Source organism: Anastrepha obliqua, chromosome 1 (genome assembly GCF_027943255.1).
Source record: "Anastrepha obliqua isolate idAnaObli1 chromosome 1, idAnaObli1_1.0, whole genome shotgun sequence".
Taxonomy (NCBI): Eukaryota; Metazoa; Arthropoda; class Insecta; order Diptera; family Tephritidae; genus Anastrepha; species Anastrepha obliqua.
Genome location: NC_072892.1, coordinates 98,431,628 through 98,647,690, shown reverse-complemented (window position 1 = coordinate 98,647,690; position 216,063 = coordinate 98,431,628). Strand labels below are relative to the sequence as shown.

The 216,063-nt window shown below is 34.9% G+C and overlaps 12 protein-coding genes and 3 non-coding genes across 19 annotated transcripts; 8 read left to right on the top strand and 7 right to left on the bottom strand.

Moving 5' to 3' along the window:
- Positions 1-36,359: 36,359 nt before the first annotated feature.
- Positions 36,360-36,441, top strand: Trnas-gcu (transfer RNA serine (anticodon GCU)). Its single transcript has one exon. It is a non-coding gene; the product is annotated as a tRNA-Ser (tRNA).
- Positions 36,442-41,244: 4,803 nt separating this feature from the next.
- Trnas-gcu (transfer RNA serine (anticodon GCU)) lies at positions 41,245-41,326 on the top strand. Its single transcript has one exon. It is a non-coding gene; the product is annotated as a tRNA-Ser (tRNA).
- A 2,996-nt stretch (positions 41,327-44,322) lies between these two features.
- Positions 44,323-44,404, bottom strand: Trnas-gcu (transfer RNA serine (anticodon GCU)). Its single transcript has one exon. It is a non-coding gene; the product is annotated as a tRNA-Ser (tRNA).
- Positions 44,405-70,654: 26,250 nt separating this feature from the next.
- Positions 70,655-71,920, top strand: LOC129235800 (protein transport protein SEC31). Its single transcript, XM_054869839.1, has one exon. The coding sequence runs from the start codon at positions 70,655-70,657 to the stop codon at positions 71,918-71,920; it is 1,266 nt and encodes a 421-aa protein (XP_054725814.1).
- A 2,626-nt stretch (positions 71,921-74,546) lies between these two features.
- LOC129236165 (uncharacterized) lies at positions 74,547-75,371 on the top strand. The gene is made up of 2 exons (XM_054870401.1): positions 74,547-74,688; positions 74,809-75,371. The coding sequence occupies exons 1-2, from the start codon at positions 74,547-74,549 to the stop codon at positions 75,369-75,371; spliced, it is 705 nt and encodes a 234-aa protein (XP_054726376.1).
- A 12,530-nt stretch (positions 75,372-87,901) lies between these two features.
- On the bottom strand, positions 87,902-90,112 carry LOC129253279 (N-sulphoglucosamine sulphohydrolase). The gene has a single exon (XM_054891582.1). The coding sequence runs from the start codon at positions 89,948-89,950 to the stop codon at positions 88,346-88,348; it is 1,605 nt and encodes a 534-aa protein (XP_054747557.1). The 5' UTR covers positions 89,951-90,112; the 3' UTR covers positions 87,902-88,345.
- A 10,957-nt stretch (positions 90,113-101,069) lies between these two features.
- LOC129253136 (uncharacterized) lies at positions 101,070-127,381 on the top strand. The gene is made up of 3 exons (XM_054891400.1): positions 101,070-102,556; positions 123,206-123,296; positions 127,267-127,381. Exons 1-2 carry the CDS (start codon positions 102,148-102,150, stop codon positions 123,208-123,210), a joined length of 414 nt encoding a protein of 137 aa, XP_054747375.1. The 5' UTR covers positions 101,070-102,147; the 3' UTR covers positions 123,211-123,296; positions 127,267-127,381.
- Positions 125,238-143,632, top strand: LOC129236156 (putative uncharacterized protein DDB_G0277255). Its single transcript, XM_054870388.1, has 4 exons — positions 125,238-125,246; positions 127,267-128,233; positions 141,462-142,351; positions 142,664-143,632. Exons 1-4 carry the CDS (start codon positions 125,238-125,240, stop codon positions 143,165-143,167), a joined length of 2,370 nt encoding a protein of 789 aa, XP_054726363.1. The 3' UTR covers positions 143,168-143,632.
- Positions 143,633-146,506: 2,874 nt separating this feature from the next.
- LOC129253135 (Fanconi anemia group D2 protein) lies at positions 146,507-160,839 on the bottom strand. Its single transcript, XM_054891398.1, has 25 exons — positions 160,657-160,839; positions 160,308-160,593; positions 159,962-160,247; positions 159,678-159,890; positions 159,281-159,422; positions 159,154-159,222; positions 158,931-159,097; positions 158,801-158,873; positions 158,550-158,719; positions 157,552-157,720; positions 157,322-157,485; positions 157,101-157,255; positions 156,831-157,032; positions 156,649-156,771; positions 156,196-156,475; positions 155,636-155,774; positions 154,464-154,680; positions 154,132-154,390; positions 153,838-154,018; positions 153,534-153,782; positions 152,415-152,634; positions 152,158-152,350; positions 149,087-149,236; positions 147,464-147,631; positions 146,507-147,339 (listed from the first exon to the last, which is right to left on the bottom strand). The coding sequence occupies exons 1-25, from the start codon at positions 160,759-160,761 to the stop codon at positions 147,163-147,165; spliced, it is 4,557 nt and encodes a 1,518-aa protein (XP_054747373.1). The 5' UTR covers positions 160,762-160,839; the 3' UTR covers positions 146,507-147,162.
- A 3,223-nt stretch (positions 160,840-164,062) lies between these two features.
- LOC129253521 (uncharacterized) lies at positions 164,063-182,062 on the bottom strand. Of its 2 annotated transcripts, none has more exons than XM_054891935.1 (5): positions 181,760-182,062; positions 171,528-171,804; positions 167,460-167,550; positions 167,005-167,123; positions 164,063-164,964 (listed from the first exon to the last, which is right to left on the bottom strand). In XM_054891935.1, the coding sequence occupies exons 2-5, from the start codon at positions 171,679-171,681 to the stop codon at positions 164,825-164,827; spliced, it is 504 nt and encodes a 167-aa protein (XP_054747910.1). In that variant the 5' UTR covers positions 171,682-171,804; positions 181,760-182,062; the 3' UTR covers positions 164,063-164,824. The 2 variants fall into 2 exon arrangements, with proteins under 2 accessions (XP_054747910.1, XP_054747911.1); XM_054891936.1 differs by having other exon boundaries at positions 181,827-182,062.
- Positions 182,063-186,599: 4,537 nt separating this feature from the next.
- On the bottom strand, positions 186,600-190,659 carry LOC129253130 (myb-like protein Q). Of its 4 annotated transcripts, none has more exons than XM_054891392.1 (6): positions 190,536-190,659; positions 190,290-190,431; positions 190,134-190,226; positions 189,861-190,075; positions 189,090-189,238; positions 186,600-186,929 (listed from the first exon to the last, which is right to left on the bottom strand). In XM_054891392.1, the coding sequence occupies exons 2-6, from the start codon at positions 190,419-190,421 to the stop codon at positions 186,688-186,690; spliced, it is 831 nt and encodes a 276-aa protein (XP_054747367.1). In that variant the 5' UTR covers positions 190,422-190,431; positions 190,536-190,659; the 3' UTR covers positions 186,600-186,687. The 4 variants fall into 4 exon arrangements, with proteins under 4 accessions (XP_054747367.1, XP_054747366.1, XP_054747365.1 ...); XM_054891391.1 differs by having other exon boundaries at positions 190,496-190,647; XM_054891390.1 differs by having other exon boundaries at positions 190,500-190,647.
- A 193-nt stretch (positions 190,660-190,852) lies between these two features.
- On the top strand, positions 190,853-191,972 carry LOC129253131 (calmodulin-like protein 4). The gene is made up of 4 exons (XM_054891394.1): positions 190,853-191,052; positions 191,186-191,216; positions 191,340-191,653; positions 191,710-191,972. Exons 1-4 carry the CDS (start codon positions 191,050-191,052, stop codon positions 191,809-191,811), a joined length of 450 nt encoding a protein of 149 aa, XP_054747369.1. The 5' UTR covers positions 190,853-191,049; the 3' UTR covers positions 191,812-191,972.
- On the bottom strand, positions 191,935-193,093 carry LOC129253133 (40S ribosomal protein S20). Its single transcript, XM_054891396.1, has 4 exons — positions 192,979-193,093; positions 192,685-192,840; positions 192,363-192,452; positions 191,935-192,122 (listed from the first exon to the last, which is right to left on the bottom strand). Exons 1-4 carry the CDS (start codon positions 192,979-192,981, stop codon positions 192,009-192,011), a joined length of 363 nt encoding a protein of 120 aa, XP_054747371.1. The 5' UTR covers positions 192,982-193,093; the 3' UTR covers positions 191,935-192,008.
- A 2,287-nt stretch (positions 193,094-195,380) lies between these two features.
- LOC129253128 (adenylosuccinate synthetase) lies at positions 195,381-208,703 on the bottom strand. The gene is made up of 6 exons (XM_054891388.1): positions 208,330-208,703; positions 204,995-205,097; positions 196,736-197,015; positions 196,290-196,650; positions 196,039-196,223; positions 195,381-195,974 (listed from the first exon to the last, which is right to left on the bottom strand). Exons 1-6 carry the CDS (start codon positions 208,507-208,509, stop codon positions 195,731-195,733), a joined length of 1,353 nt encoding a protein of 450 aa, XP_054747363.1. The 5' UTR covers positions 208,510-208,703; the 3' UTR covers positions 195,381-195,730.
- Positions 208,704-210,492: 1,789 nt separating this feature from the next.
- LOC129253129 (zinc finger HIT domain-containing protein 2) lies at positions 210,493-211,874 on the top strand. The gene is made up of 2 exons (XM_054891389.1): positions 210,493-210,624; positions 210,695-211,874. The coding sequence occupies exons 1-2, from the start codon at positions 210,596-210,598 to the stop codon at positions 211,800-211,802; spliced, it is 1,137 nt and encodes a 378-aa protein (XP_054747364.1). The 5' UTR covers positions 210,493-210,595; the 3' UTR covers positions 211,803-211,874.
- Positions 211,875-216,063: the final 4,189 nt, after the last annotated feature.

Here is a 216,063-nt window from a genome sequence, read left to right as displayed (position 1 = left end):
GGTAAAACTGCAACTGCTAATGCGACTACTCTCCTACATCCATATGTGTATATGCATTTATAAGTACATATATGAAAAATATACACACGTGCATATTTATTTTTTATTACATATTTGTCTAGCGTAGATAGGTTTATATTTACTCAGATGTATGTTTGTACGCATGGCTAGATTAGAGTGTCTTTCGGTTTCTTATGCCAATGTTTGCAATGAGTTGCGCCACTCGTGCTGACAGCTTCTTTGGCTTCAACTGCCGCAAGCTATCAAGTATCAGATTTCATGCTGCAACGCTTGGACTGTTGCGTTGAAAAGTGGAAATCTACACTTGATGCGTTTGCATTTGTTTTTTGTTTTTGTTTTAATTATTTTTTGCTCAGGTGCAAAAAGTGCAAAGAAGACGCGCATGCATAGGTACATGCATACATATGTTGTTGTTGTTGTAGGATCTACAACAGTTGTTGAATTTACAACAGTAGATATTCAACAATAGATTTCGGTTGCAAAATGCCTAGAACCCGCAAATGTACAGTAATCTGCGTTGACTATGAATACATACATACATATTGGTGACCTTAATACGATGCTTTTTTGATTTAAAAAATAAACTCTTTTGTATTCCGATTTGGTTTGAAAAGCAAAACGAGACAGTTCCTCCTTCTTTTTGTGTAGTTTTCTTTTTTGTTCTGAGTAAGGTCGGATCAAGCCTCGCTTGCAGCTTACTGACTTAGAAACAACCCTTATGAAAGCAAAAGGGTGAAAGCTTTGTTCAGGAGATCAAGCCGTAAAAGCGGTATATTGATAGGCTGCTTAGAAGATGTCTTGTTCACAGCGCCGACATGAGGAAAAAGCCTCAACACGCAAAGTTCAGAAGACACCTTCAGTGGTTTATTCCTCAACAATTAGGATAGCAAGAATGTCTACAATGGTGTTTATGTTATGAACTCCAGCTCTGGAGCTAAAATTTTGTTTCATTGCCTTTTGGCTATAACCCAATTTTACCTTTTAAATTGTTAAAGAGGTAATCTTCAGATTAAACGACTGACAAAACTGAGCATTTTTGTTGACATGAACAATGCTGACTTAGGTGATTTAAAAAGTTATATGGGACACAAGTGGTTATGTTTTCTCGTTCAACTATACGATTTTTGGCATGGCTTCGAGTCAAGTCGGAAGTACAAAATGTTTCTTGTCCCACTAAACCAAGAGATAACAAAATTTTTTGCATACTATAATTCAAGAGCCATTGCTGGCTTAATCACGGCATCTTATAGGCTTGGCCGCAGCGAACAAGTGTCTAAATGTGTTCGATCTCAAAGTGCGTCTCCAATTTCCTATGATGTAAAAATTACTTGTTAGTGTTGTATTTATGAATCAATGCAATGCTGGTTTCTTCAAAGCTTCGCGTGTGATATCTTACCACTAACATAAGCCATATTCTAAATAGATTTTATATATATATATATTTTTTTTTATTGCACTCATACTACATATATAACGTCTATTGTACCTGTTTTGTGTAGCCTTTTATTATTTTTAGAAGTAAATCGACAAATTGTTGAAGATTTTTGGGTGTTAAAATCTCAGATGTTCGTTTTCAAATACGTATTTTCAATAGCGTCACATCCAACCTAACCAACTCACACAAAAGATTACCATAATTACCTGTCCAGGGCTCCACACATGTCTGTAACTTAATACCTTTACTGAGAGTAAGTGTAAATGCGTAGCTGGGCTTATTTGCAGGTACTCACTGTTTCACAGCGTTCAATGAATCAAAGACTCACTAATTTTGAGATTAAAAATAGGGATATCTAAAGAAGGCATTGGCGTAATGCTGTAGTTGGGTCTTAGCTTGCATTGCGATAGGCTTTGAAATAAAGGGTCTTTCAAATGACGCGTCTAGATGTTGTTTTAAAATAAAATATCGAAAAATTTATATACTTCTAGGTTTCACTTTTTCTATTCACAATATGGCTATTAACAATTATATGTGAAAAATGGCATCATTTAAATGTCCAACATGAGCAGGTCAACAGGTAAAAACAGTCAAACAGTGAATACATGAATTAGTGAATATATCTACTAGTGGCTTTCTTAACAACTCGTCATTTCTGGATTTGTTGAAATAGGGCTCCGTTTGTTTAGTTATTTTACTGGTATCTGGGTTAGTCCATCTGCAATGGCCTGCTTCTGGAATAGCTAGAAGATCTCACTTTTGCGCACGTCTTGGGGACCCCTGTTATGTCAGTTCATCAGCTTTCTCATTTTCTTCTATGCTCCTTTAGCCAGATACTTGTTGACACACATCCAGTATTTGTTGGATTCGTAATAACAATACTTAATGTCTGTCCCATGTATAAGAGGGCTGGTCCGTGTCTTAGATGCTACCACTTAGTTTATTATAAAATTTATTATACTTATACATTTATTAAAACTTTCACCGAAATATTTCGGCAAAATATTATTGCCCAGCACTCACCTCAAATGATAGAAAATCTAAAAGTCCTAAAAGTTATGCATAAACATATTTAATTTTATTTTTGAGGTTCTTACAAAAACGGCGAGCTCAAATAAATCTTTATATGTATTATATTTTTTCGAAATATTTTGGTAGAATATTTGTCTGGCCACAACGCTCTTCAATTTTCACATACATAAGTGTAGAACGAATTACGCAGTGACCGATAATGGTAAATTTTTTCAGATTGTGTATGCACGTCGCTATCGCACTGATACTAAATCTCCCTGTATGTACTTACTATATGCGAGTAAGTAGTAATTAAAATTTATACAAAATAGTTTAACAAAAAAATAATTGACCGATAGTTAAGAAAAATATATATAAACTATTTTAAAACTCAACTATTTACGAATTGATAGTGCACAACTTTATTATAATTGCATTATACTTAATTTACCATGTGACCAAGCTTGACTACAAACGTTTCTGCTCTTTTTTTACTGTATTTACTATTAGTGCAATTAAACTGTATGCCAGTTCATATAAGGATAATGAGATGTGCGCTTCACTCGCACTTGTAGTTTTTATGTGTAATAAAAGTCGTTTGCTTTATAATGTAGTATGATACTCGTATAAACGCAATCAAGATTTATGCTCGTGGAGTGATCAAAAATACTATTGTACACATGCCCTCATACCGATTAGGGTGGACGATTATTCGGTGTTTCAAATACCTTTATTTTTGTTTCTGCGAAAGCAACGAATCAGTAATGAAACATAGCCATTGCTTTGAAGTATTTATAGCAAAACAGATGACCGAATTTATCGAAGCAAATAAATTCCTAAGACCACTGCAATCTGGTTTTGAAAGAGGGAATTTCTACTCAACTGCCTTTGTTGAAGAATGGATGGTGCTGATAGTCATTTAACATTATTTTGATCCTTGACGTTTCCAAAGCCTTTGACTCGCTCACCCAACCACAGGTTGATGAAGTGATGTGTGAAAAGTTCAGAAAATAATTGAGTTTCTTTGAAGCCACAGTAAAAATCCTATTATACTACATAATTGCCCCAACCATTTACAACTGTTTCTCTCCAATCGTATTGAGATGATTTAGGATATGAGTTATAGACTTAATGAGTACTCACTCTCTACTCACGGTTGGTATGTGAAGAACATGCAAAGGTAAGAGGCAGATCTTAGTGTTCCCCCTCGTTGTGTATATTCGTACCCTAGAATTATAAATTACATGGTTTGACCATCTGAAGCAAAATTGTGAAAGTAACTTCGGTTGCTCCGTCATAGAGCATAATAGGTAGCATAATTGTGCCCATTCATTTCATACGTAGCTTCTCATATCATTCACTTTTGTAATCAGTCGGCAACAAAATAACATGAGTAATGGCTACGTTGATTTTTTCTGACCCCACAAACAGAGTCTCAGTTTTGTTAAGGTTAAGGTGCTCGTTGAGGTTCTGATGTTGACCACAACTTCTGAATTCTCCTCACCGTGATTCCTACCGATCGACTTCAGCTGGTTGATAAAGTTAAAGTTACTGGACTTTTCATTACATTTCAAACTGACATGCGAATAAAATTGTGGGTCACCTGACTTCATGCCCTCTCAGCCATAACGAGTTGTTCAATAGTTCCTTTCTTTTACGTATTCTTTTACGAAGCGGCATGTCTGGAACGTCGAAACCTCAATACATTTTAGACGAATATCCGGCATTGGCTGGAGGTATAGATCATGCTTTTCTTCGAAAAATGAAAAGCTGAGCCTCCGTCATAAGTGTGTCTAAAGGTGCTTTGATTACTAGTGGGCAGAGATGTGAAATTAAAAGAAAAAAAAAAAAATAAAATAAATCTTTTAGGTTACGGTATTCTTCTATTTTTATCATATACAATATATATTCGTAGTCCAGTGAATCGCTTATAGGAAGGAACGCAACTAGATGTTGCCTTTAATTTTGCCTCACTTATTTTATATGTAGTGGAGCTCTCGATTTTGTTCGCACATTTTCGAACAGTCTGGGCAAATGAGTAACGAGTATTCGCATAGCTCGATTCGATGCTCGTTATTTGAAAATCTTTGAGGAGCTGGAGTAAATCCATAATTCAATGATAAAAGTCTTGCTCAGTAAACAGCTTTCTCGTTCTCTTTTGACAAATCGGCTCCCTTATCAAGGCACTGGATTACTAGCTCCAGAAATTTAGGTGGACGAAAAGTAAAATTTATAGAAAAAAATTTCATTTTCAAAACGGTCTGCTTACGAGCAACAACTCGCTAAAGAGTTTTTGACGGTATGTTCAGGGCTATGGTAGTATGACATAAAATGCATACCGCTTAAGTCAGGACATGCTAGAATAATTGACGCCATCAGAGATCAATGAGTGGAGAATTTACAAAGCTTTATTTCTTATGATGTGGTGATTTAGAAGGAATTCATGTTTTGAAAAGAGCATTTCCCAAAGAGTTACGATAGGGAGAATAATTGGATAGTCCCGTCGCGATCGATAACATTTCAGACCTCATTACAAAAAAGTTGGGATTCACTGAACTTCTGCCGGAATCGGCTTAAAACAGTAGATCCTTCCATTTGTGGAACAACATCAAGACGAGCAAATAGGAGGAGGATCTCGGCCAAACACCTAACAGAATTGTACGTGCCAATTATCTATTTATTTTTAACAAAAAAGTTTCGTATTGGCGAAACTTCGCAATTTCCCGATCGGTTTTACATTTAATAACTAACTTTAATAACTAACTCACAAAATATAATCTTGGATTAAATGAAATAATTTCTTGTTTTAATATTAGACTTGACAATTTCCGCTAATAATTTCTACTTGCACCATTATTTACATTCAAATATTAATTAAAATTTATTTTTAAACCGTTCGCAGTTTGTTTACATTTAAGTGAGAAAATTCGTTTTTGCTACCATTTTTACCAAAAAGGTTTTAACATTTTCCACTATATTCACCTTCTTGAATACAACCTTTTGTAAGGGAGTGCCACTAGTGAGCAAACCTTTAATAATTGAGTCATGGAGTAAATCAAGCTTTTTCAGGTAATAGTTTTGATTAATTAATTAACTGAGATAATTGACTGCGATCGAAGAAATAAGCCTATATATAAACATGTATACATAAACATTTAGCTGCTTCTTGTTGAAAATCAAGACAGTGTTTATTTTTATTTTATTTTTCCAAAATTTAGTAGCTCCGAAGCTATCAGACGGGTTTTAAGGAAAATTACAGGCAATGTAGCTTACTACTATATATGCATTTTAATTTAATATTGTTATACAAAAATTGTTTCGTGCACTTTTCCTATCTGTGAAATAACGGAAATTCTCCGGCAGATAAAAATGCCGCATTTAAAAAAAAATCAAAATTGTTAAACAATTATTATTACTATAAAAATTTGTAAACAAAAAAACCTTTACCGAACTTTTGGCATATGGCAAGTGCAACAAAATTAATCACCCTATCAGAGAAATTATAATTTTATAAATGACGTCGTATGTCAATCATACTTGATTGATAATAAACAACTGACATGAACAACTACAATATACAAACTGACAATTATATTACTGTTGCGCCACCTTGTATACAAAGACTATTATAGTAGCTTCTGCTCAAATATGAAGGAGACGGTATCAATAAAACGGTCCGCGGATGACACATGGCAAAAATAGATTTTTTGTTTTTTGGTAGGACTGTTATAAGCTTACATGGCAAATTTCAGCGTGATATGTCACATAGTTTGTTTTCTGTGCTACTGTAAACAAGTCAAGCTCGAGTGTGTTCTTCGAATTTAACGATGGAAATTCAAAGAATTTGTTTGAAATTTTGTTATTCCAACAAAATTTCGGCTTCAGACGCCTTACAAATGTTGCAGACAGCCTATGGGGACTCTGCTCTATCGCGTGCACGTGTTTTCGAGTGGTACAAATCGTTCAAAGAGGGCCGTACATCAACCCAAAAAACCACGCCAAAGTCGCTCAAAAATTAAGGTTATGCTGACTGTTTTTTTCGATTACGAAGGTGTGGTGCACTCGGAATTCCTTCCGCAAGGCCGGTCGGTTAACGCTGAATATTATTTAGACGTTTTAAAGCGTTTGCGCGAGAACATTCGTCTTAAAAGGAAGTAATTGTGGGACAACAAGTCATGGTTCTTGCATCACGATAATGCACCAGCTCACACATCACGTCTTGTTCGCGATTATTTGAACAAATAATATCGCTCCGCAAGCACCGTATTCGCCTGATATGGCTCCATGTGACTTTTTCCTGTTTCCCAAGCTCAAGTTGCGGCTCCGTGGAAAACATTTTGAGACAATTGAAGTCATAAAAGAGAATTCGAAGAACACACTTGAGCTTGACTTGTTTACAGTAGCACAGAAAACAAACTATGTGACATATCACGCTAAAATTGCCATGTAAGCTTATAACAGTCCTACCAAAAAACAAAAACTCTATTTTTGCCATATGTCATCCGCGGATCGTTTTATTGATACCGTCTCCTTTATATGTGAGTAATATTTAAATTATTTAATTTTTGTCAAGTTACAGACAGTTATCTGAAAAATCTTTTTGACTTTAAATTAAAAAGTATTTTTAAAAATACATACCATATATGTAAGCCTACATTTCTATCCGTGAAACAACAGAAGTTCATGAGCGATTGAAATTTTTTTCAAAAGAAAAACTGCAAAATTGGGGAAAAATATATGTCTACTGCAGGTTGCTTTAGAGGAATTGGAAAGAAAGAAGAAAGAGTTAGAGACCCGAGAGAGAATGAGAGAGAGAGAGAGAGAGAGAGAGAGAAAGAATATATAACTAAATAAATTCATAACATTTACAGAGAATACAAATAGGCAAACTTTACAAAAAACGGAGAAGGGTCGGTCGGTGTAGGTAAACGCCGGACACAAGCCATGGCAACAACACGCACTACTCCGAGTGCTTACCATATCAGCCGCACAAACACAGCGATTCCAGGACCGCAGCAACGACACAAATTACTTCAAGGCAATAGCAATAAATCCGACGCCGGAATGGATAGCACAAGCACTAGCCATGAAACGGAAATAAGCGCCAAAAAGTAGGCACCAAAAAAAACGCCAAAAAAATTGGGACCACAAAACGCCCCAAACAGTATACACCAGGGAAACATAACGCCAAAAAGTAGGCATCAAAAATATATTTCCTACAAGTTTACACCAACAAACAAGCGCCAAAAAGTAGGCAGAAATTAGCAACCACAAGGAAGAACTCAGGAAAAGTAGCTTAAAGTGTATCTAAGATAACCTTATATGGTATAGCTCTCTCCCTCCTTTTCCTCTACGCTATATCTTTTTTCTCTCTCGCAGAACGAAAATGCCCAAACCGTTGCATGGCCTTGAAATTTTACTCTCCATTCTCGCTCGTCCATCGACGCCTAAAAAGCTTCACTTCAAAAAAACCTTCATTGAACATTTAATCATATTATTATTATTGGCGGCCGCCGTAGCCGAATGGGTTGGTGCGTGATCACCATTCGGAATTCACTGAGAGGTCGTTGGTTCGAATCTCGGTGAAAGCAAAATTAATAAAAATATTTTTCTAATAGCGGTCGCCCCTCGGCAGGCAATGGCAAACCTCCGAGTGTATTTCTGCCATGAAAAACCTCCTCATAACAATATCTGCCGTTCGGAGTCGGCTTGAAACTGTAGGTCCCTCCATTTGTGGAACAACACCAAGACGCATGCCATAAATAGGAGGAGGGGCTCGGCCAAACACCTAACAGAAGTGTACGCGCCAATTATTTATTTATTTTATTATTATTGATTAACTTGAAGTCTATAGAAAGTAGAAGATCGAATCTTGCTCTCTCATTTGTTTTCAATGTTATTAGCGGTGACCTTGTTTGCCTATTTCTGCTTCAAAGTATTTAATTTTTTTACACCTCCCAGAATTCTGGTATCGCGCTTCATTTCTATCTGAATAAGTTTGATACCAATTATGCTCGTAATGCTCCTATTGTACGTGCTCTTCGTGATTTTAATGAGATCTCCAATTCTAACTTCCTAGATTTCTCAGTTTCAAAGAAAGCATTTTCTCTACTATTGAGCTCTATCTTTTAGTTTAGTTAGACATAAGTTTGTAATTTAATTATGTATGTATTATATTTTTATTACTCTTTAGTTTTAGTAGTCAGTTTGAAATCATATTTGTCTTGACCTCATGACTTGAAATAAGTAAATACATAGATGTTGATGTAGTAATTAAAGAATAAACTCACAACTTTCTGTATCAAAAGGAGAACAAAAATGTATGAGAAAAAGTTCAACACTATGATTGAAAATGGGATCGAAAGCGTATTCGAATATAGAATAATTTCAATAGTTTGTCAATTTGTTTAACATCAAGTTTTAGCTACTTCAAAATTTAAGTCGGCTTTACGAATAAAAGCCGCCATCAACTTGGTCATGACTAAGATCACTTACATTTGAAATTCAAATGTGTTCTAATTTATTTACAACCAACTTTAACCAGCCTACAATTATGAGCATATATAAGTAATGTGTTTGTATAACTGGGTAAACTGTGGAGATCAAACTCAATACTCTTGCCCACAAAAACCCACGCTTTGAATGCTTGTGTTAAATCGATTTTGTTGTACGGCTGGGAGATCTGGTCAACCACAAAGGCAAACGGCAGGAAGCTACCAACTTTTGTTAATGGCATATTTTACGAATATGGTGGCCCGCGAAGATCTCGAATGAACACCTATCAGAGTGCAGTCTGGAAATGCCAATGGAAACAGAAATCAAAAAGAGAAAGTATGGGTGGCTAAGTTATACATTAAGGAAAATAATAGAACTAAGTTATTTTTAATACATAGATAATATTTACTTGTACTATTTAATTGATTGGGCTTCCGCCCTAGCCGAATGAGTTGGTGCGTGACTACCATTTATAATACGTAGGTTCGTATCTCCGTGCATGAAACACCAAAATTAAGAAAAAGTTTTCGGTCGCCCCTCGGCAGGCAAAGACAAACCTCTCATACAAAATTTCCGGCGTTCGTAGTAGGCTTGAAAACTGTAGGTCGCTCCATTTGTGTAATTACATTGAGACGCACACCACAAATAAGAGAAGGAGCTCGGCCAAACACCTGAAGGATTTTTTTTTTAAAACGAACATTAGGAATAATAATAAATAATAATACTTTTATTGTTCTGCAGAAAAACAATTATATCTTAATACACTACTTAATTATATTAATAAATACGATAAATTTAATTATTAAATTGTTTTAAAAGTGCTGATCAAGTGAATATGTCCCTTAATTACCAAAAATTGTAGAACAAATTTCTTTGTCACTAAGATAATTTTGCATTGTAAACTTCATAAACTGATGAAAACAATTTTTGAATGATTTGAACCGATCACCCTACTGCACTCAGCTTACGTGATAGCTCGTAATTTTGTCCATAACCTTTAGAGATCCTGTTAGTATTACACTTAAACTGTCGTTATTACCGCTGGTACCAATTCATTTTCATTTCATTTAGCCACCAATCCGTTCATGCTTCACTTACTATCACTTGATTAGATTAACTGCAGCTACGATAAAGCAAACATACTTCCTCAATTATCTCTGCATACATATGTACAAGTACGTGCACTCGTATTTGTTTTAATGGCAGATGGCTACACAGGTGATAATCATTTGTGTATCGAAGCAAATGCGTCCAACACGATTTCAACATTCTAAAATTGTAGAATCAACTGGCAAAAAACCTGATTGTTTACGTTATCCATTAGGAGTAGTACTGTTATGATTCACTACGCAACCACTAAATATTGTAGCGCGCACACAAATTTTTAACAGATTCATTGACAATGCAGAAGGGGTTTTAATGAAATAAACTTAACTCAACGGAGACTTAATTATGTATTTGTGCATGTGCATGTGTTGTAATGTTGGCGAAGTGGCGCTCAAAAGACATTGTTTTACAACATTAATTATAATAATAAAATAAATAATATGTCATATGTATGTATTTATGTATGTATATAGTTCATGTATATATAATATTTCATTAAATGCATTTGTAATTAGCCAAGTGCAGTCAATTAGAACTAAGGCAGAAAAATATGCATTTGCACTAATTGCTTGACGCCGAGAACTGGCAGAACACCCAGCCGTTGTGATCACGACATTCCCGCACCCAAGAAGGCGTACCCATAGTAGCGCCGCTAGACACTTTGACGAGTGTGACAGGAGGCCATGCAAGACAATTATATACATATATGTACATATGTATATGCACATCCATAAAGTATCTGTATAACTAGTTAATTATATACAGTTGCGAACATTAAAACCCAGACAGGTAATACGATTGCGCTTAAATGTTTTTATCCAGGTTCTTCTTCTGTTTCCTGATTGGAGTGATAACCGCGTAAGCGATTTTGCCCGAGTTGAACAAAACGTATCGGCAGTTTCTTCCCCGTGCTAACCAGCGCCAGTTGGAGAAACCAAGCGAAGCTAAGTCCTTCGCCATCTGATATTTCGAAAGCAAAAGTGACATTGGTCTTCTGTATTTTTATTGGCTACGCTATACATATCGCACTTGTTACGTTAAAGCGTAACAACTCAAAAAGAAAAGGAAAAGAGTAACCACTCAAAAATTTGTTATTTTAGCGCAACTACTCAACAAATAAGAATGAAACAACCGTTATATTGTTTTTAATTATATTTTCGTGCAATTACATATTTTTTCCCTTGTAGTACCTATATTATTAATATTTACGGAAACAGTTTTTCGTCTCTACTGAAAATGTTCAGATTTTGAGTTGTTACGCTTTAACGTAACAAGTGCGATATGTCTAGGCCGCCGAAAAGCGCATGCTGCTCATTGCTCCATCGTCTGCGATATTCGCCATCGCCTACACGAGGAAGTTGAACCCTAAATCACTAAACTTAACAGAAAAGAGTGTTACTCTGTCGCTAATCAGAACGGAACGAAGCTGTTGGTATTGTCCAACATCATTTTACACAACATTCGAAACAATAGCGAACTTATTCCTGCCATAAAAAGTTTATCATAAAAACAAAACAACCTTGAAAGGACGCAAAAGTCGATTGTAGGTCAATACCGAAGCCACGCCACGAGTTAGAGAGAATGCTCAGAGGAACTATCCTGCCTTGGAAGGTTCAAGTAAATCAATTAATAAAACCATTTGCTTCTCTAATTTGCTCGAGAAATCAGTATAAAGGGCAAGAAAAATTCACGCTTAGTGATAGAAAAATCATACAAAAGCTTAAAACGACTAGTTCGTGCTATTTTTAGAGCTTCGGGACTATTTGAAAATTTTTCTTTGAACGTTGAGATCACAACAACATTACGGTCAACAAACTAAATTTTTGTTTTGACAGCATATTGACGTATTAGATTTGAGTAAACATTCGATTTTGTGCGCACTAATTTTGTTCTAGGAGTGTTTGAGAGAAAGATTCTGTGGAAGATTTTTGGACCTTTACACGTTAGCGACGACCAGTATCGTAAACAATGGAAGAACGTCGTCATGTCGTTCGAATGAATACAAACACTCGGGCTCTGAAAGTATTCGATGCGGTACGAGCTGGTGGTAGCAGAGGAAGAGGAATGCCTCTTCTGCGTTAGAAAGATCAGGTGGAGAAGGACGTGGCTTCACTTGGTGCTTCCAACTGGTGCCGGGTAGGACAAGAAAGAAACGACTGACGCGCATTGTTAAACTTGGCCAAAATCGCTTAAGCGATTATCGCGCCAAACAGGAAGAACAATTTCGATAATCATGTAATCAACCGGAGCTACAATTTTATTGCAATTACTGATTTTTTTGTTGTCCGAAAGAAAGGGAAAAGTAAGATATGTATATAGAAACGATGAGTTGACTAGCGACTAGTCTGTTCAGACCTCGAAAGTTCGTCTTTATTTTTTCTTAGGGAAACGTAGTAAAGTAGGCTTTGAAGACGTTTTTCCCAAGTTTTTAATTTTCTCAGTTAGGGCGTTCTTCCATCAAACAAGTGATATTGGATTGACATATGTATTTACAGCCGTGTAATAAAATTACTGATATACGAATAAAGTGCTCTTTCTTGAAAGTATGATTTTCGACCACAGATATATCTTTGACCACTTGAAGAAAGTTTAATCGCATCCATTGACAAGCACTATGCAGACCACAATCTTATCTTTTGATTGAACCAAAATATATAAAATACTCACTTGATTGTTATACAAGCAAATTATTTTGGAAATTACATTTATTAATTAATTAATTAATTAATTAACTTTTCAGATAAAAGAATAATTATTACTCCTTGATACACCCTCTGAAACTCTTTGGCACATTTTGAATATTCAAAACGTTTCTGAGACGGATCGAATCCCTGAAGAAATTGGTAATAGGAGCACTGAAATATGATCGAATAGAATATCGAATGTTAATAATAATTCATAATGTGAAATAATTTATGGTGATTATATCCTATGTAGGCATAATATACAAACATACTAAATTAAGATGTTTCAGCTCTCAACTAAAAATACAAATACCACCTTTTTAAATACCATCAAGTATATACCACATCAAATGAAAAAAAAATTGTAAATAACCCACATCCAAATTCCGGATGTTTATGAACTCAACTGTATATAAAATGCAGTTGGTGGCTTTCAGTTCTCACACAGCGTTAAAAAATCTACGAAAGATTCATTGTGTTCGTGGCGGTTGGAGTTCGTGTCATTCTGCAAACACCAATTTGCGTTATTAGGAGCAAATCTAAATAAGATAAGTATGTTTCTCGTACGATAATTGCGAAATTCTTTGCTAATTGTCTGCAATTCAACCGATCCGCATACAGCAACAGCGATACTCTAATAAAATTGCGCACACTTCTTTATCGTTGTACGAAAAAGAGAGAATAACGACACTCTGGTGGAGTACCTGAAGCTTGAACTGATTAAGAATGCCGTCCATTAAGCCACAGCCTGTTCTGTTGCATATAACATCACACATTAGTCAGCTAAATTAACAACGAGTGTGCCTCAACAGGTTGTTTGTGCTGCTGCGTCTGCCAACATTCGGTGCTGTTGCGGTTAATGCAGTCACAGTGCAGACATAACAGTTCAATCACCCTCGCACGCCGCTTCACTGTAATATCGGCGTTTGATTGACAATAAATTAATGCATTACCAAGCTGAGTTATACAATATGTTGAAATGCATTCATCGAAAAATAATAAATAAAAATCAATACAGCTATTTTATTGTCTGTATTCCGTAATTAAAACTGTGGCCGTACATGGATTTTGGCTAAGCTTAACAGCTCATACAACTCATCGCCAATTTTCTTCCGCATTCACCGCCGCAGATGTCTTTAAATCTTTCGTCTTATCGGATTTTGTCATCATCCATATCAAAGTTGAACTCATCATGAGTAAATGGTAAATGTGTATTATATATGTCGTGGGGAATACTTCGAGGATTTTTTCCTTACAAAATATTAACCTTTTCAGGAAAATAAAAAACAGAGGATTATTTCCTTTCAAAATGTTCCAGTGCCCACGCTATGCTCCCGAGACCTGTAGCATATTTAATGGAGAAAACATTATAAATTGTATGCTGAAATCGGGTGATAACTGAAAGCGAATCTACGCGCATGCAAAACATATTCACAATGATTTGAGACCGGCGGACCTTCGTAGACCTCATATCTAGCAACTTATGAGCTAATCAGCCCTGTGAGGTAATACCATTTTGGCAGCTCCGCGGGGAGAGTGAGCTGTGAGGCTACAAGTCCTGTACTGTAAGGTCTCGTTTTATGCGGATTATTTTTATGCGATTTTGAAGTTGTGCGGTTTGTATTTCATCCAAAAAATTTGTAAACAAATATCCACGTATTGAAAGTCTTTTAAAAATCGTTGAACGCTGAAAGTTCGCACCATTTTTCGTTCATTCATCCATTAATCCATCGCCTTTGCCGCGAATATCTATTGCAAAGTCCGGACCTTCTGACGTTGAAGGTGATTTGGAACCACTTCGCAAACGGTGCAAACCCTTATCAGATAGGGATTAGAATTACAAAAAAAGTCATATTCAATAAAGTGAAATTAATTAAGTTTGTATATCAATTTTTTTAAGCTTTTATATGAATTGCTTTCCGACATATCGAAGTTATTTTTTAAGCAGCCTATTTCTTTTAATTTCTGCAAATTTTTTTATGTGGTACTTTTTCAAGGCAAGTAAAGTATTTTTAATTTGCACTCATTTAATTTTTTTTTTTTAATTTTTTATATGCGCTTTTCTTTAAAATGTTTACACCGCATAAAACGAGACCTTACAGTATATTGCTATGTCAGTATAGCAGTACTCATAAGAGTTTCCTCTTCACGGGCGTCTTCCCGATAAAAAGAAGGACATTCGAGTGGGACTCTCTCAGCAATATTTAAAGTGTTTTCGAAAGGATGAAGTGGATTTTGTGTGTCTATTCATCACTATGGATAAGACTTGGATCTATCTCCATCATCCTAAATCAAAACAATAGGCTTAAGGGTGGTGTGCACCTGGTTCTCCGGCTCCGAAACGAGTTCGTGTCCAGAAATCGTTCAAAAATGTGTTAAAATCGGTTTTTTGGAATGCGAAAGTAATTTTGTTTGTGGATTACTTGCAAACTAGTAAAATAATAAATTCTGAATATTATTGCACCTTTTTAGACCAGCTGAACAAAAAAATTTCTGAAAAGAGACCCAGTTTGGACACGAAAAACATGTTTTTTTCATCAGAACAATGCACCGTATCACAAGAGCATTTTGATAATAGCTAAAATCCATGAAATAATTGGAAAGCGTTTTTCATCAAATGATGAGGTCATAATAGCTTTGGAAGCGTATTTTGCAGCCCTTCCAGATTCTCACTTCAGGAATAGAATTCATAAATTGGAACCTCATTGGAACAAGTATATTGATGTTCAGGGAGAATACCTATACTGAATAATAAAGTGTATTGCAAACCACAAAATTGTGCTTTTCTTATCGAGCCGCAAAACTTATTGAACAACCACGTATAAAAGAAAAATGCATTTTAAACGGTCAAAAAGGTGTTAACATCAGTTTCGAGTTGGAATATGCTTCTATTATATGGAACCCATTTTATGCCTCACACTCTGATCGACTTGGGCGAGTACAACGTAGTTTCACTCGCTTCGCCCTCCATTTGTTTTATTTTGCAGTTGCCTTCCTATTCATCTTACAATGCTTGCTGTTTGCTGATAAAACAAACATCACTTGCAAGTAGACGAAACATTTAGTCTTTAACGCTTATCTTCGATGTTATTACTGGTTTAACCTCTTGCGCTAGAAATTAGCTTTAAAAAGTTGCTTGGAATAATTTCTATTAAAGATTTTAGCAAAGTGTGATTAACAAATACATATAGTCACAATATTTAAATGAATTTAAATAAAATTAATAATATTTTAAACAATTTTATTAATAATTTCGTGCAGTGTAATATAATATATGTTTTTCAAAACAATTAAGAATGTACAGGGCAACAAGAAATTTCTTACATTCCCATACAGTTTCACTGCGTTTATCCTGTTTCGTGCATACCTGACAATTTCGTTGCGGCTTTTGTTTACTTTGTGGAGGAGGAATTTTTCTTGGGAAATGTCCCCACAGCTTGTTATGCAAACGCAATGGCGTGCTATCTAAAGAAATCCTTCGCGTGTTGGGTATTCAGGAATATTAACATTGTATGTCATTGCCAGTCTAGAGCAGATAACAAGTCCACTTTCCAGCGCAAGAGATTAATTTACTGCCCATTACTTGGGTTTCCATTACCCCTTCCAAGTTGTAGCGGATAAATCTAATTGTTTTTATTTTGCTTCCATTTCTCGAACAGTTAATGAAATTAATAAAATCTATAAAAAGCTAGGTCTTGGTTTTTCCAAGCCAAGATCTCCTTTTGCAGCTAAGGTTACTTCCTTTTATTCATAGAACAACTTTTTGTATTTAGTTTGCTATTTTCTGCTAATTTTTTGTAATCATAGACTTAATAAAGAAATGAAATGCAAATTTGTCAAGATATTTTATAAAGAAAGTTAAACTTTGCCACCCGCAAAAAACAAAAAAGTCAGATGTAAACTTTAAAAACGGTGTGTAGTAAATATTATTCCCTGCCCATCTTAACAATAAGTTGTTGTCAGAACCTTGTTTAGCGTTGTTCACTGTAATTATGGTATTAAAATTTTGGGTAAGAAAACTTTTATACTTGTTTTTTTTTCTCACACAAATGTTTGCTTTTTAACACTGCAAAGTCGATGGCTGTTAAGTGATTTTTAAAAATCACGTTATTGCTTAATCATCGCACATTTTATTGATTTTGGAAATGTTATGTAATTCCTGAGAAATTTTTTATCTTGCGACAGATATTGGCACCCAAACTGCTTTCGATCTGCGTCATCGGTTTTAATATGTTTGAACTTTTACCAGAGGGAACCGCAACAAATTTGTAGATGTAAGTATGAATGTAATATGTGCAGTATGTAAATATTCATGAAACATTGTAGTTGTTGTTGCTTCTCCACTTCTTTTCCAACGGTCACAAATATTTATTTAATGACAATGTAAGGCGACGAAACCAATAATTGAAATCAGGTAATCTCATTGAAGCTCATAATCCGTTACAAACAGCCGCAACTGATTGGCAATCGGGTCAATTCGCCATATATGGCATACCAAAGAAAGTGAAGTCGAGTAAATAATGACCGCACTGACATTTGTACATGCAAATACAACAACAACGCTGAGCATATATATTATATTTAAATGTGCATATGTAAATATGTACTATGCATGTATGTATGTACGTATCGGAGCTATCGAATTGTAATCAAAATGCTTGAATGGAGAAAAAGTAGATCAACGGAATATGTGGGTGTGAAAGTAGCTGCACGATGCATGACGAAAAAGTGGCCGTCTGGCAAGCAAAAGCGAAGACCACACGGCGAATGACAATAAGTACGAGTAACACATTCGTTTGGCAAAAACGCGACTGATAATTTTGGTTTTTTTTGTTTGTGTTTTTTTTTTAGGTAGAGCCATATTTTATTCTAAAATTGTCATGCTTTCTCTAATATCATAATGCTAAATGCGGTTTTAATGTAACTGCGTCATTATTAATTATGGTGAAATATGGTTTTGTGTGGTCTTCCCAAAGAAAATGTTTTACTTTTCACTGCACCTATGCACGCACAAATGAAGCTCGAAATTTCAATTAATTTCAATTATCTATAATTGCTAATTGCCACATGAAATATACGCTTATAAAATGGAAATAATGGAACTCTCAGTAAAAATTAAAAGAAATACGTGAACAATTTTGAAAACATGTTTTAAACATCTGTGTACAGTGGCCAAGGAATGATTAAAATTGGCAGAATAAATTGAATCAAATACTCAATTTGTATAACGTATGCGGTAATTTTTGGGTACATACGTGGGTTTCGTTAACAATGCAATTAAATTCGTCAAAATTTCGTGCACGTATTGCTCTGCACCTGGTTTAGATCCCACATAAATATTATTGAGATCCGAAAAAAAAGCACTTTTTCCAACCGTCTGATGTTACAATTTATAATTATAAAAAATAGAATTTAAATAGAATAAATTTCACTAAAATGAGCCTTCCTTACTTATTATTACAAATAATTGAAAGCTTATTGAGCGCCTTTGTATAAAAATGGGCTGGACTTAACCTAATTTCGAACAACTCTTTATTCTTCAAAGTGCTGCGTTGTGAACAGAACTAACCACTTTAAGCTCTCGTGTAAACATATTCATCGACAACCAGGGGAACATTAAAGCAGCATCGAAATTTTGTGTGCAACTGTGTATTGCCAGAATAGACGAACTCTAAGGTAACATACGGTTATTAACTGCAAAAGGTGGCGACATATGCGAAACGTTACTCCGCTCACAGTGAATTTTGCAGAGCCAGCTGATTAGCTGACGTAATAATTGCGTCCTTGTTTTTAATTTATTGTTTACGCTTACAATTCCTTATTATGATGCAGACATACGGAGATTATGTATGTAAATAATTGTCATTTACGTCCTTTTTGGGTGTTTGGCCATGCTTCTCCTCCTATTGTAGGGGGTATGAGGAACGTACAGTTTTATGCCGCCTTCGAACGACAGATAGTTTTTTATGAGAAGATTTTTCAAGGCAGAAATACGTACACTGGAAGGCGTGTCATTGCTTTCCCCTGCCATGGTGACCGTTATTAGAAAAAAACTATTTCCATCATCTGATGTTTCTTGCTCAAACCAGGTTTCGAACCCGGGCACTACCGAATATTAGTCATGCAGCTATTATTCGACTACGGCGGCCGCCATGTGATTGATAATTTATCATTCTTTAAAATCTATCTCAAAAAGAATTTACTCGATAGCGCTGCCACCTGAATATGTGATTGGCGCGTGTTGGGTGTTCAGCGAAGCTTCTCCTCCGAACGGCAAATGGTTTGTTTTGAAAGCTTTTTCTTTGTATCGCATTGCAAGTCTTTAAAACCGATTTGACAAATAATATTTTCAAACACCAGCTGAAAATATTTTTTAGTGGGAATTCAGTGAGCTATTACAAAAATACATTAATTGCAAAGAATTATATATACATACATATTTACATTTCTAAATGTAAAGTTAAGTGAAGTATTAATCCGATACCATTTTTAAAAAGCGTATTGTGTTAAAAAAAATTTTAATTAAATTAAAATTTAATTAGCGGTAAGATATGGGTATCGAACAAAATGTATTGAAGAGAATGAACAAAGCTTCAGTTAAAATTATTAATGTATTTAATTACTTATGTATATGATATAATAATAAAGCGGTTATCCACGAAACAGTTTTCGATGAAAACCATCTGCCGGTGGCGGAGATTACTTACATTTTTCCTCCAGCAGCTCTTTCCATTTGATGGAAATTTATATTCGGACAGACACCAGAAATTAGAGGACGAATATGACCCAAATATCTGTCAAAAGCGTATGCATACGTCTAATAATAAAACTTCCGGAAGTTAATTTAGATCTGGTTTTCTGGTCAGCGGTTCAAATTGCTTGCATTTATGCATTTCTAATTCACTTCCTAGAGATCTTATAGTAAAGGTGAAATTTTTAACAACGAGTACTGCTACCATCTTTCAGAAAGCGGTTTAAGCTTCTTTAAGTGTCCCTTGTATTCAGGACCTTTCTTGCTCTTTCAAAAAATACTTCTTTATTTTTTTGCACAAAAATCGAACCGTCTGCTATGGTGCCATCGCGAAGGGAGAAAATTGAAAAGTGTTTTTCGTCGCTCTTGACTTGCGCCATTTTCATTCGTCGCCAGGTACTCGGTACTTGCTTTGATCGTTGCATTCTCTGCCGTACTAAGCCTAAATTATAGCGCCTTTCTTAACTACCACGAATTTATTATAAGTAATTTGACATAGAAATAGTCGACCAACCTGAAGAGTGGCTACAGGTTGCTACATACCTCAGCGAAGTTAGCTGTAGTTAACGAAAATTTCATAATGGGGACAGAATATTGCGACCGTCAAATCAAGAGAACCGTGTATGCGCTCATAAAGTTATTTTTGGATCGGTTTTTCGCGAATTGTGGAACCAACTCCACAAATCCGACCCTACCTAATTGTGCCCGCATGATTTAGGTGAAAATGTCCCAATCTATCTACCATATTCTCCAAAGCCCTCTAATGAACCCTCATTTTATGCCGACCTTGGCCAATAGAATTTCCTAGAATTTTCTGCAACTACAAGATACATTAAAAATTAGGGGCCAAGGGCAAACTTTCTTTAACAAAGAGCTTAGTAGATTTTGATCACTTCCTAATCTTTGATGAAGTACACAAAAATGTCGTATCTTGGTTTTATACCCATTTCTACAAAAATTTTCCTTTCTATTTCAATCTAATTTATGCAACTCGATGAAATGTGTTTTCAGTGGAAAGATATTGATCACCTGCCTATCCTGCCTATCGAACTACCGAAGACAGAAAAAAATTTGCGTTAATGAAATGGCTATAAAAAATTGTAGATAGTTCTGTGGAAAGAAATGTGAGATGCCGGCCATCAAGTTATAAGTCATGTTGTATAGTATCCACTTGTTTATGGGTGCGCGTATAAAACTGACACTTCATAAACGCCAAACTGTTGCACAGTGGCTGTTTTTAACGCTTGCGTTTTCATACGAAATTTTAAGCATTTAGCTGGAAGGTGAATAACTTTTAGTTTTCATGATTTTTACTTCTCTCACCTTAGTTTGTTTTCTGAAGCGCGTAGGCTTCTTTCTCTATTTTTTTCTTTCTTTTCCTTACTTCGTAAATTAATTTATGGCCATGTGTGTGCTGGCTCTTGCATGCCGCTTCATGTTGGCTGACTTAAATGGAGTTTCAAAATATTTTGGCGCAATTAGTTAAATACTGAAGTATAGTTTTATTGCATTATGTTTTTACGGGTGCATGCTTGTCAGTCAATCTCTGAAAAGTTTTCCATGAAAATTGCATCAAAAATTTAATGGAAAATTCATTTTCTCTTAAGTGGATTCAAGGAATGATTTACTTATTAAATTCACTTGTGGAAACATTTCTACGAGTACTATTGGATGTACAGTCCGTGACTAAAACCCTAATCAGTTTGAATATGTCCGGCATACTTTCAAAATATTTTTGATAAATGTATGTAAATACTTTTTGTGTATAATTGTATACAAGGTGGCGCAAGAGTAATTATCTAATTTTGTTTTTAAATAACTTTTTATTGTAACAAAAAACAATTATTTGAAATTGTTGAAAGCTTTATTTGCGCTCCATTACTTGTCTGTTTGTATACTCAGCTGTCTAGTTCACAAGCGTCATTTGTAAAAATTATAAATCTTCCGGTAGGTTGATTAATTTTGTGCCACCTTGTATATGCATTATGAAGTTTGCTTTATTCATTCATACTCAGTTTAGGAAATGCATTCCACAATGAATTCTCAAAGTTAGGTTAACGAGGAAATCTCATACTTTCATTCGTAGTTATAATTACCCACAGCAAATCACTTTTAAGCGTGCTGGAGAAGGCATATGTTTCAAATTAGTAAACTGTGCTGTTAAATCACTTGCTGCCACATACGAAATTTATATCAAATTCATTTCTACATATTTACGCAATCCCGACTTTTTGTAGTTCTAGTAAAATGTTATAAAAAAGAGAATGAAGCGTATGCGCATTTAGAAGAATTTTATACCGATGCCCAAAAACAGCTGTTGGCGTTATTTTCCTGGGTGGTCACGCATAACTCGATTGTATTAAAAGGCGTCTACGATTCACCACTTCTCTGCTCGCTATGTCTGGGATCTGCTGGCTTGACGAAAAATTTGCATATGAAACAACAACAAAGTTATCAAGCAAGATTCACCACTGGCGCCACCACTTTATGAAACTGTTATATTTATTTATTTATTTCGGTTTACATAGAGATGTCTTATAGACTAACACAATTTTTTAACTCACTACTTTCAATGATGCCAAATCTCTCTTCTTATATTAGGCAAGCTTCAATGCGCTCTAATTCATGCGCAAATTTTGTTGCTTGAATTTTGCGATTTTTCTTTCGATGTTGCCCGTCGGTTTCACGCTCCTTGTAATTGTTAGTACGAGTATTTGGTGTACAGTCAAAAATATTTTTGAGAAGAATGAGCACACAAAGGGTGTTCACAGATCACAAGCATAACAAGTAACGAGTTGAAGCAACAAATGTGTCCATAGGCCTCTTCCATTCGCCACTTCTCTGCTCGGCTCATTTGACGAAAAATTTGCATGTGAAAGCAACAACAAAGTTATCGAGCAATATTCGTAGCTAGCGAGTATGGTTATACCTCATTAAAGTGGTGAAACTCGATATTCCAGCGCTGCCAAGTTACGTTTATTTATATCAGTTGCTTCATCTAACTCGCTAACGCTTGGCGAACCCAAGACGTCTAACAAATGAGCTGAATATTCTGAAGAATGCAATCCGATCAGTTGCATACCCTGCAGGTGAAACTTCATTTGTAGCAAATTCAAAAAGAAGAATTAAACCAAAGGTGGTATAACTCTGTACATATGTACATATACAACTTTTAGATTAATTAGACCGAAATATATTCATTCAGTGGCTTTGTCTAGCGTATAGGCGCTTTAGAAGGCTCAATCAAATCGTTCATTGTATATATTTTCATTGAATATTCTTCCTCCTCAAGTGCAATAGCCAGCGTGAAAGAATCATTTTATTCAACAATTTATTTTAAATTGCCACGATCACAACACAAAATACCTAAAATTTTTTTTTTTAATTGTGATAGCTGATTTCGAAACATCGGAGTGTGATAATTCAGTATACATAGATGAAATATTTTCGCTTTCACGTGGGTTCGGTGACACCAATTTTTTCATAGTCGTAACTTTTCCACGATGGTTTCAGTGAGAGCGAGTTGGGCAACTTAATTTTACATTTATATTGTTATTTTTAACAATTGCAAAAACCACTATCTAAAGGGCTTTCCAATAACAGGTGTTATTTTGATTTGATTATTGATTATTAACGATTTTTTATGACCGGAAGTAGATGGTACTGATCCGGACAACGTTTATTTTGAACAAGACGACGCTACGTGTCACACAAGCAACGGAACCATTGATCTTTTACGGGAAAAGTTTCCGGACCGTGTTATCTCTCGAAGAGGTGATCACAATTGCCCATTAAACATCTTGTGACTTTTTTCTTTGGAGCCACGTGAAAGAAAAGGTCTGCGCCAACAGCCCAGGGCCGATTCAAGACCTCAAAGATGGAATTCGTGAGGCTATCGAGGACATAGAGCAGCCACTTTGCAATTCGGTTATGGGAAATTTCATGGAAAGGATATTGCCCTGTAAGCGTGTCCACTATTAACTGCATACCTTCCCCTTAATAATGAAATAAACATCCGATCATTTATATTAAAAAATTGCATTTTTCTTTGAACATCAAAATATCACCTCTTATTGGAAAACCCTATATATTAAGAGCACAAATATATTTAAAAATTGTGTACACATGCATAACTACTCGTAAAACTTTTTATGATAACATACGAATCGGGGTGATTATTTCTACCATTGCGATAGAAAGTCATTGAATTAACCTATAAAAGGCAACTTCCGATCGCAAATTCACATACTTTGCGCACATTTAATTTTGAGTGAACGCAGATAACTAGCTTGCCAAAGTATTTTACAAACATATACGTTTGTACAATTGTAGTTATATCATATAGATATAGGTGCACAATCACATCGAATTCAATTACTCACTGGAAATTTGTAGATTTCATAGAAATATTTAACCATAATTTTAACTATAATTAGTGAATTATTGAGAAATATACATGTATTCACATCCATACATATGTATATAAATATATGAACAGGTTGATTTTAATCTAAGTGGTGATACACACGTACATATAATTTCACTTTTCATAGTGAACTTCAAAGCGATAATTTAATACTCGTATATCAGCCTTCCCAGCAACTGAGGCAACAATGGTGCATAACCATTGACAAATTAAAGGTTTGTGCCGTGACGTTAAGGCTTATCAAGAATCGTTGATTTTATTTAGCTTGTTCGTTTTAGTTTTTTGATGCGAACTAAAAATATCATAGTATTTAATTATTTTTGAGTCTTGTTTTTTAATAATAAAATTTAAATGTTGAACACGATTAAGGTCATTAAGATTGTTGAAGCTATTAATAAAGTGCATGGTATACATATGTTTATGTGTGTTTGTATATACTTAAATACACCTCTCTAATTAAACATACAACTATTGCTAATTCTATTACGCTAATGTGTAATGCAATGCGATCAGAGGGAAGGAAATGGATGTCGCTGGGAAAAGTTGCTTAACCAACTTCACTGTCGGTTATGCGTTCAAGCGACACTGAAGCTGAAGTTGGTTGAGTAATGCGAGAAATCTTAAGGTGCTAACAGGAATGGCAATGCAAGTTTTTTTTTTAATTTAGTTTTTTGCCAAATTATTTTTATTTCCACGGATGAAGAGACAAAGGGTAATATGAGAAAGTTCTTTTAAACTCTTCGGCAATGAGTTTCCATAAAGAAACTAATATATTCTGACTGCTATCATCAGAAAAGAAATCAATTAGAAAATTTGTGGTTTTTGTTTATATAATATAACTGAATGTAATAATGTTAACATTCTATGCTAAGCTGGTTGTGCTTAAAAAATAAAGAAAAGTAAACGTTTCAACTAAAAAGCTTAGCATGAATGCAGTTTTTGTTTTGTTTTGTTTGAGCTGCTTCAAACCATAGTGTCGATGACAGTTTGTTCTCGGCGAGATAAAATATTATTAAGTTAGAACCAAAGGCAATGCCCCAATGGTCAATGGTCGGAATATGGATAAATTTTTTGCATCAAAAGCAACACCACTGATATGATTGATACTGATAGAGATCTAGCTCGTTTGTTTAGCAGCACCGCCTTTTGTAATTGGTAGCACTGCTAAGTAAAAGTATATATAAGCATGAATTTATGTGAAGTAAATAAAAAAGCTTTTATTTCAGTGCTAAATTTTATGTTAAATGATGTTTTTTGCAGAAGGTTTCAATACTACGCCATAAGGCTTAAAATATTATGGGAAATTGATTGGTTTAAAAGTATATTGGTAAACTGCTACAACAGCAACAACAATCAAATTGATAACATTTGAATTCCTTAACTCTTTAAAGAGTACTTATATGTTACGCAGATTTTCAATTGAAATATCGTTTGCTTGAAAATGTCTATTATTCATTCATATTCATTTCATCTTCAATGCAATCATGTTCCAAATAGCAAATGTTGCGAAGAATACGAGTACTACCAAAACAGAAGTTTTATATCCGTGATGCGAACATATCGAGCTGGATAACCTAAAAAAACACGCTGCATTTGGGCATTCATAATATCCGTCACAGTGAAACTTCGGCCCTCTTCCACTCACAATCCGTCTCAATTAAATTTTTGTTTGAGAGAGAGATCGAACTTGGAACGAAATGATTCGTAATGTGAATGATATTAGCCTATTGTCACTAAACTGAGTCAGATTGTATATATAATGAAAACATTTTACTAGATCCAGAATGAGCGGTGATCGGCAGTATGATAAGGAGCGGCCCTAAATTATATGGTGCAGGATTATCATCATTTGAAGAGGCAGAACAGTGTGTCGAGCATTGCAAATCTCAGAAATGGTTAACACAAAAAATGTGCACGAAGTACGTAAGAACTATTTTAAGTTTCACCAGATGAAAGGTACTTAGGCGTCATGATGGAAAAAATAATGAGATGGCGCCTAACGTGGTACCGTTAGTGGTACCGTTACTTTGCTCCCAGCGAATTTGAAAATGAGTGACGTCATATTACCACCAGTATGGCCAGATTACCATTTTCGTAACTTAATTTAGCATTTTTTTTTTTTGTTATTTAGTCTTAGAGTTTTAGTTCTTTCTTTATAACAGTTTTCTAGCCTGTTCTAATTAAAATATAATGTTTATAATTTTTTAAAAGATACATATTTTTAAAAATTAGTTCAATTATTCACTCAGTTTTATTTGCTTCACTTTTTTTAGCATCTGGTCGCATTGCCCCCGATTGCGGTTGTTGTTGGTGTTCATCTGCTTTCAGCAGTCAAATCTCTCTCTCGCTACTGCAGTGTTGCCTAGCTTTGGATATAAAAACGCACTAAAATGCCCATTTAAAGAAAATAAAATACCGAATTTTTATTGAATTACGTAAAGAACTTTGCATGCGTGACAAATTGTCTTTAAAATGTGCATTTTTTTTTAATAAATGTGTTATGGTTATATACAATTTAATTTATGAATTTTTTGTTAGGAGAAACTCTTTCTCTAAGAGAACGACTTTGCTATATTTGAGGTTATGTAATAAGATACGGTACTCTTTTTGTAAAAATGTCGTTATGGTTTCCTCAGTACTTTCTAGAATTTTTTACTTATTTTTACTATGAATACTGTCCTACTAAGGATTGAGGGCTGGAGGAAACGATTACACCAATATGGTATTAAATCGCATTCAGTACATTCAAACGCTTTTTAAAATGTATAAAAAGGTTTTCAATGTTAAGAGGAGTTGAGAGAAGACGATTTAATATTCTTGTATAGCCTCAAAAGGAGCAAAAAATTAAATTGCACTTTCAAAATATCAAACTTTATACGAATCAACAAATTTTCATTAACACTAACATCTTCTCAGAGTGACCTTTTTTAACATTCGGTTTCAGTTTTTTTAACCTACAGTTTCGGTAGTTTTAAATTTAAAAAAAGAAACAAACACCAAATTTAAATATTTTCGCATAAAAAAGCACTAAATTTATTGCGAAAAGCAAATGGTTGGCAACACTGCACAACTCAGCTAATGCGCCGTCACGCTCTCTCTGATGGGTGCAATCTTGTTTCTATCATTCTTATCGTAATTGTCACTGTCTTAATTAGGATCAGTTTTAATAAACAAAATATGAATATTCAGTTTCCCACCATTAATACGAGTATAAAAATTGTTAGATGCGAAATAAGCAATCATCTAATCACACAGTCGCTGTTTAATTTAAAAAATGGTTCACCAACTACAGTTTGAATAGGCAAAAAGTAAACAAAATTACTTTTCTCTTCTTCACTTGAAAGCCTCGAAAGCCTTGAGGTTGACAAGCTTGTTGAAAGAACTCTCATTGGGCCGTCTGACGACACCCTTACGATTTTCTTTTTTACCTTGTTTTTTGAATTCATACTTTTCTGGTTGCACCATACCGAAGTCTATTTATAGATAACTTATCTTTCACCAGTTAGGTGTTGCGCTTCACACTAATTCAAAAATTGCTCTACGTACTTCGTGCATATACACTTAGATTATACTTAAGCACCTGTTGGAAAAATATGCATCACCTTTCGGAACTATCTTATAATTGCTATATACACCAAATAAATAACTATGTATGTGGGTAAAGTTTGACCTCTTGATATTGTAATTTAAAACATTATAATTTTAGAATTAAAGCAAAAACATTTCCGGAACTCTATAACGACAAATTCTGTTAATGAGGCAGTGCCTTTGTATCTTTAAGATTCAAGAGAAGCAGGTGCAAATATAACATCGAATGAGGAAGATAAACTTTTCTATCTCAAGATAGTACGCCATCGTTGACTTTAATGAATAGACACTATGCATAGAAAAGTTATTAAAATTTATTAATTACAATAATAATTGCATTTACTAAGTTCATACTCCTTTAAATTTAACTCACATTCAAATTTTTGGAATAATTTGGTTTGTTTTCATTTGGTGATTGGTGACGCACGCAAAAATATGAGTGTTGCCCATCTACGAACTTTGCTTTGGCGTTGGCGTTGTTTAACTTTGGCTTTCCATTTCAATTGAGAATGTGGCTTGTTTGGGACCTCTGCGCTTACTAATATGCATACATAGCACACAGAATGGTGATTTTCGAAGATACATCGGGATCTTCAAACCATTCTTCAGTGAATATAGTACGTTATTAAAAACTCGAATATATGTCATTGAAGATATCCTCCTGCATGGACGTAATTCCTGAGAGGAACTACTGTGGAGCAATAATGCTATCTATTGGCAAAGGATCTCAAGTTGCATAATAAAAAAAAACTGGAAAGGCGCTCTTACCCAACCATGTTTCAAGCGGACTTTTTGCATTCTAAGTTTATTCCCAGGGATATCTAATAATCTGGTTGCTCTGAAGGCATAAATTTAGACTCGATAGCTACCGTTTCAGGTAAAAACTACAAAGTCGTGAACGTTTGATATGGAGTTTGTGCTTTAGACTCACAAACTAAACGAGACGTCAACGTAAAGTTGCTGTGAACTAATTGGGACCTCATGATAAACACTGTGACGGATTCTAGGCATGAAGAGTAAGAAGACAACGGAAGCGCTGACAATCTCACAAAACGTGTGACTTAATGACGTCTGCATGGTCCAAAGCCCGTTTGCAGAATATCCAAGGGACAAATTCCAAAAACATTAGGAAATATTAAGAACACGAGAGAGAAAAATCCTCAAAATATTCAAATGCTGACTTATGGGCCAGAAACTAATGCTATTAGAGATCCGAAAGAGAAAATGGGGCTGAATCGGCCATTCTCTTCGAAAATGGCGATATAACAAAAGCCACGATTGATGTGGGATCCCCAAAGATGGAGGAAATTCGTAGTAGCCCTATATTCCACAATGGAACTCTATGAATTTCAACAAAAAGCTTAACAGGTTCTTCTCGGAAGGTTTGGAAGAAACCAAGAACCCTACAGGACATTGCAGGTTGAGATACTATTTTGGTAAGGGGATATCAATAGACACCCTCGATGAAACCTGAAGCATCATATTTTTTGGACTACGATGTTCATAGGTGCTTATTTGCCTGCTAGTCTAAAATGTTGACTGATCTAATTTCGGTCACAATGCGATTCTCGATTTAATAATAATAATAACACTATTGTTGAAAAAATGCTCAAAGAGCTGTACAAAAACGAATTTTGGGAATTATTACTTGCTTTTATAAGTTTTATGGGTTAGTAAATAAAAAAAAAAAAATAAATAATTGGCGCGTACACTTCTGTTAGGTGTTTGGCCGAGCTCCTCCTCTTATTTGTGGTGTGCGTCTTGATGTTGTTCCACAAATGGAGGGACCTACAGTTTCAAGCCGACTCCGAACGGCAGATATTTTTATGAGGAGCTTTTTCATGGCAGAAATACACTCGGAGGTTTGCCATTGCCTGCCGAAGGGCGACCGCTATTAGTAAAATGTTTTTATTAATTTTGCTTTCACCGAGATTCGAACCAACGACCTCTCTGGGTTAGTAAATGCTTTATAAAAAAATATTTATAACGCTATTGAATTTTTCAACTTTTGAATTTAGACTTATAATTTTTGCTCGATACTACCAATGTCAAGATGTGGATTAAGAAGCTAAGGACCATTTTGCATGATTTACGATTTATCACGGTAGATAGCTGTAATAATTTCCGTTCAGAATTTATGATATGCATTTATCTCTGTTTTGCTCTTAAAAACCCAAATTTACGAAAAAAAGTACCTTCAAAATTCACTGCAATGAGCTGCATTGGTTAAAATCCGACACATTCCTTGATGGCTATTTAATGTAAGCACAAGTATAAATAAAATAGTTGATATGCATGTCTGTGTGTGTGTATATAAGCAGGTGCATATGTAAATGCAATAACTTAATTAAAAAAATAGAATACTTCTTCTGTTGTAACAGAAAACTTGTAGCGGAAGCCATCAACTGCAAGTAAACTCTTAAACGGACCAAGTGTTAAGCATTTCATTTCAAATGTATAAGAAACAAATAAAGGGTGAATTTTTAAGAGCTATAGCAAAGTTTTTCAAAAAAACACACGTAAAATTCGGAAAAATGCATGAAATTTTTATTTAAATCGATAGTACAGTGCATATAATTTAATGTTTGAAGATTATTTCATGCAAATGTTGACCGCGACTGCGCTTCAAATGGTCCATCCGCTTAGTCCAATTTTGGCCTACTCTTTCCAATGTTTCGGCCGGTATCTCACTTTTAAACGCTTTAATGTTGTCTTCCAATGCATTAATTGAAGCAGGCTTGTCTGAATAGACATGAGCTTTAACATAGCCCCACAAAAAATAATCTAAAGGCGTTATATCGCACGATCTGGGTGGCCAGTTGACAGGTCCCGAACGTGAAATAAAATGTTCACCGAACACGCCTCTCAACAAGTCCATTGTTACGCGTGCTGTGTGGCATGTGGCACCGTCTTGCTGAAACCACCTGTCATGCAAGTCAAGCTCTTGCATTTTGGACAAAAAAAAGTTGGATATCATTTCATGGTAGCGCTCACCATTCACAGTTACGTTACGATTCGCAGCATCTTTGAAGAAATACGGTCCAATGATACCTCCAGCCCATAAACCGCACCATACTGTGACCTTTTCTGGATACATTGGTAGCTCTTGCAATTCTTCTGGCTGAGCTTCACTCCAAAATCGACAAGTCTGCTTATTTACGTGCCCATTGATCCAAAAATGAGCTTCGTCGCTGAACACAATTTTTCGATAAAACAGTGGATCTTAAACTTTCTTAACAGAACACGCATTTTTACTATATAATAAAATTCAATGATTTGCAAGCGTTGTTAGTTTGTAAGACGATTCATGGTTAAATTATAGACCAAACTGAAGATGTTTGACAGTGAAACAAAGCACGAAACGTGCGTCAGCTGTTTAAACCAACTGTTTAAAAAGATAATAGCTAAAAAATCATTCGTTAGTTAGTTGGCAAGTATGGCACTTATACTTATATACTTATGTGTTTATTATACAGGGTGGATCAATAAGAGCCCATATTTTCTTTTATAAGTATAATACAACAACATTTGTCGAAATGTCGTTTTTTATTTCTCATGATTTTTAGTCTATGGCATTTACGTATTATGTAAGAGACACAATATCTGTTAAGTGCACACCAGGACTCTTCGGTGTTATCAAAATGTTCCATAACTTTTGGCATAGTTCGGGCTTATTGGCACAAACCATATTTTTCAGTGATTCCGATAGAAAGAAGTCCAATGGAGTCAAATCGCAAGATCTTCGTGGCCATATGACTTCGTTGTATCGTAAGATTATGTGTACTGCGAGCTTTATTCGCAACAGGACTATTGTTTCATGCGCTGTGTGGCAAAAAACACTTTCCTATTTCAACCACATATTGTTCGAGTCCATGCCTTCTAATATTGTTTCTAATTCTGGCCAAAAAAATGTGTTATCATGTCACGATTCCATTTACCGTTTATCGCAACAGTTTTGCCGGCAGCATTTTCTGAGAAATATGGTCAGAAAGCTTTGCCAGTCCAAAAACCACGTCAGAAAATAACTCTCGCAATGCATGCAACGTGATAACTTTTACGCGTCCTTCAACTGAGTACCGTTCCATAACTAAGATCACCAAAGCCTCCGATAACAACTGTCTGAAAAGAAATAAAAATAAAAATAATTGCTGTCAAAGATCTACATCACTCTTGCATCACCCTGTATGTTGACACAACATCTGGGACTTCTTTTCAATCCAGTTGTTCGCAGTCTCCAAAGCGAATGTCTGGCTTATACAATATGAAGAAATATGTATGTATTTATAGATGGCTGGATGTTCTTTATTTACCTAGCTGTTGTTTTATGTACTATCACGTAACATTTGCTGCAATATTAATTACTGATATACAGTTTTCTTCTTCTTCTCAAATGGCGCTTTAACCGGATATGCGATTTGGATGACTTCAAAATTGAAAGCCAGTCGGTTTGCTTTCACAGACCATCTTACGTAAATTTGAAACGCAGGGTGCTGCAACGAATAGTTTGTGTTCGTTTGTTTGATATTACGTAACCAACGAAGTAGATGGGTTTTAATTTGTTGTACTGTATATTTGGGTTCTTTTTTTAATAAAACACAACAGAAGAAACTACTTTAAATATTACATTACTTTATTATTTATAACACTATTAAATTAATCCAAAATTTAAGTTTAAGTTTTTACTTTTAAGAGAGAGAACATAACAAGAATAAAGAAAATGGTTAGGAGCTATTGACATATTGCTTGACGGAAGTCAAGTCAGTTGACGACGACCTGACCGCCCTTGGTGTTTCTAACTAACGCAGAGGCGATTGGCGCAACATTTTGGTAGCGACCAAAACCGACCATCGGTGGTAGTTGCCTGCTAAGTAAGTAAGTATTTATTTATAGAATTAATAAATCTTGTTTGTCCTTCATAATCACACATGTTATGGATCACTGCTCTTTCAACGGAAATTAATTCCGACCAGTACAACATCCATGCCCAAATTTAGTACAACCGCAAGGGGTTAAATATTGGGTTTTCCAATAACAGGTGTTATAGGTGAATGGATTGCGCTATTGAGATATGATTAACGATTTTTTATGGACAACGTTTATTTTCAATAAGACGGCGCCACGTGTCACACAAACAACGAAACCATTGATCTTTTACGGGAAAAGTTTCCGGACCGTGTTATCTCTCGAAGAGGTGATCACAATTGGCCACCGAGATATTGTGATTTAACACTTTGTGACTTTTTTCTTTGGGGCCACGTGAAAGAGAAAGTCTACGCCAACAGCCCAGGGTCGATTCAAGATCTCAAAGATGGAATTCGTGAGGCTATCGAGGACATAGGGCAGCCACTTTGCAATTCGGTTATGGAAAATTTCACGAAAAGAATATTGTGCTGTAAGCATGGTCATGGTGGTCAAATAGCATATTTCTTTGAATATCAAAATAACACCTCTTATTAAAAAACCCTTTATATAAAGGGGTTTTCAATTGGCGCGGGTCGATTTTGGCACCATGTGGCAGCCATTTGGTGACATCTGTCAAATCTTTTGTTTATTATTCAGTTGTTTATGCCAAATCATCATGGCAAGTTACACGATTGAACAGCACGTTCAAATCATAAAACTTTATTATCAAAATGAGTGTTCATTAACGCAAACGTTGCGCGCATTACGCCCATTTTTCGGTAGACGTGGTGGCCCTTCAAAGTCGACTCTTCAACGTTTGGTGGCCAAATTTGAGACGACCGGGTCAGTAAACAATCAGCCAACACCCGTACGTTCAAGGAACACAAGATCAGCCGAGAACGTTCCGCGGTCCGTGAAAGTGTACAGCAGAACCCGAGGCAGTCTATTCCTCGCCGTATACAAGAACTTGGCCTTTCGCAGGCTTCAACTTGGCGAATTTTGCGTCGGGACTTGGGCCTACACCCGTACAAGATCCAACTGACCCAGGAGCTCAAAGTTGATGACCATAGACAACGCCGTTTGCTCGCTGACTGGGCTTCGAATCGTTTGGAAGAGAACCCCAGTTTTGGGCGAAAAATCATCTTTAGTGACGAGGTGCATTTTTGGATGAATGGCTGTGTTAACAAACAAAATTGCCATATCGTCCCCTTAGTATAACAATAGCCTATGTGCTCATAGGCTATTATTTTTTTATTGAATTTTTGGATTCCCCATCGTCGATTTTATATGTGGTAAAAATTTTGTCAAATTCTAGTTCCACAAAGTGGGTCAAAATGTCAGTCAAAAAATAATAAATATTTACAGACATAACGAGATTTGAGTGAGAGCTAATATACTTTCGACAAAAAGTTTGAAATTCATTTTCTCAAAACATCAAAAAATTTATAGGCTATTTTAATACTAAGGGGACGATATATGGGACGACACCAATCCACACGAGGTTCACCAGGTGATAATGCACCCTCAAAAAGTTACCGTTTGGTGTGGATTTTGGGCCGGTGGCGTCATTCGTCCGTACTTTTTTGAAAACGACGTTGGTGAGGCGGTCACCATCAACAGCGAGCGCTACACAACGATGATAACCAATTTCTTATGGCCCATTTTGAACCATATGGACCTAGACGACATGTGATTCCAACAAGACGGCGCTATGTGCCACACAGCAAACGCCACGATTGACATTCTTCATCTCTACCCGCCCTTATTGAAAAACCCTTTAGATTAGCAACCGATACACGAGTAAGTATGGCGAGCAAGTATGTTGAAGCGAGCCTTGGGAATAAAATTTTATCATATGCACATATTCCTAAGTCGCAGAGGAGCACTACAGCATAGGGCAGGAGTCGGCAACTTACGGCTCGCTAGCCATATGCGGCACTTTAGTTCCATACGCAAATATTATTTATTTTATCAAAAAACGATTAAATATGAATCTATGAATATGACAGATTTGAGTAACCAAACCAAAATCAAAACCAACAAAACCACTTAAGCATTGATAGGAAATCCTCTCAACACAAAGAGTACAGAAATTCACATTGATCCATTTGGAATTGATACTGGATCTCTAGAAATGCAATTGGTCGATTTAAAAAGTAAAGCTTTGTGGAGTCAAAACTTACACAGTTGAAAAGCAAGTTGAAAGATTTAAAGGTCCAGAAATGTACGTACGCAACGCAAACAAAGTGGACAGCTTTAAATGAAATGTCGCGGGTTGAGGCACTTATGTACATATATTATATAATATTTGACTCAGCCAGTGGATTAGCCAGTAAGATCTTGTGATATCACAGCTTTGGACTTTTATTTGTGGGGTATGTAAAGTCTAATTGTTTTGTAAATAAACCAGCTTCGACTGAGTTAATAGATTTCGAGCAATAGCACGATATTCTAAGAGAAACGCTTAAAAGTATATATGCCTGTAAACTGACAACGATGCTGAAATGATAAAATTAACTTATTTCGTTTATTATTTACATTTTCTACTATTTCTTTTAAGATTTGATTGCGATTTGAAAACATTTTATTTATGTTTTGAATAAACATATTTTTCGTTTAGACATTTTTTTAAAATGTACCTTTAAATATACGTCCTTTATTTTAGGTTTTAAATTTTATTATTGTAGCTTTACTTAGAATTATTTTTTAAACTTTTATCGACAAGAGAGAGATGCATTGCATAAAATGTGATAAAATAAATATATTTTTATTTCTATTTACAAAAAACTGTTAATTACATCCATATTGTGTATGAAATATATTTGAAATAATAAAACTGCGAGTAGTACAATGCATAGCTTATAATTCCCAAATAAATTTAAAATCCACATTAGAAGCCTATTAGAATACAACGTTAGAATATGATTCGATATCTAACCTTTTTCTCGATATTGAAAACTAAGTCCCCTTTTTATTGAGAATACTGTAGTTCCTGACACTTTCTTTAATCGCCGCCCAACCTTCTACCTTAGAGAAATATATTAATATAGAATACAACTGGTTCTCTAGTCATTCTCTAACCTTAATGTTTGTTTGTTGGGTTCGAAATTCGTTTCGAATTTCGTGAGATAAAAAGGTTAAAAGCTTCGTAAAGCTCCCACCGGAATAAGAAATTGAATGCGTGGCAAAAGAAAAACACATTCAATGTCACCTTGAAAGCGATAGAATCGACCTTCTGCACCCAATCTAATTAATAACTTTAATCTAAATAATAAGAAGCGGGAGCTATAAGAGGGAAATGGGACAGAAAAATTTAAAGTTCTTATGGCAAATTTAAGAAACTTATTTGGCAACCATTCTATTTTTGTTATAGCAAATTGGTGATAAGGTCTCCAAATAAAGGAATCATATTCCAATCTATTACGTCTAACAAACGCCAAGATCGAGTATGATTTTGTGATAATATAATTGATATGACTTGAGAATGAAAAATTAGAGTCAAAAATTACTCCAAGGTATATGATATTTGATGCCATCCACAGATTGGAGGACAGTATTAGATATGTATATTATAAGACGATTATGGAATTTTATACATGTTTCCATAGCAATTAAATTATCTATTATATAAACTTAAAATATGTAAAAAGCAACAATAACATCGGATTCTTTCGCCTGGCAATCAAATTTAAAATATACATCGATGTGTATATGCACGTGCATATGTAAACACTTTCTTTCGAAATGTACACTGTATAAAATATTATACACCAAACAGCACCTCGTGTCGACACAGCAGTTGATACTAGATTTTCACCATAAATTGCGCTTTCAGCGTCATCTACCAGGCGTGGTGAAGTTGAAGCTGACTTTGTCGATAAAGCCATGCATATGAGGTGATTAATAATAAAACGGGACTATGTGAATGTATTTTATATCGACGAGGTGGCCGAGTGGTTAAGGCGTTGGACTGCTAATCCAATGTGCTCTGCACGCGTGGGTTCGAATCCCATCCTCGTCGAATTTGTTTTTTATTATTTGTTATTGCCTTCTAAACAACTGCATATATAGTTAGTAATGTGTAGCCAACTTAAACCATAGTAGTTAAAGTAAGTTTTAATTATGCGTGCTGATGAAATTGTATGTACATATTTATTTCGGGAGCGTGTCATTATTCTGTATTACAAAATTCTGGATGACAAAATTCTGTAAATTGCAAAAAATTCTGCTTTTTTAAAATTCTGCTTTCTAAAATTCTGCTTATACAAAATTCTGCATGTTTAAGCGAAAAATTCTGCTTTATTCAAGTTTTGTGATTTTCGTCATACAAGAAGTAACAAAATAAACATTTATTCCATAAATATACATATGTATATGTTTAAGCGATAACAATATTTTAGTTTAGCCAATTACAAAAAAAGTTCTACGCAAAAATACGGTGGATTGCGTAGCCGGAGTCGGACTGATGAGGGTTATTTTTTTGAAGCGCGGCCGAAGGAGAATTTTAAAAAAGCAGAATTTTGTTTTTAGAATTTTGTACATTCAGAATTTCGACACCAACCCATATATTTCTTTATTCAGCTGCTGTAAAAAATAAAAAAAAGTTAAATTTAATTAACCGCTAATGAAAATAATGTTTTTTTAATATTTTTACTATGTTCATAAAAAATATCTACAAGTTATGTTCTGATAAACGTGAATTAATGGTATGGAATTTTTATAGTAATTGAAAAAATGTAAGGAAATACCAATTTTGAGCTATTGCCAGTTAGACAGTTGGTAGGTTAAAGCCTTGCATAGGGAAAACCTATAAGGAAAGCTGACTCTAAATTTAGCCAGTGCGGAATTTGGTATAAATATCTGGTGCATTTTCTTCAAAATTTGTTTATCTTTTACATTTGCCTATTCGCTAATAAGTACCAAATAAGCTTGCGATTTTAAAAATGGCCGCCAAATTGATTACTTTAACTACAATAAAAATATAATATATAAGTATATATTTGCAGTGGTGGCGGACTAATTAGCAACGGCGTTTGTTTCACGCAAAAAATTTAAATTCGATATCATTTTCACCTAAACCTTTTTACTGTTTGCTAATAATAACAGAAGCAATGGATTTTATTGCAATGCAATGCAAACGTTATAACTAATAAGAGTTTTCCAGCTAAATATTTGCAACTTTTGAAGCCATTTAGGAGAAAACGCAATTTTCGCAAAGATTTTTAAACTCCGTCATAATGCCTCATAAGTTCAGAATTTCCTTTGATTTAAAAAATGAGTAGTTTGGTATAGGGTGTTTTTTTTAGAGGTTAGGTTTTCAAGATGAAATAAAACGTATATAATTTAATGTTATGGCCAAGAATTTAGTTTTATTATAAAGATAAGGGCTTGACATTATGTTTTAAAAATGATTTCGGGCAAGTGGCCGCCGCGGCTGGCTCGAATAAATTCCAGCCGAGAGGCCCAATTTTCGACCACTTTTTGCAGCAATTGGGGCCGTATGTCAGCAATAACGCGCCGAATATTCTCTTCCAAGACGTCAATCGTCTCGGGCTTATCTGCGTAGACAAGCGACTTCACATAGCCCCACAAGAAATAGTCCAGCGGTGTTATATCGCACGATCTTGGAGGCCACTGAGGCCAAACTGAGCATAAATCAAGTAACAGCTGTCAAAAAGACCATCTACGAAAAAAGTAGTGCCAACTTGAAAACCTAACCTCTAAAAAAAACACCCTTTACATAAAATATTCAGCACGCAAAAAACTGGTTTAATTCAAGATTAACAGCGAATAAAAGGAATTATGTTAAACTGCTCTTAATTAGTTCGGCATTGCAGTATGTACATTAAGGTGGACTAAAACTTTTTTAAATAGAAGTTGGCTTTCTATCCAAGAAATAAGGATGCAAAATATTATTTGTTTCATTGTATGTTGAGATGTGCTCCCAACACCATTAATTTCAGAAAAAACGTTAAATTTTTTCAAAGCGTTTTCATGACCTTCGACGGTAACTTATAACTCCATTTAGTGTTGTTGAGGTATTTGGAGACATCAAATGACTTTCAGTGACGAGCTTACCTATATTATGGGTGATAAATTGTGCCGGTTTTTATTATTTATTATTTGAATTATTTAAATTATTATTTATTATTGAAATTATTATTTATTATTTAAATCATGTTTAATACATTTTTTATTCTTTTCTTTAGTACTGAAGTTAAAAGCAATTTAATAAAATTTAAAATCTTTAATATACAAAGTTTATTAATTTCTGTGAAAAATGTTATTGATATTTTTAAACTTGATTTCGAATTTAATTTAGTTTTTAAAGGCCTACCGTGACCAAAACGCAATTCATGTCCCAATTTTGGCAGAGTTGCATATGCATATAAAGTGGTTTAAGAGACTTTACTTAAGAGTGGGCGCTGTACCGCCAGATTCCCGAAACTCTGAAATAATAATATTTCTTCTCTGAAGTAAGTTTTTAAATCAAATTTTACAAAATACATAAGTTTTCGGGGTAATTTTCCCAATTTTCAGAAGTCTCTCATTTCCATGAGCAAGGGATCTTCGCATGGAAAAAAATCCACCTTATTCTCCATACTATACTACTATACTTATGTAGGATTCTTTTCCGTGTCACATCGTCATCGTTCTCTATTTAGCCATCATAAAAATGGTTCAGAAATGTCTCCCCTATTGATTCTCTTTCAAAAGCAAGTCCTAATTTTCAGGCTGGTTCTAACTGGGTGTCTTCACCGCGAGGACAAAGTAGAACGCAAGCGAGACAGAGTTTTCTTGCTTGGCTACAATGCCTGTTGTTTCCACAATGAAAGATGCTGTGAAATTAGGAAGTTACTGTTAAACTACAAAATTTACAGTTGAAAGAAACGCCTTCTCGCTTTCTTCGAAGAGTTCACGTGGGTTTTGTTTTGCCGGCTAGTGGAAAATGACCGGAAAAGGTACCCCTATACAAAGAAATCTACATAATTCGCATACAGTAATCATATTTTCTTTTTATAATTGTTTGATGTATCTCTAATTAATTAATAAAAATAGTGAAAATATTACCTCTTTGAAAAGTTTTCATTTTCTGGTAGCAACCCCTAAATATTACTTTAAAAATGGGGAAAAATACTTAACGTTTTTTCGTGTATGAGAATAGAGTAAAAGTAAAACACGTGGCAAAAATTAAAAAAAAAATTGTATATCAAATAAGAAGCACCTTAATGTACATACATATATAGAGATTACTGCCTGTTTGGTGACAGCGGCGATGAAAGTATCGTATGGTAGGTACTAATTAAAAATATCACAAATAAAAAAAAATGGTACAAAATTCTAAATATCCAAAATATCGAAACAAAATTCTATGAAAAAAATCAGCCTTGTAAATTAGTAAGAAAACCCTGTATTGTTATGGATTTAACTATAAAAAAAGCAATAAGTACAAATAATGCTGATTAGATATATTTTTATTCAAAACAGATATTTGAGAGTTAAAATTTTTATGAGAAACTCAATAACAGTCATTAAGAAATGATACCATAGGGTCTTGACAGCGATCTCGTTGCTTCGTTACTTGGAAGTTTCATGCATTCTTTGTTTTTTGTAAATCCAAAGCCGTTCGGAGACGGCGTAAAATTTTGGGTCCCAGCATTTGGGGAGAACATCAAGACGCACAGACCACAAACAGAAGAAGCAATTCGGCCAAACAACCAAAGAAAAGGGCGCTAATACATATGTATATACAAATATATTACATCTACATATATATAGTATATAAATCCAAAGAAAACACCTAAGCGACAAGTACCGTAGCCCCGCGGTGGTAAGCTCGGCATTTTGATCGATAGTTGACCGAATAACAATCAGTTGGCATTCTATAGTCAGGCGCGAAGTTTAAGTTAAAATATTTGAAGAAAAAAAGTAAGTGAATTATTTTTACAGTCAGAAATTTGATAATGCAATGATATTTTCATCCAGTCGATGAAAGGTGGCTATTTCCCAAGTGGCTCAGCTGGTGCGAAAAATCATTACCAAACTAACAGAAATAAGTAAAAAAGGTCGTTCACAGCAAAACACATTTGCCAAACTGCCAACTAACAAGCCGCCAATGGGAATGTGGACCTAATATTTTTATATTATGCGCATTACTTCTATAACTGAATCCATCGCAATCTAATCCATCGAAAACTACAAATAGGTTATAACTGAATTCGAATAGCTACGAACGTGCCATTCATTTTGGTTAGATATCAGTTTTTATATATTATTATAGTTTTTAATTAGAATTATTAAATTCAAATTCGAATTCGAATTATTCAAAACATTCTGATTCTTTATCAACAAAATAAGTGTTTTTACAATAACTAACGTAAGAGGACAAACGAATTTTAATCTAAATGGGTAAACTCTGACGCTGGCATGTGGTGTGGCAATACTGATAAATGTCCGCTACTTCTGACCAATGAAATACTTGTATTGATGGAGATTTGTATGTATGTACATATTATATTTTTTTTTTTCCGATACCAAATTGAATATGTCATATTGATTTAAAAAAATTATCGCTTAGAAAGTATAGGCAATTCACATTCGAAATTCGGCTATTCACACCATATTTGTGTGTATCGCTTTACGTAGTAGACGTCCTGATCTTTTTTTTGGATTTTATTTGAATTACCATATAAATTACAAATACTAATTTCATTATATGGAATTTTGAAATCTTTGAATATGCAATGGAATCTCTGTTATCGACAACATAACGGTAAGGCAGTGCTTGGACTGAAGAAGGCTGATAGGAGATTGTGAAAATGTGGACGAGGTGGCCGAGTGGTTAAGGCGTTGGACTGCTAATCCAATGTGCTCTGCACGCGTGGGTTCGAATCCCATCCTCGTCGCATTTATTTTTACTTTAATTAATAATGAGCTAAAGGATATTGAAATAGATTTGATTTGTATGTTTCTTTATATGATATTTAATTGTTGAAAAATGTAGATAACGCGCTTCGCCAGAGAAGCATAGCAACAGCGGTTTTTTGTTTAAAAAACGTTTTCTTACAACCAAAACAACAATAATCCAATACTTGGTCTTCTCGTTTCCTTGTTCTATTTAAACATATTTTCTAATTAAACCCAATATTTCTCCTCTTAACCCATTCAACACCAACTCTACGTAAGAGCGAATTGACTGTTTTTCATTCGAATTTGGTATCAAAGAAAGAAAAATTGTTGGAAGAATTCTATTACCATCAGTGAAACATGGTGGTGGTGAGGTGGTAGTGTAGGGGTGTATGGACGCTGGTGGAGTGGGAAAATTATTGTTTATTGATTCAACAATGGATTAGTTAGCTTTTTTAGATATTTTAAAACAAAGTTTAAAGGTTTATGGGCTAATCAAATGAATTCTGCTCTCAACAAAACAACTACTCCGAGCATACGTCTCATATAGTAAAGTTGGGGCTTCTTTCTAAGCTTCTTTCTAATGTCATCAAACTATTGCCAATACATCCACAATCTCCAGATTTAAAAAATATTGAACACTTATGGGCGTTTCTGAAAAGAAATTTAAAAAAACATCAAATTACAAGCAAAGAGGTCTTGAAATATGTTTATATGGGAGAAGACTACTAATGGAGAGAATAGCAATCGGTAAACTCTGTACCCAATAGAATTAGGGAAGTGCTGAAACGTCGTGGGTACCTAACAGCTGGTAAAAAATGTGCATATATATTGAGAGTTTTTTGAATATTTTAAAATGTATATAAATGAGTGTAGACTTTTGGAGTTTGTTATTTTTGCGTTTCAAATAAAATCTATTATTTATTTGTTAAATGGTCTTATTTAAAATGAGTTATGCATTTTATTCAATAAGCTTAATGTCGTTATATACATAGTTAAAAAAACTCAAGAACTTCAAAACTTTTTTTCGCATTACTTTTTCAACTACTCGCAAAGAACGTATACTTTAAGTGTGCGTCACCAGTTAATGGCTCCATTTTCTGGAAAAATATTTCTTTTTTTGTAAATCATGTACATACATATGTACTTGTATAATCTGAATATGTAACCATTTGAACTATGAGTTTTCGAAACGTTCCGACTGCAACGCTATCTAGCGTGGCCACACATTACTTTTTGGGTAGTTGAGACATATTCTGAGTAGGAAATAAATCGAAACATAAACACGATTTTCAGAAATGTCTCAATCCCACGCGACCTACTGCGTCCTAGCAAAATTGAAACCCTCTAAGTCATGCTCACCAAAATGCGCTAAAATTTCATCGCATCGGATTAGTTTGGGAGTCTGAAAACTGCGAGCAATCAAACAAACAAACTTTTACAATATACAGGGTCCAGCACTCGAAGTGTAACCAACTTCAGACCGCCCGCGCATCAGACTTCCGTTAGTTGGCTAAATGCCAGTCCAGAGTATTGTTTACAAGCACTCGTAAGCATTTTGCCGAGCGTAAACGCGAAAAACGAAAATCGGTAATAGATTTCAAACGTAACAGCGTGATTGCATTATATTTGGCTTGAAAATCACAACCAGCGATTGTTCGTGCGCTCGAGCACCTTAAAGTAAATAAAGTTTTTGTTAATCGTACCATTACTTGTTACAATAATACTGGTAGCATCGCGAAACGTTATGGCGATGGTCATCAAAAGAAAAGCGCAAAACAAGTCAGACTTGAGAGAGCGAATGAGTTTCTTCGCTTGGCCGGAAACGGTCAATTTTGGAACATTGTGTTTTCTGACGAGACAATTTTTCAAATTTTGCAATTCGTAAACTCCCAAAACGATATAGTTTATTTGGCCGACCGTTTATACGAGAATCTGAGCCATCTATTGCCCATCAAGAGGCAGCCCTCGCCACAGGATATTTTTTAATAAAAAAAAAATTTTTTTAATTTTTTTACATTTTTTCGAGGCCATAGTCAAGGCAAAAGGTGGTCATATCGAGCAAGAGTAAATTGATGTATAATTTTGTATTATTTTCACACATTTTTTACTTTGAATTGAATAACAGTAATTTTCCAAACTAAATTTGTGGCCTTTTTAATTGGTTTCGAGTGCCGGACCCTGCGTAAAATGAGACTTATTATTATTTGTATCGGGTGTTTTTTTTTCAGCAACATGGGAACTATCGATATCGATAAATAAGGTTTCACGGCTGAGAATGCCAAACAGTCGGAACATTTCTGTTCAGTAGGGTTTGGCAAGTTATCATGAATCGCTTACGCCAGAGCAACGCTTCCAAATTGTGGATATTTACTTTTTCCTTCGACTACGTGGAAAATTTTACATTACGATCTTGGCTTACGTGTCTATAAAATATAGCTCGTGCAAGAACTAAAGGCTGATTTTGCTGATTGGGGTCATTTAGATTTATTATTCAGATTGATTGGAAAAAAATAGTAAAAAATTGGGCTGATCGGAATTAAAAATTGGACTGCAACTCGTAGCTGCGGCGGACAAATCCCAGATATAATATTAAAAAAAAAAATGCCATGAAATTATCTACCAGATTCTAATAAAAAAAAATAATACATTGAAAAAGTATTTCAGTTTTGTATTACCATTTTAAATTCGCAAGCTCTTAAAAAACACCCGTTAAATATGCAGTGGTCAAACTTTAAAATAAGTATTCTACAGAACTTTTTAGCGGTGAAGAGTAGTAAACCGGACATAAACGCAAATTGACAGTTATTTTGGATTGATTTCAGCATATATTTACTATTATAAGTATGTGTAAGCGGCCGTAGCAGAATTATTTGTTTAAGAGCTAGTTTTAAAATTCTGCATTAAGGCACACACATTTTACAAATAGGCATATAGCAGCACCCGAAAATTCTTGAATTAATAATAAATAACTTATACGGTGTAAAAAATTTTCCGACGAGGATGGGATTCGAACCCACGCGTGCAGAGCACATTGGATTAGCAGTCCAACGCCTTAACCACTCGGCCACCTCGTCCACATATTTTACTCTAGCCATTAAGCCCTTTCACAATTTATGCACCCTACAATCAGTAAACATTGCCATTAAACATTTTTAATCAAAAACAAAAAAACAATTTAATAAATATTTTCTATTGAAAAATACAATAGTAAAATATGCAAATACTTTCTTTTTTACTTTCTGTTCATAGAGTTTGCCACTTCTGGTGTGGAGGGTATGGAGGTCAACATCATACAATTGTTTTTTGTTTTTTTTGTTTTTGTTTTTTTGAATACAGTGTGCTTTAAATTAAATTAGTTGATGCATAATGCGAAAAAATGCTTATGAACTTATGTATACCAGCACAAACCTACACTTGTACATACCCAAATGTGTATAGGTTTGTAGCTTTACTCGTACAATTTTGTAAGTATTTTTACAAGCAATTATTACTCTTCTCCGCATAACTGTCTCAAATAAGTATTTTTTAAAGCAGCAAATCGAATCGCGTTAAGTGTGACTTACCGATGTTTTGCCTCATCCATTTTTCCATTGACTTTGTTGTTTTATTGCAATTTTTGTTTATTGTTTTTTTGCATACAGCTTTCTTATATTTACGTCAGTGTGCAAACACACATATTTACATACATATATATCGATATACGAGTGTGTACAATATAATTATTCAGTCATTTAAATACCCATTGAGTGCTTATACATTTAAGTCATAAACACACATACACTTGTATATATAAACAAAAACCATAAGTACTATTTATCAATAAACGCCGGTAGCCGCTGATAAGTGGTCTAGAAATATTTTGTGGTTCAAATTTGTGCTGACCCATATTCGATTTTGCTTTCATGCACTTTCTCGAGTGCACCCTCGAAAAGTTTACGTTTAAGTTGATGCTTTATAAAGGAATTAAGATATTTCCTGAAAAACATTTGTTCTTGCGAAATGTTAAAAACAATGTTTGTGCCCTTGGTAAACAATTTAGATTTTGTTGTAAATAAGAGGGAAATATTGGTATACAGTCAAAATTCCATAATTTGATCTTCTAAAACTAGAATTTTCTAGAACTCGAACTAAATCGAGAGGCAAGGCTTTGGAGATCAATATAAACTCAATTTTACTCCCATAATTTAAGCTTCTCTACCCCTAATTTCTCTATAACTTCAAAAAAATTTTTGCTAGAATTAAGTCGAATTATTTAAGGCAAGTCCCAAATTATGTATTTATGTAGTGTCTTTTTTTTTCAATATATTCGAGGAGGTATTTATGCATTTGTAAAGCGGATGTTTCTGACGTTTCTTCTTTGTGCACCGTTTACTAGTCAGTTTTAATAGCAGACGACGACTTTATTAAGCACCATAGCAGTAGATTCGGATTTGAGCGGAGTGCAAAGGGGTAATGAGGGTTTAGTGAAGGAAATTATTTATATTTTCAAACGAATGGAACTACCGCTGACGGTCCCTATAAGACTTTAAACAAATTATAATCTCGTTTTAATGAAAACTCCCAAAGGAAATTAGGTTCTCAATTTTTACTAATTTTTGACTTTAAATACGTTTGCAGTTTCTTCAAAAAACATAACGATATTCTATAACTCGAAGTCTCAATAAGTTGAACATTTTTATGGGATAATGGGGATTCGAGTTATAGAAGTTTGTTTGACTGTATTCGGCAATGACGTATGCGTAGGTATCGGGCATCACTTGGAGAAAGAAGATATTGGAGCAAACTCAACGATAATCGAAAGAAGTTGTGCAGTTTAAGATTCGTTTATAGCTATTTTTTCTCTTTATTTTCTTAAAAAAAAAAACCTACAGGGTTTGATTAAAAAGTAATGAGCCTTATTTTTTTTAAGCAGTTTTATTAAACCTTTTGGCTTATACAACTAATATTCTTCAAAATAGGACCCTTGAGCGTCAATACACCGCTGGTAGCGGTCCTTCCACTGCAGGAAACATTTTGAAACTCATCCGCCGGAATCGCGTTCAATTCGGCTGTCACAGTTTTTTGGATCGCCTCGATGGAGTTGAAACGCCTCCCCTTCAGCTTTCTTTTCAGGCGCGGGAACAAGAAGAAGCCCGGAGGGGACAGGCCTGAGCTGTAGGGAGGGTGGGGAAGAACCGGAACCCCCATCTTCGCTAATGCAGAGGTGCAGAGGAAGGCGGTGTGCGCCGGCGCATTGTCGTGATGAAGGGTCCAATTGTTGACGAGGTCGGGCGACGCGGTTTCTCAGCCGAAGGAGCACTTCTTTGTAAAATGCGGCGTTTACAGTGCTTCCTGGAGGTACAAACTACTTGTGGACGATGCCTCGAGAGTCGAAAAAGATGATCAGCTGCATTTTCGCCACTGCAAAGTCCTAACACATTTTTAAAACAGCTTTAGTGTGAGTCTTGTACATACAATTCGTAAAACATGTAAGATCTTATATGACCGCACCCTTCCTTGATAGATGGGCTGAAGATGTCTCGGAAAATCAAGATCATGGACGTATTATTGGTATACCAAACACCTTTTAAGTAGCAATCTACCTCTGCTCTGTTATACTCAACTCTTATCTTCTGTATTGTAGGGCAGCATAAACATAGTTTCAATATTTCCAACTTTGTACTTAGTATTGTAATTTATTGTGGCCCTAAACAAACACCTTCTTTATTTTTGAAGACTTTAAATCAAGTCAAATGCAATTCAACTAGCCAGCAAAACTTAGAAATAATAATTTGTAAAATTTTAAGTTGTCTTTCTTCGTAAATAATATGAAAATCAGCTGATCACCCAAAACTATATTTTAACTGAAGATGAGATGAAATGATTCCAGAAAAGACTTTCACCGAGGTATTTGGCAAGCAACATTTTGAAAATATTCTAACTATAATATCTTCTAGCATATTTGAGTTCTCTTCACAGAAATACATTTACGAAGCAAACGAGTCTTCCTCCGCTTTGAATGGAAGACCCTTTTGGGCTTTAGAGCTCTGTTAGACTTAAATTTTACTTAGTTTTCATGAAAACTTAGAGGTTGTTACTCAACACGTCATCACGATTGCACCACCGAGACTTTCCGTCGTTCATGTCTAAAAGATTTCGTTTTGTTTCTGATTTTTTTTTGTCTTTATTTTTACTTTGTAGTATTTCGCTATTTTTACATTTGTACGAAAAATCAATTTTATATGGTATATTTGGAAGAATTTTATTCAAAATAAACATAACCTAGGAATCTACAACCTACCGCTCTGCATGTTTTCTAAGTGAAGGTGAGTTTAGGCTAACCAGAAACACGTGTTGCTGGTATGGTAGGTTGGCCAAAGTTATGTAAAATTCTGTTCAAGTCTTGGCTATCAAAGCTCTTGAGCTGGATTCGAATTCCCACAATTGCTCGGCGCCAAACGGTGTTTTGCTTGATATTCAAAGTAAACGTAACCAAAACCGGAAGTTGTGTTCCGATTGAAGCGTGTGAAATGTATTACTTCTGGCCATGCCTTGTCAATCCACTAGCCGATCGCACCACGATTACATACCATAGTTGTAGATACGTAGATAGAAATATCAAACTAGTGTAACACCGTTAGCAATCTTGCCCAATGTTACTGTAAATCCGACCACGAGGTTTCATAGAGCTCTGAAGCTCTTCTAAACAGAAACTCACTTTAGTAAAGCGAATAAAATCAGCTAGATGGAGCTCTATGAGATCAATAACCCTGACAATGGCTCAATTAACATTTGCTTAACCTAAGCTGAAACTTTTTTCATGTAAGTCTGGGACACTGCTCCCCACAACGACTGATGTCCAGTGAATTTTTCCATTTAGCTTGCTCTTGCTTGATATGAGTATCCATTTAAGTGTCACAGTATTGCTGAGCTCGATATTTACCTCTTGCCTGAACTATTACCAACGTACATTTTTTTTATACATATTACCCTAAAAATTTAAACAATTTTTTGTAGGGGCCCAAAATTAAAATATTGAAATTTCAGGAGTCCCAAAAAACGTTGTTTTATGAAAGCATACGGTTTCATTTTTTGAACATTTGTGAAAGGAAATTGAAAGAGAAGATTAAATACTACCGATCTGTAAACATTTTAAACCAAATTTATGGAAAAGTGTGTGGGAAATTTCAAAACGTCGCACAGTGATCCGAACGTGGACAAAAATATCTTGAAACTTGCACTTTGGAAGCTAAAAATCAAATTACGAAAAGCTTCTAACTATTTTTATGATAAAAATATACCCTACCCGGTGGTCTAGAAATTTCCAAAAATCGATTTTTTGTTTTTTCGATATTTCGAAAGTATAGTGTTTTAAGAATATACTGTGAAATTTTCATGCGGAAATTCCCAATTTTACAGCTTCTACTAGCCATTAACTAGGTAGAGAGCGGTCCGCACGCTCCTGTACCTCAAGTTTAAACTCATTATCTCGAAACGACTTTTTTCGACCTGGTGTTGTCAAACAAAAAAACAAACTATTCAACCGAATCGTCTGAAATTTTAATATGTTGTTCACAACATCCATGGCTATCGCCCGTACTAGAATCATATCATATTATTATTTCAATTATTTTGTATTTTTTTGATTAAAAAACTGAAAAAAACCGATGAGCACTCTAAAAGTGTCAAATTTAAAACCGCGCTATTTTGTAATTTTTTTTATTCTATTACGGGACATAGCAACAGTCATACTGATTAATAATTTTTTTTGTTATCGTGTTTCAGATAAATAAAAGAGCCAAATGGACAACACCGTCCAGGTCCAAATTTTCGTGAGGGTCATCTTCTGCGCAATTTTTTAAATTATTAAAATTAAAAAAAAAAGTATATTTAAAATTTTTATATATAAAAAAAAATTTTTTTTTCATTTTTGTATGTAAAAGAAGTTAAATACAAAACCTAAAAAATGTAAATATCGTTTTTAATTCTCATATTTTTTAATATAATTGTACATGTCAACAATAATTATGCCTTAGTTTACTTCTATATCAAAAATCACTTCTATATAAAAAAAACTCGGTTTTTCAAAATTTGTAACCGGTACGGTTAGTTTTGATTTCAGTTTTGAAATTATAGTGATGTAATCCTTTGGAAAAGTACAATTTCAACAAATTCCGACCACTTCTTTTATTTTTGTCCAATGTTTTTATAAATTCGGAACACTGTGCGCCGGCGGTAGAATTGAAATAGAATATTGCTGAGTCCCTATTTAAAAACGCGATATACTAAGTGTGTGCTTACATAAAATAAAATGCAATTAATGCTGTGAACTTCCACCTATGCAGATCGCAATATAACTATATACTCTTTTGTTAACAAGAATATTCGTACGTACGAAGTGGAGTAATAGCAAGAAGGATAAAAAAATCAACAATTAGTTATACATATAAATAAACTGGACGCATTTGCGTGTTACACTGCAATTTAACTGAAACCATCAAAGCAATTACAAATACAAATTTGTTGCGAAGTTAACAGCAAAAACAAAGAATTCATTCTTTTCACAGCTTCTTGAAAGAAAGATAGATACGATGCTCAATTAATCACTCGCTTATGGGATTTAGACAATTACTTTATTTAATTAAAGCAACACACGTCCCATTCATTCCTGAACTGCACTCTTGCCAGAAGACCTACGCATTAGGGAGAAGGACACAAATAGCCAAAGTGTAGCAAATTTTTATGCAGTTGCCAACGTAAGAACAGAAAATGTGTTGGCAAATGAACTTCGACGCTCTTTTAACTTGTTTACAAAACAGGATAATTGAAATTCTTTAACTGAGAATGTGTACGAGGAATTGTGCTTAGAAAAGACGCCTTACACAATTGCCTGACTACATGTGTACTGCACATACTTACATACATACAACGTACATAGATACAAATGTCAGTACGCGTGTGTACCAGTGTTTGACAGAATTTCCACAAATAGACCGCACTGCAAACGACTTGATATTTTTAGATTCTTAACTGTGCGGGAATTTAGGTGCAATTATTTAAGGGCATCGAACTTTGACTATAAACAATAGCAAAGCTACAAAGCAGCATAGTTACATTAAAGACCTACAAATATGCGTACGGGCGAGTAAGCATAAGTGGTATTTAACTTGGTAACAAAGACAAGGACATTCTGTGTTTAATTGCGCTGAACAGGGCGTTGACGCATCGTGCAAATCGAGTTTTCGATATTTATCTAATGCTAATCACGCATCAGCAAAATATTACCCATATGTAAATATTTAAAATTATTACAAGGCTCGTACATATCGTCCCCTTAGTATTAAAATAGCCTATAAATTTTTTGATGTTTTGAGAAAATGAATTTCAAACTTTTTGTCAAAAGTAGCTCTCACTCAAATCTCGTTATGTCTGTCAATATTTATTATTTTTTGACTGACGTTTTGACCCACTTTGTGGAACTAGAATTTGACAAAATTTTGACCACATATAAAATCGACGATGGAGAATCCAAAAATTCAATAAAAAAATAATAGCCTATAAGCACATAGGCTATTGTTATACTAAGGGGACGATATGTATGTATATGCAAGGTGGCGCAAAATTAATCAGTAATTAATTAATTTTGTTTTTGATTATTTTCTAGTAAACATAATAAGAAATAAATGATTTGAGTGATGGAAATCTTTACTTTGACCATTACGCGCTGCATTCCTTGTCTGTATACAGCAGCTGACTAATTCACAAGTGTAAAATATGATTGACGTACGACGCCATTTTGGAAAAATTACAAATCTTCTGATAGGGTGATTAATTTTGCACCACCTTGTACGTACAAATTACATGTGTGCACTCGTTTGCTTAAATTCTCTGCTGTCACTTTCCCTGACTTTAACAATTATCATGTTGCATTTCAAACCACATAAAGGGTGAGGCAATGCAGTGCAACTAAGAACTACAGCATTTTTTCACTTGTTAGGATTTTTTGCCTACAACTCGCGTCAAATGACAGCACATCAACATTTTTATCAGCTTAAGCTATTTTTCTCTTTTTCTGCAATGCTCACTATTTTTTTGTATATCTTACTGTTTAACAAAAACCATATACATCTACTTTTCGAACTTTATGGAAAATTAAAAAAAATTCCTAACTTTATCCCAATTCCGAGGTTTTTAATTAGAATAGAATAGAATGCACCACGCATTTGTTATATGGAGAAAATTCAAGGAACAACAACTTTAAACTTGCACTTTATTACATTAAAATTTAATAGGCTACAAAGCTGCATACCACAAATTGTTCTGAAAATTCTAATTAAAAATCATTGAACTGGGCTGAAAGCCTGCGGAATTTTCTACTTTTCTGAAAAATTTGAATATTGCTTTTGTCAGACAATTTTTATAAAAAAAACAATAATCAATATATTCATGTGATATCGATTTGTCGCGGAGCGTAAATAGTTACGTACTCGTATATACATACTTATAAATGGCGGAAGAACAGATGTAGGGGTATGTAATAACATTTTATTTTGCTCTGTTTATACATAAGTATGTCTATTTCCTTAGCCAAATTATTTTACTACTACAGGGGGCGCCATCTTTTATGTTGGTATGAAAATATTGAATAACTTTGAGAAAAAAACTGATTTGTTTAAGTGAGTTATTTTTATTTGGTTTGGTTATTTACAATTTATTAAAACTATTTTTTTAATACAATATCAATCAAGTGGCCATCTTTATTAACAATCACAAACTGCGATCTTTTTTCTGCGTTTGTCATCACCTTGTCAAGCATTTTGGGTTTTATAACGTCGATTTCTCGGTGTTTCGGTGTAAAGCGATTCATGGTTGAAATTATACTGAATTGACGTATCGAAAACATGTATGTTGAAGTCGATCGGTTGGTAAATGACAAAGTTATTCAGCGTTTACATACCGACATAAAAGATGGCGCACCCTGTATATACACATACCTATATTAGGATGTCCCAAAAACCAAGCAAACACATTTTTTTTTCTTGATGCTACCTCCTAATTCTGAACGTCAACGCTACAAACACTGAAATGGTGCTAGGTTAGGTTAGGTTAGGTTGAAACGGTTGTTCATTGTAGGACACACTCAGGCTCATGGCCCATTGTGATGCAGCGTGAGGCACTAGCCCCTATCCCTCCTGAAACCAATGTGTGCTGTTTAAATATTTCAAGGTCCTTAATTTCGACAGAACCGAGGCCTTCTAACTCGTTGAAGAAATGTCCGTCCAAAATGGCGAGTTTACATCTGGATAGAGCAGAACAGTGACACAGAAGGTGCGGGATCGTCTCTTCCTCTTCCTCGTCTAGCCAACTTCTGCAGAAGTCATGTGTTTGCACACCCATTCTCTGGGCGTGCCCACCGATTAGGTAGTGCCCCGTAATGACTGAAATCAGTGTGTTAAGACTATGCTTCTCTCTTCTTAGTAGAAGTTCTGTGCGTTTAGCATTGAGAGTCGGCCACATCTGTCGGGCTATTTTGCAAGTGGCTTCGTTACGCCATCTTTCGTTCGCTACTCTTATAATTTCCTCGCGGATACCTAGTCTACATGTTTGCAAGGGTATACCTATATCGTTGTCTATGTACTCATCAGCCAATTTGGTGCCGATTCTCGCTAGTTCATCGCCTCTGCAGTTCCCCTCAAAGTCGCAATGGCCAGGAACGCAGCATTTCATGGCTACCTTGGAGGTTATCGACTGTTTTGTGAGGGATTTTATCGCCGCCTGGCTATCAGTGAAAATGTATCATCTCCGGGTATCGCATCACACTGTACCAGTGTCACGGCTTTCATTATTGCCATCAGTTCAGCCTGAAAAACACTACAGTAGTCGGGGAGCCGAAAACTGAAGGAGATCCCCAGATGTTCGGAATATACACCTCCGCCCACCCTGCTATTTACAAACAAATATAAAATATCTGCTTTCTAGCTCCCCTCACTAAATGGGTGGAAGGTAAAGCACCTTGTTATTATTCTAGACCGTAAACTTCACTGGAAACGCAACATCGAAGACAGGCCAAGAAAAGCATTCACTGCACTTTATACATGCAAAACGGCTAAAGATCTAAAATGTGACTTAAACCCGCGCATAGTAGACTGGATATACACTGTGATTGTGAGGTCTATCTTCTTTTACGGGGTCACTGTTTGATGGCCAACATTGGAATAAATTGTGTCTAAGAGCACCATAGATGATTAGGCGCATGCGTTCTACTCTAACCAAAGGTATTGAGACTCTATTAGAGCTTCTCCTCGTAGGTCACGACGCAATCAGACTGAATGCATGCCTATTCTGTGAAGACTTCAGGGTACTCGAAAACTATCGGGACTCTTCCAGGAACACATAGAGAGCTGGTTTACACTGCTCCAAAACTCTGTATTGAAAATAATTTTTCCCAGAAAGATGTGAATGGAATAACATTAATACATCCATTAATGACTTAAGACTAAATAATAAGATCGGAAGTGACATCCACTCAGAAGAGCTGTAGCTGCACTTAAGTCTACGGGTACCTGACTACTGTATCGTCTTTCAGAGAATTAAAGCTATAAAAGAGACTGCTATAAAGAAGTTGTGGGTCAGGTACTCGTCTGTTGCAGCAGAACCGATCACTATCTACCCTGACAGTCAAGCAGCCATAAAATCTCTACAGTGCAATTCTAAATCTTCTAAAGTAGCAATTGAATGTAGAACTATTATAAGTGCGTTGTCCTATTCACAAAAGTTGTCTGAGTTTCTGGATACAGAGGCTTTCCTCGAACTTACATCGCGCATGAGCTGGCTAGCAGATCAGTCTTAAATCAGTCAATTCTTCACAATATTTGGGCATCTCTTTATCGTGAAGCAAGCTCTAGATCAGGTCGGCCTACATCGCGCAAGCCAACAGTAGATGGGCCACTGAGCCCGCTTGTGAGATAAGTAGACAGGTTTGGCCTAGGACAATGCGCCCAGAACTAACCCAGAACTAGGCTCTTGATCAATCAAGGCAGGCCTTCCATTAGTACTGTGATTGATATCATCACCGGATACTGCGTAATGGGTACACATCGGAACCATATGGGATTTCTCTAACGATGACTTCTGTCGCAGCTGCACGTCGAGACCGTTGAGCACTTCCTCTGCTACTGTCCCGCTCTTGCCGAACCGCGACACTGTTGCCTAAACTCTTACTTTTTTTGGATGTCTAGCAGACTTGGTATGGGCAGCCATATAGAGTATTTCGACGTTTACTAAAATAATGTGGTTTCAAAACATTGGGAATTAGAGGGCAACTTGAGTACAAACGAGTGGTATAACAATGGGCCTCTCGGTGTAAGTGGAGCGCCTCTACACCCTTATAGAGAGTGGTAACCACCGTAAACTAACAGAAACTACCTTCCAAATTTGTTCTATGATCACAGAAAACAAGTCACTTGTATTTGAATGTTCTTTTATTTAATATTTAGCCGTGCCGATAGAACTTTGAAAATGAGGCATTGAATTGCATAGGAAAAATTGCACTTTTCGTAAGTTAATGCTTGCGAATGGATTTCATTTAATCTCCATTTTTGAAAATTTATACTAAAAATAAATATGCGGTATTAATATTTATTCAATTCTTTTAAATTTTGAAAGGTTGTGAGAAACTAATTTTTTTTCTTTTTTTTTAAATTCCATTAAAATTTTTGGGGGCTTTCATGGTTGAAAATTAAATTTTTGTCTTAATAAAGCATAGGATCATCCTAGTATACATACATACTCGTACATATGTAGCTGCTATAATTAAGTGAGGCGTCATGAAAGGCGTAAAACCTTTTGATAAGTCTGTCCATGGTGACAAGTACGAATAGTATTTATAGGTACAAATGCATGTATGTATGCATGTAGAATAATTGTGTTTTTGTTGTATTCACTTAGCGTTTTAGACCTTAGAATGCGCGGATTGCATGTTTCGTCTAAGCCTTAAACTCAAAAGTACATAAATGTAATTAAATCCTCTTACTATTGAAGGTAGTTGGCTCTCTTTTAAATACCTTCATTTAATTAGTTGGTGTCCAGCAGATTCCCGTGGCATTTCATTTATGAAAGTAAAGCATTAATGAGACATGCAATTTCCTCTCATAAAATACATACATAATTTGCTTACACTGCTGTGGTCGTATACCATAATTGCTTAAGTTGATTTAAGATACAAATTAAATTGTTTTCTTAGTAGCGTTCTAAATACAGTTCGCATAATTTTCTAATTTTTTATTTATCATCATTATTTCTTATTTCAATTTATTGAACAAATTTCTGATAATATTGTTTACTGGGAAAAGCCTGCATACAAATTAATCAGAGGTTGCCATACTATAAGTATGTATATGTCCAAATTTTCATTTCGACTTATGCTGCTATGTACAGGCTACAGAATTGATGAAGAGAAAAGAGAATCGTACTTCCGCACTCATACCAGTATCGAATACCTCTCTCTGATACTCATATCCCTAAAATGGGCGATGGATGTATCCCTAATTGGACGATGTAAAACAAGGCAAGTCCATCCATGTATACACAGATAGCTCAAAGCTCGAGTGTAGGGTGGACGGAAGTGCATACACCGAACATCTGGGAATCACATTCAGCTTTCAGCTCCCTGACTACTGCAGTGTTTATAAGGCTGAACTGATGGTAATAATAAAAGCCGTGACACTAGTACAGTGTGATACGATACCAGGAGATGATATTCTTATTTTCACTCAAAGCCAGACTGTAAAAAAGTCCTTCACAAAGCAGAACGACAACCTCTAAGGTAACCGCGAAATGCCGCAATCTTTTAAAGAGATATCATTTCACCCAAAGGTAGCATGGATTTCTGGTCATTGCGACATTGAGGGCGAAACGTGGCACCAAGCTAATTGATGAGCATACAGGCATAAGCATACGCTTATAGACATGTAAGCTACTTATTTTTGAGAAAATTGCGATCGAAAGATGGCGTAAGGAAACCACTTGCAGAATCGCGCGACAATTGTGGCCGATCCTAAGCATGCAGAATCTCTGCTAAGCCAAAATAAGCAAAATTCTACTGATTTCTGTTATAAGGGTACGAAATAGGTCTACCTACCTAATACCATGCCATGGTCCAGATCCAAACTGGTCAACTCCTGTAAGGAGAAGATCAAATCTCTTGTGTATGCAGGTAACATTTCTTTGATATGAGTTCTATGACATACAAGCACAGAGGGAAATGAAACTGCTGATGAGCTAGCCAGGAATGGGTCGCCTAAATTGGTGTCAGAGGTCTCCCACTCAGTCGTCGGCATCCCCCTGATTGTTGTTAAAGGAGAATTGCACAACTTATTTCTCATGAAAGCGCAGAACAGATAGAACTCCATTTCTTAGTGTGCTATTTCGAAAACTCTACGCAGAAAGCATGAAGACCTGGGTACTCCACACTCCAAACTCGTAGCTCTGTTTACTGGTCATTGGACGATCCGTACACACACAGAAAAGCTAAGTTTCTCATTTCATCCCCATGATAAAAGCAGTGGGGACCTTTCAGAAATAGAGGCTGTTGAGCACTTTCTCTATAAGTGTCCACTACGCGATTAAGGTCACTGGGTGATGCAACCTGCTCCAACTTAAATCTTATCAACCTTCTCCGTACATCATCAGCTCTGGTTGGCTGTAGATATCTGCCCGTTCGAGGCCTCATAAAGGTATCAAAACGGCGCTTTAGTGCTACATGGGGAGTGCCAGACTAGTAGTTTAGCCAGCCAGAATGTTTTGTTGCACCCTGATTTGGTTCGTGGTCATATAATTTTAATAACACACATTTTAGGTCAGGAATTCAGGGAATCGTTCTTAAAAATAACTACACGATATTTAGTGTTCGGGTTCGCCTTTCAAGCAAACACCTTACGGCAGTACAGTGGATATCCTGTCTCATGCACAAATGCCATAGACTAATAATAAAAAAAAGATGATGAAATAAAAAATAATAATTTCGACAAATTGTTTTGTTTTAATTATATTATTATTGAATCACCGGGTAATTAGCGCATACATCCTTTGTCAGATATTTGGTATATTTGGACGAGCTTCTTCTCCAATTAATGTTATGCGTCGAGATGTTGTTCTACGAATGGATGGATTCACAATTTTAGGCCGCCTCGTAACGGTGGATTAAGTTTTATGAAATTTTTGTTCAAGACTCTCCGAGAACTAACTGTGATAACAAGATTCGTTTGCTATTATTTGATATTTCATGTCCATAGTGATATTCGAGACCAGGGTCATGAATGGTAGAGAAAGAATTAATGGAAATGAAAAATATTATAAATATTCTCAGCTTACTCAGGGTCACGGTACCTATGTACCTATGAACCCCGTGGTTGTTGTATTCGTAACATGATTTGCTACGGATTACTAAGCGCTGAACGAGTCTTGTTGAAGATTTAAAAATTTGGTGTTCGGTAGGATGTATCTATACCAAAATACTAAGGAACTTTAGCTTTCGACTCGCCAAACGTGTAAGAATTTTCCACCGATGATTTACCAAAAATTATCACCTTCACTGATCGCCACCAGCCACGCTTTCTGCTTTTTAAGCATGTAAATGAGATTTTGATTGGCCTGTTTACTCGTGTAAATAAAAATTCTCGTCATATCAACACTTACACATCTTTGAGCCAACCGTTTTTCCTCTGCGACTCGACAACTATGCGCATGCGCTTCTGCGCAGATATAAAGAACTGTCTCATCGCGAATACGAAGTCATTTTAACTTTGCAGCTTGCAGTGCGCAGTGCTTTCGTGATTACAAGCAAGTGTTAGCAAAATATTTCTTTTTTATATAAAAAGGTGATTTGAAATGTTAAATAAACAAATTAAATGAAAGTGTGTGGAAAAAAATATTGAGTTAAAAAAACGCCAAAAGTCATTCAATAAAAAAAGAATAAGAATTCTACTTTTTAGCAAACGACGCATATGCGCAAAAAGAAGGAATCGCAAAACTTCGAATAAAATATTTATAATGAAATATCAAATTTTACATAAATAGCCTTTACAAATGTGGGTTGTTATTTTAAATGCAAGAGTCAGGTGATAACTACGACCATCTTCCATATACCGGTTATTTTAAAGAATTCAAAATTTCAATAATTCCGTTACTAACATATTAAGTAATTTGTTGGAAATTTGTGTAAGGAAAATTTTGAGAAGAGCATATTTATAAAACTTAAAGACTACTCCTTCAAATAAAAAAAATCGTATACGCATTGCTTCGGCTTGGCATAAAATATACCAAATTGCAAAGCTAATATTATATAACAACCTGACGCTTGCATTTCATTGAAATTATATCAAAAAAACAAAAAAACTTTGCATATGAAGCCTTGAGGCTCCCACGCCTCTTAACCAAAATAGTTTTAAAAAGAAATATTTTCTAATCAATGGTTTTAAATCAAATAGGATTGGCTTACAATTTAGAACAGGACGAAATGGTATTAGAAAAAAGCAAGTGGGTAGAAAAAACGAAATATTTCTACATTGTATAAACACAACTAACAGGCAAAAAATGTGGAATAGAGCACTAAAGAGTATGCACAGAATATGTAATGAATATGACCATAGCGAAGGTCAAAGTTATTTTAAGGATGCCATAGAAAAATGTAAAATTTTACGGATTTTTAAAGCCAGAAGTAATTATGCATATGCATTGCGAAGGAGGCAATCCAACATTTTATTGGACTATGCCCAATATTAAAACAATACCGCTGTACGTTCTTTGAAAATACGTTCGAAATAATTCATTTTCTAAATGGTGTAAATGATTTGCAATGGAAAAAATTTATCAATTTTATCACGCTTTAAAGTACAGGCAATTTATTATAGATTAATAGTTTTGTAAGATTTTTTGTAAAAAAATTAATTGAATCGATCTCTCTCTATCTATATCAACCCAAATACTCATTTTTTATAGATATTTTTTAGGAATATTTTTTAAGAAAATAAAATCCCAACATTTTGACTTTATAGTATGTTATTATTGACATCAAATAGTATACAAAAACAATTTTTTTTTAACAAATTGGCGGACTTTTGAAAAAAAGGTATGTTTTTTCGGGTGGAAATCAGACTGTAGTATGGAAAGTTAGGGCTGAAAAGAAACGAAAGTAGCATCTGCCAGAATGACAAGCCTACAGAATAATAATCAGTTTAACTTTAACCAAAAAAATTTGTCTCAAAGTAATGAGAAATCCCAACATATAGGAAAGCCCATTTTTCGCTCTTTATCGCATATGATGATCGATATCCTCGACGTCATTAGTACAAACTTCTTTTGTGAGCTTAAAGAACTTCAGCAACCTATTTTCCGAAATGCTGAAAAGATCTGTAGATTCATGCAAGGAAGGCTGTTGGGAAGGCTGTTCATCGCGAATCTGTTACAATTCGGTGCGGAAATCTTTGTATCTTTTGCCACTCATGGTTACGCTACGAGAAAAAAATAAAAGCAAAATTGAGGCTGCTTTGTTTTTGCTACTACTTGCTTTAATTTTCATTATTTTGAACTATTTTTTCATTATTTTGAACTATTTTTTCGACAAGTTTGGCGATCGCCAAATATTCGATAAAATTTTTGCTTTAACATTTTAGCGACAGCGAAACTTGGAATCCGGCTACATTTCAACCGTATTCTTCAGGAGATATCAGTCAAAAACACAAAAACAAATTTCATATTGATAGCAGGTGAAAAGAAATTTGACAGACTCTCTGATAGATTCGCTAAAAAAATTGGAAGAGATAGCGGTAAGTGGGCATAACTTGATGATAATTTTTGGTTGTGGTTGGTGTCATTATTATGACAGTACAAAACATTTCCCATAAATTTTTGGAGAAAGCAGCGGAAGTCAAAGTCCTTGGCCTGTCCTAGGTTCAGGTCGTTTTGGTAACGTAGCACTACTGTCGTGGGAACGAGATCTTTATTTGGTTTTCAAGTTAACTAGAAGAACTGCCCGTTTAACTCAATCTAACCAACGGCTCGTCCGGCGCAATAGATATACATATTCACATATATATGTATAATTGTCACACCACGCATCAAATTTAAATCAGTGAAGGTAGTCATTGAAAGGACAGTACAGAACTAATCCTTTTATGAGTTTATATCAATTTATACTCCGAGGTGTGTATTGGATGTGTGTAGCTGCATTTCTTTACATACCCACCCGCTCGGCATACGTGAGCGTCTGATAATTGCTGGTGGCTTATTATTGCATAAAATTAGTTTTCACTTTTCTTTCCACATTCATATGTGTATTTACGTATGGGCCTTAACTAGACATGATACATGCATCCATAACTATGCAATACTCAACAACGTAAATGTTGCATGTACACAAATTGTATTAAATTTGCAGTATACACTTGCATATACATTTTAATACACCGCGAGTACACGCATATTAGGGGTGTTCGTACTTATACGGAAGTTTTTATTTTTAAAAACAAATTTGCGTCTATTAAATCTTTCCTTCCCCTGTTCTTATACGGGACGCCCTACGCTCTACCGTAAGTTAAAGGAAAGCATGTTTATATGTATATATTATTGAACTATTTAACCCATTGTCGCTCATTATACATATTGCCATTGTTGTTCCACAATTTTTTTTGTTCAATGTTGTTCCACAAATGGAGGGACCTACAGTTTCACGCCGACTCCGAACGGCAGATATTTTTATGAGGAGCTTTTTTATGGCAGAAATACACTCGGAGGTTGGCCATTACCTGCCGAGGGGCGACCGCTATTAGAAAAATGTTTTTTCTTAATTTTGGTGTTTCACCGAGATTTGAACCTACGTTCTCTCTATGAATTCCTAATAGTAATGACGCACCAACCCATTCGGCTACGGCGGCCGCAAGATGAAATACATACTAGTATATGGCAATAAAAGTAGATTTGGGTTAATGATTAATAAATGGAAAAGCGAACCATCGATATATGGATAGCATCGCCTATATTTTTCCACCTCTAGGACATACATGCATACATATCTTCATAATTTCGAAACATAATTTTCAGGTTACCCCTAATAAAAGTAACTATGTATGTACATGTATGCGCTATCGCACATACACAACGGCGTCAGCTTAAAGCAGGTGACAATGCGTACCACATAATGATGGCAATTTCGAGAATCACTGGCGCTAAAAATGTCGTAATCACGCAACCGTAAAACAGCACAAGAAACAAATATAAATTACAGCAATAGATTATTAGGCAAATAAAATTGTATTTGTGAATACTTGAAGAATGCAACAAGAAAGGCATGAGGATGATGCAAAAGGGATGTGCGGTATTTGCAGCAGCTACCATACAAGTTGCATGCCATTAAACTTAAGAATCAACAGCTAACCGCTAGTAACACAACGAATGAGTGTTGTTTGTTGCGAAGAGGAAGGCGCTAAGTATTGTACGATTACTAGACATCAAGTCTGGGTCGAAAGCAAAGTGCATATTAATCGACCGACTTACGCATATTGAATATTTCTGGTGCTTGCGCCTGATACCTGATGTTCAGTGTTGGCCGCTAAGTCACGGTCAGGCTGCTGTATTGTTGTATTGGCTGTGTAGACTTACACGTAACTGCTAATCGAAATGAGCTCGAAGAACCGTAGTTTACGGCTTTTCACTTCACCTTCATTCTTCAATCAACGCTATTGCTTAATCTTCAATTTGAATGCTGTAACATTTGATATGCAGCATGTGAACATTTTAGTGTCTTTATTATTTTTAGTCTTTTTCGGATCATTCAACTACTTTTTATACTGTATACTGGTGTTGTTTATTGGTCTATATGGTATATTCGCATAGCGCTGAAGCCTTGGCTGCTTTCATTCTATAAGTGGAGGACACTATGGTTTTATACAATTGCGATTGCTGATTGTTTTTGTGGAAAAGCTTTTTTTTGCAAGATGCTCTGCACTCAGAGTAAAAATATTGGTAATGCTTGTTTTGCACCATTATTGTTACCTGAGGAAATAGAGCCATTCAATAGGCAGACAATTTAGCAGCAGGTTGCAAAAATACCATCGTTCAACAACGCTCTTCAGTAAGCATGTCCTTAATATGATATAAAACAATGAAACTGTAAAGTGAGTATAGCGAGCGTTGCTACATAATTACAGGGAAATTTAAGTGTGCGCTCAAACTAAAATAGCGATATCTCAAAAACCATTAAAGCCCCCGTCATTTTCTTTCGAAATGTGAAATTTTAAGGAATAATAATATGCAAATTAAAATGTTCAATGAACTGGCCAAATTAAATAAATAATAAAAAAAGAGGTTGTCTGTAAAGTCGGTTTACTGACGATAGTTTAACGTGACAACGTCATAAGAAAATATTGATGGAATGGTTCCAATTTTCAAAACAAAATTTTAATTTTATTTGCTTGATAGATATTTTGTATGGATATAGAGGAGGAGATAAATGGAATTGCAATGAAATAGGTCAAGTTACATTTACACAAACGTGAAAAATGACGAAACATTTATCAAATTCATGAAAGATATGTTCAATTTCGATTGTGCATCAGACGTTAATAAGTCAACAACACTAGGAGGCAACATCATCGATTTGCCTTTTTCAGGACACTTTACGCTCGAAACACTCCCTTTCATTTCCTACTTTTTCTATCATCGTCCTATTCTCAACAGAGAAATGGTTCATTACCATGCACACAGCAAGAAGGCATATGCAAATACAAGTATGTGAATTTATATACCTACATATGCGCATATACATACATATATATGCTCACTCAAGTAGGACAGAGCCAGATGTCGAACGTTGCCGAACGTGGGGGCCGATTGTGCTCTTTGTCGTTCGTTCCGCGCTCTCGTTTGCAGTTCAAGCTTACATTTGCTTGCGTACGGAATAGATTCGTATATTTGATATGTCCATATGACTTGTATGCATCTTTACATATAGATTTGTTCTTTTTGAAAATTGCGCGAAATTGTATATGTATATGCATGTTTATATACATATATTAGTATACAACATATCTTATAAGGTATATGGTAAATATTAATATACCATACATTTTTTCCTTCATATATAATAAAAAAATTAATAATAATAACATTAAAACAACAGGTATTATTAACAAACTTGGTTTTATTTTAAATTCTTCAAGTAAATCAAATTAATAATAATCAATAAGAAAGCATATGCAAATACAAATACGTGAATTTATATATATACATATGCGCTCACTTAAGTAGGAGAGAGCAAGATGTCGAACGTTGCCGTTCGTTTGCTTTATTTGCTTTGTCGTTCGTTCCGCGCTTTCGCTTGCAGTTCATTCAAGGTAACGGCAATGAGCAAGGTAACGACAAATGAGCAAGGTAACGTTGAATGAGCAAGGTAACGACACATTTTTTCGTTCGCGCAGCCTGTAAATCGAATTATAAGACGTTATCACGTCAAAAAAAAATATTTTACGGTTTTTAAAAACAAAAAAATTATCATAACAAAATACATAATTTGTTTTTTTTTTTCGTTCCCACGACAGTCGGTTCTACGTTACCGGAACGACCCGGAATTAAATCCCCATATATGTATAGGGAATGTTTATGCTGCTACAACAACAACAATGACATAATTTTTTTTCACATTAAACTAGGATAGATATACTACGCTTTATTGTTTGTAAATAAAAAAAAACTTTACGAATTTCAGAGGGTCCCATATAAGAATACTGTTTCACAAAGTTTCAAAAGATTCGAAACATTACTTGCATTTTGCTCACTTATTGAAGGAGTTATATTCATCATCCAATCATTCAATTAACACTTTCACTAAAGACAAAAATATTCGGAGTGAAAGAAATCTCTATTTTCAACTTTACTGCACCTACCTAGTCCAGAAGTGTCAAAGATGGTTGGCGGACGATGCCATTTGAAAAACTTACAAATCTTCCGATAGAGGGATTAATCTATTATTTATATATACCTTAGGATGGAGCATTTTTTTTTTTAAATCGCTTTTGGCAGGCCGGCAAAAAGTTAGCTTTCTATCTCAGAAATAAAGATCCAAAATATTATTAGCCTCATTGTATGTTAAGAGGTGCCCCCGATACTATTAATTTAAAAAAAATTTCAGGTTTACTAGATAAAATTATATACGTTGGTTGGTTGGTTTAAGTGGCGATTCTTCCAGAATCCAACTAGCGCTTCCGCACCGTTTTGTAGCCACATCCTCGTTACCAACTTGTTTACCAGTTATTTACAGCATGTCTTTATCCAGTCTGTGCGGTTCAGGAACCTTATCAGGTTGTTGACATCTAAGCCAAACAGCTGTTCCAGACTCTCGAATAGCGGTTTACATAACATTCTGTCCTTCCATAGGGCAGGGCATTCGCAGAGGAAATGGAAGATCGTTTCCTTATTATATACGTACTTGCGTGTATTCATTTCTATAAGGTGTTTTGCATAACTTTTTTACTAAAAATAAAAAACCAAAAATATTTTGAGTGATGAAAATCTTTATTTGGTCCTTACGCTCTCCATTGTTGCTTGTCTGTTTGTACCCTGTACCTGTCAAACTCACAAGTGTCAAATATGATTGACGTACGACGCGATTTGAAAAAATATAAATTTATAAATCTTCCGATAGGGTGAATCATTTTGCGCCCCCCTTAAACACACACTTTTTACTATTGGTTGTTGTTAGCTTTTAGACTGAGTATGCTAGGCGTAACGCATTCGCTTGGCTTGGTTGGTAACTTCGAGAACGAGCGCAAAGCTGCAACGTTTATAAATAGGTGTCTGCGTAATATACTTAAGATATGGTGGCCAAGAGTTATAACAAACGAGGAGCTCTGGAGAATTACACACCAAAATAGCACCGACCGGGAAATAAAGAAAAGAAAATATGGATGGATAGGGTGAAAGCCTCATGAGGAAATACCGCATGCCGCCTTCACTTGGAACCCTAGAGGAACGAAAAGAAGAGGCAGACCATTGATGACTTGGCAAAGGACTACCGCAATGAAACTGGGAAATCGGTTAATGAACTGAAATAGAAATGTTTGAAAAACTTTTGTTGCATCTTTAAGCTCCTAAAGGAGTGTGGTAGAATAATAATGCTAAGTCACCTAGTGCAACGCTATTTAGTATTATTGATGTTTTTGGTGAGGTCAAATGACTTGGAGTGACGAGCTCGCATTGTGTTTGATAAGTTTAGCCGATTTTTATTATTTATTATTTAAACTATCCTGATTATTAAATTCTTACAAATATTTTTATTTAACTTTAATACTCCAGTTAAAATTAAGTTTCAAACATAAAACTTCAAATACGTGATGCATAACGTTACTAATGGCTGTGTAAAATTTCGTTTATTTTTCGAAATTTGATTAGGCTGGGAGCATCTCGAAACGTTATTTTAAAAAGGTAGTAATTTGTGATTTCTATTAACTCTTATAAAATCAGTCTCTCATTGCTAAAACTAAAAAAAAAAAATACATTTTCTTTACATAAATCTACCCGTTCACATATGGCAGATTAGCTCGCAAAATTGACAATCAGCTGTCAAGACTGTTTTGAAAGGTTTTTTGCATAGAAATTGGTATGGTGGCCAAGAAAAGCAATAGTTGATTTAATTCCACAATTTGCTGCTAGTAATGACAGTTCTAGGAAATCCATGAACGACGTCTACTGAGGTTACAAAAATTTGACAGGTCAAAGTGACTATGGACAGACGTTTTTTCTGTATTATGAATGCATAATTAACAACATCTAGCAAAAACTTTATTATAATTATGTCTAGAAACTTCTTTTCTTTGTCGACGTCAATTTGATTTAGTTTTTACTTTGACGTTTCTTCTAACATTCGTAATAAGAATTATCGATAACACAGAAAACTCAGGGTAGTATGGAAAAAATTATCTTTATAACCGAAAAAATTATCTTTATAATCGAAGATTATTTTCAAATCTCGAATTTCGGGAGAGAAATTTTGATGGGTAATCTCGTTTTTTAATTAAAGATGAGAAATTGGGCTCGAACAAGTATATAATGTTAAGGTATAATCTGTGAATATATTACAACATACAAGGTTTGTTAAAAAAATATGGTGAATTTTCAAATTACGTACAAATTTCGTACATATTTCGATTATTATTATTTTTTCTATGTTGGTACACTCGTCTCGAAGATACAAAATACAAATAGAATAATTCAAATTAGAGTTAAAAGCGTGGGATGCTTGATATAGTAAATATTACAATCATTCTATTGGCAACTACCTATGTACAGAAGGTTATGAAAGTGAAGCAAAATGCATCCCACGCTTTTAACTCTAATTTGAATTATTCTATTTGTATCTTAATTTTTGTTATAATTCTGTTCTGGGGTAGTTGACTATGACTGATCGTTCGATTTGCTATTACTTCATTATAGGTCTCTTTGTCATTCAAATTTATTTTATTTAATTTATTTATTTTCTACTTTTTAGTTCGATTAGCAATAAAAGCGTGTTTTTTAGTTTTTTTAAACTATTTTTTATTTTCTACTTTTTAGTTCGATTAGCAAAAAAACGTGTTTTTTAGTTTTTTTTTTTAAACTATTTTTTATTATGAATGAAAATTATTGTTATCCTTGCAGTCAGTGAATAAATGATTCGATATATTCGTGCTATATTTAATTCCTTTCTTATCGACTGTGAGTCTAAAGCTATGCAGTTATCGGCCATGATAAAGAAGTAATCGGGATGAAGAACTTATTTCGTGGAGGGAGCCTGAGAAACGGCTACCCCACTCCTGAAACGGAGAGGTAACAACAAAATATACTGACATAATCAATATGTTACATACTTTTTCCCATATAGATCAATGATTGAAGGTCGAGCCTTGTTTTTCTGAATGAAAATTATTGTTTTCATTTAGTCAGTGATTTATAGTCCGATTTAATTGTGTTATATTTAATTTCTTCTTTACCGACTATATGTCCAAAGAAAGGCCAGCATTGGCTTTGAGACAGAATAGATACTTTCAGCACAGAAAAAGGAGACCGTGGATTATATTGACACAATCAAAACGATATGTAAAGTTCCAGTTTGGTTTTTTTTTAGTTCATTTTTTGTTGTGAATTGTACTTTAATCGATAAAATGTTATAAATGAAATTATGGTCATGATAAATTCCTTCTTTACTTGCCAAAATTTTGTTCCGTAAAATAGTTTCAAAATTTATGTTTTGATTATTTTATTGTAATTAACAAAATTACATCTCATATGAAAATTATTTCATATTATATGAAAATTGAATAGAGTAAATTTGCGTATATGAGACTTGTAGTATCTACGCATGTGTAAAGACTATACGAAGTGAGAATGCAACTACCCTGAAAACGTTTTAGCCTTCTATTCGTACTGTAGTGCTGCGCGCCCGAGCAAGTTCGAATTCGAAAGAATAAGTCGTAGACTCCCAAAATCAGTAAGAGTAACTCGGAGAGTGCAGGCATACGCAGACCGCGCGTTAGCTCTGTCTTTCTTACTCTTCTACAGAAGATCTACTACTGTGGGCAAAAAGTAAGGTGAATTTATTTGTCAAAGTTCGCGGGATTAAAATTTCGCTCTAGTTATTTTTCCATGTGAATGTCATTATCAGTAATATATTTACGCTTGTGTTTACCAAACGACCAAGAGTGCATTTTTCGATTTTTACAATGTCTGATTTGATTGAGCAGAGAAGTGCCATCAAATTTTGTTTGCGGAATGAAATTTCGGCTGCGGAAAAGTTTAGCATGCAGAAGTCATTTGGTGATTCGACCATGCCGCAGAAAAATGTTTATAAGTGGTACAAAGACTTCAAAGAGGGTCGAGCGCTTGGAGCGCTCCGGACGATCATCGACGTCAACAGATGACCAACACGTCAATAAAGTGAAAGACCTTACTGGTATGATCGGAATATCAGAAGGAACTGTGAAAACCATTTTGAAAGACCATTTGGGCTTACGAAAAGTCAAATCTCGTTTGGTACCCGAAAACTCTCAATTTCTTGGAAAAAAGTCGTCGCGTTGATGTGTGTGAAACAATGCTTTCAGACTATCAGGACAAGCTCAAATGCATCATTACGGGAGATGAGACTTGGATTTATGCTTACGACCCTGGATTTATGCTTAAGACCCTGAAACAAACGACCAATCAAGCGAATGTCGTGCTAAAGGCGAGGCCAGACCGAAAAGAGCACGTCAAAGTCGTTCAAAAATTAAGGTCATGATGACAGTTTTTTTCGATTTTCGTGGTGTGGTGCACTATGAATTCCTTCCACCTGGCCAAACTGTTAATAAGGAATATTATTTGACCGTTATGCTTCGTTTACGTGAAGCAATTCATCTAAAAAGACCAGAATTATGGGCAAACAAATCTTGATTTTTGCATCACGATAATGCACCGTCTCACACTGCACTCGTTCTTCGTGACCATTTCGCCAAAAATTCCACGCATATCGTTCCGCAACCACCGTATTCGCCTGATTTGGCTCCGTGTGACTTCTGGCTATTCCCAAAACTCAAGAGACCACTCCGGGGAACGCGTTTCGAGTCGATTGGGGAGATAAAAGCTGAATCGAAGAAGGTGCTGTTGGCTATACCGAAAATGGACTATTTGGCATGTTTCGGGGATTGGAAAAATCGTTGGCATAAGTGTATTTCATCGAGAGCGGATTATTTTGAAGGGGATGAAATTGATTTACAAGAATAAATAAAGATTTTTCATTTTACAACCAAATTCACCTTACTTTTTGCCCACAGGTAAAAAAGAAAATATTAATCCTGGCAATCCTAATAAGGATAATGGAAAACTTTTATCAAGTTATTGCATTGTCATGGTCCTTGGTAGGTGTGCAAAATTCCAAGTCGATCAGATTTTTAGAAGCCAGTGAAAATTAAGCTCAAATACATACATACAACCCGAGCTAATAAAAGTGTGTTAAAAATAAGAAAATAATCTGTCAAATATGTCAACAAAAAACGTTTTCTCAAACATTATTTTTCCAACATACCTTTTTAAAAAGTATATTTCATCCTGAATATTTAAAAAATAATAATAATAATAAAATAAGTAAAAAAAATGTTAAAAATAAGCGAAGATATTTATATAGATATAAAACTATAGCCAAATTGATCAACATTAAATTAACCTCAAAATTATCAATATATGTATTTATTTTACTTTACAAAATTTTCCAGTTTACAGTTTACATTTCTAATTCATAATCATCACGGTTATAAGCATTTCCCACTTATAAGTAATAGAGGAGCTGCAAGAAAATTACATATACTTAAATATACGATATAAGATCCTGTTTATAAGCATCGAAGAATAAACCATCTTTCCGCTTATAGCACTGAAATTTCATCTTACACTTATCTCTACCAGTTAAAATAAATTTATGCTTGAGATTGGTAATATTGAGCAGTACTATCATATTTTAGTAGCCCTACATATTTTAGTAGCCCTACAGAAAACTTTATGACAATGTCCAAAATACATGGGTCTTTTGATTTAGAATCGCTCATTTTTGTTCACCATATAACTATTCTAAGATCCTATTATAAAGGGTTTTTCAATAAGGGCAGGTAGATATTGAAATTGAATAAAATGGCGTTTGCTGTGTGGCACGTAGCGCCGTCCTGCTGGAACCACATGTCGTCTAGATCCATATGGTTCAATATGGGCCATAAGAAATTGGAAGGGACACCACGTCTACCGAAAAATGGGCGCAATGCGCGCAATGTTTGCGTTAATGAACACTCATTTTGATAATAAAGTTTTATCATTTGAACGTGCTGTTCAATCGTGTAACTTGCCATGATGATTTGGCATAAACAACTGAATAATAAACAAAAGATTTGACAGATGTCACCAAAACGAAATGGCTGCCACAGGGCGCCAAAATCGACCCGCGACAATTGAAAAACCCTTTACCTAGACACACTTGCATAACCATGTCGCTAGTATTCTCCTGCATTTATCACCGATGATGACTAGTTATTATTACTTTTATTATTTAATATTGGTAATCGAACCCATTACTACCGAAGGCAACATAACATAAATTGACTTTTGATAATACAAAATGAAAGTGTAAAGAAATATGTTTATATACAACGACAATAACATTTATCATTTAATTTTGAAATATATAAGTATTCTAATATTAAGACATCGATCATTCCATCAGAAAGACTGCAACACATGTACACGTACTTACATTTCTTCTACGTTTTCTCCTCTTTACAGCTACTTGAACCGCAAACAAAATGATTTACCATCTTCAAAGCAACTCTCCTTCCCTCAGGGGAGTCCACCTCATGTGTGTCACGCTGGCCTTGCTGGTTAGCTCATCGATTGCTTCTGGCGGCAGTATTTCATCGACGCACAAAAATCCATCTCCACAACAACAGCAACAACATTTGCCTAAACCACAGCAACAGCCACAGCATCAACAATCGCAGTCTGCCGAGCTTCATCAAAGTATGCATCAACAAAACACCAACTTACAAATACGCCCACACGAGCAACATGAACGCTTGACAGCGCTACCGCATTTACCAACAATATCAAGTAGCAACAATGATGCGGCCAATCAGGAGTACGCAATGAAAGATGTTGGCGTCGACGAGGAAATGCATGATCCGTATCAATATTTAAACGACTTGAAGGTTGAACCACGTTTGACTGCCGCAAATAGTATGCCTTATACGCCATCCAATCAACCGCTTACGCACATACCAACGATGCTGACCAGCTTTCCCTATGCACCGTATAATCAGTTTGGCAACGCTTTATCACCACCTTTGGCGACACCTCGGCTGGTGCCTTTCTTTAGCTATCCTCAGCCGGTTTTAGTACCGCTGCCTATGTACTTTGCGCCCACCGATTTACTTTATCCAGGTTACACGGGCACAAACAGTGAAATCGACGAATCTATGTCTCGCGCTGTTGGTGACCAAAGAGCAGAATCTTCTCATTTCGATTCCTCGCCAACTTCGGGGTCCAGTACACCAACGGCGCGCAACTCACAAATCTTTATTATGCGTTTTGCCCCAATGCCGTATATGTTTATGCAAGGCTTGGGATTTTCACCCGCTCAACCAACTCTTTCAGCCTTACAACCGTATACTGCATTGCCTACTTTTAGCCCGATTTTGAATATACCCTTGAATTTCATGGTGAATGGCAAACCGACAAGTATATATCAGATAGGCAGCACACCAAATGATTTTCCTAATTCCGTGCAGTTCAATAATGTGAATCCGTTTGGTATACGCCCTCCCGCAACGTCATCGCAACAATTTTCACTAGCTGCCGCTAACAGACCAACTGCCACAGATATTGCTAACAGTTATTCGTCACATGGATCGTATGGCGCGAACACTCTACCACAACCGATTTCAAATTCACTTCAACAAGACTCTAAAATGACGTTACTTAAACGACCGTTCTTCTTCAATGGAAGACCAGATGATATCTACACATTACCGAACAACTTTAATTCACTCTACTCGAATTCGGCTTATTATTAATTTTAGGAGAAGAGTATTTTTACTTAAAATTGAACTGTAATTGAAAAGTAATGTATTTAAATTAGAAAAATTGAATTGAATTGAGTATGTTTTAATAAAACGATAAATTATACAAATTTCATAAACAAATATTGAGCATTCATGCCATACATATGTATGTATGTGTACAAAGTGGCGCAAAGTTAATCACCCGACAATAATATTTGACAATTAGGAACTAGGCAGCTGCAGTACACAAACAAACAGGCAATGGAGGGCGTAAAGGTCCAAGTAAAGATTTCCATCACTCAAAAAAATTTTTTTTTTTTATATTTGGAAAAAAAGTTATTCAAAAACCAAATTGGATGATCAATTTTGCGTCATCTTATATAATGTGTGTTAACAAAGTCAAAACTACAGTTTCTAATACATTTATGCACTTTTGACCCTCACAAATGACCATTTCGCCAACACCATGTGTGACACAGTGGGTATCATGCAATCTTGATGGTATTCCTTGCCAACCCATCGCCTCATGAACATCACACCAGGTGTTTTTAAAAATTTTTTTATAAGATTTGTGTTATTTCAACGAAATTGGACTAGAGTAAGAAGCTACGGTTGCTGATATTTTAAAACCACAAAACACTCGACCAATCTTCGTCCATAAAATGTTTGTATTGGAGGGTCCATTCTAAACGCTTTTCCCGAATTTTTCTGAATGCCACGGCATTTTCGGGTTTTTCATACTTTTCTTCCATCCTTGCTTCCAGAGGTCTTATCCCGGCTGCTCGACCACTAATGGGTTTTCCAATTTCTTTCGACACAAAAGCAGTGGTCACTTTGGTAACACATTTGAAATTACTTGTATTTTAGTGGGGTGCCCAATACTGTGTATTAATATCAGAGAGTGGGTAGAAGTATTTATAACTTTTTATTGAAAACTTTGTACTCTGAAATTTGTAAGTGCCTCAAAATATTTATTTGAGGTGGAAATGAAAAACTGAGTATAAGGCATTACTATATAAAATGTAAAAAAATTCACGTGTAAATGAAATTTTTCCTGGTCAACTTTTTCTGTCACACGGTGTAAAAGATATATATGTATTAGGGCGAGTCGATTTAAAAATCGCTCATTGCTCTGTGAAAATCATATTCTAGGGATCAAAATAAGAAACTTTGGCGAAGGAGCCATACCTCTAAAACGAATTCTGATGTCCCCCAATTTCAAAATATCACCATTTTGTTTTTTCTTTATTTTTATTTATTTATAATAATATTTACTATTTATTTATAATAATATCTATTTTTTCTCTTAAGAAATTTATTTAGTCAGAACATATGTAAATGAAAAAATTAATTTAAGTGAGTTATAGAAAAGAAATTAAAAAGTTCGACCCAAATTGGGGGACATCAGAATCCGTTTTAGAGGTATGGTTCCTTCAGCAAAGTTTCTTATTTTGATCCCTAGAATATGATTTTCACAGAGCAATGGGCGATTTTTTTGCCTCCCCACAAATCGACCCGGCCTAATATGTACATATATATATTTTTTTTTTTTGTTTTTCAAAACGTTTTGGAGGTGGGCTATGATTATATGTTATTATAATAGTTTCCAAAAGGCTTTAAAGAGCGCTGTTACTTTGTGAATTGGGTTTGCTACTAGTTACACTCTCCTTGATCCTTGAGGAATGTCAAAGGGCCAGTTTCCCCGTGCACGATTAACTACGGTAAATTCTAAACTATGTTTTGCCCTTCAAGGTCATGTAATAAAGCTTATTTGTGTTTTTGAAAAGACTGTTAACTCCGCACTGAAATTTCAGTACTTCAGTGGAACTCCTTAAAAATTAATTATAATAATTATTATGGAATTTCTTAAATTTTCTTCTTATTTGAGGAATTTTGCTGTTTATCCCATTAACAGCAAAAATTCTGATGAAAATCTTTAAAAAAAATCATTAAAAAAATTTAAAAAATAAAAATTATAAAAAACTTTAAAATAAATTATAAATATATTTTAATACCTAAGAAAATATTTTGTAAAAATTTAAATAGCAATAGCGAAAAAAATATTTTTTTTTACTCTTGTAGTAGTTTTTTATTTTTCAGTAATCCATTATTCTGTATTAATTTTAACTTTTCCAATGATTTAACATACTTCAATCTTATCAAATGAGTCTAATGGATACTTTTAAATTTGGTATGTCTCTTATCAATTCAGTTTTGCAAAAAAGAACGTAAAAAGAAAGTTAACTATTTGTAAAAAAATTCAATAGATAACCTACCATAACCCACCCACCAAACTTTCTGGCAATCATTTAACAGCTTTTCTGCCAATAAATTTGTCATTCGCTTTGAATATAAATTCAACTTGCAGCTGGAACTAGCATTTCATACAAATCGCTAACCGTTAAGACTGCATCGCAAGTGTAAAGTCACGCCGAAATTGGTCATAAAATTAAAAGCATTTTGCCGGAGCATTGGAGCGCACGTGAGCTGCAGTGAATACATTTATGTGCATTAACACATAAATTGCATAAGTCAACAGCAAGGATTGTGTAGAATTTGAAAGTGATCGAAATTGTTGTATGTAAACCTTTGAAAGTGAAAATAAATTTTTGACGAATATTAACAAACAGCGAATACGATGTGCATCAGGCTGAGCTCGCTCATTCTACTTCTCATTATGGTGCTGCTGTGTGTTTGCGCAGAGACTGATGCCAAAAAGTGGCGTGCACATTTTAACAAGAACAAAAATTCGCCCAAAATTTCCGCCACTTTTCGTACAGGTTAGTGTTATTATTCCTGAATTTTACATATGTACATAAATTAGTAGATAAACATAAACAAATGTGATACGTATGTATATAAATGTTAATTTTACGTTTTTTTACCGCTCTCTTTGCCAGTGCCCCCCAAACGCAAAGCAATGCCAAAACATCATGTCGCACCGCACAAGCGAAACCCGAAAATGAACTACTATCATACCCTGCCTTCAAGTTGGCCAACTCATTTTGCCGACCCATTGCCACCTACCTACTACTTAGGCTCAAGCTATCCACGCTGGCGCTCGTATCTCACATCCCCAACGAGAACAACAAACACACTGAGAAAAATGGATCTAGTGCCACCATTTTTGCCCCTTTCATTCGGAGCACATCAAACGCCAATGCATCGCGCCGACGAATTCGATTCCAGTAGCAGCACTTTGCCAACCACATCTTTGGTTGATATGAGCGCCTTCAATGCTGCCTTTGCCGATGGTCTATTTGACACAGAGTTGACGCATTCGTCTGCAAGCTCTGAGTTTCTACAACCGGAAATATCGTTAGGTGGATGGAAGCCAGTCGATTACAAATCATTTATGGCCGATGCCGATTTCAGTCTCTTGAACGATCAGATGGGTCTGAGCCGTCGGCTGGATATGGATGGGCTTATGTACAACAATCCATTTGAAGCACATTTTATTTGATAATCGATTATTTGAAAAATTATAACAAACGCAAAATGTAAATTAAATATTTTAATTATATAAAAAAGCATTCGAATAAAAGAATTAATACAATAAAGTTTAAGAAAGTTGTTGTATCATTAAAAAACACTTATTTTGAATTATCTGTCTATTGTCATACTTTATGTGTGACTATTATGAGTGATAAATGATATGTTCCATGTGTTCCATGCGCCCACACTTGTGAATGCCGATTTTTCGAAAAATTTAAATAATTAGATTTTAGATATTTAGGATATCTATATCTGAATCTATATTTCTTGCGGAGTTGTTTGTCTCCCATCGGACGCGTCCCCCTATCACCGAACTAGCAACCTACGTATCTGAAACTCCTTCTGCTAATGAATCGTCAAATTTACTGCCTCGGATTTTGACGGTATATGCACCAAGAAGAGCTAAAGGAAAAAATCATATACATACGAGGTGTTTTCAAGAAGTATCGCGAATTTTGTGTTTTTCAAAAATTATTTATTTATTCATTAATATCTATTTTGTCCCCTTCAAAGTAATCCCCATGAGATATTATGCACTTGTGCCAACGTTTTTTCCAATCTTCGAAGCACTTCAAAACATCTTTTTTTATCTTGTTCAGCTCCTCCTTCGATGCCGTCTTTATCTCGTCAATCGTAGCGCAGTGTCGTCCTTTCATGGGCCTCTTCAGTTTCGGGAACAAGAAAAAGTCACAGGGGGCCAGATCTGGGGAATACGGTGGCTGTGTGTGTTTTTGGCCAATTAGTGTATTGTTTTTGGCCAAAAAGTCGCGCACAAGCAACGATGTGTGAGCAGGGGCGTTTTCGTGATGCAAGAGCCAATTTTTGTTCTTCCACAAATCCGGGAGTTTCTGGCGGATTGCTTCGCGCATAACTTGCAGGTAATATTCCTTATTGACCGTTTTACCCTATGGCAAGAACTCATGATGCACAACGCCCCTCCAATCGAAGAAAACGGTAAGCAAAACTTTTACATTCGACAGAACTTGGCGCGCTTTTTTCGGTCTTGGTTCGTGCGGCAGCTTCCATTGAGATGATTGAGCTTTGGTTTCCTCGTCATAACCATAAGCCCACGATTCATCACCAGTTATGGCCCTCTGGAGCAAATTTGGGTCGTCGCGGACAGAGTTCAGATACCAACATCTCATTAGCAATGTTCATGCGATGCTGCTTTTGGTCGAAATTGAGCAGTTCTGGTACGAATTTTGCGGCGACCCGTCTCATGCCCAAATCATTAAAAAAATCGAATGGCACGAGCCAATCGATATGTGTAGGTCCTCAGCAACTTCTCTAACGGTGATTCGACGATTGGCCAATACCATTTTCTTCACTTCATCAATTTTGTCGTCTGTTGTTGAAGTGCTCGGGCGTCCGGCACGTTTTTCGTCGTTCACATCTTCTCGGTATTCTGAGAACATTTTGTACCACCGATAAACGTTGCTTTGGTCCAAAGTAGCTTCTCCGTATGACACTGTCAACATTCGGAATGCATCCGCGCACTTAATTAATTTCGGTTTTCACACAAAATTTGATACAGATTCTTTGATCCATCTTTTTGAATAGGTAAAAATCGAAGACGTGCAAGCAAAGCTGCTGTCAACAATTAACTCAACATTCAAAATGGCCGAACTCGTCGGCATAAGTGAGAGACATGGGTACCAACATATCGCCACAAAAAAATCAAAATTCAAATATACGTAACCTGCGAAAATTCAAAATCCGCGATACTTTTGGAACACACCTCGTATGTATACATATATCTAAAACACGCGCCAATTGTTAGCTTCTAAAGCTTTAATTATTCTGGTTTTTTTTCAATAAACTCTTTGCCCGATAGTCACACAAAATCTAAACGAAAGGCATTAAATCAAGCAATACATGCATATCTCTGGCCGAGAAGGAATGAACACAGACTAGGTCCCTCATCAATCTAAATCTGCATTCCATTAGTACAGAGGTAGGCGTCATCTAATGGAACTACATAATGGGAACACATAGGAAACGTATGAGGCCTCACAACTTCAGGTGGTAAGCGTTGAACACCCTCCCCCTCTAAACTTCTACTTCTTTGAGTGTCTGGCATATCTAGAAACCAAAGCGAAAGAAAGAAAGAAACGAACTGGTTTCACTACAGTGGGAATTAGAAGGGGCACTTGAGCCGAAACTAGTGGTATCACAATGGGCCTTCAGGCCTAAGTGAGCATCAACCATGGACAGTGGAAACTGCCTAACCATAAACCAATCTAGCCTTAATATATGGATAATGCAATCCGCTGACGCGAAGCATTTTTCATTTGCACTTTCGATGATAAGTGTTCCAATGCCATTACAGCCGAGATCGGAAGGAACCAACGAGCATAGGTGTTTTAATGTTTTTTTTTCAAAATGTACTTATAGTATTCACAACCGATTTTGATTATTTTTATACTTGTACAGCGCTCGAACGAAATCAGACTTCATTTAGTAAATTGCAGATTTTCTACATCTGTCAAATGAGATGACATCGAGAATATCTGATTCCTTTATGCTCCAGTCAGAGTTCTATACTATGTATGTTGGCGGGGTGTGATGAAAATCGACTTCTAAGAAGTGCATATTTTATTAAGAACTTGTGTCTCACCACACAATTTTTCCTGATTTTTCCTAATCTTTGACTTGAAATGCCTATTTCTTAGGCATTTAAATTACATCATTGCTGAGTCTAATGCGTTTTACTTACCTACATTTAGCGTTTTTGGTCTGAACTTAACTGATCCATACATTTGAAAAAGTTTAAATTTACGTGGCTCGTACAGCCTAAGTTAGAATATGCGGTCTTCATATGGAAACCAAATTACCTTTGTAACATTAATAGACTTGAACGTATTTACATGAATTTTCTTCGTTTTGCTCTCAGATCGTTAAATTTCACTGATCCACTCATTTTGCTTCTTTTTTTTTTGTTATTATAACTGGGACAATTGACTCTTCAGTTCTTTTAAGTCGTATTTACTTCCCTATATCTCATAAAAATCTGTGCACTGTATAAGTACATTTATCTTAGATATACTCCTGTATTTAGAACTTTGAGAGAATTTATTATTTGATTGGCTGTTTGTGCACAGCGACCTGAAGAGGTCTATTGTGTAGCCATGTAGCCTACTCAAACAGTTTTAGGCTGTTATTAAATCATAAAACTGCTGTAAGCTTACTTTCTACCAGGAGGTTTGGATATATAGCCCCATGAGGGAATTTAATCAAGCTTCAAATTATTGAGCTAATGATTTTTCGTTATTTACGCCATATTTCAAATTATCATTTTATTTAAATAAATATGAATTATGTAATTTTATGTGTTAAGTCTGCAAGAAATTATGTGCATACATAATAATAAATAAAATAAATAAAAATGTATAATTGTTTAATTTAAGCACTACACCTTTTCCAAGAGTACATCAGAAAGCGTCAAATGTACTTCAGATCAGTCAATTGTACTTTAAGGCAACCATTGGCATTCTAGTTACATTTGGTCCGGGCGTCATATTTTATGTTTTCTGAAGTATTATTGGAAAAGGTGTAGATTTTAACTTACCCCACTTATAAAAAATAAACCTAAATGCAAGTCCACAATTCAACAAAAAGTATTATGTAAGTATATATGCATATGGATATATCCACTCCATTTGGCATCCCAATAAAAACGTATCGTATTGCATTCATGTCTGCGAACGTGTTAATAAACAATGTGAAGTGATAAACAAGCATTTGTTGTACGTGTGAATATTATGGCAAAACATAGCATATTTCTAGGCAGTAGTGAAATCTAATAATAAAAGTCGTAAAACGGAAGTATCGAGAATAACTGAAATAAAACATTGACTAATTTCGAACAACGGGTTGCATTTAAAGTTCATAAAATTCTAAACTACTTATTAACTATATATGCACATATGTATGAATATAGTTTAAGCTTTTGGGTGAGTATTTTCTTTCTTCTAGAAAGATTAAAATAATTCAGATACGTTGGTTGCCTGTGCAACGAAAAGTGGGATGCCTCAACGGAAGTAGGGCGTTGCATTGAAATGGTCAAAAATGTCTGAGGTCAAAAATGTCTACGTTCGTCCCGAAAAAAAGCATTCGCGGGAAGTCATGCTTCATTATTACCTTTTAAAGAATAGTGCAGCTGAAACGTGACGTATGTTGATCAATATTTACGATACTTCCAAAGTGGCGATTTCGACATGAGTGATAAAGGCCCATCGTCAGCGAAAATAAATATTCATGCTTCAAGGGTTATGTTGTGCACCTGGTGGGATCAGAAGGGTGCCATCTATTATGAACTCCTTAAACCATCTGAAACCATCACTGACGATCGTTACCGACTGCATCGAGCTCTCAAAGGAAAGCGGCCGGAATGGGACGGTGGACATGACAAACTGATTTTGGTCTGGCTCAATGAATGGATGAAGTCAAAAGAACTCGTCAGAGGAAAGATGGAATAAAGTTATGCTTTCAATGGCACATACTTCGCATACTATCATGTATTATTTAATTTTTTAAATAATTCGTAACTTTGGCTAAGAAAGGACGGAAACTTATACCCATACCCAATATATGTACCTATTTTACTGAAGTTAGCTAGTTTGACTCATACAATAAAATTTCAGCAAAAAAAAAGCCAGTTTCAAGTAAATTGGAATAAAAGATTTATTTTTAAAAACTTTAGGTAAAACATTTTTTACATATAATCTCTGTTTTCAAATACAAAATTGCTTTAAAGGTCCATAATTTTGATTTTTTAACTGTCCATTTCTTATTCAATACTCTGCGAGCTTCAAGATCGATGCATGATTATATCGTATATGCCATCATGCCTTCGCCAATAATCAATTTGAAAGCACTACATGCTTACCGAAACAAGAATAATATACCTTTTAGCATAGGCAGTTGAACCCGAAATCTCTTTGAATACTGTATAACCTGGTAATCTACATACACCTCTACCTTCTTTCAATGTTTTCCACAAAGTCCCATCAGTAGCTCTTGCGGGGAAAATTTCTTTATTGCAAGATGTATCATATTATTGACATTCGGATAATTAATTTTCGGTTTCACTGCTATTTTGAATAAATAAACTCGAATTTATCAAAACAAAGCTCCTGTTGTTTCTATTTTAGTCTTGTTTTTTCAGTCTTGTTTTTTTTTTAACTTCACCATGTAGATGTAAAATATATATCAATTAAAATACCTTTTTCGATTAATTATCGAAATTATATTACCTTGGTAGACCAAATTTTTATTGCGAAAAATAGATTTTCTAAAAATATATTACATATTTCACCAAAAAAGCTCTGTTCACGCGATGTATAAAGCGGAATGAAGAAAGAGTTGGATAAATGAGACACCTTCTGACACCAGGTAACTAATAAATTGTTAAGATTTAGCATGAAAGTTCAAGCATCAGCTTTCTTTAGAATTCTGATAAGAACATTATTTATGTAAGCCAAAAGTTTCATTTGATTAAAGCAATTAATTGTTCAATCATTTTGACGTGATAACGTCTTATAATTCGATTTAGCCGGCTGCACGCACGAAAAAATGTGTCGTTACCTTGCTCATTTATCGTTACCTTGCTCATTTGTCGTTACCTTGCTCATTTGCCGTTACCTTGCTCATTGTCGTTACATTAAATGAACTGCAAGCGAAAGCGCGGAACGAACGACAAAGCAAACAAAGCAAACGAACGGCAACGTTCGACATCTTGCTCTCTCCTACTTAAGTGAGCGTATATATGTATGTATATGCGCATATATACATATATAAATTCACGTATTTGTATTTGCATATGCCTTCTTATTGATTATTATTAATTTGATTTACTTGAAGAATGTAAAATAAAACCAAGTTTGTTAATAATACCTGTTGTTTTAATGTTACAAGTCATATGGACATATTAAATATTCGAATCTATTCCGTACGCAAGCAAATGTAAGCTAATGTGCTTGAACTGCAAGCGAGAGCGCGGAACGAACGACAAAGAGCACAATCGGCCCCCGCGTTCGGCAACGTTCGACATCTGGCTCTGTCCTACTTGAGTGAGCATATGTATGTATGTATATGTATGTATATGCGCATTTGTATATAAATTCACGTATTGGTATTTGCATATGCCTTCTTCCTGTGTGCATGGTAATGAACCATTTCTCTGTTGAGAATAGGACGATGATAGAAAAAGTAGGAAATGAAAGGGAGTGTTTCGAGTGTAAAGTCTCTTGAAAAAGGCAAATCGATGATGGTGCCTCTTAGTGTTGTTGACTTATTAACGTCTGATGCACAATCGAAATTGAACATATCTTTCATGAATTTGATAAATGTTTCGTCATTTTTCACGTTTGTGTAAATGTAACTTGACCTATTCCATTGCAATTCCATTTACCTCCTCCTCTATATCCATACAAAATATCTATCAAAGAAATAAAATTAAAATTTTGTTTTGAAAATTGCAATTGCAATTGCATTCCATCAATATTTTCTTATGACGTTGTCACGTTAAACTATCGTCAGTAAACCGACTTTACAGACGACCTCTTTTTATGAGTCAATTTGGCGCAAAGCCGTAAAAATAGGTATACCATATTCGAATATGCGAAATGAGGGGGTCGACGGAGGTGAGTAACCTACAAGTATATTTCGTTACGTTACTAAAAACCAACATATGGAACATATGGGCTGCAAAGTCCATGGCCTAACTCTAGTTTTATTGCATTCACCTCTTTTTCAGTTAGTACTAACCTTAAAAAGACAGCTGGAAAAATTTCATGATATTCTATTCATTAGTTCGTGAATTATTTTGCTAAGAGTGACGCTACTTTTGTGATTTTCAAAGCAATGGATTAAAAAGAATTCGTGCAGTAATTTCGAACTGCTTCTCGATGGAAAAAAATACCGTTCAAGCGAAGAAATTGCTTGAAAAGTGTTGGCAGGACTGGGAGGACTCTATCAGAAACAACAATAAAACGATGGCTTGCTGACTTCAAACGTGGTCGTAGAGACAGCGATGCACATACCGGTATTTTGATAATCTAGGCGGCCAAAACTATTTTAACGTTTTTTATAGTCTTAAATACTTTTATTCATCATCATTTAGACAATGGACATTTTTTATTGAACTATTATATTATTAACCCTTAAATGACCGTAGTATCTTTAAAGATACAACCATTTTGTACTAGAATAAATAGAAAATAAATTTTTTTTTTGGGTATTTATAGGTTAAATTATATAAAATAGACATCATTATTAATGTTTTAATTATTTATTATCAAATGCCAAGTTAGTTTTTGTTTAAACTGTGACTACTGTGAGCCGTCGCATCCCCATTTACAAATAAGTTTCAGGGACAATCTTTCTTGTTCTTTAAGGGCTGAAAAAACTACTTCCAAATAAGTAAATGTAAAATCGACCAAGGGCTGTAAATCACATTCGGCACTAGTGCATGTAATTCTGATAGATTCAGTAGGCGGATACAATTCATTTTTTGCTTTTTGAATAAGTGTGTAGCAGGGAAAAATTTGTTAACATGTGTTCCTTATAACTTCGTACTGAGCACTTGTTAGATCAGCATCAATCATCATTTTCAATGCTTGCATTGGTGATAAAGAGTGCATTTCTTTTTTCCTAGTGTTTGAAAATGCCTTTTTGTATTTTATCGCACGTATCGGAGAGTTTTGAATGTCTTTTAATACTTTAGAAGCATCTCTCTTTCCACTTTTGATTAACTCTACTGAAGCAGGATGCATAATCAAGTTTTTGTCCTTTACTGTAGATCTGAGTTCTGCAGTTTTGCGTCTTTTAGATCTTTCACCTGAGTCACTGAAATGTTTCTGAGGACAGCCACATTGTTTCGGTATTGCTGCAACAGTTAATTCAAAACCTCCTTCCAACCAAGACTTGTACTTTGATAGGAAAACATCTTCCTTTTTATGTACTTGTAGCCACTTTTTCTTGATTTGTGATTTAAAATGTGAAAAATTGTGCTTAAGAGCTGATATCTGTTCGTCAGAGTATTTTTCACTTGACAAAAGCTCCTGTTGTAAAGAGTTTAATTTTTCGTCCAAATTTGGTAAATTCTGAGCTTGCATGCGGTCGAATATGTATTTTCGAGTACCAATTCGAACCCCTGAAGAGTCTTGAGAACCTTAAACAAACCAAAAAATAACAAGTATAAAAAACGCTTTTAAAAAAACTGTTCCATGAAACTTTTGAAATTCCACAATTAATTCATTTGCGGTTTTCTGCGGCTAATTCTACTTTATTCTACATCTTAAAGCATATGTACACAATCTGAAAAAAAAATTCAAGCTTGGACGGACTTGGAAGTATAACTTTCAGCTTAACAAATAAAAAAAATATGTGTAAAAAATCCGCTATTTCTCCTTGTACGGAATTCAATAAATTACGTTATTAATGAACAAAATCTATAAAATATTTATTAAATTTGAAAAAAACATACCTGAAGCTTCAATTTCCATCATTAAAACGAGACATATAACTTTAAATAAGTTAACTTTACTTTTTTGAAGATTTGTTGCTTGCCGAACGCCGAGCGAGATATGTGTAGAGTGATAAGCAATGAACTTTTGACTGCCAATACGACGGTAGCGCACGCGACGAAAAAGCGCGAGAGGGGGTGGAGTGAATACTCTATTGTGTTATCTTTCTATTTTATTCATTATTAAAATCAATTAATGCGTTTTCAAAATTGACTTTTGGCCGCCTAGATTATCAAAATACCGGTATGTGCGATGGTGTACCACGCAATGAACGTCCAAATGAGGCGGTAACACCACAAAACATTAAAAAAATTCACAAAATCGTTTTGAATGATCGAAAAGTGAAGTTGCATGAGTTGGCTGAAAGCTTAAAGATATCAAAAGAACGTATTGGCTTTATATTGCATGCGCATTTGACTATGAGAAAGCGCTGTTCAAAGTGAGTGCCGTGTTTGCTCACTGTTTTGTTTCATCAAGACAACGCACCGTCACAAGTCTATCAAAACAATGGCAAAACTACATGAATTGAACTTCGAATTACTCCCACATTTACCGGAATCATCAGATTTGGCTCCCAGTGACTACTGGCTGTTCACAGATCTAAAAAAATTCTCGCCGGTAAGAAATTGTCGCTCAAATGAAGAGATTATCTCTGAAATTGAGGCCTATTTTGAGGCAAAAGATAAATGGAAATTGCGTTATTCATCAACAATTTTTGAACAAAACAAAAAAGTGTTTTCTTTGTTAGGCCCAGGATTTTTCAGCCCATGTGTTATGTATTTAAAAAGTAATATTTCAGTTATACACATATGTATATACATATTATATTTAGTAAATCTACCATAGTATATCTAGTGTTAAAGTCGTGAACTGAATGTCAAAATGATTTTATTTGTTTACATTCTGATTGAAATTCATGGAATCACGCTCTAATTTTCTTTTCACAAATAATTCGCCATAGAAGTAATCAGCTGTGTTTAACATTCAAACTACCAAATTGCACAAACAAAGTACATGGATGAATTCGCATTGAACATTCCAGCGAAGTGCTAACAATCGGATAGATTAAAAATTATTTTTATTTTACTAATTATACGGCCGCCGTAGCCGAATGGGTTGGAATATCGGTGAAACACCAAAATTAAGAAAAAAAATGTCTAATAGTGGTCGCCCCTCGGCAGGCAATGGCAAACCTCCGACTGTATTTCTGCCATGAAAAAGCTTTTCATAAAAATATCTGCCGTTCGGAGTCGGCTTGAAACTGTAGGTTCCTTTAGGTACACCCGAAAAGGGTGTACGCGCCAATTATATATATACATATATATATAATTATACATACTTCCGGGCTTGAATATTAAAAACAAAATACAAAATTTCAAAAATTAAACTTTTCTAAGTCAAAAAAAGGTATATACATACTTGTTATTATAGATGGTAATCACGTATTTTACTATTATTTTTCTTCATGAAAAGCACATAATTTTACATTTCTTAAAATTGAATGGTTTATTATTTGAGATACACCAACTGACGATATTATCTGGCTAGATAATCAGCCCAATCACTGAATCCAAGTACGATTTTCGTAGATTCTACGAAAAATGGATCATTGAGTTCCAATGGCTAATGCTGAAAACAGTGAAGACCGCACGGAATCCCTTACCGCATGCCCTTACCGTGCACAAAAACTCACCCCCGAGAACAACTGCGTTCTTTTAATTACATATTTACACAATACATCGGTTTGTGTGTGTATGTGTTTGGTTGTATCTACACAATGTTGCCATTGATATTTTTGCTTACACACTTTTTCACACATCCGCGTTATTAGTTACAATTTTTCATTGTTTTATAAACCAAATCCAAAAACCAACAAATGCAAATAGTTCATTTATCTATAATTAACATTATTCAACAGTATTTTTAAGCTATTTTAACAAAAATTATCATTTTTCTAAGTTTATTTTGTAAATGATTTCGAAATGTACTGCTTGGCAACACTGTGAGGTGAGAGAGCAATCAGCTGGGTCGGAATTACGGAATTTTTTTAATAATCGTGAAATAAAATCTACGGTACTACGATACGGAAGGAAGGAACTTTTCGTTTACATGGGGTTCTCATTAGTTTGATCGAAATAGCTGAGTCGGAATTGCGTTTACGGGCTTCACTGTTTTCAGCACAAATCGTAAATTCGAAATTCGTAAAGCCATTCCGTAGATTTTTCGAAGTAATGTTACGACGAATTTTGGTTGCGGAAGAAAAGTTGTTAAATGAGGTGCAGAAGGAATGACCATTTCTATTTTACTTCTTTTTCTTCAATTTCCTATCCGTTGCTGGATGTTGGCGGTCGTATCTATTGATTTAAGTAACCTACATTTAAATGAGCGTACATACATGCCTACATAAATTACAAAAATACACCTACGAGTATAATTTTCACTACAATAGGACAAGTATGTAAGTAAGCGTGTATGTAGTTTGAAAACGCTGCTCTTAGACGGTATGAATGAGTTCTCAAATCGTCCTCAGTCCGACTCATTCGCGAATATTTCTGAGCCAGGACATCTGCTTCTGTCTGATGCCACACTTTCTTCTATTTTTCCTTTGGTTATTATTTGGATTAGCTCGAGCTTAGTACCTCGAACGATGTGTCCAAAAAATGCCCTTTTGCGGCGATTGATAGTTAACTCTCGTCGTTTTTCTTCTGGCATTTTTATCTTTTATAAAAATATATTGTAATAAATTAGAAAAATGTGAGTATTAAATTTAATAGAAATGTTTTTCTTGCTACGAAATTTTAAATTTGTTTGTGTCGAGATATAAAAATTTGGTATTTGATTTTGGCAGTACGTTTTTCTAGTTTACCTCATTTAGTGGCAGTAAATTCTTTCTTCTTTAACCTGATGTTGGAGAGCATCGTACGAGCCGCAGAACTTAATCGCTCAGGCACAATTTTTTATAAGAGCGTACAATTGCTGGCGTATGCCGATGATGTCTATAACAACCGCGCTGTTAGTTCTGCCTTCTCCAAACTGGATAAAGAGGCAAAGCGAATGGGTCTGGTGGTGAACGAGGACAAAACGAAGTACCTCCTGTCTTCAAACAAACAGTCGGCGCACTCGCGTATCGGCACCCACGTCACTGTTGATAGTTATAATTTCGAGGTTGTAAAAGACTTATTTTATTTAGGAACCAGCATTAACACCGAAAACAATGTCAGCCTTGAAATCCAACGTAGAATCTCTCTTGCCAACAAGTGCTACTTTGGACTAAGTAGGCAACTGAGCAGTAAAGTCCTCTCTCTGTGTAAGATTTTTGGACCTTTGCACGTTGGCAACGGCGAATATCGCAGACGATGGAACGATGAGCTGTATGAGCTTTACGACGACATAGGCATAGCGCAGCGAATAAAGATACAGTGGCTACGTTGGCTGGGTCATGTCGTTCGAATTGATACAAACGCTCCGGCTTTGAAAGTATTCGATGCGGTGTGGCGCCGGTTAGCACGAGAAAGAAACGACTGGCGCGCTTTGTTAAACTCGGCCAAAATCGCGTAAGCGGTTATAGCGCCAATTAAGAAGAAATTCTTTCTTCAAACACAGGATGCAATAAAGAGGAAGAAGAGGAAATTCTTGATGATTAGATTTTTTCGCTCTTACTGTAAGCCGTTTTCGATATAACAGCACTTTTCGACTTAATATGGTTCCACAGTCAAAAAGTTTATTTTTGATGTCTTACCGAACTTAGATGGAAAAAGGTGTAAGTAATTTTTACGCGTATACTGGCAAAACTTTATTGTAATAAAATTTGATTAGAAGAGAAGAAAATTTTCCCAGGTCACGGATCTTAATCGCGTTGGCGCTATTCGGTGGCGCTTTGGATTTGGCGTTTTTTCTTTTTATTGCTAGTTTTTTTTTTTTGCTTTACCTGTTTGTTTATACTGCACAAACTCTTTTAAACTGTTGTGAGTTGGTGTGGCTTATTTTTATTTTTTATTTGGATTCGCTTGTTCTTCGTTTTTAAAGGTTCAAGGATACAAAGGTTGGATACAAAGGCAACACTAAAACTTACGAACGACTTTTCGAGGTTTCCATAGCAACTAATTTGTCTCGAAGGCTCCTTTCATACAATTTTTGTCAGTGGTTTCCAAGCGAAATCGGAATGGTTTCATAGTTGCTTAACTAAAATTCTACTAGCAAGATATTTACTTAAAATATCCTCACAAAAATCCACTTAAAATGTTTATATTTTATTTCATATAATATAATACAATTCCTAAAAATGTACTGTACTCTTCTTAGTTGTCCACCTCTGCATACAACAGTTATTCTTATTCTTCTAATTGTTAGAATTACAAAAAAATTAATTCCTCAATATATTGTATAACAATTACTATTAATACCATGTATGATATTACAACAACTCATACTTGTCGTAGTGCATCAGTGGGCGTCGTAACGCCTCATGACCCAGCGTTAGGCACGCTGGACTATCTTTGTACATGCCCTGCGCCTCTAAAACCGCATGCGGTGCACAACGCCATGGATCGCCTGTCTTCACTTGCCATTTGAACAAACGAGCGCTCAGCTCCTCGAATACATGCTGATACTTTGCTTTGCCCATTAAATTGTAACGTTCCAATGAATCGGCCTTAATGTCGTACAGCTCCCATTCGGGTCGTTCATAGTAGGCGAGCAACGTCTTATACCATGGAAATTGTTGTTTGGCGATCGTTGCATTCAAAAGCTGCTGGAACGTAGGCGATGTGTAGAGATCTTGATCGATGGGGAAGTATGACCAAAAGTTTAGATTGTGTATCAGTTTGTAACGACGTGTACGAATCATACGCATTGGATAGTTCATGGTAACCTCATGGAAATTTTGACTTCCGAATATTGCATCACTCTCGATGGGCTGAGGTTCTTCGAAGAGTATTGGCAGCAGAGACTTGGTGCTATCACTGTTGGACTCATTCATATTGGGCGTGTAGTAGTGGAAGACATCCAAGACTGTGTCGAAGATGTCCAGAAGGCTTGACATGGCAGCGGTGGTCTCATGATGACGTGCCTTTGGTGTGGGCGCCGTGATAATCATTGGCTCACGCACGCCGCGTTCGTAGAGATTCGTACGTCCCCCTGGGAATGGTGGTCCATTGTCTGATGTGTAGATGACTAAGGTATTCGCATTAAATGACTGTGCAGCGAGCTCTTGTAACACTACGCCTACACCTTGATCCAAACGGGAGGTTGTCATATATTGTGCAGCTAATTCCTGACGCACCACGTCGGTGTCAGGTAAATGTGGCGGCACTTCCAAATTGCGCCAGTCATAATAAATCGGTTTCCAATCTGGTATTATACCCATTCCTTCCTCGCCAGAACCCCAACGTTCACAGAACTCTCCATACTGCGGTGTTATGTGACCACAACGATGTGGATCGTGAAATGCTACTAGCAAGAAGAATGGACGCGCTTCCTCTTTTGCTTTGGCGAAGAACTGACGTGCATAATGCCGTATGTTGGTTATATTGCGGCCAATCTGATTGATTGAGTGTTGCTCCTCTGTCTGCTCGAAGTCGAAGCGAAAGTTCGGACCAGGTCCAACATGTTTCTTGCCTATGATGCCGCTTAGAATGCGACCCTCTGACTTTTCGCGCAACACATTTGGCAACGACGATATGCCAGGTAGCACATTGAAATTATGTACGCTATGGTGAAGTCCATACATACCATTGCTGTGGCTAGCCTGACCGGTTAAGAGTTGTGCGCGACTAGGTGAACAGCTGCTCACCGAAGTGAAGGCGTTATTGAAGAGTAAGCCACGCGCTGCCAAAGCATCCAAATTAGGTGTCTGACAGAATTTGTTAAGGTATGCGCCCGACTCGAAGCCTGCATCGTCGGCTAAAAGTATTAAAACATTTTTTATTTCATCATTTGGTGCCGACGTTACACTTAGCGGGTAAAATACGTTGATAAATGCTAGGACTATGCATGCAACTCTCTGAAGTGGCAGCGACATTTCAAATAATTAGCAAACGGTTGGTTTGTTTATTTTCGATAATTCACTTCACTGATAAATTTTAACTATCAGCTTGAACGGCAAACAAAACAGCAACAATTAATGTATAGCCAGGCCCGCCATCTGCAACGAGAGTCGCTAACAAACTAACTAAATCCCATTTACTCAACTTGGATTTAAAGCTGAGCTCACTATACAAATACAGCCACAATTTTGCGGGTGAAGTGGGGTTACATTTCTTATCCCGCATGCTCTGCTATTGATTGCAACAATAGACTCCAACTGAGCCAGTTAAAAGAAGAAATTGGAACGCGATGTCATGCTGGATAAAAGTCGTAAGAGAATGTGCCACTGTGGTGCTAGTACACCTAATAATTGCTGAAAAATTAGAGTCGTAATTTTTGTATTAAAAGTACATATGTACATGCATTTTGAACAATGATATTTAGCCATTTCGTGGGTGGAACAATCAGTATACGTATAACTTTGGGTTATAATATCAGCTCTGTTCCAGTAAGGCAGTTCTTTAAAGATCAATGACTTTAATGACGGCGCATTGCCAGTTCCTACTCAAGCTCTCTCAAAACTCGTCGCGTCATTAAACATGTACATATGTATGTATTTCATCCACTTTACATTTACACTTTTCGATGACTGTGGAGTACGCAGTTCGGCACAGGCAGCCAGCCGCCATTAAAGAATCAGTTCATTAGTATAAAACTATTTAGATACAATAACGTTGTGCTCATTTGCCCACAAATGTTTGACTTCTTTTGAGTAGCAGGGCGAAAATTTGTAGCTTTCACAATAAATAGTTTTCAAGGTCCAACTCTAGCAAGAGTCGGTGTTTTCCTAAAAGAGGCACTGGCATTGGTACGATCTTGCAAAGACATCAAAGTTAAAATTAACGTCCAAAAGAAATGTTTTGCAAATATAGTTTTCGATGAGTAAATTATTGTTAATAAAAAATAAAATAGTTTTAAAATTTAAGTAGCATTTTTATGTATACCATCCTCGTATTCTATTCTCGAATTATAAGAAGATGTACTACCACAAGACTTTGTCTTACTATGTACAAAACAAATCAAACAAATTGAATTGAATTGAATTATCCGTTTGAATTCATACTCTTTAGACAAAGGAGCAGCCTGATTTTCGGGGTTTATTGCTGGCATTGATTTAATCGAAGTAATTTTGAGCCAGCGAGAATTTTCCACTAACATATGGTATCTAAAAGTACGTTCTGTGCTTCATATGCAGTGATTAGCAATAAATCCCATTCACATATGGCAGATTAGCTACAAAATTGGCAATCAGCTGTCAAGACTGTTTTGAAAGGGTCTTCTTCATAGAAATTGGTATGATGGAATATTTTGTTGTTTTTGGTTTGCTTAATTATTAACGATATGAAGAAAAGACAAGGAGAAGCAATAGTTAATTTAATTCCACAATTTTCTGCTAGTAATGACAGTTGGAGGAAATCCGTAAGCGGCGTCTACTGAGGTTACAAAAATTATGACAGGTCAAAGCGACTAAGGGCAGATGTTTTTTCTGTAATATGAATGCATAATTAACAACATCTAGCAAAAATTGTATTAGAATTATGTCTACAAACTTCTTTTCTTTGTCGACATCAATTTGATTTAGTTTTTACTTTGAAGTTTCTACTAACATTCGTAATAAGAATTATATATAAGAAGTATATTATAACACAAAAACTCAGGGTTGTACGAAAAAAATATCTTTATAATTAAAAATTATTTTATTATCTTCGATTTCAGGAGAGAAATTTCGTATGGGTTTTTTTCCTTGTTCACTCCACTCGGGAGCATAGGGCCTCGATAAGACTCAGTCTTGGTTGGTTTCGTTAATCTATGTTGCTTTCTGGCAGGGTAGGTGCTTAGCCTGTCGCTAATTTTGTATGGGTAATCTAGCTTTTTGTTACGGATTGGGAGTTAAGCTCGAAAAAGTAGATAATGCAGTTAAATGTGTACCTATAGGGTCCGGCACTCAAGGTGTAACCAATTAAAAAATGCCATAAATATACTTTGGAAAATTACCTTTATTCAATTCAAAATAAAACATTTGTGAAAATAATACAAAACTAAGAATCAATTTACTTTTGCTCGATATGACCACGTTTTGCCTTGACTGTGGCCTTGAGATGGTCCAGAAACGAATCGCAAGCTGCCCGAATGTGACTTGCAGGTATTTTGGCCCACTCGTGGACAATGGCTTTTTTCAGCGCCTCGAGACTGGTGAATCTTTTAGTTCAGACCTTGCTCTCCAAAACGGTCCAAAGAGAATAATCCATCGGATTCGCATCTGGTGAATTTGAGAGCCATTGTGTGGACGTTATGAAGTTCGGAACGTTGTTTTTAGTCATTCTTGTTTCACTCAAGCTTTGTGAGACGGTGTCGAGTTCTGGTGAAACGTCCATGGTCTGCCACCGAAATATTTGTCTGCCCACGGCTTTAAAGCAACCTCCAAAACACTTTCCCTATAATATTCCGCATTTATCTTGACACCAGGCTCGATGAAAACAATTGGAGAGCGCCCATCTGCAGTTACAGCGACCCAAACCATTACCTGTGGTGGCTGCTGCTTCCTGGGGGCCAATCGATAACTCAAATTCTCGTATGAACGGTCGGTCAAATAAAACCTATAGTTTTGGGAGTTTACGAATTGCACAATTTTAAGTATTTTTTCGTCAGAAGACACAATGCTCGAAAATTGACCGCTTTAGGCCAAGCGAAGCAAGTCTTTCGCTCTCTCAAGTCTGACTTGTTGCTGCTTTGGTGTGAGATTATGCGCCTTTTGGATCTTGAAAAGCTTGACTTTGAGATCATTTTTCAGTATACGGCAGATGCTGCGGTCAGATATTTTCAGTTATTTCGCCATTTGATTGGCCTTTTCGTCGGGGATTTCGCTTAAGTCGCTTCTTGACTTTTTTAACCATTTCACGTGACGTTGCAGTCTTTTGATGACCACCTCCATGACGTTTCGTGATGCTACCAGAATCCTTGTAACGAGTAATGGTGCGATAAACAAAAACTTTACTTAGTTTAAGGTGCTCGACCTCACGAACTGTGGCTGGTTGTGATTTTCCAGCCAAATATAATGCAATCACACTATTGCGTTTGAAATCCATTACTGATTTTCTTTTTTCAAAATGCTTCTGCGCACTTGTAGACAATATTCTTTAGTGTCATTTAGCCAACTAACAGACAGCTGATGCCCATACAGTTACGGCCAACCTGTCTACTACAATTCGCATTCATTATTATATTTAAATTTTATATTATGTGCAGATTTGTTTCTTTAACGGCTCACTGTTTCATTACAAAGTCTTTTCCTCATTAATAGAAGTGAATGTTGGGTTTTTAAATTCATAAAAGTTGTATTTGTAGGTTGAATTCATGTGGAGAAGGTAGAAAGTGGCAAACACGAAAAACGCCAGAAAGTGACTTATTTATTACCTTACGTTTATATTTAACCCTTCATTGATCGCTTTTTTTTCCAATGAAAAAAAATGTTATTCGTGTATTTGAATATGTTCGACTGTTACACGTTAAATTATTATGTGTTATATGTTAATTTTTTTTTTTTTTTTGACGGTAGTAAAAGGAGAATATCTAAAAGAGGATATGAAATAATATCGCTTTGTAAACATTTTATACTAAATTTTACGGAAAAGTGCATTTGTCCCATATGAATTCAATGGTTATTTCAAAGCTTTGGCGGCACGGATGCATGTTAAAAAAAAATGTTCTCATTTTGCTTGGCCGTAGAACAAATTTAGGGACGAGCATCTAGAAAAAAAATTTTGTTGCGCATTCTAGTAGGCGTGCATACGACGCTCGGGTTTATTTCACAAAAATATAATCAAAAACATCAGGCTTTTTTTTATTTTGTACTTATATTTTAAAGGTTTAAATTGCTTAAAACAAAAATAACAAATGACAAGTAACGATATTCAAGCACGATTCATTCATGTGTCGTATGTCGTAAGCTACGGCGACACGCTCATGCATTTGCTGTCCAGCAGCTTATATGTATGTGTGCGTGTCGGGGGCATGACGCTTGCCCGCGAAAAATCTAAAATTTTTGATTTTCATCATGCAAAAGCCGACAACAAGTATGTGTGACACCCAACAAGTACGTGTGTCACCCGACACCTATTTTGACATCTTCTTTTTAGTTCCCTCATATACATAACTACATTTATGCCACGGTAAAGTTACGTTTTTTTTCAACTCCACTCTAGCAATCTTGTATTCTATCAATCTTGGGGAGGTACGTTTTAATTATTTGAATGATTTGAAAGTACGCAGATTTTCAGCTGAATACACAACTTCTTTCTGTCAGGCAGATTCTATTTCAACTGTTGCAGTTCAATATACGCGGATAGAATTCCAATACATGTATACGAGTATCTTACATGAGCATGTATGTATGTAACCTGTTCTCATAAGTGCGAACTTTTTTTAAGGTTAAGGTTATTTCAGCTACGAATAATTTGTAATCCACGTGCCTCAGCTACATATGTATGTATGTATTGTATATGTACATACAACAAAATTTGGCCGAGTGTCGCGTATGTTTTACGAGAGAGGCTACGAAACAAATGAGTCAGAGCAATCAGGCGGTTTTGCAAATTGCAATGCATTACCTGGGTTGCATATGTAACCATCTTTTGAAATACAGTAAGCTATTGCATCATCGTTTCATTTTACTTGCCATATGCGAGTTGTTGTACAACAACAGCAATATTTTTCCCGATTGAAGTAAACGATTGGTTTCCAAAGTAAAAGATGAATAAAAATTAAAAACAAAACTTTGCACAGCAACACCAAACGAAATCAGCAAACGAAGCTAGCATAGATGAGAAGCTAGACAAACTCATACTCGCATGAGAATTGAGAATATTGAGTATGTTGTACTTGTTCATTCATATGTATCTCTTCAGTATGTATGTGTATGCAGGTCGTTACAGAGAGAAAATGAGTGAGGAATCGACGTACTGAGAAATGAGAAATCCACATGTTAGCCAGTATTTCCACGCAATATACAAAATTCTGTAGAACGTAGGTTCGAATCTCGGTGAAACACCAAAATTAAGAAAAAACCATTTTCTAATAGCGGTCGCCCCTCGGCAGGCGATGGCAAACCTCCGAGTGTATTTCTGCCATGAAAAACCTCCTCATAAAAATATCTGCCTTTCGGAGTCGGCTTGAAACTGTAGGTCCCTCCATTTGTGGAACAACATCAAGACGCACACCACAAATAGGAGGAGCAGCTCGGCCAAACACCCAAAAAGGGTGTACGCGCCAATTATATACATAATTATATATATACATATATATATATATATATATATAGTCTCATTTGTAGTGTTTCTGAAAAACAATTAGTCGAATTGATCAACAATCGCGGTACGCACACGAATTCCATTTTATTTCAGTACAAATACTCGTTTGAAAAGCTTTTTGAAACCAAATGTCCCACTACGGATTAGGCTACATAAAAACACAGATTTTTTAGTCTGTACTTATTAACCTTTTTTGCTATATTCTTGCTCTCTGTATGTTTATATTTAGTTACTTACTGACTGACGACATTAAAAAAAATTGAGAATTGCAATAATCTCTTTGAAACCCCCTTTACTTTTGATATGGGCAAGTATGATTTTGAAATTCAAGTAGAAATAATAATCCTACGAAGGGAGATACATTTTTATGATGCACGCGATATAATTGAGTTCTGAGTTCGATTATATTTTGAGTTCCTTAGCTCAAAGAATTTTCTTTTAAGATCTTTGTTTTAAGGCTCAACATACTTTTGCGAGCCAATTTTTTCTGATTTAAAATTTATTTGTTCCAATCAAAGAAATAAATCAAATATAAGCCATTTTAAAAATATACTTCTAACCAGAAACCGCCCCAAAAGTATTAATATTATTAATCATTAAACTAAGTTTTGAATTATATAGTTTCTTTGTCTTCATTTTAATTATTTTGAAATAAATTTTACTCTTTTCTCCACTGTGCAGTGCGATTACTCTGTGCTCACCAACACACTCGCAAAGTCCATTTTGCCGACCTCTGTTCTAAAATGAGAATTTCTAAAAGACAAAGACATCGGCCGCAATTTGCCACTGTTCATACACCATATTTTTAATATAGCTTCACAGATACTCGTTAAGTCTCATTTATTTTGTATTTATACATTCGTTCTCTGGAACTAACTCTATAGTGTAGATTTATATCTGTGTGCTTAGATATGTATATGTATATGCATGCATATTTATTTAATATTAAAATGCCCCTAGTGAAATGTAAGCTTCGACAAATAAAGACTACTCAGTCACGCGCAATGAGAACGAACTACTTTCTTAAATTAAACAAAAAGAACTATAAATGATAAAAAGTCTTTCAAAAGTGACGCCTAGATGTCAGTAGTGAATAATTCCTAGACTGTACCTTTTTTATGCCATCTTTCACATTTGTCAAGTAGACAGATATAAAACTTTAAATGATAGAATAACAAGTTAAAGTTATTGAAACTTAAAATAAAATGGTCGATCTTTAAGAACAACGTATCGCAAAATAAAGGGTTCTCCAATAACAGGTGTTACTTTGAATAGCCCGCTATTTCGGTAGATGTCACTTTTGAAGCTGCCATTTTTTAATATTTGACAAGTAGAAACCACTCCATTAATAGAAATGGAACGATACAATTCACTATAAAAATGGTGAAAATTTAGCAGAGACGGTTCGTAAAACTCGAACATTTTTGGGTTTTTGTCGGACCACAATAAAGATATTGGTGACAAAATTTGAAGAAGCTCCTAATAAGAAACCATTTACTGTTACGAGTCGGCTTAAAACTGTAGGTCCCTTCGTTTGTAGAACAACATCAAGACGCACACCACAAATAGGAGGAGGAGCTCGGGCAAACACTTAACAGAAATCTACTCGCCAATTATTATTATTTTTTTTATATGTTGTGCAGGACCAGAAAAATTTCAATTTTGGGCGAAACTCTGTTTTGTCATAGGTACGAACGAGATCTATAGTTTTTTGTTTTTAACAAACATTGCGTCACAATTCTCTTTCCTTCTCTACACCCTGCAAATTATAAAAAAACTGAGGCCTCGCAAATTTGGGTTTTTAGTGGGTTAGTTAGTTAAAGTGGTGATTCATCCAGAATCCAACTAGCGCTTCCCCACCATTTTGTTGCCACATCTTCGTTACCAACTTGTTGAATGGTTATTTACAGCATGACTATATCCAGTCTATGCGGTTTATGAACCTTATTTGGTTGTTGACGTCTAAGTCAGACAGTTGTTCGAGACACTTGAACAGTGGTTTACCATGGGTCGACATTCTTTCCTTCCATAAGGCAGGGCATTCACAGAGGAAATGAAAAATCGTTTCCTTTTTCTCCGATTGCTTACAACTGTAACAGTGTGTGTTGTGAGGAATGCGCATTTTGGCTGCTTCTTCCCCGATAGACCAGAATCCAGTTATCACTGCCGTCAGTATGCAGGCATCCCTTCGTTTCATATTTTTCAGTATTGACGTTTGTTCGTGTTTGTAGGTGGGCCATGACATTCTGCTAACTTTGCATGTTTTCTGATCCTTCTATCCGCATCCCGCGATTTGCCATCATGGAAGTTGCGACTCTTGCCAGTTCGTCCGCTTTTTCGTTTCCTTCAATGTTCCGATGCTCCGGGATCCAGATTAAAGTAACTTTATGGCTTACACTCAAGGTGGTAAGGCTATTTCAGCGTTGTTCCACCAGTCTAGAGGTTTTTGTAACTGAATCGCGTGCTTGGATTACAGTTTGGCTATCCGAAAGAATAGCGATATTGTATTTAAAAGAGAAATCTGCGATTAGTAGCCTACCAGTTTCCCCTATTGCCAATACTTCCGCCTTCCAATTTTTCAATTACCATATATGTATGCCAGATCCAACACCACAATCCATTTTTGAACCATCTGTGTAGACTGTTGAGCCGGAATAACATGTGTCAGTGCATTAAGAGCCTCCATAGAATACGATCTTGGGAGAGTCAAAAATCTGTAATTTGATAATGAATTTATTGAATACAAGTAAGGCAAAAAAAAATGGCTCGCTGATAATATGCCGATACAGATCTGACTGGAACATTCGCTCTGTTTTTTGTTTTCCACAACTATGGGCATAGTAATTTCAATAAAACATTTTCTTCTAAATCAGAAACGATATTAAACACTTTGTCTACTATCCAATTTGGGTATAATGTACTCGGTCACTAGACAATGTAATAAATATATTATTGCAAACTACGAAGATCAACCGCCAAATCTATGCGTTTTTACCAGATCCAAAATTTAATATAAACCATTGACCGGATTGGAAACTTCAAATGATCCACTCCTCGTGTCGATTAAGCATCAAATTGTTATTAAAATAATGTTCATAACAAATGAATTATGGAAAAAACGTGTAATTGCAAGAGCCGCATAGCCTAGGTTGGAGCATTGAAAAGGCAGAGCTACATTGATTTTTTTTCTAATCTGTATAAGCATTAACGGGCTTAAATAGTTATCATATGTCTCAAGTGGTTCAGAAGGGACTGAGAAGAACAAGGAAACTAGCGATTCCATAATGAGCTATAATGACTAAGTGCAGTGACTTAACTGACTTCTGTACACAACTTGACTTTTAATTCTACTTATTTACGAAATATCTAATCATTAAATTGTTTTTAATTCCAACAGCTTTCAAGTACAGTGAAACCTCCCCTTGCGGACACCTCCAATAAGCGGACACTCCCTATAACCGGACAAAAACTGAGGAACCAAACTTTATGTTGGGTTTTTAGAACGAATTCCACTCTAATAACCGGACGCGGACATTTTTTTTCATTTTTTTGTTCTAATCACCTCTCGAAAGCGGACGCGGACCTCTCGGTAACGGACAAGCAAAATATAACACTGAACAAATGTGTAAAGAAAACAATAAAAACCTCTCATAAGCGGACGTGATACTCAAATCCACGGACAACAAAGATAGTAGATTGACAATAGTTGAAATAAAAGATATTAAAAGAATATGGATGGGCGGTGATAACGTCAACAAAAAGAAAAAGTTCTTAAACGCGGATGGCTCAAAAATTTACCATTTGAGTTTCGAATGGTTCGTTAAGGCCAGAAGCCAAAATACACCAATATCGGGTATTATTATAAAGGAAAAGCAAAAGAAATCGCTGGCCGATTAGGTATTCAAAATTTTTCTGCGTCAAATGGATGGTTAAAGAAATGGCGTAGGCGTCATAATGTGACTTTCAAAAGAATATGTGGGGAATCTTCCGAGGTTAATTTCGAGGATTGTGTGCCAATATGTAAAGAAAAGCCATTGGTTATCGGAAAAGCAACATGCCCACGCGCCTTTAAAAGAGGCAATATAGGAAGTTTGCCAGTGGAATGGAAGTCAAACCGGAAAGCTTGGATGTCTCGTGAAATTATGTGTGAGTGGCTAGAAATGCTTGATAAAAAAATGGGCTGCCAGAAGAGAAAAATTTTATTATTTTTGGACAATGCTACAACTCACCCTCGAGATATTAAACTAAATAAAATAAAGTTGATCTTTTTACCTGCTAATACAACATCCGTTTGTCAGCCCCTCGATCAGGGTATAATACAATACAAAATTTTAAGTGTCATTACAGATGCCATATAAGCAAACATATTTTGACAAAATTAGGAGGCATTCCAATGGACAGACTTTCAAAAACTTTTGACATTTTGGAGGCTGTTTTTTTTTATTAAATCTTCATGGGAAAACGTAACGGCAGAAACAATTAAGAATTGTTTTTCGAAAGCCGGGTTTCAAAAAGCTCCGCTGTTCTGACTTCGAGGCAGAGGATGATATTCCCATATCGACACTAGCGGCCTTGATAAAGATTTTAAATGAAAATCAGCAAGGTCAGTATACAGAAGAGTTTTTGTTAATCGACGAAATTGTTAATACAGAAGACAATAATATTGACGTTGTCATTGATGAAATTAATACTGAGGAATTATCTGACGGAGAAAGCGAAGACTCAAATCATGTATGTGTCCAGGATGAATGTCAGATCAAGTCATATCCTGAAGCATTAGAACAACTGCGTCGCATTAAACAATTTCTAAGAGACGATATTACTGGATTCCAATACGCCAAGACTTTAGAATGTCATCTTCAAAGCCTTTTTCTGAAACATAAACAGGAAAATCTACGACAGACTACGGTATATGAATTTTTGAAGCCTAAAATATAAATATGTTCAATTAAATATGTATATTCAAATGTGTAAATATACTCATTGTTCCCAATATAAAAATGTACATACATAACTACATATATATTTTTCAATAAATATGAAAAAAAACTGAACATACCATAAAAGAACATAAAAAATTATTCAAAGAGTTGGGATAGTAATTTTAACCTAGAGTTTTTTTTCAACCCCCATAAGCGGACACTCCCCATAAGCGGACGAAAATTGTGGAACCGTGAGTGTCCGCTTGTGGGAGGTTTCACTGTATATAATTTATTTATGTGTACATACATACATAATCCGACAGCTCTGGTAGCTAGTTCGATTACATTAGATTAATCTGTAATTTTAATTATATTTTAATAAATAAATAATAATAGTAATATATGTAGTACATACATATGTACATATGTAACTGCATATTGCTTTCTTTGTTTTTACACTACTATCGCGGCCAATAAGTCGAGAATTTTAAACACATTTTTCAAATATAATATAGTAGAGTATAATGCATTGAAACTAAAATTGGACACAGATACACAAATATATATATTTGTAGAGCTACAAACTAAAAATTAAAGTTATACAGCGAAGGCTCAGCAACCACCAATGGCCTCATATTTGCTAAGTATGTTAGCATGCATGTATATATGTATGTAAGTAAGAGAGGGCAAATCGTTCGCTCTCATATTTCTCCGAGTACACTCCTCTTTGGCCTCCCTGCACAACAATGCCCTTGCTGTCTTGTTGTGACGACAGCAAAACCGCTTTCACATTCACGCGCAATACCATTCGCTGATGAAGAATTCACAATCAGCCATATCATAGGTGGCGAGTATGCGAGTAGTCTGCTCTTAGTTTCAAATTCTCGTTCAAAGTGTACAAATCGTAAAAAGCAAATTATTCGCAAATTCGTTTACAAAATCGACAAGCACAAAGCAACACGGATCCAACCAAACAGCAGCTAAACTAAAGTGTATGCCCAAAGCGACGACAGCACGTGCAAAATCTATTTCAAATACATAGAAATCTCTTCAAATCTGAAAATATTCGGATCAGCTGTGCAGTGCATTTGCTGAGTTCGTTTGACTCATATTTCTACAAATAAAAGTGTGTCAAATCACCCAAGTGAAGTGAAATAAGTTCGCAGGAGCCATAGCAAAAGCTAAATATCAAATACCATATATATTCCATTATTAATTTAATGCTCTCTAAATTGTTTTAAATATCGTGTGTGATATTGAACATAATCTTAAACTAGCAAAAGCACTCAACAACCGTCGAATATAAACAATACCATTAAAATTTTTAATATAAATTTGAAACGTATCAATGGCATCACCGGCCTGTGAACACCGCTACAAGGACTTCATTTACATAAAAAATTAAATTTTGTTTCCGTGCCGTTTTAAAGCAAAGCAAACCTCTCAATTCATATTGAGAGAATTTTTTTAAGTAAAGTATATGAAAAAGTGATCAATTTGTTTTGCGACAGACGCAATTTCATCTGCAATTTATTAAAAAAAATCTGTAATTTCATCGCGATATTTTCCATATGAAGTTATAAAAAAAGTGATTAATCTTTTGCGATAGACGCGATTCAATCTAACATTTTTGTAAAAAATAATCTCAAATTTCATCGTGCTATTTTCTGTGTGGAAGTCTAATCTCAAACCCACTGTAAAAAAAAATATTCTTCGTTAAAAGGCAGCATACTTATCGGCAGTAAATATTTCATACGCGCCTACAAACGCACACAAGAACATTACAAATTGCACTTGCGACAACCAGCCCAAAAGTTATCAAAAAAACTAACTTTCTGAACAAATCTCACAGCACAGAGTTCCGCTGCTCTACTACTACTACTATTTACTCCTATATTAGTGCTATGCACTCTTCGCTTTTGGTGGCGCAACTAAAAAAACAACACCATACCTGGCAGCGCGTCTATCGCGCCTTCATTCTTATGTGTGCGTATTATTGGCATCGTTCCAAAATAGGCAATTGCAGTAGCATTCAAGGCACCGGCGGCGAGACGTACACGCCTACTCATACACCCACGAATACGCCTATGCGACATTTTATGTTAAACATTGAAAAATATTTGCTAAAGCGTAAAAATATTTTGCGTATGAACATTTGTTGGTGTAATTTAGCTATAATCATTCACAAGCTAAATACAATAAACAAGTTTAAGTTTAACAAGTTTAGTAAGAAGAAGAACTTTCGAATGGTGCACGGTGTAATGGGTATGTCTGTGACGTCATCGCTGATGCGGCATTGCATCGGGATGCTCGGTAAGTAAATACGCATGCCCTCCATAATCCACAACTCTCTTAATTTACACAATCAGCGTTGCCATACTTGTAAACTTGTATATATTATAACAGCGAAGAAAATTTTCCGTACAAATCCACTTTTAGGATCATTATCTACTTTTAAAGAATTAAGGCAAGCTTCTAAGCTTTCCGCTACATTTGAAGTACTCTTAAATTTGACTGCCTTTCTTCATTCAAAAATATTAGTTTGGGGAAAAAGAAATCCATTATTTTTGCGTAAAATTTTGCACAAATGATTTGAAATTACTTTATGGTCGATCTTTAGCCCCTCGGCGATGCTGCGAATACTAACATGCCCGGTCAACTTCGATTATTTTTGAATTTGGAATTTGAGTTTGGTAGCACGTTTTTATACAAGGCAGGTCAGGAATTTATCACTTTATGCCACAACAATTTCCTCTCTATAGCTTTTCTTCTAAGCAAACTAAATTATTATATATTCCTCCTTTTCCCATAAAACTCATTCACATGCATGCGCAAAGTGGCGCAAGAAGATTTGCTATCGGAAAATTTAACAAGTTTTGCAAATGGCGTTGTACGTCAATCATATTTAACACTTACGAACGCTATACAAGCAGACCAACAATGGAGTGCGTAAAGGTCAAAATAAAGATTTCCATCACTCAAAACCATTTATTTTTTATTTAGTAAAAAAGTTAATCAAAAACCAACAATTGGATGACTAATTTTGCGTCACCTGTAGTACCACTAAGAACTGGACAGTTAAGGAAACTTGTTTTCATGTTACTCAATTTAGCTGATAGAAATTCTTTGGTAAGTTCTAACATTAGATTAAGCACAAATCTAGAAGGAATGTTGTCTTGCTATAAAGGGCTAAATTTGTGACCACCACTGTAGTTCATATCGATTCCGAGGGTTGTACTCGTAACTTTTATACGACGGACTCTGTGACAAGGCTAACGACTTTCTTCCATGTTCTTTCTGTTTTGCATGCCACCGTCTTCGCATTGATTCTATTCATCTTCTATACCAATCAATATACAGCTTCAATCATGACCAGTTTAACTCTTTGGAACTTCGGTCAATTCTACTTATTGCCTATTCCAGATCACTTTTACAACAAAGCTTTTAGTTAATAGGTTTAGGAGGTAGACAGTCGCAAACTTACGCTTATTAGGGCGGGTCGGTCTGGTTTTGCGCAGTTAATTAGTTTGGATTATTTTACAATAGATTTACCATATTAAATTGTTTAAATTCGGCACGCTTATTTAAGTAAAGAAGTAAACAAGTGCTTGAATGAATGATTTATTTTATCACAACTAATTTTGCAAGGCAATACGCGCTGCAAATTGTACTAAAAATATACCTTTTATCATTGAAAATGATTAAGCGCTCGACACGACATAAAAATCGTCTCGCAAGTAAAATATGTATGTAGGGTTGTCAAACACTAAAACCTAATAAATGTATAAATTTTATTTTTTGTTTGGCCCATCTAGAATTTTAGAACGCGGAATTTTGAAAATGTAATATATAGAATTTGCAAGTTAGAGGCGCAATTTTTGAATTGTAAAATTTTGGATGATAGAGGGAGAGGTGTAGAAATGGAGCGTTAGAAGCGTTATTTTTATTTAGTATTTTACAGTGTGAATAATTGCAGGTGTCAGGAATATGCGAAAATTCTATCGCAATATTATGAGATTTTGGTATTTAGTATGGAAACCCATTGTGCCATGGTGATGTGAGTTCACCGCCAGTGGTTTATTACATACATATTCACCATTTTACAGAACTCTTTCAAAGAAATTTGAGCTGAAATTTTTGATTGCAATTGAACAGGTAATATTAATGCATATTTCTCTATTAAAAAAATAGGTGTTAGGCAAAGAAACGTGAAAGATAAAGCTAACATATTTGTAATCTAGAATCATTTAGTAGATAAACACCTTCCACCTGTGGATGGCAATTAGAACTGACGGTTCGAAAGTACGGCAACAATAATGCCAACAACACAGGGAATAATTTATGATTAGATACCAGTTTGTTATCGCAAATTTCGATCAAACGACCAAAGTTAAGTGGGGGCTATATAACGGCAAATAATGGAAAAATATGTGTCTGCTGATGTACTCTCTCTGCATTCCACCAAAGGTCCACAATTAAAATAACTCCCAATTTTTTTTTATTTTATTTAAGTATGCAAATTCAGCGCAAATGAAATATCTTTAATATGTATCCAACGACATATTTACAGCCAATAAATTAAAATCGAAACAGGCCGATCTGGTTTTTTGTTATTTTTGGCTGAATAAACCTCAAATATAATAGGGTATATTAGAATAAACCATAAATATAATAGGGTATATAGCGTTAGAACATAATAAATTTTTAGTATAAAAAATACTTTTTTTTTCTAGAATATATAAATACAATACTAGCTTATACCCGTGGGTTTCACCCCACCTTTCTATCAAAAAGTATGCAATGTAAATAAAACAACTTTAGCTTTTTTAAGTCAGTTTAGGTATTATTTAAAACGATCGGATATACGACATTTTTTGTTATATTATTTTGAGTACAAATAAAAAGGTTTTTCGTTGCGCCAACTTTGGAGCAGGCTACATATAATTGCCCATGGGTAAAACATGAGTTGGTTAAATTGACTCCTGCTACAGCTAACGATTGTCCCTGAGCTTTATTTATGGACGTTCCGAAAGCCAGTCTAATAGGAAATTGGAGGCGTTAAAAATTGAAAGGTATATCCGTCGGTATCATTGGAATTCTTGGTATGAAAACTTTGTGGTTTTCAAAATTTCCTGATAAAACCATAGCTTCTATAACATTCGGTAAAATTTTCGTGATGATTAGCCTTGTGCCATTGCATAAACGTGGAGGATCCAAATTACGCAGCATAATTATCATGGCCCCTTCAGTCGATGAGGAGGAATTCCTGATGGGTCCAATGAGTTAAGAAACTCAACGGGATAATGAACAGCCTGGGATTCTTTGACGACTGTGTCAATGGAATGATAAGTTGTGACAGTTCCTGGTAGTATTTCTTGAATTTTGGAATTAATGACATTTACATCGTCATTCTAAGCTCATATTTTTTCTAGGAGTACTAAATACTAACTTCATTAAACTTTTTACCAATTTTTGGTATTCTACCATAAATGCATCCAGTGATATGCAGTATGAAAAATCCCATTTGTAAAGGAGGTGTCACGCCCCATTTCTAGCTATACCAGTTTTCATGCAGGTTTTAGGTATTAACCTTATATAATCTCTTACCAAATTTCAGTTGTCTAGCCCTAATACTTCCGGAGATATGGACAATGAAAAATTGCATTTATATGGGAGGGGCCAAGCCCCCTTTTTCGTTTTTCTCAGTTTTCTTGGAGGTGTTAGGGATTAACCTCATATAACCCCTTCCCAAATTTCATTGGTCTAGCCTAAATACTTCCAGAGATATGGACTATAAAAAATTCCAGTTGTATGGGAGGTGCCACGCCCCCTTTTTCGTTATACGCAGTTTTTCTGGATGTGGTAAGGATTAATGTCATATAACCCCTTACCAAATTTCAGTAGTCTAACGTAAATACTTCCAGAAATACGGACTGTTAAAAACTTCATTTGTGTGGGAGGTGCCACGCCCCCTATATATATCAAAATATTTTTTAGCCCATGACCATCCCGGTAAGTTATCCAGTTCGTGTTTCAAATTTGGTTACGATCGGTTTATGCGTTTAGGACGCAAGTCGATCTATAGATACATAGATAATTTGAATTTTATATATATAGATGTATGTACAGAGTGAAAAAATGAACAAATATACGTTTTTTTGTTATATTATTGGTTTATTTGAAACAGGAAACATTTACTTTACGTTCTCGACGATCACGTGACGATCCCGCTCTCCAGACTTGGCAGTTTTGCTTGCTAAAATAGCCACCGAGATGAAAATGCGCTTCGTCAATTTATGACTTCTTAAATTCAAATTCAATTTGACTTCTTTTCATTACACGCACTGTTTGGTATACACAATAAGTTTGCAATATTTCCTAATGTCGATCAAACATAAGGCGATTCATTTCGTACCGCGAAGATATGATGCTACCTTTCTGTTAAGACTTCCAGTGCGAAAAAGTGTCACTATCTAAATAAAAAAAACCAGAGTATTTACATATACAAATTCAATACGGTCGAAGCTACTCAATAAACAATTCTATTGGTTATATTTAATGGCTTTCACACAACATTAACCAATCACTCGGGTGTATATGGTACCAACACAATGCAAGAATGATAGATTACAAGATTATACTATACATCCGTGGTAGTATTTCTGACTGTGACATAACAATTGAATAAATAAGAAAGAGAACGGCGTTGAAGGGGAATAACCCGCTCTTGAATAACAATAAATATTAAAAACAATACAACAATAAAATGAATACAAACACTTAATTATTACATCGGTAAATCAGCTCATTCAGTCAGCTTTTTTATTATTATTGTTTATTTTGGTATTCTCAGAGATTCTCTAACCGCTTTAACAAATATTGCAAAATCTCTGAGAGTTTTTCTGTTTTAATTAAATACAAAATTTGAGAACGGCGTTGAAGGGGAATAACACGGTCGTGAATAACAATAAAAATGAAAAACAATAAAATTAATACAAATACTTAATTATTACATTGGTAAATCAGCTCACTCAGTCAAATTCACGAAGGATAGCGGTTCGCGGATGTCGGCACCTTTTGTATTTGGTTATTTTGGTATTCTCAGAAGATTCTCTTACCGCTCAAGCGAATATTGCAAATCTCAGAGAGTTTTTCTGTTTTAATTAAATAAAAATTTGATAATGCATCTAATCCAATCACCCTGCAGGAAAAATCTAAGCAAGTGAAATACTGTGCTGATTCTGCTATAGTAGGTACTATTTCGGCAGAATAGTTATGAGGTATGAGATGATATAAAAACATAGGTGTGTATTTTTATTAAAATGGTATATAAAGTTTTGATTAATAATTTAAGTTTTTTATGAAATAATTAATTAATCGAAAATAATTTAAAGAACGTCTTTGCCCGAAATCGACCATCTTCGCTGCGATCTAAATTGGAACTCCTCGCGAAACAAACGCGAAATCACACCTTCAACGTTTTCCGATGCTACCTACCAAGGATGCCAGAAACAGGCATTTTTATACATATAGTGAGCGGTATTTTGCCTTTTACTAGTATTGTGTATAAATATAGGTATTTACAAGCTATTTAATATTTCACAGCACCTCTAAGCCACAAGAGGTAGGCATTTACAAAGAACCTTATAAGCCACCAAAAAAGCACAATACATTAAGAAAATGTTATAGGTGTATGGTGAAATCACCTTCTCGAGCTTCTCAAGATACCCCCTTTCTAGATTAAAATATCATTAAAATTATTTATTGTTTAAGAAAAAACAAGACAGGTTGCCATAAATTTGGAGTATAAAAAAATATGTCGTGTGATATCCATTATTTTTGTAAATTGTCACTAAACGTATTGGCATAGATTTGACCAACTTTCGACGAAATTCAGCAAATGTTTTTTCCCATTCTGTGAGCAAAATAGCTTTAAGGTCACTTTTCGATGAAATTTTGTTCCCACACTTTATCCTCGATATGAGTCCAAAGATTTTCTATATGATTTATGACAGGGCTTTGAGGAGTATTAAAGTAAAAACCATGTTTTCAATACATGTGCACTGGAATGTAAATTTTCCTTGAGAATAGACAAATAAAGATGATTATCCATTATGCCATTTACCAGTTTTCCGTTGCACACTTTTGTTAATAATTTCTTAACGCTTATATTTGCTAACTACCCGATTTCTTTAGAAAATGCGCAAAAATAAGAATAGGTATTTAAAAAAGTAAATTCCTCTACTTATTATATAAGAAATTTTAAATTTGTGCAGGACAGTTCCAGATCCTAGTCAGCAAAGACGCATTTCAACTGTGTTTAAATACAGCATAAACGCATTCAATAAATGCCATGGTTGTACGAGTACCTCAAATCTCAAAGAATGAAACAAAAAACTATGTCACATGCGTATTGCATTAGGTAAAAATTTTACTGAATATACAATAACTGGACTTCAGTTTTCGTATTGAAAATTCATATTGCAAATGTATATTGAACCATAGTGATAATAAGATTGATCGAATTCTATACTAACTTTCGTCCATGGGGGAATACTAATGACATGTCGAATTTAATAGTAGATTTATCTATGGAAAAAGCGTTACAGCGGTAGACAATCGATACTTCGTGGGTAAAACAAAGTCGTATTAGACTTACATACAAGTTGTAGATATGGAAAGGAGAAAGTTCATGAACCAGCCACGGTTCTAAATTCTCTATAAGGTCACCTGCTTTTTACCTACTGGGGGCTTCCCTGCAGGACGTATACCAGATACCAAATAATGCAAACTCACATGTTGTGCATGTAGTTTTTCTTATGTGTGAGTATATAATGCATAGGACTGTGCTCCTAGAGGGCGAGTTTTGTCGGCGTAACTTTGCAAATTTTGTTTTTGTGTTGCCGCTGACGTTCATACAGGGCAACTCGGACTGCAGAGCAAGAATACGTAATGCTATTGAGAAGAATGATAAAATGTTAAAATCGTAAGAGAAGAACGAACACAATGCGAGTTGCTCGTGCTCGATGCCCGTCTACTTTCCTTGTCGCTCTCTCCTCCACAAGTTAACAGTTGTAGCAACAAAGGTAGCATTGTATGAATACGTTCTGATCGCACAAGTATAAAAGGCTGATCGTTGGATAAGTATAAAAGGCTGCTATTCTTCGCATTTAAAGCAATTGAAATACTATTTTCATAGTGAATGCAACATCAACGAGCTGAATAATTAGAAAATTAAAATAATTAAATACCTTTATACATATGTATGTATGTATATAGGTACATACATTTTTTGAGAAACTTCGATAAGTGTTCTAAGTTAGAACAACTCAAATAATACTTGAATATTTACATATATTTTTTATTCAACGCTTAATCCTTATTATTGAAAAAAGTACACATTTGGTGCAGATAAGACGTCAGCTCATTCGTGTTTCATTTACATAGGAACTTATTGATATACATACATATGGGCCACAACGAGCATAAGTAATTGCTTTGTGAAACTTTTGAATTTCACCACAAGGCAATTTTATTTGCCAGGGAACATTGTAAATTATATGAATTTTTAGAAAAATTTTGACCGAAGTATTTAAACATGGAAAAATTCAGCGTATTCCAAGTAAGCATTTTCATATATTTAACATTTAGCGGATAAATTTATTTAAAAATAACACTGTGCTAGAAAAATAATTGAGGGTTGAGCAGACAAAAACAAATATTTACTTAAAACTATACTTATATTATATCTTATAAGCACATTAATTTTATCAAAAACAGAAACATACAAAAAAAGAAAAGTACAAAGTTAAAATTGATTGATTCTATCATTAGGTAGCCTAGGAAATGAATAGCAAATTGTAATGTTTCCCATTTAATGTCTCAACGTTTAAGCTTTTTCCAAGTAAATGAACTATCAAACATTTTAAGTAAATGCACATACATACATGCATACCTATATATAAGTATATACCTACATTATTACTAACTCAAAGAGATGTTTGTTATCTCTATTAATAAAGTTAAAACAACAAAAAAATAATACGTTATCTCAGCAATACACAAATACTAATAGGAGTCTTTAAAGAAATTTGCCAAGTCATTGCATGTCGTAGCATTCATTGCTAGGCGCCATTTTATATTCCTAAAGACATACTATGTGTGTACGTATGTAAGTACATACATACATATGTAGATAAATTTAAAATTAAAAATTAATTGCCACACATGCATTTATTATTAATTATCTAATAAATATGTAAAAAGTTAAAAAAATGTTCAAAGAAAATATTATATCCTAAAAGTTACGTTAAATGTAAATTTAATTACAATTCCAATAAAATTTTCTTTTCCACCTAAACTTTTACAATTATTATCTAACGTATTTTGCCAACAAACTTAAACCGAATACTTAAGTACTCATTCCATGTAACCTGCTGTCACATGACGTGTTCTCAAGATATGAGTATGTATAACGATATTATACTTTGTTGCTCGCTGTATGACTCATCTGCTGAAATTGCGTTTCACCTACACAAACATACATATACCACAAACAAGCAAGTGGAAAAGTAGTAGTGTAAAAAAATCCCGTTTTTAATTGAAAGCTCTGGCATAGCGTTCAATGCTTTTCGACAGACGCTTATGTGTGTGTAGACTTAAAGCTTTCGAAAGTTAAATTTTTTCTATGTTTTTGAGAGAAAATTTCCCATTACCTTTTGGTGTTATAGAATTCAAAGCATTCGTATTTACATATACTTGCAGATACCGAATTCAAGAGATTTGGTAAATTAAGTAAGTTCAAACAAACTGCATGCATAAAGATTGCTTGAAAACGAGGGAAGAAAAAATAAAAAATGTGAATTTTTAATTAAAATTTTATTTAATATAATCTCCCTCAATACACTTATTCCTGTGATACTTCAATAAGTTCATACCATATCTGCAACGATCTTCTGGAAGCACTGCAAAATGCATTATATTTGAAGATGCTCCTGACCATGCACCATTTGACGACAAGCATTTTCTACAAAAGAATTGTTTTAAGGGGTTCGGGTTAGTCAGAGGCCCGAAAAAATGATGATTTTAAATAATTTTTTTTGCTAGTTAATTGCTTTATTTTACAAAAATAAAAACATATGTAGCATTAATACATCATGTTTCGACTTGACTTTAGCAAAACTTAAAAAAAAAAAAATTAATAATATACTTGTAAAAGTTATTTGTGTGAAGCCCGTTTCTCCAGAAGTCCCTTGCGGTGATCATCACAAGTCCTTGGAGATATGTATATCTAAAATCAATCGCACAAGAGAGATTAGTTTTATTAATAGATAATTAAATTAACAATATCGCACCCTCAGGAAATATTTTTCAGGTATTCGAAAAAACCCGACAATTAATTGTTTAAAAAAATCGAAATTTTTAAGAAAAAAAAATCCTTCGATCAGGCACGAGCGTTTTAAGTTTTTCAAAAGCAGTATAAATTTTATTAAAATCTACCAAGCGGTTTTTAAGTTACAGTGATCACCAGTTCAAAAACATAGTTTGAAAAAAAAAAACGCATTTTCAGTTTTGCTATCGATTTATCTAGAGTTATACGAATTATTTAATTACTTACACTGCGTCATCTATTCCTAGGCCATATATTCATCTATTCTTCAGCCGTCATAGCAGCTCCAAAATATCGAAACAATATAAATAAACTTTAATAAGTTTTATTTATTGTTCTACTCCTAATATTTATTTTTCGTATGATAAAAAGTATAACAATCACCTACGTGCAATGGTGCATCACAAGTTTTGCAAATACTCATATATAGAGTTTCGCTCCGTTTTCAGAACACGGTCTACACGCTCTAGTCGGATTTGTTTTTGTGGCAGTAACTATTTTTTCTTTTTAACTCGAGGTATGCAGACCTAATAATTACACTACAAGATTTCCAACAATGTACCGTGAAAACAATAAAGATGCAGCTTATCAGCAAGCTCGTGACCGGTCAGCAATGTGTAAAAATTTTGAAGAGGAGTAATCGCTGGATCTTCAAGCAATTCATTCAATTTAGCCATCATCAAAGCACTTGTTTAAACACGTGGTTTGTCTTGATGGAATTTTTGTTTTTTCTGTAAACAAGCTCTTTTCATTCAGCTGATCCCAAAGGTTGCTATAATATCATCAGCAATCAACAAACCCCTTTTTGCATCCCAAAAAATGTATATAATAACCCTTTTCGCCTTTTTCGTTCTAACTTCATCTGTTTTGGAGCTGAACAACCAGCTTCAACCCGTTGTAAACGTTCTTGTTTCAGTTTAGGATCATGGTGGTAGATCCATATACTTTCCATATTTATAAACCGACGCACAAAATCTCTTTTATTCTGATTAAATTGCTCCAAATTCAGTTTTTGTTGAATGTAAAAAAAATATGGAGTCCTCGTTCATCTGAGATGACAATGCTATCAGCAATTTCACGCTTAGTCAAAGAATCTTTGGATTTTGAAAAATAATACTCATAATACCCACGCGCAATGATTTCTGATGTTGCTGTACTTTTTGGGCTTCCACCACGTTGCCCATCTTCAACGTTTGTACGACCCCGTTTCAAATCTAAAATATACACCAAAGCATTGTTGTAAGGATAAGATTTCTTAATACTTTTACCACTTTTTTTTGTATGAATTTTTAACAGATAATTGAAACGAATTTGAAATTAAAATTGAAATGAATTGAAAGATCGCAAAATATTTTTTTTTGTTTTCAAATGAAAACGAAATTAACACAAGCTAATCCCGGAATTTCAGGGTCTTGAAAAATACTGGGTTTTCGGGATTGACATCTCTGATACGTTAGGTATATGAATTTTGAAAATTTCTTAGCATAAGCATACATACATATTGCTTTAATTGGGAACCCCTCCATACATTTCTGGTATGCGATTTCATGTTGTCCTACAAACAAAGTTCTTTCCAGTTTTATGCCGACTCTGAACAGCAAATGGGTTTTTATGCACTCGGAGCTTCGTTATTTCGTGTCCACAGTGGAAATGGAATCTGGGACCAACCAAATAGTGGTTACACATAAACAAACAGAATTTTGGTGGTTGGAAATGATATTAAATAAAAAACATCACAAGAGTTTATATGACATAAACTTAGCTCCGTGAATAGCGCATTATGATGTGACGAAGCTTCGAGCCCTACTAAAATCATCTTGTAGAAGAAATTCGATGAAGAGGATTGGTGACCTACGAATTAGCGCCTACAACAAGCATGGACTTGTTAACTATTGTATTATTGATTTCCCAATATTTCAATAAAAAGATTTTTTTAAATCGTTATTAACCAGATGACCATGCGGAAAAACAAATTCTACTAATATGAACCACCTTATAGATATGTACAGATGTGCAAGGAAAAACTTTTCGCTAACGCAATCATTGAATATTTTAGCCTCCAATTTGCTACACAATTTTTAAGTAACAAAGCTCGACACTCGAACCCGTGCAGATCAATACGTGTTATCACAACTTTCGCTGATATGAATTTGCGTAAATATTGGTGTACTGGTGCCGTGCAAAACTCCCTTTGTACTAGAAGCACAAGTTTTCTATAAGCACATGTCTGATATGTATTTACGTATGTATATACAAATTTTTATCAAATAATTTAGTTTGTGGAATAAATATATGAACTTGCATTGGGGGTTTCACAGACTGAACTTAGAACGCGGCACAGTGTTATTAATTAGTGTTGCAAATTATGTGAATTTAATAAATTAAAGTAACTTATTTTTTTACTGTTTCGCCCTTTATTATAGTTTATTTACCTTTATATCTGAATACATATATTTTTGTTCCTATTCATTATTATTAAATATTACTTTATTTAATATAAAATGATACCGAAAAATACGAAGCAATTCAGTATTTTCAACCAACGTATCTTTATACAGACATATTATATATTTGAAATTCTAAATAAATAATACTTCCGCTTGAGTAAAGGTACTAGGAATATTGTACGAGTACATTAAAAAAACATCGATGTTTTATTCGATATGTTGCATCGAATGAAAGCATCGAAAATATACTTTGGTAAACAGCGTTTTGCTTTTTTGCCTCCATTTTTATGCAAAACACTAAAATTTTCATAAAATATGTTTTTTATGTTAACGTGTAGATACTAAAATAACTCCGCTTTCAAAATTGTTGACCAAACGACAATTCTTTCACAAATCTGGAAAACTTCTCCACATCTACACCTACAGATTTTGTTAAAAAAGTGCTGTTAAAACAGAAATGCCACATAGAGACTGGTATAACTGGGCATTTAGGGCATCTCTATTCCCGCGTTGCCAACATATGTTCATTTATACCAGTTGCTTCGTCTATTCGCCACTTGCTAACGCTTGTCCATACGGTTTACTTTTAGTTTTAGTTTATTCGTTAACTGTAGTTAAAATAGAATAACTGAATAACTAACAACACTCGAAATAAAGTATACATATAGATTAATAAAACAGTGATTGTAGGTAGTTTAAAAGTGCTGTCTTTATAAACGTGCACCTCCGCCAACTTTTAAAGTCTTTACACAAAATTAATATATGTATACAATTTATATATTATATATTTGAGGCTTACACCCTTTTAGGGCGCCGTGCGTCTTGATGTTGTTCCACAAATGGAGGGACCTACAGTTTCAAGCCGACTCCGAACGGCAGATATTTTTTGTGAGGAGCTTTTTCATGGCAAAAATACACTCGGAGGACTGCCATTGCCTGCCGAGAGGCGACCGCTATTAGAAAAACTTTTTCTTCATTTTAGTGTTTCACCGAGATTTGAACCTACGTTCTCTCGGTGAATTCCGAATAGTAGTCACGCACCAACCAATTCGGCTATGGCTGCTGTAAAAAAAAATATATTTATGCTTTTATTTTATTTCATATAAAATGATCGGTGAGCCCAGACTTTCATTTTTCTAGTCCTATAACAACTACTAAGCTTGGACTAAAACTTATTCATTTGTTTTTGGTGTTTATAAGTGGCAGCTCTCTTTTTAAACGCTTCCATAGTTTTGTTTTATTGCCTATCCTAATATTAAATTTAAATAACATTTTTAATTGAAATATTTTCCAATAAGTGACAACCGTCGTTTAGATATTCCAGTTTTTAAGATGGTTCAATTCTCTTTCATTGCACATCAGTATAATAGGGGGCTCGTCTGTGCGCCCAGCGTTAGCAATTGGCAAACAGATGAAGCAAATGGTATAAATGAACATATCTTGGCAACTCTGGAATAGAGCTGCTTTGAATTACATGTGTTTGTAAGATAGTGAGCGATACCAGTTTAATAAAGTATAACCATACTTGCTAGTAGCGAATCTTGCTCGATAACTTTGTTATCGCTTTCACATGCAAATTTTTCGTTAAGTTAGTAGAGCAGAGAATTGTCGAATAGAAGAGGCCTTGCATGTATTTATATTTTCTTTCTAAATCTTTGCGAAAATTCCACTCACATACCTTCAGAAAAAGTATCCGTATAACAAAGTTGTTGCATTTACGAAAATGCGAAATTACTTTATTTTAGAATTTAATCTTTCGAATGCGTATTAATTTGATAATTGCTGACTTTAATTGCGTAACGTTAATGAACATACATATGTATATACATCCAGGTATATTGGAGTTTTGTTTGCAATAGATTGGTAATGTCGGAAATATGCAATACATAAAAACAAAACTATATGTATTAGCATTTTAAAGGTCTCGAGCAATCGAATGATATCAAATTTTTTTTAATTTGCATAAACGGTTTGTTTATTACTGGAAAAGGGCTGTTATTTTGGCCTAAAAAATATTAGTCCAAGTTTAATTGTCATTATAGGACTAAACATTTTTTTCGGAATTTTCAGATGTTATTGGACGTATTTTCCAACAAGTCCGAAAAATAAGAAAAGGATCCAGGATTCTGAAGAGGAGATATTGAGGACCAAAAATTTTATTCTTCTTAAAAAATTTAAAAAATTTTTGATCCTTCTTTTAACTAACAAAAAAAAAACAGAGTAAAAAAATTGGTTCCCTGTATATAATACTATTGTTTTCCAAAGCTTCAAGAAAACTGAAACACTAACTTGGGCTTTGATCACTTTTTGGAAGTCTTACCCACATAAAGGGTGATCAATGTAAAGGTATGGGATTTTAAGTTGAAATAAAATAACAAAAATTTTAATTGATTGGGCAATCTTTATTATTTTTGTGTAGAATTACTCATGATATTTATTTTTTAAGATTATCCCTTTCAAATGTTGGCCGCAACTCCGCCGTAATTCGGTCATACGAAAACACCAATTTTGAATGACTCGCTGAAGGACTTCGGTTAGTATCTCTTGAAGAACTTTAGTAATATTGGCTTCCAATACCTTAATCGAAGTTGGTTTATCCATAAAGCAGTTAGACTTTACATACTCCCACAAATAAAAGTCCAAAGGTGTGGTATCACACGATCACTTGTTTGTGATCTTCCAAGAGATGCAGCTAACTAAACATAACCTCATGTCAGTAGTGCAATCTCTCTGGCTTTGCACGGAATTTTCAAACGACCTTCATATGTACATCTACAAAATACAGACTTCGAATTAGTAAGGTTTTTTTTTTTAATTTTTATTATGAATGAAAAATGTTTTATCATTTCTCGAAGCTAATTTACTGTTTAATAGATGCCTCACGTACAAATTAATTAAATTCCATGCAAACCATTTTTAAAACTACCAGACATTGGTATTTGTACTTTTATATTCGAATCGAACATCAATAAACCGAATATTAAACGAAGAAAGCCACACTATTCCATTTCTATTCGTCCAGAATTACTTTGCTGCTGATGTATTTTAATTTAAATTTTATTTCGCATTATCGCAAGTTGTACCAGTACCAACACAGGAGGGAAATTTCATATTATATTTTAGATACCATTTTTCATGAAGAAGCAAAACCGGTTTGCCACAAAATCAACCACTGTGACTGTGCGCAACACTCACAATCGTGAGCAATTTACCCAGTATCTGTGTGTGCGACCAAGTATCTCGTTGTATACACTCATACACATAGCTTTATCAGACTATAATTTGTACATGTAAATACGAAAGCTTTTTGCCGCCTATGTTTTGCTGATGTCGACTTTGAATTTCACAACAGATCTGTGAAGTATACAAACTTGACGTACCGTCGGTGTTTTTCGCTCGTGAATATTTAGGTGACTTGGCAAGACCTGGTGAAATTTAGAGTTATTTTATAAATTGTGGCTAAACTTAACGTTTGGTGTTTGCTCAGTAATAACTGAGTTGATATAAAAATAAGTGCAGAATATAAGGCGAATAAGCAGCACATTAGGTGCACACGCCAGTAGTGCAAAAGGCTCTAAGGAAGGAGCGAAAGCAAGAAAATCATAATAAAATAAGTGTGAAAAAAAGGTAAAAAAAAAGGTTAAAAAAGTAAAGTACAAATCGCGCAATCAGCAAAACTGTAAAAGTACTAAGTACGCGTTAAAGTTTTACGTTTTTGGTGGAATCGTCGGATTTCCACCTAATTTACGTACTAGTAAAGTTTTTTCGGCTGACGTATTGACTGCGTCCGTCGAGCCGCGTTTTCTTAAGCACCAACAACAACCCACAACCGATTGGTTGCCCATACAGTTTATGTAAGTTGAAATATTACAATGTCTAGAATATATGTGTTGTAAGTTTATGAAAAGAATAAACATATTATTTATATGTCGGCTTCTGTTAAACTAAAATTGAAATTTTGAGCGGAAAGTCCATATGGCTCCGACCCAATGATAAGAAATTAAGTATTGTTTTGTTGTATATGTGCATAAAACTAGGTTAGAATATATCGATGCATGTGTGTATGTGATTTGCGTATTTTTTCATGCGTGCCTGTGGGCTTTTACCAAAACATAAAACGTTTTCCAATCGTTTTATAAAATTTGTGGTCATAAGCAATAACCGGTAAAGTCGGAAATTCCATTTTCGAGAAACATTTTATACGAGTAGCTAATACACTAAGGCAATCTATTTTCTCAATAACTTTTTAAAAAACATTATAAAGAAAAATGGATTTTACGCTAATATAACGTTTTGCTAGTAAACTTAATGCTTTTTGCTGGTGACTACAGAAATCACATTTTTTTATTAATGAAGATTTTTATAAATCTTATTAAACTGGAATAAAATTCTCCATAAAATACTAAAGTTTATGGATTAAAACGAAAACAAAGTTGCTTTGATCTTATACTTTTTTTTTTTTTTTTTTGAAAATGTGCAGAGATCTGTATTCTGGGTGCAAAGGACATTCAATTAGTACGTGAAATTTGTAGCTATCATTGCTGAACTATTATCAAGCCATGAATTGTATGAAGTGTCGGCCGTTATCTGTTCATCAATGCTGATAATAACTTCGAAGTGATAGCTTTTCTCACACCTGTTGTTCACTCACCCCTGTTGTGGCTTTCTTTATTATTATCACAAACTACGCAGATCAGATTGAGGTATATAAAACACGGGCTATGGTGCATTAAATATAGCAGTGCGCACTTTAAATGGGATTGGGGGCAGACAGGGGGTCGGGTGGCCAAGAAAGACATACAAATGTATTTACATATAGAGACATACATATACAGGTATACTTATATACATACATACATAATTAGCGGCCGCTATAGCCGAGTGGTTTGCGCGTGACCACTATTCGGTTGGTATAGGCTTCGATGCCCACTGTAAACATAAAGTGTCGAATGATAGACTTTTTTTCTAAACGCGGTAGTCCCATGGGGTGGACAACGACAAACCTCGGAGCATTTTTCCGCCATGAAAAAGAGTCTGATCAGAATAACTGAAATGTCTTTGAGGAGAGCAATTCATGGAAGCTAATTGCTCTGATAAGAAAGGCCTGAAACTGCTTACTCAAGCCATGGAGGAAAAGCTCCAATGTACCGGACTCAAAATCCACGCTATTAAAACGAAAGCACTTCGTCTAAATGACGTCACATCAGAGCAGGTTGCAGTAGGCGCATAACAGAATGAAAGTGTAGAGAAATTTTGCTAACTTGGCTGCATGATTCTTCATTTGGCATCCTCGCGCCCTTGTGGCAAAATAACAAAATCAGCCTTCATACCACATTGCGTATATTTAACAGAAATGTCAAATCTGTCCTATAAGGTCGCACCACATGGAAAGTAACCGCGGTAATGAAAAGACGTCTGCAAACATTTGTCAATCGCTGTCTACGCCCTATTTTGCGAATTTTTTGGACCCGTACTAACCAGCTTGACGTAGCGTCTAAAATTCGAAACAAGAAGTAGCAGTGGGTAGGGCATACGCTTAGAAAAAATGATGACATCGTTGTTAGGCAGGCCCTTGTTGGAACCCTATCCACAAAGCTGGTCGAAGAGTGGGTGGGCCACATACCACCTGGAGGCGTATTGAAATGAACACTCTTGGTCTAAACCTCCTCTAAGCTGTCAAACTAAAATAATTATAACGGAAGCCGGTGTACAATTTTACCTAAAAACAAAATATCTACATATAATATGTACGTACATATAACAACAGGAGCTCTACTCTCCCAATGCTATACATGGTTGTATAGGAGTATTCGGAACGCTTGGTAAATTGTTATACATGCATACATGCATATTCACTAAACAGCTCTTAAACTGGTACGAAATCCACTGGAACCAAAAAGGTGTCATCTTCAAATTGGTATCCTGCAGTTTAGTTAGCAGGTGCATAAGAATCTTGGAATCATTTATATTTAGATACGAGCACAGATTTTCTTTTATAAAAAAAAAAAAAACAAAAAAAATTGTCAAAATGTTTTGCTTTCTTTTGTCATTTCACCATGTTCTTTAGTCTATGGCGTTTATGTATGAAACACAATATCCATTAAATGTTCACTTCGTCTCCTCTAACAACACAGGATGCGCATGTCTATATTTTCCATGACTATTTAGCATAGTTCGAGCTGCATATCATTTATAATGCGTATGATTTCTTTCTTCCGCTCTGAAATCATCTTAGACTTACATACATATGTATTAGTATATCGACACAAACAAAAATACCATGGTGTCAAATCGCAAGATCGCGGGGGTCATTTTACCTCGTTGCTTCGTGAGATAATGCGTCCTGCGTACTTCGTTCGCTTCAAACAATGAAGTGCTTTATGGCAACTGGCCATAGTGGCCGTCGTTTTGAAACCGCATAATGTTCAAGTCCATTCCATTTAGAAGAGAAAACCGTTCAATGTTGTCAAATCGCAAGATCTCGGTGTCATGTCAAAGTACATGCTATCTAATTCAGGTCAAAAAAAGTGTGTTATAATCTCACAATAACGTTCACCATTCACCGTAACAGCGTTACCGGCATAATTTTGAAAAAAGTCGACGAGTCCGACAATCCAAAAATAGTTCCAAACAGCGACACATTTCCAAACATTGCGGACACATAGGATTTCCAGTACCCCAAATGCTTGTTAACGTATCCGTTTAGGTGAAAATGTGCCTCATCGCTTAAGGTGCGATGCGCAGAAAGCACTACTTGCAGAACGCTAATTTTCACAAAACATTTAGATTACTTTTACGCATTCCATGACTAAGTTTGCTAAAGCCTGTAGATCGAATTGTCTAAAAAAATACCAATCGCTTATTTGCTGTCAAAAATCTGCATCACTCTTGAGACACGTCCTACGTCGCATGCCAGTGGGATATACATACATACATACATATGTACATATACAAAAGTTAGTTAAGTTTAGATACACAACTATGGGGGCTCCACCTTCTCTAAATCCCTTGAGGTTACACGGTTCTGCAAAGGAAGATGAAACCATTACTTTTTCTTAATTATCAGTTTAATTAAGTTTCAACAGCTTATCAATCAAGACCGTATTCAGGTGTGTACCTGTGCATGCACATGTGTAATATGTGCCCACATTGATGGTATCAGCATTTTTTCTTGGAATTCACATGCATACACCCATATGCGCAAAAGCTGGCAATTATTTTAACCCACACGAACACAAGTTTAAATGAACTCGATTGTGCTTCACGCGATTGTGCGATGAGTAATGTTAGCAATAAGTGGTCATGTCGTGCTATGCACGAACATGTACAATCATGTCTATCGGTGCCGTTTTGCAAAACAAGAAATAAAAGCTTCAAATTTGCTCTCTGCACATGGAAAGGGGCAAATAAAGCTTTTACTAACACAAACAAATTAAAGTACGTGTAAATTTCCAGCTTTTGGCCGGTTGTTGTGAAATTCATTTTCGCTGAAATAGCGACGAGGTTTTGACAACAAACACCCCGAGCCCCATCCCACATCGTAAGGGGATTTTTGGCTTGAGTATTTTTCAGATACGTATCAACACGTTGGTAAACATGCCAATGTCAATGTTCATATACATGCTTACATATGTATATGTACATATATGTAAATATCTATACACATACCTTGAACGTATTTATGTATGTGCATATGTATGTATGTATATATATTATTTGTATGTGAGTATTGATAATATCTATCACTAAGTATTTTATTTGATCCAATCATTAGGTCTGTGCATGCACATATGTACATATGTATTTTTCAGTAAAGATTAGCTAGTAAAGAAATTTCTAAGAATTTGTTAACATTCGCTCTGAGAGTAGCAAGTACAAACAGTACACGAACCCAAAATTGGTAAGAACGAGCAAGTTTCCAAGGCGCGCAAGTCCAAAATGGTAAAGTGCTAATTATGCTGCCATCTATATGTATAGTTGCACACTTTCTTTAAGTGGCAGATTTTTAAAAATCAGCTTTCTATTTGTTTATTATATGCATGTATGTATGTATGTACGTATGTATGTATGTATGTATGTGTATATGCATATACAGCTGTAAAACTTTATCCTGCAAAATTTGCAACTTCGCCTAAAATGACTGGCCACTTCTCTCATTTTCCCATTCATAACAACAATTGGTACAAACTATCGCGTACAAGAACACTAAAATACTACTCGCAATCCAAATGCCAACTTATTGTTCGAATGTACATGCATACATAAACACATACTTATGTATGTATGTATATGTACATATTTTATTTTAATTCCGTACGGAAAATATTCATTACTGAGACTTTATCAAACGTAATACATACATATGTATGTATGTGTGTATGTTTTTAATACCAAAAGTTCATGTATGTAGATATTCACGTACCAATGAACATACAAACACACCAAAATTAATTAAATTGAAAGATAAATATTAATTTAGATAATGATGGTGGAAGCACAAGCTGTAACGACTTTGTTTTTTGTAACCAAGTACATACATACATACGTCGCAAAAAACAAAATAACAAAAAAAAAATGGCACTTATCTATGAACACGTAAAGAATCAGCCATTTTGTAAACCACCTGATTTATTATTTCTAGCGTTTTCAATTTAAAATTTGAGCAAATTATTTCACATTTCCATGTTTGTGATATGCTTTTTGCAAGCTCATTTTGACGTTTTACATGTATGTATGTACATATGTATGTAGATAATAATTGGTTCATGTACATAAAGTAACTCACATAAGTACTTTACATGTGAAACCGATTCAGTAAATCTAAAAAATTTAAATTTTGTTATAATTTATTTCACATAGTCTTTTTCATATAGACTTTCAATGACATTTTTTTTGCAATGCACGTGTGCGTGTGTGCGATATTTTCTTACCGTGTGCGGGCTATGCAACGATGGTAGTCGAGACGGCTAACGGTCGTCAGGCAGGGCTAAATTACGAAACGACTATTTTTTGTTTATGAAAATATAATTTAGACAGTTAGATTTAGTTTTATCTATGTGTATGTATGTATATTTTTTATGCAACAGTTATTAATGAGGTTTATTATTTTCTATTTTCTCATTACAGTCTGAAGGGAAACTGCATCTAAGGCTCTATTCAGAGACCGTTTAGAGGTTCCCCTACAATTTCTTTGTTCCTTTACAACAGTGAATTAAAAGTAAGTAATCAAATAACACTCACACAAATTCCACGTACCATAGTATTTATAAACATATTTATTAAGTGATTCATATGTACATATTTACCTAATTATATTCTTATAAAATCTACTAATATGCGTCCACACAAATTTTAAGTGTAAAGTTTTGTAAATTGGTACGTTTGGTACGACTCTACAGACATACAAATCTGGAATTTATTAAAATACTATATCAGCAATGAGTATTCTTCCCAACTATTCAGTATAAATAATATTAAATCCTCCTCCTTAGATGTCATAAAATATAGAAACGCAAAGAATAATTTTTGTTAAAAAAAACCTTGTGTACTGATACTATTTCTTTCTTTTGGCACAAATACACTAGAAGGTCACTAAAAACCAGAATCAAACTGTAATTCCCATCATCTGACTGCCAAAGCAGATTAAACTACCTTCGTCCTATCGCCCTCACATAACCGGTTTTAGGCAGTCTGAAAAGACTAGTGAGTTTCGATTCAATGGGGAAAATACTCAGTGCTAAATTGAAAATATTTCAGTAAGTTCTTGATTTTGGCAGCATATTTGTTGTGCAAACGAATATGTACATTTGTAGTGAATTCTGAAATATAGAAATTTGGTAAACTGCTCTTTAACATTTTTTAGGACAAACACTTTATAAAAATTTCATTTTGTTGGTAAGAAATGAGCTGACAGAAATTCAAAGCTAAGATTAGAAAAATAAAAATTAATAAATTACCAGTTCTCTAATTGAAATTACGCCGTTGTGGCTTGAAATTAATGTATTGTAGGTAGTAATATTATATTTAAAAATTTAAAAGAAAAAATGGTATTGAATTAGTATTTATTAGGCCTAACTGAACTTTTTCAGCAGTTCGAAACATAAACCACAATTTTCAAAAAAATTACATTCTTTTTAGTAATAAATCAAATCAAGAGTAATATTAATTTCGGTTCATATTTAAAAATAATAAAGGAAAGCCGAAATATTATATAATTTGTTCAATTTGTAGAAACTTCAAATATAATATTTTTAAGTACAATTATTATATGACAATAATAACAATAATGATAAAACCCTTATCGAATCGCTGGCCTAAAAAATTTTCCAGCGCGGCAGAGTTTTGATCAAATTTTTTTCGAGATAGTGCGTTTTTAAGGAGAAATGAAAATTTACAAGTGTGTGAAAAAATAAATAATTACAAAGCGAGGTTGTTAATTTCTAAATTAAAGCAACCAAGCCAAGCATTTTTGGTTGATATCGAACCGAACGTTTGTGACTTTTGGTCGAATCTGAAATTCGGTCCACCTCTAGTTTTTACTATCGTCGTATTATAAATATAATACTACAAAGGGAATTGGTAAAATAAATTAAAAAATAATTGGGTTAAATTACCCTACCCATTGTTTAAGGTATATGTATATGTTTTCCAATATTTCCAATCTTAATTTAATACAACATAAGGACTATTATTAGAGTTGCCTACACATGGAAGTTGTAAAGTGGCTTCTTTATAACAATAATTACATTTTCTTTTTTTTAAATAAATTTTATTGTTTTTTATCAATAATTTAATTAAAAATTGGCTTCTGTTTTAGAACAGAAAAATAAGAGTCCAAGTATAACTGTTACGAAAACCAAAAAACAAACATACATATGTACATATATGTATGTATGTATTTCCTAAAAAGATTTTTATTTCTGGTACAAAAATAATAAATTGAGTTGATTTTAATTGTATGAGTTAAAAATAATTTTTTTTCTTTTCGGTAAAAAAAGGACAATAACAATTTAAAGATAATTTTATGGAAATAGTTTAAGACAATATATGAATAAGAAGATTTACTCTATATAAAGTATAAGGCAGCGCAAAATTAATCACCCTGTCGAAAAGGTGACAATATTGAACTTTCCAGCTGCAGTACACAAACAGACAAGTAATGGAGCTTGTAAAGGTCACAATAAAGATTTTCATTAGATAGATAATTTTTCGCCACCTTGTGGATACAGTAGGCACAAATTTGACACAGACCTTTAGAAAACCTTGCCTTTGTTTGGCTAGTATAACGAAAAAATGTTGTACTTGAAAATTTTCAATTAATCAAAGTTTTAGTTATACACAATAAATATTAAGCAAATCATTAGTGTGATTATAACAGTAGTTTTTAAAAGGAGTTATGAATAACTTTACAAGTTTTACTTTTTATGAGTCAGGCGTAAGAAAAAAATGAAGTAATATGAAGAAATCATGGTTTCTTTCTAATGATTTTTTTCACTTCATTTACTTAATATTTTACAATGTGATTCTGTCGATATATGTATGGATGTAACGAAGTTCTCAATACAGCCCTTAATATCGAAGTATCGCTGTAAACATATAATTATTAGGTTAGAAACCCCGTTTACTATACAAAATTTACCAAATAAAATGCACTTCACACGTTTTGTATTATAAATACAGGTATCCCTCGTATAACGCGATAGTTACGTTCCAGAAGAATTGCGCGTTATGTAATTCCGCGTTATCTAAAACATAGTTTTCATATAAATTTGGGGGTTATGTTCCAATAGGTTTTTTTTAATAAAATACATACAAAATAACAGATGCACATATATTTCAACTCAATACTAAAGTTCAGACTTTCTTATACAATTAAAAACACAAGATATGAATAATAATACATATGTACTACATACATATTTCAAAATTCAAAAAATTATGTGCACATTAAAAAATTTAAAAACAAACTAAAACAAATTAAAGGTTTATTAAAAACTTTATTGTTATTCTTCAAACTTCATATGGTAATTAATCTGTTTCACTGTCTTCAAAGATCTTTGCGCGTGGGCGTTTTGGGGTAGCAATAGCTTCATCAGAAGATATAATATTTCTTTAACATAGTTTTCGCTATTGGATAAGAAACTAGTTGTGGAACCTTGTAGTTCTTCTACTGGTTTTATAATTGCAAAATCTGTTATCAGTTTTTGGTGGGTGGTTTTTTAAGCTCCTTTTCAATTTCGTAATAAGGTGCTAGATTAATATCTATTCTATCTATCTAAGGCAAAAAAGGGTAATTCCCGGTTTACATTAAAAATACATAACATATTATAAATATGTGGTACGCAAATTAGTGTTACCAGATTTTATAATTATGTATTTTCCCCTTCGCGTTATATAAGCCTAAATTTCGCGTTGTACTGAAACCTATTTTTTTCAAATCGCGTTATATCGAAACCGCGTTGTATCAGACCGCGTTATACAAGGGATACCTGTATATTAAAATGTACTCAGGCTTTGTTCGCTTTTTCACCATCAAGCCACGGCGAATAGAAAATACTATATTTTATTAAAAACGTATATTTACTATTTATAATAAATAGTTTGTCACCACGAATTTAAAATAAAAATATTTGAGTTAGTCCGATTATCTAGGTTTATTGAACAGCTCATGAAAAATTCCATAAAAAAAGATACCTGCATATGTATGTACATACATACGAGTATGTGAGGTGGAATATTATAATACCTAGAGAAAACATGAAATCATTTTACATATTCATATCTTATATTTGTATATACACATATACATCCATACACAAGTCCGTTTGTCCACATAAATCCATGTTCATCAGTTCCAACGAATATAGAAAATGCATTTTTTTCTCTTTTCGCATTTTTTGAATCTTTATTAATACTATTTTTCTCTTTTATCTATTTTTCTTCCATATCGAATTTGCGTTTGCTCCACTCATAAATTATATAACCTGTCGAATCTTGGTGTTGATTTGCGTACTTACGAAAACAAATTGAACTGAATCCCAACTGTAAAAATATGCACATACAAATTCATTTACTATTGAATTGATATTGAATTCTGAAATTCTAAAATTGAAAACTGAAAACCTGCTGCGTGTTGCAATTGCATCGTTGTTGTTGTTATTATTATTGTTGTTCTATTCTGGAAATAGCCCTGTTCAAAATGGCATCATTCAACGCAATCCAGACTTGCCAATCAAGGCCCACAAGCGAATCAAACAACAACAACATTTATACAACCGACGACAACAACAACAGCATCTCGAAGGAATACGAATACGGCAAAACAAAACAAGATAATATTGACGATCCTGGAGCCCCGCGCAACGCAATCGTGCGTCTCCGAAACCTCAACGAATTTATCTTCTTGCAACGCAACAGAAATCCAAACGATAGCCATTCAGCTGAAGCCATCGCAAAGATTATTAGTGATAGCATCACCTCCCAATACCGGGCAACCGAAGATAGTGCAAATTCGAAGACAACCCCAAGCGCAAACGCAACAGCAGCAGCAGCAGCAGCAGCAACAGCAACAGCAAACGCAAGCAATAAGCTTACAACAGACCCAGAGAGCACGCTTAGAAGCAAGGTCAAACAGAATAACAAGAGTTGGTGCCTCAACAATCAGGGTACCCTTTTTACCAGGGTTGCCATCAACTCCGTCTACAGTGAAACAGAATTCGCTAACAAGGAAAAACTCAAACTTGGTGACTTTAACGTCCCCGCTGAAGATAGGATACCTACCGAAAAACAATCCAAATACGATTACGCAATTAACGCAAACGCAAGAGACAACCCCAGCGGCGACGAATACGGCGACCGACACCGTCGACTATACGACAGTGTTAGATTCACAAAATCAAAATCAGAATTCGGAGATAATATTGAGCTCCGTAGACAATACAACAACAAGCAATTATACGAAATTGTGTGTACCACAACAGCAACAATCGTTGCATTCATCTGTGCAATTTTCGCAAACGCAAACACCAAGAACACTCGCCGCAATGGCTGGGATTCAGTTGACAGGTGTCGACGAGCACGTGTCCCCCTCGTCCATGAGTGGAGCAACGCCTACTGCTACAGTTGAAGAGATAAATGTTCCGGTATTCATAAATGGTGAGTACTGTGTTTTTGGTGGATGTGAAGGTGTTATACGTGTACGCATACCGATATGAACCGATGCAAGTGCAAATCAAATCAAATAATTTCAAACGAAAACTTAATGAATTTTATATAAAAACATGCTTACTACATAGTATTCACGTATTCAGGTGATATGTATTATGACAGCATATAAGAAAAGTATGTGTACGAGGGTGGATTGATAAGTCTTTAGAATGAAAAACTAGACATTGGTTTTTTAACAAAAAATTGATTTATTTTTCAATATAATCTCCTTTTAAATCAATACATTTTTTCCAACGCTTTTCTAACATATTTATTCCTTCTCTAAAATAAGTTTTTTTCAAAACTTTCAAAATAAGCATTTGTTTCAGCTATAACTTCACTATTTGACACAAATCTTTTTCCGCCGAGCCATTTTTTCATATTTGGAAAAAGGAAAAGTCACTGGAAGCTAAATCTGGCGAATATGGCGGATGAGGGAGCAATTCATAGCCTAACTCATTTATTTTTTCCTACGTTTTCCAAGATGAATGTGAAGGAGCGTTATCATGATGAAAGAGGATTTTCTTCTTCTTCAAATGTGGCCGTTTTTGCTTAATATTTTGGTCCAATGTATCCAACAAAGATGAATAATATTCAGCTGTGATGGTTTTACCCTTTTCAAGATAATCTATGAAAATTATACCTTGTGCATCCCAAAAAATAGATGCCATAACCTTGCCAGCTGATGCAACTACCTTTGCCTTCTTTGGAGCACTTGAGCCACGTTCTACCCATTGTTTGGACTGTTCTTTAGACTCTGGTGTATAGTGGTGGATTCACGTTTCATCCATCGTTATGAAACGACTCGAAAATTCCGATGGATTTCTGTTAAACATGTCTATGCCAACTTTTGAAGTCGACATTCGGTTCGTTTTTTGCAGAGGAGTTAGCAAACGCGGCACCCATCTTGCTGAAAGCTTTTTCATACCCAATTCATCATGTATTATATTATGCACACGTTCATAACTAATGTTCACAATGTCAGCAATCTCTCTCAATTTAATTCTTCGATCTTGTGTGACAATTTTGTACACTTTTTCCACCGTTTCTAGAGTCGTTACCTCTTTTGGCCTCCCAGAGCGTGATTCTTCTTTGGTGCTTATCCGACCACGTTTAAACTCGTTTACCCAATTGTAAACTGTTGCATTTGAGGGTGCATGTTCCCCTAATACTGTCTGCAACTCCTCAATAATTTGTTTCTGGTTTAAACCTTACAAATGAAAGTACTTTATAACAGCACGAAGTTGACATTTTTCCATTTTTAATAAAAATACAATAGTGCAAAAATAATTCTCAAAAAAGTACCGTTTGACCATAGGCTATGAAATTTTGACAGCTCGCTTTTGACAGTTTACTTTTAACGATCACAATAATTAAGTAAATTAATGACCGATAGATGTCGCAATTCTAAAGACTTATCAATCTATCCTCGTATATACGAGTACTATGTACTTGTACATATGTATGTAAATACTATAAGTATGTATGTGATGATTCGCCCGGTTCACTGGCATGGTGGTAACACCAATCGTCTGTGCCCAGCTGAGCTGGTGCTGCGACGGTGGCTTTACCGACCAATATGCCGTTTTAGGTGGTACGCGATAGTAGAGCACAGTGCAATGACCCAGGAAGAAAACCTTGGAACAGTGGCGACTCAACAGAGAGTCAAGGCGGAGAGAAGCACTACGTCACTAACTATCAAAGTTGGTTGTTATGAAATTAGCAGAAATTTGATTTATTTTTTGTTTTGCTGTTATACGTATGTATATTATTTGTGTACATTGATTTCAGTATGCAAGTCAATGATTTCTTCATTTATAATCCAAAATTATCGTATGCGAAATTCCGAGAAACATATCTAGGTTTTTTTAATAGCGACATAAAACACATAACTTTTGCAGAGAACTACTCGGCGCTTCAGTTGATCAGGAAGCCTCACTTATTGAGTAAATTTCATTTGTAACTGTGTGGTGCACGATCTTAGCGATATAGCCAATACTTTGAGCGGTGCGTTGTGTTGCCGACACAGATACATTCAGTAGCTAATACGTTGACTCAAATTGATCCACTAGTGACACGCTTATTCTGATCGAAAACTTCAGTAAGTTCTTATAAAGTGGCGAACACCAGCACGGAATTCCGTTACTCCTAGGTAAAAACATAATGATGTAAACAAGTAAGATGTAGGAGACCATAAGAAAAATGTAGGAATATATGGGTATTTGAATATAAAATTGTTATGTCGCTATTGAAAAAACTATTATGAGAAAATAGATATTTTACTCTAAAGTTAAAATTTTTTAATAATTTTTTTCCTTTTTATTTTGATTTAAGTCAAAGCATAATTCTTTTTGGGTTTTCATATTATGAAAATTTACTGTTGAAAATGGTCAAGTTTTTGACTTTTAATAATTTCAAAGTCCAATCAGATACCCTGCGGTTAATCTGAAGAAAAATATTTAAAGATCGATTGAAAAAAACTCAACTGAAAAAACCCCAAGTCAATAAAGTTGAGGTCTAAGAAGGAAACTTGGATTGTGAATGAAAGATGTGTATATGTACATATTTACTTACATATATATTTTTATTTCCGATTTCAGTTTTATTTCTTTTATTCTGATATGTTTACATATTAACAATTTTTACACCTAGAAATTAGCATTTACCTGGGCTCTAACAGGTGTAAGAAATATTTTATAATATAATCTAAAAAGTATCCTAAATTTGTAGTAAATATAGCGTAAAAATCGATCGCAGACAGACAACCCACGCAAACAGACAGGAAAAAAAATTAAAAAGACCTTTTTTGATAAATGTCAAAAAATAAAGTTCAATTTCGGAAGAAATCAGCTAACCCTCATAATGAGTTCCCCGAGCATGCACTCTTTTATGGTATTATTTTATTGTATGACCCGTTTTAATCGTAAAAACGCAATTAATTATGATAACTATTTAACCAAATATCCATTATAAGTACAAGCATAAAACAGCACGTAATTGGCAATCAGCACTTGAATTCTTATACATATAAATTGCATTTTTTTTCATGGAGGTGGCACAAAGCATTGAAAGCCGAAAAGTGTGAGACTTGCCTTTCGGCTCACCCACTAAAAACCCACCCCAGCTCCGTTTCCCTCGCGCGGGACAACCGTTAAGTAGTACTTCACGGGAGGGAGAGCGGCCTATCGCCTCTTCATGAAGATCTGCGACGCAGTTTGGAGATTACTATTTTTTGTCATATTACATACAGCGGACCAATGTTCTTCTGACTCTAACATAATATCCACTATATAAGTAGGATTTAAAGCACCCATGTCCCGTCAGTATTTGGGTCAGATAGTAATCTAACTGTCCATGTTCCCGGTTAACCCATTTGTAAAGTGTGGGAATCAAACGGTACGTCCAGCGTCCGTTGGGGGACAAGCTCCATTTCTCCTGCCATGAAGGCAGGCTACGCTCTCTTGCTATCTTACGTATTGTCACCCGTTCTGAAGTTGCTTTTTTTTCGTATATTTCAACACACTCTGTTGCCATTAGGTTGATTGGGAGTAGTCCTGCTATAACCATAATGGCGTCTTCCGATACCGTGCGAAACGCGCATCACACTCTGAGGGCACTTAATCGGTACACTGATTTCATGCACTTCACATATGAGGTGCAATTTGTGGCTTCCGCCCATGCTGGAGCTGCATACAGCATAATCGATGAGACAACAGAGTTGAGTAGTGTCCTACAGTTTTGCCTAGGGCCTCTGATGTTCATCATTATTCGCGTTAGCGTAGTTACTGCTTCTGCTGCCCTGCTACTCGCGTACGCCAAGTGCTCTTTGAAATTAAGCCTACGGTCGATTATTACTCCCAGGTACTTAATGAATGGCTTCGATCCTATGCCATGATCGCCCACCATTATGTTGGCCGACTCCACAATCTTCCTGCTGCTAATTAGTACTACTTCGGTTTTTTGGTCCGCAAGAGTTATACCACTATTGCACAACCATTCCTTTACCATGCCAACTGCTTGGGTGCATGCTTCTTCGGCTTGATCGAGTGATTTAGCCACGACCACAACAGCTATGTCGTCAGCAAATCCTACAATTTGTGACCCTAGAGGTAGATTGAGACGCAGAACTCCATCGTACATAACGTTCCATAACAAAGGACCGAGGACTGAGCCTTGTGGAACTCCGCCAGTTATTTTGTACTCTTTTACACCAGCATCGGTTTTATAACGCAAGGTTCTGTCAGAAAGGTAATATAACTGGCGACAATCCTACGAATGTACATTGGAATGTGGAAACTATCCAGCGCGATTAGAATTTTGCTCCAATTCGCCGTATTGAAGGCATTCTTAACGTCCAGCGTCGCAATTAGGCAGTACTCCTTTTACCGTATAGCCATCGAGTACCTTCAATCGCCTTCTGTGCAATGGTTTTGACTGCAGATACAGCATCTGTGGTTGAACGGGCTTTCCGGTATCCGAATTGTCGGGGTGATAGACCGCCTACATCGTCTATAGCAGCCTCCAGGCGATTTGCGATCAGGCGTTCCAGGATTTTCCCCGCGGTGTCGAGCATGCACAGGGGGCGTTAGCCTGAAGGATCTTCCGCAGGCTTAGATCCTTTTAGAATTAAAACCAGTTTCTGCAGCTTCCACTGGGTTGGAAATGTACCTTCCTTTAGACATGTATTGTAGAGATCTATATACAAAAATGTCGGTACGACTTTGGATAGCTACTTTTAAGGACTCGTTGGGGATTCCATCCGGGCCTGGGGCTTTATTATTAAATTTTATCCGTTTTATGCTCATCAGGAGTTCTTTGTTTGTTAACTGCACATTTTGGTCGCCTTCACCGAGTCTTACCAATTCGTAGTCTCGTATAGTGTCTTGCACGGGGAACAGTGTTTCTACCACATTACGTAGAGTAGCTGGGCATGTTGTTGGAAGTGGCTTAAATACTTTAAGTTTTTTCATAACAAGCCTGTATCCAAGGCCCCAAGGATCATTATCGGAATCGTCGCATAGCTGGAGGAAACACCGGCTTTTACTGCTTTTAATTACCTTTTTTAGCGCTTTTCTTCTTTGCTTATATTGGATCTGGTTTTCTTGGAAACTGTCCCTACCCCTGGATCTTCGGTAGGCTCGCCTGGCTCTTTTACATTCGCTGCGCAATTCTGCAATGTCTGCTGTCCTATTCTATGTATGTATGTATGTATGTATGTATGTATGTATGTATGTAAGCAAAAATAGGCGGACACTCTAAAAGCTAAGAGTAGATATGATTGAAGATTTTCAGATACCACCAATTTTCTGCGCTGAATTCTAGGCAGATTTTAGCAAATTATGCATACATATGTATATTGGTAGGTGAATATAAACATGTGAATAAAATTTATACATATGTATGTATGTATAAGTATTTGCATTTGCTGCGTTAATCAATGTACAGCTGTGACAATATGCACGTTCCCCATCTGCTCGTTCGATTTTCTCTTTAACCACAGGTGTAATCGATGAGTCATGAACCGAAGCAAACCGTTACTAGTCTTTCTTTTCATACAAGTTTGTATGTACATGTACACATGCACAAACCGACGTGCTAGTGCATTACGAATTGATACATACATACATATGTAACTGCATACGCAACTATTTAAATATTATTTCAATTTAATTTATGAAAGTAGTCATTGAAAATTGGTCAGCTGTCTATAATATTAAACAATTTTATAAATTGTCTCATATACATACATACGTATGTGCATACCTAAAATTTGCTTGTCAAAGCAGACATATACTACGAGTATGTTAAATGTTTGCAAATTTATTTATTTTGTTTTTACTTAATTTTATTCTTACATTCCACGTAACACTTAATGAAAAATTAGGGCAAGAAAAAATATTAACATAAATATAAACTTTTATTATTCAGTTAATAATAAATAAAAATAAAAATCAATAGTTCATTAACTGTGCTCTAAAAATATATAAATTGTTTGCTTACCAGTATGCACATATGTATGTATGTACTATGTACATAACAGGTAGGCATGCATATATGTACATAACTACTTACTTATCTTCCGATGTGTGGTGTACCTACGTCTTGATTTTGGCCTATAAATTTATTAAGAAACGCTTAAAACAGGATAGACCGATCATTTTTTTTCTTAACTCAATCAAATCATATCGAGAATCTTTTTAAATTAGTCCTTTGTTCTTAAATCCTTGGTCTGATGACAGTTTTGCATATTTGTTTATTCAAATCTTTATTGCTAAACTAACTCGAATGCGAATATTTCAAAACACACAAACTATTTTGAGCGCAAAAGTTCACATACTTATGTACATATGTATGTATGTTCATATGCTCACACATACCATTTTGGTGTATAGAATTTCCTTTCATTACATATGACGTGTATGTATTGAAAAATGCAATGAAACTTATACGCCTTGTAGGACAGCGAATTTATATTTTTCATAAGAGCAAACAATTGCATAAATACATATAGGCGTTTTTCTTCTCAGCTGCGCTTACATTAAAATTTTCTTAAAATTGTACTCCAATGAGAACTGGCAGTAGCTTCATTTTGCAATTCAAGCTCTAGACTTTGAGATTTCAAATTTTCTAATGTTGTTGTGGTTTCGATGCACGATTTCTGGCACACATGGCACTATTGTTTTCCTCCTTCCCAGAGTCAAAGCCGAATTCATTTATGATTCTGGGTTATCTAAATGCTTATCTTCATGTACATACATACATACATATGTAATAATAATAAAATTTCATTAAAACCTTGAGAAATATTTAAAATGTTCTTTCGCATTGAAATAAAAATTGTATCCTTGAAAATGTAAGTAACTAGCCTCTTCTCTTTTATCGTAATCATTTTTTTAGTAACAAATATTTTACAAAAAGTAAATCAATTCAAAAAATTCACGCCTTCATTATTGTGAAATTCATTTGTCCATAAACTACTTTTGTTTGAACCCTCTCCGTTAAACACGTTATGCTCTTTTAAACGAGTAGCAAGATCAAATAAAAAAGGAAAGCAAATTGATAGGTTTCGCCTTCATTCACGCATGCAAAATACTCTTTCGTTCATATGTATGTATGTATGGGTTTATTTCCCCATTTGGTGGAAACACATGCTTATAAACGTGTGCAGCTCTAAATCAATATCATATGTATTTGCCTTTGTCTCGCTATATAAAATATAACGAGCCAAATCCACAGCCAACTGAAGAGCTACCGTTTTGTGCTCGCAATATAGGTCAGTAAAAAGAAGAGGACAACAACACAATTGATATGTTTCTTACATGAAATGAGTGTTAGTATGAAAGCTCTTTCAAAAGAGAACAAACTAAGCGGAAGCACGGGAATGCAAAAACGGGGGTTTTGAGTCCCCAGCGAAACATATATAAAATTTATTTAATTTGTTATAATTTTCTTATTACAATTCTATGGTTTTACATTTTTTATTTCATTTTTTTTTATTATTTAGCGTTTCGGTCAAGTGAGAAACACAAGTCCCCTCTCCGAATCACTCTCAATTGCTCTCAAAATAAACGCATTTCGGTATGTTTTGGACACCCACAGACCATAACGTTTAGGAATTCAACATAATACAAGTAAACGGTGCAAGCATGTATGTGTTTGTGAGTATCAAGTGCGATCCTATGAATAAACCCAATGATATTAACATAGCAGTTCATGTTAAGTTTGCTGTAAAAAAATACGCACATACATACATACATACTCGTGCATTGCTCTTATATTGATTCTTATTACGATATTATTAACAAAAATGTTGATAATCAACTATCTTCAAATTATGTGATAAAGTGATGACATTTTTAGCGTAGATTAAGCACAAAAATAGAAACTTCAAACGTTGAGTAACTTGAAAGATTTGCTTTGCACACAATTATATATTGTAATACACGCATGCAATATGTATGTATGTATGTATGTGCTTTAATGGATCCATGTAGATCAATATGTATATATATATATGTGTACATATGGATGCTTCGCAAATTGTTAAACTACTTCGTAAATACCGAGCGTCATTTTGAATATTCCACCATTTTGTAGCTGTCGCTGAATAAATCCAAAAACGGATACATATACATACATACATGTTGAGTGTTTCGTGTACGCCATTTTATTCGCTTACTAAAACTCCGACTCCTAACAATGATTTAAATATACAGTGTGAGGAAAATGAACAGATATTTTAGATTTATTATAGTACAGATATGAATAAAAATTAAAAATGTTTATCGCAGATTAAAAGGTACAAATATGTAGGAATGTAATACAAGAGCTTAACTCTGTGCAAACAGTAAACAAAGTAAAATATAGCCAAAATTAGATCTGTCGAAAAAAAATGGAACGTTTAAGTATTTTGGAGAAACACTTGAATTCCCATGAAACAAGTGGCTATTAAAATGAGTGAATATAGTAAAAATATTATTTCTAGTCCTAGAATAAGCAAACTACTACTGAAATGCGCCCGCCGTAACCGAATGGTTTGTGCATGCCCATTATTTGGAGGGCATGAAACTCCAAAATGATAGAAGATTTTTGCTAATAGCGTTCGCACTCGGCAGGTACTGGCAAAGAAAAACAAATGCCGTTAGGAAGCAGCACAAAACTCGTAGGCCTCTCCACTTGTGCAACCACATCAATATTCACATCACAAATAGGAGAAAGAGCTCGGCCAAAACCCCAGCAAGGATTACGCGCCATGTAATTATAATATATATTTATATGATTTTCATTTATGTATGTATTTACATAGCATAGCATGAAAGACATGCCCAGATCATTATATTTAACAGTCTTTCGCGAACTATTTACCACTTTTCCTTCGTACCTTAGATTTAAAACGATTTGTTTCTTCTCTGCGTACAATACTTATTATCTACCCATTTGCACAGAATTCTATTTGTTTTAATTAAACAACTACACAAGTAAAAAATCAAGCATTTTAAAAAGCTGATATATTTACTAAAAAGACCTTGAAATAGTTAACACTGTACTTATTATTTTGACCAAGTAAATACCTACATAGCTTTAACAGCAAATTGACAAGTTCACTTAAATGGGGAAAATATCAATATCCTTTCCAGTTTAAATGGTATTACCATATTGGATTTATTACTATCAAACCAATGTCTGATTCGTACTCCATAAAATTTTCAAATTTAACAATTTCCAACAAATTTCAACAATAAATAAAGGCTAAGTAGGTGTATTTATTTATTTAGTCGTGTGTTTGTCTACAAGAATAAAAATACACGTTAACAGTCTACAAATATATTTATAGTCAAAATTTAATTAATTCTCTGCAACTGTCCTTTGATAAAATTCTGTAAAAAAAATCATTTCTCACTCATCTGCTAACATAAATGTTAATTCACATCAGCATACATCTTTTTCGCACCTATTGACACTAATTAGCAATATTATTAAGCAAGAGATGTGTAAAATTAACTACTTAACATAAATAACAGTGAGCCACTCTTAAATCATTCTCCTTCCTTCTTGCGTTTATGGACATCAGCTGAGGAGAATGTGAAGAGGTCTTTTGAACTACACTACAACCTTAAACACTTAAACACATATAGCCATTTTTTAATGAAGATCATTCATTGCATGATATTGTGCCTACTTACTCCAAAGCACCATTGATGTTTTCATAGGGCCGCTGCCGGCAAACAGCAGTGACAGCAACAGATAGATGCCCCAAATCGGAAACATTTCTCTCTCCCTCTTTCTCTCTTTCGAATTCACACACTCGTGCATTTCTGCCGCATCTGATACTCTCTCATATATTTTGCGTGCGCCGGTGGTTGGCCGTTTTCAGGAACATGTCCATTCTTGTTTGCAAGTGAAAATATTTCTCCTCTTTGCTGCTATTAAACTGCTGTGTTCGTTTGTTGCCACTGGTATATTTGTTTACGATGCTTCGTTTGCTTGTCAGAGTTGTTTCAACAGCGCAAAGAGCAACAACGTGAGCGGCAAACGCATAAAAAGGTATTTATTTATTTAAATATTTTTGACATTTTGAATTGGTTGCAACGGGTTAAACTGATGCACCACAATAACAGTTAATTTCAAATTTTGTTTTTTATAGTATATTACATCTTTGTTTTTTATTTTGGAATATTACCTACATACATACATATGCGGAAACGTTGATTGTCGTTTTCGGATAAGTCAGTTTTAGTACGAAGTGACTGTGCATAATTGAGTTGAAATTATTGCCTCGACTATATTTTGGAACTATGAGATATAACCCTGTTTTGATATACATATGTATGTATATTTACCTTAAAACATCAAAAATTAAAATGCCCCTGATAAAAGCCTTTAGGTTTATTTTATTTAGTCTGCTTTCTGCCCCATCTAAAAACAAAATATAAAAACATACGTACATACGTATATATGTATGTAGGAGTACGCTATATTTCACGAAATTTAAGTGTTAACAATAATATATATTTCCCTAAATTTGATTTTTTTGGATTAAAACAACAGTCGATAAACAAACAGAATTAAGATGCAAAAATGATTCGTCATTAAATTTTGATTTAGAGAAGTTTGCATATGATAATTTGAAGTTAGTTTGTTTGAAGAAAATTTGTCACACCCTCATGCACACGTGGTTGTTTACGAGTGCAATTACGGAAGCAGTGGTCCACCCAGAACTGTCATGCTAAGAAAAAATAATATAATTGCCAAGTTATCAGCTGTTGCGCGACTGCCAGGTTGTCTCGTAAACGTCGAGCCCCTATGTTGCAATGAGAAATCAAAACAAACATGTTTTAACGTGCTCAACTCGCAAGTATACCTTTTATACATGGATATGCATACACACATTTAAGCACACACATAGATATGCATACAAATCAAACATTCTGGAACATTTTTGTTATGAATGAGATTTGGCGGCAAGACCATCTATGATGATGACTCAGCCGCTGCCAACTAGCCACAGGCCTGCAGTTGAAGTGTTACTTGCAAAATTTTGAGAGATTAACAGCACACGTAGAGCAAAATAACAGAGAAACAGCTACATTCAGCTCATTGAGTAAGAGCAAAAAACGTATAATGTGTGTATCATATAAAATGCAATATTTCTAATTAGTTGTAAAATGTAAGCGCATAATAAATACATTTACATACATATGTATGTGGTGCATTACTACATTTACACTATTTTTCCAAATATGGTTATCTAACAAAATTTTAATTTGCTAAAAAAAAAATTATCTCTGCACGTTTTAAAAAAATTCAAAAAAATTAACAAGTTCTAAATATGTGTTTAAAAAATGCACTTGTGGCATCGGAACAAGCCAACAAGTTGCATTTTTTTGCAGTCGCAAATTTCACAACAATCATCGTCGCTGTTTTTCTCAATAAACAGCGCTCTTTCTCTTTGAGCAAAGAATGAAATATTTGAATGTGTTAACTCGCCGATCACTACACTAACCACTCGCTATTAAAGAGAACAAAGAGAATTTGATAACGCGAGAGTTCATATGAACATACTGTTACAATCTCCCCCAATTGGTATTCACTTTGATTACCCGGCTTCATTAAGTGTTATACGTTCGTGTTAGACGGGTTACTGCAAATAGAATTCTGATAAAGGTGCGCTCAAAACTATGCTACATTTTCGAGCAGTTTTTAAGAGTGCAAGCGACAAGTGCATGCTTTTTTGTGCTTTTTAAATAAAATTAATTATTTTAACGATAAAATCAAAAAAAGATAATCTTTTTTACAAATTCGTTATATTCATTGCTTCATTAGCTATAACTAAATAATCAGAAATATGTTTCAATCAATATTTTTAGCCACTATTTAAAGAGCAGAAACTATAGCAATTCACACATTGTTACAAATGAAAATACATATTTACTATCTTTTTGTGGTTTTATCACACGTTTCAAATGAACGTTGATAGAATTAAAGTTGTAAAAGTGTTATTTGAAACGGAAAACAAAAACTATCAACCGTTAAACAAAATCTGAAGCTAATTAAGATTTCCGAATTGTTGACATTTCTGGACGGTTCTAAAAATTAAATTTTTCCAAATAAAGATGACCATGAATTACAACACTGCACAGGTTTTACATTTATTAATTCCTTTTGGAATTTCAACGAAAGATTTTTTCGACTTTAAACGCTAAAAGAACAACCCTGATACTATATCATCGAACTATATTCACACATCTTTCGTTTTTAGCCAAAACAAATTCCAAACCCAAATAATGCTCAATATGAAAAACTTGGAATTATTCACTTGTTTTTGTAAAGAAATTTTTAGTGGTTTCATTTGTTCTCATTTATTAACAAAATGCAATCGAATTCGGCATATGCATTTTTCCTGCTCCCCTGACCAATATATACAATTCTCTGCATTGCCTGTATCGGTGTTTAGAACAGAAATTAAATTTTCGAGAGCCCTTCATCAATAACAAACTGTTCAGAAAACTTAAGTCAAATCTTAAGATTTTAGAAAGTTACATGCAAGGAAAAAATTGCTCAAGTTTTCGGGACAATTTATATTTCACAATTAAAAAATTCTGAGCATCAAATGTTTCACAAATTATTATTACAATTATAAATATTTTAGTTTTAAACACTAATTTTTTTTTCAAACTACTATATTTCACTTCAGAAGTTTTTTTTGGATTTTAGCTATAGCTCTCGAGCTATATTGTCTTAAAACCCAGCAGAGTTCATTAAATTTGTGTTATTTTATGCACAAATATGTATGATACTTTATGCAAACGTTTTTGATAAACTAAAAAATCTGTCGCCTTTCGAAACCTTTAGAGAAGTTCAGATACCTGCCGATTATTGAGAATAGATACAGTAGATAAAACTAAGCTTATTACCAAGAGGATTCTACTCCACTACTATGATAGCTCAGAGAGAATTTAAAACTTGTCCAAATAGTGAAAATGATTTGAAATTTTCTCTAAACGTTTCTCTGGATCGGAAACTTGTATTTTTTTAATTTTTAGTTTCAATTCAATGCATCGGTTAGTCGGTTTGTGCACGTACATATGTATGTACATAGTAAAATGCTTTTCAAAACTAAATAAAGTCTGCAGTATTTTCTAACATTTTCTTCTATGTACGTCTTTGTTTTATATAGAATATCAACAGCAGCCAGCAGTTACGTCTACTGCAGCAACAAATATCAACTACAGCCTAATCAGCAGCAGCATTAGCAGCAATAACTGCCATAGCAACAGCAGCGGCATCGGCAGCGACGCCTACAGTAACTGCGACTACAACAACAGCTACAACAATATTATAAACGGCAACGAATTTGAAGATTTTGAATTTGACATGGAAATGTTTGAGGATAGCAGTAACATAAAAATGTTTAGCACCGACAGCAACACCAACAATACCACCAATAACAGCAACAACAACATTAACAACAACGGCATCGGAATGGCCATCGGCAATGACAACTTTGGTATCTGCAACAACAACAACGCTGCTAATAATAATAACGAGAACAACTACAGCATGTACTGCAATAGAAATATAAAAAATGAATATGCAGATCTTTCCCAACAATATCTGGTTTCGATGGATCCCTTTGACTTCAACGAATTGCAACCGAGCCAAGAGTCCACAATAAGTACCGAACTTTTACCGGATTTACCCGACATCAGCGAGTATGCAGTCGATTTCAATAGCTACGACAACAACGTTTTACTCAACTCGCAAAATCCCATGTTCCCTTGTGCTTCTGTGTGCAGTAGCAACAACGTTAGCCAACAAATGGAATTCGGTAACTCAGAGCCTTTCGTTCCGAAAATTGAAGACGATGAAATATTTTGTGTGGACGATAGCACGTTTTTAACATCGACGGAGCCGGTAATAGCTGGATCTATTAGTCTACCACCAGTATCAACATTTAAAAACCGCACCAGACTGCTCAATAAGCGAATGAAGGTGCTCCTACCAACTGCACCGGCAGAAGATCCACTATCGACGCCGACTGTACTCGGAGGCATTGTAGATCTGCAGGTACGTTAAAATACATACCATATCTATATTTGTGTCAAGCTAATAATCGACTAACTTCGGGTTTTTCATCTTCGCTCTTACGTATTGCATCATGCCTAGCGAGTGTGTATATACATACATACGTATGTCGTATATGAACTTGTCGCTGGTCTGCTACTTTCAGTATGCAGCAGTTAATTTCACAATCAGTAATGCCAGTCAATAAGAGTCTTAGTAACTTATTCTTAGTAATAGTTTTCCTAATTTGTTCATATGCACAACTACATCACAGCAATGAAAGTATCTAACAACATACACATTCTCTTTTTGCAGGATGAAAAAATGGATATTGAGTCTTCGATTTACTTGGGAAATCCCGTTAATATTGGAGATATTGTAGAATCTTTACAAGATAATACCAGCCCGTGTACATACACAGATGAAGAGTCACCATCAACACCGCAAAGTGGGCTCTCTTTTACAACAAGCGCAACACTCTATTCACCCGCGCCATCTAACATCTCGACTAACCAACAGACGAATAGCAACAAAAAGAAACGTGGACGTCCCGCTAAGGAGCACAGCGATCAACCAGATCCTGCACAATTAAAAAATATGCCAGACGTTGACCGCAAAAAGCTGCTCGATCGCGCAAAGAACAATGAGGCTAGTCGTGTGTCGCGTAGAAAGAACAAGGAACGCGAAGAGGAAGAAAAAGAAGATGAACGTAAACTAATAGAGAAAAATTTGGTGCTACGAAAGCGATACAAGGAATTGGCTAAGATAGAGAAAAAACTGAAACGTGTTCTTATGCGAGGCGTACCTTTTGCGCTTTAGTGGGAGTGAATGAATCCATGAAAGCAAGAATTACCACAGATCTATTCATTATTACATTTGTTGATTATTGGGTACCTAAGCTGCAGTTAGAAATATCTGAAAAAAAATTAAAATTATACTTCATGATAAGCAGCCAAAAATTTATATATATTATAAATACATATATTTTAAGATGTAATTGTTAAGTTGTTCCAATTATTATTACATGTGATTGCATGTGAATGCACTCCACTATTATGTGTTGTTATTTAAGAGAAGTGGAGATCTATATTTTTAAGCACTAAAATTAATATTTTGTATTTCTTGTATATGATACATTTATTCTTATGTTTATGTGAAAATACAATATAATAAAATTTAAATTAGTTTACAAAAATTAAACAATATACACTAGCTTCAAACAGAGGAAATAAAAAATGTATAGATCGTTGTGTTAATAGCAAAACGATCCCAAAAAAAGTTCAATATTTTTCATTTACACGTGGAATAAACTGCATTTATGTAATGGAATAATGGGTATGGGAGTGCCTTAAAAGCTTTCCACTTTATGTTGTTATTAATCCAACCCAATACCGAATAGGAACATCCTGGAATTTTATCTCTTTCCATTCCTCCGATCATGAAAAAAATTTCCGAAACACTTTTCTCCGTCCTCTTATCACAAACGAATTTAGAAAAAGAGAAAATGTTTTTTGGACAAATATATGTAAGTATGACGAATCTATCTAAGAGAAAATTGGTCGAGGTTAAAGAAAATTTTCGACAAATCTTTGAAGGGACACAACAATTTGAGTAATTTAATTCTTTGAGTTAAAAAATTTATTTTTCCTTTTTTCTTGTTTAAAAGGAGAATGTTGCCCGAACTAGCGGATTGCTGATTTATAGTTAAACTCAATAGAGCATCACAGAGTGGAAAAAATTTGTTATCGATCGAAACATGATATTTGCTTAATCAATTTAAATTTTTTAGGTTTGGACAAATCTTCTCCAGGGAAGTTTATAGTTAAAGGAACTTCTCGGCAGAAAAATAAAATTCATAGAGAACTCTCGGGAGTATTTAAGAGTGAACCGTGTTCGTATGTAGTACTATATGTACGTATGAATGTATTAAACAGACCTGTTCTGCATTACGAATTCAAAGCAAAACAATTCAGCTCTTCCCATTTTTTGTGTTTTATTTCAATTTCGAGTAAGCTCGAATATTTTCTTCATTCCAACGAATCACTGAATCGGAATAACGGCCAATAATCATTTCCATTTCAAGCAAATTTGCACGGAACATTTTTGAAATAATTCCAAAATTTTGGTAACTGCGATGTAGCGGTAGTTACTTCATTGTAAAACTTTTTCATTAAACGTATCGCAGCCAATGTTTGCTTACAAGTTAGCCATACTTTCTAATGTAGCTAAAAGATAGAGCGATTCATTTCGTTCTGGAAACGTATGATAATATTTGACCGCCGAATTTTTGGTTAGGAAAAGGCTGTGTGATAAAAGAAGACCAACTTCGGCCAACTTGTAGAATAAAAATCAAGTGGGAATTGTAAATTACCATTTTTTTGTGGAATATATTTAGATACTTTTCGTATGTAATTTGTGCGTTTTTTGTTGAACAAATTTAACTAACAAACATGTATAATACAACTTATTGTGGAAAAAACATTAAAGTACGAGTACATGAACATAATTCGACTTCATATTTGTGGGTTATCACCGTCCAACGAAAATTTGTACCCGCGAGAAAATCCAAAAGAACCTGAATATAATCATGAAAAAAGTTGTTATAGTAATAATCGACTTTTATCGACTAATTATCGAACTTTAAATTTTTTTTAAATCGACTTTAAAGATAGCGCTGATTATTTAAAATAAGATTATAAAAAATAAATAGTCAAAGTTCGTTTAAATATTATATTGTTTAATGAAATATAAATAAATAATAGATATATAAAATGAAATGTAAATGAAATAAAAGTTCACCGATTTAAAGAAAGCAAAGCTTATTGGAAACGTAATTGAATACCAAACATGATTTACCCACCCAGAACTATTCTGACACCACATGGAGACACTATTCCATGGTAAGGATAAAAGTTGGCCTCAAACGAATTAAATGAAATCCTATGTATATTCAATTTTTACATTTGAGTTACGCGAAGAGGAGGCATTTTAAACTAACTCGTTACTAGATAAGTGCACAAGAACTGTAAATTTTCGATAGAATTGATAAATGGCAGAAATTATGTTTGACATGTATAAATAAAGAAAGTTATTTTTTTTTTAAATATTCAGTTAGATAAATAATTTTGTGAAATAGCATTAAACATATTTTTTTCGAAAAGTAAATCGATCATTTCATAAAAATGTATTATATCAAATAAAAAAAAATTGCTTTTGTTATAATCAAAGCTATTTTTATTAGGTTTGCCGATTGTTTGCAAATTGAAAAAACTTACGAAATATTTTACTTGGTGTTGTTACTGGATTTGAAAATTACTTTGTAACGGTTTATAAACCGAATATATAGAATGTACCTGAAGTGGTTTGTATTATTGCTATCGTGGCTTGGTACAATGGATAGACTGAATCTAAAATAATATTTTTAAGGGGTTACGCCACTCTAGCTACTGTAAAAAAGCAGTTTTTTAAGGATTTTTTTTACATTGAAAGAAAGGTGCCAGGAAAAAACTTTTTAAGTATATTATTAAGCATGTATTTAAGTGTAATTACAAATATTTTTATTGAAAAATATTACAAAATGGCGCCTTTGGAGTGAATCTCTGAACGCGCCCTGCGAAAAAGGCACTTCACGGCAAGCAGTACAACTGACGTAAATGTCCACCTAAACCAAATTAAAAACATTCTTCTCAATCGACGTGAGTATAGCTGTAGAAATACGTACGGGATTTTAGAAATATTGAAATTTGTGTATTTTGCAGATGTTTGAAGTCAAAAGTAGAATTTTTCGTCTAAAATGGAACCGTTAATTGTTTATAAAAATTTTTCTAATTAATTAATAAAAAAATCCGTACGTATTTCAGTGCGGAATAATGTTCTAAAGATCCTTGTACAATTACAAGTGAAAATATTAAAAATTGTTTGTGTTATGCTGCTTGCCGTTTTGAAAAATCACGTTTTGAGATAAACACGCTTTAAATTTGAATAGTCGGTTCAGAGACGTCAGAGGCGCTCGCGCAAAAGTGCGAAATATTAGAGATAAACATTTTTTTCACGCATAGGACTTTTTGTTTTATATTCTAAAGAGTTTAAAGCATCTTTTAAGCAAAAAAAAAAAATTTCGATATTTTGAAAATCCTAGAGTGGCCTAACCCCTTAAGGACACTCAGCCGTTTGTTTTATTGCCACGTCAGGACATTCACCGAATGCTTGTTATTTTTGTCTATCATATCAAAAAACATTTGGTTTCAAGTAAATTTTCCATGACAAAATCAATTATTCTAAAGTTGGTTATATTTATTACTATGGCGAAAACTCATTCAATAAGCTTTTATTTATTTAAATCCGTCAACTTTTACTTATTCTACAATATTAATGTTTTCTTTTATTTATAATTTTTTTTATGAAACCGGCGTGTTACGGCAAAACGCCTTTTGATGTATATTTTATTTCATATATTCTTTCGCATTTTCTCTTGTGTACAAAATACAGTTTGATTTTGTCGGACGGTGTATTATTATATTATATTATAGTTATCCAGAAAAACACTTAAACCAAAAGATAAGCCATTACTTTTTAAAATATTGTGTATGTAACGATGTGGAAAAGAACAAAAACATTTTCGAAAAAAACTTCACTATCACCTTTTTGTGCACTTACGCACTTTTAAGGTATATACATACGAATGTACGTTGGCGTGTGTATGTGTAAAAAACTACAACGCAAAATAAATACTCTTAGCTACTTTCGCGAAGAACTTGCTGGCGCGTAAGCTTAAGCTGCGAATCTCAATCGAATTTCACAACAATTCAATCAAATTAAAAGCATTTACTACGTGATGACGATTTGCTGCGGTTAGTGGTATTGGTGGACTTTATATTCTCCCTCGTGTTTGCAGTCTCATCTTCGTCGAATACTGTTTCGTCGGCGCTATCTTCGTCTTCTGGTATGTCCTCTTCGCTGTCATGTTCGTTTGCGGCATTAACGCGGGCACTCTGTAAATGTTATTCATACATATTCATATATACGTATATTTTATTTAGGCGATTTTAATTGGTCGTTTATAATGTTATTGTTGCTTATCTGATTTTTTTATATTACATTAATCGAAACTCTTACCTGTGACAAGATTTCATCGCCATGTATATCCTTATTTTTGAGATTGCCCATTGAAAATACCGATGAACACTTATTCGCTGTCATAATAGCCTTTACGCGAAAAACTAATGTTTCGACAGTTTCTCGCAATGCTGGAATTTGCCCAATGATGGCTGTGTTCTGGAGTGCCTAAAATATGCATATTTTAGAAAGTAAGTATATGTACAAGAATTTAATATTATGAAGAGTTTTTGCTCGTCTATCACGGTTAGTTAGTGTACTCCTTTTTTCCCCTAATCTAGCCAATGTTTCTTGAGCCACCTTAAGATAGCCGTATTGGCAACGCTTCACTGTTTCACAAACCTTAGCACGGTTTGAGTAAAGCTGATACAACGATAACAACGTCAACGGCAACAATAATAAGAACAAACAATCGAAGATATTTGGATATTTCCATAAATTCTCGTTGAAAAACACGCATACCTTGGTAATACATGGGCTGAAAAGCCCCGGGCCTAACACATAGCTGGCACTAATTTTATTGCAATTAAAAAGGCAGCTGTTAAAATTTCATGATATTCTATTCATTTGTTTGTGAGTCATTGTGCTAAGAGTGGCGCTACTTTTGTTATTTTCAAAACAATGGATCAAAAAGAGTTTCGTGTTTTAGTTTTACACTGCTTCTTGGAAAAATACCGGCTTGAAAAGTTCAGAGAAAGAAACACCAATAGAACGATGTTTTGCTGACTTCTAACGTGGTCGTAGACACCGATGATGCCCAACGCAGTGGACTTCCAAATGAGGTGGTAACAAGAGAAGATAAAAAAAATCCACAAAATCATTTTGAATAATCGAAAAGTGAAGTTGCGTGAGTTGACTGACATCTTAATGATATCAAAAGAACGTATTGGCTTTATATTGCACACGCATTTGACTATGAGAAAGCTCTGTTCAAAGTGGGTGTCGCGTGTTGATGAAAACAATGGAAAAACTACATGAATTGAATTTCGAATTGCTTCTATCAGATTTGGCTCTCAGCGACTAATGGCTGTTCGCTGACTTAAAAAGTGCTCGCCAGTAAGAAATTTCGCATTAATGAAGAGGTTATCGCTGAAGCTGAGGCAAAAGATAAATCGTTCAACAATGGAACGGAATCGTTCTGGAATGATTGCGTTGTTACTGATGGAAATTACGTTGATGAATAAAGCTAACTTTGAACAAAAAAAAACGTGTTTTCTTTGTTAGAGTCGGGGCCTTTCAACCCATATGTTATACTACATTAACAAGTGCGAATTTGTTTAAATTTATTTGTTTTATCTGTGACACAAGATTGTGACTGAGAATAAATATTTTTACATTTCTTATATCCAAGTCAAAAGGCGTACTTTATCTGTGACTGAAAATTACAAAACCTGATTTTATGATTTTTCAACTAAAATCATAATTGTTTGTTTACGTGTAAGGGAATGTGTGGTAATAATGAATAGTTTTTTGGAACATATTTGCTTTTTAGTGGCTGAAGGACTATTTTCTAAAACTATTTATTATATATATATAGTTTTCTGAAACAATCCTTGGTGCTATTGAGTTCTGTTGAGTTTATCTAACCTAACCTAACTGAACCAAGTAATACACTCTACTTACCTTGGAATGGCAGCATATATTATGTAGAAAACGTGTAACAGTTTGTAAACTTTTCAAAAATTCACTAACACGTCCTGGATCCTCACGTAATGTTTGATTAATTACCTCTATACCATGCTGAAGAAGAAGCTTCAAATACACATGTGCGTACTGCAAAGAGATGCATAGGATACAAATTAATATGGCCAGTAAAAAACAACACTAAAAGTATTATATAAAATGAACAAAGATTTAATAAAAATAAGTGAGGAACAAATCATAATAAAATAACGAAAAAGATTAAATAAAAAAAGCTGATTGAAAAATCAAGTTTTTAATTTGCAAATACACACGTATGTACATATATATTCGTTCGACGTTTATACCCGCGTTGGTCTTAGGATGTCTAGCCGAACTCCTCCTCCTATTTGTAGTGTAACTCTTATACAGTTTTATGCCACCTACGAGCGAAGAGGGTTTTTTATGCGGCATTTTTTTTTCATGGCAGAAATACATTTGGAGGCATACAATTGGCTGCCGACAGCTATCAGAAAAATCTGTTTCTATCAATTGATGTTTCTTGCTCAAAGTTTCCAACCTGTGTACTTCACCTCCAAATGTTAGTCGCTCACTAACCCATTCGGGCACGGCGGTTGCTATTTCAATTAATTTGTGTACATTTTGTGCTTGGAAATTTGCCTTATTTCATTTTATTGGTTTTCAAATGATGCTTAAATTTTTACCCTAGTAAGCGCTTGCACTTTGGATGTATGTAAATTAAATATTTTTTATATATGTATTATATATAATTACATACATACAAGGCGGCACAAAATTAATCATCCAATTAATTTCTTTTGTTTTTTACTCAAATTTACTGTGTACTTTTACACTGTGCTACACGGGAACCTCATTTCTCTTTCTTTGTGGAACCTACCAAGCGCAGTGTTGGTCCCGTCCATGCCAGACAGTTCTGTAAGAGAATTGAAAATGTATTTACCTACACAACCTACTATGATTTTAGCTAAGGCTGGACAATTGCAAAGGAAGTGCTCAACTTTTTCTTCCTCTTCTTCATTTCTACAACTTCTCAATATTAATGGGAGAAAACTCCTAGTCTCAAGGAGCCAAATGACCAAATAGCCAATGACCGGTTATACAAAACACATCCTCCGAGATATCCTCTTATATATATATATATATATATAATTGGCGCGTACACCCTTTTTGGGTGTTTGGTCGAGCTCCTCCTCCTATTTGTGGTGTGCCTCTTGATGTTGTTCCACAAATGGAGGGACCTACAGTTTCAAGCCGACTTCGAACGGCAGCCATTTTTTATGAGGAGCTTTTTCATGGCAGAAATACACTCGGAGGTTTGCCATTGCCTGCCGAGGAGCGACCGCTATTAGAAAAATGCTTTTCTTAATTTGGTGTTTCACCGAGATGCGAACCTACGTTCTCTCTGTGAATTCCGAATGGTAGTTACGCGCCAACCCATTCGGCTACGGCTCTCTTGCCTTTTGTTTATTTCTTGTTTTTTTTTCTACCTTCATCTCTCCACGATCTATTGTTGTGGATTATTAGTACTGTTGTGGATTATATGTACTTCTTTTCCAATTTGATCTGCCTTTTCATTAATCGGTATACCAGAATGGCCCGGAGACCACATCTCTTGAAATTCAAACTCTAAGCGCTTCGCGGGAAACAGAGCAATACGGTGATTGCTGGAAAACTTGTTTTTTAAGAGTTTGCAGGCTGTTTGGTTGTCCGAAAAGATAACAACTTTATCCGCGCGCACCTGATGAGCAACGTCTAATGTCTTTAACAATGCCCATAACTATCCAAAGGTGCGCCATTCCATTTTAAAACCAAAACTTTATTTTTTGTTCTGATGCCAGAGTCCGCAGCCAACCGTGTTGGCCAAGGCCGAAGCATCAAAAACATCAAGGCCATCAGCTAAATACTCATGCAATTTTTGTGCACAAGTAGCTAATTTCTGCTCTTAAACTACCGGCAACTTCCTTGCTCTTAACGTCCGGGAGTGTGCGTGTGACAATGCATAAGCTTTCTACAGCCTCGAAAGGATACAAAAACATGATTCTGAGTAATCGAAATCGTATGTTGGTATACTGCAGCTGTCTAGTTCACAAGTGTCAAATAGGATTGACGTATGACGCCATTTGCAAAAATTATAAATTTTTCGATAGGATGTTTAATTGTGCTCCACTTTGTACATGGATACCTCAAAGATACCTTTTGATCATTTTTGATTTTGATAAGTGACCAAATACTATGCCGTTGCCATGTTTGATTTCATTTGTTGTTTTTACTTATCGACTGTACTCCATAATTGTGATACTATTTATGAAAGTAAAAGCTTTTCTCTTCACTTACGTATCTTCCAATAACCATTGAGTGCGATTTATGGAGTATAAGATGCTATGTATAGAACTACGCCAAGTCTAGTTCCGCTAAGCATTCACAAACTATCCTATTAAACTTTCTTTATTTCGTAAATTCGTACGTAATTCGGAAAAGTTAGCCAAAAGTAAACAAGTTCCTATAACTAAATCGAGTTATGGAACGCTTGATTAACTTAATACAAATTTTTGAAATATAAATTCACTTTCGTAATCACTGGCCTGCAACTGTTTCTAATGCAGCCGGGACTAGGATACCCGATTGACGTTAGGACAACAAAACTAAACATCATCGTTCTAAACATTTGGATGTGTTTTGGGCGTTACAAACATTTTTATGTGAACAAAGTTATATAATAACAGGTGGCGCAAAATTAATCAATTATGGAAAGATTTATAATATTTGCAAATATCGTCCTACGGCAATCATATTTGACAAACAGACAAGCAATGGAGCACGTAAGGGTCAAAATAAAGATTTCCGTCATTCAAAAGAATTTTTTTTTTAGTAAAAAGTTGAATGGTTAATTTTGCGCCACCCTTTATAATATTTTGTTAAATTGACCGGAAGTAAAATATGAAAAATATAAGGACAATATAAATAATACAGGTTTGAAAAAATTACAGCAAAATCGCGACAATTGCCAACAGTTTGATTATTTTGAAACGTACCTTCATAAATAGTTGAAAATTTCGTGGCACATCTAATGACTTAACAATGTCAAGTAGTATATTAAACAAATCACAACTTTTGTCCCACATCTTCATTTTATCTCCTCTCTGTGTTGCGCTTTTATTTATTAATTCACACAGAAAATCAACCGTTGTTTCGCACATTCCCCGAAAAAGTAATGGGAAATTCGCTCTAAAAATAATAATGAATGTTTTTTTTATTCTTCCGATAAATAAAGATGGTTTGTGATAATTACTTTTTAAAATTCGGAAACGATTTAAGTGCGCTGTCCTTGCTTTTAAGTTGCTTGCATTCATCCAGTAAAGCACGCAAAATGGTAGCCAATCGACGGAAATCGGAATTCTTGAGGAAATCTTTTACTAGTATATTCAAATATATATTGCAAGTGGCACCCTTTTCTGCCAGTCCTTCGTAACTGAACCACTTTTTCTGCAAAAACTTCTTGCACAAACCTCCTTAAAATATAGAAAATTTCCAAGTTTTTAAATATTTAAAAAGGTTAACGCCATGCAAATATCACTGAATATACATACGAGGGGAGGCCAAACGTTTCTCGAAGTTAATGGTAAAGAATATTGTTTAAAGAATTAAAAATTAATAATATTAATAAAGTAATAATTTTAATAAAACAATAGTAAGTAGTAGTATTGTGTATTTAGATTTTCTAGAAGTGTGTATTTTCCCGTAAGATTGACACCTTTTTCTTCATAACTGACTATTAACCCCTTAGCCTACACGATATCTACCAATTGCGCGAGCTATAATACGCAAGAAATTCGTTCGCGCGCCGTGCCATTCAACTGTTCAGCCGTGTACCCGAACTGGCGCAAAGTGTATACTTTTCGTAACATATATATTTCAATGCAACGAAAGGAATTGTGAAATAATAAACAATGTTTAGGTACAAATAGTAATTTTAAGATGTCTAGGAAGTAATCATAATCAATTGATCACAAAGTCTTTACCACGAGTCAGACTCGTTGTTTTCGCTTATGGCACAAATTCTTTACCACGAGTCAGACTCGTGGCTATAGGCTAAAGGGTTAAGAACTCTTTTGGCCTCGTCTTTTTGTGACACTTCATAGACTCGTACTTGAACTCTCTCTCTCTCTCTTTCTCTCTCTACATAGGTGGTTTTTGTGACACTTCATAGACTCGTACTTGAACTCTCTCTCTCTCTCTCTCTTTCTCTCTTTCTCTTTCTCTCTCTACATAGGGGGTTTAACTGCGTTGTTGTATTGAATCGCTAAATAACGCTAAGTAATAACAAACTCTTCCTTCTGCTCTCCAAAACCTTCGATCTACGAACTTTTTGGCCTGACCTCGTATGTGCAAAGCGTGTTTGTATACTTACGTATTTCCTTTTCCTGTTTCTCAATCAACACTTTACGTTGCTCCAGATTACTGCAGCTACTATTGGAGCTTTTGTTAGAAAAGCGCTTAAGTAGTTTTAGCAAATCAAGTAGATATACGGCAGTTTTCAAATCAACGATAGAAACTTCATACGTAAGCATTACGTCAAAAGCTGCAGCTGCCACATCTGCTGTGGGCTTTTTACGCAAGCTTGATCTCTTGGTATGATCCAATAGTACAAGCAGCGAGTCTGCAGGAGATGTTTAAATTCAAAATTAAATTGAAATACACTGCAACGAAATTACCTGTCAAGAGTGTCTCAGTGTCGTTACCATCGCTGAATTGTGGCCAAGAGAAAAATACCGCCAACAAACGTACACACATATTGAAACAAAGTTTGATGTAATTGAACTCAGGGGTGAAAAGATCACCATTGCTATACACATATTTTACACTTTCCAATTGCGTGTTGATCTCTTTTGACAACTAAATGCAAATTCAATGTTGGCAAATTTAATTAGATCAGAATTAGTTTAATCAAGTACAAATGTAGTTCATTTTTAAAAGCACTACTTTTATGTAAAAGTACATTTGCTTACCTTTGACATTCTCTCCAGAATCGTTTGCAGAAACTTTGATAAGTCACACATGAAATATTCTGGTTTAGCGACATGTTGTAAAGGCTGCTCATTTTGAAACTTTTGTGCGGCGGTAATCGATTCTAATTTGGATATTAAATCATTTAAAATAAAGCGAAATTCAAGCAAACCAATTCTTTTGCCCATATCATCGGATGGTAATGGATATTTCATGACTAATTCTTCACGCAGTATTAACATAATATCGGAATCCATTTGCCTATAAATCAAATTGCAAAAAAATATATATACCTATATCTAAGGTGGAAAACATATTTTAGTATATCTTTTACCTATATCTTTCCCGTGGCCCATAAAGAACATCAAATGCTTTTTTATTCTCTGTGCTTTTAGAGCGTCCAATGCTTGCCAACTTAGCGGTAGCGTTCCCATCATTTGTCACATCAGCTGCATGCGTGTCATTGAATATTAGGGACTCCGAATTTAAGTCTTTGTCGTTTTGCCCTTTCTGTTGTGCGTCTTTTGTTGATGGCATCGACTTTCCGCGTGCTGCGGAGCAAAGAGAAAGGAAATTGAAAAGAAAAAAAATCATATTAAAGTAATGAAAGATAATCCCAGAATATTAATATTGCACTAAATATCAAATTTAGGCCAGAATCTTACGGCTACATTAAAATTGTAGTTATTAACAATATGGTGTAAATTATCCAGATATAATAGATTTAAGCCATGGTTGTCTGCACTTTGTAGAATGTTGTTGTAACAGTCTACCAATCCCTACTAGGCGCGGTGAAATCACCAGTTGTTGTTGTTGTTGTAGCAGCATAAACATTTCCCATACATACAGGGAATGATGCTGAAGTGACAGTCCTTGGCCGTATATAAATCCGGATCGTTCCGATACGTATAACAAACTGTCGTGGGAACGACATCGTCAATCTCATCTAACCCGGGTGGGTTGCTGTTGTTTTTCTAGCAGCTCATCAAGTGCTGCCAGTACCATGTAATCACCGGTCGGTATCTATCTCATCTAACGGTAGAGCCAGGAAATGTGCTGTTTTGACTGGGTGGGTCCAAAGGGAAAGTGCTGTTAGATGAGCAGGCATGGGTTAAATGCCAACTCAAAAAATTTCGTAAGAAAATTTTTTCTGCGTCTAAATATGTACCTATATTTTATACGCTACATGCTAAGAGTAATTTGCTCTTCAGCTCTACAACTTAATATTAATAATAAGACAATAATATTAAAAGCGGTCGCGCTCGGCAGGCAATGACAAACCTCCAAGTGAGCTTCTGTCATTAAAAAGTTTGTTATAAAAATTATCCGCTATTCAGCGGTGACATAAAATTGCATCCTAAATGTAAGACAAAATTAAGAAGCACATCGCAAATATTAGAAAAAATTCAACCTAAATTAATGAAATTGACGAGGTGAGAATTCCGTGTCAACGGGTTATGTACACTCACTTGTATATGAAACGTATTCAATTTCAAAGATACTAACCCTCAGCGTTTTCACTGGAAACTGCTGAATTTGATGTTATAAATTGAGCCTGAGGAGGTATATAATCTGCTGGCGCTTTATCCAACAATAACCGCACTTTGTCTTCTGTGGCTATGAGCTCGCTCAAACGATGTAAAACCTACAATTTGAGAAAAGTTTGAGCCATTTAAATATGCATAACTTGTTTTGTTGTTAGTTAACCCCTTAGCCTACACGATATCTACCAATTGCGCGAGCTATAATACGCAAGAAATTCGTTCGCGCGCCGTGCCATTCAACTGTTCAGCCGTGTACCCGAACTGGCGCAAAGTGTATACTTTTCGTAACATATATATTTCAATGCAACGAAAGGAATTGTGAAATAATAAACAATGTTTAGGTACAAATAGTAATTTTAAGATGTCTAGGAAGTAATCATAATCAATTGATCACAAAGTCTTTACCACGAGTCAGACTCGTTGTTTTCGCTTATGGCACAAATTCTTTACCACGAGTCAGACTCGTGGCTATAGGCTAAAGGGTTAAATTGTTTTTTTACTATCTCATATATATGTACATGCCTTGCGACGTATCATTTCTTCGTGTTGAGTTGAAAATGAACTGACAGTCTCGCGCATCCAATTCACACAATGAAAATATATATCCAAAATCCGTTTTTGCAGTTGTTCATCGTAATCGTAAAATATTGAATCTGTATTGGATTCGTCGAAAAACGATGGTAATATTATGGCGCAACCAAGTAAGGCATTTATTTGTTCCAAACTGCCTTGATAACGTTGCAAATGAAGAGAACGCACTAAATTGAATAACGGAGCAAGCACTAGGATCGAGGATGAAGAGCTAAAATTTGCAAATCGAAAATATAAAATTTTAATTTGTATTTATCGCAGGGTTAGATCACTGAAACAACAGTACGTTGAACTTTTTTGTTAATGTATGTATGTTAATTTAACGTATGATTAGTTATAATTAAGGCTTTTTAAAAACAGCTTTTTAAGCAAAATTGTACATACACAGAACCCGGCTTCAATACCAATTCTGCTATATTAATTGCTATACTTGGTACTTCACTTTCCTCAATATTCTCAGTGTCCTCAGCGGTATTAATACATTTCTGATATGATAAGTTAATTCCACTAGAATTAAATGTATAGTACAATCACAGTTATCGGCGGGCATATATATAAGAACTCACAATGGTTTGGTAGGTGAATGTTCGGCAACAAAACTATTTTGAAAATAGAAAGTCATTACATCACATAACCAAATTAGGTATGGTTTGTCCAATTGTGTACAGGAATCACGTTCACTTGGCAGACACCTGCAGGTGCACGCCAATTCATCATAAAATAGTGCTAAGGATTCGGGACAGTGTATAGCAGTTGATTCGACAAGCACTAAAATTATATATTTAAAAATAATAACTGTGTTTTGGAACATACTAACGGAGTGTTATTATACTCACTTACGAAGTTAGCTGCCATTTTACCGCGCCCGTCGGGTAGTGAACTAGCGTTGGAATATGAAACGTCGAAATCATCATGTTCTATAATAGTATCCTCAATTCGTGCCATACAATCGATTAGCTGAACACTGCCAATGATGCCTTGTTTCTTTACACTTGGCGACAAATAACAGAACGTATCGTATAGACTCAAGTATGTGAAACTTTTTAAATAAACTTACTGCACTGAATGATTTATTATTTGCTTTTTCAAAATCATATCTAGCTGATCCTGCAGCACAGTACACTCGGAAAGTGGTGGTGGAGGAAAGGCAATCGAACAGAGCAACTCCATGGCCAAACGAGTTTGTGAAAGTGTCAGTTCGCTTAAACGATCTAATAAAGGCTTGGCAAAAAATTTACATCATATAGCAGAAAGGAAAATTGGATACCAGTATTTGTGTTTGTTTACCATTAATAGTGTGCCCCAATTCTGTATTTCAGCGCGATACTTTATTTGCAATTCTCTTAGTAATTCCAATGAGAGATTTGTAAAATTTCGTGTAGATTTGTCACACGTTAGCTGAAGTAGTCTCCTTAGTATACCGCGTTGAATAGATTCACATATTTGAAATAAGATTCTGTAAGTAAATAAAATTAGCCAGAAATGCGAAGAAATATAAACATATACATATGTATATATACATCAGTGTTCAAAACAATAGGAACGCGAAAAATTACCCAGTTTGTACTTTTTTATATGTTTTTCATTTTATTTCTGTTTTCAGTGAGGTATAGCGCATTATTCAACAAAAACCATATAACTCAAAAAAATACAAACATACAAAATTCAGAAAAACTTAACAAATTTTAAAACATTTTCATAAGAATCTTAAATTTTTTCTTTAGCAAAATTTTGAGTATGCAATTTTATATTTCATGCATTATTGGTATAACAGAGTGCAAGTTGACAGTGATTCAAAACTCTTGTTGACTCAAAACTCTATCACTGCTACAACAACAACAAACAACATTGATTTTTGACACGTTTTACTTTTCGCGGAGGTGTTGACCATTTTCTTATTTGCTTTATATGGAAGAAAATTTTCAACATCGTATGCAAAGCCAAAAATTCTCAAAAATCAACGCAATTTTTTACAGACTTCAATCTTAATAATACACTAGTATAAAGGCTATAAAACTATACACCCAGAATTTCCCTTCAGATTCTGATTAAAAAGTGTAATGACAATTTCTTAAAATTTGTTGAATATTGGTGAAATGTGTACAAAGTTTGGAGCTTTCAGTTATATGATTTTTGTTTTACCTATATAAAAACATACAAAAAAATATAATTAAAAAATTTTTTTTAAACATGGTATTTCGTCAAGTTCCTCTTTTTTTTAAACAAATGTATGTTTTATGCTAAGCTAATTCTATTCGACAATAATTTTGTTAAAGTTGGCTTACCCATACGACGCTTTAGCAAAGTCTGCTACAATTTTATTTTTTTCCCTGAGAAAATCATACATCAATTCCATTAGGATAGATGTATGTTGTTCCAAAACAGCAGCATAGTTCGATTTCATTTCTATAAATATATCAGCCGCTATATGTTCAAGTTTTATGCGACGGCGTAGCTAAAAAAAAAAATAAAGAATATTCTTATATATACATACCTATACTATAATCTATAGATTTAAAGTTAGCTTTTTACTTACGACGTTCTCAATATACATATAATTATCTTCTTTAATATGTATGAGAAGCAGAAGCATTATGAAATCTAAAGACCTGGAAAACGTTTTATATATTTCGTAAATTCAAATCTACTAACTTTCTTAAATATACCTAAATTGGCTGCCCGGTAATGAAGATAACAATTTTTGCCAAAAAGTATAGAACTTTTTAGAACGCACCAAGGCTTGTTCAATGCAATTAAAAAGCTGTATTTGCGTTTCTCGCTCCATAGCCGTATTCAATCGCCACACCAATATTTGACGTATAGTGGTAACCAGCTGTAAATGTAATTAAAAAATTAATACATCTTACATGGCCGATCCATCATATTTACCTCAATGACATCGTCATCAGTAGCCTCAGTTAAATATTTCAGCAGAAAGTTCACCATTAACGGCAAGGTCTGAATGATCAATATTAATGAACCAATTTATTGTATGTGGTAAAATAGATCGACTTACCGTATCGATAAACCCATCTTCCTTTATGTAGTCCAGTATAAGATGGCGAATCTGTTCGTGCATGTGTTTGCCTAAATTGAGATTAGTCAACGACTGAATTGAGCTCACATGAAATAAATCTTTGCTCGAAGGCAAATTATCCCTACACAATAAAATAAAATATATAAGTAGTTGAAGAGTTAACTATTATATAAGAATGTGATGAACATAATCTCATTAAGTCATAAAACCAAATGTTACTGAACGGCGGAAGATCCGAAATTGTAATCGGTTGTTAGAGAAGATAATTTATATATGAAAATATTTGCAAGAATCGATTAAAACAATTTCTTTCAGTCCTTGCTTATCAATAAGATTCTGTTCATCAGACACAAAATATCTGGTACAAAACACGCACAAAAGCATTTGTACAAAATCATCATGTTTGCTTGCGTCCAATATGAACTCAGCATGAACTATAATATCTTGTTTAGAGGCTTCGCTGGCTTTTTTAAATATCTCCAAGATGCGTTCATATATTAGAGTACTATGAGATTGCGCCACATAACGTAGCTGTGCTACAAGTAGCGGTAGTAATGGAACTGTGCCTCCTGCAAGGAATATAGGTGTACTGAAAATATTAATATCAATAAAAAATGCTTCATTAATTGTGGGAAAAACCATAAGACATTCACTATTTACCTCTGCACAGCAGCATCTAATATCTTATTTAACAATACTTCTACCACTGCATCGCGTAAAAAGTCTATCATTAGAAAGTTTACAATCATACTCTCCTGTGACTGATATGTTGAATCATGGCCGGGCACACTGATTGTACAGCCACTTAACAGTTTCAAACTATATTTGCATTTCGGCGATAATGCATCACTGAAGCCAGTTTTAAACATATCCACGTTTTCCTTACAATTCGAACATTTTAAAAATACTTCTCGAAATTTACTGACAAACGAGATATGATCGCACGCTGCCAAATATAAATTTGTAATAAATTAATTGCTTCACTTCTAGGTGCATTTATACATACATAATACAAAATTGTCAGCCTCATCCAACAGTACACCCGCTTTTATAAGTACTAGCTCAAAGTAACTCTTTGGTGGACGGCCACTGGTATTACGCGACTGTGTACGTCCTAGAGACGAGGCGATCATGCTACGCTGTGACAAGTAACGTTGAGTAGCCTCTTGTGACGCTGGAATATTCTCTTCGCTGCTGCCACCAGGCTTCTCCAACATGCAAATATCAGCTCCAACAGTTGCTGTTGTTGGTTGTGTTTTCTGGTGAATTGAGGCTAAATTCAAAGAAGTGCGCTATCCCAACCAATGTTTTGTTTATTAAATGCATACAATGCGAAATTCAATCAATAAACTTACTGCAAATTTAACCGATGCATTTTCATCAATTGAAGTCAAGCCTCTTTTATTTTCCTTACTCTCGGGCGCTTTTGCGTTTTTATTGAACTTGCGATTTTTATACATGTTAGAAATAAAATTGATAATTTATTGAAAATTCATATCAAAATACTGCCCGCGTAAATTCAATTGGATTTTGTCTACCACAGTGTTGTATTTTCCATTATACACAACATAACTAGGTGTCTCCACGGAAAGTTTTTCGTAAAATACAACCTTAATTTTTACTATTATACTAGATACTATTATTGTTATTCTTATACCCACCGAGTGACAAAAGAATGTTGTAACTGCATAAAACTGACAACAATGTTGTTTCTTTCTTCCCAACGCTTAAGCAAACTTTCTTTAAAAAGTAATCAAATCAATCATGAAGTATTTTCTGGGAGTAGCAATTTAATTGTCGTCTCTTGTGAAAATACTGAATTTTTTGATCTGAAAAGCTTAAGCTCACTAGAATTATTACCATTTAAATTAAAAAGGTGCGGGGTTTACCAACGTCGATACAACCATCAAATTCGAACCTTTTATGTTCCTTCGAATGCTGCAGACTTTATCGGTCGATTATTTAGTCGGCCTCTCTTGAATCACATGGAGAGATACGTATAAAGGTTCGGACACTATACCAATTTAATCGCCGTTAAATAGGTGGATGTGCCAACAAAAATAAATTTTTAATTGGGGATGCCATATATGAAGTAAACCCTTAATTATTAGGAGTGGGATTATTTTCGAATAATATTCGAATAAACATTATTCGAATAAAACGAATAATACTATTCGTTTCAAATAATTCGAATAGTTCATTATTCGAATACCTTACTATTCGAATACCTCACTATTCGAATACCACCTTACTATTCGAATACCTCACTATTCGAATACCACCTCACTATTCGAATACCACCTCACTATTCGAATACCTCACTATATATTCATTTATATCAGGGAGAAAATGCTTTTAAAAATATAAAAATTACATTGGCCCGTCTCATGGTGCTTGACCGCTTCATGTTTCAATTAGCTAATATGATAAGATTTCTTTGGTATTGTTCTTGATAAAGCATCGACAGGTATACATACTTAAATGTATGTGCATAACTAAATGTGCACAAAAACATCAGAGCGTTTCAAAAAAAATATTTGGTTTTCCCTCGTAACAATTCTTCTGTTTAGACGCCTTAATATTATATTAATATTAGGGTGGCCCGCATCGCACTTTTCAATTTCCCATATAAATTGTATGGAGAAATATGATTTCACATTTTCTATGTCCGCATCGTATTATACGTAGTCCGCTAATCTAAGTAAATATTTACCAAAATATGAAACAAAAAAAAAGCGCCGACACAATAAAAAGTAAGTAGTATTTTCATTTAATATAAGCCTTTGCGTGGTTTTTGAATTTGCATACATAGGTACATGCACTTGTACAGAAACCGATTAGTAGTCCGCTAATCCAAGTAAATATTTACCAAAAATATTCGAGTAGTGAAGTATTTGAATAGTGAGGTATTCGAATAGCATTATTCGAATAAACGAATAAAAAATTCGAATAAATATTATTCGAATTACGAATACTTCTCGAATAAAAGATTTTATTATTCGAATAATTTTTATTCGAATAGTCCCACCACTATTAATTATATAGTTAGTACTCAACCCTGCGAAATCAATTGCACGACGATTAATCAACAGTATACGTATTTTAAGGTTTTTTTTTACTCTAGTGCCAGCACATTTTATAGAGTCGCCTTGGTGTTAGTTATTAATAATTTAGGTGTTGAAACTAATCGTTTGTTCGATCTGTAATATGTAATTGCGACATTGTTACTTTTTATGAAGTCGTATCAAGTTTTGTCACAAAATTTCTGCAACCATACGAACGTCCCGCGTTCTGTCAGTAAATGGTAGGCCTTTTCTATTCACCACTTTCTTGCTCGCTATATTTATGCTCGATTAACTTGTCGAAAAAATTGCATGCAAAAACAACAACAAAGTTATCGAGCAAGATTCGCCGCTAGCGAGTATGGTTATACCTCATAAAACTCGAATATCTCATTGTCGTGCAAACACATGGAATTTAAGATAGCTCTAGTCCCGCGTTGGCAATAGATGTTCATTTATACCATTTGCTTCACCTATTCGCCACTTGCTAACTCTTGGCGAAAAGAAGAGGCCTGTTGACAATCTGAAACCCATCGCTAGCTGATCAGGCGCAATATAAAAGTTTTCATTGCGGAGTTGAAATGGAAGATGAAAAATAAGTTTTTATTTAATAAAGTAGTATTTATTAAATAAGTTTGAAGTTTAATATTGATAATTTATTGGTTTTTGTTTTTATTATCAATTTATTTATTGCGATCTGTTTAATAACATTTAACAATATTTATACTTAAAACTAAGCCATTGGTGCAACCAGTCCTCAATTTTTGCTTTTTAGCACACGAGATCTATTGTTGATTTCCTCTTCAATCTGTTAAAGGAAATAGGATTGGTAGTAATTTCTGTAATTAGTGGGTTTGGGTGCGATCAATTTTTTTTAACGTAAAATTAAGTTCAAATGAAAGTAAGTTATTGGTACAAACTTCCATATTTTCAAACAACACGTTTGGCGCGAAATAACTTCTGCAAATTGCGTCAGCTGAGTATGAGCAACAGGGTATAAAACAAGTAACTGGGTCGAAATATCGTTATAATTATTGACTGCAGCGAGCACTCCATAATTGAATTTTTGATTAAAGTTGCTTAAGTATTTTGTGTTACTCAATTAACTTAGTACGAAGAAGGCCTCGATGTTCCAGAGAGTGAAAATACTGGTTAAAGGACAACTCTGCCAATTGTACAATCGGATGCAACGCGAACTACTATATGTATACGCTATCCCAGCTTGGAGAATAAGAAAGCCGTGGGTACAGATGTATTATCAGGTGAGTTTTTCAAAAACAGAGCCTGCAACCATGCTTATGTTTGGAGTAAAATGTACCTGCTGCCTGCTTTTTACCATTTACCAATATTCATAATACGAAAAACTCTGGAAAGACCCTTGAAAAGAAGTCCAGCCCACAATTTCTCCGTGGCAACATCACAAAAATAAGTCGCTTAAATACAGCTTTATATGAAATTGAAAGTATATATGGGTGTGCAAAAGGGAGTTAAGCGAAACTACTAGATTCATCTGAATTGGGAAGGATGCCATCCTTCTTTCTTTGAACACTTTGGGGAAAATAATTCAAGCTGCTAATTTGCAAATGCGGTTTAAGATGAAGATGCAAGATAATTGTTGATAGTTTACCGTGAAAGAAAAAACAGATTTCTCAGCAAATTTAGATACGTTTCGTTTTTAATTCAATAATTTTTTTTTTGTATTATATATGTAACTACAACTATAATCTTAAACTATTATTGCTTTATCATCTTAAAGATGTATGAAATTAATACATAGCTTATACAGTGATAAAAATGTACAATTGTACGTAGGTATATGTATGTATTTTGTGGCTTAAACAAGTGATAATTTTTTCAATTGAATACTAATACCAGTTACAAAAGTGCAGAGCATTTGAATATCAAATTTGAGATTGAATTTTTTTTTTCATATATGCATGTATGTATATCGTTTTAATGTTAAGCTATGTAAAAATGTGCTTATACGAATATGTACAAATGTAAATTGACGATGTGCTCATTACAGATTAAAGAGAGAATTTATCATTGAACGCTGAGTAAAAATAAGTGGTACTTTTTATTTATATTTTATTAGTTATATTGGCATTATTTACTCATATTCTTCAGTGTATGCAAAATTATGGTGCTGAGCTATAATTCTTGCAGATATATATGTGCTGTTTTATTGCTTGATTATTTAACGTTTTGTTAGTGTTGACGAGATATTTTCGGATAAAAGCTACTACATCCATGCATACTAATGCCTGATTTTCACTAAGCCCTTTTTGTTATGCAATGTGCCACTGCTATGGAATCGTCCGTAATTTTGCGTTAATATGTTTTGATGCTACAGCATTCTGTACAAAGTTATTTCATAAAAAACATACAATGAAAACCAGGCATTATACTACTACTGCTATGTAGTTTTAATATCTGAAATAATTTAGATTTTCTCATAATTTTAGATTTGTTTTTTCGTGCGCCTACGTTTGAAACCAGTCATTTGCTTTAGTAATTGGGAATTTTCATCATCCATATCCATGCTGGGCTCCCACAAGCGCAGACGTCTCGGTATGTAAATTAGGCCAATTAAAGTTATCGCTAAAAAGGAGAAAAAAATCAATTATATATAAATTGAAAATAAATTTTGTAAAAATGTTGCAGTTTCTTATATAAAGGGTTTCCAATAATAGGTGCTATTTTGAATAGCCCACTATTTCGGTAGATTTCACTTTTGAAGCTGTCATTTTTTGATATTTGATATGTAGAAACTACGCCATTAATAAAAATGGAACGATGCACGCTTAAGCAATGCATTGAAACTATTAAAATTCACTATAAAAATGGTGAACATTTGGCAGAGACGGTTCGTAAAACTCGAACATTTTTGGGTGATCGTGAAGCACCTTGTCGGACCGCAATACAGAAATTGTGAAGAATAAACCCGTGCACGTCGCTCAAGAACAGCCGAAAATATTGCTGGTGTAACCGAAAGTGCTGAAGAAACCCCAGATTTGGCCATTCCTCGTCGTTCTTTGGAATTAGGCATTCCACAAACGTCATTACACCGTATTTTGCATAAAGATTTGAGTCTTAAGGCTTATAAAGTCCAGTTAACACAAGAACTCAAGCCGGCCGGTCATCAACAACGTCGTGTCTTTGCTGATTGGGTCGTTGAAGTGCATGAAAACGATGCGGAATTCCATCGAAAAATCATCTTGAGTGATGAGGCCCATTTCCACCTCGGTGGCTTCATCAACAAGCAAAATTGTCGGATATGGGGCTCAGAAAATCCAAAAGTTATGGTTGAAAAGCCTCTCTATCCTCAACGTGTGACTGTTTGGTGCGGTTTATGGTCCGGCGGAGTCATTGGACCTTACTTTTTCGAAAATGAAGCTGGAGCAACAGTTACGGTAAATGGATTGCGCTATCAAGAGATGATTAACGATTATTTATGGCCGGAATGTGATGGTATTGATCTGGACAACGTTTATTTTGAACAAGACGGCGCTACGCGCCACACGAGCAACGAAATCATTGATCTTTTACGGAAAAAGATTTCCAATAGCACCGCTTATTGGAAAACCCCTTATATGGGATATCCCATTAAGAGCACCGATTTTTACATTAGAAAAACTGGGGTGTTTATTTGAAAAGTCCTAATGTTTTTATTGTTATAAATTTTTTCCATATTGCCTTTTTAAGAGCTCTGTGTGCAAGGAATGCGCCCGTCAAGAGAGCTGTGATCGAATTCAATACTATTGGGATTGGGATCTTTTGGGATTGACTTTGCTGATTCTAAACACTCTCATTAATTTGATTTAGTATGTTTGTATAATTCGTTATATATATTTTGTTATTATTATGACAATATTTTGTGTTATTATGACAATTTGTTTTTGTTGACTAATTTCTACTTCAATAAATAAATAAAGTAAATAATTAAAAAAATTAATAAATAAATAATAAAGACGTTGATTCGTTTCGTACAAGTTTCATTGACATTTCGGTGTAATGGTATCTCAACCTCATAAATGGCGCTTGGAATATCTAATTTTAATTCAGTAATCTTGTGTTATTGGCATACACCTTTCTTCAAATAGCGCCATTTTCGAAATAGTGTACGATTTTCATAATTTCTATGTGTTGTACGTCGGCGTAATTTTCCGGGACCAAGCGTCAATACTCAAACGTGACAGCTAAGTATGTCAGATATCAACACTGCACGGCCGTTACAAGAAAATGTTTACTTAATTAAAATTATAACACGACATACATTTTATCTTGTTGTATGGATCTAGCTATTTTTCCACAAATGGAGCGACCTGGAGTTGTATGACTCCTCCGAAAAGCAGATGGTTTTTCATGAGGAGCTTTTTTCATGGCAGAAATATATTCGGAGATTTGCCAACATCTGCCGAGGAAAAACTGCTATTGAAAAAAATGTCTCTATCATTTGGTATTTCGTGCCGATTTCCGGTTTCTTTAATTGATTCTAATTTTTTTTATGATAAATAATCACAATTATTTTATGATTACTTCTAACAAATACACTTAAGAAACTTACAAAATAATTATCTCAAGCGTCTGCAATATGCACATGCATATAATCAATATTCCATTTGAGTAGTTCAAACTTACAATTTAGAACGCAGGGAAAGATCACATAAAAGTTCAGTGTACTCGAACGAAAATACAAAGCCTCGGAAGCGTAAAGAACCATGGTTAAAGCCAACGAACAGCCACCCATGCTAACAACTCTGTAAGAAAAAACACATGTAAATACAAATAAGCAGAAGCCATATAATCATATACCATTATTATTCTTAACTATTACCGTAATAATCAGGGCTGCAGAAAATTGAACTGTCTCAAGTATAAAATATGAGTAGTGTGTTGAGAAAATTATTTTTTTTAACTATTTCATTTAAGTGCAATTGATTTGCGCTAGTGTCAACCAATAAAAGCATTTATTCAACCATAGATAGTTAGCACAGAACTACATATTTACCTGAGGCTACTTCAATTTTTACTGCAGGGATATAAGTACTAGTAAAATTTATGTATGTGTACATATGTTAAAAATAATTACTTACGGTCTGTAGTGAATGTAGAGCGTGCAATGGACTAATGCAATCGCTTTAAGTAAACAATACATGCCAATTATACGAGAAATGGTATAATCGCCTGAAAAAATGCAACAAATTACAAAGTTTATTAACCATGGGAGGGTCGATAGAATAGTAGAGGCGAATTTTTGACAAATAAAACACAAAAAAGCATTGTGATTATGATAAAGAGTATTTGAACAGACGGGCCTAGATGCTGTTTTAATATAAAATATGTAAAAATTTAGATGCTTTCAGGTTCCAGAACCTTTCAGAACCAGTTGATTGAAATTTGTTCACCAATTTTTGAATTATTGAATTCGAATATTTTTACTAAAAAAAAAAATAAAAAATCACGAATTATGCGATATGTTGTTCTTACAGATCTACCATTTTCATAATAAGTTTGAATAATTTATCGCGTTGCTTTATCCTGTAAAATTGTACATCTGTTTACTTGACAAATATCAAAGATGGCATAAATAAGGAATTATTCACTACGGACATCTAGGCGTCACTTTTGAAAGACGAAGTGGAAATAAAACTCACTAAAATAGGAAAATTACTAAAATTTATGGAAAATGTTGAACTCAGAGAAATACTGTAAGCCCATGAAGAAGGCGCAATAGATCTTTAGATCCTTCAGGTCGCAGTGCTAAGCCCCCTCATAATAATAATATGTTCAGGTACGCAACCAGGAAACATGTTTCAATGAAAACAAATTAAATACAAAGCAAAATGGGATAAATGAAGACTTTTAGTCGCTAAAACAAACTATTATTGTCGTCGCTTGTTTTGTGTGTAATTTTCTCAACATCTTTCCATCGTGGGAGTTAGGTCTCTATAGATAACCCATTCAACCGCTCTTGTGACATCGAACTTCTTAAAAATGTTTTGAGTTAGCGAAGTAATGAAAATGATGTTTCATTCTGCAAGTTGCTTTGGGAAGAGCTGTTAAAATAGTTAATAAATTATATATGTAAATAAGTGCATATTCGGCAATGCATCTTTTCAGCTCAGATCAATTACTTTCCTCGGACTTCATATTGCAAATTATTTTATTATTTATTTGAACCCAAAATCCCACCCCCTTGGTTACGCGCACGTATGTGCGTTTGCATATTCTGATAGCAAATTTTAATTCTGATTACGTTAGGCAGAGTGGGGTTACCGAGGATAGCCGGATTGTTGCCTGAACTCGGCAAGTGAAATAATAAACAAAAAATTGCGTTTTGCACATTTATATCTCGAGTTAATATACAGTTGATTATTTTCTCGGCCCGCTTACAAAGTTGATGTATGTATGTAGTATTTAATTGTGAATCACTCTGGATTTCTACAAGGCGTTGCAAAATTAATCATCTAATTCTGTATGTTTTTGGATAACTTTTTACTAAATAATCTATAGTATTATTTTAAAACATGGCGCTTATTCTGACTAAACTACAATATGTACAGATATGAAATATATATCAAAAGAAAGGTTTTGATGAGCATATTTCCAGAAAATTATAAAATTAAAATTGGTTAATTTGTTCATGAAATATTTGCGTGTAAAGTTATCAAAATTTTCATATTGATAACAGCGATGTCTATGCAAAGCGGGATGACACACAAATATACGCATATACATATATGAGTACGTTTGCTTTGTTTAGCTCTCTTTCTAATGAGCACAGCATTGTATACATTTGGATTCTCAATAATTGTTTTGTTTTGTTCTCTTTACTAATAAATATGTATTCATGAACATAGTCCCAACGGGTGCTGTGAATTTTTTTCAAAATTTTGTTGTGATGGCAATAATTGGTATGAATTGATAATTGACTTGAAATTTGTCAATTCACTTAAAACAACGGTAACAGTGCAAATTAGAAAGAGTTTTGGACAGACGCAAAATAGAATTTATTTTAAGAAAAAAGTACATCCGTATTTAATTTTAAAATATGCCTAGAGGACGACCAAGAAGAGTTCGTAGAAGAGTTCCTACTTTAAGGCAGTAGTCTGCTTTATAGGCTTCAAAAATACGATTTTTTTGTTTTGTTTTAAATCTCTTCCAAAACTATCCAAGAATATGTCTTTAAAATTCCAGAGGCCAATTCGACATATTTTCGAAGCTAGAGCAGTTTTGGTGGCCGAGCGTCGAGCAGGTGCGAATGCTCAGGCAGAACTTTAAAGCGCGTTTTCTCGAGTTTTCATTTTCACAAGTGTTAGAAAACGGTGCCGGCGATAGCAAAAAGAATATATGTCCGATCGAAAAAAACCAAAGTGATCTAGCTTCAGTATTAAATTATCTTCTATTTGAACTAAAAAAGTTGGACAAAAGTATTATTTAAACTACTTGTTTTGCAACTTAAAGTCAATTTTTTTTCTTAAAAAAGTGAATTTTTTTTTCAAACTTCGAAAAAATTTGGAATTTTATAACTTCTTCGGTATTTTTTTAGTTCATAAAGAAAAGAAACTTATAAAAATTAAAAAAAAATTTGGTTCGACTGTTTCAGATGCATCGCACGACCTCCATCACCGGCACCGATTTACAAGTGCAGACTCCAGGCGCTCCAGAAAAATACTTACAACTTTAAAAAATTTCAATATTTTTTAAAAATAAATATTGTTTTTTAAACCTTAAATATAGTACACTATCGTCTTAAAATTCCGTTTACCGCAATCATTTCCTTCCCTTTCAAAAAAAATTGCTAAAAAAACGCTTTTTTTCGGCTTCTAAAGCAGACTACTGCCTTAAGTGGAGGAATAGAACAGGTAAGTAAGTGATAAATGTTTGAAACGTCACGTATTGGATATGATTGGTAGAAGCATCCTCTTTTGTTTTCGTTCATATATGGTACAATTGAACTAAAATATATAAACGTATGTATGTACTTAAAAATTTTGTGTGCGTTTAATCCTTTTTGCAAAACTCAAAATTTTAAATAGTTTTAAAAAATGAGGAGAGAGAGACAAATTAGTTATATATTTGATACTACTTCAAAGGTAAACTGTATTTGGGCTATTCTCAGATAAATTTTATAGTAATAGACGATGCCCAACGCCATTTAAAAGAACACTATTACCCATCAAATCAACGAACTTTTTGACACAGATATACAGTTTTAAGTGTTTTTTTTTTTCTTTGTATTGTATTCTATGTGTGTACATGTATAGTTTTATGTATGCAGCCATTATCAAATCATATATGAATATGAAGTTTGAACATTTTTTTTGCCATTCTTCTTTAAATTTTTTAAAACGTAAAGATCTGTGAAAACAAAATTTTTACTTTTGCAAATCCAAGAAATTTTACGAATGGCAAAAAAAAAGAAATGTATAATTGTGTTGGTGAATGGCACACGACTTATCATGAAACAAATGCATCCGAATTGTTTGCACGCGGAAGTATTATGCGGAAAGGCTCAGGGAAGGCGATTTCTATTGCCTCGTATAAATTTGCAGCCGAGCGAAACCACACTTCCTTTTACGTTGAAGCGCCGCCAATTTCCCATTATAATAGCCTTCGCCATAACAGTAAATAAGGCCCAGGGGCAAACATTATCAAGGGTGGGGCTTCATTTAAAGGAGGATTGCTTTGCTCACGGCCAACTTTATGTTGCGTTAAGCCGGGTTAGATCCTGGGAAAATATACGGTTTCAAATGGGCAATAACGAAAACTTGACGTTGAATGTAGTTTATAATGAAGTAATTTAAAAAAAAAATTACTGATTTAACTGAAAAAAATTTTAAAAATGTTATATGCATAAGTTCTTACATATTACATATGAATAAAAATATACACTTTTCTAATCATCATAACTTTTAATATATAAAAGTGTCACATATGCTGTTTACTTTCCGTGGGAAAAAAGCCCACCCGATTTTCGGGGGTTACATACTAGTAATTATAATTTTAAGCTCTCTGGTTCACAAGTGTTAAAAATGATGGACGTACAACGCCTTTTACAAAAATTATAAATCTTCCGAAAGGGTGATTAACTATGTGCACTTTGTACATAGTATGAGTTTATACTCGTACATATATTTTGCACCAAGTGGGAAACTTACCTTCAATAAATTGAGTCTCTGTGTGATCCCCAAGGAAGCTCCTTCGCTCTATATAGCTACGAAACGCTGTTCCTAAATCCATGAAAGCAACAAACGCTATCCAGCCCCGAAAGGCGTATAGCAGTTTGCGCTCCATTTTCGTTTGGTACGGCATTTTGGCGGCTTTTGTTTTAAATTCGCTACGAAAATTAAGGTTTTAATTACAATCGATAAATGCGGTAATCAGTATGCCCGCTTATGCCTTAGTATATTCGTATATTTCGAAGACCCAAATGCGCTGGAATATAAATAAATGAACTGAAGTTAGCAGAAATCTATAAAGAAAATACGTTTTTTATGCATTTCATTTGTCTCAAAATAGTTGATGAAAAAATTGCTACCGTCCGTCTGTCAACCACTTACTAACTTGAGAATGAAATAACAAGTTGCTTGTGGCATATGATTTCTTAGCACTGATCTATTTAGTTGTTAGTTGACAAAGAAAAGAGTTTTGAAACATCTCGCTGCGAACAGATTGCCATTAAAAATTTTCTGACAAAGCTCTCTGAAATTTAAGCCACTCACAAATTTAAAAATCATTGCATTTGCGAAAAACGTGGCTGTATCAGATACCAATGTTCTCTATTCCAAAAGATGAAGGAGTGAAAGAAAAGTTGCTAAATTCACACGAAAAGAACTCTAAAAAAAATATATCAATAAAAAAGTCTTTCCCTTCATTTTGCTATTTGAAATAATTAAAAGAAATCAAAATGTTCCTTTACAAATATTTAGCAAAATATACAGTTGTTTTTTCAACGTTCAGTCTATTTAATGGAAGCGTGATTGGCAAAATTCAAGCTTGGAGTTCTGTTATAAAAAAATGTAAATGCTGCTAAAAAGCGGTATACTTTTCGCAATACGCGTTGTGCAGTTCGTTAGTTTTGTGAGAAATTTAGAAAGCGTACGTTGTTTTTACAAAATGAGTTCAGAAAATGTCAAGGTCATATACAGCAAAATATGTGAAGAAGCCGAAGACGTGGTAAATAAATGGGAGCAACGGTATATCGAAGTTAAAAACGACTTCCCCGGACGAGGTCCAAAAAATACACCTCTCCAAAGCAAGATCTGAAGATAATTGATTTGTTTGTGACAAAGCCAATCTTATCATAGCGCAAAGCTGAAGCAATTTTAAGAGAAAGTGGTGTTATGCATCTAAAGATACGAATCGAGGACGTTTACGTGAAGACCGGAGCGCTGCTCTCATTATCACACATTGAAAAATTAATTGCATGGGGTAAGGCACGTAGTTGAGCGAATACGTCGGTCCTGGTGTACTGCTGATAAGCCTCCAGTTACGATTCCTGTTTGGGGCTGATTCTCCGAAATAGGATTTGGCAGTTTATTTACGTTTACTGCTGATTTGAGTGAAGTTTTGATGAATAAAATTTGCCAAAAAGCATTATTACCGTTAGTTGCGAAGATGTTTGGAAGAACTAGCTAATCCTGGATTTTACAAGAAGACAGCGATCCCAAGCATTAAAAACAAAGGTGTGTAGAGAAGAAACAGCAAACTGGGATTGAAATTTTGGATTGGCCTTCACTGATACCAAACCCATTGGAAATTTTTAAGCAATAGTTAAGCAAAAACTCAAAAGAAAACAAATATGGAAGATTCGCCTGTTTTGGAGCCGATTACGTTCACAACTTACGCAGAAATTAACACAAAGTATTACTCTAAGACGTGAAGTCAGTACAGCTAATGATGGTGGCTGTAACTTTTATTGAATATATTGCGAATAGTAAATATTACAATATAAGACCATACAATGCAGTTTTTTAGAATCGAATTGGTCAAATAATCTAAATTATAAATTAAATAATTAAATAAAAATAATTTAAAATCAAATAAATAAAAGGTGTGGCGGTCACGCTTTCATTAGATAGACTGTATAAATGAGTTTTATTTTTGAGTTTAAGAAACGAATGGGTTTATTTCAAAAAGAAACTTAAGCAAATTTTTTTTTTATTAAAAAAAAAAGGTTACTTATGTTAAAGTTACGTGCCAGTATCTGGGCTGTGCTTTATTAATACACTTTGTTTGCTGCTAGTCAACATTGCAACTGGTGAGCATTGCTACAATTCAAATTATTTGTTTTTGCTTAGGTAGGGATTGCTGTTTGCCATGGATATTCAGCCTTGGAGTTTTGGTAATTACCCTTTTCTAACAATATAAACATGGTTGGGTTTTATGAGAGTAAAAGTTTACTCTCTGACACATTCTTGAAATCAAATCAAATGTTTGGTAACATTTCCATTTGAATGGCCACGAACTCGTGCGCTTCAGGCACGCTCTTATCTTATGTGCCCTCAATCCTGACGAGAAAACTGATTTTTGCCTATGGCACTATATGGCAGATCAGTACATTCTACAAACTGAGTAGTAGAAAAACAACCAAATATGGGGAAGCTCAGCGAAACAGCTGATTCTATAAAATTCACTGAAAACCTTGTAGGGGTACTGAGATATGCGCAACCTACTCGAATCTCTCAAACATGAGCATCAAGCACAAACATCAATCTCATAAAATTTGTACAGGCGCCAAGGAACACCGCTGCAATGCAACCAAAACTTGGTTTTTGTTACCTAGGAATAATTTAATATGTACATGACAATATATAATTTCTTTAGTAACTCTGCATACAAAGGTTGCTTATTATATTTTGCGCCCAATAATAAAAACAATAAAATAATTATGAAAAGAGCTTTATTGTTTTTCAAAATATTCTCCTCGGAAGTCAATACACTTCTGCATTCGCTTGAATCAATTTTCAAAGCACTTTTGCCACTCAGAAGTGATACCTCCAAAACGAACCATTTTAAGCTTTCAACAGCTTTGTCGGGCATTGGAAAATATTGACCGGACATTTTATTTTTGATGTTCGGGTACAAGAAGAAATCATTAGTTGCCAAATCAGAGCTATAAGACGGATGACCCATTAATTCGATCGTTTAGATACTCATAAACTCTCTTGTATGAACCAATACACATTGTCTCGATGATTCGTCCTCGGCGGCTCGATTTTCTTAACTCTTCGAAAACTTTTGGCAAACAAATGGTTTGACTGTTTCCAGTTTCTTTAGTGGTACAGTTGCGACATGACCAGATTTTCGAAAAAAACCAAACAAGCATTTGCCTGAAGTGCTTCTTCTGCGAACAACTTTTGTTGGATTAAGTTCGTCTTAAGGGGGTCTTCTGGTCTCGAGGCCCTGAAATGAAGGGTTTTTTTGGGGATTGATTGTGACAAATCCTGTGAATATTTTTAAAAAAATTTTTTTTATTTTAAAGGTACATGTCTTGGCTTTTAAAAAATGGTTTTGACTTTGAAAAAAATTAACACCCGCGACCTTGAAATGGCGCTGAAGACGTCCACCTCCAAACGAAACAGGTCTCCATTTTGGTCACGGTTTTTCCACCTGGGTAATCAGAAAGCAAAAATTAGATATGCGTTGTCTTCAGAGTTGCCCTGGTTAAGTTTTCCCGTGACAGATTTTTTTTTTTAAATTTTTTTCAAAAGTTATGCAACAATTTGCAAAAAAAATTTTTTTTGCTCATTTTTTGAACTTTAAAAGGTTATAAAAATGGAATGAAAAAAAAATTCAAAAATCGTACACGGGGAAACTTAGCGGTAAGTTTTCCGAACCTTTTAAGACCAAAACCATTGAAATCGGAGTATAACTACTATGAAAAGTGTGACCAAAATGCTTAAAAAACACGATTTTCGGGGAAACGCGTTTAAAGATAAAGTTTATGATAAAACGGCCGGAGGAGGGTACACTTCGGTGCCCAGAAAAATGTGAAAAAATGCGATTTTCAAAACATCCTTTCTGTGGCGTATTCTCGCATACACATACAACAAAATTATGCAAAAAAAAAAAAATCGATTTTTTTTTCGCTGGAGACCAGAAGACCCCCTTAATCCATACTTTTGGTTACTGTTTTGTTTCCAACTCATATTCATAAATCCAAGATTCCTCACCTGTTACGATGTCATAGACCGCGGCTGAATTTTTTTAAGGGATTAGGGGTAGTCAGAGGCCGGAATAAATGATGATTTTCAATAATTTTTGTTTTGCTAGTCAATTTCTTTACTTTACAAAAATAAAAACATAGCGTTAATACATCATATTTCGACTTGACTTAAGCAAAATTTCAAAAAAAAAAAATAATAATTGTTAAAGTTATCGCTGTTTGTGTGGAGCCCGTTTCTCCAGAAGTCCTTTGCGGTGATCAAAACAAATCCTTGGAGATTCATCTAAAATCAATCGGACAAGAGAAATTAGCTTTTTTAATAGATAACCTTGTACCTGATCGAAGCTTTTTTTTCAAAATTAACAATACGGTGGCCTCAGGAAATATTTTTCAGATTTTCGAGAAAAAAAACCGACAATTAATTGCTAAACAAAAATCCTTCTATCAGGCACGAGTTTTTTATGTTTTTCAAAAGCGGTATACATTTTATTGAAATCCAACCAAGCGGTTTTTAAGTTACAGTGATCACCAGTTCAAAAAAAATATAATAGTTTTGAGAAAAACGCATTTAAAGTTTTGCTACTTGCTCTCGAACGCTCCGGAGCGCCCGAGCGTTCTTTGTTAATTGTTGAATAACTCTAAACGTGTTTGTCGGTTTCACTTCAAATTTCCACACAATATTTTTAAGATATTATACTTTAAGAAAATGCAAAAAAAAACAATTCTTGGAAAATTCTAACTAACACAAACCCCTTAACATTTCTTTACACCAATCGACTCCAGCCCTTTTTTGGGCAATTGTCAAATTATACAACATCCAACGGGACCAAATCTTCATGCAATATTTAATGTAAAGTATGCCGGTCCCACTAATGCCGAAGATTGCCTCATTAAAAGTAATGCTGCGAAAGCAAAAAATATAACATAAAAGCAGCCTTTACATTTAATTTCTCATTTTCTTATAAATTTTATTTTTGAACTTTTGAAGTTTCAGCGGGGAAACATAAACAAAGGTATCCGTTGCGTATACTTTATATTGTAGGAGCAAAGCTCACATTTTTTTTTATGTTTTTATAATACAGCAAGAAGAAAAGTAAAATTGTGCTGCGTATGTATTAGTATATATGTATGTATATATATACAAAAAAGCCAGTACTTTCGGGTCTTAGCAGTTACGTCACTGTTGGCAGTTATGATTTTGAACGTGTAAGAGACTTCGTTTATTTAAGAATCAGCATCAAAAATAATCAAATCCATTAAGAATCAGCATCAAAAATAATATAATAATAATAAACAATCAAATTATACATATATTTATTCAGTCGAAAAGTAAAAACAACATTTTTTTTTACATCCATATTAATTTCATAAAGTGACTATCTATTTATCGAAAATTTAGTCACTTGAAAATTAAATTAATGAGAAAATGAAAAACTGACTGCACCAGTGCATATGATCTTTTCCCTAGATAATTTTTAGTGTCGCATAGTGTAAATAGCGATCCAATCTTGATTTTTAGAAATTACTTTGGTTTATCAAAAACAGTTAACTGGTAAATTTTAGGAAAATAATTTTAAAATTGGTAAAGCTATTAACAAAAAAGTAAAACTTTAAGCAAATTCGCCAAAAAAATAAGAGAATAATAATAATAAACACATCAAAATTAATTACAAATGTTTTTTGTACAACGTATATTTTAAGTATATTATTTAAAACTAAAATGAGTTTCTATTTCAAGATTTATGATGTAAGATTATTTATAGATGAGCTCTAAATGGGCTAAAGGGAAATTTTCGAAAATCATTATATCGAAAACTGGGGACACTATTGAAGACCCTAATTATGGTAAGACCCTAATTAAGTAAGATGAACTATAGAACGAAGTTACCAATTGATTTGCCAATTTTTTATGAATACAAATAAGCTCACATTTCGAATAAAGATGCTTTAGCATGCAGACCTTTTCCCAATAATAGTGTCAATGAACGCAAAAATCAATTAACTTGTGGAAACCCATACCTGTAAGTGTATTTTAGAAATTGTGAAGTTATGATACTTCTGTTTTCAAGTAGTTACCTTTTGCCTGCTTGTCACAAGATGGGCGCACAAGCGCCTGTGAGAACTGAATTTTATGTACACGCATATACATACATGCACACATCAAGTTATGAACTCGTCACTGACCCTGCAGGACAACCTTAGCTAGTTGAAAACCTTTTCTGTTTCATTGCTGCTGTTATTGCGGAAAATAAAAAAACTGAGTGAAAAAATTCAATATCATATCTAAGTAGTACGATTACATCGCTTTACGCTTGAACAACATTGAGAAACATTGTACACTTTTTTCCAAAGTAGATGATGCGTTGTCGAAACAGTGCGATTTTTAAAGAAAAATGTCGATCGGGATAATACACCAAAAGTACAATACATTTTGTAAGAGTACATTGATTAAACATTCTCGACTATTCAAGTGCAAAAAGATATGTGAGATTTACCAACGTTTGATTTTAGTCCCTCTGACGGAAATCTTCATTAATTTTTTTCCAGAAAAATCTATACGTATTTAAACTCAAATTATACAGTGAAGACATAAGAGCTGAAATATATGGCCGCAGAACCAAGCGTTCTGCGCCGATGGGTAATTTTCCTAGCATCATCCATGCGGAGATGTATGCCAACTATCTGTGTGCAGAGATAATCTTAGACAGAAATAACCGGATTGAGCGAATTGTCATTGTGAGCGATAGTCAGCCTCTCTCTTAAGTGTATTGAGAAACTGAATCTGCTAGGAACGTACAATCGTAGCGGACGCATTAGCAATAGAGGCTGCGGCCCTTCCCCAAAGTTAAACTGATATTACTCTGATAATATTCACGGGCATTCTCACAGGCCACTACAGACTGTGTAGTCATTTGCTTCTGCGATCAATCCCAGGAGACTCCAATGCACCTTCTGCTTGAATGTAGCGCTATAGCGCAGAGAAGATTGAGACATATCGGCCAACTCCAGCCAAAAGAAAAACACACGCGCTCAATCCAACTCAACTCTATCCTGAGTTTAATAAGAGAACTGGGTCTGTGATGAGCAGAGAGCGCAAAAGACCTTGAGGTTGAAATGCAAGCCTCGAAGAAATCTATCTCATTCATTTTGTTCCCTCTGAGGAAAGTTCGCATTAATTTTCCTAAAAAAATCTATACATATAGGGTGGCTGATGAAAGCCGCTACCAAAAAAAAATTGAATAACTTTTTTTCTTTTTAAGTTATCTGTTCCATTTTTGTTTTAATTTGCAGATTTATCTTTAAAATTTATTAAAATGGATAACTGGGACACGCAAACAAGAATTTGGATAGTCCGCCGCTATCACGCACTGGAGTCCGTAGTTTTGGTACAGAGAGAGTACAGGCGGATGTTTGGCGGCGATCCCCCGAGCAGATGGACCATAATGAGACTGGTGAATAATTTTGCTGAGCAAGGAACAGTCGCAAGAAGGCCTTATCATCGAAACCCACCAGTTCGGACGGAGGAGCTGCTGTAGCTGCAGCTATACAAAGCAATCCAAGGGTTTCAACAAGAAGCTTATCTGCTCAACTTGGTGTCAGCCGACAGTCTTTGCAAACAATAATGCACAAAGATTTAGACTTATTTCCCTACAAAATTCAAATGGTTAACAAACTGAATGCAGCAGACTTGCCGATTCGCTTGGAATTTTGCCAGAAGATCCTGCAAATGGTGGAAGAAGACCAAAACATGTTAAACTGCCTTTTCGTGTCTGATGAGGCCCATTTCGATTTAAACGGCAATGTGAACAAACAAAATTGTCGAATATAGAGTACTTCTAACCCACAGATACTCCACGAGACGGAATTGCATCCTCTTCGCGTGACAGTGTGGTGTGCGGTTTCTTCACGCTGTATTGTCGGGCCTTATTTTTTTGAAGAAAATGGTCACACCGTTACGGTTACTGGAGACCGTTATTTGAAAATGCTGAAAGAATTTTTCTATCCAGAACTACGCCGAAAGAGAATTCCTTTCAACTCTGTGTGGTTTCAACAAGATGGGGCAACGTCTCACATAGCCCAGACTGTTATGACAGAGTTGCGACGAAAATTTCCCAATAAACTGATTTCAAGAAACTCCGAATTTCGTTGGCCCGCCAGGTCGCCTGACCTTACTGCACCTGACTTTTTCTTGTGGGGTTTATGTAAACAAGAAGTTTATAAAACAAAGCCAAGAAATTTGGATGAACTAAAACAATCCATTCGGGCAACAATTGCGGCTATTCCTGTCGCAACTCTCAAAGCAGCAATGAACAACTTTTTACTAAGATGCCGCACTTAAATTCAATTATTTTTAAAACTAGTTAAGCTACATTTAATAAAATTTAATGACCTTCAACTTGAAAAAAAAATAAATGAATTCCATACACTAAAAAAAAAAGTTATTTGAGTTTCTTAATGTAGCAAAATTCATCAGCCACCCTGTATTTTTAAATCCAAATGAAGAACAAAAGCCTACATATACCCCTCATTTTCGTTGGTTTGAAAGTCCAAAAAGTATATTGAAAAATGTGTTGACAGACTTTTGTTTGAAAACTTTTTCCAACCGGAATAAACTAAAAAAAATCCATTCTTTAACACAAAATAACAAAGTGAGGTGGAAAGACGCAAAAACAGCCTTGCAAAATTTTAATATCTTAATTTAATCCTAGATTTTGTTGCTTTTTAGTATCTAGTTGGTCCACCGGTAGCATCAATAATCGCGGCGACGTTTTCGACGTGCAGATGTTATACAGTTCCAGAATTCTATTATGCGCTAATTGAGTATAACTGCGCAAGAAACCTAATTTTGCGTTCCAAATTTTCCCATTTTTGGCGCGTGTTTGGCCGAGCTCCTCCTCCTATTTGTGGTGTGCGTCTTGATGTTGTTCCATTAATGGAGGGGGCTACAGTTTTAAGCCGACTCCGAACGGGAGCCATTTTTTATGAGGAGCTTTTTCATGGCAGAAATACACTCGGAGGTTTGCCATTGCCTGCCGAGGGGCAACCGCTATTAGAAAAATATTTTTCTTAATTTTGGTGTTTCACCGAGATTCGAACCTACGTTCTCTCGGTGAATTCCGAATGGAAGTCACGCACCAACCCATTCGGCTACGTCGGCCGCCAAATTTTCCCCTACATATTCAATAATACTTAAATCTCATCCTTAACAATGAGTGCAATATTTTCCCCCAAACTTTTACCCGTCCATCGCTGCAAATATATTAAACTTTGACTTATCTTTAAACAAAATTTTTGGCTAAAACTCCATCCCCTTTTCTTTATATGCTTTGGTGAACCCCAAGCAAAGATTAGGGTTCCTCAGTAAAATTGTTGGGGTTTGGAAATAGGGGTGTGTAGACTTTTGTCCATCACTGTACGAAAATCGGTGTTGTTTTGGTGATGTAGAACAGACTATCGTATGAACTTGTAATTTTATTTGATTGTAGCTCTCCATGTGTTGGCAGGGTCCCAGTTTTCTAAAACTGCTTGCCTCCGCAAATTTAGTAAGTTTATGAGATTGTGAAAAAAATTGTATTCTTGGCCATGAATTTAGAATCGATATGTAAAAACCATCAATTACTTTTATAAAATAGAGAAGCTACGAAAACTAGTTGTGGCTCAAAATTCACTAAAAAATACCAATTTGGAATCAACGGATTTCCCTACAGGGTGGTCTATACACGCACATACACTCAAACATTAAGTAGCTTGCTAGTCATGAACGGATAAACAAAATCGATAATATGGACCTTTTAATATTCCACAGCTAAAAAGATATTTATTACAATCATGTACGTACATACTCGTACATACAAATCCTTTGACAAATCGCGTGACACCTTCGTTTTCTGTCACACAACATGCTACGGAAAATTCATAAAACTAACTGGGCAAATAAAAACGTGCAGGTATATGTGCTAATGATAATGCAAGTTATTTGCAAACATAGCAAATAATTTTTAAATTTACATTCGTACATTTACATTTGTAGGTACAGTTGTACTACTGTAACACAATTGTTTAAGCCTTTTTTACAATAATATATGCACATATATACATATATTCTATGCTGTGCTAATTAAGGATTTACCGACACATATGTACACACATATATATATTACATAAATAAATATATACATATGTATGTGTACATAACAATAAATACGTTGCACCGTTTTTTACCTTTCAGATATTTTTCTCAACTTGCGCACATTACTATTTCACTACATTAAATTTTTAAACAATTTACCGAGTATATGAATGCACTGAGGCTGTTATTTGTGCATCTGAATTTGTATGTATGTATTTTTTGTTTTAATTATTATGTTAATTTTAGATATGTTTCTGAGGTGTTGGTATTTTTGTTTCCCCGGCTAACTGTTTGAACGGTTTGTTGGTATTTTGGGTTAATTGATGTGCCCGTGTGTGTAGGCCAGCTTTTTTTCCGGCTTCCTACGCTCCCGAATTTGTTTATATACGTTGAAGAGAAAACTTTGACTGTCTGGCTGCATTCTCTGCAGATGACAATGTACCATAATTTTGTTGTTTCTTTTTTTTTATTTTGTATGTAGTCCTGAAGCAGCCGGCACATGTGACAGACTTGCGCCGTAGCACTTGTTTACAAAAAATTAGATACTCTCAGAGAGTCTATACAAGTACAGTAGCAACCGAAAATCTGTTTGCTTCGTTTGTATACAAAAATAACCTTTGAATATGAAAATGGAAATGGGGGAAGTTTGCACTTCGACTTTAAGACCTTTTGTGCCCTCTATTCATCACAGTATTTCATCCGAGCGCATTTGCCTCAATAAATCTAAGATGAAGCTGGGTTGTTCTAAGCGTATATGGCTGTATTCTAGCCGTATCAGATCGAGATGTCCACTTCTTCTTTTTGCTATGGCCTCGCATTCGAGAAAAAGATGTGTTGGAGCTACCGGAGATTAATCGCACAAACGACAGGAGTCAGTGGACCATTTTCCGAACCTGCGTAATCTACAATTCTTATGAGCATTCCTAGTGAGCATTATCAATTTGTTTTCAGAGCAGCTTATAAGATGCTTAAATCTCTTTTGATTATACCGTCCCAATAATGATTTTGCCCGGCTTGCCCCAAAATTTACTGCCAGCTTACGTCTCGTAGCCTTAGCTTTCCGCATCTATAATGGTATATTATCCCATGACAATTAAGGACTCGGGGGGCCCATTAGTAACGAAGTCTCAGCTCCTCTAGCCAATGTATGCCTACTACGTTCTCGCGTATACTCCTGTGTTTTGGGACCCATATGAGCCAGATGTGATTGTGCACCCGTGGCATTTTTAATTTCTCAATGTACTCAAGGACTAGTAAGGGCTTAACCTCAAAGGATGGCAAAGCCTTAAATGTAGCCTGACTGTCGTTCAGAATGACGTTACAACGTTTTGTTTTCTCCCTTAAATGAATTCGCCTTGGTTTTGCCAAAAACTTCGTCAATGCATGCTGTACGTCTGCACAGCAGGCGAATATTATTATTAAAAACTTTTTGAGGGACCGATCTTTATTAATATTATATTTGGTAGGGCAATTCTGTACATTTCTTTGCTTTGCAATGCTAAATAATTGCTGCTAATTATTTCCACTCTGACGATTCTTTAGATACTGGCGTTGGTATTACGTCGATGGGAAGATATTAACATATCTGAGGAAGACACGAAATGCAAAAGTAGCGTATGTCTCAGCACTCATACTGTACTCTCAATGAATTTGACAGGACTAGCTGTTGAGATGGCTGAATTGTAGGTTTTTGTTTGAATGTACTTATTTACAAACAACTTGTTCTCTCTATTTCGTTTTCTATGGGCTCTATTGACGTTCTTTTCTCGAATAATTTGCCAGTAATTAAATTTCTGAGAATATTCTTCATTCGTTCTCGAAGAGAAAACTATCCAAATAAGTACGAAAACACAAGGTTTCCTAAACTTGCAAGTTTTCATTGCGCGAAATTCAAAGAAATTAATAAAGGAAAATTGTGAATTATACTTTGCACTTAGTACAGCTACAAAATTTCTTGTGCTAACTTGTTTTTATTCAAAATTTATTAAAAATTCATGATCAAAATTAAAATTGTTTATTAGTTTATTGCTTGACCACTCGCTTGCGGATATCTGGTTTCTTTTCCTGGCAAATTGTTGCAAGTAAAAGCAAAAAAAAAAATTTCGACTTCCGCCCTTAATTTATCTTTCCTTGCATGTTTCTAGGTGCGAAAATGCCAATTGTAGCAATTGTTACGAATTTTCACGTTGTTGTTGTTGTAGCAGCTCATTAGTCCCTGCTAATCCGGTTTAATCACCAGTTATCACGGCCTCATTCAATGGTGAGTCCAAGAAATATGCTTTTTCGACGGGTTGGGTCCAGAGAGGGAGAGGTGTTAGGTGAGTGGGTTTAGGGGGCATGTAAGTATCGTGTATTAGGTGGTGGTTAGTATCGTGCCGAGTACCTTCACATGCAGAGCTTATATTGAGTATGTCGGGTCGATTCCGCTACAACATCCTAAAAATAATAGTGCCGCGGGTCTCACAAGCCAACTGAAGCTTTTCGTCTACGATGGGGCTGGTTGGAGTCTGATGATGGTATTCGGGGATCGTGAGTTAAAGGAGGTGATAAGATACTCCAATGAATGTTGGTTAATGGTTGTCTGTAAACTGTCTGGCCCAGTAGTTGTAGTTGTGTTCGCTCGTGGATTTCGTCCTCGCTTGGGAGGGAGCTCAGTATCCAGCAAATACTTGCAGGGGTGGCTCCTGCTCCAGTAATTGCTTGCTGGACATCTTACTATGCTCCTTAATCAGAAGTATAGTAGCCCCATTGCGGAGCTAAAAGCTAACTGCCTTAACACTATCTTATCAGTTTTGCACATACCTAATCTACCATTACGGGCAAAATTACGTCCACTTTTATAGTTCAATCTGCTTAATCGTACCATCCTTGGTACGAATGAGAGCTCAGTTAGTCTAGACTTAAAATAAGTAACTGCACTGAACTTAATATTTTGCCTAATCTCATATACGTATGTATATCTATATAAAGCTGCATTATCTCATATAAAGCTGCATTAGTGATTAGTTAAAACTTAATTTAACTTAAAAAACTTAAGAAGCTGTGATTTTAGATCCTTAAGTTTCGGCTTTCCGCAAATTGACAGCGGTGAGAGAATGCGACTTCGATTTTATAATTCTTAAAATTAAATGTATGTATGTAGAAATTTTTTTGAAAATAATTTATTTGATGTGGCATTATAGGAAATGAATTGTTAAACAAATGTAACAGAAGTTACAAAAACAAAACTTTGACATCTTAAGTAATCGTTTCCAATTTCTTAAGCTAATTTGGACCAACTAAGTTGTTTTTGTAGCAGCATGAACATTCCCTCTACATGTTCGGGGAATGCTGGTGGAGTGAGAGTCTTTGGCCGGATAGGCATCTGGGTCGTTCCGGTAACGTGTTTCTGTTTTGATGAAAACGTTTTTTCTTGTTGAACTATACCATATTAATTTCACAGATAAGCAAGAATGGAAACAAGGATATTGTAACACATGAACAACCATGATCGTAACGAATATAACATATCTCCATTAAGCCTCAGTTTAGCAGTGCCGGTACTTCCAGTTAAACTAAGTAAAAGCGGAAAGCAAAATAGTCTCATCAATAAATTCGTCAATACATTCGTCGAACTTTCATTCAAGCAATTTCGTTGCGTAATACGTTTGAACTTGTAATGTGTTTTTATAATTCCACTGTTAAAAAAAAATTATTGCCACAAATTAACGCTGTATCCTGCAGAATTTAGTGTAAACTTTATTTAAAATATAACAAATGTAATCTTATCGTATTGTTAACGGATATGAAGTATTTTTTACGATTCCACCAAAACACGAATGACCGCCTACAGATGGTCCCGCCGGTTGAAGCATGAAAAAAGCGGTCCAACAAGTCGTATACTGAATAAAAAAAAAAACAACTTATTTAATTCATTACATTGGGTCGAGGAATAAGTTCGTAGCGTTTTTACCGAAGGCTTTTATTTAAACAAAAAACCATAATTATATTAATAAGTTAATTAATTATATATTTGCCGCTGCTGTTTACAACCTCTTTTCACCTCTCGACCAATTTGTTAATGACGTTCCGTCAAAAATCGCCTGGTCTGGTGTCAAAGAAGTTGTTGAGCCAGTTTTTAAGGACCTTTTTTATCGAATGTAAAATTGGGGTTTCTCCAACCATTACACTAACACCTCTTCAACATTCTCACAACAGTCGGTTCTACGTACCGCATTTATATTAGGTCAAGGACTTGTCACTCCAGCACCATTCCCCGTACATGAAGGGGAAATGTCTATGCTGATACAACTAGAACAATCTCTTAAAAGAGAGTGGCGAAAGGTATGAATCAAACCAAGAAAGTAACTGCTAGGGGTTAAGGCATCTCTAAATTAAAGTAGTGGGCAAACCCTATATTGTTTTCAATTACTACAGAATTGTGATTTTTATTTTGAAAATTAATGATTCGCTTGTTACAGTGATATTTAGCCACATATGATAATTCGAATTTCAATTATTGAAGTGATTACTTTATATGCAACTGTGAAATTGGAGCACTATTCCTTTTCACATGTCCCATCCATCCTACTCACTTAACACCCCTCTCCCGCAACACCCAACCTGTCGAACCCCACGTTTCCTGCTGGTATTACCGTTAGATGAGTTAGACGAAGACGAACGGTAACTACATCGCACTAACAAGGTTTAGTAAGCTGCTACAACATCAACAACATTGTATTTTCCCCCTCAGTTTATATAAATTTCCCCCTTGCCCATTGTATTTTGCGCTGTTATCGGGAAAATCTAAAAGTAAAATGTTCGTAGTTTTTATTTATTGCCTTTCAATATAATGACATAAAGCAGTAGCAAAACTCGATCGTGTAGTAGTAAAGAAAATTATTACTATTCAACATTTTAGGCGTTTTCGAAAATTTTTATATTATTATTAAATATAATATTAAAAAAATCTTTATTGAAAACAGTTGAGTACAAAACATTTATAAAAAAATTTAAGTTATATAATTTCATTTTATCATGTTTAAGTTGTGGTTTCATGATCACCACTCGATGTTGCCTCCTCGCTCTTACGATACTCTGTATAGTCCACATATCCATCATTATTCAAATCCATTTGATTCAGTACGTAATCAATCATGTTAGACAAGGATTCATCGGAATACACTTTGCCAGCATCTTCCTTGGCATCATCAAGTGTTTCTTGGCCTTGTTCGTGCTGCTTGTCGTGCTGCTTGCCGTGCTGTTTGTTGTGCACACCTTGAACTATTACAATAAAAATTAATGTATTGGTTTATTCTAGGCTGGTTGCGATTGGAAATGAATGGTGGACGATATATATTTTGAATTAAATAAGTTAAGTACACCAAAATCCACACCCAGCGAAGCTTTTCATGTTGTACTAACTACTGTACCGTGTAAACGAGAACAGTGAATTGTTAAAAATTAATGATTATGAATATTTCTTTCATTAAGAAATTGTTTAGATTCTTTATTTAATCCTTTATTATTTTTCTTGCGGAATTTTACCACAATCAGTCCTGTTTTCCTTTGTATTAATTGTTGTACTAATTTTATTTAACATTAAAAAGTTGTGTATTGTTATTTTACGTAATTTCTTTCGCCTCGTTTAATCTTTATTTTCATTGAATTGTAGTAGAAAATCTAACTTAATTCACATTCCATGTGCGCTTTAGGAGCTCAATTCTAAAAAATATTTAGCATTAAATAAATCAGAAAAAAATGTATAAAATAATCGAGATAATAGAAATACCGAAAACAGTTGCCAAAATATTTAAAATTATATTTGTTCGTATGCAAAATTATATCTACATTAATTTCATTGTTTTAATCAATAGAAAAGTTGCCTTTTACGTGGAATGATCAAGATCAAAACGAAACAAACAAAGTTATATACGTACATCCTCTTACATACTTATATATATAGATGCAATTGCGAAATATATTATTTTTGGAAAATTACAAAAATTTTAAAACAATTTAAATCACATTTTTTCGCAAATTATTCTGTCATGGAGTCTTTAGAATTCTACTTAAGCAGTACAGGCGACTTATTAACAAAGTGAGACATTCTCGTTTGCAACACTTTACTGTCCGCTTTGAGGTTGCTGCTGTTGTTTTTGTTGTGATGCTGCCACAGCCTTTTGTTGCGCCTTTATAAATTCAGGATAGTCGATGTAACCGTCGCGTGACGTATCATCCATTTGCAAAATGGGATCTATTAATGCTACTAGCTCTTCATCAGAAAATATTTTCTCTTCAACATGTGGTGCTTGCTCGTTATGCTGTTGCTCTTTACTTCCTTGCTCTGTTAGTTAAAATCGCTCAAATCAAGTCACCGTATGCATATACGATCATATGAACGTGCGTTTGATTTAATGAGGTGAAGAAATATATATTTTTTTCAAAATCGTACCATACCAAGGGAGTTTAACCATGAACGGTTGCGATGTGGGGTTGATGAAGATAATGATTTGTTTTTATGTAAACATGTTTAGAAATTCACAGTTTTACATGTAAATAAAGAAGCAAAATATATAAGATTAAAAATGAGCTATTTTAAATACTCCTAGTGAATAACAAATGCATAATTAAAACTACTTTTTTGGACAAAAAATCTGTCATGATTGTTCATGTACGAGTATACATATGTATACACATATATACATGATATACTACATATGTATTTCTTAATATACTCGTAGTATAGTTAAGCAAAACCGACAGATTTCTTAAAATGGTGTTGATCGCTTAACAATTCACCGAAATCACAAACATTTACAAAATGTATGTGTACAAAAGCAAAAACCATCTTTTTGTGAGTATGTATATGCGAATCGAAAACTGTATCACCTACCACCATGTCCAGCATGAGCGAACAGTTTATACACAATAAAATAATATAACTAAAATACAGAAATAATTTTATCTTAAATAATCCTACGTATTCCAAATATTTTTGAAGTAAATATAAAACATAAACTGATATTTTTGCCTGTAGAACAATAAAGAACTACATATACATATTGTACTCTCCCACTTCACAAGATACTTATAGTCATTATTAACATAAGAAAGAGAACAGATAATGTGAGTGCAATGTCAGCATAATAAAATGATATACATATGATATAATTTCATAATATCGCTCCTTGGTGAGAGAGTGTCATAATTTGTTTTAAGTACGTAGAAATTACTGCCAGCTCCTTTTTAATGGTGATGCAATGTACATAATCTTATTAGAAGAAAATTTATTTTATTTATTTAGGAACTTCGAAGCCGGTTTGCTCGACACTCTTCCAGCAAATGTGCGATAGAGTAGATTAAACAGAAACCATAACAGCTATTTATGTAATACACGTATGAAATATATAACCAATAGTATAAACAGTTAAAACAACTTACCGTGCCAGTGTATAAGTGATTTTATTAATTCACAGCCATCTAATTTATTGTTGTTGTCAGAATCATGCATTTTAAAGTAGTGAAATTGCAGCTCTGCTTCCGACATTTTACTCGTATCGATTGGAACCTGCATATGCTCCTGAATGTGACTTCAATATTAGAAGAAAATAACAATTATACATTATTTAAGTGTTTTTAAACAATATAATAATATAACATAATTTTATTATAATTATAGTTGAAATAAAAATATGTTCACGTGTAAAAACATACAAATTTACTAATGCATGATAACTATAGTTGCTACATGGCCTCCTTTCCCCCAAGGTAAGCTTTGCTACTAGTTAGATCTCAAAACCAAAGCGAAATTTCAAATTATACAAAAGATTGTTCTAATAACAAGCAACTTTAGCAGGATATGACAAAACTCCGAGTGCATTTCTGTCATGAAAAAGATTCTCATAAAAAAACATCTGCCGTTACTATAGGTCCCTCCATAAACATCAAGGAGCATACTTTAAAATGGAGGAGAAACTTGGCCCAACACCTAACAAAGGGTGTACGCGCCATTTAATAACCATATATAGAGCACTGGATATTCTTAAAATTCTGATGCTTTAAAATGCTTTGTAAATAATTAGTGAACATACTGAGACTTAAAACACATATTTCATAAACTGTATAAGTTACATATGTAAGCTTGTCATATTGGGTCACAAGAATCCCTAAGCGTATCTATTTTTCAGGAATGCCCATATTTATATCACTTACGCTCTTTCATGTTCCATATTTGCTGCATTTAAGACTTGCTGTTGCCCATGGTGAGCCTGATGAGGCGGATGTTGCTGCTGTACCGGTTGTGGAGGCTGTTGAAATTGTGGTTGTTGTTGTTGCTGTTGTTGGATTGGTTGCTGCACTGGTTGTTGTTGCTGTTGATATTGAGTTTGTTGTTGGACAGGCACTTGCTGATATTGCGCTTGTTGTTGCTAGAATTTATTAAAACTTATACATTTTAAGCTTTTTTCATATTTTTATTCAACTCACATAATTTTGCGGCGGAACATTAGGAGCATGGTGCACTTGTTGTTGCTGCTGCTGATATTGCGGTTGCTGAGCGTGCTGCACTGGGACTTGTTGCTGTAAGTTTTTAATAAAGAAATAGTTTTGACACAATTAAACAATAATAATAACGTCACTTACATAGTGTTGCGGAGGAACGCCTGGAGCCACTCTCTGGGCAGACGAATATCCAATAAGCATGAGGGACAATAGCATCGGGAAAAAACCTGGTAACTGTTTTTTTTGGTATGAATATTGTATTTGAGTACGCATTTTGGCACGCCTACGGGATGTAGGAAGGGAAAACTGGCAGTGTAAAAAACTATTTTTCTGAAGTGACCTCTTACGGACTTATTCAGTTCTTCCTTCAAATATAAAGATACCAACCACTCGCAGATTGGAAGATATCGAATAACCACGTCAAAAAAGAAGACCAAAGAAACCCACACGTATACAACTTTAAAGTGTCAATAGGCTCGTTCAAACAGATCGCAGTGAAGTACCTCAGAGTTGTTCAGCAAATTATTATTAGTATATATAATTAGTTATATGAATGTACTTTAAACTGAATGTATGTATTTATTGTAAGTATATTTCAATTTATATTGATTACACTATCAAAATTATATTTTAAACAATACATAGTTTTTAAATCAACTAAAGTAAACTTAGATTATATGTGCAAAGTACGCACTGAACGTACCATTTGAAATGAAACGTCACGATTCAGAGAACGTTCGATAGAAGTGAACATTTTGTTTTGGTGTAGCAAATTTATTTTGTTTTATTATTTATTAAATTATTAAGCGTTAAAGTGTAATAGCAAACCACAAAATTCAATAGCACATTATAATTTAATCGATTAAACTGATTTAGCTACGTTCACGGAAAAGAATTCAAGATGGTAAGTGAAAGTTGTGTATTAGTCCATATATTTAATGCTCCAATATGCAGAATTATACATATATTAGACATGCGAAATGCATAAATATTTTGATTTACGAAATTTATGTGGCTCTCTTTTTTTAAACCTACAGGCACGTTACTTCAAAGAGCAGGATATTGACGGTTTGTAAACATATTAATATTATTTGATTTTACATTTTCATAAAAGGAAGTAAAACGCTTTCAAATTACTCATTGGTAAAATATGTATGTGCAAAAGTTTAACTAGCTTGTTATCTTTGATAGAGTTTCGAGAGTGCTTCTACCTGTTTGCACGATCTGGACAAATAACTTCGCTAGATGAGTTAACTGTAATTATGCGTTCTCTTGGTTTATCACCTACAATTCAAGAGCTAATTGCTTATTTGAAGAAAAAAGGAGGCAAAATGAGCTTTGCAGATTTCCTCGAAATTATGCATCAACATTCCAAAGTAGAAAAAATACCTGATGAAGTTATTGCTGCGTTCAAAGCAGCAGATTCCCAAAACACGGGCACCATTTCGGCAAGACAACTACGAAATTTGCTACAGAATTGGGGGGAGGGCTTGTCAGTGCGTGAGGTTAATTCATAAAACTAATTTCGGATAAACATTTTTTAATAACTACTTATGTCTAGGTTGACAACATCTTTCGCGAAGCAAACGTGAACAATAACAGCATGGTTCGATATGCAGATTTCATCAAAATTGCTTGCGCACCAGTTCCAGACTACTATTGAAAGTAGTATTTTTTTACCTCCCACTGAAGAAGTGGTAGACGTCAAAGAAGTATTCATTAGCTTATCAAACGTTCAGATTTTCTTATTTATAACCACAATGTCAAATTTATATCCAATAAAATATACTTTGTTTTTCTAGTTTACTTTGATTCAAGTAAAAATGTATTTATTGTATAAAAAAATTATACACGTTCTGTTTAGTTGGCAATGGTAACCTCTACTTCTACGCCCGCCTCAATATTGATAGAAGTAATCTTCTTGACAATCTCCGAAGGTGAATGCAAGTCGATGATACGCTTGTGGATTCTCATCTGAAAGTAAATAAATATACATTTGTAGTAAACGGTTCTAAGAATGTATTTCGCCAAATATGATTATACAAGACATTTGTAAAACTCAGAGAGCCACTTCGAAGTAAATATATTCAGAGTGGACTATGTGAGTTCGTTTAATATAGGCAAACATATAAATACTGAGAAGTGAAAGAAATATGACGAATCTCGATATTAAGTTTGCCCTATCCATTACGTATTTTATAATAAAAGTGGTACCTGGAATCGATCCCAAGTTTTGGAACCTTCACCACAGGGGGTTTTACGTGTTGTGATGCGTAGAGTTTTGGTTGGCATGCGTACTGGACCCTGCAACGAAATATAACAAATTAATAAATTCATATTACATTAACATATACGCGTGTAGCTTGAACTTAAATAATCTTTCAATGTATTAAGTTCACATAGAAAAATAATGTCCAATTCAAGCTAAACATACTCTGGCACTTATTCAATCACTAGGCTATGCTCTTAAGTTTGAGTAAAACCTCCAGGAAAGTGCAAAAAATTACATATTTGGTTTCAAATAAAGCACACTTACCTTGACGCGCAGATTCTGGTTCTTGGCACTGTTTATCAAATCCCGACACACGTTCTCCAAAGAACGTACGTTCCTTGAAGTCAAAGTGATACGGATACGATGAACTGATGCAGAATCAGCGCCTTGAGGCTTTTCAATATCCTTGGGAGCAGCAGCCTGAAACGTGAAATTTGAGGTTATGTGGGGAAGTACACGTGCCATGCAATATAGAATACTCAAATCAACGAAATTACCACCGACTTTTATTTCTTTCTATATTTAACCTATAACTCAAGTGAAAACTATAAAAATTACCATTTTAATTAAGATTCCTGGTCGAGATATTCAAATTCTTGACTATTGAACAGCGCTGAACCAGAGCTGAGAACGAAGTGAACGATAAACTCGTTGTGAACTAGCCACGGTGAGTTTCGATTGCAACGATATTAAATAAAGTCGATAATAAAAATATCGATTTTTGCTGCGATTTATTTGAAAATAATGCTATATTCCCACGGTACGTAGTTTGCTCTCCCATTCGTTATTTACGAATGTGCACGCAGTGGGAATATAGCATAAATGAAATTACATACAAGCAAACTGATCAATGACAACTGACTGCACCTTATACTTCTGTAAGGTGTTTCCTCCAATTTGTGGTGTGCGTCTGGATGCTTGTTCTCCAAATGGAGAGACTTGCATTTTTATGCCATTCTGCATTACTGCATAATAAGTCAACAATATGACGCAATGACGCAATCCGTTTTCCAATGCGCCATTTAAAAGAAACTAGGTTGGAAGCTTACACGGTATGGAAATAACAGCTTAGTTAGCTTAGCTTAACTTACCTTGAGAAAATGGTAATGATTACTCAACACGTCAATGTTTTGTTTTTGTATCTTCTATTGCATCTGTCGAACCACACAACAGACATCAAGTTTGCCACAAGAGAAACCCGGGTAAGGTCAAATCAGTAGAAGGTGTAGATGTGAGATAGCAGCTCGAATAAACTATTTTCAAAAATATTTTCTAAAACATGTATTTCAAGGACTTATAAAATCGAAGTCCGATACTTAAAAATCTAAAATTTACTGTTGTTAAGCCTCTTATGTTAAGTTTTTATTTCTTGTTTTAACTAACAGCTTAATACATTTGTTTTTTTATGAGAAAAATGCAATAGGGGTTTTTATATTGATCTCCTTGGTATGCATTTTTCTTAAATGACATCTCGTTGATGTAATTCACAAATTAGAGCACCCCAATAACTTGAGTCTAATTAGTGACGTTTTGCAGGTGCTGGTTCCCATATCGCCTTTTCCCACTCAAATTGCAACCTTTGAACGTTCTTTATTCGTTAGTAAAACCCGAAAACTGATAGAGAAAGAGATTGCGCCATTCGAATTCGCCCATGAATAAACAAGCAAAAGGAAGGGGAATACTTGTTTGTGAAGAAGAAGAGTAAGCGAAAGCAATGGAAACAACCAAACACAAGAAATTATACGCACGCACACATATTTTCTTGCTACGGCGTCTTCCGCATAAAGACGCAAACAAACTGCATTTGTAGGCTTTATATTAATTTATGCTTTCACAATTAACACACGACACTTCGTTTTCATTAGTTTGATTAGTTTAACACTCACAAATCGCAATACTAACAAGCCATTCACTGAATTTTCATAAACATGTAATTTCTCCTACTTTTGTTTGTTTTGTTCGTTTGTTTTGTATTGCTAAGGAAGTTGACGTCAGACTTGTCAAAATCACGAAAAATTAAGTAACTGTTTTTTAATGGTCCCGCCTTAGATACTCAGTTCGCCTTGGTTTGACGTAGCAGGAGTTATGAATCGGTTTGTTCACAAAGAAACTAAGAATGTGTTAGCGATATACGGAAAAATTAACGAAATGTCACTTCGTCTACCACCGTCTAACTACCAACGACTGATTGGACGAGTATGTGAAATTTCACCATAGTTATTGGCCAAACCTAGTAATCTATCATCCTTGAGTTAAACCAGAGCACGATTCTACAAATACATCAATTTGAAGGACTATTATCAATTACAGCTGAAGGAACAAGAGGGAAAGAAAGTTCAAATATTCTCACTTTGACTATCGAGCACCAATCAGCTCTTGAAACAATACCATCTCACATGAATTCACCTTGGTGGAACTCCTATGCTAAAACTAGTGAACATTCAGCCCACAAAGTCAATACGTTAAAATATGAATCTAATTAATTTCTAGCATGGCAAATGTCGTTTGAGTTGCATTTCCTCTGCTTTAGGCAGCGAATTTTAACATGGTCTTACGGATAAATGGAGTTGAATAAAACAGTTTAAGCGGACCTACCACAAATATTTAACGCCTTACAACTTTGCTGTAGAATAGAGTAAATTCAAGTGATGAAAGCCAATTAAAAGTTACCTCGGTTTATATCCCGTAAAAGGTGACAGGGAATGTGTTATGCCACTATTACAAAATACTACGCATCAAAATGCAATCAGATATTGTCGTTTATGTCCCCACATGCATAATTTTCAGAAAACTTTCGACGTACTCAGTCCAAATCCTGTACTCTGGTTTCCGAGATGTTTGACAAATATTTTAAGCTATCATAAGTAAATAATTCCAGTCAAAGCGTATCCCATCCGAGTGCATAAAAATCTTCTCTACTACAGTTTTTCAGAATAATAGAATCTTATTTCTATATGTAGGTAGGTATGTATATTTTCACAAAATAATTATACAATTAAAATATTACAGTACAACTTTGTTTTTGTAACTATTAAGGCTTTCGTCATAGTAAATTATAAAAAAAGCACAAATCTTAATTTATTTCAACTACACTAAAGATTTTTAACATTACATTTTGAAGTTCGCACTATTGCATCTGTTTTAATTGAATTATACTTTGTGTGTTAGTATACAATAAAGTTTCTAAAATTAAAACTCAAAGCAAATAAAGTATATTCATTAACATATCCCTTAAAAACCATTAAAGTGCAATCCAAGTATCTGTGCAGTTGAAATAGCCAATTGCGCAAATACACGCTGCAGTTAAATGTTAATGGATGTTGATGATGGACTCGCGTCCTTTGCCAACACCCACCCATTGTACTGGCACGTGCAGCTCATTTTCTAGGAATCGTACGTACTTTTGTGCATTTTCAGGCAATTCCTTGAAGTTTCGAATATTCTCGGTACTCTCCTGCCAACCGGGCAACGTAGCATATTCAACAACAATCTCACCCAATTCTGCGATTGTGCCGGGGAAGTGATCTAGTGTTTCACCATTAGCGCGCTTATAGCTATATAGTAAAAATAACAAATTTAGCCTATAAATTTTGAAGTTCAATTATGTAAAATACATACGCCACAGCCACTTTGATATCTGGCAAAGTATCAAGAATATCAAGCTTTGTCAGACAAATGCTCGTGTATCCGTTCACAAGAGAAGTATATTTCAGTAACGGAATATCGAGCCAGCCACAGCGACGTTTTCGCTTTGTTGTAACACCGATTTCAGCACCACGAGTCTGGAGCAATTCGCCGATTTCCTAATACACAAACAATAATTTAAAAAACAGGATCCCTCAAAACAAATTTACATATACAATACATACATTAATTTGTTCGGTAGGGAACGGACCATCGCCCACACGCGTTGTATAGGCTTTAACAACTCCAATAACCTCGCCAATAGTCTGTGGTGGTAGACCTAAACCCGTGAGTACTCCACCTATACTGCAATTGCTGCTCGTCACATACGGATATGTGCCGAAATCAATGTCCAACATAGCAGCATTGGCACCCTCTACCAAGATCGTCTTTCCTTGCCGTAATGCGGTGTGTAGGAAACAAATGGTGTCTTTCACATAGGGACGCACCTTTTCTGCGTACTCCTTGTATCGTGCCAACTCGGCATCGACGTCGATTTTGATTGAAGGGAAGAGACGCAAATGTGTTGCCACAATGGATTTAAATCTAAAGATGGAATTATTAAATAAATGGTGACATTTAAGTTTTTCGAGTAAGTACGAGTATATAGAACATTGCAAAAATATTTTACTTGTCTGTGAAGATATTAAAGTCACCCAACAATTCGCCCACTCGAATTCCGTTACGGGTTGCCTTGCTGGAATAAGCCGGACCAATACCTTTCTTGGTGGTGCCGAGCGATTTGCCGCCTTTTTCGGCTTCTTGCATACCATCAACCAATTGATGGAAATCAAATACCAAATGCGCACGATCCGAAATGATCAAGCGATGTTCGAGCTTTTGCAAGCCTTTTGCCTCATTTTTAGACAGTTCCTCGAAAAGTGATGGTAAGTGGATAACCACACCGTTGCCTGAAAATAGTGTTTTTATTTAATAATTTATAATCATATGATAACGTTTTTGCTCGGTCATATTCACATCTTCTTCTAAAAATTATTTTGTTATCTTGCTGCACCTACTAATATTGTCTACATACTTTAATATGATCTACTTATACATATGGGCATTTCCGTGAAAATGCTAACTACAGCTAAAAAATAAAACCCTTGTACACTTTTTTACGATTCGTTAATAGGAGTAGAGAACCCTCATAATTTCCAGACGGTGTGTGCCAAAAACAGAATCACAAGATAAATGTAGTTCGCCAAATGCACTTGACAATAACAGCAGCGCTTTCAGGCTCGGAATATTTGGGTTGTGAGAAGTAGAGTAAAAAATATTGGAAATGAATAAAGATGTTTCGAGCAACTAAGTTCTCGTGTTGTTATTTTATATTAACAGCCGTAAATGCGTTAAAATAAAATCTTAAATCAAAGTAACCTTGCAATATATATACATGCAAAAAAGGCTTGCTTCAACTTATCAAAAAAATGTAGAAGCTTTTAAAGTGGTTGTGAAAGTTCGAAACGGTGGAGAGAATTAAAAAAAATATGCTTAAAGAAAGCTGAATATCGACAGAAAATGGCAAGTGGTGGGAAAAATTAGAAAAATATTCTTCAAAAAGAATAGGGAAATATTGCATACGTCAAAATAAAACGGAAAGTACATATATAGAGGACAACAATTGAATCATCTTACAGATGTAACAAAATTTGAGGAAAGCGGTAGGAAATGTTGAGAGGATTTTGGCAAGTGACATTAGAAAGAAAGTCATGGTGAAAATATTTTCAGAAGTGTACTGCCTGGCAGACCGTTATTCGGCTCTGGGCGAATTTGACAGATATGCCGACGTCATTCGTTTTGTGCTCCACTAAGCTAAATCTAAATTTTGTGAAACACAAAACGAATAACGTAGAATCTTAAGTTCCCTCAAAATTTTTTTTTCACTATACCTAACGAGCAAACTTCATCCTTGAAAGGAGGTGGCAGTAAAGAGTCTTTGAGGGACGCCTAGATGCCAGTAGGCGGTATATATTTTCATGTCATCTTTGACACTAAAAATACAAAATACGTGATGTTTTTGGTGGAAATAATCGTCTGAATGGTTCGACAATTCAAGGGTTGATATCTCGATGTTCTCAACAATTAAGCATTCATGAATCGACTGTTTGGCGGACTTGAACTGGCATTTAAATGATGTAATTTTTGACATATAACAGTTAAGAGCCGTATTTTGATTAAAAATAGTGAAACCTGAAGGAATCTAAATTGTTACATGTTTGAAATACCCTTTACTTAAAGCATTACATAGAAAATATTTGAAAGTCGCAAATGCGGAAATAGGAAAACAACTATTTGGGAGACGGTATTAGTGTTCAAGCTTCTGGTCATAAAGACACTGTTATCTCTGATGGGCAAATAGTTGCTAAGTACTTTTATGCTTTGGTTGTATCAGCCCATCAATTATATTAAAGCGAGTTAACAACAGGATGTGTTATTATCAAGTAGATAATCAACATACGAGTATAAATATTACTCGAATGGCTTATTCACTAAGACAGAAAATGGAAGTTTAAATTAAATTTATTATGCAATGAGTAAAATTTCGGCTTCGTTACTGAATAAATTGGTTTCTTTTCTTTGAACAAAAATAATATATATATTATTACGAAAATATTTTACTAGGGAAACATTTGAAATCATTATTTAGAGAAATCATTTCAAAATAAATTCAACGAAAAATTCTTTTCATTAAATATGAAAATTACTCCAGATCATATTTATTGAGATACATATTTTTGTTGATTTTAATAATGTTTAAGAAAATAAAACTTCACAAGATTTGCAGAGTTTTGCCTATTTTTACAATCACCCTGAATAAACTTTCCTGGTTTTTTTATTTATCTCGTCCGAACGAGGTTATTATTTTTGTCAATTTCCACCCAGCGCCGGGGTTTCAAGCGCACTTAATTTCAATCAAAGGAGTATACATTTTACAAGACGATACATTTTTTATAAGTCAATTCCGTTTCCATACTTTTTCTTCAAATCTAAAGTTTTATGACCGTTGCGTCTGGCATCTAGCAAATACACATACGTATGTAAGAGAATGGGTAAGTAAAGGGTCTTTGAGCACACGCGCTTAGATTTCGTTCTAAAATAAAACACATAAACATTTAGATTCTTTGAACTTTCACTATTTCCATTCCAAATATGGTTCTTAACAATTATATGTGAAAAATGACACTTTAAGCTACAGCAGTAATTTTCCCAACAGAACGCCTACTTTTTGGTGTGTCAGACAGAACCACTTTCTTGAAATTTTTTCACCAACCTTTACATACTTTGTTGACTCATTTGGACGATTGTTTCCACAAAAAAATTCACAATTTTTGCGATATGTTGCTCTTAAGGATCGAAAATTTTCATAATAAGATTCAATAATTTTAAGGCGTTGTTCTATCGTATAAAACTGTAAATCTGTCCGTTTTATAAATTTCAAAGATGACGTAAAGAAGGTGCCGTCTATGAATTATTCACTACTGATATCTACAGCCATGGACAGATAAATAGCACAAATGTGAACGTTATATGTTAGTACGAAGTCTGCTTTGATCAAATAATTTTTTTTTTTTTTTTTTACATTTATTACCGCTTACATTTATGCGAGGAATCTACCGTTTTTTTCGATGGATTTTTTTGTGTTCTATTTCATTTAGGCTTATTGCTGTTTTGAAGTGGACACAAAAGTAGCACATTGTGCAACGGAGAGTAAAACTTTAATATTGTTTCAGCGATTTTTAGTATAAATTTGGTTTCTAAATAAAATTTTAAAGTAAGTACTAAAAATGGGACGTGAAAAACATTGCACGCCGGAGAAAAGAGCTCTTATATAACGGAAAAAGCTATGCAGAAATAGCGGGAATGATGATGTGCCCTTGGAAAATGGTTTATATTGCTCTTAATTTAGTTAAGAAAAATTCATCCTATCTAAGCAAAAAAAACGGAAAGGAAACCAAAGCCGCGATAAACTGATGTTAATGTGTATAGAGCTATAATACGCAAGAGCAAAGCAGATCCTTTGAAGTCGGCACGGCAAATAATGCTTGAAATAAACCAAGAATCTGGTCTACAGATATCAAAAAAGCTTGTAGGAAGGCGACTTAACGAAGCCTAGCTGTTTGGCCGCATAAGCCGAAAAAACAACTTCTCTCAAAAAGACATATCAAACACCGACTCTCCTTTGCAAAAGCCCACAAAGACAAATCTATTCAGTTTTGGAAAAACGATTAATCACGTGGTTGGTAAAATCAGTTATATAATGCTGATGAGTCGGGGTTATTCTGGAGACTTTTGCCAGAGAAAACGTATGCGTCAAGTTTGGAGAAGAGAGCCCCAGAGGTAAAGTCCGAGAAGCAGCGAATCACGTTTTTATGCTGTTCAAACGCCACTGGATCCCACAAGCTTAAGCTTTTGGTAATTGGAAAGGCGAAGAATCCACAGTGCTTTAAAAACTTTCAGTGTCCCACCGACTATAAGAGCTCGAAATCCGCCTGGACGACGTCGGCTATTTTCAAACAATGGTTTCATGAGTCATTTGTTCTACAGGTGATAATTCCTTGTAAGTTTTGTCCGATTTTTTAAAGTTAACTGGTTGTGTTTTAAGGTTACATCGTTTTTAAAAAAGAAAGCCTTACCAATTAATGCTCTCCTGCCACCAAACGTTAGTCCCCTTATTCAACCGATGGATCAGAATGCAATAAAAATCACTAAGTTGCATTACAGAAACAGCCTTCTAGCTTCAATAGCAGCGACAAAGTCTGATTGCTCGAGTCGTTGAAAAAAATTAACTTAAAAACAGCTATTAATCTTTTGGATGCGGTTGGTTTCGTGTTGGTGAAGCAACATTAGCTAAGTGCTGGAACAGTATTTTAAATTTTGCGGTAAGCAATGATGATCCCGAAGATAATGTTCCGTTGGCGGTTTTAAAAGAAAAATGGACTGGAAAAATGAACTTCGCACCTTGATGAGCAACACCGTCGATCTCCTTAGTATTTTAAATCCTGAGGTACGTTCGTGTTCGCAGATATGCTCAAAGATATGTATGTGGGTTATTGAAAACACTTTTTTTATTAAACATTTCAGATTGAATTCACGTTACCAGCCACTCATGAATGGAACGAAGATATCGAGGAGGGCAATGCAGATGACGATCATCAACAAGAGGACGAATCCGATGATGACAGAGTATCAGAGCAACTGGAGAAAATTAAGCCGACTGAAGCATTGCAAACAAAAAAAATCTTATGTTTATACTAGTGTGGTACGTGTAGGGGTGGTCGGTCTAAATACATGTTTCTTTGTTGAAATTAAGTAAAACTGACAAAAATCCAACTTTTCCTCATAAGCAGGTGCAAACATTCCAAGTATTTGCGGAAAATGATTACCGCGGCTTGCTTTACAGTAGCGCCCCTGTCAATCCAATTCTCCAAGACTTGAGTGGTGCTATCTCACCAATGACGATTTTCGCCTGAGTCGTATTTAGGCATACTCATTACAGGTGTATGGATTACATATGGAATTGTTATTTTCCTTTTTTTTTGTTATGGCATATCAATGAAATAAGAGTTAATAAAAATCAAAAAATATTGCCGTCTATGGATAACAATTTCAGGTGTCCCCGCCTAATCCAATTAGGAAAAATAACGAAACTTTACAATTATTAACGCACTCTATATATCAATGATTTTAAGTTGTATATTTGAAACTTGTTTTTAATTGCAGTCCTAAAGTAAAATAATAATAGCTTTAATAATCAGAATAATTTAAATGACAAATAATGAAAGCCGAACCAAACTCGTCACTGAAAGTCTTTTGATGTTACCAAATACATGAATAACATTACATATAAGTTACCTTAGAAGGGCCTGAAAGCGCTTTGGAATCAATCTAAGCACTAGCAACACCAAAAGTGCATGTATATTATATTTGCAAGCAGGCATGTACTTGAAATCAAAAGGTTGAATGTTACACATTTTCAAAAATAAATGGGGCATATTTTAACATATTATCAAGCAAATAATACTTTGCACCCTTATTTCTGGGATAGAAACCAATTCTGTCAGAAGCGTATAAAAAAACACACCTAATAAAAAAAAGTCGGCAATAATTTCTCGACGGCGTTCAATGATCCTCCAATGCAAAGTTCACATGAATCTGTCGCTCTTCAGATGCATTGGCTTGTCAACAAGCAAGTGCGAGTTTTCCAATCGCCAATTTCATTTGTAAACAATTGACAGGAAGTGCGTGCCGTCAAAAAATATGTATAAGCTGATTCGTAAAGCGATTTATGACTACGATAGTCGCTTCTTCGCTACCAGAATGTCCCGGATTTATATCCGGTCAAGGAATTGTCACTCGAGGACCATTCTACATATGGGGAATGTTTATGCTGCTAAAACAACAACAATCACAACCGTATATTTGGAAATGGCGAAGAGTACTCTCAAAAGACTTTGTGAGGTGTGGTGAAGGATGGTTGAACAGCATAAAAAACATCCTTTCAGTGTTTGCGACGAGCTAAAGTTAGTTCCTAAAATTGCACAATATGGTCCGAATCCGTTATCACATTTTTCGATTGTTGGTGAGGAAATAATAGAATTAGGCTAAAAGGTAAAACAAGTTTTTGTCATTCCCACAATAGATGATTCTACATTCATTTTCCTTCTTAAATTGTGCAGCCACAGCCATCGATTTTTGTCCGAGTTTAACAAAGTTCGACAGTCGTTTCTTTCTTGCGCTAACTGGCACCAGTCTAAAACCACAAAGTGAAGCCAAACCTGCTCCCCGCTTGGCATTTTTTTTACGAAAAGAGGAACTTTGTTGTTGCAGCAGCATAAAAATTCACCTTACATGTACGGGGATTGCCGCTGGAGTGACAGTCCTTGACCGCATATAAATTCGAATAACGTAGAGCCGACTGTCGTGGGAACGAAGATACCTTTCTTTTTCTCTGACGCTAGCCAGCGGAGTTCCTGAATCTTGATTATTTTCATCATTCAATCGAATGCAACATTTGTCGCCGCAAAGGTGCAAAGGTCCCTAACTCTTCCGCAGAATCATTTTCTCTCAAGCCACTCCAAAGGTCGCCCCATCGGATGTTGTCATTTGTCAAGCTTATGCGCCACACAGTAGTCTTATAGAGTGTGGTTTTTGCTCGTCGCCTTCGTATTTATGTAGTTTAAGGAACCCTGTCAAGGTAGATTCTCTGCTGGGTTTCAACGCTCACAATATTTATTCCCAAATAAACTAAGTTTTGACTTTTCAAAGTTACACCTGTCAAAGTGCGTTGGTGTCGTAGTGCAAGCTTGGTGACTGTTGCTGTCTTTAAGTAGGTCTGTGGTTTCAACCAATGCGTCCTACCGGTCCCCGGGGAACAGATAGCAGAAGCGTAGTTTAAAACCGTCCGGCAAATTGCCTTACTTGGCGCCAGCAAAGTTTCGTTAGAATTGTTGGGCCTTTTCACCATTACTAAGCATTTTAGTTTTTAACACTCAAGTATTTTGGCCTACATCTTCTCTACTAAATTTTAGAAAATTTAAGGTATGTGGAATAGGTAAATAACAACGTGAAACTTTATCAACATTTTTGTAAATGTTGACCAATACAAAAATGTAACTGTAAAAGTTACAAAGTGACTGCAGGCCTACCAAATAATTCTTTAATTAAATGTAATGAGAGCATGTAAGCTGAAATTGATGAAATATTTAGTATGAATGAAAATCGTGCCGATAATTTTCCAAATCTAATTTTTATATGCCATCGACAAATCAACTTTAATGCTCTTTCATACCCTTTCATGTTCCCGTACAATTGCATGCGTTTTTATAGTATTTGCACAATGAAGTTCTATGAATTATGTGCATAAAGTACTTAAATACGTATATATATAAATATACATGTGCGATTACTTTTATTATTCATTAGTCTTGTGACACTCATTGACAGTGCTGTACCAAGGCACCGACAAAGCTTTGGAAATGGCAGTGGCATTTCGTGAGAGCAGAAATCATCGATTAAACATTTAAAAGCAAACCACTTAATCTTCTGAATAATTATTAATGCATATGAAAAGTATATATGTAAATATGTACATTCATACGGCCCTTTTTATAGACACTTGTACAGTTGTACCCACATACATATATATTATATGCATGCAAAATGACGAATTGTGACTTGTTGATTTGCGTGACAAGTGATACTTACAATTAAATAATGATTCCCTTGCCATAATAACTGATTCAATTATGAAATAATTTCAACTATGTATGTATTCTAATAAATATTTATAGACAGGTTTAAGAAACTATAAATAAGTCAGGTTGACAGAATGACAACACGTTGATTCAAATGTATACAATGTAAGCCAATAATAACGCTCTGTACATTGTAAAAGGTGATTTCCCGTATATTTTAGTATCAGATAATTTGCGATTATCTTTGAGAGATGTGCATGCATACATACATACATGTGTATGTATAAAAAATGAATTTTGGCACACAAAATTCACATTGAGTTTTCTAAAATCGAAAGTCTAACCCATAGAGTGACCGTGACCGTAAACTGAGGGAATTGTCGACGCAATTGATAATCACATCTACACGAAAGACTGCATTCTCAAGCAGTTTGGATGAGTTTTCTCATTTTCATCTTTTCTTTTTTTATTACATTGAAATAACGTCAACAGAGACGGTGTGTGTGACTTTGAAAAAAAAAAACAACAACGATGGCAATTTTCTTTCACGACCAAATATTTAAGCACATAGAAACTGAACGAGGCTGCAGCAAGTTTAGTTTACTTTGAATGCTTAGTTTAAGGTTGCTTTTACTTATTTCACCCTTTACAATATTCGTATTCCATTATTAACCTTTGGAACCTCCACTTACCGATCACAGAGATACATTTCTCATTGACGATGCCACTGGGTAGCAGGTGAAAATCAAATTCTGTGCCATTAGCCACAACAGTGTGTCCAGCATTATTTCCTCCCTGAAAAAGAATTTGCACATTATGAAAGAAAATACCTTAGTTATATTTCAAATATATATAGTTATGAAATAATCTGCTAAAATTCTTTATCAGGCGTTGATTCAGCCTTATGGAAAAAGTTGGCAATATTTTACTACTTATTATTTTATTAGAGTCCAATCAATAAATTATTTATAAGAATAAAAACACATATGTATGTGTGTACATGAATAAAAAACATATATAAAGATATATATCTGTACAAAACACTGGGTAGAGTTAAAGAAACACATGCTCCAAATTATACACATAACAAATGTTTCTCAGCTGATGCTAAATGGATACGCTTAAAGGGTTAGGGTTAAACAAAAAATCGATTATTTGTTTATGTATGTATATATGTATATTTAAGAATACAAACAGAAATTTTAATATCGTTCCGGTGAATATTTTCGAAGTTACACGCAAATTTGAAAAGGCGTTTCAGTACTTTTCAAACTTTAAACGCATTTTTCTGAAAATGGTGTTTTCAAAACCAACATTTCTCGAAAACGGCAAAGCCGATTAGTCACAAATTTTAACACGAGCTTCTTAAATATTTTTTGGTAATTAATCGAAGAGTTTTTCTCGCCGATATATATTATTTTTTTTAATAAACAATTTAAGGCCGAAATTTTGGTCAAAAATCGATTTTTATTTTTTGAGAAACCGCCATTTTCTAAAAAAAAAAAAAACACAAAAAAAAAATGATTTTGCTTATAATAATTACTACATTAATATTACTTTAACGAAATCTGTTCGGTTTTTTTATTGTCATTAGATCCAGTTCAGAGATCAGCTGTAGCTCTTTTCCAAATAAAGGAAACAGTTAAGAGATAATAAATTAATCAAAAAATTTAAAAGTTTTCTCTGAAAAAAATTCTGAAAAATTTGCTTATTTCGGCCTTCTAACTGTATATAACCCCTTAAATTATAACATACAATCTCTCTAATAATATTAGCATCGCGAATGTATGTTGGAAAACAAAAAAACAAGTTAGTGCTGAATTCGGTCCAGATCGATAAGTTGAGGTCGAACACACAAATCTCGGAATCCTTACCGATATTCTATAAAGAAATTACAATATTCTATATAGAATTAAATGAATCTGTTAGCGTCTGGTGGAAACAGTTTCGGCGCTAAAGAACAAACGCAATGCTAATGAACTGGTTCGGGCTTGTCTGATTTACTATAGGGATAATACATTTATTTGAACTAACATATGTATGTATGTATATCAAGTGTAGATTATTTCACGGTACGGTAATAAAAAGAAGAGAAAATAAATATTTGGCAAAGGTACAAATCGTACCAAAGAGATTTATAGCTTATATTATTATATACATGCATACATATGTATCTAGATATGTACATATGAATGCATTTTTCACAATGTATAGAGATTTAATAAATATATATTCGAATTCGTTAATTCAAACAATTAATTTTTGTATCAGTTAATATTCAAGTTTTTACGCAAAAATAGCTATGTAGTGCATACAAATAAATACGAGTATACGTAAAAAAAATATTTTTACATACTTCTTTAAAAAAATCTGACAGCCCGAATTAGTACGCATTCAATTCGCGAGAAATGTTGCATCATTTATGTATGTGGTGATTTTTTCGTTTTTCACGCTCTTCTCATTTTTCTTTCAACTTTGGAACCGATTTTAGCCAGATTCTCTCTATGGAAATCAAAAATACTAATGACGCTTGCGAAGCAGTCGTTTATCACCATTAAATGTTTGATATGTTCCAATTTTGTTTGTTTGATAGAGATGACCTTGAGAGTAGTTTTGCATTTCAGAATATGTGTGTAGGAAAAGTATGGAAAAATCTTCGTCTTTAGTTGTGTCATTGAACTCACAGGAATTTTCCGAACAGGCTTGCAGTGGACGGATGGGCGAGTCACCGACGTTGCGTTTAGATTTTATCTTTGTAAGCTTTACACAAACATACTATATTTAATAGATATGTATACGAGCTTTAATAGTTTTATAGTCCAAGTCCTAGATATACTATGCAACAATATGTAAAAGTAACTTAAAGTATTTTTGTGCAAGTATATCAGTAAAATTTCTGTAGATACATACAAATGTACATATACATAGGTAGTTTCCAGATAAGATAAGAGGCGTTAATTGCGTATAAGCAGCCATTCCCAGTTTTATGTAAGAGTATTCTTCACTTACAAACACAGTATTTAGATAGCGAGATTACATTTGATGAAAATTAATTACTTTATTTGTATTTTACAATTGGCGCACACATTATTTGCTAAATTTTGAGCGAATTGTGGCGAGCTGCTTGGTGTTATCACATAAATGGAGGGACCTACAGTTTTATACCAGCTTCAAATGGCAAATTTTTTTAAAAGTCTTCCTATTGCAGAAATGCTTAACAAGGTTTGCTTTGATGTTTCATGTCTACATAAAACCCAGTCGGCTACGACAACCAAGTTTAAGTGAAAACTGAGCCTATTCATCATATTGATAATTTTAAAAAATAAGTATTCTATATAAACCATATAAAATGCCCTTACAACAATAGATACTCAAACTGGTACTATCCAGTTTTATATATTTGCGTATAAGCATATTTGGGGTGTATATCTAAAAAATATTTGCAGTAATTATTAAAAACTCGAGGAGAACGTCGCGATATTATAAACAATATACAATGAATACTGTTCTACGAAATCTCCGCGGCTTATCTACATACATAGACTCGAATCAGCATACATATGGACAGATATAATAGGGAAATACAGAGAAATAGCACAAGCAGACGGATGACGCCTAGGTGAAGCGGGAGACAAAAGTGAATCACAATTGACGGTTATTCACTACTCGATTAAAGGCGAGAGGAACGCAAAAAGTAGATGTTATGTAAACATTGAGAACCGAAAATGCGAGTAGAGAAGAATTTCGCCCAGCAATCACATGCATGGCCTTTGGTGTGTCGTTATGTATTTCTTGTGAATGAATATTAAAATACGCTGCGGACTAGAGCATTCACGAAAATATTCACGATATTAAGTTGTCTCCATTTTTCCTTTACCTTACTCTACTCTACTTATTACTAATTTACTATGTATTACAGAAGCCGACATGATTAACAATGTGAATTCAAGACCGCAAAATATAACACTTCGTAGTTCGCAGTTCTTCATTGGGCATTTAAATATTTTGTACGTGATTAATGTCTTACCTGACACCTGCAAACTATGTCTACTTCCAATGCCAGCATGTCAACCACTTTGCCTTTACCCTCATCGCCCCATTGAGCTCCGAGGACGACTCCAACCTTGGATTTGTACATATTGAGGCGTCCTTGATGCAATGTCTCGTAGTTGCTCCCATTCACAACACTGCTACTACTCTCCGACATCTTCACACGTTTGGTTGGGGTTGGTGGCGCTATTTTGGTAGATTTTCCGCGAACGATCGACAAACCAGAAAATTCAACAACAGTCACAAACCTACCCTAAGTACTTTTCTCGACTCAAGCAAAACTTCTAAAGAAATTACCTCGAATAAAAAAGCACATTTATCAGTCTATTCGGCAAGTGAAATATGTCAGTTGCTATCTGTCAAATAGTCGCATGCGCGTTGATGTTTTCCGTCGGAGTTGCCTGCTCTATATAAATTAATTACTGATCGAAGTTAATCTTTGAAACATCTTAACGGAAATGTGTAATTTTATGTTTACATATCGGGTGTTTTTTAGGTGTATGAGAACGATCGCTATCGATAAGTGTTTTCATACTATGTTTATACGCTGACGGCCCCATGAGTTCGTATTTTTTCGAAATGAGAAAGGAGTTGCTATTAGAGTGAATGGTGGGCGCTATATAATACATTACCCTGGCGGCCGCTGTAGCCGAATGGGTTGGTGCGTGATTACCATTCGGAATTCAGAGAGAGAACGTAGGTGCGAATCTCGGTGAAACCAAAATTAATAAAACAAAAAAAAACAACATTTTTCTAATAGCGGCCGCCCCTCGGCAGGCAATGGCAAACCTCCGAGTGTATTTCTGCCATGGAAAAGCTCCTCATAGAAATATCTGCCGTTCGGAGTCGGCTTGAAACTGTAGGTCCCTCCATTTGTGGAACAACATCAAGACGCACACCATAAATAGGAGGAGGAGCTCGGCCAAACACCCAAAAAGGGCGTACGCGCCAATTATATATATATATAATACATTACCGTTCGACGGTATACAGAATGCTCTAGTGCCTTCTGAAAACCGCTTCTTTATTTTTTGCAATTTTGATCATCTTTTCAAATAAGTAAAAAAAGGATGAGAAGTTACTTGTGAATGGCTTAGCAATTTCGTAATTTTAACATTTCTGACTTTTAAATGAAAAAAACTAATAAAAATGAATTGCCGTGTATTATAATACGTTCACATATAAGTAGATGATCTACTTTTTCGCGCTTAAGTCAAAATCCGTAATTATAGAGCGCGATTACCCATACAAAATTTCTTTGAGATTATAAAATAATTCTAGATAATAACGATACTTTTCGACATACAACTCTGTGTTTTCTGTGTTATCGATAATTATTGTTACGAATGTAAGGAGGAACATCAAAATAAAAACTAAAGGAAATGGATGCCGGCAAAGAAAACAGGTCTATAAACATAATTCTAATAAAACTTTTGTTAAATATTGTTAATTATGGATTCATTTTACAGAAAAAAGCGTGTGCCCATAATCGTTTTGTCCTCTTATTACTTATTATAAAATGTAATATAGAATATCCCATGCGCATTGCTGCCACAATTTTTTTGGAACCTCAGTAAACGTCGCATACGGATTTTCTCCAACTGTTTATTATTAGCAGCCAATTGCACAATTAAATTAGCTATTACTTCTCCTTGTATTTTCTTCATATCGTTAATAATAATTAAAGAAACAAAAACACCGAAATATTTCTCCAAAATGATTAATTCTACCAGATTGTCAATTTTGCAGGTAATCTGCCATATGTGAACGGGTAGATTAATTTGGTGGATTTATAGGTGATTAAAGCATATGTGAACGTATTATTAAATTGTGAAGGCAAGACTTACAGATATATTTACCTCCAAATACATTTATTTGCGTGATTTTTCTGGTGATGAAGTGGCAAGAAAGTGTATGTATGTATATATTCCATGATTTTCACTAATAATTTCTCTTCATTTTGTGTGTTTATTTGAAAATATTTGGGGATTCGGAAGGCGCAGTCTTGTATTCTATCATCCTTGGGATGCAATCCAGGCGAATCGAGTACCTTAGTACCTTTACAAGGCGTTTAAGTGTGAATATGGATATAAATAATTTTTAGTAGCTCTGGCAAGAGTAAAATATTATTTATCCACCAGATGTCACACTTGTCAAATGTCAAAGTTGGAAGAACTATTTACTCTGAAAGTTGTGCATTCTTGTGCTTGTGTTTTGTTTAGCAAAATTTCTTCCAGTTAAATATGGCTTCAGCTTCAATATATTGTCAATTGTAAGCTTGCCTTGTTATAATTTTGGAAATGTATTACTATTAATTTTTTTCATTCTAATTTTTGTTCCAGTTGTCAAAAGGCCAATTTTAAATACACTTGTCCTAAATGTAATGCTTTGTATTGTTCTGTTGAGTGCTATAAAACGCCGGAGCACTTGAAGTGTTCAGAAAAATTTTATAAAGATTGCATACAAGACGCATTAACCTCGTCCGAGCCTAATTCACATGAAGATATGAAAAAAATCTATGACATTTTGAGGCGAATGCATGAGAGCGAAGCAGGTCTGGGACACGATTTTAATGACCCGATCGATTCTGATAACGAAGGGACGGATGCTGCAGACTGTGATGATGAAGAGGCACTGGATGAAGACGATGTTGAAGATATTGCGATACGTCTACAAGATGTTGATATTAATGATGCGGATGAAGTATGGAATCGCTTGACATCAGAGGAACGTGCTGAATTCAAAAATATGATCGATTGTGGCGAAATAATGAAGTTACTGCCCAGTTATAAACCATGGTGGGTGAAATCAAAAAACGCGAAAATTGTAGAAATAATCGGCGACAAAGTGGATCAACCAGATACTTTGAATATACCTGCTGTTGAAAAAAATATTCCAAAATTTTCTTGTATTTGTAAAAAGACTCCTTCAATTTGTATACATTATAATCTGTGGAATATATTGTGCGCTTATGGTTGTATGGTTCGCTACTTTAATGGCGAACATTATACAAGTCCAGCGGAGGCAGTTGTATATATAGTTAATTTAAGCTTAGTGTTAAAATTTGGTACGAATTTCGAGGACGTCGAGGATGCTATTGTGTCGGTTGAAATGGAAGCATTAACGACAAAAAATGTCGGCATAGGCGTAAAAGTGTGCAATGAAATTACATTGACGGGAAGTCGGGATCAATTAGATTCTGATGCGCGCTTGCTAATGTCATCGTGTTATTACAAACTTGCAGCACTTAGTGACATATATCGACTTCTGGTGTTGGCTAAAAAGCATCTAAAACAGAATAAATCTACAACCAATAGTGATTTTTATAAACTGTTCGCCATTTGTAATGGAAGCGTTGAGTTGGATCGAAAGAAATTGTTACATTTATCGAAGAAAATCGAATTTCTTTTGTCCTATGTAAATTGCGATAATGAGTACCGATTAGAGTAGTCCATATGAAAACACCTTTTTGTATATAATTCAAACTTAAGAACAAAAATAATGTGAATTAATTAATAATAATATACTGTATTTATTATTTTTACTAATCAACGCTTAACTTAATTTTGGCGATTACCCAAATATTCATAGGAATATTATACGCTGAGGGCGTGTGAATAGGTGGTTAGTATCGTGCAGTGTGCCTTCACATGCCAGACATATGTATATTGGCTGTCCTGATTGTAGTATTTTGACAGGTCTGGAGCTTTTTTCAGTGCGTATCACGGGGGCAGCATGATTCAGAACCGGCCGGCCAATTGCTTTAAATGTCGCCAGCAACATTTCTTTGTCTTCGCTTCAAATGCTACCAGCTAGCGATTTGAGGACCTGGTTGGAAATTGCAGGTTTGTGTGCGGAAAAAGAGAGCATACTATCAATGGTAACAGCCAAGATTTTGGGATTATTAACGGTCGGTATTTGTGTGTCATCGACTATCACATTTAGCTGTAGTTTGATCTTCTTCGTCCAGGTGGTAAAGAGGGTCGCATTTCATCAAAGGCAGAGAGATCCAAGTAGGCTTTCTGATAAATACTGTTTCACATTTCATGAATGTCTGATCTGTATCGTCAATAGGTTTGGTTTTGATATTTTCGAAAACACCCATGTCCGGATAGCATCTATAGAAGTTCACTTCTCCGAAGTGCCTGTCATACCGTTTATCAATATTTGGTATAAGTCTCGCCGTCTATCTGGGTTTCGTCTCTTAACTCCCAGCGCTCTTGCCATATTTGTTGTTTTGCGCTATTAGTAGAGGCACATGTGTGGCCCACTATGGCTTTTATCGATCCATTTTTAAGGATATATAGTTCATTTCGTTCCGTCGCTAAAAGATCTATGTGCGGTACATTTGCATTTTTTTTTATATTGTTTTATATTGCACATTTGCATTAGAGAAAGGTAAATTTTTTCTAAATATTTTTTCGTTTGAAACCAGTGTTGTGATTTGTTTATCAACGTTTAACTACAAAATACAATAATATTTAATATTAAATGAAGGGCAGTCCTACGCAAAAACTTTGTTGAATTATTTTTTTTGTGTCGGGACAGACTAGCAAGTACAGCACCTAGACACAATTAAATTCATTTTACTGCAATCGGGTTCCCTTTTTAAATTTCTTTAAATCTACTCGACCTCCGAAGAAATCTGAGTAGATCTTGTGGTGCCAAGGAGACAAGGTGGTCGCTTCTTAACATATCAGTGCCAAAGACCTCAAGCCTGATTCGGGCGAAGGCGGGGCAGACGCACAGAAAGAGGTCCGCCGTCTCATCCTCTCCACATGGTGGGCAGAGTGCACTATCTGAGATGCCCACCTTTTCGATGTGCTTTGCCCATAGAAAGTGGCCCGTCATCAGTTCAATCAGCTTCCTATAGTCCCTCTGCTTAGTGAGAGGAGGAACTGCGACAGTCGGTCGGACATGACAGGTAACATCAGTTTTGTCCATCTGCAGCCTCTCTCAGTCTGCCAAGCTCGCTTGTGGGTTAGAGTAACCCGTTTGTTAAGCGTGGCTTTGATGCCAGCAGAAAGGAGTGGCAGACCGGCTCCGGGCCAAGAAAGTTGGCCTCAGAGCCCATTCGGGCTAAAGAGTCAGAGATGTCGTTACCCGCGATACCCGGGACCCATGTAAGCATCAGGCTATTGTGTCTACCGACGTAGTTTAGCCTGGATTTACAGGGCTCGACTACCCTTGAAGTGGTTGGGGGGCTGTTTAAGGCCAAGAGCGCAGCTAGGCTATCGCTGCAGACACATATAGATCTGCCCCTCCATCTGTTTTCCACAACAAAGTTCATCGCTTCTTAAACAGCATACACCTCCGCTTGAAACACTGATGTATGCATTCCAAGAGCAAAGTGTAGTTTTGTCTCGCTGGATTCCACGTAGACTCCAGAGTCACAGACGTGTTCGTTCCTGGAGCCATCCGTGAAAATGCGAAATAGTGTTTGCCGGGCTCATTTTCAGAGTTTGACCACAGTTAAGCCTCTGGCAGCACCACACTGTATCTTTTGTCAAGCACGATGGCCTTCAAGGCCTCTCCTTGGTGGAAAACTTCAAGTGGTGGTAGACTAATCAGAGCTTCTAATACCGGGCCTGAAGTTGTCGGAAAAGCTCCGACGCAACATAAGGCCACAGTGCGTTGTAGTCTCGATAAGGTCTTCCTGACTCCCACGAGAGGGGGTCCACTCTTACCGACCACTGATACATAGGTGATAATAGGTCTTATCATAGCCGTGTAGATCCATAGGACCTTGCTAGGGGAAATACCCCACGTTTTTCCAAAAACACCCTTGCACTGCCAGAAGGCTGTCAGTGCTTTGAATGTCTTACTGAGTTTACTATCGAGGATTACTCCCAGATATTTAATTTCCTTAGATAGCTGGATTGCGACTCCTTTTAGCTTAGGCAGAACGAGTCCATCAAGCCTCCTCCTTTCTCCACTTTCCTGCAGATGTTCATACGCGAAGGGCCTGTTACTAAACAGGCAACGTCGTCCGCATATGCTTGTGCGTAGATTCCCGAGTTTGGTTGTTTATTAACAGTAATAGAAGCCTCGCTAGTGTAGGGTATATCACCGGTCGTCTTCGTCTAGCAGCTAGACTCTAGCTCATATAAAGGTAGGCCCAGGAAACATGCTGTTTCGACGGGTTGGATCCAGAGGGAGAGTGGTGTTAGATGAGTCCATCTTAGAGGGCATGTGAAAAGGTGGTTAGTGTCGTGCGGGGTGGCTTCCCATGCCGGATATATGTTTGGTATGTCGGAGTCGATTCTGGATAAGTAGGAGTTTAACCTGCTCCAGTATCCAGAACGTAATTGTGCCAGTGTTACACGTGTCTCACGGGGAAGCTGGAGCTCTTCATCTGCAGTTGGTGGGGATTGGACTCCGATTACGGCATTCACAGGACGGGAGCTTAAGAAGGTGGTGACGGTCTCCCGCTGAATCTCGTTTATTGACTTTCTAAACACTGTCTGGCCCAGTAAATTTCGGTCAGTCCCGGATTTCGTCGGCGTAGTTTAAAAGGTGTCTCCTGACGTGCCTGGGAGGCGGCTCAGGCTCAAGCAGGTATCTGCAGGAGTGAAACCTGCGGTAACATCCTAGCAGGAACTGCTTGCTGATCAGTTTGTTATGCTCCATTACTGGGAGCATTTGTGCCTCGTTGTGAAGGTGTTGAACGGGGGGCATCAGGAGGCAACCGGTTGCTGTCCGAATGGCAGTATTTTGGCATGTCTGTAGCTTTACCCACTGCGTGTTACTAGTTTCAGGCGACCAGACAGGCGCAGCATAGTTCACAACCGGCCGACCAATTGCCTTAAATGTCGATAGCAACAGTTTTTTGTCTTTGTCCCAAGTGCTGCCGGCAAGCGATTTGTTGCGACTTTGGACTTTAGTGGCGATTGCGGTTGTGTGCGCTGAGAAGGAGAGCAAACTGTTGAAGGTTACACCCAAAATTTTGGGGTTGCTTACCGTCGGAATTGGTGTGTCATCGACTATTACATTAAGGGACAGCTTGACCTCCTTTGTCCAGGTGGTAAAAAGGGTCGTCGTGGACTTAGTGGGGGGAAGTTGGAGATTCCTCGCAGTGAAAAAGCGAGAAAGGTCGGTGAGGTAGTTGTTCACTTTGGAACACAGGCCATCGATGTCATTGCCCGACGCCATTATCGTAAAGTCGTCAGCGTATGAGACGAGGGAGACTCCCTCCGGTAATTGGGGGAGCTTCGAGATGTAGAAGGGAGAAAGGACACCACCCTGCGGTACACCTTGCTTAATCTTCCTCTGCTTTGATGTTTGATCTCGAAAAATCACTGACGAGTGACGACCGCTCAGGTAGTTTGCGGACCACCTCTTCAGCGCTGGCGGCTGATTAGCAGTCGACTGATAATTATCATCTAGTAGCGTGGAATGGCTGACTGTATTGAAAGCCTTCTTCAAGTCCAACGCTACTAGGACAGTCCTCCAGCAGGGGCGGTTTTGGTTAAGCCCGCGGTTTATCTGGGCGTTTATGGCGGTGAGTGCAGTGGTGGTGCTATGCACTCGACGGAAGCCGTGCTGATGTGGGGCTGGCGCCAGGTGTTTCGTGAAGAGTGGGAGTAGGAGGGCTTCAAGTGTCTTCACTACTGGGGCAAGGAGAATTATCGGACGATAAGAATCCCCTTGGTTGGCGGGTTTCCCAGGTTTCAGTAGTGGGACCACTCTCCCTGCCTTCCACTTGTCAGGG

Excerpts from the sequence above, each read along its gene's own strand:
- LOC129253133 (XM_054891396.1), bottom strand. Across the intron at positions 192,453-192,684 it reads ACCAGAATCTGCGCGTCAAG|GGTCCAGTACGCATGCCAAC; the intron begins GTAAGTGTGCTT and ends ATTTCGTTGCAG. Across the intron at positions 192,123-192,362 it reads AAACTTGGGATCGATTCCAG|ATGAGAATCCACAAGCGTAT; the intron begins GTACCACTTTTA and ends ATTTACTTTCAG.
- LOC129253130 (XM_054891392.1), bottom strand. The coding sequence starts at position 190,421 with ATGCGTACTCAAATACAATATTCATACCAAAAAAAACAGTTACCAGGT. Across the intron at positions 190,227-190,289 it reads GCGTTCCTCCGCAACACTAT|CAACAAGTCCCAGTGCAGCA; the intron begins GTAAGTGACGTT and ends AAAAACTTACAG. Across the intron at positions 186,930-189,089 it reads ATCACTTATACACTGGCACG|TTCAAGGTGTGCACAACAAA; the intron begins GTAAGTTGTTTT and ends TTATTGTAATAG.
- LOC129253128 (XM_054891388.1), bottom strand. The coding sequence starts at position 208,509 with ATGTCGGAGAGTAGTAGCAGTGTTGTGAATGGGAGCAACTACGAGACA. Across the intron at positions 205,098-208,329 it reads ACATAGTTTGCAGGTGTCAG|GGAGGAAATAATGCTGGACA; the intron begins GTAAGACATTAA and ends ATTCTTTTTCAG. Across the intron at positions 196,651-196,735 it reads TTTAATATCTTCACAGACAA|ATTTAAATCCATTGTGGCAA; the intron begins GTAAAATATTTT and ends TTCCATCTTTAG.
- LOC129236156 (XM_054870388.1), top strand. Across the intron at positions 128,234-141,461 it reads TGTTCCGGTATTCATAAATG|AATATCAACAGCAGCCAGCA; the intron begins GTGAGTACTGTG and ends TGTTTTATATAG. Across the intron at positions 142,352-142,663 it reads GAGGCATTGTAGATCTGCAG|GATGAAAAAATGGATATTGA; the intron begins GTACGTTAAAAT and ends CTCTTTTTGCAG.
- LOC129253131 (XM_054891394.1), top strand. Across the intron at positions 191,217-191,339 it reads CAAAGAGCAGGATATTGACG|AGTTTCGAGAGTGCTTCTAC; the intron begins GTTTGTAAACAT and ends TATCTTTGATAG. Across the intron at positions 191,654-191,709 it reads AGGGCTTGTCAGTGCGTGAG|GTTGACAACATCTTTCGCGA; the intron begins GTTAATTCATAA and ends ACTTATGTCTAG.
- LOC129235800 (XM_054869839.1), top strand. The coding sequence starts at position 70,655 with ATGATTTACCATCTTCAAAGCAACTCTCCTTCCCTCAGGGGAGTCCAC.
- LOC129253279 (XM_054891582.1), bottom strand. The coding sequence starts at position 89,950 with ATGTCGCTGCCACTTCAGAGAGTTGCATGCATAGTCCTAGCATTTATC.
- LOC129253136 (XM_054891400.1), top strand. The coding sequence starts at position 102,148 with ATGCACTCTTCGCTTTTGGTGGCGCAACTAAAAAAACAACACCATACC.
- LOC129236165 (XM_054870401.1), top strand. The coding sequence starts at position 74,547 with ATGTGCATCAGGCTGAGCTCGCTCATTCTACTTCTCATTATGGTGCTG. Across the intron at positions 74,689-74,808 it reads TTCCGCCACTTTTCGTACAG|TGCCCCCCAAACGCAAAGCA; the intron begins GTTAGTGTTATT and ends TCTCTTTGCCAG.
- LOC129253521 (XM_054891935.1), bottom strand. The coding sequence starts at position 171,681 with ATGCCGTACCAAACGAAAATGGAGCGCAAACTGCTATACGCCTTTCGG. Across the intron at positions 167,551-171,527 it reads AGAGACTCAATTTATTGAAG|GCGATTATACCATTTCTCGT; the intron begins GTAAGTTTCCCA and ends GCATTTTTTCAG. Across the intron at positions 167,124-167,459 it reads CTCTACATTCACTACAGACC|AGTTGTTAGCATGGGTGGCT; the intron begins GTAAGTAATTAT and ends TTTTTCTTACAG.
- LOC129253129 (XM_054891389.1), top strand. The coding sequence starts at position 210,596 with ATGGCTTCAGCTTCAATATATTGTCAATT. Across the intron at positions 210,625-210,694 it reads GCTTCAATATATTGTCAATT|TTGTCAAAAGGCCAATTTTA; the intron begins GTAAGCTTGCCT and ends TTTTTGTTCCAG.
- LOC129253135 (XM_054891398.1), bottom strand. The coding sequence starts at position 160,761 with ATGTATAAAAATCGCAAGTTCAATAAAAACGCAAAAGCGCCCGAGAGT. Across the intron at positions 157,721-158,549 it reads TTTGCTAAAGCGTCGTATGG|AATCTTATTTCAAATATGTG; the intron begins GTAAGCCAACTT and ends ATTTACTTACAG. Across the intron at positions 152,351-152,414 it reads TCGTTTCCGAATTTTAAAAA|AGCGAATTTCCCATTACTTT; the intron begins GTAATTATCACA and ends TATTATTTTTAG.